General features: G+C 47.9%; 10 protein-coding genes across 23 annotated transcripts; 6 read left to right on the top strand and 4 right to left on the bottom strand.

Moving 5' to 3' along the window:
• The first annotated feature begins 32,490 nt into the window (after window positions 1-32,490).
• Window positions 32,491-52,360, top strand: DAXX (death domain associated protein). 3 transcript variants are annotated; one of them, XM_069746294.1, is made up of 8 exons: window positions 32,491-32,551; window positions 35,395-35,657; window positions 36,083-36,899; window positions 44,492-44,640; window positions 45,843-45,993; window positions 46,673-47,807; window positions 51,651-51,771; window positions 51,903-52,360. In XM_069746294.1, exons 2-8 carry the CDS (start codon window positions 35,469-35,471, stop codon window positions 51,954-51,956), a joined length of 2,616 nt encoding a protein of 871 aa, XP_069602395.1. In that variant the 5' UTR covers window positions 32,491-32,551; window positions 35,395-35,468; the 3' UTR covers window positions 51,957-52,360. The 3 variants fall into 3 exon arrangements, with proteins under 3 accessions (XP_069602395.1, XP_069602393.1, XP_069602394.1); XM_069746292.1 differs by having other exon boundaries at window positions 46,670-47,807; XM_069746293.1 differs by having other exon boundaries at window positions 32,512-32,649; window positions 46,670-47,807.
• Window positions 52,361-78,451: 26,091 nt separating this feature from the next.
• ZBTB22 (zinc finger and BTB domain containing 22) lies at window positions 78,452-116,758 on the top strand. Its single transcript, XM_069746290.1, has 3 exons — window positions 78,452-78,517; window positions 109,433-113,588; window positions 114,393-116,758. Exon 2 carries the CDS (start codon window positions 109,459-109,461, stop codon window positions 110,788-110,790), a length of 1,332 nt encoding a protein of 443 aa, XP_069602391.1. The 5' UTR covers window positions 78,452-78,517; window positions 109,433-109,458; the 3' UTR covers window positions 110,791-113,588; window positions 114,393-116,758.
• A 15,528-nt stretch (window positions 116,759-132,286) lies between these two features.
• On the top strand, window positions 132,287-140,866 carry TAPBP (TAP binding protein). The gene is made up of 8 exons (XM_069746289.1): window positions 132,287-132,478; window positions 133,388-133,588; window positions 134,607-134,828; window positions 136,643-136,984; window positions 137,306-137,629; window positions 137,772-137,861; window positions 138,059-138,102; window positions 140,100-140,866. Exons 1-8 carry the CDS (start codon window positions 132,433-132,435, stop codon window positions 140,112-140,114), a joined length of 1,284 nt encoding a protein of 427 aa, XP_069602390.1. The 5' UTR covers window positions 132,287-132,432; the 3' UTR covers window positions 140,115-140,866.
• A 14,029-nt stretch (window positions 140,867-154,895) lies between these two features.
• On the top strand, window positions 154,896-182,688 carry RGL2 (ral guanine nucleotide dissociation stimulator like 2). 9 transcript variants are annotated; one of them, XM_069746277.1, is made up of 19 exons: window positions 154,902-155,033; window positions 155,582-155,706; window positions 155,858-155,959; window positions 171,854-171,931; window positions 173,720-173,883; window positions 174,020-174,079; window positions 175,878-176,142; window positions 176,683-176,901; window positions 177,239-177,342; window positions 177,435-177,519; window positions 177,591-177,656; window positions 178,631-178,705; window positions 178,848-178,880; window positions 180,370-180,491; window positions 180,665-180,763; window positions 180,841-180,937; window positions 181,058-181,324; window positions 181,517-181,625; window positions 182,174-182,688. In XM_069746277.1, exons 3-19 carry the CDS (start codon window positions 155,873-155,875, stop codon window positions 182,362-182,364), a joined length of 2,121 nt encoding a protein of 706 aa, XP_069602378.1. In that variant the 5' UTR covers window positions 154,902-155,033; window positions 155,582-155,706; window positions 155,858-155,872; the 3' UTR covers window positions 182,365-182,688. The 9 variants fall into 9 exon arrangements, with proteins under 9 accessions (XP_069602379.1, XP_069602378.1, XP_069602374.1 ...); XM_069746278.1 differs by lacking the exon at window positions 155,582-155,706 and having other exon boundaries at window positions 154,896-155,033; XM_069746273.1 differs by lacking the exon at window positions 155,582-155,706 and having other exon boundaries at window positions 154,927-155,033; window positions 155,858-155,971.
• Window positions 182,689-182,786: 98 nt separating this feature from the next.
• PFDN6 (prefoldin subunit 6) lies at window positions 182,787-188,886 on the bottom strand. The gene is made up of 5 exons (XM_069746288.1): window positions 188,792-188,886; window positions 186,149-186,212; window positions 185,659-185,729; window positions 183,360-183,484; window positions 182,787-183,063 (listed from the first exon to the last, which is right to left on the bottom strand). Exons 2-5 carry the CDS (start codon window positions 186,210-186,212, stop codon window positions 182,943-182,945), a joined length of 381 nt encoding a protein of 126 aa, XP_069602389.1. The 5' UTR covers window positions 188,792-188,886; the 3' UTR covers window positions 182,787-182,942.
• Window positions 188,852-198,608, top strand: B3GALT4 (beta-1,3-galactosyltransferase 4). Of its 2 annotated transcripts, none has more exons than XM_069746284.1 (2): window positions 188,852-188,973; window positions 195,287-198,608. In XM_069746284.1, exon 2 carries the CDS (start codon window positions 196,037-196,039, stop codon window positions 197,093-197,095), a length of 1,059 nt encoding a protein of 352 aa, XP_069602385.1. In that variant the 5' UTR covers window positions 188,852-188,973; window positions 195,287-196,036; the 3' UTR covers window positions 197,096-198,608. The 2 variants fall into 2 exon arrangements, with proteins under 2 accessions (XP_069602385.1, XP_069602386.1); XM_069746285.1 differs by having other exon boundaries at window positions 188,914-188,973; window positions 195,290-198,608.
• Window positions 198,609-203,335: 4,727 nt separating this feature from the next.
• On the bottom strand, window positions 203,336-217,582 carry WDR46 (WD repeat domain 46). 2 transcript variants are annotated; one of them, XM_069746282.1, is made up of 16 exons: window positions 217,457-217,582; window positions 212,966-213,116; window positions 211,977-212,053; window positions 211,681-211,793; window positions 211,078-211,165; window positions 210,930-210,991; window positions 210,742-210,846; window positions 210,105-210,255; window positions 208,112-208,247; window positions 207,789-207,888; window positions 207,557-207,710; window positions 207,087-207,234; window positions 206,909-207,003; window positions 206,691-206,786; window positions 206,307-206,420; window positions 203,336-205,750 (listed from the first exon to the last, which is right to left on the bottom strand). In XM_069746282.1, exons 1-16 carry the CDS (start codon window positions 217,481-217,483, stop codon window positions 205,643-205,645), a joined length of 1,725 nt encoding a protein of 574 aa, XP_069602383.1. In that variant the 5' UTR covers window positions 217,484-217,582; the 3' UTR covers window positions 203,336-205,642. The 2 variants fall into 2 exon arrangements, with proteins under 2 accessions (XP_069602383.1, XP_069602384.1); XM_069746283.1 differs by having other exon boundaries at window positions 211,977-212,057; window positions 212,970-213,116.
• An 8,422-nt stretch (window positions 217,583-226,004) lies between these two features.
• Window positions 226,005-231,717, bottom strand: RPS18 (ribosomal protein S18). Its single transcript, XM_069746271.1, has 6 exons — window positions 231,660-231,717; window positions 229,854-229,952; window positions 229,677-229,763; window positions 229,495-229,596; window positions 228,971-229,062; window positions 226,005-226,125 (listed from the first exon to the last, which is right to left on the bottom strand). The coding sequence occupies exons 1-6, from the start codon at window positions 231,660-231,662 to the stop codon at window positions 226,050-226,052; spliced, it is 459 nt and encodes a 152-aa protein (XP_069602372.1). The 5' UTR covers window positions 231,663-231,717; the 3' UTR covers window positions 226,005-226,049.
• An 11-nt stretch (window positions 231,718-231,728) lies between these two features.
• Window positions 231,729-260,232, top strand: VPS52 (VPS52 subunit of GARP complex). Its single transcript, XM_069746270.1, has 20 exons — window positions 231,729-231,849; window positions 237,021-237,093; window positions 237,356-237,408; window positions 237,760-237,835; window positions 238,276-238,343; window positions 238,536-238,711; window positions 239,199-239,349; window positions 239,537-239,637; window positions 240,776-240,908; window positions 244,226-244,283; window positions 247,311-247,444; window positions 247,567-247,722; window positions 247,868-247,986; window positions 248,272-248,395; window positions 252,599-252,694; window positions 252,800-252,907; window positions 252,985-253,050; window positions 253,121-253,232; window positions 253,306-253,424; window positions 259,956-260,232. The coding sequence occupies exons 1-20, from the start codon at window positions 231,841-231,843 to the stop codon at window positions 260,100-260,102; spliced, it is 2,079 nt and encodes a 692-aa protein (XP_069602371.1). The 5' UTR covers window positions 231,729-231,840; the 3' UTR covers window positions 260,103-260,232.
• A 21,250-nt stretch (window positions 260,233-281,482) lies between these two features.
• Window positions 281,483-288,154, bottom strand: RING1 (ring finger protein 1). 2 transcript variants are annotated; one of them, XM_069746268.1, is made up of 7 exons: window positions 288,103-288,154; window positions 284,274-284,367; window positions 284,031-284,191; window positions 283,368-283,583; window positions 282,991-283,290; window positions 282,647-282,824; window positions 281,483-282,183 (listed from the first exon to the last, which is right to left on the bottom strand). In XM_069746268.1, exons 1-7 carry the CDS (start codon window positions 288,120-288,122, stop codon window positions 282,082-282,084), a joined length of 1,071 nt encoding a protein of 356 aa, XP_069602369.1. In that variant the 5' UTR covers window positions 288,123-288,154; the 3' UTR covers window positions 281,483-282,081. The 2 variants fall into 2 exon arrangements, with proteins under 2 accessions (XP_069602369.1, XP_069602370.1); XM_069746269.1 differs by having other exon boundaries at window positions 288,033-288,122.
• Between the last annotated feature and the right edge of the window lie 204 nt (window positions 288,155-288,358).

The raw sequence follows: 288,358 nt of genomic DNA, 5'->3' as shown, positions 1-288,358 counted from the left end.
TACTGTGTAAACCTTCTACCAGATCATTAATGAATATGTTGAAGAGAACAGGTCCCAATACTGACCCCTGCGGTACCCCACTGGTCACAGCGACCCAGTTAGAGACTATACCATTTATAACCACCCTCTGCTTTCTATCACTAAGCCAGTTACTAACCCATTTACACACATTTTCCCCCAGACCAAGCATTCTCATTTTGTGTACCAACCTCTTGTGCGGCACGGTATCAAACGCTTTGGAAAAATCGAGATATACCACGTCCAATGAATCACCGTGGTCCAGCCTATAGCTTACCTCTTCATAAAAACTGATTAGATTGGTTTGACAGGAGCGATTTCTCATAAACCCATGCTGATATGGAGTTAAACAGTTATTCTCATTGAGATAATCCAGAATAACATCCCTCAGAAACCCTTCAAATATTTTACCAACAATAGAGGTTAGACTTACTGGCCTATAATTTCCAGGTTCACTTTTAGAGCCCTTTTTGAATATTGGCACCACATTTGCTATGCGCCAGTCCTGCGGAACAGACCCTGTCGCTATAGAGTCACTAAAAATAAGAAATAATGGTTTATCTATTACATTACTTAGTTCTCTTAGTACTCGTGGGTGTATGCCATCCGGACCCGGAGATTTATCTATTTTAATCTTATTTAGCCGGTTTCGCACCTCTTCTTGGGTTAGATTGGTGACCCTTAATATAGGGTTTTCATTGTTTCTTGGGATTTCACCTAGCATTTCATTTTCCACCGTGAATACCGTGGAGAAGAAGGTGTTTAATATGTTAGCTTTTTCCTCGTCATCTACAACCATTCTTTCCTCACTATTTTTTAAGGGGCCTACATTTTCAGTTTTTATTCTTTTACTATTGACATAGTTGAAGAACAGTTTGGGATTAGTTTTACTCTCCTTAGCAATGTGCTTCTCTGTTTCCTTTTTGGCAGCTTTAATTAGTTTTTTAGATAAAGTATTTTTCTCCCTATAGTTTTTTAGAGCTTCAATGGTGCCATCCTGCTTTAGTAGTGCAAATGCTTTCTTTTTACTGTTAATTGCCTGTCTTACTTCTTTGTTTAGCCACATTGGGTTTTTCCTATTTCTAGTCCTTTTATTCCCACAAGGTATAAACCGCTTACACTGCCTATTTAGGATGTTCTTAAACATTTCCCATTTATTATCTGTATTCTCATTTCTGAGGATATTGTCCCAGTCTACCAGATTAAGGGCATCTCTAAGCTGTTCAAACTTTGCCTTCCTAAAGTTCAATGTTTTTGTGACTCCCTGACAAGTCCCCCTAGTGAAAGACAGGTGAAACTGCACAATATTGTGGTCGCTATTTCCTAAATGCCCAACCACCTGCAGATTTGTTATTCTGTCAGGTCTATTAGATAGTATTAGGTCTATAAGTGCTGCTCCTCTGGTTGGATTCTGCACCAATTGTGAAAGATAATTTTTCTTGGTTATTAGCAGAAACCTGTTGCCTTTATGGGTTTCACAGGTTTCTGTTTCCCAGTTAATATCCGGGTAGTTAAAGTCCCCCATAACCAGGACCTCATTATGGGTTGCAGCTTCATCTATCTGCTTTAGAAGTAGACTTTCCATGCTTTCTGTTATATTTGGGGGTTTGTAACAGACCCCAATGAGAATTTTGTTACCATTTTTCCCTCCATGAATTTCAACCCATATGGACTCGACATCCTCATTCCCTTCGCTAATATCCTCCCTTAAAGTGGACTTTAGACAAGACTTTACATAGAGACAAACCCCTCCTCCTCTCCGATTTTTACGATCCTTTCTAAACAGACTGTAACCCTGTAAGTTAACTGCCCAGTCATAGCTTTCATCTAACCATGTCTCGGTTATTCCCACTATGTCAAAGTTACCTGTAGATATTTCTGCTTCTAGTTCTTCCATCTTGTTTGTCAGGCTTCTGGCGTTTGCGAGCATGCAGTTTAGAGGATTTTGTTTTGTTCCAATCTCCTCACTGTGGATTGTTTTAGAAATGTTCTTACCTCCCTTCTGAGTATGTTTTCCTGGGTCGTCTTTGTTCGAGTCTAATGTTTTTCTTCCCGTCCCCTCTTCTTCTAGTTTAACGCCCTCCTGATGAGTGTAGCGAGTCTTCTGGCGAATGTGTGTTTCCCAGGTTTGTTGAGGTGTAGTCCGTCTCTGGCTGTCAGGGACAACCTATCTCCTGCTTGCTGAATGTGAATTTTTTTGTCAAAACCTGTTATGTTCTGCATGTAGAATAGTGAAATCCTATATATCAAGCCAACACCCACAAATTGCACCACTCAACATGGGACAATATGTAGGGGTGCGAGGATTTACAAAGAAGGTTCAGTGCTGCCACAATAGTGAAAATCATATAAAGGAGGACCTGAAACACCAATATAATAAAAGTACAAAGCTTTATTAAATAACAAAAAATTACAAACATAACATGAAAAAAATATATCAGGGAATTGACAGTGAAAATCCAAAAAAGAATGGTGGACACCACAGTCACATACAGGAAAAAAAAACCAGAGGCAGAAAGCAAAGGATATGCAGGTCAGCTCAAAAAGTGCAATCAGAGATGTGCCTATAAAGAGTGATTAACCCCTTTACCCCCAAGGGTGGTTTGCACATTAATGACCGCGCCAATTTTTACAATTCTGACCACTGTCCCTTTATGAGGTTATAACTCTGGAACGCTTCAATGGATCCCGATGATTGACATTGTTTTCTCGTGACATATTGTACTTCATGATAGTGGTAAAATTTCTTTGATATTACCTGCCTTTATTTGAGAAAAAAAAACGGAACATTTTGAAAATTTCGCAATTTTCCAACTTTGAATTTTTATGCAATTAAATCACAGAAATATGTCACACAAAATACTTAATGAGTAACATTTACCACATGTCTACTTTACATCAGCACAATTTTGGAACCAAATATTTTTTCTTTGTTAGGGAGTTATAAGGGTTAAAAGTTGACCAGCAATTTCTCATTTTTAAAACACCATTTTTTTTATAGGGACCACATCTCATTTGAAGTCATTTTGAGGGGTCTATATGATAGAAAATAACCAACTGTGACACCATTCTAAAAACTGCACCTCTAAAGGTGCTCAAAACCACATTCAAGAAGTCTATTAACCCTTCAGGTGTTTCACAGGAATTTTTGGAATGTTTAAAAAAAAAATGAACATTTAACTTTTTTTCACAAAAAATTTATTTCAGCTCCAATTTGTTTTATTTTACCAAGGGTAACAGGAGAAAATGAACCCCAAAAGTTGTTGTACAATTTGTCCTGAGTACACTGATACCCCATATGTGGGGGTAAACCACTGTTTGGGTGCATGGAAGAGCTAGGAAGGGAAGGAGCGCCGTTTGACTTTTCAATGCAAAATTGACTGGAATTTAGATGGGACGCCATGTTGCGTTTGGAGAGCCCCTGATGTGCCTAAACATTGAAACCCCCCACAAGTGCCACCATTTTGGAAAGTAGACCCCCTAAGGAATTTATCTAGATATGTGGAGAGCACTTTGACCCATTAAGTGATTCACAGTTTATAATACAGAGCCGTAAAAATAGATAATCATATTTTTTTCACAAAAATGATCTTTGCACCCCCAATTTTTTATTATCCCAGGGGTAAGAGAAGAAATTGGACCCCAAAAGTTGTTGTACAATTTGTCCTGAGTACGCTGATACCCCATATGTGGGAAGGAGCGCCGTTTGACTTTTCAGTGCAAAATTGACTGGAATTGAGATGGGACGCCATGTTGCGTTTGGAGAGCCCCTGATGTGCCTAAACATTGAAACCCCCCACAAGTGCCACCATTTTGGAAAGTAAACCCCCTAAGGAACTCATCTAGATGTGTTGTGAGAGCTTTGAACCCCCAAGTGTTTCACTACAGTTTATAACGCAGAGCCGTGAAAATAAAAATTCTTTTTTTTTCCCCACAAAAATTATTTTTTAGCCCCCAGGTTTGTATTTTCTCAAGGGTAACAGGAGAAATTGGACCCCAAATGTTGTCCAATTTGTCCTGAGTACGCTGATACCTCATATGTGGGGGGAACCACCGTTTGGGCGCATGGGAGGGCTCGGAAGCGAAGGAGCGCCATTTGGAACGCAGACTTAGATGGAATGGTCTGCAGGCGTCACGTTGCGTTTGCAGAGCCCCTAATGTACCTAAACAGTAGAAAACCCCCACAAGTGACCCCATATTGGAAACTAGACCTCCCAAGGAACTTATCTAGATGTGTTGTGAGAACTTTGAACCCCTAAGTGTTTCACTACAGTTAATAACGCAGAGCCGTGAAAATAAAAAAAAATCCTTTTTTTTTTTGCACAAAAGTTATTTTTTAGCCCCCAGTTTTACATTTTCCCAAGGGTAACAGGAAAAATTGGACCCCAAAAGTTGTTGTCCAATGTGTCCTGAGTACGCTGATACCCCATATGTTGGGGTAAACCCCTGTTTGGGCACACAGGAGAGCTCGGAAGGGAAGGAGCACTGTTTTGCTTTTACAACGCAGAATTGACTGGAATTGAGATCGGACGCCGTGTTGCGTTTGGAGAGCCCCTGATGTGCCTAAACAGTGGAAACCCCCCAATTATAACTGAAACCCTAATCCAAACACACCCCTAACCCTAATCCCAAAGGTAACCCTAACCACACCCCTAACCCTGACACACCCCTAATCGCAACTGTAAATGTAATCCAAACCCTAACTTTAGCCCCAACCCTAACCCCAACCCTAGCTCCAACCCTAACCCTAGCCTTAACCCTATCCCCAACCCTAATGGGAAAATGGAAATAAATAACTTTTTTTTATTTTATTATTTTTTCCTAACTAAGGGGGTGATGAAGGGGGGTTTGATTTACTTTTATAGCGGTTTTTAGCGGATTTTTATGATTGGCAGCTGTCACACACTAAAAGACGCTTTTTATTGCAAAAAATAGTTTTTGCGTCTCCATATTTTGAGAGCTATAATTTTTCCATATTTTGGTCCACAGAGTCATGTGAGGTCTTGTTTTTTTGTGGGACGAGTTGACATTTTTATTGGTAACATTTTCGGGCACATGACATTTTTTGATCACTTTTTATTCTGATTTTTGTGAGGCAGAATGGCCAAAAAACAGCTATTCATGAATTTCTTTTGGTGGGGCGTTTATACCGTTCCGTGTTTGGTAAAATTGATAAAGCAGTTTTATTCTTCAGGTCAGTACGATTACTGCGATACCTCATTTATATCATTTTTTTCAATGGTTTATACGAAAAAAACAATTTTACATTAAAAATTATTTTTGTATCGCATTATTCTGAGGACTATAACTTTTTTATTTTTTTGCTGATGACGCTGTATGGCGGCTCGTTTTTTGCGGGACAAGATGACGTTTTCAGCAGTACCATGGTTATTTATATCCTTTTTGATCGCGTGTTATTCCACTTTTTGTTCGGCGGTATGATAATAAAGCATTGTTTTTTGCCTCATATTTTTTTGTGACGGTGTTCACTGAAGGGGTTAACTAGTGGGACAGTTTTATAGGTGGGTGTCGTTACGGACGCGGAGATACTAAATATGTGTACTTTTATTGTTTTTTCATTATTATTTAGATAAAGAAATGTATTTATTGGAACAATTTTTTTTTCTTTATTTAGAAATTATTATATTTATTATTTTTACATGTGTGAATTTTTTTTATTTTTTTTTTACCTTTTTTGCATTGTCCCGGGTGGGGGTTGGACATGGTACTATAGGGTCAGATCGCTGATCTGACACTTTGCAGTGCACTATGTCAGATCAGCGATCTGACAGGCAGGGCTGCAGGCTTGCCACCTGGTAAGCCACCTCTCTGCAGGACCCGGAAGTGGCCCCAGTGCCATTTTGGATCCGGGCCTGCAGGGAGGAGCAGGTAGGAGACCCTCGGAGCAACGTAATCACATCGTGTTGCTCCGAGGGTCTCAGGGAAGCAGGCAGGAAGCCCCCTCCCTGTGCGATGCTTCCCTATGCCGCCGAAACGCTGCGATCATCTTTGATCGCAGTGTGCCGGGGGTTAATGTGCCAGGAGCAGTCCGTGACCGCTCCTGGCACATAGTGCTGGATGTCAGCTGACACCCGGCCGTGCTCCCCCCGTGAGCGCGGCTGATCGCGCTGGACGTACTATTCCGTCCTTGGGAAGTAGGGCCCCCCTCACATGAACGGAATAGTACGTTCAATGGTAGAAAGGGGTTAAAGAGCGTTCTAAGACAAAAAAATAGTTGTCTGCAATCTGCGTCATACCAAGATCAGCAGGGGCCTGACCACTAAGAGCCTAACTACCACCAGCATAATCGGGTACGTCATCTAAGCACCCGACTAGATGGGCAGAACACCTGGATCAACAATTGGTTCCAGCAGGCAACACCACTGCCTCTTCCCCTGTGCTAGGTGCTTGCCAATCCCCTGTTCACCACACTGGCGTAGATGCCTCCTGCCCTGCATCTGTCCTTGCACATTGTGACTTACTATCATCCGGCAGTTCCAATATCCTTGTCTCAGCTGTCTCTATCAAAGGCCTTGAAACGAAAAAGAAAGTTTACAGCCACCCACACACAGGCCCAAACACTAAACGGGCACATTTCCAGTCTGTAACATGGTGTACATGATACAATGTACGAGGTGCCTTGGAAGTATTTATATAGGGGGAAACAATGCAAAGACTACAAACTAGTATGAATCTACACAGACACAATCAGGAATGAAGTGGACACACCGGTGGGAAAACATTTCTCTGGAACTGAACCCAGTATGACAGATTTAAAAGTCTTAATACTAAAAGGTAATTTTAAGGACCACAGGGAAAGAAAAATTTGGGAATACAAAGTAATGAATATGTTTAATTCGTTGACACTAGGACTCAATTTAACACCTGGATTTATAAGTCACTACATGGATACAATTGACACCTCCACCTGACCAGACAGACCCCAGATAACTAACAACATTATTCCCACTGCCTTTCCATTTGTAAGAAAATGGCTAATTTGATTACATTGGCTTATCTATGGACTCTTCACACTTCCCACCCCCTAACAAATGTCCTGCTGTACTATTCTTTAAATGTTGTACTTGTTTCTTAATAATCTATTTGTAATCTTGCCTGAAGAAGGAGCCACTGTGCTCTGGAAACTTGCAAACATATTATTTTCTGGTTAGCCAATAAAGGTATCACTCCTAGAATACGTCTGTCATCATTGGGCAGAACAGTATTCACATTGACTTTTCAAAGTAAAATTTTCTGGAATTGAGATCGGAGACCATGTCACGTTTGAAGAGCCTCTGATGTGCTAAAACAGTGGAAACCCCCCATAAGTGACACCATTTTGGAAAGTAGACCCCCTAAGAAACTAATCTATATGTGTGGTGAGCACTTTGAACTTCCAAGTGCTTCACAGAAGTTTATAATATAGAGCCGTAAAAAAAAAATCATATTTTTTTCACAAAAAATCATCTTTTCGCCCCAAATTTTTTATTTTCTCAAGGGTAACAGGACAAATTGGACCCCAAAAGTTGTCCAATTTGGCCTGAGTACGCTGATACCTCATGTGGGGGGGAACCACTGTTTGGGCGCACGGCAGAGCTCGGAAAGGAAGGAGCGCTGTTTGGAATGCAGACTCAGATGGATTGGTCTGCAGGCGTCACGTTGCATTTGCACGTGACCTCATATTGGAAACTAGACCCCCCAAGGAACTTATCTAGTTGTTGTGCTATTCGTCCTGAGTACGCTGGTACCCGGTGTGGGGGTAAACCACTGTTTGGGTGCATGGCAGAGCTCGGAAAGGAAGGAGCGCCGTTTGACTTTTCAATGCAAAATTGTCTGGAATTGAGATTGGACACCATGTCGCGTTTGGAGAGCCCCTGATGTGCCTTAACAGTGGAAACCCCCACAAGTGACACCATTTTGGAAAGTAGACCCCCTAGGGAACTAATCTAGATGTATGGTGAGCACTTTGAACCCCCAATTGTTTCACTAAAGTTTAGAATGTAGAGCCGTGAAAATTAAAAATTAATTTTTTCTTTCCACAAAATGATCTTTTAGCCCCTAAATTTTTATTTTCCGAAGGGTAACAGGACAAATTGGACCCCAATAGTTGTCCAATTTGTCCTGAGTACGCTGATACCCCATATGTGGGGGAACCACTGTTTGGGTGCACGGCAGAGCTCGGAAAGGAAGGAGCGCTGTTTGGAATGCAGACTTAGATTTGTCTGCAGGCGTCACGTTGCATTTGCAGAGCCCCTGATGTACCTAAACCCCCCACAAGTGACCCCATATTGGAAACTAGACCCCCCAAGGAACTTATCTAAATGTGTTGTGAGAACTTTGAACGCCCAAGTGTTTCACTAGAGTTTATAACGCAGAGCCATGAAAATAAAAAATCATTTTTATTTCACAAAAATTATTTTTTAGCCCCCGGTTTTGTATTTTTCCAAGGGTTACAGGAGAAATTGGACCCCAAAATTTATTGTCCAATTTGTCCAGAGTACGCTGATACTCCATATGTTGGGGTAAACCCCTGTTTTGGCGCACGGGAGAGCTCGGAATGGAAGGAGCAGTGTTTTAGTTTTTCAACGCAGAATTGGCTGGAATTGAGATTGGACGCATGTCGCATTTGGAGACCCCCTGATGTGCCTAAACAGTGGAAACCCCCCAATTCTAACTGAAACCCTAAACCAAACACACCCCTAAACCCTAATCCCAACCATAACCCTAACCACACCCCTAATCCCAACCGTAAATGTAATCCAAACCCTAACTTTAGTCCCAACCATAACCCTAATGGGAAAAATAATAACATTTAAAAAAAATGTATTTATTTCCAAACTAAGGGGGTGATGAAGAGGGGTTTGATTTACTTTTATAGCCTTTTTTTTGGCAGATTTTTATGAATGGCAGCCGTCGCACACTAAAAGACGCTTTTTATTGCAAAAAATAATTTTTGCATCACCACATTTTGAGAGCTATAATTTAAACATATTTTGAAGAAGAAAATAACCTTCGGCACTCAATAAAATCCACAATAGCTTCAATTTTTCCAACTTTCAACAAGATAGATTTATTATGGAACAGCCGATCAATAACAGACATCAATTTCCAACGTTTCGACAACTTATGTCTTTTTCAAGGAAGTCTATATACAGAAAAAACATGAATATTCCATTAAGATAAAATAAAATACATTATCTGGCTAAATAAATCCTAAAACAGAAAAGAACTCAAAATAAAAACGGGGAAAAGACACATATAACAACTAAGGAAACATATCACCATATGTATATATATTAGAAAAAGGAAAAAATCTGAACACTGTTCATATCGAATATGTAGATAATATAAGATCCAACCGACATCCATAGGTAAGTGAGGAGGAACAGGAAGAAAAAAACACAGATAATAGACATGTAGTGAAACATAGAATCCAGCCCCAGAGTAATATATCTAATTTATAGAAAACATACCGTATATACTCGTATAAGCCGACCCGAGTATAAGCCGACCCCCTAATTTTGCCACAAAAAACTGGGAAAACTTATTGACTCGAGTATAAGCCTAGGGTGGAAATGCAGCATTTACCGGTGAATTTCAAAAATAAAAATAGATCATTATTTCCCCATAGCTGTGCCATATAGTGCTCTACACCGTTCATTATTTCCCCATAGCTGTGCCCCATATAGTGCTCTGCACCGTTCATTATTTCCCCATAGCTGTGCCATATAGTGCTCTACACCGTTCATTATTTCCCCATAGCTCTGCCCCATATAGTGCTCTGCACCGTTCATTGTGCCCCATAGCTGTGCCATATACGGTGCTCTGCACCGTTCATTGTGCCCCATTGCTGTGCCATATACGGTGCTCTGCACCGTTCATTGTGCCCCATTGCTGTGCCATATACGGTGCTCTGCACCGTTCATTGTGCCCCATTGCTGTGCCATATACGGTGCTCTGCACCGTTCATTGTGCCCCATTGCTGTGCCATATACGGTGCTCTGCACCGTTCATTGTGCCCCATTGCTGTGCCATATACGGTGCTCCGCACCGTTCATTGTGCCCCATTGCTGTGCCATATACGGTGCTCTGCACCGTTCATTGTGCCCCATTGCTGTGCCATATACGGTGCTCCGCACCGTTCATTGTGCCCCATTGCTGTGCCATATACGGTGCTCTGCACCGTTCATTGTGCCCCATTGCTGTGCCATATACAGTGCTCTGCACCGTTCATTGTGCCCCATATCTGTGCCCATATACGGTGCTCTGCTCCGTTCATTGTGCCCCATTGCTGTGCCATATACGGTGCTCTGCACCGTTCATTGTGCCCCATATCTGTGCCCATATACGGTGCTCTGCACCGTTCATTGTGCCCCATTGCTCTGCCATATACGGTGCTCTGCACCGTTCATTGTGCCCCATATCTGTGCCCATATACGGTGCTCTGCACCGTTCATTGTGCCCCATTGCTGTGCCATATACGGTGCTCTGCACCGTTCATTGTGCCCCATTGCTGTGCCATATACGGTGCTTTGCACCGTTCATTGTGCCCCATTGCTGTGCCATATACGGTGCTCTGCACCGTTCATTGTGCCCCATAGAAATCTCTGCCGCCGCTGCTGCTGCAATAAAAAAAAAAAACACATACTCACCTCCCTTGATTGCAGGTCCCGGCGTCTCGTTCCGGCGCCTCCATCTTCCCGGCGTCTCTGCTCTGACTGATCAGGCAGAGGGCGCCGCGCACACTGTATGCGTCATCGCGCCCTCTGCCTGAACAGTCAGAGCGCAGACGCCGGGAAGATGGAGGCGCCGGCCAGGAAGATGGAGCGGCGGCTGGAACGAGGACAGGTGAATATGCTATACTTACCTAGTCCTGGCGATCCTCGCGCTGTCCCTCTGTCTGGTCTTCGGTGCCGCAGCTCTTCCTGTCAGCGGTCACCGGCACCGCTGATTAGAGGAATGAATAGGCGGCTCCGCCCCTATGGGAGGTGGAGCCGCTTATTCATATCTCTAATGAGCGGTCCCACGTGACCGCTGAAGAGGGGAAGAGCTGCAGCACAGAAGACCGTGGGACGGCAGGGACAGCGCGAGGATCGCTGGGACTAGGTAAGTATACCTCAGCGCCCTCACCCGCCGACCCTGCCACCCACATTGACTCGAGTATAAGCTGAGAGGGGCACTTTCAGCCCAAAAATTTGGGCTGAAAATCTCGGCTTATACTCGAGTATATACGGTATATCACATAACACCGGTGACCCGTCTGAAGGATATAGCTGCATGCAAATAACATGTTGCGATCCAAGAAGTGTAGCACCCCACCAAGAAAAGAAACAGAAAAAAGAAAAAAACTCCATGAAAAAAGACTCTCTGTACCTGTAGGGAGTAATCACTGCCTATTGAAACCATAAGCAGAATCTGCTATGCAAGGAGGTGGCAGCTTAAGCTATGCATAAAAAAAGAAATGAATAGAGTATGGGAGGGTGCACCAAATAGAGAAACCAATAGTCCGACCGAGTGTGTATATTACCTCTGATAGCGGTGAAATCGGCGTGCGTCCGGTAATCAGGAGGGCGGTGTGAGGAATGAACCTCCAAGCAGGTTTAAAAGCCGTAAGTCAGTGAGGTAATCGTAACGTAATATCCGGTCACGAGGGTGGAAGGAGAATTTCTAATACTACGCATGCGCAATCGAACCACAGAGCGCATTATGTAGCAGGTCCGGGGACAGGGGATTCCCCAGGCAGGAAAACAACCAGCGCGTGCGCATTAGAGACAAATCTATGTAACAGGAAGACGGCGCGTACATATGTGAGCCACTGCCCGAATCTGCATGATGGAAACCCCGACCGGCCATATAAAAGTTTAATTACACACCGAGAACAAGCGCAAAAGTCAGTACCTCAAAGGAAGAACTAGGTTGAAAAATATTTTGTGAGCTAAATCCTATATAAGGGACCCAATAAAACCAAAATACAAACCAAAGTAAATAATGCGATCTTGAGCATAAAACAGAAGCACCCAGAAGTGATACTAAAATATAATCCACAGAATGTGGAGGAGGTGTCACTCAGTCTGAAGACGAACATATTGGGAAGAAGAATAGTGATCATGACGGCATCTGAAAAAAGGGAAGATCAAAGAGACTAGATGAAATTTACCAAGGAACAGATGTAATATTAAAATAATCATACTATATCATGTAACATGCAAAACATCCAAGATAAGTCAATAAAATGTCAATAAAATGTCTATCTTTGCAAAGCCTCATATTCCCTGTTTAATCCTCGTGGGTGGAGTGTTTGTAAGGTGAATATCCAAAAGGCTTCTCTCTCTTTAAGCCTCTGAACCCGATTACCACCACGTCTAGGGGAGGAAATACTCTCTAACACTTGAAATTTAAGCTGGGAAATCGAATGCCCAGCCGTAATAAAATGGAATGGTACAGGTAACATCATGCGTTTACATCTTATGGTAGACTTATGTTGTGAAATGCGGTCCCGGATATGTTGGGTAGTCTCACCCACATATCCGAGACCGCATGGACATTTGATCAAATAGATCACATAGGCTGAATCGCATGTGAAGAAGCCATTTATTTGAAACAATTTACCCGATCTAGGATGGGAAAAAGTGCTACCTTTGGTGACATTTGAACATTGGGGGCAGTGTAGACAGGGGAAGGTTCCCTGTCTCTGAGTGGCCAAAAGGGATTGACGTTGTAGTGTTCTAGCTGAACCGACGTCCGCTTTAACCAGCAGATTTCTAATATTGTATGGTCTCTTGTAACATATCAGCGGAGGGTTAGAAAATTCAGAAATGGAAGGATACGCCCTCCCTAACAGTGGCCAATGTTCCAATATACAACCTTTGAAAAAATTCGCATAAGGGTGATATGTCGTAACAAAAGCAACTCTCGCAGATTTTTTCTCTCGATTAGGAGTAGATGAAGATGCCAAACTTAAAAGAGAAGGTGGATACCCACGATCAAGGAATTTTTTATTCATCTCTAGAGTACGCTGCGTTCTCAGGTTGGGATTCGACACAATGCGCTTAACGCGTTGAACCTGTGATTTGGGTAGGGACCGTTTGACATGAGAGGGGTGACAACTTGAATACAATAATAAGCTGTTTCTATCTGTAGGCTTCGTGTAAAGGTCAAACTCAAGAGATCCCTCATCATTAATGATTATCAAGGTGTCCAAAAAATTGACACTATGTTCATCCTTAACAATAGTGAATTTCAAATTAGAAATCTGAACATTCATCTCTGAGAAGAACTGAGTAAGTGATGCCTCATCTCCCTTCCATATCAAAAAAATATCATCAATAAATCTCTTCCAGTACACTGAGTACTGCTGGAAGAGATTATTGGTGTATACATGATGCTCTTCAAAGGACGCCATAAAGATGTTGGCATACGGAGGCGCCACATTTGACCCCATAGCGGTCCCAACCCTTTGAATAAAAAACTGTTCACCGAAAAGAAAAAATTTTTTTGTCAAAATTAAATTCAGTAATATTTGGCAGAAGTCCTTTTGCGCTTGTTCTCGGTGTGTAATTAAACTTTTATATGGCCGGTCGGGGTTTCCATCATGCAGATTCGGGCAGTGGCTCACATACGTACGCGCCGTCTTCCTGTTACATAGATTTGTCTCTAATGCGCACGCGCTGGTTGTTTTCCTGCCTGGGGAATCCCCTGTCCCCGGACCTGCTACATAATGCGCTCTGTGGTTCGATTGCGCATGCGTAGTATTAGAAATTCTCCTTCCACCCTCGTGACCGGATATTACGTTACGATTACCTCACTGACTTACGGCTTTTAAACCTGCTTGGAGGTTCATTCCTCACAACGCCCTCCTGATTACCGGACGCACGCCGATTTCACCGCTATCAGAGGTAATATACACACTCGGTCGGACTATTGGTTTCTCTATTTGGTGCACCCTCCCATACTCGATTCATTTCTTTTTTATGCATAGCTTAAGCTGCCGCCTCCTTGCATAGCAGATTCTGCTTATGGTTTCAATAGGCAGTGATTACTCCCTACAGGTACAGAGAGTCTTTTTTCTTGGAGTTTTTTTCTTTTTTCTGTTTCTTTTCTTGGTGGGGTGCTACACTTCTTGGATCGCAACATGTTATTTGCATGCAGCTATATCCTTCAGACGGGTCACCGGTGTTATGTGATATATGTTTTCTATAAATTAGATATATTACTCTGGGGCTGGATTCTATGTTTCACTACATGTCTATTATCTGTGTTTTTTCTTCCTGTTCCTCCTCACTTACCTATGGATGTCGGTTGGATCTTATATTATCTACATATTCGATATGAACAGTGTTCAGATTTTTTCCTTTTTCTAATATATATACATATGGTGATATGTTTCCTTAGTTGTTATATGTGTCTTTTCCCCGTTTTTATTTTGAGTTCTTTTCTGTTTTAGGATTTATTTAGCCAGATAATGTATTTTATTTTATCTTAATGGAATATTCATGTTTTTTCTGTATATAGACTTCCTTGAAAAAGACATAAGTTGTCGAAACGTTGGAAATTGATGTCTGTTATTGATCGGCTGTTCCATAATAAATCTATCTTGTTGAAAGTTGGAAAAATTGAAGCTATTGTGGATTTTATTGAGTGCCGAAGGTTATTTTCTTCTTTGATTCATTTTTTCCTTCTGAGCACCTTCTTATAGTATTGAGTGCGCCATTTCTGACCCTAATATTAAACATATTTTGACCCACAGAGTCATGTGACGTATTGTTTTTCGCGGGATGAGTTGACGTTTTTATTAATACCATTTTCAGGCATATGGCATTTTTGATCGGTTTTTATTCCGATTTTTGGGAGGCAGAATTAACAAAAACCAGCAATTCCTGAATTTATTTAGGGGGGCGTTTATACCGTTCCATGTGTGGTAAAATTGATAAAGCAGTTTTATTCTTCAGGTCAGTACGATTACAGCGATACCTCATTTATATATTTTTTTATGTTTTGGTGCTTTTACACAATAAAAACTATTTTATATAAAAAATCATTGTTTTTGCATCGCTTTATTCTGAGAGCTTAAACTTTTTTATTTTTTTGCTGATGATGCTGTATGGCGGCTTTTTTTTTGCGGGACAAGATGACGTTTTCAGCAGTACCATGTTTATTTATATCCGTCTTTTTGATCGTGTGTTATTCCACTTTTTGTTCGCCGGTATGATAGTAAAGCGTTGTTTTTTGCCTCATTTATTTTTCTTGCAGTGTTCACTGAAGGGGTTAACCAGTGGGATAGTTTTATAGAGCATGTCGTTACGGACGCGGCGATTCCAAATATGTGTACTTTTATTGTTTTTTTTTTCTTTACATAAATAAATGGATTTATTGGGAATTTTTTTACTTTCTAACATTGTCCCAGGGTGGGACATCACTATATTAGATCAGATCGCTGATCTGACACTTTGCATAGCACTGTGTCAGATCAGCGATCTGACAGGCAGTGCAGGAGGCTTCACGGCGCCTGCTCTGAGCAGGCGCCTGCAAGCCACCTCACTTCAGGACCCGGAAGAAGCCCCGTGGCCATTTTGGATCTGGGGACTTCTTCCAGAACACCGGAACAAGGTGATCGCATCGCGTTGTTCCGGTGGGACAGCGGCATCAGAAGGTTTTAACGCCCACGATCAGCGCTAGCGCCGATCGTGGGCATTGCTGCGGGGTGTCAGCTGTCACAGCTGACACCCGCACGCGATCGCCGCGGCGCTCAACGTGAGGCCGCGCGATCGTGCCATCGTACTAGCACTGCGGTTTGCGGCAACTCAGTTCCCGCAGAGCAGTACTAGTATGGCGCATGTCAGGAAGGGGTTAAAGATGGTCAAGCAATACCTGGCAGAAAAAAACAGCGTACTCCCTAATTCCTCTGTTACCTTCAACTATGGGTCTCAAAGTTGGACATGTGGTATGAGTGGTCCTGTTATGCCTTGGAGGTGTTGTACTGCCCAGCTGTTAGTGTCTAGTCTGAGCTAGCCTTTAGTGACTCTGAGGGGGACATCATAACAGAAAATGCTGGTAAAAATGAACAAAGTCTGGATCAGCCCCTACTTTTTTACATCACCAGAGAGCGGCACAAAGTTTTTTAGGCTGTGTGCACACATTCCGGATTTTTCGCTATAAAAACACGATAAATCCGCGAAAAAAACACGCATCCATTAAGCATCCTTCTAAGGCCGGGGACACACACAACGTATTTAAAAACGGTCCGTTTTTGACGGACGAGAATCGCACAAATTTTTACAAAACAGTGATCCGTGTGCAGTGCGAGGATGCGATTTTCTCGCATCAAATGATCCGTTTGACATCCGTGTGACATCCGTATGGCATCCGTATGGCGAGTTTTTCTCGCAGGCTTGCAAAATGGACATATAACGGTTTTTCCACCTGAAAAAATTAAAATCATCACCAAGAACATTATTTAATGGCCCTAAACACAGGTGCCACCCACCAATCTATGCAGTAGAGTCCCTGCTTGTGTTGGTGCACTTCGGATTGATGAGCAACATGTCTGATCGACTGACTTTCAACACCACAGAGCGTGTGCTTTTCAACTGGGTACTTTCCCAACATTTTGGCCAGCCATACCCAGTTATTGTAGATCCGAGGAGGCGGAGACGGATGTGGGTACATCCACTTATCAAGCAACGTATCACTAAAGGCCATTTCAGCCGTCTGTATGCTGCTCTGAGGACTAATCCGGACAAGTTCTTCAACTATTGTCGGATGAGGATTCAAACCTTTGACATTTTGTTGGAGATTTTGCGTCCAGGGATCACGAAGAAGGACACCAGGATGCGCAAATCGATTTCAGCTGAGGAGCGCCTTATCCTTACCTTGCGGTATGCCTTAATACTAATTGACCCAATCTGTTACACATTTTTTGGTCGATACCCCTTATTCAAATTAGATACTTAAATGGTTAAGTAACTTCAACATCATTTGTCCTTCTTTTATTAACTTAAAATTTTGCAAAGATCAAAGCCATAGCATCTCCTTTTTTTTTTTTTTAAAGGGTTTTATTGCCCCATATAACCCTGTATTGTGTTAATTTTATATTTGAAAACAATATTCTTTTGTCTTTTAGCTTCCTTGCCACTGGCCTATCATATGCGGCCCTGCATTTAGAGTTTTTATTGGGAAAATCTACAATTTCTGGGATTGTGTGGGATACATGCAATGAAATCTGGGGAAGACTCCATCAAGAGGTGATGCCTGAACCCAAAATTGCAGACTGGTTACGTATTGCTCAAGGATTTCAGGACACATGCCAGTTTCCGCACTGTATTGGGGCTCTTGACGGAAAGCACATCCGTGTGCGTAAGCCGCCAGGTTCAGGGACCCAATTCTATAATTATAAAGTTTTTCTCTGTAGTGCTGTTGGCCCTAGTCGACAGCAACTACAGGTTTATAATTGTAGATATTGGGGCCTATGGGAGAACTGGAGACTCTAGAGTCTTCAGTTCTTCCATTATGGGTCGGCGGCTGCGCAGCAATGAATTGGATCTCACACCCCCAAGTCACATACCAGGGGCTAATTTGGATGCGGTCCCTTACACGATGGTTGCAGATGAGGCCTTTCAATTATCAAGGAACGTCATGAGACCCTATCCACGGAGAGGCCTGGACTACCGGCGCAGAATCTTTAATTTGCGTCTTTCCCGTGCCCGCCGTCTGGTCGAGTGTTCATTCGGCATTCTCAGTGCAAAATGGCGGGTCCTTCAGTCTGCAATCCAACTGAGTGAAGGCAATGTAAATGGCGTGATTAAAGCATGTGTTGTTCTTCACAACTTTACAAGAGACCATGATTGCCCATCATCTGCTGCACATGACATTGATTATGCAAATACTGTCTTGACAACTACACGTGTTCGTCCTTCACGTCGTCAGCCCTCTGGCCTAAAAGTTCGTGATGTTTTAACCAATTTTTTTGTGTCACCAGAGGGATCTACGGTTTGGCAAGACAATGCTGTTTTGCCTTAATTTTATTTTAGATTGTAAGTTAATAAATCACATAATTTGCTTCAGAAATTGGTGTAATATGTATCTGATGATGAAAAGATGTGTGTAAAGTTGACAAATCATGTATGTAGCTGGACCAAGACATAAGACTCTGTTTTCCGAACAAATTTTTACTGCTCAGCGCATATACAGTGGGGCAAAAAAGTATTTAGTCAGTCAGCAATAGTGCAAGTTCCACCACTTAAAAAGATGAGAGGCGTCTGTAATTTACATCATAGGTAGACCTCAACTATGGGAGACAAACTGAGAAAAAAAAATCCAGAAAATCACATTGTTTGTTTTTTTAACATTTTATTTGCATATTATGGTGGAAAATAAGTATTTGGTCAGAAACCAAATTTCATCTCAATACTTTGTAATATATCCTTTGTTGGCAATGACAGAGGTCAAACATTTTCTGTAAGTCTTCACAAGGTTGCCACACACTGTTGTTGGTATGTTGGCCCATTCCTCCATGCAGATCTCCTCTAGAGCAGTGATGTTTTTGGCTTTTCGCTTGGCAACACGGACTTTCAACTCCCTCCAAAGGTTTTCTATAGGGTTGAGATCTGGAGACTGGCTAGGCCACTCCAGGACCTTGAAATGCTTCTTACGAAGCCACTCCTTCGTTGCCCTGGCGGTGTGCTTTGGATCATTGTCATGTTGAAAGACCCAGCCACGTTTCATCTTCAATGCGCTTGCTGATGGAAGGAGGTTTGCACTCAAAATCTCACGATACATGGCCCCATTCATTCTGTCATGTACCCGGATCAGTCGTCCTGGCCCCTTTGCAGAGAAACAGCCCCAAAGCATGATGTTTCCACCACCATGCTTTACAGTAGGTATGGTGTTTGATGGATGCAACTCAGTATTCTTTTTCCTCCAAACACGACAAGTTGTGTTTCTACCAAACAGTTCCAGTTTGGTTTCATCAGACCATAGGACATTCTCCCAAAACTCCTCTGGATCATCCAAATGCTCTCTAGCAAACTTCAGACGGGCCCGGACATGTACTGTCTTAAGCATTGGGACACGTCTGGCACTGCAGGATCTGAGTCCATGGTGGCATAGTGTGTTACTTATGGTAGGCCTTGTTACATTGGTCCCAGCTCTCTGCAGTTCATTCACTAGGTCCGCCCGCATGGTTCTGCGATTTTTGCCCACCGTTCTTGTGATCATTCTGACCCCACGGGGTGGGATTTTGCGTGGAGCCCCAGATCGAGGGAGATTATCAGTGGTATTGTATGTCTTCCATTTTCTAATTATTGCTCCCACTGTTGATTTCTTCACTCCAAGCTGGTTGGCTATTGCAGATTCAGTCTTCCCAGCCTGGTGCAGGGCTACAATTTTGTTTCTGGTGTCCTTTCACAGCTCTTTGGTCTTCACCATAGTGGAGTTTGGAGTCAGACTGTTTGAGGGTGTGCACAGGTGTCTTTTTATGCTGATAACAAGTTTAAACAGGTGCCATTACTACAGGTAATGAGTGGAGGAAAGAGGAGACTCTTAAAGAAGAAGTTACAGGTCTGTGAGAGCCAGAAATCTTGATTGATTGTTTCTGACCAAATACTTATTTTCCACCATAATATGCAAATAAATTGTTAAAAAAACAGACAATGTGATTTTCTGGATTTTTATTTCTCAGTTTGTCTCCCATAGTTGAGGTCTACCTATGATGTAAATTACAGACGCCTCTCATCTTTTTAAGTGGTGGAACTTGCACTATTGCTGACTGACTAAATACTTTTTTGCCCCACTGTATATATGTATTCAAACAACATATTTCCTTTCTCATATGTAATTTGAGAAAAATAAACAACACAGCTTTACATGCCATGGTCACAAAAAAACTAAAGGTACCGTCACACTAGACGATATCGCTAGCGATCCGTGACGTTGCAGCGTCCTCGCTAGCGATATCGTCCAGTGTGACAGGCAGCAGCGATCAGGCCCCTGCTGTGCTGTCGCTGGTCGGGGAAGAAAGTCCAGAACTTTATTTGGTTGCTGGACTCCTCGCAGACATCGCTGAATCGGCGTGTGTGACACCGATTCAGCGATGTCTTCGCTGGTAACCAGGGTAAACATCGGGTAACTAAGCGCAGGGCCGCGCTTAGTGACCCGATGTTTACCCTGGTTACCATCCTAAAAGTAAAAAAAACAAACACTACATACTTACCTACAGCCGTCTGTCCTCCAGCGCTGTGCTCTGCACTCCTCCTGTACTGGCTGTGAGCGTCGGTCAGCCGGAAAGCAGATCGGTGACGTCACCGCTCTGCTTTCCAGCCGCTGTGCTCACACAGACAGTACAGGAGGAGTGCAGAGCACAGCGCTGGAGGACAGACAGCGGTAGGTAAGTATGTAGTGTTTGTTTTTTTTACTTTTAGGATGGTAACCAGGGTAAACATCGGGTTACTAAGCGCGGCCCTGCGCTTAGTTACCCGATGTTTACCCTGGTTACCGGCATCGTTGGTCGCTGGAGAGCGGTCTGTGTGACAGCTCTCCAGCGACCAAACAGCGACGCTGCAGCGATCCGGATCGTTGTCGGTATCGCTGCAGCGTCGCTAAGTGTGACGGTACCTTAAAGCCAACAAAAAGCCAAAATGACAGCCAAAATATAACATCCAAAACATTACAGGTTATGGTAGGTTGGGGGTGGTGATGGTGATGGCGGGTGTCCAGCATGTGCGGAACTTGGCCTGGGTGGTTGACCAACCACTCTGTCTACCTGTGTTAGTGCAGATATAAATTGCGGGTGTTGCTGCAAGTTGCGATCATGTGTATGAGCTAACACTTGATGTGGAGGGTAGAAGGGCATCAAGTCCTGGGTACTGGATTGACCCATTTGGTCAGAACCCCCAATATGGCCATGTCGAGCAGACACATGTTGGGACCAGCCTCCAAACATGTGTCTGTTCAAGTGGTCAGATTGGGGATGTGCTGCAAAATCATAACTACCCCTGTTTTGGGCTTGTTGTGTGGTTTGTGCAGGCTGTTGTTGGGGAGCTAGAGGTTGCGGGGGTGGTGCTGACACAGTTTGTGATTGGTCCTGTGGAAGGTCTTGCACCGCCAGAAGGTTTGTAGATGACATTTGCCACCGTTCCAGATAATTAAAGATATTAGTGGGGTTGTTTGGGGGTGTTGCCGCATCTAGCAAAATTTGGATGCAACCTCTGGTCCGCAGCCTGAGCGAGCGGGGAATGGGCCGTAAATAGCGGGCAAGACTGTGGAAGTAAGCTTCCTCCCCATCGTCATTGGCAGCTCGGGACAAATAGTCCAACACCCCGGTATCAACTTGCCTCCTGGTGCCAATGTTCAAAGCCACCCTTCTGCGACGACCACGGTTTGGTCTGGTAGTAGGCTGTGGTGATGTATCCAGAGCCAATGTTGGACTGCTGCTCTGGCCTCCTTCATCAACCTCAGGATTTGCCTCCTGTGGAGCGGAAGACGCTGCTGCTGGTTGTGGTGGTGGGTGGTTGCTGCCTGCTGCTTGCCCAGATGGTCCAGCCATTTCTGCATCTTCAGCAACAGGGTCAATCAGCAACTCTGAGTCAGATCCAGTCTCTCTTTCAGTCAGATTTGACTCTGTTCTGTATTTCACAAAAGATTATTTATATTAAAAAATACCTACATATTCACATCATAAGATGTGTAAAATATTTGTAGACATGCATGCACTTACGGTCGTAGCTCCATCACCGGGGCAAGAAAATTGAGACGGTCATAATAAAGGTATTTCCTTTTTTTGGGGGCTGCATCACCACTCCGACCAGAAAGTTGTCGTTCACGGCGGTATTGGTCCCGGCAACTCCGCCAGCGTCTATTTACATCATTGACTGCAAATATACAAAATATTTGATATAAATATCACACACAAACAGTTACAGGGTTTGCAATAACACATGGGCCCAGGAGGCTAGGGGGACATAAAATTCCTTTGGCCCTATATTAACGGACTAACATCATTTTTTGGTGAAGAATGGTACTTACATATTTCTTGCTGAACCTCTTGAGGTCGCTCATCAAAATCAGGGAACATGTGGCGACATATTGCCCTCCATGCTGCGTCTTTACGTGCACGGTCCGCATAATGTGCGTCGCGTTGGTCCCATAATTCGGGCCTATCATGGACCAGAGCAATGAGCATCTCTACATTAATATGCCTGGCCATGCTGCTACAACAGAACACTCCTTGGAGGCGTGCTTCCTGGTTTGCAATCCAGCGTGGGCCAGAAATTAGCATGCCAAAGCTTCCTGATAATGGATGATTCAATTTCCTGTCACCTGGAAAAGTCTTCCGTATTTCTCGCAATGCACACGTATGTATGTAATCCGATTTTTTTTCTCGCACCCATAGACTTGCATTGGCGATTCTCGGCCGAGATACGCTGACAATCGCAGCATGCTGCGATTTCACTCGGATCCGGAATACGGCCGAGAAAATATCGAATGATGGGAGCTGCCCCATAGATTAACATTGGGACGAGTGCTATGCGATTTTTTAGCGCACTGCACTCGTCCGTAATACGGTCTAGTGTGACCCCGGCCTAATAGAATGCAATCCGCAATTTTTGTGCACATGTTGCATTTTTTTCTGCAGTAAAAAACACAGCATGTTCATTAATTTTGTGGATTTCCTGCTATTTAATGCATTGGGAGGCTCCGGAAAAAAATGCATGTGGATTTCCTGCAGAAAAAGTTTGGTTTTATTCAGGAAATTTCTGCAAATAATCCTGACGTGTGCACATAGCCTTAATCTTCAATATTTGAATGAAGGCCTTCAGTTGTTGCCTTAAAGGATGTACGATGACCCTCCTTAGAATTTGTTTCTGTCTTTGCACCGTGTGCAGGGCCTTTATGAGTGTAGAAGTACCACAACTACACCTCCTTAACGTTTTTATGAGGCACGCCAGTTGGTGCCTTCAAGGTTATATGGATGGCCCTGCTTTGTAATTTACAGTATGTCAGACTTTGCACTGTGTGCAGAGCTTTTATGAGTGTAGGAGTACCACAACTACACTTTGCTCACAATATTTGAATGAGGTACTACAGTTGGTGCTTTCAAGGGTGTATGGATGATCCTGCATATAATTTTTAGCAGGCTTTGCATTGTGTGCAAAAACTTTTGAGTCTATGAGTATCACATGACAATTTGAACAGAATGTGTATGAGGCTCTCTTTTATATCTTAGGGTTTATCTTAGTTCACCTGCCATTACATTTTTGACACTTCTTCCTTCATAAATTACAATGAAACTTCCATTTTTGATGTCAATTTTGGATTACTTAAATTATTATTTTTTCATCCTTTTTAAATTTTGCCTTATATACAAGTCATTATACAGGAGAGAATGTTTCTTCACATTTGTTTTTCCTGTAAAATTTCTGGTCGGTTTGGAATGTTTTTGTTGTCAGTCCTTAAGATGGAGTAAAAGTATGACCCCATTGTTCTCAGCAGGGGATCTCCCCCATGCTGTTCTTCCATTCATTTGAACATTTTCACTGCCCCCCAGACCTCCTTGTGGGGTCCTGTAGGCACCAGAGCATTTTAGCGCTCATTCAGCCCTAGTTCCCGTCTATAATGATCAGTAATATAAACCTGTGACTTTCCACTGGTCCTAGTGTGTAGGGAATCCCAAAATCTAGTAATATAAACCTCTAGCGGCACCGTACAAAAAATACAAAATCCTGAGGCAGAATTGCCATGACAGAAAATGAAATAAATGTGATTAATGTCGTATATATTCCAAAATGGCGCCGATAGAACTGCGGCTCATTGTGCCAAAAACAATCCTTTATAACACTAGAAAATATGAAAAGATTAACCCCTTCCCGACCCATGACGCCACGTAGGCGTCATGAAAGTCGGTGCCAATCTGACCCATGACGCCTATGTGGCGTCATGGAAAGATCGTGTCCCTGCAGATCGGATGAAAGGGTTAACTCCCATTTCACCCGATTTGCAGGGACAGGGGGAGTGGTAGTTTAGGCATGGGGGGGTGGCTTCACCCCCCCCCCCGTGGCTACGATCGCTCTGATTGGCAGTTTCACTTTCAACAGCCAATCAGAGCGATTTGTAATATTTCACCTATTAAAACTGGTGAAATATTACAATCCAGCCATGGCCGATGCTGCAATATCATCGGTCATGGCTGGAAACACTACTGTGCCCGCACCCCACCCCACCGATCGCCCCCCCAGCCCTCCGATCTGTCCGGTACACTGCTCCGGCTCCCCTCCGTCCTGTGCTCCGCTCCCCCCGTGCTCTTGTCCGCTCACCCCGTGCTCCAATCACCCCCCCGTGCTCTGATCCACCCCCCCTGCACTCCGATCCACCCCCCGTGCTCCGTTCCACCCCCGTGCTCCATTCCACCCCCCGTGCTCCGTTCCACCCCCCGTGCTCCGTTCCACCCCCCCGTGCTCCTTTCCACCCCCCGCTCTCCGATCCACACCCCCCATGCTCCGATCGCCCCCCCCCCCCCCCGGTGCTACCCCACTCCCCATCATACTTACCGATCCAGCCGGGGTCCGTCTGTCTTCTCCCTGGTAACCGCCATCTTCCAAAATGGCGGGCGCATGCGCAGTGCACCTGCCGAATCTGCCGGCCGGCAGATTCGTTCCAAAGTGCATTTTGATCACTGAGATAGATTATATCTCAGTGATCAAAATAAAAAAATAATAAATGACCCCCCCCTTTGTCACCTCCATAGGTAGGGACAATAAAAAAATAAAGAATTTTTTTTTTTCCACTAATGTTAGAATAGGGTTAGGGCTAGGGTTAGGGCTAGGGTTTCGGTATGTGCACACGTATTCTGGTCCTCTGCGGATTTTTCCGCTGCGGATTTGATAAATCCGCAGTGCTAAACCGCTGCGGATTTACCGCGTTTTTTCTGCGCATTTCACTACGGTTTAACAACTGCGATTTTCTATTGGAGCAGTTGTAAAACCGCTGCGGAATCCGCACAAAGAAGTGACATGCTGCGGAATGTAAACCGCTGCGTTTCCGTGCAGTTTTTCTGCAGCATGTGTACAGCGATTTTTGTTTCCCATAGGTTTACATTGAACTGTAAACTCATGGGAAACTGCTGCGGATCCGCAGTGTTTTCCGCAGCGTGTGCACATACCTTTAGAATTAGGCTATGTGCACACTGTGCGGATTTGGCTGCGGATCCGCAGCGGATTGGCCGCTGCGGATTCGCAGCAGTGTTCCATCAGGTTTACAGTACCATGTAAACCTATGGAAAACCAAATCCGCTGTGCCCATGGTGCGGAAAATACCGCGCGGAAACGCTGCGTTGTATTTTCCGCAGCATGTCAATTCTTTGTGCGGATTCCGCAGCGTTTTACACCTGTTCCTCAATAGGAATCCGCAGGTGAAATCCGCACAAAAAACACTGGAAATCCGCGGTAAATCCGCAGGTAAAACGCAGTGCCTTTTACCCGCGGATTTTTCAAAAATGATGCTGAAAAATCTCACACGAATCCGCAACGTGGGCACATAGCCTTAGGGTTAGGGTTGGAATTAGGGTTGTGGTTAGGGTTGTGATTAGGGTTATGGCTACAGTTGGGATTAGGGTTAGGGGTGTGGGGGGGTTAGTGTTGGAGTTAGAATTGAGGGGTTTCCACTGTTTAGGCACATCAGGGGTCTCCAAACGCAACATGGCGCCACCATTGATTCCAGCCAATCTTGTATTCAAAAAGACACAAAAGAGAATAGTAAAACCAAAAACACTCAGTTTGAAAAAATGTTGCAGTAATCCGCAAGTGCTAGTAAAAGATGTAAAAAACAGGGTATTTGGTTGATACGTTTTTTGCAAAAAATGTATACTAAGCTGCTCTACCAATCTTCACGGTATACCCTTATCAGAGCAGTCCTAACTAATGTATGCAATCCCTATCTGATGTATTTAAAAACCTGATCATCTGTATATAACCTGTGTGAACAGGGTTCAGAGAGGAAAAATCCATGTGTGCATACAGGGTAGAACAGCTTTTGTGCAGATAGCCCAAGAGGAGTGGTGGAACTCCCCAGTCTTGTAGACACAAGAGAACAATTATGGAAACAGGAACACATGGGCTACTTGCACAGTGAACAAGTCTGTATGATCATGTTCACACACCACCAAGAAACCTGAAGACACAAAAGAGAATAGTAAAACCAAAAACACTCAGTTTGAAAAAATGTTGCAGTAATCCGCAAGTGCTAGTAAAAGATGTAAAAAACAGGGTATTTGGTTGATACGTTTTTTGCAAAAAATGTATACTAAGCTGCTCTACCAATCTTCACGGTATACCCTTATCAGAGCAGTCCTAACTAATGTATGCAATCCCTATCTGATGTATTTAAAAACCTGATCATCTGTATATAACCTGTGTGAACAGGGTTCAGAGAGGAAAAATCCATGTGTGCATACAGGGTAGAACAGCTTTTGTGCAGATAGCCCAAGAGGAGTGGTGGAACTCCCCAGTCTTGTAGACACAAGAGAACAATTATGGAAACAGGAACACATGGGCTACTTGCACAGTGAACAAGTCTGTATGATCATGTTCACACACCACCAAGAAACCTGAAGACACAAAAGAGAATAGTAAAACCAAAAACACTCAGTTTGAAAAAATGTTGCAGTAATCTGCAAGTGCTAGTAAAAGATGTAAAAAACAGGGTATTTGGTTGATACGTTTTTTGCAAAAAATGTATACTAAGCTGCTCTACCAATCTTCACGGTATACCCTTATCAGAGCAGTCCTAACTAATGTATGCAATCCCTATCTGATGTATTTAAAAACCTGATCATCTGTATATAACCTGTGTGAACAGGGTTCAGAGAGGAAAAATCCATGTGTGCATACAGGGTAGAACAGCTTTTGTGCAGATAGCCCAAGAGGAGTGGTGGAACTCCCCAGTCTTGTAGACACAAGAGAACAATTATGGAAACAGGAACACATGGGCTACTTGCACAGTGAACAAGTCTGTATGATCATGTTCACACACCACCAAGAAACCTGAAGACACAAAAGAGAATAGTAAAACCAAAAACACTCAGTTTGAAAAAATGTTGCAGTAATCCGCAAGTGCTAGTAAAAGATGTAAAAAACAGGGTATTTGGTTGATACGTTTTTTGCAAAAAATGTATACTAAGCTGCTCTACCAATCTTCACGGTATACCCTTATCAGAGCAGTCCTAACTAATGTATGCAATCCCTATCTGATGTATTTAAAAACCTGATCATCTGTATATAACCTGTGTGAACAGGGTTCAGAGAGGAAAAATCCATGTGTGCATACAGGGTAGAACAGCTTTTGTGCAGATAGCCCAAGAGGAGTGGTGGAACTCCCCAGTCTTGTAGACACAAGAGAACAATTATGGAAACAGGAACACATGGGCTACTTGCACAGTGAACAAGTCTGTATGATCATGTTCACACACCACCAAGAAACCTGAAGACACAAAAGAGAATAGTAAAACCAAAAACACTCAGTTTGAAAAAATGTTGCAGTAATCCGCAAGTGCTAGTAAAAGATGTAAAAAACAGGGTATTTGGTTGATACGTTTTTTGCAAAAAATGTATACTAAGCTGCTCTACCAATCTTCACGGTATACCCTTATCAGAGCAGTCCTAACTAATGTATGCAATCCCTATCTGATGTATTTAAAAACCTGATCATCTGTATATAACCTGTGTGAACAGGGTTCAGAGAGGAAAAATCCATGTGTGCATACAGGGTAGAACAGCTTTTGTGCAGATAGCCCAAGAGGAGTGGTGGAACTCCCCAGTCTTGTAGACACAAGAGAACAATTATGGAAACAGGAACACATGGGCTACTTGCACAGTGAACAAGTCTGTATGATCATGTTCACACACCACCAAGAAACCTGAAGACACAAAAGAGAATAGTAAAACCAAAAACACTCAGTTTGAAAAAATGTTGCAGTAATCCGCAAGTGCTAGTAAAAGATGTAAAAAACAGGGTATTTGGTTGATACGTTTTTTGCAAAAAATGTATACTAAGCTGCTCTACCAATCTTCACGGTATACCCTTATCAGAGCAGTCCTAACTAATGTATGCAATCCCTATCTGATGTATTTAAAAACCTGATCATCTGTATATAACCTGTGTGAACAGGGTTCAGAGAGGAAAAATCCATGTGTGCATACAGGGTAGAACAGCTTTTGTGCAGATAGCCCAAGAGGAGTGGTGGAACTCCCCAGTCTTGTAGACACAAGAGAACAATTATGGAAACAGGAACACATGGGCTACTTGCACAGTGAACAAGTCTGTATGATCATGTTCACACACCACCAAGAAACCTGAAGACACAAAAGAGAATAGTAAAACCAAAAACACTCAGTTTGAAAAAATGTTGCAGTAATCCGCAAGTGCTAGTAAAAGATGTAAAAAACAGGGTATTTGGTTGATACGTTTTTTGCAAAAAATGTATACTAAGCTGCTCTACCAATCTTCACGGTATACCCTTATCAGAGCAGTCCTAACTAATGTATGCAATCCCTATCTGATGTATTTAAAAACCTGATCATCTGTATATAACCTGTGTGAACTCATGGGAAACTGCTGCGGATCCGCAGTGTTTTCCGCAGCGTGTGCACATACCTTTAGAATTAGGCTATGTGCACACTGTGCGGATTTGGCTGCGGATCCGCAGCGGATTGGCCGCTGCGGATTCGCAGCAGTGTTCCATCAGGTTTACAGTACCATGTAAACCTATGGAAAACCAAATCCGCTGTGCCCATGGTGCGGAAAATACCGCGCGGAAACGCTGCGTTGTATTTTCCGCAGCATGTCAATTCTTTGTGCGGATTCCGCAGCGTTTTACACCTGTTCCTCAATAGGAATCCGCAGGTGAAATCCGCACAAAAAACACTGGAAATCCGCGGTAAATCCGCAGGTAAAACGCAGTGCCTTTTACCCGCGGATTTTTCAAAAATGATGCTGAAAAATCTCACACGAATCCGCAACGTGGGCACATAGCCTTAGGGTTAGGGTTGGAATTAGGGTTGTGGTTAGGGTTGTGATTAGGGTTATGGCTACAGTTGGGATTAGGGTTAGGGGTGTGGGGGGGTTAGTGTTGGAGTTAGAATTGAGGGGTTTCCACTGTTTAGGCACATCAGGGGTCTCCAAACGCAACATGGCGCCACCATTGATTCCAGCCAATCTTGTATTCAAAAAGTCAAATGGTGCTCCCTCAATTCCGAGCCCCGACGTGTGCCCAAACAGTGGTTTACCCCCACATATGGGGTACCAGCATACTCAGGACAAACTGCGCAACAATTACTGGGGTCCAATTTCTCCTGTTACCCTTGTGAATCTAAAAAAAATGCTTGCTAAAACATCATTTTTGAGGAAGGAAAAATGATTTTTTATTTTCACGGCTCTGCGTTGTAAACGTCTGTGAAGCACTTGGGGATTCAAAGTGCTCACCACATATCTAGATAAGTTCCTTGGGGGGTCTAGTTTATAAAATGGGGTCACTTGTGGGGGGTTTCTACTGTTTAGGCACACCAGGGGCTCTGCAAACGCAACGTGACGCCCGCAGACCATTCCATCAAAGTCTGCATTTCAAAAGTCACTACTTCCCTTCTGAGCCTCGGCATGTGCCCAAACAGTGGTTTACCCCCACACATGGGGTATCAGCGTACTCAGGAGAAACTGGACAACAACTTTTGGGGTCCAATTTCTCCTGTAACCCTTGGGAAAATAAACAATTCTGGGCTAAATAATTATTTTTGAGGAAAGAAAACGTATTTATTATTTTCACGGCTCTGCGTTATAAACTTCTGTGAAGCACTTGGGGGTTCAAAGTGCTCACCACACATCTAGATAAGTTCCTTTCGGGGTCTAGTTTCCAAAATGGGGTCACTTGTGGGGGGTTTCTACTGTTTAGCCACATCAGGGGCTCTGCAAACGCAACGTGACGCCCGCAGAGCATTCCATCAAAGTCTGCATTTCAAAACGTCACTACTTCAATTCCGAGCCCCGGCATGTGCCCAAACAGTAGTTTACCCCCACATATGGGGTATCACCGTACTCAGGAGAAACTGGACAACAAATATTGGGGTCAAATTTCTCCTGTTACCCTTGGGAAAATTAAAAAATTCTGGGCTAAATAATTATTTTTGAGGAAAGAAAACGTATTTATTATTTTCACGGCTCTGCATTATAAACTTCTGTGAAGCACTTGGGGGTTCAAAGTCCTCACCACACATCTAGATTAGTTCCTTTGGGGGTCTAGTTTCCAAAATGGGGTCACTTGTGGGGGATCTCCAATGTTTAGGCACACAAGGGCTCTCCAAACGTGACATGGTGTCCGCTAATGATTGGAGCTAATTTTCCATTTAAAAAGCCAAATGGCGTGCCTTCCCTTCCGAGCCCTGCTGTGCGCCCAAACAGTGGTTTACCCCCACATATGGGGTATCAGCGTACTCAGGACAAACTGGACAACAACATTTGGGGTCCAATTTCTCCTATTACCCTTGGCAAAATAGGAAATTCCAGGCTAAAAATCATTTTTGAGGAAAGAAAAATTATTTTTTATTTTCATGGCTCTGCGTTATAAACTTCTGTGAAGCACCTGGGGGTTTAAAGTGCTCAATATGCATCTAGATAAGTTCCTTGGGGGGTATAGTTTCCAAAATAGGGTCACTTGTGGGGGAGCTCCAATGTTTAGGCACACAGGGGCTCTCCAAACGCGACATGGTGTCCGCTAACAATTGGAGCTAATTTTCCATTCAAAAAGTCAAATGGCGCGCCTTCTCTTCCGAGCCCTGCCGTGTGCCCAAACAGTGGTTTACCCCCACATATGAGGTATCGGCGTACTCGGGAGAAATTGCCCAACAAATTTTATGATCCATTTTATCCTATTGCCCATGTGAAAATGAAAAAATTGAGGCGAAAATAATTTTTTTGTGAAAAAAAAAGTACTTTTTCATTTTTACGGATCAATTAGTGAAGCACCTGGGGGTTCAAAGTGCTCACTATGCATCTAGATAAGTTCCTTGGGGCATCTAGTTTCCAAAATGGGGTCACTAGTGGGGGAGCTCCAATTTTTAGGCACACGGGGGCTCTCCAAACGTGACATGGTGTCCGCTAAAGAGTGGAGCCAATTTTTCATTCAAAAAGTCAAATGGCGCTCCTTCCCTTCCAAGCCCTGCCATGCACCCAAACAGTGGTTTACCCCCACATATGAGGTATCAGTGTACTCAGGACAAATTGGACAACAACTTTCGTGGTTCAGTTTCTCCTTTTACCATTGGGAAAATAAAAAAATTGTTGCTAAAAGATAATTTTTGTGACTAAAAAGTTAAATGTTCATTTTTTCCTTCCATGTTGCTTCTGCTGCTGTGAAGTACCTGAAGGGTTAATAAACTTCTTGAATGTGGTTTTGAGTACCTTGAGGGGTGCAGTTTTTAGAATGGTGTCACTTTTGGGTATTTTCAGCCATATAGACCCCTCAAACTGACTTCAAATGTGAGGTGGTCCCTAAAAAAAATGGTTTTGTAAATTTCGTTGTGAAAATGAGAAATCGCTGGTCAAATTTTAACCCTTATAACTTCCTAGCAAAAAAAAAAAATTTGTTTCCAAAATTGTGCTGATGTAAAGTAAACATGTGGGAAATGTTATTTATTAACTATTTTGTGTCACATAACTCTCTGGTTTAACAGAATAAAAATTCAAATTGTGAAAATTGCGAAATTTTAAAAATTTTCGCCAAATTTCCGTTTTTATCACAAATAAACGCGGAATTTATTGACCTAAATTTACCACTAACATGAAGCCCAATATGTCACGAAAAAACAATCTCAGAACCGCTAGGATCCATTGAAGCGTTCCTGAGTTATTACCTCATAAAGGGACACTGGTCAGAATTGCAAAAAACGGCAAGGTCTTTAAGGTCAAAATAGGCTGGGTCATGAAGGGGTTAAAGTCTCAGGAAATGTTAAAAAATAAAAAGTTTATGTAAAAATGTGATTTACTAATAAAAAGCAGTTAGAACTCGCACCACGTTACTCGCACTGCCCCTTCTATACACGATCCTTATTTATCTCACATGGAGAATATTAAAAAAATAATTTTCTTCCCAATATTACACTAAAAAAAATACATTATAAAACGAAAAAAATTAATTTGATGCATACAAATTAAAACGGCTCTGGTCATGAAGTGGAGGAGAAAAAAAATGGCGCAGAGCTGCACAATGGCGCCCAGCAGTGCCGTAATTCCGCACACGAGGTGACTGGAGCCTCCCGCCTAACGTGCAGCCGTTATATACACCCTGACCACGCCCTCCGCAGTGGGCGTGCCTTTACGTTGTCACACTGGAGCAGCCACGCCCCGCCGCGCGCTCTTCTAGCTTTGAACCTCGCCGGCTCCGCCCCCTGCTGTGTGTGTCGCGTCATGGCGTCTCTGGATCTTTCCGGAAACGGAAATGACTCTCGTGACGTCATTGACATTACAGGAGGCCGGAAGTGGCGGGAGAAGTCGCTGAGCGGTAATACGGCGAGCGGGGACGTGTCATTGTTGTGTTTGCGGGGTGTTGCGGCCTCCGCCGCCGCTATGGCCGAGTTTCTCCCACACCCGTGGGGCGCAGTGAGTGTACTCGGGGTCCGGGGAGCGCCCGTTATCCCTCAGTGCCGTGTGTAGTTACTGGTGTCGCCTCCTGCCCGTCCGCCGGGGGCGCTGCTGAGCCGGCTGTGTCCTGTGCTCCCTATAGGGCTCCATGGCTGTGGAGGTGACTGGGGTCTGTGCAGGGTCCTCCAGGAGCTGCTGCTGCACCTCATTGTCCCCAGCTGGAGCTCTGCACTGCTCTGCCGGCACAGATGCTCCTTTGTTATCAGGTTATCCTATAAGTGACATCCAATATGGCCGCCACCTCTGCTCCCCGGTGGTCAGCCCTCTGTATGGGGGTCAGATATTCCCGCCTCACACACTTATATTGTATCCACGCGGTAACCGTCTGTAGATGCCGTCCTACGGATGCGCCATAAGTGTACCCGATGGGAGGACGTCTATAGGGGGTCCGTCCCATACCGCCACGTTATACCCTACACATAGGGTAGGGGCATCTTAGGCTACGGTCACATTTGCGTTGTTGGGCGCAGCGTCAGGGACGCAACCCACAACGCAGCGTTTTGTGACGCATGCGTTGTCATAAGATAGTAAAGATCAGGAAATTCAGCGCAGGGAAAACGCTACAAGTAGCGTCGTCTGCGCCCTGTCTTGTGCGTCAAAATGACGCATGCGTTGTAAAATGTATTACAACGCATACCGGCGCATGTCCATGCTCCCCCCATGTTAAAGATAGGGACGCATGCGTCAGTATCCGTCTACGACGCTGCGCCAAACAACGCAAATGTGAACGTAGCCTTACTGATCACTGGGACCCCGGGGATCCTGAGATCAGGGCCCAGTGATCAGCGGTGCACGGCCTGCAGCCATTGTCTTATCTCAAAGAACGAAACTGACTCTCGCCTCCTTGAAAAAATGCAGAGGTTTCTGTGGCCGCATTGCTACGGCATGCAAGCTAAGAGATACAGCCCTGCTAATGTGTATGTGGCTATACATCAGCTGTGATCTGCGTCACTGCTCTGTAGGCGATACTTGTAACAGTGAGGTACGTGACTAGAGGTGAGCGAATATGTTGGGATCGGTCCCCGAATCTGAATTTGCTATGTTGTTACCCTATTTGTGCCGAATTTGTTTGATGATCGGTTCCGAACATGTTCGGTCATTTCTACTCCCATTGACTCCTATGACATTCGGCTGTATTTTGGTGAATATTGCATAATCAATATTTGCCGCCGATCATAATCTGAATCGATTTTTGAAAAATTCGCTCAACTCTATACGTGACGCACTGTCTGATCCATCGGCATGGGCCGGTCTGCCAGCAATAAGGCGATGGCAGTGTATTTGCTGCAGAAAATCATTTGTAGAATCCGCATAAAAATTGCCTAATAAGATACGACACAATGTGAGAGAATGAGGCACTAAATAAGTATTGCAGGAATTAATTTGCATTTTATACATTATGAAACAACTTTTACTGTGGCTGAGTTTTCCCTTTAAAAGGAATCTGTCACCCCCTGGACAATTTTAATCTATTACTATGGGCATATAGGTAATAGAATGGTTAAACCAGTCTGGCCTGTATGCCTCGTAGCTGTGGTGTAGATCTTAAGAAATCCATTTGATATATGCTAATTATTTCTTCGGAGCATGCGGTGCCTGGAAGAAACCATTGCCTCCTGACTTCGTTATAATGGATCTCCGTCACACTAACCTGTTCGGCGCTGTAGTCCCGCACATGCTCTGTGCATGAACACTGTCCACCCTCCTTTGGTCAGTGTCTGCGGTGAGTAGCTGCGCAGTAGCAGAGACTCGCCTGCGCAGAAGTTCCATGTAGATACTGCCCATAGATCAAAATCGTCCAGGGGTGACTGATTCCTATTAAACTCCATTCACTTAGAGCAGTGGTCCCCAACTCCAGGCCTCGAGGGCCGCCAACAGTGCAGGTTTTCAGGATTTCCTTAGTATTGCACAGGGGTTGGAATCATCACCTGTGCAGATGATCACATTACCACCGATGCAATACTAAAGAAATCCTGAAAACCTGCACTGTTGGCGGCCCTCGAGGCCTGGAGTTGGGGACCCCTGACTTAAAGCACCAAAGGTAAAGGGAAAAAAATCTGTTGATGCCGCCAACGTTCACGGTGGTTTCCGTTCACTGCAGTGTAAAGGCTTCTTAGCTAATTTCTTAAGGAAGTCTCAGTTTAAACTCTTCTCCATGGAAAGCTGAGTGGAGAAATGATGGATACCCGCTGAGAATTGTGCACGGTCAGTGGGTATCATGCAAATGTCCTGAGAATTCAAGGTTATTTGTTAAATCTGCAAAGGAGAAATTCTATGAAGGTAACAAGTTGAAATAGTACATTAACCATTGCTTACATTTTTACTCTGGTCCCTGGTGGTCTGGCACCAGTCACATCACTTCGGCAGGGATGCCAGGACAATTAGAATGAAAGTAAAGGTGTATTTTATTATCCTTATATTTCTAGTAGTGGGCAACATGCAGAAACCCGCAGATTGCACGGACACAATTGGAGTTCAAATAAACCCCTTGTGTGTTTTACGGTGGTGTCAGTCTACTGGTGCCCGTCTGAAAAGACCTACACCGTCAAAAAAAAAAGCTAAAGTCAATTTAAAGTCCTTTTGGCTCATTGCGTCCCATTGGTTTTGCCCAAACCCGTTTTTTCAGGGGTTCAGATGAAACCACCGTACACACTTCATACACGTAGACTGAACAAGGCCTTATTACTGCTTTATCTTTGACAGGTCACCGTCGGTCGTCAGTTGGCAAGTCCTGCCATGTTTACACCGTCACAGCCTTGAGTTCCTGAAAGAGAAAAATGTCAAAAGTGAAGGAAATCATCATACTAGATGACGATGAAGAGGAAAAACCACCACGTCCCTCAAAAGCCACAGCAAGTCCACGCAATCCATCTAAGGAAACCAATGGAAAGACGGAAAAAAGCTGCAGCAGCGCCACGAGTAAGGCGGAGGTGATCATTGCCCAAAACAAGACTCTGTTTAATGAGGTGAGGACATGTCCTATTTATTCTAATACGTTCCTTACCCTTATATTCTATTGCACTTTTTGTTATTGCTCTTCTGTCACCATTTTTTTACTATGTTGTAAGTTGATCTTTGAGAGTAGGTCCAATACTTTAAAATTGAGCTTCTGTTCCCTTCTGTTGGTGTCACATCAGATTGTCACAGTAGGGATGTCGCGTCATGTGATTGCAGCCACCATTAGTGGTCTGGTGTCGTCTCTATGGACAGGACAAGACTGCGACATAGCCACGTTATATGGGGACTGCTAATCTTACAACACAGGAGGGGGGGGGGGGGGAAGGGGGTGCTGGTGACCCCAGTATTTTTGGAGTCGTCTTTTATAAATGGAATCTATGTTGTTAGTTTTTCACGTCAGCGTCTTAATCTGGGTTACATCTTTCTTTTTCAGTTTATTGAATTCTGCTCAAATTTGACTTCGGATCACCCGGAGGTTATCTCGTTTCTTCAGGGAAGATACTCCAAGGCCAATCCATCCTATCTGACTTCGGTGGAGTTCAGAAACACCCTGGGCCGTTGTCTCACTCGAGTGCAAGCCAAGCGCTCCAAAGTCTTTGTTTACATCAACGAACTGTGCACCTCGCTCAAAGCAAACTCCCAAAAGCGCAAGGTCGTCCTGCAGACACAAGCCATCCAGCGTCCCGCCGCGGTGCAAGCAGAAACGCCAACAGAAATCGAGGAGGAGGGTGAAGCCGGGAGCGTGGCCGAAAAGAAAACCGGCTCCAAGCGTCAGATTCGCTACCTGGAGAATCTGCTGAGAATTTACTCCCTGGAAATAAAAAAGCTGCAGGAGAAAGAGCTGAGCCTGGACGAGCTTGAAGATGAGGACTCGTCCTACATCCAGGAGTCCAGGCTCAAGCGCAAATTGCTGCGGATATTTGATAAACTGTGTGACCTAAAAGACTGCTCGAGTCTGACCGGCCGCGTCATCGAGCAGAGGATTCTGTACAGGGGCACCCGGTACCCAGAAGTCAACCGGCGCCTGGAAAAGTTCATCAATAGTAGCAGAGACCTCTTCCCTGATTATGGGGATGTGATTCAGGTGGTTGAGCGAGCGAATGAGAAGCATAACTTAGGACTGTCACGTAAGCAGATGCAAAGCATGGCCCAAGATGCCTTCCGAGAACTTGGTAATAAGCTGCAAGACAGGAGACATTTGGATATGATTTACAACTTTGGATGCCACCTGACTGACCCCTACAAGAGCGGTGAGTAGACAGCCGCAGCCGTATTAGTTGATTTTTGTGTGGTTGTTTTATCTGTTTTTTTTCTTGGTTACTTTCGGACTTGTATCTCAGATCATTTGTGAAGTGAATGTGTCTTGTGTGTCATAAAATATCATCTACATCGTCTCTGGTGCTTTGTTGACCCTGTAGCTCTCCAGGGAGCTCCAAGTAGGGGTAGAGCATTTAGTTTTCAACCACTTATCCAAAGACAATGACATTTATGTCCTTTCCTTAGGATGGTGGGGAGGGGTCATAAATTCGGCAACCTGCCAATTGCCTGTGTAACCGCTTCTTGGCATAGTACTTGCATTTCCTATGCAGGTGCATGGAGCAGACTCGTGCTCAGGCCATGTCATATACGGCAGGTGCCAGCTGCGTGATGCTCCATTAGAAACTTTGATCACTGCTGCTTAAAGGGGTCGTCCCAAACCAAAGTAAAATTAGATCCTCAATGTTGTCTTAAAATATGTTATTGAAATGATTGATTATGTTAACTAAAAGTCCCCTGTCTGCTCTATCTTCCAGCTTTATTTTTTTTCCATTCCAATTGACGTTTCATTTGAGACGCCCCAGTGCATGGTGGGATACTCAAATCAGAATGTCCACAGTGGGTTCGGGCTGTGGTCACAGGCACAGTCTTTTTCCCCACCCTGAAACAAAGGGTTATATGTGTCTGTTTTAGAGGTTGGACTAGTCCAGGCTGTACTGTATTGCGCTTGTGTTGGTTGCTAATTCTGACACATGCTCAGAACGAGCTCTTTATTCCTTTGATGGCACAGTGACAGTGCGCTCCCTCATCAGCTCTAATGAGAAGTAACAAGAGAGTGCACTGTCAGTGCGCATTGTAAGCAGAGAACGTGGAGAGCACAGACCAGTTCCAAAAATTGATGTCACTTTTGGGGTCCTCTGAAATGGACGTTACTGATGCTTCGTGGCGGGGTGGGGAAAGTGACTGGCATTGACCACAGCCCTTTACCAATAATGACGTCCCTTTACAACAAAAATCACAACGGAAGTAAAAAAAAAAATAGCAGAATGGAAGCGGTAAGGAATTAATTAAAGCACATTATAAGTGTGAGTAAATTATTATACTGAATTATTATACTGAATTGGTGGACATCTAGGAATAATTTTAACTGTGGATTCAGATTTCCCATTTAACACTTTAAATGATGCTGCCAGCAGCATTTAACTGGTGAGATCTGGGATGGGGGTCCATTCCAATTCTTCACCCACCCATCCCCCACCTCGACATAAGGGGGGACAATGGGTTGCCATGGCACCCGTTGGCTTACTAAAGACTCTGGTCTCCATCTTTGTTCTATGAAGCCTGTGACTGCACCTTCCCTAAAAAATCCAATCGAAACAGTCAGTCCACCAAAACGCTACCAATAAAAACTACAGCTCTCTATGCGAAAAGAACACTATACAAGTCCATCAGCAAAAAAATGAGCGCTCTTTGAAAATGGTGACAAATCAATTTATTTATTTATCTTAAACAAAATTCTGAATTTCGTTTTTGAAAAGGAGAAAAAAAATAGCAAAAATTCAGTGAAGAAGGAATGAATGTGATGTCAGTGCGTGCCTCCACTAGTTTCCTCCTCCCAGATACAGACCTGTGCCTCTTATTAGTGCCTGTACCTGGTAGGTGGTGACGGGCACAGTCGTCTGCCAACACTTACTAAATAAACAACTAACAACATGGAAAGCAAAGTCCAAGCTTTCATTATTTGGATTCCAGTTACCTGAATAAAGTGGATGAATCTACTCCGAGGGTCCGGTTTGACTGCGTAAAAAAAAAAAAATTATCCTCCCCAATGGAATGGTATGCTTAAAGGGGTATTTCAATTCCATCTCTAAGATTTTATCCCAATATGTAGTAGGAATAATATTATATAATAATAATTTTTATTTATATAGCGCCAACATATTCCGCAGCGCTTTACAAATTATAGAGGGGACTTGCACAGACAATAGACATTACAGCATAACAGAAATACAGTTCAAAACAGATACCAGGAGGAATGAGGGCCCTGCTCGCAAGCTACAAACTATGAGGAAAAGGGGAGACACGAGAGGTGGATGGTAACAATTGCTTTAGTTATTCGGACCGGCCATAGTGTAAGGATCGGGTGTTCATGTAAAGCTGCATGAACCAGTTAATTGCCTAAGTATGTAGCAGTAACGACACAGAGGGCTAATAACTGCATAAGCGTATGGGAACATAATGCGAGGAACCTGATTGTTTTTTTTTTTAAATAGGCCACACAGGGATCGTTAGGTTAATGCATTGAGGCGGTAGGCCAGTCTGAACAAATGAGTTTTTAGGGTACGCTTAAAACTGTGGGGATTGGGGATTAATCGTATTAACCTAGGTAGTGCATTCCAAAGAATCGGCGCAGCACGTGTAAAGTCTTGGAGATGGGAGTGGGAGGTTCTGATTATTGAGGATGCTAACCTGAGGTCATTAGCGGAGCGGAGGGCACGGGTAGGGTGGTAGACTGAGACCAGAGAGGAGATGTAGGGTGGTGCTGAGCCATGGAGTGCTTTGTGGATGAGGGTAGTAGTTTTGTATTGGATTCTGGAGTGGATGGGTAGCCAGTGTAATGACTGGCACAGGGTAGAGGCATCGGTGTAACGGTTGGTGAGGAATATGATCCTGGCAGCAGCATTCAGGACAGATTGGAGCGGGGAAAGTTTGGTAAGAGGGAGGCCGATTAGTAGAGAGTTACAATAGTCCAGACGAGAATGAATAAGTGAAACAGTAAGAGTTTTTGCAGAGTCGAAAGCAAGAAAAGGGCGAATTCTAGAAATGTTTTTGAGATGCAGGTAAGAAGAGCGAGCCAGTGATCGGATGTGGGGGGTGAATGAAAGGTCAGAATCAAGGATGACCCCAAGGCAGCGGGCATGTTGCTTTGGAGTAATGGTGGAACCGCACACGGAGATGGCAATGTCAGGCAAAGGTAGGTTAGTAGAGGGAGAGAATACGAGGAGTTCAGTTTTTGACAGGTTTAGTTTCAGATAGAGGGAGGACATGTTAGAGATAGCGGTAAGACAATCACTGGTGTTTTCTAAAAAGGTCGGCGTGACAACAGGAGAAGAGGTGTATAATTGGGTGTCTTCAGCATAGAGATGGTACTGGAAACCAAATCTACTGATTGTTTGTCCAATAGGGGCAGTATACAACGAGAAGAGTAGGGGGCCTAGGACTGATCCTTGAGAAACCCCAACAGTAAGGGGAAGGTGAGAGGAGGAAGAACCAGCAAAACATACAGTGAAGGATCGGTCAGAGAGATAGGAGGAGAACCAAGAGAGAACGGTGTCCTTGAGGCCGATGGAGCGGAGCATAGTGAGGAGGAGCTGATGATCCACAATATCGAATGCTGCAGAGAGATCCAAGAGAATTAGCATGGAGTAGTGACCATTAGATTTAGCTGTTAGTAGGTCATTAGAGACTTTAGTGAGGGCAGTTTCAGTAGAGTGTAAAGAGCGGAAGCCAGATTGAAGAGGGTCGAGAAGAGAGTTATCTGAGAGATAGCGGGTAAGACTGGAGTGGACCAGGCGTTCGAGGAGTTTAGAGATGAAGGGAAGATTAGAGACAGGTCTATAATTAGCGGCACAGTTTTGATCGAGGGATGGTTTTTTAAGTAATGGATGTATGATGGCATGCTTAAATGAGGAGGGAAAAATACCGGAAGTGAGGGAAAGGTTGAATATTTTTGTTAGGTGAGAGGTGACAGCTGGGGAAAGGGACTGGAGGAGATGTGACGGAATGGGGTCACTGGTGCAAGTGGTCGGGCGAGAAGATGCAAGGAGCCTGCTTACTCCTTCTTCTGTAACTGCTTCAAAGTCAGAGAGTGAACTAGATGCAGTGGGGGAGAGAGGACAGTGCATGGTATGAAGAGATTGGGAGATGATTTCCTGTCGAATGTGGTCAATTTTTTCTTTGAAGTAATTGGCCAGATCGTCAGCACGGAGATCCGTGGTTGGGGCCTGCTCTCTTGGATTGAGTAGGGACTGGAACGTGTCAAAGAGACGTTTAGGGTTATTGGACAGGGAGGTGATGAGGGTGTTGAAGTAGGTTTGTTTGGAGAGGTGAAGGGCAGAATTGTATGTCTTTAGCATGAACTTATAATGGATGAAATCTTTGGGTAGATTAGATTTTCTCCACAGACGTTCTGCGCACCTGGAGCACCGCTGCAGGAAACGTGTTTGCAGCGTGTGCCACAGTTGTTGCCGTCTGTGCCGAGTTGTTTTATGTATAGGAGGAGCAGCTTCATCCAGAGCACTTTGCAGGGTTTCATTGTAATGCTTCAGAGCAGAATCAGGACATGAGATGGAGAAGATTGGGGCCAATGAGGACTGCAAGTTCTTCATAAGTTTCTGGGTGTTAATGGCCTGTATGTTTCTATAAGTGTGGAAAGTGGGGGTGACCTGAGCGGGATGGCAGTTCTTGATAGAGAATGAAAGAAGGTTGTGGTCAGAGAGTGGGAGAGGGGAGTTTGTGAAATCATCCACTGAGCAAAGCCGGGAGAAGACCAAGTCAAGGGAGTTTCCATCTTCATGTGTTGGAGAGTAAAGGTACCTTCACACATAACGATATCGTTAACGATATCGTTGCTATTTGTGACGTAGCAACGATATCGTTAATGAAATCGTTATGTGTGACAGCGACCAACGATCAGGCCCCTGCTGGGAGATCGTTGGTCGCTGAATAAAGTCCAGAACTTTATTTCGTCGCTGGACTCCTGCTGACATCGCTGGATCGGCGTGTGTGACACCGATCCAGCGATGTCTTCACTGGTAACCAGGGTAAACATCGGGTAACTAAGCGCAGGGCCGCGCTTAGTAACCCGATGTTTACCCTGGTTACCATACTAAAAGTAAAAACAAACAAACACTACATACTTACCTACCACTGTCTGTCCTCCAGCGCTGTGCTCTGCTCTCCTCCTGTACTGTCTGTGAGCCGGAAAGCAGAGCGGTGACGTCACCGCTCTGCTTTCCGGCTCCCAGACAGTACAGGAGGAGAGCAGAGAAGCAGAGCGCAGCGCTGGAGGACAGACGGCTGTAGGTAAGTATGTAGTGTTTGTTTTTTTTTACTTTTAGGATGGTAACCAGGGTAAACATCGGGTTACTAAGCGCGGCCCTGCGCTTAGTTACCCGATGTTTACCCTGGTTACTGGCATCGTTGGTCGCTGGAGAGCGGTCTGTGTGACAGCTCTCCAGCGACCAAACAGCGACGCTGCAGCGATCCGAATCGTTGTCGGTATCGCTGCAGCGTCGCTAAATGTGAAGGGGCCTTTAGTATGCTGCGAGAGGCCGAAAGAGGAGGATAGAGATAAAAGGTGAGAAGCAGATGGGGAGAGGCAATAGGGATGTTGAAATCACCCATGATAAGGGTGGGGGTGTCACAGGAGAGAAAGTGTGGAAGCCAGGTGGCAAAGTGATCCAGGAACTGATGAGAGGGGCCGGGAGGACGATACACCACCGCCACTCGCATGGAGAAGGGGACGTAGAGTCTGACCACATGGACCTCAAAGGAAGGGAAGACAAGTGAGGGTACTTGGGGGATAACTTGGAAAGTACATTTGGGTGAAAGGAGCAGACCAACACCTCCACCTGCTCTGTTGTCCGATCTTGGGGTATGAGAAAAATGTAGTTCACCATATGAAAGAGCAGCAGCAGCGGTGGTGTCTGACTGCTGGATCCAGGTTTCAGTAAGAGCCAGGAGATTAAGAGAATTAGAAAGGAAGAAGTCCTGAATGAAGGAGAGTTTATTACACACAGAGCGAGAATTCCAAAGGGCACAATTCAAAGAGACAGAAGGCATGCATGGAATATTAATACGATTAGAGGGGTTTCTGGGTGTAGCAATTGGGAGGTTTGACTGGCTATAACATGGGGGGCCGGGGTTTGGAGAGATGTCTCCAGCGACTAGGAGAAGGAGGATCGAAAGAGTGAGCAGATGGTTAAGTGATTTGTGAGAGCGTCTCTTGTGTTGGATGGTGGGACTGAATGGATCTGTGCTGTTAAGCAATGTGAACAGAGCATGAGTGCTATACATAGAAGAGGCAAGGACAGAGGGGCCGATATGGATGGAGTGCAAAGAGTTAATGCGCGGGCGGTGAATGTGAGTGAATGCAGCAGCCAGGATATAGATTATACAAATAAATATGGTGAGTATTTGTTCTGTTTCAAGGGAATAGTGAATATATTTAGTTTTTCTTACCTGTCTCCTGCCCCGTCTAACTGCCATGTTATAACTGCCGAGTACTTAGAAAAAAAGTACTTTGAATAAAAATACACGAATACTAGTGCACGAATGCACCCCTGCACGTTATAGTGCTTTGAAAAAGCACTATCTTGTAATCCGATCGTAGTTAACTTCTTTCTTATTATTATTATTCAGTCCGCAATTAATGCGGCCCAAACCGCTGCACGCACAGACTCCAGTGAGGCGTCATTTCGAAGCCAGCGTCCATGAGAGGTGTGCTAACTATGTTTCGTGTCGATCGGATTTGTAGTTGTGGCGCAATTTGCGTTTGAAAATTTTTTTCCCCTCATTGGAATGCATTGCCTCAATGTATTTATGTATTTCAATAGGGAAATTTTCCCATAGGGTATAATGGCTGATTTCTGAGGCAATTTCAAAATAACTGCCAACTGCCACCTGGCTGATTAGCTCATTGCTATGTGCAGTCAGACCCAGTTACTATGCCAACGCCTACGAACTCTACATGACCCCACCAGGACACAGTTTTGCCAGATAATATCAGCTCTTAAAGTGACAGCACAGCACAATTCCAAAGCACTATCCTGTAGTCTTATTATTGCCCCGCCCCCCAATTCGGACCCCGAGGGGCCTCGCCAACCAATTCGGACCCCCGAGGGGCCCTGCCCACGTTTTCTGAAGATCAAAATAAAATGTGCCCTAGGAGGCGCAAGTGGCCTCAGCAGGTCCCCAGGGGGTTAAGCTCAACCCTGAGGGACTACAACTACCAAACCAGTGCCTGAGGGGCACCCAAGTGTGAAAGTCTTGCAGGGGCAGCCTGGGCACCATTCCAAAGCACTATCTGTAGTTCCTTCAGGAAATACCCATCTAGTATTATTATCAAATGCCTCCAGCTAGAAATGTGGTATAGCTCTTCTGATTTGCTATGTTGCTTACCCCATGTGCATTTCAGTAGCTTAGGTATCCAGGATTACGAACACTAGCGGCTAACTGTCACTATATAAGTGGTTGTAATCATGGATACCTAAGCTACTGCAATGCCCTGCACATGGGGTAAGCAACATAGCTAATCAGAAGAACTATAATACACTTCTAATTGGAGGGATTTCCTGTTATTAATATTATTACACCATTGGGATAGGATCTTGGAGATGGGAATCCCCCTTTAATGTCTGATCTTGACCGTGCCCTTATGTCATATGCCTGGTAGCTGGTGACTTTGCTTGTGAAGCTTTTTCTGTTTTGTTTGTAAGAAATCCCGTTAGTGGCCGGGGCAGAAAGCAGATTGCTATTTTAGTAGGTGTGAACGTCTCATTAACCCTTAGCACGTGTTTTCCAGTGAATGATCCCGCTCAGCAGGACCTGAGCTTGTCACGACGTCTGCGCGAAAACCGCAATACGGCACTGAATAGCCTTGATACCATCATCAAGAAGTATGCTCAACTGCAGGATGACAGCGAGGAGGACACCAGGAGGAAGACGAGACGGGTAGGTGCAATGGCAGAAACCACATAGATCGGGAGCGGAGGAAGACTGCGCATACAGCTCATCATGGGCTGATAAAGGCCTTCCTGACAGTTTTCACAATTATCCTGCCCAGAGAAATGAGATATTTGGTAGAGATGATGTGAAGACTTCCAAATAGTATTTGGAAAAATGTCCAACAGCATCGTAAGCTGCAAGAGAAAGTGTACTGGTAACACGGAAATTGTGCAGAGGTGGTGTCGGCCACTGAAAGCTTACCTTGCGAATATAAAGGTACCGTCACACTGAACAATATCGTTAACAATATCGTTGCTTTTTGTGACGTAGCAACTATATCGTTAACTAAATCGTTGTGTGACAGCGACCAACGATCAGGCCCCTGCTGGGAGATCGTTGGTCGCTGGGGAAAGTCCAGCACTTTATTTTGTCGCTGGATCTCCCGCTGACATCGCTGAATCGGCGTGTGTGACGCCGATTCAGCGATGTCGTCACTGGTAACCAGGGTAAATATCGGGTTACTAAGCGCAGGACCGCACTTAGTAAGCCGATGTTTACTCTGGTTACCGTTGCAAATGTAAAAAAACAAACACTACATACTTACATTCCCGGTGTCTGGTCATGTCCCTCGCCTTCAGCTTCCCGCACTGACTGGTGAGCGCCAGTCAGTGCTGGAAGCTGAAGGCGAGGGACCTGACCAGACACCGGAATGTAAGTATGTAGTGTTTGTTTTTTTTTTACATTTACAACGGTAACCAGGGTAAACATCGGGTTACTAAGCGCGGCCCTGCGCTTAGTAACCCGATGTTTACCCTGGTTACCCGGGGACTTCGGGATCGTTGGTCGCTGGAGAGCTGTCTGTGTGACAGCTCTCCAGCGACCAAACAGCGACGCTGCAGCGATCGACATCGTTGTCTGTATCGCTGCAGCGTCGCTTAGTGTGACGGTACCTTTAGACTTCCTACCTCTGATTTTCTCAGCTGTCATGCCTTCTGTTGTCACCTCCACCTCTTGTTAGAAGCAGCCTCTGCTGTTTCAGTGTCTGCTTAGGTGTCTGTTTCCTTACACCATGGTGGATCATTTTGGATGACGGCCGCCAGTCTCAGTTGCATGGAGTATTAGGCCCGACACTGATAGATCGCTTCTTGTATAATTCTTGCTTGCAGAGGTGCTTTGTCCTGGAGTAACATCTCTTCTCTTAATGACAGACATCTGGAAAGCATACACAGTCGTCAACACAGTCGTCATCGGGGGAATCAGAGGAAGACGTTGAATCAGAAAACTCTGAAACAGACATTGAGGAAGAGCTGAAGCACAGTAAAGAAAGTCCAGATAGTGAGGAGGGAGAGAACGAGGAAGGTGAGGTGGGGTCTGGCCCAAATACCTCTCACGGCCTCTGCCATGTAATGGACCTAGGTGACTTAGAGCCACAGCTTCTTCCAGACGACCCCTTTTCATTTGCCCTGTTAGGCAGATATGTAGTGGAAAAGCTGTAGCAAATATACATTGGCTAATTTGGCACCAAATGACTTGGATTCTGCTGCATAAATTCTGCAGGTTGAAAATTTGCTCTTTCTATTACACATGGTAAAATACAAAGCAAAAACTGATCAGATGTCAAATCTTCAGCACTGGTCAATTTATGCTGAAGCTTTTCTCTACAGTATCTTGATGAGATTTTCCACATGTGATCTCCAGTGCCAGTACTGTAATATAGTCCCGCATATACAGTGTGAACGTACCCCTAGTGTGCTGTATGCCCTCTAAATGCGAAGACATGTATGAGCGGCCCAGCTTTCTTTAACAAAGCAATAAATAATAAAGCTTTTCCTCTAAAGCCGGACCCTCGCGTTGTGCAGATAAAGGCCAGCATAACGTACAAAAGGCTCCTTAGGATGAAAAATAGGATAAGGCTTCATACATATCATATGACAGCTGTGCTCGGTCCTACCACATTGCACAGGATTACTGTAGTGATATGTGACCTTGAGGCGTTGCTCTAATCTTATTTTGCATTCCTGTCTTTTCCATTTAGAAGAAGTTGCTGCCGACCAAGAAAATGAGGCTGATCAAAAGATGGATATGGCATCTGACGGGGAAAAAGAAAAGGAAGACGGTGGAGAAGCAACAGAACAGGATTCATCCCCTGCTTCCTCTACATCACTCGATAAAGACTCTTCAAACACCACCCTGGAGTCAGAGGTGGAAGCACAACTCTCGGGTTCCTCTGGTCTTCCAAGTAACGGCAGTCCTGCTAAAGCCAAGTCTGACGATGAACAGAATGAGGAGCCGGAGGTCTGCGACACCCCCACAAATTCCGAAGAGCAAACAGAGGAGAATCAAGACGACACTGTCTTGAGACAAAGTCCCGAGATTAATGAATTTGAGGAAACGGAGGATCTGCTGTTGAATTGCGAGTCCTCTCCTGACAACACAGTGAATGAAGAAAATCATAAAAACACAGAAAAGTATTTGCTACCAGATATGACGGTGTCCTTGATGGTGAAAGACAAGGATGACTTGGAAGGAGATGGTAAAGACGTCACAGAACCGGAAGATGATCCTTCACCTGAGGCAAGTGATGCAGAGATGTATAGCGAGCCGCCTCCATCTCCTGTTGGCCAAGAAGAAAGCTGCCCTGATGGAAATACAGAAGAGCCTTCTGCGTCAAGAAGGACGAGTATAGACAGTGATGCTGCAAGCACGAAAGAGGAGACAATCTGTATAGAAAATGCAGGAAATCATGACCATGAAGACGACGATTCCGTGGTTGACGCTGCAGCCAGCAGGGATCGGACACCTTCAGATAGTCCTATCAGGGAAGACGAGGTAACCCTTACCAAAGTCCACTCAGCGGCAACAGCCCCGGACGACTGTGAAAACAAGACAGACTGTGACTTGTCACCACTGCGCAGTAGGAATGGAGTACACATGGCCACACCAGTGCGGAAAACATCATTGCATCGCCTGAAACTTAGAAAGATCAACTCCTCTCTTATTAAAGACTCTTGTAAGCCTTCAGATCAAGAGGAAGACCGTTCTCCGCCTCGCCGAAAACGGAAAGACATGTCGCCAGAGAACTGGACTAACCATAATGGGCTGAGCATATTCAACGGAAAGGAACGCACCGAAGATCACAAAGAGAAGAGCAGCAAAAGAATAAAGCTAGACCAGTAAGACATGAGGCAGGGGCAGGGATTGGAAAAGGATGAACCAGTGAGACTTGGGACGGGGGCAGGGATGGGAAAAGGATGAACCAGTGAGACATGGGAAGGGGACAGGGATGGGAGAAGGATGAACCAGTGAGACATGGGAAGGGGGCAGGGATGGGAGAAGGATGAACCAGTGAGACATGGGACGGGGGCAGGGATGGGAGGAGGATGAACCAGTGAGACATGGGAAGGGGCAGGGATGGGAAAACGATGAACCAGTGAGACATGGGATGGGAGGAGGGTGAACCAGTGAGACATGGGAAGGGGCAGGGATGGGAAAAGGATGAACCAGTGAGACATGGGAAGGGGCAGGGATGGGAAAACGATGAACCAATGAGACATGGGATGGGAGGAGGATGAACCAGTGAGACATAGGAAGGGGCAGGGATGGAAAAACGATGAACCAGAAGAACATGGGATGGGAGAAGGATGAACCAGTGAGACATGGGAAGGAGCAGGGATGGGAAAACGATGAACCAGTGAGACATGGGACGGGGGCAGGGATGGGAAAAGGATGAACCAGTGAGACATGGGAAGGGAGCAGGGATAGGAAAGGGATGAACCAGTGAGACATGGGAAGGGGGCAGGGATGGGAGAAGGATGAACCAGTGAGACATGAGAAGGGGCAGGGATGGGAAAACGATGAACCAGTGAGACATGGGATGGGAGGAGGATGAACCAGTGAGACATGGGAAGGGGCAGGGATGGGAAAACGATGAACCAGTGAGACATGGGATGGGAGGAGGGTGAACCAGTGAGACATGGGAAGGGGCAGGGATGGGAGAAGGATGAACCAGTGAGACATGGGAAGGGGGCAGGGATGGGAGAAGGATGAACCAGTGAGACATGGGACGGGGGCAGGGATGGGAGAAGGATGAACCAGTGAGACATGGGAAGGGGCAGGGATGGGAAAACGATGAACCAGTGAGACATGGGATGGGAGGAGGGTGAACCAGTGAGACATGGGAAGGGGCAGGGATGGGAAAAGGATGAACCAGTGAGACATGGGAAGGGGCAGGGATGGGAAAACGATGAACCAATGAGACATGGGATGGGAGGAGGATGAACCAGTGAGACATAGGAAGGGGCAGGGATGGAAAAACGATGAACCAGAAGAACATGGGATGGGAGAAGGATGAACCAGTGAGACATGGGAAGGAGCAGGGATGGGAAAACGATGAACCAGTGAGACATGGGACAGGGGCAGGGATGGGAAAAGGATGAACCAGTGAGACATGGGAAGGGAGCAGGGATAGGAAAGGGATGAACCAGTGAGACATGGGAAGGGGGCAGGGATGGGAGAAGGATGAACCAGTGAGACATGAGAAGGGGCAGGGATGGGAAAACGATGAACCAGTGAGACATGGGATGGGAGGAGGATGAACCAGTGAGACATAGGAAGGGGCAGGGATGGAAAAACGATGAACCAGAAGAACATGGGATGGGAGAAGGATGAACCAGTGAGACATTGGAAGGAGCAGGGATGGGAAAAGGATGAACCAGTGAGACATGGGAAGGGAGCAGGGATAGGAAAGGGATGAACCAGTGAGACATTGGAAGGGGGCAAGGATGGGAAAGGGATGAACCAGTGAGACATTGGAAGGGGGCAAGGATGGGAAAGGGATGAACCAGTGAGACATTGGAAGGGGCAGGGATGGGAAAGGGATGAACCAGTGAGACATGGGAAGGGAGCAGGGATGGGAGAAGGATGAACCAGTGAGACATGGGACGGGGACAGGGATGGGAAAAGGATGAACCAGTGCGACATGGGATAGGGGCAGGGATGGGAGAAGGATGAACCAGTGAGACAAGGGATGGGAGAAGGATGAACCAGTGAGACATGGGACGGGGGCAGGGATGGGAAAAGGATGAACCATGGTGGGCTAAGATGTAAAGGGGGACATACAGGAACATGGCTCCTATCACAGGTTGTGTCTGGCATTGCATCGGCACTTGGCTGTAAGGCCATATACATCCCGGGGGGCAGCTCAGATTAGTCAGACCAAGGGTAATAAGCGAGGGTTCACATGGTGTAAGATCAGATACTTCAGTTGCTAGTGTCTGTTTTATTAGAGAAGTGAATACATACCCGTGTGTGCAGCTTGTTGGATCAGATATTTGGGAAATAGGATCACGTCTTCTGCCATAATTGCTGACTGATGTCTGGATATCCAGCCTCTTGATGTCAGTAACATCTCCTGCAATTTGTGTTCCTGATCTTATTCTGCTCTTCACTAGTGATGAGCGAGTATACTCGTTACTCGGGTGGTCTCAGAGTATTTTGGCATGCTCGGAAATTTAGTTTTCGTCTGCGCAGCTGCATGATTTGCGGCTGCTAGACAGGCTGAATACATATGGGAATTCCCTAACAAACAGGCAATCCCCACATGTATTCAGGCTGTCTAGCATTGCAAATCATGCAGCTGCGGAGATGAAAACTAAATCTCTGAGCACGCAAAAAAAACTCATGCTCAGAAAACCCGAGTAACGAGTATACTCGCTCATCACTACTCCTGACCCAACAGTGAGGTCACATAACTGTCCAGTTTGGTGGTGGCTGTAAGAATTGGTGTTTATTTTTATCTCCATTTTTATCTACCTTGTTAGGCATTTGTGAGCATTTGCCAGACCTGGTGTATCTGGACATTCATTGTGTCTATAAAAAGTGTGGGGGATGGGTAGTAAATAATTTGGCAATACACAAAACACCAATGTCATAAGGATTTCTCAGTAAGTTCTTGGCGGCACGGAGACATTTGCTACCAGATGTAATGTGTTGTCTCTAATACTACAATACTCTGTGAAGCCTACAGGTGCATTTACATTAACAGATCTGCAGCGTTAAATGTTTAGACAGTCCGTGCTAAAAGGCGTTATCTGCTCCTGGATGTCCCCAGTTTAATTTAATTAATTCAGAGCCTCCATTATAATACCGGCAGTCCATAGTTCCCTCCTGCAGCCGCGCCGTCCCAGCAATGTCTGCACCGGTGTTCTCGGGGTGGGACGTGACTTGTCACGTGTCGGCTGCAGCCTTTACCGTTTCGTCACAATGGCCGTCTACCCGCACAGACTATTGGTGAGCTGCAGTCTCTACAGTCTGCACATGACACAAGTCGCGTCACTGGGAACAACCGTGCCGCTGCTGGAGGGTATACACTAATTATGTGTTAATTGCGGTCCAGACTTCATTATGTTGGGGTGTCCAGTATTGGGAAACCCCTTTAACGTTGTACATAAAACGATCAGTAATAAATGGTCCAGTGCACACAGGCTGCCATTGTTCTCACACTTCTTACACCGAACGATGCGCTGCCAAGAGCGATAATCATCTGAGCAGCACGAAAGGTCATTTCACCTGACGAACAAATGTTTTGCTCATTCACGGCAGCTTGTTTGCACGGCACAATTATCAGGAAACCTTTTTTTTTTTACCTTTGTGTAAATACCCCTTTAGGACAGATCATTGTTGGACCACAGAATGGCCACAAGTAAGTGACACACAGCTGGAATCAGGGTCTCTGCTCCTACATTACCCTGCGTTCAGATTAGGTGACAGGTACCCTTTAGTAATATGCCTAGAGCATCACGACTGGTAGGTGAAGGCTGCATAAAGACGAGCCGTTCAGTCACCACTTATGTGGGTTTTTCCTGAGTGTATTCTGTGCCTGTACACGAGTCATGTAGCAATATCCGGCCACTCACCAGGAGCCATTGACTCTGATGAGAAGGGATATATGTTGAGGAGTAAGTTTTCTTGCACCAGTTTTAATTCCAGCATATTAATACAATTCTTGTGCTCGGCAGCTCTTACACGTCGCTCTCCAGCTCTTCTGACGTTGACAGTATCACTGAGGACGAGGACACTCCGGGCCTGATGATGACCTGCAGCAGTCCGGTGGATACGCCAACCAAGCCGACCAAGAAGGTGAGGGATCCGGCCACACCGAGCCAACCATGAGTTGTATCATTCTGCTTCCTCTAACGTGACATTTTCCCCTCTCCTCCCATCTGTTATACTGCGGCTCCATCTTTGGTTTCTTCTGCTTTCTCTTCCAGTCTCATGTCTCCACGCAGTGTGACCCGGATGAAGTGATTGTCCTCTCTGATTGACGTCTTTGTACAATAAATGGACGGCGCAGGTTTTTGGGACCACGGGGGACTATGTGGTGTGTTGTGTCTGTATATTAGGAGAATAGCAGCACCTGAATGCTAACAATATGGATGAGGAGGACATGTTGGGGTTCGGTGTGGCTGACGGGAGGTACACGCTTCCTATTGTAGGTAGTTATTAGGACTGGGAGCTCAGGGTACGTCCTGGATGTCTGGAGGAGTCCATATGGGTGTTGGCGGAAGGCTCTCTGGGTGAGATTGTATTAATTTTTGAGTGGATCTGACACTTGAATATTTTAATTATCTCCCTGGGGGGTTTTGGATATCTTCTCCCATATATACCTTCTTTATTTTTGTTTTGTAAAAACAACTTTGAGATTAAATTTTTGTTATATTATGTACAATGTGCCTCTCGTTTCTATATCCTCGTCAGACGTCTCCGTGCCTCATGCTCACGTAAACCTTCACTAGCCTGAGTAACACTAGTTTTACTATTCATCTGTAAAAGGCTCAGCTCACGCCACGTCTTGAGCGCCCGGTCGGACATGTATAAATGGAAGATGGTGACGCCATGGCCTTATGTCAGAGTTCACGATTGTCTTATATACAGAAGCTGTGAAATGCCTGGCCAATGTCTGCGCGATAAACCCTGCGAGTGCTGTACCGAAAATGCCAAATGTAGCCACAAAATGCTGATGACAACCTTTATAGTGCACAAGTCCATAGGAAATAAAGCCATCCTCTGCAGCACACGAGCTAGCGAGCCGGGCCGTAGGAAGGAAATACTCCAATTACTACAGCGTCTGCGGTAGAGCTCGGCACATTTGCAAAGAGATTACATTTTTATTTACTTTTTTCCCTCTCTATAAACAATTTTTTTTAATTTTTTTAATAAAGTTCTGATAAGTGTAAAATTATCAAAAGAACACGAGCACTGTCCTCCCCTCCTGGACACGCCTGTGTTATCACTTCCCCGGACTCCTGCCATTTTCACTTGTGACCATCACAGAAAGCACCACGGGTGGAGACTCAAAATGTTTAGATATTTGTTGCTTGACGTGCGCCACTAGGGAAAAAAAAGATAATATTGCGGAGCACACACAGAAAATTAATAAAAGTCCGGCTCTAGTGTAGTGTATACGCTGCTGACGTGTGGTGCACGGAGACCTGGTCACAGCCGTCTTCTGTAGGGAACCGTGGCATCCATGTAATAAAACATAGCGACTCGCGTTACCGCTGCTCATGGCACAATGGCTTCCGGTGCACAGAACAGCTTCTCCTGCGGCTTCTCCTTGAGGACCGTCCTGTGCACACTGCTGTGCCAGTCATTAGATATAGAGTGTATGACATGTCATATCTCCGACAGACAGCAGCCACATGGTGTCCATTATCTGTCAGAGCAGACGCACGAGGATTAGCGGTTAGCATTGGAAATATATGCAGCACGGTGGCTCAGTGGTTAGCACTGGAAATATGCGCAGCTCAGTGGTTAGCACTGGAAATATATGCAGCTCAGTGGTTAGCACTGGAAATATGCGCAGCTCAGTGGTTAGCACTGGAAATATATGCAGCACTGGAAATATACGCAGCTCAGTGGTTAGCACTGGAAATATGCGCAGCTCAGTGGTTAGCACTGGAAATATACGCAGCTCAGTGGTTAGCACTGTAAATGTGCGCAGCTTAGTGTTTTAGCACTGGAAATATACGTAGCTCAGTGGTTAGCACTGGAAATATACGCAGCTCAGTGGTTAGCACTGGAAATATACGTAGCTCAGTGGTTAGCACTGGAAATATATGCAGCTCAGTGGTTAGCACTGGAAATATACGTAGCTCAGTGGTTAGCACTGGAAATATATGCAGCTCAGTGGTTAGCACTGGAAATATACGTAGCTCAGTGGTTAGCACTGGAAATATATGCAGCTCAGTGGTTAGCACTGGAAATATACGTAGCTCAGTGGTTAGCACTGGAAATATATGCAGCTCAGTGGTTAGCACTGGAAATATACGCAGCTCAGTGGTTAGCACTGGAAATATATGCAGCTCAGTGGTTAGCACTGTTGCTTTGCAGCGCTGGGGTCCTGGGTTCAAATCCCACCAAGGACAACCTCTGCAAGGAGTTTGTATGTTCTCCCTGTGTTTGGGTTCTTCGGTTTTCTCTAGAGACATAGTGATTGGAAAATCAAATGGGGACAATGAAGTCTGTAAAGCGCTGCAGAATAAGATGTCACAATATAAGCAAAGCAGAAGAACGCTGCGGTTATCCCATAGGTATCTGTTTCTGTTGGGCTCTGTATGTATGTAGTGGCAGTGACTGGTCAGCTCGGTAGAATGTGCTCTGACCTGCCATGGCGGCTGTCCTATAGATAGTGCTGTCACACGGGCCATCTGCCTCTTATGTGAGTCTGATGCACATGTAGTACTCACTATGAGGCATGATGTCCCGTGTACAGGGACGGAGGACGAGTCACAGAGGCTTGTAACGGTGTCACTGAGGGACGTGATCGTTAAGAGCAGGTAATGTTAGACCGGTTCTACAGGCCAGAATATGGAGGATTTATTCCCCTGCTCTCCTCCCTGTCAGACCTGTGTACGGAGGACAAATCAGTGCCGCTGCTATAATGGGACGCGTGCTGCCGACCACAGGGACACTTCAGCTATAGCAATGTGAGTGCATCACTGGAGGAAATGGCCTAGACCGGTACACAGGGTCGCATCCTGGAGAGGATGAAAGTAAGTCATCCTTGGAGACTGATGACGGGTTTCTCCACCCGGTCATGTGCGATTAACAGATTTGCTCCAATTATAAAACTGAGCTGCCGCCAATAACCACTTTGGATTTCACCGACGTGATCAGTGTTCGTTGTCTGTCATGTAATCCTCTGCATGCATGTCTTTCCTCATGGCAAAAGCTGACATCACGTCGGTGACATTTGTAAAATCCTTGCACCGTAATCTGCTGGGAACGCTTCCAGTCTGCATCTGAATTCAGCCTTAAAGTCCTCTGAACCCGACAATATACACCGCTGTCTGCTGAAGTCTTGACTAGTGATAGACTCGAAAGGAGACAAGAGCACGACCATTGTACCATCACTCAATGTATCATATCAAGACCCCACAAGGGAACGTTGCGTAAGACCCTCCTATAGGCCAACTACCTAATGTGTATGGGACCTCACACCTCCAGAAGGTTAAATTGATGCAGAAATTGTTATTTAATCAGGCAGTAAGCGACATCTGGCAGATTCCTACCCCCTTTTCCTCATTAAAAACACATGCACACTCTCCTGAACTGTAGGCAAAGTGTGAGAACCGAGGGCAGCTTTACAGAAAAGAAGTCTGGACAATGTGATAGAATCAGGACGTTGGCGATCTCGTGTTGGAAGACGCACTGAGCAACAAGAGAGGAGACCATGAAAATGCCCTTTCCTTAAGGTTCAAAAATCAGTCCTCGCCACAAGAAATCCCATTACACATGTTTTAAGAGGGCCGCCAGAAGGCCTTGAGAGTAGATATTTATCATCGAGGTTGGTAGCTTCAGTGATGCAAGCCCGGGCAAGCAGGTTCCAGCACGTATAGCGCTGAGCGCGTTAGTGGGATGTACCAGGGCCAGGTTTACAAGCAGGCAGATATGGGTGGGACTGGCTGCTCACATATCCCCATCCTGGGTTCTGGTATAGCAGATAAAATGGAGACCAGCTTTCTCGTTCAGTGTCTGTAACTGGAGGTATGTAGGCCTCCATTATTGCTTGTGATTCCTCTTGAACAGCTGAACTAACCTGAGACTGGGAACCTGCACTACTGTATGGACTATTTACTTTGTTTTCATTCTGTGCAGGGAAAGGCTGTCTTTTTGTTTACTTATGTTGAGCAGTTTATAAAGATTTAATAAACCAGCCTGGACCCTGTAATGGAACAACTTCCTATGCTGAGTGAGCAGAAACCCTACACTTGGTGCTAGAAGCGCAGGCATCAATCCCAAGGGGCAGTGTGACTGCCGCAGAGATACCGTGTGTCCTGGGAAAAGCGACTGCAGCAGTGAAAGCTGACAACATGGAGGAGTTGACAAAGCAACGATTGCAGACTAATCTCGGAATGCCGAAGACCTGGTGGAAAGGTAGCAGAAATTCAAAAGTTCCATAGGGAACTTATATAAACTGGTTAGCATGCAGCATGTAAGCGCACGTTCACACTAGCCACTGAACAGAAAAAAAAAAAAAGACCGAAACATAATTATTGAATACCCTGCAGTAAATAAACAGCAATAGTTCATGAAAATAATATAGAGTACTTACCATATATACATATAAGCTGACCCGAGTATAAGTCGACCCCCCTAATTTTGCCACCAAAAAACTGGGAAAACTTAATGACTCGAGTATAAGCCTAGGGTGGGAAATGCAGCAGCTACCGGTAAATTTCAAAAGTAAAAACAGATACCAATAAAAGTAATCAGTAGGTTAAGTGTTTTTGAATATCCATATTGAATCAGGAGCCTCATATGATGCTCCATAAAATTTGATGGGCCCCATTAGATGCTCCATAATAAAATATGCCCCATATAATCCTGCATAAAGGGTAATAAGGGCCCCATAAGATGCTCCATAGAGATATTTGCCCTATATAGTGCTGCACAAACGTTATGGCCCCATAAAATGCTCCATACAGATAAATGCCCCATATAATGCTGCACATGGCCCCATAAGATGCTCCATACAGTCACTTGCCACATATAGTGCTGCACAAACATTATGGCCCCATAAGATGCTCCGTACAGTCACTTGCCCCATATAGTGCTGCACAAGTGTTATGGCCCCATAAGATGCTCCGTACAGTCACTTGCCCCATATAATGCTGCACAAGCGTTATGGCCCCATAAGATCATCCATACAGTCACTTGCCCTATATAATGCTGCACAAACATTATGGCCCCATAAGATGCTCCATACAGTCACTTGCCCCATATAGTGCTGCACAAGCGTTATGGCCCCATAAGATGCTCCATACAGTCACTTGCCCCATATAGTGCTGCACAAGCGTTATGGCCCCATAAGATGCTCCATACAGTCACTTGCCCCATATGATTTTGCTGCGATTAAAAAAAAAAAATATATATATATATATATATATCTCACATACTCACCTCTCGTCGCTCAGGACCCTCGACACATTCAATATTCACCGCTCCTTGTTCCGGTGCGGCTCCGTCTTCAGCACTGACGTTCACGCAGAGGGTGCGCACTGACCACGTCACAGCGCCCTCTGACCTGAGCGTCACTGCCAGAGGACGCTGAAGACGGAGCCGCACCGGAACGAGGAGCGGTGAATATCGCGCAGCTCTCCCCTCCCTGTATACTCACCTACTCCTGGTGCTGTCCCTGCACGTCCCTGCTTCTTCCAGCACTGCATCTTCCTGTATTGAGTGGTCACAGTTACCACTCATTACAGTAATGAATATGCGGCTCCACCTCTATGGGAGGTGGAGCCGCATATTCATTACTGTAATGAGCGGTACCATGTGACCGCTCAGTACAGGAAGAAGCTGCAGCGCTGGAAGAAGCAGGGACGTGCAGGGATCGCGCCAGGAGTAGGTGAGTATAATTACACAGCCCCCGCTCCCCCTCCCCTGTTGACCCCTGGGTATGACTCGAGTATAAGCCGAGAGGGGGACTTTCAGCCCCAAAAAATGGGCTGAAAATCTCTGCTTATACTTGAGTATATACGGTAGTTAACGTTTTATGATCAAAAAATTCAAAAGCTATCCCACCAATTCACGGTGACCCTAATTGGGACTGTCCTAACACTAATATTAAAAACCTTACCATTTGTCAAGGACCTATTACACCCTGTTATAATAGGGCAGGACTTTACATTATTTTGGGACTTGTCAGGGAAAGTGAGGATGCCTGTGGGGATTGGTGGGCGCCCAGGTCCGCTAGCCTGAACCGCATGGACCAGGGATTGTGGGCATAACACTAAGACAACACAGGGTGAGGGTAAAACAGTATGGCAATACTTTATTGAACCACAAAACAGGCAAACACATAGAACAGTCCCAGCACATTACCCCTAATGGTGCACATTAGAGTCTCACCCTTCCGCTGACCCGCCGGGATAACGGCAGATGTTATGTCAGAGGTTCCAGGGTCGGCTACCCCACCTGCGGCACGCACGCAGAGAGGAGGTAACTTGGAGCATAGGAAGATGACAGTCCATACAAGGCCAGTTGATCCGAGAATCACAACCTGGCTTCATCTTGCAGGATCGGATGCTCCACCTGTGGCACACACAGGAGGTAGCGACAAGCTTTGGAAGATGACAGGCTATTGAGTCCATACAAGGTACAAGGCCAGTTGACATGAGTCACAACCTGGCTTATCCGAACATCTCCATGGAGCCAAGTGTCCAGTGTGTCCCAACACTGGCTTTCTCCAAACATCCATGGTCCAGCGATCGTCAATGGAGCAGATCTCTATTCTTCCAACCGGAGCCGAATACCCCTAGGTTGTTTCCTGTAGAATGATAGATCTGTGTCCCTCATGATGGAGCCATGATGAATTGGCTGCAGTCCTGTTTCTGGTACTTTGGGTGTTTTGTGCCTTGGCAGAATCTCTGGCTGACTCTCCATCTCAGTCTCTTTATACAAAGGCATGTAACCTATTTTTAGATTTACCCAGTGTCCCAGCCTCACACAAAAGGGAACAATGGTGATGAGAGCAAGTAGCATTGCTTGATTATTTAATCTATTTGAATAGTTTTTCCCTCTCTGCTTTCAAAGTCAACAAACTAGCTCCATAATACAATGCACAATTAGCATATCAGCAAACATCACTAGTCTTCAAAGATAACCACACACTATCTTATATGAAATATCAACTTACAAGTCACTATTACAGGCTAAAACAAGCAAAAGTATAGATAACCGCGTATTCTTGGTTTGCTAAAAATAGTTGTCTGGGTAATTAAGATATAATCCGGTTTCTTCACAATTCCTAATTGGTTGGATGACAGCTCCTAAAGAAACCTTGTCACAGGCTGCAACTGACAGGTTTCCCTTTTGTGTTCTTGCTGGTGAAGAGGATGAGGTAGCATTCCCAGAGGCCAACATCCCTGAGATTGAGGTGTCTGGGGGAAACTTTGGAACCGCCCAACTCAGGGACTTCATTCTACAAACAGCATTTGATAATGTGGCTGTACTTTAATGGTGTTGCTCAGGAACTGGGGGTTGATATCTGATATCCATATTTCGCTGTAACTGCTATAGTATATCGGGTCACCAAGCAGAGAGGGGAGGTAATTGAGCAGTTACTGGTGCCAGGGCCATACACACGTAGGGTGTTAACACATGAGTATGGGCCATGTCTATGTGGTCATTTGGGAGTAGATAAAACACCGGAACAGATCCTTCAGAGGTTCTACTGGCCATGTCACTGATAAATCTTGATCTATTGTAGGTCCTGATCCACCTGCCAGCTGACCTCCCCGGTGGCTCACTCCTGCAGCCCCTTAGTGCAATTGCCCATCATTGAGGTTCCATTTGATTGCATAGCCATAGATCTAGTGGGACCCCTGGTTAAGCCCTCCAGAGAGCATCAGTATATCTTGGTGATCCTGGACTATGCTGCAAGGTATCCGAAGCCAGTACCACTACGAAACTTCTCCACCAAGCTTGAGAGTTGGTCCAGATCTGTTCTAGAACAGGGTTGCCTAAGGAGATCCTAACGGACCAAGGGACTCCATTCATGTCAAAAGTAATGAGAGAGTTGTCCAAATCCCTGCAGAACACACAGCTCAGGACATCAGCCTACCGTCCAGACGGACGGTTTAGTAGAAAGGTTTAATAAAACCTTGACAGCCATGTTAAAGAAGGTAGTAGAAAAGGATGCACGAGACTGGGACTGACTACTGTCGTACTTTTTATTCTCGGTCGGAGAAGATCCACTGGCCTTTACTGGTTTCTCCCCTTTTGAACTGTTATGTGGCCGACACCCCCATTGACTTCTAGATGTGGCATAGGAGACCTGGGAGGCAGGGTCTACACCGTCCAGCAGTGTAATCGAACATGTGGCCCAGATGCAAGAGAGATTTGGCAAGGTGATGCCCATTTTGAAAGAACACCTCAAAGCACAATAGGCACAGTCGAGGATTAACAATAGAGCGGTGAGGGTGAGACATTTCAACCCTGGGAATTTGGTGCTTGTACCTATGGTGGAGAACAAATTTCTGGCAAAGTAGCAGGGCCCCTAGGAACTAGTTGAAAAGATTAGTGACGTCAACTATAAATTCCATGGAGGAAGCTAAATACTTGGGCGAGATAAAACCCCAAATAAATAAAATTGACACGATCCAGAGTTGACCAATTCCCCTTTCAAAGAAGCAGATCAGAGCTTTCTGGGCATTGAGGGCTACTGACACCAGTTTATCCTTAACCTTGCCATGATAGCCACCACTGTGGCTAAGTGGTCTCCAGAATCGGAGACTGCCTTCCAGGACCTGAAGCTAGCCCTGTGTAAACAGCCAGTGTTGGAGGAACCAGACTTCTCTAAGGAGTTTGTGGCCAGACAGATGCATCAGATGGCTGCATTATACTATAGAGGCTGCCTCTGGGGGTGGATTATATTAGGGGCTGCTTTATACTATAGAGGCTGCCTATGGGGTTGCATTATAGTATAGAGGCTGCCTATAGGGTTGCATTATATTAGGGGCTGCATTATACTATAGAGCCTGCCTATGGGAAGTGCATTGTACTATAGAGTCTGCCTATGGTGAGTGCATTATACTATAGAGTCTGCCTATGGTGGTAACATTATACTATAGAGTCTGCATATGTGATGTGCATTATACTATATAGAGTCTGCCTATGGGGAGTGCATTATACTATATAGAGGCTTATGGGGAGTGCATTATTAGTGACACTACTCTGTCCTCCTCCTCCTCGACCTGTCGGCTGCCTTTGACACAGTGGACCATTCCCTATTATTACAGACCCTCTCATCCCTTGGCATCGCAGACTTGGCCCTATCCTGGATCTCATCATACCTAACAGACCGGACATTCAGCGTCTCCCACTCACACACCACCTCCTCACCTCGCCCTCTATCTGTCGGAGTCCCACAAGGTTCAGTCCTTGGGCCCTTGCTCTTCTCCATTTACACCTTTGGCCTGGGACAGCTCATAGAATCTCACGGTATTTCAGTATCATCTCTGTGCTGATGACACAGAGATCTACATCTCTGGACCAGATATCACCTCCCTTCTAACCAGAATCCCTCAATGTCTGTCCACTATTTCATCCTTCTTCTCCGCTAGATTTCTGAAACTTAACATGGACAAAACAGAATTCATCATCTTTCCCCCATCTCACGCGACCCCCCCAACGAACCTATCCATTACAGTAAATGGCTGCCCACTCTCCCCAGTCCCACAAGCTCGCTGCCTCGGGGTAATCCTTGATACTGATCTCTCCTTCAAACCACATATCCAAGCCCTTTCCACTTCCTGCCGACTTCAACTCAAAAATATTTCACGAATCCGTACATTCCTCAACCATGAATCTGCAAAAACCCTAGTCCATGCCCTCATCATCGCCTTGACTACTGCAACCTCCTGCTCTGTGGCCTCCCCTCTAACACTCTCGCACCCCTCCAATCTATTCTAAACTCTGCTGCCCGACTAATCCACCTGTCACCCCGCTATTCCCCAGCCTCTCCCCTCTGTCAATCCCTTCACTGGCTCCCCATTACCCAGAGACTCCACTACAAAGCCCTAACCATGACGTACAAAAGCCATCCACAACCTGTCTCCTCCATACATCTGTGACCTTGTCTCCCGGTACTTACCTACCCACAACCTCCGATCCTCACAAGATCTCCTACTCTACTCCCCTCTTATCTCCTCTTCCCACAATCGCATACAAGATTTCTCTTGCGTATCACCCCTACTCTGGAACCCTCTACCACAACACATCAGACTCTCGCCTACCATCGAAACCTTCAAAAAGAACCTGAAGACCCACCTCTTCAGACAAGCCTACAACCTGCAGTAACCACTGATCGACCAAACCGCTGCATGACCATCTCTACCCTCACCTACTGTATCCTCACCCATCCCTTGTAGATTGTGAGCCTTCGCGGGCAGGGTCCTCATTCCTCCTGTACCAGTTATGACTTGTATTGTTTAAGATTATTGTACTTGTTTTTATTATGTATACCCTCCTCACATGTAAAGCGCCATGGAATAAATGGCACTATAACAATAAATAATAATAATAATAATAATAATAATAATTATATAATATAGAGTTTGTCTATGTGGAGTGCATTATACTATAGAGGCTGCCTATGGGGGTACATTATACTATATAGAATCTGCCTATGGGGAGTACATTATACTACAAAGTCTGCCTATTGGATGTGCATTATACTATATAGAGTCTGCCTATGGGGGTATATTATACTATATAGAATCTGCCTATGGGGAGTACATTATACTACAGACTCTGCCTATTGGATGTGCATTATACTATATAGAGTCTGCCTTTGGGGTGGACATTATACTATATAGAGTCAGCCTATGGGGGAATGCATTATACTATAGAGTCTGCCTATGGGGGTACATTATACTACAGGGTGGGCCATTTCATGAAAGAATAAAGTTACGTTAAAACCAAGCAAACTATTGTTTTTCTGGTGAAATTCTCTATAAGTCTCATATGTCACATGACCCTCTTCCCATTGGGAAAAATAAAGTTGGATCCAAAATGGCCAACTTTAAAATGGCCGCCATGGTCACCACCCATTTTGAAAAGTTTTCCCCCTCCCATATACTAATGTGCCACAAACAGGAAGTTGATGTCACCAACCATTCCCATTTTATTTAGGTGTTTCCATATAAATGGCCCACCCTGTATGTAGAGTCTGCCTATGGGGTTGCATTATACTATAGAGTCTGCCTATTGGATGTGTAGTATACTATATAGAGTCTGCCTATGGGGAGTGCATTATACTATATGGAGGCCTATGTGGAGTGCATTATACTATATTGAGGACTATATAGAGGATTGTCTGGTACTTTATACTATATGGAGACTATCTGAGGTGGGGCCACCATACAGTGTGGAGATAAGTGTTAGAGCTATCAAACAGTTTGGGTGATACTAAGTGGTCAGTGCATATATACAGTGAGGTGCCATTAGACTGTATAAGAGAGCATCATACTGTGTATAGGGGAGTTTTAAAGGGGGAGACTCTGGACATTATTAAATGTAAAGTGGACACTTATTGTTATGGGGCAGACCTGGGCAATGTGTGGCCTGCTAGCGACATCTGGCCCTCTGGCTGTCTCAGTCTGGCCCGTGGACCAAGACAGCCATGGGGCTGGAAACCAGAGGTCCACGGGCCGCACCGTTCCCGCCCAATTGCTGTCTCCATCTGCTCTGACTTCTCTGGTGGAGGACGGGCCTGCAGCCACTTCCTCCACCAATCAGTGTTTGAAACAGCTGATGCGATGACGTCATTTCATCGCCTCAGCTGTGTACTGCGGAGAGTGAGTGCACCGGAGGCAGGGAGAGAAGCAGAGCAGCGGGGAACGGGACTGAGGTGAGAATGTGGTGTTCTTTTTATTTTTCATGTGTATGGGATGTTTGGGTGGGCATGAGGCTATAGAGGTGACCTGCTCCACATGGTGCTACATATAGGGGTGACCTGCTGCACATGGTGCTACATATGGGGGTGACCTGCTGCACATGGTGCTACATATAGGGGTGACATGGTGCTACATATGGGGGTGACATGCTGCACATGGGGAGGCTATGGGAGTCTCATGCAGTGTATATATCGAGGCTGTGTGGGGCTCAGGTAGTGTATATATAGGGAGGCTGTGTGGGGATCATGTAGTATATATAGGGAGGCTGTGTGGGGCTCATGTAGTATATATAGGGAGGCTGTGTGGGGCTCATGTAGTATATATAGGGAGGCTGTGTGGGGCTCATGTAGTATATATAGGGAGGCTGTGTGGGGCTCATGCAGTATATATAGGGAGGCTGTGTGGGGCTCATGTAGTATATATAGGGAGGTTGTGTGGGGCTCATGCAGTGTATATATCGAGGCTGTGTGGGGCTCAGGTAGTGTATATAGGGAGACTGTGGGGCTCATGTAGTGTATATAGGGAGGCTGTGTGGGGCTTATGCAGTATATATATAGGTAGACTGTGGGGCTCATGCAGTATATATATATAGGGAGGCTGTGTGGGGCTTATGCAGTATATATATATAGGTAGACTGTGGGCTCATGCAGTATATATATAGGGAGGCTGTGTGGGGCTCATGCAGTGTATATAGCAAGGGTGTCAAACTGCATTCCTCAAGGGCTGCAAACAGGTCATGTTTTCAGGATTTCCTTGTACTGGACAGGTGATAATTTAATCACCAACTCATTATTTGTGTAGGTGATTAAATTATCACCTGTGCAGTACAAGGAAATCCTGAAAACATGACCTGTTTGCAGCCCTCGAGGAATGCGGTTTGACACCCCTGGTATATAGGGAGTGTGTATAGGGAGGCTGTGTGGGGCTCATGCAGTATATATAGGGAGGCCGTGTGGGGCTCATCTACTATATAATTGTCTAAGGGTCACTTCCGTCTTTCTGTCTATCGCGGATATTCATTGGTCGCGGCCTCTGTCTGTCATGGAAATCCAAGTCGCTGATTGGTCGTGGCAAAACGCCCACGAGCATTGCCACGACCAATCAGCGACGGGCACAGTTCGGTGGTAAAATGGCCGCTCCTTCCTCCCCGCAGTCAGTGCCCGCTCCATACTCCCTTCCAGTCAGTCCTCACACAGGGTTAATGGCAGCGTTATGCCGCGGTGTAATGCACTCCGTTAATGCAGCTATTAACCCTGTGTGACCAACTTTTTACTATTGATGCTGCGTATGCAGCATCAATAGTAAAAAGATATAATGTTACAAATAATAATTTAAAAAAAAGTTATTCTCACCCTCCGATGTGGCGCGCTATCCTCGGCAATGCAAGCGGCAGGTTCCGGTGCCAAGGATGCTATGCAAGAAGGACCTGCCATGATGGCACGGTCATGTGACCGCGACGTCATCACAGGTCCGGCGCTCATACCAACCCTGGGACCGGAAGCTGCCGCGTGCACCGCACACAGGTGCCAGGACTTCAAGGGGCAGGACTTGAGGGGGCCTTCGGAAGGTGAGTATATGTTTATTTTTTATTTTAAGTCTTTTTTAACCACGCATATAGTGCCCACATTGCTATATACTACATGGGCTGTGTTACATACTGCGTGGCCTCTGTTATACACTACGTAGCTGTGCAATACACTACGTGACTGTTATACTGTATACTGCGTGGGCTGTGCAATATACTACGTGCCTGTGCAATATACTACGTGGCTCTACAATATACTACGTGACTCTGCTATATACTACGTGACTCTGCTATATACTGCGTAGCTGTGCAATACACTACGTGGCTGTGGTATATACTATGTGGCTGTGTTATATACTACGTAGCTCTGCTATATACTACGTACGCTGTGTTACATACTACGTAACTCGGTTGTGTTATATACTACGTCACTGTGCAATATAGTACGTAGCCTGTGCTATATACTACCTACATATTCTAGAATACCCGATACGTTAGAATCGGGCCACGATCTAGTGCAGTATATATATAGGGAGGCTGTGTGGGGTCATGTAGTATATACAGTTAGGGCCAGAAATATTTGGACAGTGACACAAGTTTTGTTATTTTAGCTGTTTACAAAAACATGTTCAGAAATACAATTATATATATAATATGGGCTGAAAGTGCACACTCCCAGCTGCAATATGATAGTTTCCACATCCAAATCGGAGAAAGGGTTTAGGAATCATAGCTCTGTAATGCATAGCGTCCTCTTTTTCAAGGGACCAAAAGTAATTGGACAATGGACTCTAAGGGCTGCAATTAACTCTGAAGGCGTCTCCCTCGTTAACCTGTAATCAATGAAGTAGTTAAAAGGTCAGGGGTGGATTGCAGGTGTGTGGTTTTGCATTTGGAAGCTGTTGCTGTGAGCAGACAACATGCGGTCAAAGGAACTCTCAATTGAGGTGAAGCAGAACATCCTGAGGCTGAAAAAAAAGAAAAAATCCATCAGAGAGATAGCAGACATGCTTGGAGTAGCAAAATCAACAGTTGGGTACATTCTGAGAAAAAAAGGAATTGACTGGTGAGCTTGGGAACTCAAAAAGGCCTGGGCGTCCACGGATGACAACAGTGGTGGATGATCGCCGCATACTTAATTTGGTGAAGAAGAACCCGTTCACAACATCAACTGAAGTCCAGAACACTCTCAGTGAAGTAGGTGTATCTGTCTCTAAGTCAACAGTAAAGAGAAGACTCCATGACAGTAAATACAAAGGGTTCACATCTAGATGCAAACCATTCATCAATACCAAAAATAGACAGGCCAGAGTTAAATTTGCAGAAAAACACCTCAAGAAGCCAGCTCAGTTCTGGAAAAGTATTCTATGGACAGATGAGACAAAGATCAACCTGTACCAGAATGATGGGAAGAAAAAAGTTTGGAGAAGAAAGGGAACGGCACATGATCCAAGGCACACCACATCCTCTGTAAAACATGGTGGAGGCAACGTGATGGCATGGGCATGCATGGCTTTCAATGGCACTGGGTCACTTGTGTTTATTGATGACATAAGAGCAGACAAGAGTAGCCGGATGAATTCTGAAGTGTACCGGGATATACTTTCAGCCCAGATTCAGCCAAATGCTGCAAAGTTGATTGGACGGCGCTTCATAGTACAGATGGACAATGACCCCAAGCATACAGCCAAAGCTACCCAGGAGTTCATGAGTGCCAAAAAGTGGAACATTCTGCAATGGCCAAGTCAATCTCCAGATCTAAACCCAATTGAGCATGCATTTCACTTGCTCAAATCCAGACTTAAGACGGAAAGACCCACAAACAAGCAAGACCTGAAGGCTGCGGCTGTAAAGGCCTGGCAAAGCATTAAGAAGGAGGAAACCCAGCGTTTGGTGATGTCCATGGGTTCCAGACTTAAGGCAGTGATTGCCTCCAAAGGATTTGCAACAAAATATTGAAAATAAAAATATTTTGTTTGGGTCATGTTTATTTGTCCAATTACTTTTGACCTCCTAAAATGTGGAGTGTTTGTAAAGAAATGTGTACAATTCCTACATTTTCTATCAGATATTTTTGTTCAACCCTTCAAATTAAACGTTACAATCTGCACTTGAATTCTGTTGTAGAGGTTTCATTTCAAATCCAATGTGGTGGCATGCAGAGCCCAACTCGCGAAAATTGTGTCACTGTCCAAATATTTCTGGCCCTAACTGTATATAGGTAGACTGCGGGGGGCTCATGCAGTGTATACAGTGTGTTCCAAATTATTATGCACAAAGAGTTTAGGAGTGATAAGGTTAGATTTTTTTTTGTTTGTAATTTAAACTCATTGATGGTGATGTGTGCCAGGGCTCTTTATATCACTGAATTGCATATACCTGTGCACATTTGTTTGGCCGGTGTGTCCAAATAAAGGCAAGACTACTTATGAAGGCTGTTCCACATTAGTAAGCAGCCTACATTTTTGGCCAAAATGGGAAAGAAAAAGGATGTGTCGGCTGCTGAGAAGCAACAAATTGTGGAGTATTTAGGTCAAGACATGACTACAATCAACATTGCCAAGACACTTCATCGTGATCATCGCACAATCAAGAAGTATGTAGCACGTGTGCATGCTGATAAGGAAAAATTGAGGACTCTTTCCAACAGGCAATTGTGTAAGGTTAAAAGAGCAGCTGTAAAAATGCCTTGTCATAGCAGCAGACAGGTTTTTGAAGCTGCTGGTGCCTCCAACGTCCCCAGAGCAACAAGATGCAGGGTCCTTCAGAGGTTTGCAGCTGTGCGTAAGCCATCCTGTCGACCACCTCTATCCACTGCACACAAGCAGAAACGGCTCCAGTGGGCCAAACGATACATGAAGACTGACTTCCAAACTGTTTTGTTCACCGATGAGTGCCGTGCAACGCTCGATGGTCCAGATGGATGGAGTGGAGGATGGCTGGTTGATGGACACCCCATGAAAACACGGCTAAGGCGCCAACAAGTAGGAGGTGGAGTAATGTTTTAGACTGGAATCATGGGGAGAGAGATTGTCGGCCCCATTATGATCCCTGAAGGGGTAAAGATGAACTCCATAATCTATGTGGAGTTTCTAAAACAACACTTCCTGCCATGGTTCAAGAGAAAGAACCGTGCTTTCCGCAGCAAGATCATTTTCATGCATGATAATGCACCGTCTCATGCTGCAAAAAAGACATCTGCCTCTCTGGCTGCTATGGGCATAAAAGAGGACAAACTTATGGTGCGGCCACCATCTTCCCCTGACCTCAACCCCATTGAGAACCTCTGGAGCATCATCAAAAGGAGTGTCTATGATGGCGGGAGGCATTTCACATCTAAGCAACAGCTCTGGGAGGGTATTCTGCCTACATGCAAAACAATTGAAGCAGAAACCATCCAAAAACTGACAAATTCAATGGACGAGAGAGTTCAGAAGCTTCTTTCGAACAAGGGGTCCTATGTGCAAATGTAACATCACCAAGAATAAAGTTTTCACTTGAAAACTGTTTGATTTCATTTTGTAATAAGCTGATAATGCTTATAACTTCACAATTGAACATTTTTTTGTTCAAAATTAAATTAAAAAGGTTGAAAACTCTGCTGTGCATAATAATTTGGAACATGCATTTTGAGTGTTTATTTTTTTTTAAAAGATACTGTTTTCATAGGCAGTTTATTCCAAAACATCGCAATTATACTAGAATAGTAGATGACTGGAAAATAACAATGGCTGCAATTCAGATAGGTAATTTAGAGAAAATATGAGGAAATATTATTTGCATAATAATTTGGAACACAGTGTATAGGGAGGCTGTGTGCGGCTCATGCAATGTATATAGTGAGGCTGCGTAGGGCTCATGCAGTATATATGTGGCGCCCCAGGGTCCTGGTTGTCGCAGTGGCATTGCTTTCCTCTCGGGGAGAGTGATGCTACGTTTGGAGGCAAAGAAGGATAACTGCATCCAGGCATCACAAACATGCAACACATTTCACACTCCAGACCACCAGGAGGGAGCTTCTGCTCCTATTTATGAGGTCACTCCCCATATATATATAACTGGTAGACTATAGGGAAAGTTAGAACGTTCCAGACAGTAGTCTGAGGTGGACAGAGTGTCCAAAGGAGCTGTGCATGCCCTCAGAGCTGCAGTTCCCAGAAAGAGACATTGAAGGCAGAATTGTATTGCCGCGAGCATGTAAAGGAGAGGAAGTAAAGGAGAAGATACCAGAAGGGGACAGCCCTGCACAGGCTGCCTCCTTCTGAGGCGCAGGATCCCGGTAGCCGGAACACTGAAGGAGTAAGGACCTTTATGCTTTACTTCAGAGACCGGCAGGACAGCTAATTTCACGTTACCTGTCCACCCTACACCCAGGAGGCACGGTGGCACCCCTTAGAGGCTGGGGCATGATAGAGTCCCTATAAACCGCCCAAACCACCAGTCATATGCTTTGTCCTATCTGGGGGACAGAGAGAGACAGATCATCTACAACAGTTGTGAGGACCTTATGAGAAGCTTAGCAGTAAGGGACTACAACACCACGGCGCTAGAGGAAGACTTTTATTTCCACCTGGACAAGGGAACTCTGGACTTGCCTCCAAACCGGCCGGACTCTTCCTGCCCTGTGATCTGGTGCCCTGGACTGTGGATGCTGAAGTCTTCAGTAAAGGTAAAGAGACTGCAACCTTGTGTCCTCGTTCTTCACAACGCCATTCATCATTCACCATCTACACACCGGAAAGCCCTGGGGATACACTTCACCTGTGGGAAGGTATACCATATAGCTGCCATAACATCACCCCAGCGGACCCCTTAAAGCAGCGTCGGTCACCCTGACCGAATACCACAGGTGGCGTCACAAACACAAACTTTATCCCTTTAAAGACCTTTCCCTTTTACACGGACGTCCCAGGGCCACGGACCGGGTCAGCCACCGTGACATCCCCCTGTGAACCGCAGGACCCGATACAGAGTACCCCACGGGGACGCTCCATACATAGGGAGGCTGTGTTGGGTTCATGTAGTATATATATAGGGAGGCTGGGGCTCATGCAGTATATATAGGGAGGCTGTATGGGGCTCATGTAGTATATATAGGGAGGCTATGTGGGGCTCATGTAGTGTATATAGGGAGGTTGTGTGGGGCTCATGTAGTGTATATATAGGGAGGCTGTGTGGGGCTCATGCAGTGTATATATAGAGGCTGTGTGGGGCTCATGCAGTATATAGAGAGGCTGTGTGGGGCTCATGCAGTGTATAGAGAGGCTGTGTGGGGCTCATGTAGTATATATAGAGAGGCTGTGTGGGGCTCATGCAGTATATATAGAGAGGCTGTGTGGGGCTCATGTAGTATATATAGGGAGGCTGTGTGGGGCTCATGTAGTATATATAGGGAGGCTATGTGGGGCTCATGTAGTGTATATAGGGAGGTTGTGTGGGGCTCATGTAGTGTATACATAGGGAGGCTGTGTTGGGTTCATGTAGTATATATATAGGGAGGCTGTATGGGGCTCATGTAGTATATATAAGGAGGCTATGTGGGGTTCATGTAGTGTATATAGGGAGGTTGTGTGGGGCTCATGTAGTGTATATATAGGGAGGCTGTGTGGGGCTCATGCAGTGTATATATAGAGAGGCTGTGTGGGGCTCATGCAGTATATAGAGAGGCTGTGTGGGGCTCATGCAGTGTATATATAGAGAGGCTGTGTGGGGCTCATGCAGTATATATAGGGAGGCTGTGTGGGGCTCATGTAGTATATATAGGGAGGCTATGTGGGGCTCATGTAGTGTATATAGGGAGGTTGTGTGGGGCTCATGTAGTGTATATAGGGAGGTTGTGTGGGGCTCATGTAGTGTATACATAGGGAGGCTGTGTTGGGTTCATGTAGTATATATATAGGGAGGCTGGGGCTCATGCAGTATATATAGGGAGGCTGTATGGGGCTCATGTAGTATATATAGGGAGGCTGTGTGGGGCTCATGCAGTATATATAGAGAGGCTGTGTGGGGCTCATGCAGTATATATAGGGAGGCTGTGTGGGGCTCATGCAGTGTATATATAGAGAGGCTGTGTGGGGCTCATGCAGTATATATAGGGAGGCTGTGTGGGGCTCATGCAGTATATATATAGAGAGGCTGTGTGGGGCTCATGCAGTATATATAGAGAGGCTGTGTGGGGCTCATGCAGTATATATAGAGAGGCTGTGTGGGGCTCATGTAGTATATATAGGGAGGCTGTGTGGGGCTCATGCATTATATATAGAGAGGCTGTGTGGGGCTCATGTAGTATATATAGAGAGGCTGTGTGGGGCTCATGTAGTATATATAGGGAGGCTGTGTGGGGCTCATGTAGTGTATATATAGGGAGGCTGTGTGGGGCTCATGTAGTATATATAGGGAGGCTGTGTGGGGCTCATGCAGTATATATAGAGAGGCTGTGTGGGGCTCATGTAGTATATATAGAGAGGCTGTGTGGGGCTCATGTAGTATATATAGGGAGGCTGTGTGGGGCTCATGTAGTATATATAGGGAGGCTGTGTGGGGCTCATGTAGTATATATAGGGAGGCAGTGTGGGGCTCATGCAGTATATATAGAGAGGCTGTGTGGGGATCATGTAGTATATATAGAGAGGCTGTGTGGGGCTCATGTAGTATATATAGGGAGGCTGTGTGGGGCTCATGTAGTATATATAGGGAGGCTGTGTGGGGCTCATGTATTATATATAGGGAGGCTGTGTGGGGCTCATGCAGTATATATAGAGAGGCTGTGTGGGGCTCATGCAGTATATATAGAGAGGCTGTGTGGGGCTCATGTAGTATATATAGAGAGGCTGTGTGGGGCTCATGTAGTATATATAGAGAGGCTGTGTGGGGCTCATGCAGTATATATAGAGAGGCTGTGTGGGGCTCATGTAGTATATATAGGGAGGCTGTGTGGGGCTCATGCAGTATATATAGAGAGGCTGTGTGGGGCTCATGCAGTATATATAGAGAGGCTGTGTGGGGCTCATGCAGTATATATAGAGAGGCTGTGTGGGGCTCATGTAGTGTATATAGGGAGGCTGTGTGGGGCTCATGCAGTATATATAGGGAGGCTGTGTGGGGCTCATGCAGTATATATAGGGAGGCTGTGTGGGGCTCATGCAGTGTATATATAGAGAGGCTGTGTGGGGCTCATGCAGTATATATAGAGAGGCTGTGTGGGGCTCATGCAGTATATATAGGGAGGCTGTGTGGGGCTCATGCAGTATATATAGAGAGGCTGTGTGGGGCTCATGCATTATATATAGGGAGGCTGTGTGGGGCTCATGTAGTGTATATATAGAGAGGCTGTGTGGGGCTCATGCAGTATATATAGGGAGGCTGTGTGGGGCTCATGCAGTGTATATATAGAGAGGCTGTGTGGGGCTCATGCAGTGTATATATAGGGAGGCTGTGTGGGGCTCATGCAGTGTATATATAGGGAGGCTGTGTGGGGCTCATGCAGTGTATATATAGAGAGGCTGTGTGGGGCTCATGCAGTATATATAGGGAGGCTGTGTGGGGCTCATGCAGTATAGATAGGGAGGCTGTGTGGGGCTCATGCAGTATATATAGGGAGGCTGTGTGGGGCTCATGCAGTATATATAGGGAGGCTGTGTGGGGCTCATGTAGTGTATATATAGAGAGGCTGTGTGGGGCTCATGCAGTATATATAGGGAGGCTGTGTGGGGCTCATGTAGTGTATATATAGAGAGGCTGTGTGGGGCTCATGCAGTATATAGAGAGGCTGTGTGGGGCTCATGCAGTATATATAGGGAGGCTGTGTGGGGCTCATGTAGTGTATATATAGAGAGGCTGTGTGGGGCTCATGTAGTATATATAGGGAGGCTATGTGGGGCTCATGCAGTATATATAGGGAGGCTGTGTGGGGCTCATGCAGTGTATATATAGAGAGGCTGTGTGGGGCTCATGCAGTGTATATATAGAGAGGCTGTGTGGGGCTCATGCAGTATATATAGGGAGGCTGTGTGGGGCTCATGTAGTGTATATATAGAGAGGCTGTGTGGGGCTCATGCAGTATATAGAGAGGCTGTGTGGGGCTCATGCAGTGTATATAGGGAGGCTGTGTGGGGCTCATGTAGTGTATATATAGAGAGGCTGTGTGGGGCTCATGCAGTATATATAGGGAGGCTGTGTGGGGCTCATGTAGTGTATATATAGAGAGGCTGTGTGGGGCTCATGCAGTATATATAGGGAGGCTGTGTGGGGCTCATGTAGTGTATATATAGAGAGGCTGTGTGGGGCTCATGCAGTATATAGAGAGGCTGTGTGGGGCTCATGCAGTGTATATAGGGAGGCTGTGTGGGGCTCATGTAGTGTATATATAGAGAGGCTGTGTGGGGCTCATGCAGTATATATAGGGAGGCTGTGTGGGGCTCATGTAGTGTATATATAGAGAGGCTGTGTGGGGCTCATGCAGTATATATAGGGAGGCTGTGTGGGGCTCATGTAGTGTATATATAGAGAGGCTGTGTGGGGCTCATGCAGTATATAGAGAGGCTGTGTGGGGCTCATGCAGTATATATAGGGAGGCTGTGTGGGGCTCATGCAGTATATATAGGGAGGCTGTGTGGGGCTCATGCAGTATATAGAGAGGCTGTGTGGGGCTCATGCAGTATATATAGGGAGGCTGTGTGGGGCTCATGCAGTGTATATATAGGGAGGCTGTGTGGGGCTCATGCAGTGTATATATAGAGAGGCTGTGTGGGGCTCATGCAGTATATAGGGAGGCTGTGTGGGGCTCATGTAGTGTATATATAGAGAGGCTGTGTGGGGCTCATGCAGTATATAGAGAGGCTGTGTGGGGCTCATGCAGTATATATAGGGAGGCTGTGTGGGGCTCATGCAGTATATATAGGGAGGCTGTGTGGGGCTCATGCAGTATATAGAGAGGCTGTGTGGGGCTCATGCAGTATATATAGGGAGGCTGTGTGGGGCTCATGCAGTGTATATATAGGGAGGCTGTGTGGGGCTCATGCAGTGTATATATAGAGAGGCTGTGTGGGGCTCATGCAGTATATAGAGAGGCTGTGTGGGGCTCATGTAGTATATATAGGGAGGCTGTGTGGGGCTCATGCAGTATATAGGGAGGCTGTGTGGGGCTCATGTAGTATATATAGGGAGGCTGTGTGGGGCTCATGCAGTGTATATATAGAGAGGCTGTGTGGGGCTCATGCAGTATATATAGGGAGGCTGTGTGGGGCTCATGCAGTATATATAGGGAGGCTGTGTGGGGCTCATGCAGTATATAGAGAGGCTGTGTGGGGCTCATGCAGTATATAGAGAGGCTGTGTGGGGCTCATGCAGTATATAGAGAGGCTGTGTGGGGCTCATGCAGTATATATAGGGAGGCTGTGTGGGGCTCATGTAGTGTATATATAGAGAGGCTGTGTGGGGCTCATGCAGTATATAGAGAGGCTGTGTGGGGCTCATGCAGTATATATAGGGAGGCTGTGTGGGGCTCATGCAGTATATAGAGAGGCTGTGTGGGGCTCATGCAGTATATATAGGGAGGCTGTGTGGGGCTCATGCAGTGTATATATAGGGAGGCTGTGTGGGGCTCATGCAGTGTATATATAGAGAGGCTGTGTGGGGCTCATGCAGTATATAGGGAGGCTGTGTGGGGCTCATGCAGTATATATAGGGAGGCTGTGTGGGGCTCATGCAGTATATATAGGGAGGCTGTGTGGGGCTCATGCAGTATATAGAGAGGCTGTGTGGGGCTCATGCAGTATATAGAGAGGCTGTGTGGGGCTCATGCAGTATATAGAGAGGCTGTGTGGGGCTCATGCAGTATATATAGGGAGGCTGTGTGGGGCTCATGCAGTATATATAGGGAGGCTGTGTGGGGCTCATGCAGTATATAGGGAGGCTGTGTGGGGCTCATGCAGTATATAGAGAGGCTGTGTGGGGCTCATGCAGTATATATAGGGAGGCTGTGTGGGGCTCATGCAGTGTATATATAGGGAGGCTGTGTGGGGCTCATGCAGTGTATATAGAGAGAGGCTGTGTGGGGCTCATGCAGTATATATAGGGAGGCTGTGTGGGGCTCATGCAGTATATAGAGAGGATGTGTGGGGCTCATGCAGTGTATATATAGGGAGGCTGTGTGGGGCTCATGCAGTGTATATATAGGGAGGCTGTGTGGGGCTCATGCAGTATATAGAGAGGCTGTGTGGGGCTCATGCAGTATATATAGGGAGGCTGTGTGGGGCTCATGCAGTATATATAGGGAGGCTGTGTGGGGCTCATGCAGTATATATAGGGAGGCTGTGTGGGGCTCATGCAGTATATATAGGGAGGCTGTGTGGGGCTCATGCAGTATATATAGGGAGGCTGTGTGGGGCTCATGCAGTATATATAGGGAGGCTGTGTGGGGCTCATGCAGTATATATAGGGAGGCTGTGTGGGGCTCATGCAGTATATAGGGAGGCTGTGTGGGGCTCATGCAGTATATAGGGAGGCTGTGTGGGGCTCATGCAGTATATATAGGAAGGCTGTGTGGGGCTCATGCAGTATATATAGGGAGGCTGTGTGGGGCTCATGCAGTGTATATATAGAGAGGCTGTGTGGGGCTCATGCAGTATATATAGGGAGGCTGTGTGGGGCTCATGCAGTATATATAGGGAGGATGTGTGGGGCTCATGCAGTATATAGGGAGGCTGTGTGGGGCTCATGCAGTATATAGGGAGGCTGTGTGGGGCTCATGTAGTATATATAGGGAGGCTGTGTGGGGCTCATGCAGTGTATAGAGAGGCTGTGTGGGGCTCATGCAGTATATATAGGGAGGCTGTGTGGGGCTCATGCAGTATATATAGGGAGGCTGTGTGGGGCTCATGCAGTATATATAGGGAGGCTGTGTGGGGCTCATGCAGTGTATATATAGAGAGGCTGTGTGGGGCTCATGCAGTATATATAGGGAGGCTGTGTGGGGCTCATGCAGTATATAGAGAGGATGTGTGGGGCTCATGCAGTGTATATATAGGGAGGCTGTGTGGGGCTCATGCAGTGTATATATAGGGAGGCTGTGTGGGGCTCATGCAGTATATAGAGAGGCTGTGTGGGGCTCATGCAGTATATATAGGGAGGCTGTGTGGGGCTCATGCAGTATATATAGGGAGGATGTGTGGGGCTCATGCAGTATATAGGGAGGCTGTGTGGGGCTCATGCAGTATATAGAGAGGCTGTGTGGGGCTCATGCAGTATATATAGGGAGGCTGTGTGGGGCTCATGTAGTATATATAGGGAGGCTGTGTGGGGCTCATGCAGTATATAGAGAGGCTGTGTGGGGCTCATGCAGTATATATAGGGAGGCTGTGTGGGGCTCATGCAGTATATATAGGGAGGCTGTGTGGGGCTCATGCAGTGTATATATAGGGAGGATGTGTGGGGCTTATGCAGTATATAGGGAGGCTGTGTGGGGCTCATGCAGTATATAGGGAGGCTGTGTGGGGCTCATGCAGTATATAGGGAGGCTGTGTGGGGCTCATGCAGTATATATAGGGAGGCTGTGTGGGGCTCATGCAGTATATAGGGAGGCTGTGTGGGGCTCATGCAGTATATAGAGAGGCTGTGTGGGGCTCATGCAGTATATAGGGAGGCTGTGTGGGGCTCATGCAGTATATAGGGAGGCTGTGTGGGGCTCATGTAGTATATAGGGAGGCTGTGTGGGGCTCATGCAGTATATAGAGAGGCTGTGTGGGGCTCATGCAGTATATAGGGAGGCTGTGTGGGGCTCATGCAGTATATAGGGAGGCTGTGTGGGGCTCATGCAGTATATATAGGGAGGCTGTGTGGGGCTCATGCAGTATATAGGGAGGCTGTGTGGGGCTCATGCAGTATATAGGGAGGCTGTGTGGGGCTCATGCAGTATATATGGGGAGGCTGTGTGGGGCTCATGCAGTATATAGGGAGGCTGTGTGGGGCTCATGCAGTATATAGGGAGGCTGTGTGGGGCTCATGCAGTATATATGGGGAGGCTGTGTGGGGCTCATGCAGTATATATAGAGAGGCTGTGTGGGGCTCATGCAGTATATATAGGGAGGCTGTGTGGGGCTCATGCAGTATATAGGGAGGCTGTGTGGGGCTCATGCAGTATATATAGGGAGGCTGTGTGGGGCTCATGCAGTATATAGGGAGGCTGTGTGGGGCTCATGCAGTATATAGGGAGGCTGTGTGGGGCTCATGCAGTATATATAGAGAGGCTGTGTGGGGCTCATGCAGTATATATAGGGAGGCTGTGTGGGGCTCATGCAGTATATAGGGAGGCTGTGTGGGGCTCATGCAGTATATATAGGGAGGCTGTGTGGGGCTCATGCAGTATATAGGGAGGCTGTGTGGGGCTCATGCAGTATATATAGAGAGGCTGTGTGGGGCTCATGCAGTATATATAGGGAGGCTGTGTAGGGCTGCAGACAAACACCAGAAGAGACCGAGCGCTGGATCCGGGATCTGGGAGTAAAGCACCATTAGTGTGTTTACAACAAGCTGCGACCTGGGGCAATGGTCTTCTGAAATTGTAAAACCCCTTGAGGAACAGGCCCTGCCATCCCTGAGCAGTGTGAATGAGCGCTGAGGACACTGGGGGGATTCTTCTTGGCTCCACTAAGCTGTGTAGTTTATTCGATGATCTTGTGGTGTTTTCTGGCACATTTGGGGCAGTTTTTCCGCGCGCTGCGTCTTTTCAGTGGCTGCGCCACTCAAAGAGGGACACACTATAGGCCTCAGTTATCAGAACTATGTGTTGCCCACAACAACCAATCACAGCTCAGCTTTAATTTCTTAAACAAGTCTGGCACAATAAAAGCTGAGCTGTGATTGGTTGCTATGGTTAACAGCCGTTTTGATAACATGTCCTTTAGGTTGTGGGCGGACAGATGAAACTGTTTCTTAAGCTGCACCAGGCGGCTCTGCCCGAGCTGTGTACTTGTATTGTCAGCAGGGCGGCTTGTGACCTATATAACGTTATCTCAGCGCAGCCGCGGCCAGACAGCGGCCGTGCACCTACACTACATGTCTGGAGTCGCACAAAGCGCTCTATTTAGCTTCTCAGCCAATCACAAGCTCGGACGGACGCTTTTTTTTTATTGACAGACCAGCGAACCAATCACGATAGTTTCAGTAACCCCCTCAGACGAGGTCGCCTGAAACAAAAAGGGGCGCGTCCTACGGCTCCCAGCAACCAATCAGATGAGACCTCTGCTGTGACAGCGGCATTAAAGGTAAAACCTTTTGTGTCGGCTGAGTTTGCTATTTCTTCGCATAAGATGAGGCAACTGTCTTTAACTAAGGGGCGGAGCCTAAGGAGGCCTGAGACACAGAGGGTGTTAAAGAGACAGCGAGACACAGTCCTGGGGTGAGAAATCTGTCGGGTGCGATTATTGTCGGTGTGTGAGGCGGGGGCCCGGGTGTGCGACACGGGGGACCGGGGGCGTCCACTGCCCTCAGCCGGTCCACAGCCCGGTGTATTGTGGGGAGAGAGGAGGCTGCGCCGTCCACAGCCCAGAAGGATGATGCATCATATCAGCTGTATGTGTGTGTGTGTGTATATATATATACTGATTATAGAGAACATCCCCTGTGTGTGTATATATATATATACTGCACTGATTATAGAGAACATCGGCTGTATATATATATGTGTGTGTGTATATATACTGATTATAGAGAACATCCCCTGTGTGTATGTATATGTATATAGGTGTGTGTATATATATATATATAACTAGATTGTGGCCCGATTCTAACGCATCGGGTATTCTAGAATATGCATGTCCCCGTAGTATATGGACAATGATGATTCTAGAATTCGCGGCAGACTGTGCCCGTCGCTGATTGGTCGAGGCAACCTTTATGACATCATCGTCGCCATGGCAACCATTATGACATCATTGTCGCTGATCCCGTTGCTGATTGGTCGAGGCCTGGCGGCCTCGACCAATCAGAGACGCAGGATGTCTACGTCCTTTATGACATCATCGTCGCTGTGCCCGTTGCTGATTGGTCGAGGCCTGGCGGCCTCGACCAATCAGAGACGCGGGATTTCTACGTCGATACTGTGCCCGTCGCTGATTGGTCGAGGCCTGGCGGCATCGACCAATCAGGGACGTGGGATTTCCAGGACAGACAGACAGACGGAAAAACCCTTAGGCAATTATATATATAGATTATATATACTGCACTGATTATAGAGAACATCGGCTGTATATATATGTGTGTGTGTGTGTGTGTGTATATATATATATATATACAGTGGGGCAAAAAAGTATTTAGTCAGTCAGCAATAGTGCAAGTTCCACCACTTAAAAAGATGAGAGGCGTCTGTAATTTACATCATAGGTAGACCTCAACTATGGGAGACAAACTGAGAAAAAAAATCCAGAAAATCACATTGTCTGTTTTTTTAACATTTTATTTGCATATTATGGTGGAAAATAAGTATTTGGTCAGAAACAAAATTTCATCTCAATACTTTGTAATATATCCTTTGTTGGCAATGACAGAGGTCAAACGTTTTCTGTAAGTCTTCACAAGGTTGCCACACACTGTTGTTGGCCCATTCCTCCATGCAGATCTCCTCTAGAGCAGTGATGTTTTTGGCTTTTCGCTTGGCAACACGGACTTTCAACTCCCTCCAAAGGTTTTCTATAGGGTTGAGATCTGGAGACTGGCTAGGCCACTCCAGGACCTTGAAATGCTTCTTACGAAGCCACTCCTTCATTGCCCTGGCGGTGTGCTTTGGATCATTGTCATGTTGAAAGACCCAGCCATGTTTCATCTTCAATGCTCTTGCTGATGGAAGGAGGTTTGCACTCAAAATCTCACAATACATGGCCCCATTCATTCTTTCATGTACCCGGATCAGTCGTCCTGGCCCCTTTGCAGAGAAACTGTCCCAAAGCATGATGTTTCCACCACCATGCTTTACAGTAGGTATGGTGTTTGATGGATGCAACTCAGTATTCTTTTTCCTCCAAACACGACAAGTTGTGTTTCTACCAAACAGTTCCAGTTTGGTTTCATCAGACCATAGGACATTCTCCCAAAACTCCTCTGGATCATCCAAATGCTCTCTAGCAAACTTCAGACGGGCCCGGACATGTACTGGCTTAAGCAGTGGGACACGTCTGGCACTGCAGGATCTGAGTCCATGGTGGCGTAGTGTGTTACTTATGGTAGGCCTTGTTACATTGGTCCCAGCTCTCTGCAGTTCATTCACTAGGTCCCCCCGCATGGTTCTGGGATTTTTGCTCACCGTTCTTGTGATCATTCTGACCCCACGGGGTGGGATTTTGCGTGGAGCCCCAGATCGAGGGAGATTATCAGTGGTCTTGTATGTCTTCCATTTTCTAATTATTGCTCCCACTGTTGATTTCTTCACTCCAAGCTGGTTGGCTATTGCAGATTCAGTCTTCCCAGCCTGGTGCAGGGCTACAATTTTGTTTCTGGTGTCCTTTGACAGCTCTTTGGTCTTCACCATAGTGGAGTTTGGAGTCAGACTGTTTGAGGGTGTGCACAGGTGTCTTTTTATACTGATAACAAGTTTAAACAGGTGCCATTACTACAGGTAATGAGTGGAGGAAAGAGGAGACTCTTAAAGAAGAAGTTACAGGTCTGTGAGAGCCAGAAATCTTGATTGTTTGTTTCTGACCAAATACTTATTTTCCACCATAATATGCAAATAAATTGTTAAAAAACAGACAATGTGATTTTCTGGATTTTTTTTTTCTCAGTTTGTCTCCCATAGTTGAGGTCTACCTATGATGTAAATTACAGACGCCTCTCATCTTTTTAAGTGGTGGAACTTGCACTATTGCTGACTGACTAAATACTTTTTTGCCCCACTGTATATATATATATATATATCTCTCTCTATATATATATATATATATATATATATATATATATATATATATATATATATATATATATATATATATATATATATATATATATATATATATATAAAATTGTCTAAGGGTTTTTCCGTCTGTCTGTCTGTCTGTCCTGGAAATCCCGGCTCTCTGATTGGTCGAGGCCGCCAGGCCTCGACCAATCAGAGACCGGCACAGCATCGACGTAGAAATCCCGCGTCTCTGATTGGTCGAGGCTGCCAGGCCTCGACCAATCAGCAACGGGCACAGCGACGATGATGTCATAAAGGACGTAGACATCTCACGTTTCTGATTCAGCGACGGGCACAGTATCGACGTAGATGTCATAATGGTTGCCATGGCGACGACGATGTCATAAAGGTTGCCTCGACCAATCAGCGACGGGCACAGTCTGCCGCGAATTCGCCTCGACCAATCAGCAACGGGCACAGTATCGACGTAGATGTCATAATGGTTGCCATGGCGACGACGATGTCATAAAGTTTGCCTCGACCAATCAGCGACGGGCACAGTCTGCCGCGAATTCTGGAATCATCATTGTCCATATACTACGGGGACATGCATATTCTAGAATACCCGATGCGTTAGAATCTGTCTGTCTTTCTGTCTGTCTGTCTGTCCTGGAAATCCCGCGTCTCTGCGGCCTCGACCAATCCGAGACCGGAACACCATCGACATAGAAATCCCGCGTCTCTGATTGGTCGAGGCCGCCAGGCCTCGACCAATCAGCAACGGGCACAGCGACAATGATGTCATAAAGGACGTAGACATCCCGAGCGGGGAGTATGGAGCGGCACCGGGGACACTGCGCCGCAGGGAGTATGGAGCGGCGCCGGGGACACTGACTGCGCCGCGGGGAGTATGGAGCGGGGAGTATGGAGCGGCGCCGGGGACACTGACTGCGCCGCGGGGAGTATAGAGCGGCGCCGGGGACACTGACAGCGCCGTGGGGAGTATGGAGCGGCGCCGGGGACACTGACTGCGCTGCGGGGAGTATGGAGCGGCGCCGGGGACACTGACTGCGGGGAATATGGAGCGGCCATTTTCTTCCGGTCTGTGCCCGTCGCTGATTGGTCGTGGCTGTTTTGCCGCGACCAATCAGTGACTTGGATTTATAATAATAATAATAATAATAATTTTATTTATATAGCGCCAACATATTCCGCAGCGCTTTACAAATTATAGAGGGGACTTGTACAGACAATAGACATTACAGCATAACAGAAATACAGTTCAAAACAGATACCAGGAGGAGTGAGGGCCCTGCTCGCAAGCTACAAACTATGAGGAAAAGGGGAGACACGAGAGGTGGATGGTAACAATTGCTTTAGTTATTCGGACCAGCTATAGTGTAAGGCTCAGGTGTTCATGTAAAGCTGCATGAACCAGTTAACTGCCTAAGTATGTAGCAGTACAGACACAGAGGGCTAATACTGCATAAAGTGTATGAGAACATGATGCGAGGAACCTTTTTTTTTTTTTTTTTTTTTTATTATAAATAGGCCACACAGGGATCGTTAGGTTAATGCATTGAGGCGGTAGGCCAGTCTGAACAAGTGAGTTTTTACGGCACGCTTAAAACTGTGGGGATTGGGGATTAATCGTATTAACCTAGGTAGTGCATTCCAAAGAATCGGCGCAGCACGTGTAAAGTCTTGGAGACGGGAGTGGGAGGTTCTGATTATTGAGGATGCTAACCTGAGGTCATTAGCGGAGCGGAGGGCACGGGTAGGGTGGTAGACTGATACCAGGGAGGAGATGTAGGGTGGTGCTGAGCCATGGAGTGCTTTGTGGATGAGGGTAGTAGTTTTGTACTGGATTCTGGAGTGGATGGGTAGCCAGTGTAATGACTGGCACAGGGTAGAGGCATCGGTGTAACGGTTGGTGAGGAATATGATCCTGGCTGCAGCATTCAGGACAGATTGGAGCGGGGAAAGTTTGGTAAGAGGGAGACCGATTAGTAGAGAGTTACAATAGACCAGACGAGAATGAATAAGTGAAACAGTCAGAGTTTTTGCAGAGTCGAAAGTAAGAAAAGGGCAAATTCTAGAAATGTTTTTGAGATGCAGGTAAGAAGAGCGAGCCAGTGATCGGATGTAGGGGGTGAATGAAAGGTCAGAATCAAGGATGACCCCAAGGCAGCGGGCATGTTGCTTTGGAGTAATGGTGGAACCGCACACGGAGATGGCAATGTCAGGCAAAGGTAGGTTAGTAGAGGGAGAGAACACGAGGAGTTCAGTTTTTGACAGGTTTAGTTTCAGATAGAGGGAGGACATGATGTTAGAGACAGCGGTAAGACAATCACTGGTGTTTTCTAAAAAGGTCGGTGTGATATCGGGAGCAGAAGTGTATAATTGGGTGTCGTCAGCATAGAGATGGTACTGGAAACCAAATCTACTGATTGTTTGTCCAATAGGGGCAGTATACAACGAGAAGAGTAGGGGGCCTAGGACTGATCCTTGAGGAACCCCAACAGTAAGGGGAAGGTGAGAGGAGGAGGAACCAGCAAAACATACAGTGAAGGATCGGTCAGAGAGATGGGAGAACCAGGAGAGAACGGTGTCCTTGAGGCCGATGGAGCGGAGCATAGTGAGGAGGAGCTGATGATCCACAGTGTCGAATGCTGCAGAGAGATCCAAGAGAATTAGCATGGAGTAGTGACCATTAGATTTAGCTGTTAGTAGGTCATTAGAGACTTTAATGAGGGCAGTTTCAGTAGAGTGTAAAGAGCGGAAGCCAGATTGAAGAGGGTCGAGAAGAGAGTTATCTGAGAGATAGCGAGATTTCCAGGACAGACAGAGGCTGCGACCAATGAATATCCGTGACAGACAGACAGAAGGACAGACGGAAGTGACCCTTAGACAATTATATAGTAGATATGTGTATGTGTGTGTGTGTGTGTGTGTGTGTGTGTGTGTGTGTGTGTGTGTGTGTGTGTATATATATATATATATATATATATATATATATATCTACTATATAAAGCTGAATGTGTGTGTATATGTGTATGTCCGGGATTGGCATCTGCACCGTCGCAGCTACAGCCACAAAATTTTGCACAGTCACACGTCTGGACCCTGAGAGCGTCATAGGCTATATTGTGAGGCGAAATTTTAACCCCGCGCGTTCCAATTCACCAAACAATTTTGCCCCTATCTACATAATGGGGAAAAAAGTGAAAGGAAAAGTGTTGGAAGCGTCGCAGCTACAGCCACAAAATTTTACACAGTCACACGTCTGGACCCCGAGAGCGTCATAGGCTATGTTGTGAGGTGAAATTTTAACTCCGCGCTTTCCAATTCACTAAACTATTTTTCCCCTATCTACATAATGGGGAAAAGTGAAAGGAAAAGTGTTGGAGGCAAATTGACAGCTGCCAGATGTGAACAAGGGGGACTTAAAGAGTGAGAGCGATGGCGCCAAAGAGTATATACCGTACAGTTGCTAAGGTGGGGCCCCGACATGAGATACTCACCACACACGGGGATATGAACACACACAAAATGCGCCACACACTACCACGTGCTTGAACACATATCACCCTCAGCACACATTTCACCACACATACGCCAACCTCGCCACATAAAAGTCGAAACACAAAAGTCGCCGTTTAAAACTCACCACGCGCAAAACTCGCCACATGCAAAAAATAGGCTCACACAAAACTCGCCACAAGTGCAAAACTCACCTCATGGAAAACTCGCCACACGCAAAACTTGCACATACGGAAAAATTGCCACATGCACAAAATTTGCAACACATGCAAAAGTTGCCTCACACAAAACTTGCACATACTCAAAAGGCACCAGACATAAAACTCACCTCGCGCAAAACTCGCCATGCGCAAAACTTGCTGCACACAACTTGCTACACTAACCTGTCACATGCAACTCGACACACAAAAAGTTGCTACCCGCATGTTGCCACACAAAACTCATCTCACAAAATTCGCTACATGCATGTCGCCACACGCAACTCAACACACACAACTTGACAAACGAAACTCGCCCTAAAACACACACAAGTCTGGTATTAGCCTTCAAAAATAAAAATCTGATTAATAAGCAGACAAACTACAAGAGCAACAAATGTACCATATAGGAAATATGGCAGCTGTCAGTCACATGACCTGTCTATTATGTGTATGTGTGAGCTAATATATACTGCCAGGGGGAGGGCTTCCTGTTGGCTGGGGATTTATCAGGCTGCCAATTTATCTTACAAATACTGAGGTAAAAATACTGAGCAAATAACGTGTTAACGAGGTCTAATACAGGAGATCACACAGGTATATACTATATACAGGGGAGATGACACACAGATATATACTATATACAGGAGAGATGACACAGGTATATACTATATAAAGGAGATGACATACAGGTACATACTATATACAGGAGGAGATGACATACAGGTATATACTATATACAGGAGGAGATGACACACAGGTATATACTATATACAGGAGCAGATTACCTACAGGTATATACTATATACAGGAGGAGATGACATACAGGTATATGCTATATATAGAAGATGACATACAGGTATATACTATATACAGGAGGAGATAACACACAGATATATACTATATACAGGGGAGATGACACACAGGTATATACTATATACAGGAGGAGATGACATACAGGTATATACTATATATAGAAGGAGATGACATACAGGTATATACTATATATAGGAGGAGATGACATATAGGTATATACTATATATAGGAGGAGATGACATACAGGTATATACTATATATAGGAGGAGATGACATACAGGTATATACTATATACAGGGGAGATGACACACAGCAGGTATATACTATATACAGGGGAGATGACATACAGGTATATACTATATACAGGAGATGACATACAGGTGTATACTATATATAAGGGAGATGACAAACATGTATGTACTGAGGTGAAAATGAGAGGTGTGAGGTGAAAATGAAAAGGTGTGAGTGCAAAATGAGAGGAGTGAGGGAAAATAGTGGAGTGATCGGAAAATGACAGATGTGAGGTCGAAATGAAAAGTGTTAGGCGGGAATGAGAGGAGTGAGGGAGAAAATGAGAGGTGTGAGGGAGAAAATTAAAGATGTGATTGGGAAAATGAGAGGCGTGATGGGAAAATAAGAGAAGTGAGGTGCTATAACTAACCACAGATATTTACTATGCCCAGGCAACGCCGGGCTCTTCAGCTAGTATATATATATATATATATACAGTGGGGAAAAAAAGTATTTAGTCAGTCAGCAATAGTGCAAGTTCCACCACTTAAAAAGATGAGAGGCGTCTGTAATTTACATCATAGGTAGACCTCAACTATGGGAGACAAACTGAGAAAAAAAAATCCAGAAAATCACATTGTCTGTTTTTTTGACATTTTATTTGTATATTATGGTGGAAAATAAGTATTTGGTCAGAAACAAAATTTCATCTCAATACTTTGTAATATATCCATTGTTGGCAATGACAGAGGTCAAACGTTTTCTGTAAGTCTTCACAAGGTTGCCACACACTGTTGTTGGTATGTTGGCCCGTTCCTCCATGCAGATCTCCTCTAGAGCAGTGATGTTTTTGGCTTTTCGCTTGGCAACACGGACTTTCAACTCCCTCCAAAGGTTTTCTATAGGGTTGAGATCTGGAGACTGGCTAGGCCACTCCAGGACCTTGAAATGCTTCTTACGAAGCCACTCATTCGTTGCCCTGGCAGTGTGCTTTGTATCATTGTCATGTTGAAAGACCCAGCCACGTTTCATCTTCAATGCCCTTGCTGATGGAAGGAGGTTTGCACTCAAAATCTCACGATACATGGCCCCATTCATTCTTTCATGTACCCGGATCAGTCGTCCTGGCCCCTTTGCAGAGAAACAGCCCCAAAGCATGATGTTTCCACCACCATGCTTTACAGTAGGTATGGTGTTTGATGGATGCAACTCAGTATTCTTTTTCCTCCAAACACGACAAGTTGTGTTTCTACCAAACAGTTCCAGTTTGGTTTCATCAGACCATAGGACATTCTCCCAAAACTCCTCTGGATCATCCAAATGCTCTCTAGCAAACTTCAGACGGGCCCGGACATGTACTGGCTTAAGCAGTGGGACACGTCTGGCACTGCAGGATCTGAGTCCATGGTGGCGTAGTGTGTTACTTATGGTAGGCCTTGTTACATTGGTCCCAGCTCTCTGCAGTTCATTCACTAGGTCCCCCCGCGTGGTTCTGGGATTTTTGCTCACCGTTCTTGTGATCATTCTGACCCCACGGGGTGGGATTTTGCGTGGAGCCCCAGATCGAGGGAGATTATCAGTGGTCTTGTATGTCTTCCATTTTCTAATTATTGCTCCCACTGTTGATTTCTTCACTCCAAGCTGGTTGGCTATTGCAGATTCAGTCTTCCCAGCCTGGTGCAGGGCTACAATTTTGTTTCTGGTGTCCTTTGACAGCTCTTTGGTCTTCACCATAGTGGAGTTTGGAGTCAGACTGTTTGAGGGTGTGCACAGGTGTCTTTTTATACTGATAACAAGTTTAAACAGGTGCCATTACTACAGGTAATTAGTGGAGGAAAGAGGAGACTCTTAAAGAAGAAGTTACAGGTCTGTGAGAGCCAGAAATCTTGATTGTTTGTTTCTGACCAAATACTTATTTTCCACCATAATATGCAAATAAAATGTTAAAAAAACAGACAATGTGATTTTCTGGATTTTTTTTTCTCAGTTTGTCTCCCATAGTTGAGGTCTACCTATGATGTAAATTACAGACGCCTCTCATCTTTTTAAGTGGTGGAACTTGCACTATTGCTGACTGACTAAATACTTTTTTTCCCCACTGTATATATATGTATATACTAGATGGCAGCCCGATTCTAACGCATCGGGTATTCTAGAATATGTATGTAGTTTATTTATGAAGATTTTAGAATAATACATTGAATACACAGGATTCAGCCAACCGCGACCAATTAGCGAAGCGTGGTTCAAATCCAGCGCCAATTCGCGGCCGAACTGCACCTGTTGCTGATTGTTCGCGGCCGGCCACACAGTACATAACAGCCCACGTAGTAAATAGCACAGCCACGTAGTATAATGCACAGCCACGTAGTATATAGCACAGCCCACGGAGTATATAGCACAGCCACGTAGTACATAACACAGCCCACGTGGTGTATAACAGCCCACATAACATATAACACAGCCACGAAGTTTATAACAGCCCACGTAGTGTATAACACAGCCCACGTAGTGTATAACACAGCCACGCTACGTCATCATCTCGCGAGATCTCATTGCATGGAGTGGTCACCGGGGCGTTGCGAGGAGCGGGAAAGGCCTGTTCTGGATCCGAGGGGCCGATGGAGTTTGAGTATATAACTATTTTTTATTTTTTTTAATTATTTTTAACATTAGATTTTTTTTTACCATTGATGCTGCATAGGCAGCATCAATAGTAAAAAGTTGGTCACACAGGGTTAATAGCAGCGTTAACGGAGTGCGTTACACCGCGGCATAACGCGGTCCATTAACGCTGCCATTAACCCTGTCTGAGCGCTGACTGGAGGGGAGTATGGAGCGGGCACTGACTGCGGAGAGGAAGGAGCGGCCATTTTGCCGCCGGATTGCACCCGTCGCTGATCAGCGACACGGGATTTCCAGGACAGACAGACAGACAGACGGAAGTGACCTTTAGACAATTATATAGTAGATAATTTCAGTTGTTTCACACTTTTTTGTTAAGTATATAATTCAACAAGTGTTAATTCATAGTTTTGATGCCTTCAGTGTGAATGTACAATTTTCATAGTCATGAAAATACAGAAAAATCTTTAAATGAGAAGGTGTGTCCAAACTATTGGTCTGTGCTGTATATGCACTGCACTGACTATAGACAGCATCAGGGGTGTGTGTATATCACATATATACAGTGCCTTGCAACAGTATTTGGCCCCCTGGAACTTTTCAACCTTTTCCCACATTTCATGCTTCAAACAAAGATACCAAATGTAAATTTCTGGTGAAGAATCAACAAAGTGGAACACAATTGTGAAGTTGAATGAAATGTATTGGTTATTTTAACCCCTTTCTGACCTCGGACTGGATAGTACGTGCGAGGTCAGATCCCCTGCTTTGATGCGGACTCCGGCGGTGAGCCCGCATCAAAGCCGCGACACGTCAGCTGTTTTGAACAGTTGACATGTGCACACAATAGCGGCGAGTGGAATCGCGATCCACCCGCCGCTATTAACTAGTTAAATGCCGATGTTAAACGCTAACAGCGGCATTTAACTACCACTTCCGTCACATGGTCGGGGGTCAGCAATGCATCGGTCTCCTGGAGACCTCTATGGTTGCTGATGCCGGCTTGCTTCGAGCGCCACCCTGTGGACGGCGCTCATAGCAAACCTGTAATTCAGCTACACAGCAGCGATCTGATGATCGCTCCCATGCAGCTGAGCCGATCAAGTTGTGCCAGCTTCTAGCCTCCGATGGAGGCAATTGAAGAATGACAAAAGAAAAAAAAAATGTTTTAAACAAAAAAATTAAATAAATAAAAAAAAATATAAAAGTTTAAATCACCCCCCTTTCGTCCCATTCAAAACAAAACAATAAAAATAAAATCAAATATACACATATTTGGTATCGCCGCGTTCAGAGTCGCCCGATCTATCAATTAAAAAAAAAAGGATTAACCTGATCGCTAAACGGCGTAGCGGGAAAAAAAAAAATCAAAACACCTGAATTACGTTTTCTTGGTTGCGAGCGATCAAAAAAACGTATCTGCACCAAAATGGTATCACTAAAAACGTCAGCTCGCCGCGCAAAAAATAAACCCTCATCTGACCCCAGATCACGAAAAATGAAGAAACTACGGGTATCGGAAAATGGCGCAATTTTTTTTTTTTTAGCAAACTTTGGATTTTTTTTTTCACCACTTAGATAAAAAATAACCTACACATGTTTGGTGTCTATGAACTCGTAATGACCTGGAGAATCATAATGGCAGCTCAGTGTTAGTATTTAGTGAACCTAGCAAAAAAAGCCAAAAAACACACATGGGATTGCACTTTTTTTTTTTTACAATTTCACAGCACTTGGAATTTTTTTCTCATTTTCTAGCACATGACCTGGTAAAACCAATGATGTCGTTCAAAAGTACAACTCGTCCCGCTAAAAATAAGCCCTCACATGGCCATATTGACGGAAAAATTAAATAGGCTATGGCTCTGGGAAGGAGGGGAGCAAAAAACGAAAAAATCCCAAGGTCAAGAAGGGGTTAAATTTTTTGTGGAAATGCAAAAACTGAAAACTGGGGCGCGCAATATTATTCGGCCCCTTTTAACTTAATACTTTGTTGCGCCACCTTTTGCTGCGATTACAAGTCCCTTGGGGTTTGTCTCTATCAGTTTTGTACATCGAGAGACTGAAATTCCTGCCCATTCTTTCTTGGCAAACAGCTCGACAACAGTGAGGTTTGATGGAGATCGTTTGTGAACAGCAGTTTTCAACTCTTTCCACAGATTCTCGATTGGATTGAGGTCTTGGCCATTCTAACACCTGGATACATTTATTTGTGAACCATTCCATTGTAGATTTTGCTTTATGTTTCAGATCATTGTCTTGTTGGAAGAGAAATCTCCTTCCCAGTCTCAGGTCTTTTGCAGACTCCAACAGGTTTTCTTCAAGAATGGTCCTGTATTTGGCTCCATCCATCTTCCCATCAATTTTAACCATCTTCCCTGTCCCTGCTGAAGAAAAGCAGGCCCAAACCATGATGCTGCCACCACCATGTTTGACAGTGGGGATGGTGTGTTCAGGGAGATGAGCTGTGATGCCTTTACACCAAACATATCGTTTGGCATTGTTGCCAAAAAGTTTGATTTTGGTTTCATGTGACAGGAGCACCTTCTTCCACATGTTTGGTGTCTCCCAGGTGGCTTGTTGCAAACTTTACACAACACTTTTTATGGATATCTTTGAGAAATGGCTTTCTTCTTGCCACTCTTCCATAAAGGTCAGATTTGTGCAGTGTAGGACTGATTGTTGTCCTATGGACAGACTGTCCCACCTCAGCTGTAGATCTCTGCAGTTCATCCACAGTGATCATGGGCCTCTTGGCTGCATCTCTGATCAGTCTTCTCCTTGTTTGAGATGAAAGTTTAGAGGGACGGCCGGGTCTTGGAAGATTTGCAGTGGTATGATGCTCCTTCCATTCCAATATGATCGCTGGCACAGTGCTCCTTGGGATGTTTAAAGTTTTGGAAATTATTTTGTATCCAAATCCGGCTTTAAACTTCTCCACAACGGTATCACGGACCTGCCTGTTGTGTTCCTTGGTCTTCATGATGCTCTATGTGCTTCAAACAGAACCCTGAGACTATCACAGAGCAGGTGCATTTATACGGAGACTTTGATTACACACAGGTGGATTATATTTATCATCATTAGGCATTTAGGACAACATTGGATCATTCAGAGATCCACAATGAACTTCTGGAGTGAGTTTGCTGCACTGAAAGGGGCCAAATAAGGCTACTTTCACACTAGCGTCGTACGACGCACGTCGCAATGCGTCGTTTTGGAGAAAAAACGCATCCTGTAAAATTGCTTGCAGAATGCGTTTTTTCTCCATAGACTAACATTAGCGACGCATTGCGACGCTTTGCCACACGTCGCAACCATCGTGGGACGGTTGCGTCGTGTTGCGTCGGACCGTCGAAACCAAAAACGTTGCATGTAACGTTTTTTGGTGTGTCGTGTCCGCCATTACCGACCGCGCATGCGTGGACGGAACTCCGCCCCCTCCTCCCCGCAGCTCAGAATGGGGCAGCGGATGCGTTGAAAACTGCATCCGCTGCCCCCGTTGTGCGGCGCTTTCACAGTATACGTTGGAATGTCGCAATGTCGCATTGCGACGTGCGTTGTACGACGCTAGTGTGAAAGTAGCCTAATATCGCACGCCCCACTTTTCAGTTTTTGAATTTCCACAAAAATTTAAAATAACCAATACATTTTGTTCAACTTCACAATTGTGTTCCACTTGTTGCAGATTCTTCACCAAAAATTTACATTTGGTATCTTTATGTTTGAAGCATGAAATGTGGGAAAAGGTTGAAAAGTTCCAGGGGGCCGAATACTTTTGCAAGGCACTGTGTATATATAAATATTACAAAAAAACGAAGGCAGCACCCCAATAGAAAAAAAAAGATCTATTTTTTTCTATTGGAGTGCTGCCTTCGTTTTTTTTTTGGGCTATAGCATGAGGCTTGGCACATACCTGGAAAGATAGTTTGTATGTATATATATACACGTAAACACAGGGGATGTTCTCTATAATCAGTATATGTATGTATATATACATATACACACACAAATATATATATACAGCTGATGTTCTCTATAATCAGTGCCAGGGCCGGTCTGGTTGTGGGCTGCCTTGTCTGCTACATTGTTAACAGAATCGGTGTTCTCAAGACACCCATACTGTTGAGTTGTGACGGAGCACAAAGTCACTGACTTACCCCAGTAGGCCACAGTTATCAATAGAAATATTGGTCTGGTAGTAAATCTTGCTTTCCTTCATCCATGGTAATATTAGTAATATATTCCATCTGTTACATGGGGACGGGGACCCCATGGGCCTGTGTGATTTCAAATGCCAGGGCTGAATTTCAGCCCCAGTCCGTACCTGATCAGTGCAGTATATATATATATATATATATATATATATATATATATATATATATATATATATATATATATATATATATATAGATGTGTATTTGGTCCTGCCAATAAAGCTTCTTTGAATCTTGAATTGTGGCCCGATTCTAACGCATCGGGTATTCTAGAATATGCATGTCCCCGTAGTATATGGACAATGATGATTCCAGAATTCGCAGCAGATTGTGCCCGTCGCTGATTGGTCGAGGCAACCTTTATGACATCATCGTCGCCATGGCAACCATTATGACATCTACGTCAATACTGTGCCCGTCGCTGAATCAGAAACGTGGGATTTCTACGTCCTTTATGACATCATCGTCGCTGTGCCCGTTGCTGATTGGTCGAAGCCGCCAGGCCTCGACCAATCAGACGCGGGATGTCTACATCCTTTATGACATCATCGTCACTGTGCCCGTCGCTGATTGGTCGAGGCCTTGCGGCCTCGACCAATCAGAGACGTGGGATTTCTACGTCAATACTGTGCCCGTCGCTGATTGGTCGAGGCCTGGCGGCCTCGACCAATCAGAGACGTGGGATTTCCAGGACAGACAGACAGACACATATTATATACAGCCCTGCACGCGCTCATAGCACGCATGGCAAGGCTTGCTAGCATGCTCATACTGCCCCCTGTATACAGTATATACACAGGACGGGATCATACATGTGTATATATTATATACAGCCCTGCACGCGCTCATACTGCCCCCTGTATATACACAGGACGGGATCATACATGTGTATATATTATATACAGCCCTGCACGCGCTCATACTGCCCCCTGTATATACACAGGACGGGATCATACATGTGTATATATTATATACAGCCCTGCACGCGCTCATACTGCCCCCTGTATACAGTATATACACAGGACGGGATCATACATGTGTATATATTATATACAGCCCTGCACGCTCTCATACTGCCCCCTGTATATACGCAGGACGGGATCATACATGTGTATATATTATATACAGCCCTGCACGCGCTCATAGCACGCATGGCAAGGCTTGCTAGCACGCTCATACTGCCCCCTGTATACAGTATATACACAGGACGGGATCATACATGTGTATATATTATATACAGCCCTGCACGCGCTCATACTGCCCCCTGTATATACACAGGACAGGATCATACATGTGTATATATTATATACAGCCCTGCACGCGCTCATACTGCCCCCTGTATACAGTATATACACAGGACGGAATCATACATGTGTATCTATATATATAATTGTCTAAGGGTTTTTCCGTCTGTCTGTCTTTCTTTCTGTCTGTCTGTCCTGGAAATCCCGCCTCTCTGATTGGTCGAGGACGCCAGGCCTCGACCAATCAGCAACGGGCACAGCATCGACGTAGAAATCTCGCGTCTCTGATTGGTCGAGGCCGCCAGGCCTCGACCAATCAGCAACGGGCACAGCGACGATGTCATAATGGTTGCCATGGCGACGATGATGTCATAAAGGTTGCCTCGACCAATCAGCGACGATGATGTCATAATGGTTGCCATGGCAACGATGATGTCATAAAGGTTGCCTCGACCAATCAGCGACGGGCACAGTCTGCCGCGAATTCTGGAATCATCATTGTCCATATACTACGGGGACATATATATTCTAGAATACCCGATGCGTTAGAATCGGGCCACAATCTAGTATATTATATACAGCCCTGCACGCGCTCATACTGCCCCCTGTATATACACAGGACGGGATCATACATGTGTATATATTATATACAGCCCTGCACGCGCTCATAGCACGCATGGCAAGGCTTGCTTGCTAGCGTGACACGTGCTAGATTGTGGCCCGATTCTAACGCATCGGGTATTCTAGAATATGCATCTCCCCGTAGTATATGGACAATGATGATTCCAGAATTCGCGGCAGACTGTGTCCGTCGCTGATTGATCGAGGCAACCTTTGACATCATCGTCACCATGGCAACCATTATGACATCATCGTCGCTGTGCCTGGCGGCCTCGACCAATCAGAGACGCGGGATTTCTACGTCGATACTGTGCCCGTCGCTGATTGGTCGAGGCCTGGCGGCATCGACCAATCAGGGACGTGGGATTTCCAGGACAGACAGACAGATGGAAAAACCCTTAGACAATTATATATATAGACTAGATTGTGGCCCGATTCTAACGCATCGGGTATTCTAGAATATGCATGTCCCCGTAGTATATGGACAATGATGATTCCAGAATTTGCGGCAGACTGTGCCCGTCGCTGATTGGTCGAGGCAACCTTTATGACATCATCGTCGCCATGGCAACCATTATGACATCTACGTCGATACTGTGCCCGTCGCTGAATCAGAAACGTGGGATTTCTACGTCCTTTATGACATCATCGTCGCTGTGCCCGTTGCTGATTGGTCGAGGCCTCGACCAATCAGAGACGCGGGATTTCTACGTCGATGCTGTGCCCGTCTCTGATTGGTCGAGGCCTGGCCGCCTCGACCAATCAGAGAGGCGGGATTTCCAGGACAGAAAGACAGACAGACGGATCCGTCTGTCTTTCTGTCTGTCTGTCTGTCCTGGAAATCCCGCGTCTCTGACTGGTCGAGGCCGCCAGGCCTCGACCAATCAGCAACGGGCACAGTATCGACGTAGAAATCCCGCGTCTCTGATTCGGCCTCGACCAATCAGCGACGGGCACAGCGACGATGATGTCATAAAGAACGTAGACATCCCGCGAATCTGGTCGATGCCGCCAGGCCTCGACCAATCAGCAACGGGCACAGTATCGACGTAGATGTCATAATGGTTGCCATGGCAACGATGATGTCATAAAGGTTGCCTCGACCAATCAGCGACGGGCACAGTCTGCCGCGAATTCGCCTCGACCAATCAGCGATGGGCACAGTATCGACGTAGATGTCATAATGGTTGCCATAGCGACGATGATGTCATAAAGGTTGCCTCGACCAATCAGCGACGGGCACAGTCTACCGCGAATTCTGGAATCATCATTGTCCATATACTACGGGGACATGCATATTCTAGAATACCCGATGCGTTAGAATCGGGCCACAATCTAGTATATAGATATGTATCTGTGTGGCTGTGCTATACACTCCGTGGGCTATGCTGTATACTCCGTGGGCTGTGCTATATACTCCGTGGGCTGTGCTATATACTACGTGGCTGTGCATTATACTACGTGGCTGTGCTATTTACTACGTGGGCTGTTATGTACTGTGTGGCCGGCCGCGAACAATCAGCGACAGGTGCAGTTCAGCCGCGAATTGGCGCTGGATTTGAACCACGCTTCGCTAATTGGTCGCGGTTGGCTGAATCCTGTGTATTCAATGTATTATTCTAAAATCTTCATAAATAAACTACATACATATTCTAGAATACCCGATGCGTTAGAATCGGGCTACCATCTAGTATCTTATATTCTAGGTTCTTCAAAGTAGCCACCTTTCGGTTTGATGACTGCTTTGCACACTCAAGTAAATAAGGCAGCACACTGCAGCGCTGAAACATGCAAACATGAAACACGAAAATTGAACTGCATTACTGCACTAGAAATATGAAAAATTGGGTAATGGACCTGCTGCGATTAAAACACCTGAGGCTAAGAGGCGGAGTGCTCGGTCAGAAGGCTAAAGAATACATTTCAAAAAACTGACCGTCACATCCAAACATAGACTTTTGAAATTTATTTTTTAGCCTTCTGACCGAGCACTCCACCTCCTAGCCACAGGTGTTTTAATCGCAGCAGGTCCATTACCCCTCCACAGAGAGAGAGAATTTTAGTCTAAGAAGAGGTTTCACAGGTACCCATTCAGATGGAGACGTTTATTCTCAGTGAGGAAAGGAAAGTGTAGGACCTGGTATAAGAGAGATGCCGTAAAGGGGCTACCAGGTACACATAAAATTGGCCATTGTTATGCGCTAAACGCTCTCATTTTTCATATTTCTAGTGCAGTAAATGCAGTTCAATTTTCGTGTTTCATGTTTGCATGTTTCAGCACTGCAGTGTTCTGCCTTATTTACTTGACTGTATACGAGTTGGTGACTCTAGGTTCAGCACCTGTTCACACTTAGTCTATGTTTGGATGTGACTGTCAGTTTTTTGAAATGCTTTGCACACTCTTGGCATTCTCTTGAGGTAGTCACCGGGAATGGTTTTCACTTCACAGGTGTGCCCTGTCAGGTTTAATAAGTGGGATTTCTTGCCTTATAAATGGGGTTGGGACCATCAGTTGTGTTGTGCAGAAGTCTGGTAGATACACAGCTGATAGTCCTACTGAATAGACTGTTATAATTTGTATTGTGGCAAGAAGAAAACAGCAGCTAAGTAAAGAAAAATGAGTGGCAATCATTACTTTAAGAAATGAAGGTCAGTCAGTCCGAAAAATTGGGAAAACTTTGAAAGTGTCCCCAAGTGCAGTGGCAAAAACCATCAAGCGCTACAAAGAACTGGCTCACAAGAGGACCGCCCCAGGAAATGAAGACCAAGAGTCACCTCTGCTTCGGAGGATAAGTTTATCTGAGTCACCAGCCTCAGAAATCGCAGGTTAACAGCAGCTCAGATTAGAGACCAGGTCAATGCCACACAGAGTTCTAGCAGCAGACACATCTCTACAACAACTGTTAGGAGGAGACTTTGTGCAGCATGCCTTCATGGTAAAATAGCTGCTAGGAAACCACTGCTAAGGACAGGCAACAAGCAGAAGAGACTTGTTTGGGCTAAAGAACACAAGGAATGGACATTAGACCAGTGGAAATCTGTGCTTTGGTCTGATGAGTCCAAATTTGAGATCTTTAGTTCCAACCACCATGTCGTTGTGCGACGCAGAAAAGGTGAACGGATGGACTCTACATGCCTGGTTCCCACCGTGAAGCATGGAGGAGGAGGTGTGATGGTGTGGGGGAGGGGCTTTGCTGGTGATACTGTTGGGGATTTATTCAGAATTGAAGGCATACTGAACCAGCATGGCTACCACAGCATCTTGCAACGGCATGCTATTCCATCCGGTTTGCGTTTAGTTGGACCATCATTTATTTATGAACAGGACAATGACCCCAAACACACCTCCAGGCTGTGTAAGGGCTATTTGACCAAGAAGGAGAGTGATGGGGTGCTACGCCAGATGACCTGGCCTCCAAAGTCACCAGACCTGAACCCAATCGAGATGGTTTGGGGTGAGCTGGACCGCAGAGTGAAGGCAAAAGGGCCAACAAGTGCTAAGCATTTCTGGGAACTCCTTCAAGATTGTTGGAAGACCATTCCCAGTGACTACCTTTTGAAGCTCATCAAGAGAATGCCAAGAGTGTGCAAAGCAGTCATCAAAGCAAAAGGTGGCTACTTTGAAGAACCTAGAATATAAGACATAATTTCAGTTGTTTCACACTTTTTTGTTAAGGATATAATTCCACATGTGTTATTTCATAGTTTTGATGCCTTCAGTGTGAATGTACAATTTCTTAGTCATAGAAATCCAAAAAAAATCTTTAAATGAGAAGGTGTGTCCAAACTTTTGGTCTGTACTGTATATGTACTGCACTTATTATAGAGAACATCACATGTATGTGCATATATGTACGGCTCTGATTATAGAGAACTAGCTATTGAACCCGTTCTACGCCCGGGTGGCTAGCATCTATATTGGTATATGGTCTCCATCCTGGTATGTGCTGCTCCATCCTGTGTCCCCATCCTGTCATGAGCTGCTCCATCCTGCGTCCCCATCCTGACATGTGCTGCACCCATCCTGCACCCCCATTCTGACATGTGCTGCTCCATCCTGCGTCCCCATCCTGTCATGTGCTGCACCCATCCTGCGCCCCCATCCTGCCATGTGTTGCACCCATCTTGCGCCCCCATTCTGTCATGTGTTGCACCCATCCTGCGCCCCCATTCTGTCATGTGCTGCTTCCATCCTGTGCCCTCATTGTGACATGTGCTGCTCCCATCCTGCGCCCCCATTCTGACATGTTCTGCACCCATCCTGCGCCTCCATTCTGACATGTTCTGCACCCATCTTGCGCCCCCATTCTGTCATGTGTTGCACCCATCCTGCGCCCCCATTCTGTCATGTGCTGCTCCCATCCTGCGCCCCCATTGTGACATGTGCTGCACCCATCCTGCGCCTCCTTTCTGACATGTTCTGCACCCATCCTGCGCCTCCATTCTGTCATTTGCTGCTCCCATCCTGTCATGTGCTGCTCCCTTCCTGTGCCCTCGTTCTGTCATGTGCTGCTCCCATCCTGTGCCCCCGTTCTTTCATGTGCTGCTCCTATCCTGCGCCCCTGTTCTGTCATGTGCTGCTCCCATCCTGCGCCCGTTCTGTCATGTTCTGCTGCCATCCTGTGCCCCCGTTCTGTCATGTGCTGCTCCCATCCTGCGCCCCCGTTCTGTCATGTGCTGCTCCCATCCTGCGCCCGTTCTGTCATGTGCTGCTGCCATCCTGCGCCCCCGTTCTGTCATGTGCTGCTCCCATCCTGCGCCCCCGTTCTGTCATGTGCTGCTCCCATCCTGCGCCCCGTTCTGTCATGTGCTGCTCCCATCCTGCGCCCCCGTTCTGTCATGTGCTGCTCCCATCCTGCGCCCGTTCTGTCATGTGCTGCTGCCATCCTGCGCCCCCGTTCTGTCATGTGCTGCTCCCATCCTGCGCCCCCGTTCTGTCATGTGCTGCTCCCATCCTGCGCCACCATTGTATTATATGCCCCCCCATAAGATGCTCCATTATATATGCCCCGTATGCTGCCATATATAAAAAAAAAAAATACCATACTCACCTATCGTCGCTGGGCTCCGAGTGCTGGGGGGCCTGAGCAGGCGGGGACACCGGCGCGCTGTGGGGGTCAGGTGCCGGAGTCACCGCTAGCTCAGGCCCCCAGCACTTGCTATACTCACCTGTCTGTCCCGTTCCAGCGCTGCGCGCCGCCATCTTCCGGCTCCTCTGGCTGTGACTGTTCAGTCAGAGGGCGGCGCATTAAGCGCGTCATCGTGCCCTCTGAACTGGAAACATCACAGCAGAGGACCCGGGAGACGGAGCCGCACGCAGCGCTGGAACGGGGGACAGGTGAATATACTCACCCTCCTGGCGGTCCCTGACTCTCCGGTGGACATCGCGGTGTGCGTTCAGTGTTTACGCATACCGCAATCTCCTGGGAGCGTCACTCTGTGAGGCCCAGACTGCGCCGGCGCTTGCGCAGTATATAAAGGCTTCCGACAAAGTGACGCTCCCAGCGTTATAGATATCCCCTGTATATGTACATACAGTTGTGCTCAAAAGTTTACATACCCCGGCAGAATCTTTGCTTTCTTGGTATTTTTTCAGAGAATATGAATGCTAGCACCAAAACCTTTTCTCCACTCATGGTTAGTGGTCGGGTGAAGCCATTTATTGTCAAACTACTGTGTTTTCTCTTTTTACATCATAATGACAACCCAAAGCATCCAAATGACCCTGATCAAAAGTTCACATACCCTATTCCTTAATACCGTGTATTGCCCCTCTAACATCAATGACAGCTTGAAGTCTTTTGTGGTAGTTGTGGATGAGGTTCTTTATTTTCTCAGATGGTAAAGCTGCCCACTCTTTTTGGCAAATAGCCACCAGTTCCTGCAAATTCCTGGGCTGTCTAGCATGAACTGCGCACTTGAGATCTCCCCAGAGTGGCTCAATGATATTGAGGTCAGGAGACTGAGATGGCCACTCCAGAACCTTCAATTGTTATGCTCTAGCCAATGACAGGTCGACTTGGCCTTGTGTTTTGGATCGTTGTCATGTTGGAACGTCCAAGTACGTCTCATGCGCATCTTCCGGGCTGATGAGTGCAAATTTGCCTCCAGTATTTGCTGATAAAATGCTACATTCATCTTTCCTTCAACTTTGATTAAGTTTCCTGTGCCTTTATAGCTCGCACATCCCCAAAAACATCAGCGATCCACCTCCGTGCTTTACAGTAGGAATGGTGTTCCATTGATCATATGCCTTGTTGACCTCTTTCCAAATGTAACGTTTATGGTTGTGTTCAAAAAGTTAAATTTTGGTCTCCTGACTCCAACTTACCTTGTTCCAGAAGTTTTGAGGCTTGTCTCTGTGCTGTTTTGTGCATTGTACGCTTTTGTGGCATTTGAGCAGTAATGGCTTTCTTCTGGCGACTCGACTATGCAGACCATTTTTCTTCAAGTACTTACTTATTGTGCATCTTGAAGCAGCCACACCGCTAGTTTTCAGAGTCCAGTATTTCAACTGATGTTATTTATGGGTTTTCCTTTACATCCCGAACAATTTTACTGGCAGTTTTGGACGACATTGTTTTTGGTCTACCTTACTCTGGTTTTGATTTTACAGAGCCCCTGATTTTCCATTTGTTAATCACAGTTTGAACGCTGCTGACTGGCATTATCAATTCCTTGGATATCTTTTTGTATCCCTTTCCTATTTTATACAGTTCAATTACATTTTCTCGTCGATCCGATGACAATTCTTTTGCTTTCCCCATGACTCGCAATCCAGAAACGTCAGTGGCTGGATGGAAGACGCAAGAGTCTGTCTGGATCCCATAAACTTACTCAGCTTTTATGCACACACTGATTACAAGCAAACAGGTCACAGGTGAGGATGTTGTTACCTTTTAGGAGCCATTCAATCCCATTTGTGTCAAGTTCTGTGCATGTTATCAGGCCAGAATCACCAGGGTACGTGAACTTTTGAGCAGGGTCATTTGGATGTTTTGGGTTATCATTATGATTTAAAAAGTGAAAACACAGTTGTTTGACAATAAATGGCTTCATCCAACCACTTACCATGAGTGAAGAAAAAGTTTTGGTGTTATCATTCATATTCTCTGAAAAAAAGAAAAGCAAAACCTCTGCTGGGGTATGTAAACTTTTGAGCACAACTGTATGTACTGCACTGATCATAGAGAACATCACCTGTACAGGTTCTTCTCACAAAATTAGAATTTCAAAAAGTTAACTTTTCAGTTCTTCAATACAAAACTAAAACTCATATATTCTTTAGTCATTACACATAGTGATCTGTTTCACGTGTTTATTTCTGTTAATGTTGATGATTATGGCTTACATCCAATGAAAACCCAAGTCATTATCTCAGTAAATTAGAATACTTTAGAACACCAGCTTGTAAAATGATTTTAAAATCCAAAATGTTGGACTACTGAAATGTATGTAAAGTAAATGCACTCAATACTTGGTCGGGGCTCCTTTTCCATCAGTGCGGCATGGAGGCAATCAGCCTGTGGCACTACTGAGGGGTTATGGAAGCCCAGGTAGCTTTGATGGCAGCCTTCAGCTCGTCTGCATTGTTGGGTCCGGTGTCTCTCATCTTGCTCATGACAATACTCCATAGATTCTCTATGGGGTTAAGGTCGAGCGAGTTTTGTGCCAATCAAGCCCAGTGATACTGTTGTTTTTACACCAGGTATTGGTACTTTTGGCAGTGTGGACAGGTGCCAAGTCCTGCTGGAGAATGAAATTTCTATTTCCATAAAGCTTGTCGGCAGATGAAAGCATGAAGTGCTCTAAAATTTCCTGGTAGACGGCTGCGCTGACTTTGGTCTTGATAAAACACATTGGACCTACACCAGCAGATGACATGGCTCCCCAAACCATCACCGGTTGTGGAGACTTCACACTAGACCTCCAGCAGCTTTGGATTGTGGCCTCTCCACTCTTCCTCCAGACTCTGGGACCTTGATATCCAAATGAAATGTAAAATTTACTTTAATCTGAAAACAACACCTTGAACCACTGACAACAGTCCAGTTCTTTTCTCCTTGGCCCAGGTAAGATGCTTCTGGCGTTGTCTATTGGTCATGAGTGGCTTCACACAAGGAATGCGACACTTTTAGCCCATGTCTTGGATACGTCTGTGTGTGGTGGCTCTTGAAGCAATGACTCCAGCAGCAGTCCTTTCCTTGTGAATCTCCCCCACATCTTTGAATGGCCTTTTCTTAACAATCCTTTCAAGGCTGCGGTTATCCCGGTTGCTTGTGCACCTTTTTCTACCACACTTTTTCCTTCCACTCAACTTTCCATTAATATGCTTGGATACAGCACTCTGAACAGCCAACTTCTTTAGCAATGACCTCTTGTGGCTTACCCTCCTTGTGGACTGCGTCAGTGACTGCCTTCTTGACATCTGTCAGTCATAATCACAATTTTCGTACTAACATATAATGTTGCCGAATGAAGAGATCCAGTACTTAATCAAAAAGATAAAATTCAATGGTTTATTGATAATAATCTTAAAAAATCAAAACAACGTGTTAAAACAATAATAGAGCACCCTTACTAAGAGAGACACTGCCTGATATACAAATATATACCCAGTCCAAAACACAGAGCTATATGGGTGTATACGGGGTAATAATATAAGCCCATCAATTTATGAGCAGTACATTTTACTTGGCATGTGCCCTACATCTCCGACTTGGCTAAATGAAGGCTACTGAGGCATGCAATCATAGGAATATAATACAACATATTACCAAAGAGATAGATTGCATCCTTGAGTAAATGGCAGCGTCCCTCCTCATCCCGACGCGCGTTTCGCATCCCACTGCTTCCGGGGCCATCAGTCAGCAGTCTTCCCCATGATTGTGGAGCTACTGAAACAGACTAAGGGACCTTTTTAAATGATTAGGAAGCCTTTGCCGGTGTTTTTGTCAATTCTAATTTACTGAGATAATGACTTTTGGATTTTCATAGGCTGTAAACAATAGTCATCAACATTAACAGAAATAAACACTTGAAATAGATCACTCTATTTGTAATGACTCAATATTCTTATTATTTATATAGCACCATTGATTCCATGGTGCTGTACATGAGAAGGGGTTACATACAAATTACAGATATCACTTACAGTAAGCAAAATAACAATTAGACTGATACAGAGGGGCGAGGACCCTGCCCTTGCGGGGTTACATTCTACAGAGTGGTGGGGAAGGAGACAGTAGGTCGAGGGTTGCAGCAGGTCCGGTGTTGGTGAGACGGTAGCTCCGGTAGTCGTGATGAGACAGCGAGGTCAGTGCAGGCTGTAAGCTTTCCTGGAGAGGTGGGTTTTTAGGTTCTGTCTGAAGGATCTGAATGTGGTTGATAGTCGGACGTGTTGGGGCAAAGAATTCTAGAGGATGGGGGATATTCGGGAGAAGACTCGGAGGCGGTTGGGTGAGGAGCGAATAAGTGTGGAGGAGAGAAGGAGGTCTTGGGAGGACCGGAGATTAAGTGAGGGAAGATATCGGGAGGTTAGTTCAGAGATATATGTAGGAGACAGGTTATGGTTGGCTTTGTAGGTCAGTGTTAGTAATTTGAATGGGATACGTTGAGTTAATGGGAGCCAGTGAAGAGAAGAGGGAGGAAGTGGAGGAGTAGCAAGGAGAGAGATGAATAAGTCGGGCAGCAGAGTTGAGGACAGACTGGAGAGGTGCAAGGGTGTTAGCAGGGAGGCCACAGAAAAGGATGTTGCAGTAGTTGAGGTGAGAGATGTTGAGGGCATGCACAAGCATTTTAGTAGATTGACGGCTGAGGAAAGGACGGATTCTGGAGATGTTTTTGAGCTGGAGGCGACAAGAGGTGGAAAGAGCTTGGATGTGCAGTTTGATGGACAGGGCAGAGTCCAGGGTTACTTCGAGGAAACAGACTTCCGGTACGGGGGGAAAGCGTGATGTCGTTAATTGCGATATATAGGTCAGGTAAGGAAGATCTATGAGATGGAGGAAAGATGATGAGTTCAGATTTGTCCACATTGAGTTTGAGTAAGAGAAAGGAGAAGAAGGAGGATATGGCTGATACACTCTGGAATTCTGGACAGCAGAGAGGTGACATCTGGGCCAGAGAGGTAGATCTGAGTGTCAGCATCATGGGATGGGATGAGGAGGTAGTGTGGGAGTGGGAGACACTGAATGTGCGGTTGTTGAGGTATGAGGAGATCCAGGATAGGGCAAGGTCTTTGATGCCAAAGGAGGCAGTGTAGTAGGAGGCAGTGTTCAACTGTGTCGAAAGACGACAGGTCTAAAAGGAGGAGTACTGAGTATTGTCCATTAGCTTTGGCTGTAAGTAGGTCACTAGTAATTTTGGTCAGGTCTGTCTCAGTTGAGTGATGGGGGCGGAAACCAGATTGTAGATTGTCAAAGAGCAACTTAGATGAGAGGTGGAGAAAAGTTCAGCGTGGACGTGCTGCTCCAGGAGTTTGGAAGCGAATGGGATCAGTGATATTGGGCGATAGTTGGACATAGCAGTTGGATCAAGGGTTGGCATTTTAAGAATAGGTGTGATTGTGGCATGTTTGAAAGCAGAAGGGAAGGTGCCAGAAGTTAGTGATAGGTTGAAGAGGTGGGTTAGGGGTGGCATAAGAGTGGCAGTGAGGTTGGGCAGGAGATGGGATGGGGTCGAGCGCACAGGTGGTGAGGTGCGATTTGGAGAGGAAACAATTAAGCCCCATTTCAGTGATGTTGGATGGGGAGGTTATGGGGTTTGGGCATTGGTCTGGTATACAAAGGGGTTGTGGTGGTTGATATGAGTTTCACTTTTTGTATTGCAGAACTGAGATAAATTAACTTTTTGATGATATTCTAACTTTGTGAGAAGCACTGGGGTGTTTGGGGGGGGAGTGAATGTATGTGTGTGTATATGTGTGTGTGTGTGTGTGTATACACACACACACACACACACACCAAAAGTTTGGGCACACCTTCTCATTTAAAGATTTTTCTGTATTTTCATAACTATGAAAATTGTAAATTCACACTGAAGGAATCAAAACTATGAATTAACACATGTGGAATAATAGTGCTAATAATTTTATTTATATAGTGCCAACATATTCCGCAGTGCTTTACAAATTATAGAGGGGATTTGTACAAGTCAATAGACATTACAGCATAACAAAAATAACAGTTCAAAATAGATACCAAGAGGAGTGAGGGCCCTGCTGGCAAGCTTACAATCTATAGGAACAAGGGAGACACGAGAGGTGGATGGTAACAATTGCTTTCGCTGTTCGGACCAGACATAGTGTAAGGATCGGGTGTTCATGTAAAGCTGCATGAACCAGTTAACAGCCTAAGTATGTAACAGTACAGACACAGAGGACTATTAACTGCATAAAGTGTATGAGAACATGATGTGAGGAACCTGATTAAGGTTTAAGGTGTGTGGGTTTTTTTTTCCATTTTTTTTTAATGGGATAGTTAGGTTAATGGGTTGAGGCGGTAGGCCAGTCTGAACCAATGCATTTTTAGGGTGCACTTAAAACCATGGGGATTGGGGATTAATCTTATTAACCTGGATAGTGCATTCCAAAGAATTGGTGAAGCACGTGAAAAGTCTTGGAGACGGGAGTGGGAGGTTCTGATTATTGAGGATGAAAGTAGAGCACGGGTAGGGTGGTAGGCTGAGACCAGGGAGGAGATGTAGGGTGGTGCTGAGCCATGGAGCGCTTTGTGGATGTGGGTAATAGTTTTGTACTGGATTCTTGAGTAGATGGGTAACCAGTGTAATGACTGGCACAAGGTAGAGGCATCGGTGTAACGGTTGGTGAGTAATATAATCCTGGCAGCAGCATTCAGGACAGATTGGAGCGGGGAGAGTTTGGTAAGACGGAGGCCAATTAAGTGAGAGTTGCAATAGTCCAGACGAAAATGAATGAGTGAAACAGTAAGAGTTTTTGCAGCGTCGAAAGTAAGAAAATGGCAGATTCTACAAATGTGGAATTATATACTTAACAAAAAAGTGTGAAACAGCTGAAAATATGTCTTATATTCTAGATTCTTCAAAGTAGCCACCTTTTGCTTTGATGACTGCTTTGCATACTCTTGGCATTCTCTTGATGAGCTTCAAGAGGTAGTCACCGGAAATGGTCTTCCACCAATCTTGCAGGAGTTCCCAGAGAGGTTTAGCGTTTGTTGGCCCTTTTGCCTTCACTCTGCGGTCCATCTCACCCCAAACCATCTCGATTGGGTTCAGGTCTGGTGACTTTGGAGGCCAGGTCATCTGGCGTAGCACCCCATCACTCTCCTTGGTCAAATAGCCCTTACAAAGCCTGGAGGTGTGTTTGGGGTCATTGTCCTGTTGAAAAATAAATGATGGTCCAACTAAACACAAACTGGATGGAATAGCATGCCGCTGCAAGATGCTGTGGTAGCCATGCTTGTTCAGTATGCCTTCAATTTTGAATAAATCCCCAACAGTGTCACCAACAAAGCACCCCCACACCATCACACCTCCTCCTCCATGCTTCACGGTGGGAACCAGGCATGAAGAGTCCATCCGTTCACCTTTTCTGCGTCACACAAAGACACGGTGGTTGAAACCAAAGATCTCAAATTTGGACTCATGAGACTAAAGCACAGATTTCCACTGGTCTAATGTCCATTCCTTGTGTTCTGTAGCCCAAACAAGTCTCTTCTGCTTGTTGCCTGTCCTTATCCGTGGTTTCCTGGCAGCTATTTTACCATGAAGGCGTGCTGCACAAAGTCTCCTCTTAACAGTTGTTGTAGAGATGTCTGCTGCTAGAACTCTGTGTGGCTTTGAACTGGTGTCTAATCTGAGCTGCTGTTAACCTGCGATTTCTGAGGCTGGTGACTCGGATAAACTTATCCTCAGAAGCAGAGGTGACTCTTGGTCTTCCTTTCCTGGGGCGGTCCTCATGTGAGCCAGTTTCTTTGTAGCACTTGATGGTTTTTGCCACTGCACTTGGGGACACTTTCAAAGTTTTCCCAATTTTTCGGACTGACTGACTTTCATTTCTTAAAGTAATGATGGCCACTTGTTTTTCTTTACTTAGCTGCTTTTTTTCTTGCCATAATACAAATTCTAACAGTCTATTCAGTAAGACTATCAGCTGTGTATCCACCAGACTTCTGCACAACACAACTGATAGTCCCAACCCCATTTATAAGGCAAGAAATCCCACTTATTAAACCTGACAGGGCACACCTGTGAAGTGAAAACCATCCCCGGTGACTACCTCTTGAAGCTCATCAAGAGAATGCCAAGAGTGTGCAAAGCAGTCACCAAAGCAAAAGGTGGTTACTTTGAAGAACCTAGAATATAAGACATAATTTCAGTTGTTCCACACTTTTTCGTTAAGTATATAATTCCACATGTGTTAATTCATAGTTTTGATGCCTTCAGTGTGATTGTACAATTTTCATAGTCATAAAAATACAGGAAAATCTTTAAATGAGAAGGTGTGTCCAAACTTTTGGTCTGTACCGTATAATATATGAGAGAGAGAGGCAGCGCACCAGTTCCAAGTGAAAAAGTGCTATTTAGTAGCCCAAAATGGTGACGTTTCGGCTCAAAGTTGTGAGCCTTTTTCAAGCCATATACACGCTGCTCTGATCATAGAGAACATCGGCTGTGTTTATATATACAGTTGAAACCAGAATTTTCCATCCACTATATATAAAGACACAGCTGCATGTTTTTCTCACTATCTGACATGAATTCAGAAGAAACCTGTCCCGTTTTAGGTCAGTTAGGATTACCATAATCATTAACATTTGCCAAATGCCAGAATAATGAGAGAGATAATTTACGTCGGAATATGTTTGTGGTTTCTGCTACTGGGGGTAGCTGAGACCCTGTAGAACATGTATAAATTACAAATCACATTGTATAAATATAAATTTATTTGCATTTTACAGTGAGATATAAGTATTTGATCCCCCACCAACCATTAAGATTTCTGGCTCCTAGAGACCAGTTAGACGATCCTCATCAACTTGTTACCTGCATTAAAGACAGCTGTTTTACATAGTCACCTTTATAAAAGACTCCTGTCCACAGACTCCATTACTCAGTCAGACTCTAACCTCTACAACATGGGCAAGACCAAAGATTTTTCTGAGGATGTTAGGGACAAGATCATAGATCTGCACAAAGCTGAAATGGGCTACAAAACCGTAAGTAAGACGCTGGGTGAGAAGGAGACAACTGTTGGTGCAATAGTAAGAAAATGGAGGAAATACAAAATTACTGCCCATCGACATCGATCTGGGGCACCATGCAAAATCTCACCTCGTGGGGTATCCTTGATCATGAGGAAGAAGGTGAGAGATCAGCCAAAAACTACACAGGGGGGAACTAGACTGTTCATGTCTTTGTCGGTGGGCAAACTTACAAAATCAGCAAGGGATCAAATACTTATTTCCCCCACTGTACGTTCTGCACTGATCATAGAGAACATCCAATGTCCGATTTGAAAAGAATTGCAAAACGAAGAAAGAAAAAAAAAATCCACATCCCATCCAGAGTTTCCACAATCTTGTTAACATGCAGCAGAAAATTTACACATCAATGTTGTGTACCACTTAGGGGAAACATTGTGCGGCAAAATGAAATGGCGAGCCACTTACTTCCTACATATCCCAGAGCTGAAGAATAGTCCTGTTTAGTGTGAATGAGACTGCTCCTAGTGTGCATCCACTGCAGGAATCTAAGATTTATCTTGGAATCACAGAAAACTGTTGGATTAGAAGGTGATGTGTTGACAGCCCCTTAGGGGATCCGTTCATACAGTGTATTGTGACCCCATGGGCAGGTGAATCGATATCAGGCTTTTAATGTTTTATTATATTGCTCCTTACAACTTGCATTAGTTCATTGTCTTATGTGAATGTTTTTGTCTCTTGCCAGGTGCCCCCCACTTCTCCTGTGCGATCATGGATGTCACTGGTCCTCTCATCCATGTGGACTTCCCAAACGTGGCCAGCTCCCTCCTGGAGAGTCTGAACCAGCAGCGAATAGAAGGGAAGCTGTGTGACGTCTCCATCCATGCACAAGGCCGCGTGTTCCGTGCTCATCGCGCCGTGCTTGCCGCCTCTTCCCCGTACTTCCATGATCAGGTGCTGTTGAAGGGTATGAGCTGTGTGGCTTTGCCAGGTGTGGTCGACCCTGGAGCATTTGAAGCCGTTTTATGCGCTGCCTACACGGGCCGCTTGACTATGCTGGCAGATGAGATTGTCAATTACCTGACCGTGGGCAGCGTGCTTCAGATGTGGCACGTTGTGGACAAGTGCTCTGAACTTCTTAAGGAGTCTCGTACCAACAACAACACCGTCAACATGGAAGGGGCCGGTAGCAGCCGTGGGCCCACCCCACAGAGACTTCACTCCGGCAGAGCCAGTGAGAACCAGTCCCCCAGCAGTAGCAACTACTTTAGTCCACGTGAGGCACCACCAGAACCAGACAGGAGTAGAAGGCGGAGCGATGTCACAAGCGAAGCAGCAGAAGAAGCCGGCACGGAAGAAGAGCCATTCGGGGAGGAAGCGTCGGTGGCTAGCTGCTCTAGTTACCGAAGACCCAGCATTGTCCCCCAGAGACACTGGGTGTTTGTCAAAAAAGAGCGGCCTCACCAAGGTCTGTTACTGACATGTGAAGGTGAAGAGGAGGAAGAGGATGAGGAAGAGCTTGAGGAGGATGAAGAAGAGGAAAAACTGAATATCAGCGATGTTCGCACTCTCAATGCCCCAGAAGAACAGGTGAATTTCTGTGAGCCTTCAGATGGGATGCCTTATGAAGAATCATCTGGTAATGACCCCTGTTACCCACAGGGACCTCCTCTTCTGCCTCTGGACATGCAAGGAAACCAGTTGCTGTTGCTGCCTTCAGGACATGGTGCAGCCGGGCAAGGAGGGACCGGGACAAGCCAAGGAGAAGGTGGCAAAATTTTCCTATGCCACTGTGGAAAAGCATTCTCCCACAAGAGCATGCGTGATCGCCATGTTAATATGCATCTCAACCTACGACCGTTTGACTGCCCTGTTTGTGGAAAAAAGTTCAAGATGAAGCATCACCTAACTGAGCACATGAAGACGCACACCGGAGTCAAACCGTACGAGTGTGAAGTGTGTGCCAAGAAGTTTATGTGGAGAGACAGCTTTATGAGACATCGTGGACACTGCGAGAGGCGGCATAGGGCCAGTGCGGGTGGAGCAGGAGCAGTGGGCGGAGAGGGAGCAGGGCAAGGGATTATTGAGACCCCATCTGTGTAACACTGGTGGGGGGCAGTGAGTGGAGGTAGAGTGGCAAATGAAGGGGCAAGTAATAATGGAGACCTCCGTAGGATGAAGACTACAAAAAAAAACTATAGAAATAGTGCTGGAAATGTTCTGAGGCTTCAAGAAGAGTTAACCTGGGGTCAGTGTAAGAGACTTGGGCCTTTATTATGGAGCCTTCTTGTTATTGTGGAGGACAGATTTGAGTGTGACTAGAGAAGTCTTACACGGACTTGCCTTCTGCACTCCCACCCAAAGTTCCTCCCTCCATAATGTAATCTGCAATATAATCTCCTTCCTGCACTGCCCGTCTAGTCTTCTTCTGCCCCTCTCACCCACTCAAGCACAAGCTGCCCCTTCCCTACAAAGACTTCAACCCTTGATTGGTAACATTGCACCACAAATGACCGATGCACATGGTGTCCTTCAGTATTGTCCTGCATCACCTTGTATTGATATGACAGTAGTCCTTGGTCTGACATTGCTCCTCCCTCACTAGGAGAGGAGTGCGGTACGTGCCGTTGTGAAGGAATCTCCGCACTTGTGCAGTATTTTTAGTTTTTAAGCAAAATGAGCACGATGAGTTATGACTAATCAGTCCCAGCTGTCTTTTCTTTTGCACATTATTTATAAGGGTGGTAATGTTGGGAAATCAGCATTGCCGTGTTCAGTCAGATCCCTTATGGAGATCTCAAATGAGATGTTGACCCTGAGAAGAATCAACTTTATCATGGAGAACAAGGATCATGTTTACATCCATGGTTTTGGTGATGATCACTATTCACTGTAGCCCCTGCTATATGCTCATATATATCTCATATATGATGAAGGAAGGGCCTGGCCACTGAGGGAGAGAACTGATTTGGATCTAGTGAAGGAGGCATCTACTGAAGACACTTGAGGACATCCTTGGTTTGGGTTTATAGGCTTCTCCAGATGACTTTGAGTGGATGAAATGCCAACTTAGTGCTTTTATGGGGTGTCCTCCTTCTATCCTCCAATAGAATATAAGCTAATCCAGTGTAAAGAAGGGGGAACACTACAGTATTTGACTGTCAGACCGAACACCCGGACGCTTTGGAAACGACAATTTTGTGGGCTAATGATCATATGGTCTGTGGAATGCCTAAGAACCAACGTGGCCACCGAGGTGCGTTGTCCGACTGTCTTTCATGAAGTCGGATATATATTTATGTATATATATATATATATTTATGCCACGCTGGTTTCTAGATAATTCATAGACTTCATTTTTTATTCATTTGAAGTACAACCCCCCCAACAAGGCTGATTCCTCTGTGTACAGATGTCTGGTCTACTACACCTATAATGGAAGCAGCCATTGCGTTGTTGATGTGCAATGGTCATCGATGAGGGAGATTTTGCTTCCTCCTGGACTTTAATGTCACCCATTGTTTAAAATGGGTGTAAATGGGAATCCAGTGCATTGAACTGATGTTTCTGAAGAAATTCGCATAACGTCTGCAGATCAGAAACCTGCTCATTGTCTACATGTATCTAAGCTGAACGCTACTGTTGTGGGAATACCTGCAAACAAATTGATATGTGTACCGATAGAGAAATCGGAGACCCCGGCCTTCACTTACTATATTTCTCTATACATATATTTGTGCAATAAGGCTACGTCGTGGTTCTAGAAGACAGATACTAGTATGTGTACTCACCTCATATGCCTCTACATACATTATACGCCCAACGCAAGACATACAGGTACATGGAGGTGGTGCTCAGGTACATGGAGGTGGTGCGCTGCTGGTGTCACTCGGTGATTCCTGTCACCAATTGTTTTTTTTATTGCTCTGATTCGTTTTACATAGTATATGATGCCGCTCAGTCTAGTCTGATACATAGTTTAGCACAGTAGCTGTGTACATTATTAGGGACATTTACTAAGATCGGAGCTCTGGAGTAAACTGCGCTAAGTATACGTGCCTGTCCGCAGCTTACGTGAAGGCAGATATGACCTGGCAGAGGTTTCCATTCTAATTTTTTCCGATTTCTGGTCTATACTATAGTAAATCCGCGGGCAGCACCACGCCCTTCTAAGCTGAGCCTAGTTTTGTGGTGGGGTCAGTTTAGAAAATGGTAAAAACTTACGACTTTTTGACACCAAAATTGGCGTGCATAGTCCTTCTCCTCGCTCCTCACCTCCATGTGTAGTCTCCATCTGAAGGAGGCAACACATCCACAAGTGGTCTCCAGTCTGTGGCTCTGCAGCTGTCAGGGCATGCTGGGAATTGTAGATTCGCAATAGCTGGAGAGCCACAGCTTGGGGACCATTGAGGTACGCTGGAGACTCTCATGTCTTTCTCACCATTGATGAGATTTCCTGATGGTGACACTGGAGCGGTCAGACTTCTCATGGACAAACACGCTGGTTCCCATATGCACGATGCACAGCGATATGAGGGCCGCCATATACAGGCCGTGCAAACGTTTTAGGCAGGTGGGTAAAAATGATGCAAAGTAAGAAGCTTTCAAAATAAAAGTGTTGATAGTTATTATTAACAAAATGCAAAAGTGAATGAACAAAAGTGAAATCTAAATCTGGCGTGACTGCCCTTTACCTTCAAAGAGCATTAGAGGTTATCCACTGCTTTAGCATTGATGACCTATACTTAGGATAAGTCATCAATGTCTGATCAGTCGGGGTCTGACACCCGGCCCTCCCAGGGAGGCAGGAGGCAGATGTGTAGTACCCTGCATCTGCCACTATCAGAAGATGGCCTGCTCTGTAAGTACGTCCGTCCGTCAGCCGCTGACACCCATAATAGGTGCTGTTGTGAATTCCGTTCTTGGGCTCCCTCCGGTGGTTGTAAATGGCACTTTTGTGAATTCTGCCCTTGGGCTCCCTCTGGTGGTCTTGAGGTGAACTGCCGCTCCTTGGGTTTAGCTTTAGCAGCTGCTTTCACTAATCATCTCTCCTGGCTCTGCTATTTAACCTGGCTCTAGTCTTCAGCCTATGCCACTTGTCAATGTTCTCTGGCTGGATTCACATCTCTGCTTGGATTCTCCTGGTTTCCTGACCAGTTCTGCAAAGATAAGTTCTGGCTTTGCTCATTTCAGTCCACATGTTGTGGACTTATTGTTCTGTGCATTCTATTTTTGTCCAGCTTGTCATTATGGATTTTTTCTGTTAGCTGGAAGCTCTGGGAAGCAGATTTACCCTCCACACCTTTAGTCAGGTGTGGAGATTTTGTAAACTCTGTGTGGATTGTTTTGTAGTTTTTATACTGACCGCACAGTATCCTTTCCTGTCCTATCTATCAAGCTAGACTGGCCTCCTATGCTAAAATCTGATTTCATCTCTGCGTATGTTATTTTCCCCTCCTCTCACCGTCAATATTTGTGGGGGGCTATCTTTCCTTTGGGGATTTTCTCTGAGGCAAGATAGGTTTCCTGTTTCCATCTTTAGGGGAAGTTAGATCTTAGGCTGTGCCGAGGGGTCTAGGGAGCGTCAGGTACCCCCCACGGCTATTTCTAGTTGTGCTGCTAGGTTCAGGGTCTGCGGTCAGTACAGATACCACCTCCTTCAGAGCTTGTCTCATGTTGTTCCTAAACCACCAGATCATAACAAGGTGCTGGGTGTTGGACCCCAACGGATCAGATATTGATGACCTAACCAAAAATGTGGTGTTAAAGAAGGAAAGTGGTAGACAACCTTTTTTAATTCTAATCGTTAACACTTGTACAAAAATCAGAGATTTTGTAGGACTATAGTCAGGTGTATGAGTGACTAATTCTATCATACAGGTGAGAATGATCATTATTTTCTTAGGCAGGTGGAAACACAGGTCACTAACTGAAAAAGAAACAGCGGTCTTTGAGGCTCAACATTGGGTGAAGAATAGACAATAGACAAACCCTGATACAAAGGTGAAGTTGTGGAAGACTATCATGCCACAGGTCATACACCATGAGAAGACTGAGCAAAGCAGCAAGACACAAGGTAGTCATACTGCATCAGCAAGCTCTCTCCCAGGCAAGAATTTCAATTCAGACTGTGGTTTCAACATGGGCTGCTCAAGTCAAGTTCTTTTGAAGAAGCAGCAAGAAATGGGCAACATTGAAGAATGGTCGGCCAGGAAACTTAGTACAGCAGATGAAAGACACTGCATATTTATTTCCTTTCAGAATCAGGAGATGTCCAGTAGTGCCATCAGTTCAGAATTGGGAGCAACTAGGGGAACCCAGCTACACCATCTACTGTTCAGAGAAGTCTGGCCAGAAGTGGTATTCCTGTAATAATTGCAGTAAAAAAACAAAACATACCTTCCACTTTGAAACAAAGACAAAAGTCTCAACTGTACATAAAAACATAGGAACGGAGGTGCAGAAATAGGTCAGCAGGTCTCTGGAGTGAGGAGCCAAAATGTGAAATATTTGGCTGTAACAGAAGACTTTTTTTACGACGGTCTGGAGAGCAGCACAATAACGAGGGTCTGCAGGAGTAGTGTCGCACGGTAGAGGGTCCTGAAAGTTTGTAGCTGCATTTCAGTAAATGGAGTTGGGGATTAATGTTGTCCTCAATGCCGAGAAATCCTCGCAGTTACTTATTCATCATGTAATTCCACCAAGAGGCGTCTGATAAGCTCCAATTTATTCTGCAATCGTACGACAACCCCAAACACTCAGCCAATGTCATTAAGAAGGAGGAGATCTGGAGGTGATGATCCGGAGCCCTGATCTCACATCATCCCACCTGTCCACGATCACATGAAGAGACAGAAGGACAGAAGATCTGGGGTCAGGTCTCCAAGAGCAACCTCCTGCTGTATTCCTTAAAACATTGTGTTCAGGTGACCTAAAAGTGAAAGGGTGGTCACCAAATATTGATGGGATTTAGATTTCTATTTTGCTCATTAACTTTGCATTTTAATAGATGATAGTTTATTTTTTTTAGCATTTCAGCATTTTTTTCCCACACTTGCCTAAAACTTTTGCACAGTCCTGTATATGTCCAATGATGGAACCTCAGATTACTTTACAAAATGTTCTAAAAATCAGCGTAACACGTGAACTCTTGAATGGTTTGTTTCCTATTATCAGGGTGTACGCAGGTCGGGGGCTTCTACCTCTGCTGCTATTTCTGACAGGAGTGATCGTATTGACTTTGCTAATGATGGTGGAACATCAGTGTCAGAGGACATGGTGGAGAGCAGGATGTAGCCACCTTTCCTATATCGTTCCATCTCTTCTGCCTTCGTTAGGCCTGTCTTGCTCCATAGGGAAGAGAGAACTCGTCCCATCCAAAAGAAAAGCATAGGTACGAAAATAACCGAAAATTACCGCAAACAGCCACGGTTTATAATCTGTGTATCGCGATGGCACTAACCACGGTCCAGCAGATCACCAGGTCTCCATTCACAAGAGTAATACCCAACAAGACGTCTTGTCCGTTCCATCGTCATTCACAGAAAGTATATAACAAAAGTGAGTACACCCCTCACATTTTTGTACATATGTTATATCTTTTCATGGGACAATACTAAAAATCTGACAGTGTGATACAATGTAAAGTAGTCAGTGTGCAGCTTGAGTAACAGTGTAAATTTGGTGCCCTCTAAATAACCACACTGCCTTTAATGTCTAAACCGCTGGCAACAAAAGTAAGTACATCCCTAAGTGAAAATGGCCAAAATTGTGCCCAAAGTGTCAATATTTTGTGTGGCCACCATTATTCTCCAGCACTGCCTTAACTCTCTTGGGCATGGAGGTCACTAGAGCTTCACAGATTGCTACTGGAATCGTCTTCTCTCCTCCATGACGACATCACGGAGATGGTGGATGTTGGAGACCTTGTGCTCCTCCACCTTCCATTTGAGGATGCCCCACAGATGCTCATTAGGTCATGCTTGGCCAGTCCAGCACTATTACCCTCAGTTTCTTTACCAAGGCAGTGGTTGCCTTGAAAGTTTGGGGTCATTACCATGTTGGAATACTGCCCTGCAGCCCAGTTTCCAAAGGGAAAGGGATCATGCTCTGCTTCAGTATGGCACAGTACATGTTGGCATTCATGCAGCCTCAAACCATAACACTCCCACCATGCTTGACTGTAGGTAAGACACATTTGTCTTTGTACTCCTTACCTTGTTGCCACCACACACACTTGACAACATTTCAACCAAACCATTTTATCTTGGTCTCATCAGACCACAGGACATGGTTCCAGTAAGCCATGTCCTTAGTCTGCTTGTCTTCAGCGCAGAGTGTTTGCAGCTTTCTTGTGCATCATCTTTAGAAGAGGCTTCCTTCTGGGACATTAGCCATGCAGACCAATTTGATGCAGTGTGCAGTAGCGTAAGGTCTGAGTACTGACTGGCGGATCACCCACCCCTGTAACCTCTGCAGCAATGAGTATGGTCTAAGCACTAACTGGCTGACTCCCTCACCCCTGTAACCTCTGCAGTAATGTGTATGGTCTGAGCACTGACTAGCCGACCCCCCCCCCCCACTACCCCTTTAACCTCTGCAGCAATGTGTATGGTCTGAGCAGTGACCGCCGGACCCCCCACCCCTGTAACCTCTGCAGCAATGTGTATGTTCGGAGCAGTGACAGGCAGACCCCCACCCCTGTAACCTCTGCAGCAATGTTGGCAGCACTCATATTGTGAGTAGACGACCTCTGGATATGACGCTGAGCACCTGCACTCAGCTTCTGTGGGCAACCAGGGCAAGGCCAGACCTGAGTGGAACCAGTCTTGTTACACCGCTGTCTGGTCTTGGCCCCCGTGCTGCAGCTCAGTGTCAGGGTGTTGGCAATCGTCTTATAGCCTTGGCCATCTTTATGTAGAGCAACAATTCACTTTTTTTCAGATCCTCAGAGTTGGCGCCATGATGACCTTCCATTGACTAGTGTGAGAGCGATAACAACAAATTTACCACCCATGCCCCCATTCACACTCAAGATCTTGTACCCCTAATGAGTCACATGACACCGGAGAGGGAAAATAGCAAATTTTACCATTTTCACTTAGGGGTGTACTCACTTTTGTTTCAGGTGGTTTAGACATTAATGGCTGTGTGTTGAGTTATTTAGAGGGAACCAAATTTACACTATTATACAAGCTGCACACTGACTACTGTACATGGTATCATGGTCAGATATGCAGTGATAGAATAAAATATTTACAAAAATGTGAGGGGTGTACTCACTTTTGTGATATACTGTATATACTATCCTCTATGTACATCGCACGCAATGACCTTGTATATACAATCCAGCTGCGTATGGCTGTAGTATGCGGAGTCCTAGAAGTAGGTGCGAGTAGATGTGTGTGATGCTGTATATAGGGTCTCATTCACACACGTATGTATATAACACTGTGCCTCCTAGGGACACAAAACTATTTATGAGTGTAAGTAGACATGCGGTACACATGGATGACTGGAGGTTGTGCTGTCATCTCATATGTCACATGTGCTTGTTCCCACATATACATGTGCTGCGTAGTGTCGCGTGGCCCCCACCGGTACTCATCAGGAGTCTGCCTAGTGTTGCGTGGCCCCCACCGGTACTCAGCAGTCGCCTGCCTAGTGTAGCGTGGCCCCCATCGGTGCGCAGCAGGCTCTGTGTACAGGCGTATAACTATAGATGATGTATATATAGACCCATCCCACCATTACTATCCGCAGCTCCAGAACACGACTGTGTATACATGTATGAGTGAGCGTGCCTGTGCCACATGTACACTCCTCCCGTCTTTTCTATGCCATAATTTATTGTAGTGAGGGTCACCGCCCTCGTCTAAGGTGACTAATTACTGTTGGCTTGTAGAATAAAGTGCGTTTACCTGCAGCTCGTCTTGTGTTTTCTTTGCAATTGAAATATAATTTACACCAACATCACTGTTTTGTTCCCATTCACACCCAAATTACAAATTGTGCGAGGTGCACTTCACTTTAGCTCCACCCGTGTTACATGTAAGGAGAAGACTCGGACCAGGCCTACCTACTCAGTGACAGATCCGGAACTGTTGGGGCTGTCACCCAGGTTTCACGGGGAAAGCTTAAAGCCCCGGACCGACCTCTGCACCTAGGCGTAGGGGGTGTGGCTAAGATAAAAGGGCCACAGCACGCGGCAAATCAGTTGCCGTGGGAATGTGCATCGTGCAGGAGGGCAGTGTCAGGGCTTCTGCAGGGAGGGCCAAATGCCAGAGCGGGCAAAAAGGCTAAAAGCTGTTAACAGAGACTGCCGACAACGATGTACCTGGTCCCTGCTAACATCACTAACTGAGTGACAGGACGCCCAGTCAGGACATAAGCCTGGGCACACACCGACGGGAGAATTGGGATATCCTCTGTGAGGGGTTTCCCTTTGTACCTGAATCGAGTTGCTTGTCCCTGTACGGTGACGGGGAAAGACTGCTCTGTCCGGCTCATCGTTTCCTGACACACCGATCACCGACCGGGCCACAAGGATTCACCGTCGCCGCCAGGAGCCAAGACGTCATCTTTTCCAGGACTACACTGGACCACGAGGAATCACCGCTGCCGTCAGGATCCCATCTATTCCAGGACCATACTGGACCCCTTATGCGCCACTGCTTTGGCGCCAACATCCACATCCTGAACTAACCGCATTCTGAAGTCGTCAGACTGATAAGTTTGCTTTCCATGAACTTCTTATCCTATGCTTCACACCCGCTTCCCCTGAGTTACGTCCCCTGTGTTCCTTATACTGTTTTATCTGTTTTCTCCCTGCGAGGAGTATACCTGTTAAATTAAACGCCACGTTAACGGTTGCTCTGCCTCCGACCCGTTACTGCATCTTCTTACCTGCTCACACTTGTAGTAGTTGGCAGGATGCAGTCTACTGGCACGGAGGGGGCAGACCAAGCCTCTGGGTAGAGCCCTAGGTCCAGCATTTTCCTGGGGGCAATGTTAAACAACCTACCCAAATTTAATGGGAGTAACACCATGTTGTGGAGATGGACTGAACGTATTAAAGGAATGATGAGAATGCACTCTATGATTCCCACCCTACATGCGGAGGTCACCATGATAGGCCTGGAAGGGGAGGCGAGGGATTCATTGATGCTACGGCCCCCCAGACAGTGGGATACGCTTGACAAGGTGTTACGAATACTGGAAGGAACACATGGGGACTCCACCGATGTAGGAGAGCCGCTCATGTGACTGTGTAGCCGGATTCAAAAAGAAGGGGAGACAGTGACACAGTTCATGAACATATTGCAGGAAATACTGCCATATCCCAGAAAGACAGTGTGAAGGTAGGGTCGATTGACGTGGTGCTGCGTGATCTGTTGGTGACCGGGTTGAGAGATACGCTGCTGAAACAGGCCCTGCGGGAGCATTTGCGTGTGAACCCACACATGACTTTTGCAGAAGTTGGAAGTGAGACGCGAGCGAGCAAGAACAGTGGGTGACCGTTCCGGTGGTGAAGGTCCGGAGTGGAGAGGTGGCTGTGAATGCAGTGGCTGCGCCCGGATCGGTGGAAGATTTGCAGAGAGACATCCAAGAGATGAGGGAAGACTTGACAGAAACTAAAAAGAAGGTGACCTCGCTGAGCTCATCTGGGAGCAGAGATTTCTCAGAACCGCGATGGAGGGGAAGAGTGTCTAGACAGGAGAAACTTCCTATCTGCTTCCTCTGTGGAGAGCTGGGGCACATGGCCCGGATGTGCCCACAATGTGGGCTGCCTCTCCAGCGTCGTCCATTAAACTAGGAGGCTCCAAGGCTGGGGGACACTGCCCGGAGCCAGAACAGCCTGTAAAAATAACCAGAAGTCCCACCAATTTAGTTTCAAGGTGTCCGTTAGTCTAGGCCGAACTAGATATACGGGCCATCCGCTGTCTGGTAGATACTGGCTCCCAAGTAACCATGATGCCAGAGAAGTATTTCAGAATCCATTTCCCTGAAGCAATGAGGCTTGAGTGGGGACAGGTGATAAAGTTGACGGCTGCCAATCAGCTCCCCATCCCGGGTGCAGGGGTGGCATGGATGCAAATTAGAGTCTGCGGCAAAGACTTGGGCCGCCGAGGTGTGGTACTGACTTTGGGTGACACTGAGTGTGGATATACTGTTACCCTGGGGATGAATGTGCTTAACCCCTTCATGACCTTGGGATTTTTCGTTTTTCCATGTTCGTTTTTCACTCCCCTCCTTCCCAGAGCCATAACTTTTTTATTTTTCCGTCAATTTGGCCATGTGAGGGCTTATTTTTTGCGGGACGAGTTGTACTTTTGAACGAATCATTGGTTTTAGCATGTCGTGTACTAGAAAACGGGAAAAAAATTCCAAGTGCGGTGAAATTGCAAAAAAAGTGCAGTCCCACACTTGTTTTTTGTTTGGCTTTTTTGCTAGGTTCACTAAATGCTAAAACTGACCTGACATTATGATTCTCCAGGTCAGTACGAGTTCATAGACACCTAACATGACTAGGTTATTTTTTACCTAAGTAGTGAAAAAAAATTCCAAACTTTGCTATAAAAAAATAATAATTTGCGCCATTTTCCGATACTAGTAGCGTCTCCATTTTTCATGATCTGGGGTCGGTTGAGGGCTTATTTTTTGCATGCCGAGATGACGTTTTTAATGATAGCATTTTGGTGCAGATACGTTCTTTTGATCGCCCGTTATTGCATTTTAATGCAATATCGCGGCGACCAAAAAAACGTAATTCTGGCGTTTCGAATTTTTTTCTCGCTACGCCATTTAGCGATCAGGTTATTGCTTTTTTTAAAATTGATAGATCGGCGATTCTGAACGCGGTGATACCAAATATGTGTAGATTTGATTTTTTTTTTATTGATTTATTTTGATTGGGGCGAAAGGGGGGTGATTTAAACTTTTATATATATATATATAATTTTTTTCACTTTTTTTTTTACTTTTGCCATGCTTCAATAGCCTCCATTGGAGGCTAGAAGCAGGCATAGCACGATCGCCTCTGCTACATAGCAGCGATCTGATGTTCGCTGCTATGTAGCAGAAAATTAGGTGTGCTGTGAGCGCCGACCACAGGGTGGTCGCTCACAAGATCCCAACAAGTAATGCTGCGCCCATAAGAGAACGCTACCATCAAATTCCTCCACAGCGGTACCAGGAGGTGAAAGGAATGCTCTCACAGATGTTACAGAACGGTGTCATTCAGGAAAATTAAAGCCCATGGGCTGCTCCTATAGTCCTAGTGCGAAAAAAAGACGGCACTTTGAGATTTTGTGTAGACTATCGCAAGTTAAATGCCTGCACTGTGCGGGATTTGTACCCGCTACCCCGAAGTGAAGAGTTCTTATCCGCCTAGGGACAAGCGAGACACTTCTCTACCCTAGATCTGGCCAGTGGTTATTGGCAAGTGCCGATGTCCGAACACGACTGAGCGAAGACAGCCTTCATACTACCTATGGGCCTGTTTGAGTTTAATAGAATGCCGTTTGGGCTGGCCAACGCTCCTGCAGCTTTTCTGCGTCTGATGGAGAGGTGCTTGAGTGACCTGAATTTTGAAGCCACTTTGATCTATCTAGATGATATAATTGTCTATGCCACCACATTTAAAGAACACTTGCAGCGTTTGGAGCAAGTACTGAGCCGGCTCCAGAGACATGGACTGAAGGTAAAACTGTCCAAGTGACATTTGTTCCGCACCCAAATCGAATACCTAGGACGTGGTCTCTGCGGAAGGAGTACGTCCGTCCTGTGAAAAGATTGCAGCAGTGCAAGATTGGCCCACCCTGAAGACTGTCAAGGATGTCCGGGTTTTTCTGTGAATAAGCGGGTACTGTCGACAGTTCGTGAAAGACTTCACTTGCATCATGAATCCGTTATTGGAGCTGCTGAGAGGAGTTCCGTCTGCAGCCAAAAACCGGGAAATCCAGTGGGGAGAACGGAAGGAGAAAGCATTTCAAGCCTTGAAAACGGCTTAAACAGAAGCACCCATCCTGGCCTACACTGCTTTCTCTCGGCCCTTCATTCTACATACTGATGGAAGCTTGCATGGACTAGGAGCTGTGTTGTCACAGGTTCAGGACAGGAAGCAGCGCGTGATTGCTTACGCAAGTCATTGTCTTCATGAATAGGAACGGAATCCGGACAACTACAGTTCGTTCAAGTTGGAGCCGCTGGCGTTAGTGTGGGCTATGACGGAGAACTTCACAGAATACCTGACAGGGTCTGAAGTTCTAGGATGCACCGACAACAACCCACTGGCCCACCTGGAAAACGCCAAGATAGGGGCCCTAGAACAACGGTAGGTGGCAAGAATGGCAAATACCGGGATAAGATCACCTACAGAAGGGGAGCTGAAAACACTCAAGCAGATGCGTTGTCCAGAGTGACATATGAAATTCCTGGTCCTAGCCGTGATGAAGAACTTGAGGCTGAAGAGGTCCCTGGGTTCTGGAATCCTGCCAGGACGTTGGAAGTCATGCAGGAACTGGTACAAGTGGAGCCCCAGGAAAATGTATTGGGACAGCCTCGGGATGAGTGGGTGCGGATTCAACAGGAAGATGGAGAACTTGCACAAATTCGACAGTGGGTGCCAAGCAAACATCTGCCTAGCAAGAATGAGAGGGAGGCCCTGTCTCCTGGGGCCCTACAAATTATTCCACAATGGGAAAGATTACACCTAAAGGATGGATTGTTGTACAGGAAAATTCAACTACAGCGAGCCCTATCCATCACTTGGCAGGTGGTGGTTTCCGAGGCCCTGTTGCACAAAGTGGCCATGGAGGCACACGAAAAAGGAGCACATTTCAGCCAAGATAAGACTTATCAATGGCTTCAAAAATTAGTTTATCATGCCTTAAGGTACCTTCACACTGAGTGATATCGCTAGCTATCCGTGACATTGCAGCGTCCTGGCTAGCGATATCGTTCAGTTTGACACGCAGCAGCGATCAGGATCCTGCTGTGATGTCGTTGGTCGCTGCAGAAAGTCCAGCACTTTATTTCGTCGCTGGACACCCTGCAGACATCGCTGAATCGGCGTGTGTGACGCCGATTCAGCCATGTCTTCACTGGTAACCAGGGTAAACATCGAGTTACTAAGCGCAGGGCCGCGCTTAGTAACCCGATGTTTACCCTGGTTACCAGCGTAATGGCGAGCACAAAGAGTGGGGGAATGTAAGGAGAAGACCCGGACCAGGCCTACCTACTCCGTGACGGATCCGGAACTGTCGGGGCTGTCACCCAGGTTTCATGGGGGAAAGTTTAAAGCCCCGGACTGACCTCTGCACCTAGGAGTAGGGGGCGTGGCTAACATAAAAGGGCCACAGTGCGCGACAAATCAGTTAGTTGCCGTGGGAACGTGCATCGCGCAGGAGGGCAGTGCAAGGGATTCTGCAGGGGGGCAATTGCCAGAGCGGGCAAAAATCAGCAGAGGCTAAAAGCTCTTAACAGAGACTGCCGACAACTATGTACCTGGTCCCCGCTAACATCGCTGACCGTGAGTGACAGGACGCCCAGTCAGGACATAAGCCTGCGCGTGCACCGACGGGAGAATTGAGACACCCGCTGTGAGGGGTTTCCCTTTGTACCCGAATCAAATTGCTTGTTGTCCCTGTATGCTGACAGAGGGAAAAACTGCTCTATCCGGCTCATCATTTCCTGACACACCAATCACCGACTGGACCACAAGGAATCACCGTCGCCACCAGGAGCCAAGACTTCATCTTTTCCAGGACTACACTGGACCATGAGGAATCACCACTGCCAGGATCCAGGACACCATCTTTTCCAGGACCATACTGGACCCCTTATGCTCCATGTTATGATTAGGTAATTCAGAACCACAATGGACCTTGAAGTTCAGAGCACACAAAGTGACCTGACAATAACCAAAAGACATAGGACAAGCTCTGAGACGTGGGAACTCTGCTGACCGCAATCCCTAATCCTATCCAACCACACTAGAGGCAGCCGTGGATTGCGCCTAACGCTCCCTATGCAACTCGGCACAGCCTGAGAAACTAGCTAGGCCTAAGATAGAAAAACAAGCCTACCTTGCCTCAGAGAAATACCCCAAAGGAAAAAGCAGCCCCCCACATATAATGACTGTGAGTAGAGATGAAAATACAAACGCAGAGATGAAATAGATTTAGCAAAGTGAGGCCCAACTTACTGAACAGACCGAAGATAGGAAAGATAACTTTGCGGTCAACACAAAACCCTACAAACAACCACGCAGAGGGGCAAAAAGACCCTCCGCACCGACTAACGGTACGGAGGTGCTCCCTCTGCGTCCCAGAGCTTCCAGCAAGCAAGAAAAACCAATTAAGCAAGCTGGACAGAAAAAATAGCAAAACAAAAATAACACAAGCAAAACTTAGCTTATGCAGAGCAGACGGCCACAGGAACGATCCAGGAGGAAGCAAGACCAATACTAGAACATTGACTGGAGGCCAGGAGCAAAGCACTAGGTGGAGTTAAATAGAGCAGCACCTAACGACTTCACCACATCACCTGAGGAAGGAAACTCAGAAGCCGCAGTACCACTCGTGACCACAGGAGGGAGCTCTGCCACAGAATTCACAACAGTACCCCCCCCCTTGAGGAGGGGTCACCGAACCCTCACCAGAGCCCCCAGGCCGACCAGGATGAGCCACATGAAAGGCACAAACAAGATCGGCAGCATGGACATCAGAGGCAAAGACCCGGGAATTATCTTCCTGACCATAACCCTTCCACTTAACCAGATACTGGAGTTTCCGTCTCGAAACACGAGAATCCAAAATCTTCTCCACAATATACTCCAACTCCCCCTCCACCAAAACCGGGGCAGGAGGATCAACAGATGGAACCATAGGTGCCACGTATCTCCGCAACAATGACCTATGGAATACGTTATGGATGGAAAAAGAATCTGGAAGGGTCAAACGAAAAGACACAGGATTAAGAACCTCAGAAATCCTATACGAACCAATGAAACGAGGCTTAAACTTAGGAGAGGAAACCTTCATAGGAATATGACGAGATGACAACCAAACCAAATCCCCAACACGAAGTCGGGGACCCACACAGCGTCTGCGATTAGCGAAATGTTGAGCCTTCTCCTGGGACAAGGTCAAATTGTCCACTACATGAGTCCAAATCTGCTGTAACCTGTCCACCACCGTATCCACACCAGGACAGTCCGAAGACTCAACCTGCCCTGAAGAGAAACGAGGATGGAACCCAGAGTTGCAGAAAAATGGCGAAACCAAGGTAGCCGAGCTGGCCCGATTATTAACGGCGAACTCAGCCAAAGACAAGAAGGACACCCAATCATCCTGATCAGCAGAAACAAAGCATCTCAGATATGTTTCCAAGGTCTGATTGGTTCGTTCGGTCTGGCCATTAGTCTGAGGATGGAAAGCCGAGGAAAAAGACAAATCAATGCCCATCCTAGCACAAAAAGCTTGCCAAAACCTCGAAACAAACTTGGAACCTCTGTCAGAAACGATGTTCTCTGGAATGCCATGTAAACGAACCACATGCTGGAAGAACAATGGCACCAAATCAGAGGAGGAAGGTAATTTAGACTAGGGTACCAAATGGATCATCTTAGAGAAGTGATCACAAACCACCCAAATGACCGACATTTTTTGAGAGACGGGGAGATCCGTAATAAAATCCATAGAGATATGTGTCCAAGGCCTCTTCGGGACCGGCAAGGGCAAAAGCAACCTACTGGCACGAGAACAGCAGGGCTTAGCCCGAGCACAAATCCCACAGGACTGCACAAAAGAACGCACATCCCGCGACAGAGACGGCCACCAAAAGGATCTAGCCACTAAATCTCTGGTACCAAAGATTCCAGGATGACCAGCCAACACCGAACAATGAACCTCAGAGATAACTTTATTCGTCCACCTATCAGGGACAAACAGTTTCTCCGCTGGGCAACGATCAGGTTTATTAGCCTGAAATTTTTGCAGCACCCGCCGCAAATCAGGGGAGATGGCAGACAAAATTACTCCCTCTTTGAGAATACCCGCCGGCTCAGACAAACCCGGAGAGTCGGGCACAAAACTCCTAGACAGGGCATCCGCCTTCACATTTTTAGAGCCCGGAAGGTACGAAACCACAAAGTCAAAACGGGAGAAAAACAGCGACCAACGAGCCTGTCTAGGATTCAACCGTTTGGCAGACTCGAGATAAGTCAAGTTCTTGTGATCAGTCAAGACCACCACGCGATGCTTAGCTCCTTCAAGCCAATGACGCCACTCCTCGAATGCCCACTTCATGGCCAGCAACTCTCGATTGCCAACATCATAATTTCGCTCAGCAGACGAAAACTTCCTGGAAAAGAAGGCGCATGGTTTCATCACCGAGCAATCAGAACTTCTCTGCGACAAAACAGCTCCCGCTCCAATTTCAGAAGCATCAACCTCGACCTGGAACGGAAGCGAAACATCTGGTTGACACAACACAGGGGCAGAAGAAAAACGACGCTTTAACTCTTGAAAAGCTTCCATAGCAGCAGAAGACCAATTGACCACATCAGCACCCTTCTTGGTCAAATCGGTCAATGGTTTAGCAATACTAGAAAAATTACAGATGAAGCGACGATAAAAATTAGCAAAGCCCAGGAACTTTTGCAGACTCTTCAGAGATGTCGGCTGAGTCCAATCATAGATGGCCTGGACCTTAACAGGGTCCATCTCGATAGTAGAAGGGGAAAAAATGAACCCCAAAAATGAAACCTTCTGAACACCAAAGAGACACTTTGATCCCTTCACAAACAAAGAATTAGCACGCAGGACCTGGAACACCATTCTGACCTGCTTCACATGAGACTCCCAATCATCCGAGAAGACCAAAATATCATCCAAGTATACAATCAGGAATTTATCCAGGTACTCTCGGAAGATGTCATGCATAAAGGACTGAAACACCGATGGAGCATTGGCAAGTCCGAAAGGCATAACTAGGTACTCAAAATGGCCCTCGGGCGTATTAAATGCAGTTTTCCATTCATCTCCCCGCTTAATACGCACAAGATTATACGCACCACGAAGATCTATCTTGGTGAACCAACTAGCCCCCTTGATCCGAGCAAACAAATCAGATAGCAGCGGCAAGGGGTACTGAAATTTGACCGTGATTTTATTTAGAAGGCGGTAATCTATACAAGGTCTCAGCGAACCATCCTTCTTGGCCACAAAAAAGAACCCCGCTCCCAATGGCGACGATGACGGGCGAATATGACCCTTCTCCAAGGACTCCTTCATGTAACTCCGCATAGCGGCGTGCTCAGGTGCAGATAAATTAAACAGTCGACCTTTAGGAAACTTACTACCAGGAATCAAATCGATAGCACAATCACAATCCCTATGCGGAGGTAGGGCATTGGACTTGGGCTCATCAAATACATCCCGGTAATCAGACAAGAACTCTGGGACCTCAGAAGGGGTGGATGACGAAATAGACAGAAATGGAACATCACCATGTACCCCCTGACAACCCCAGCTGGACACAGACATTGATTTCCAATCTAATACTGGGTTATGGACTTGTAGCCATGGCAACCCCAACACGACCACATCATGCAGATTATGCAACACCAGAAAGCGAATATCCTCCTGATGTGCATGAGCCATGCACATGGTCAGCTGGGTCCAGTACTGAGGCTTATTCTTGGCCAAAGGCGTAGCATCAATTCCTCTTAATGGAATAGGACACTGCAAGGGCTCCAAGAAAAACCAACAACGCCTAGCATACTCCAAGTCCATCAAATTCAGGGCAGCGCCTGAATCCACAAATGCCATGACAGAATAAGATGACAAAGAGCAGATCAAAGTAACGGACAAAAGAAATTTTGACTGTACCGTACCAATGGTGGCAGACCTAGCGAACCGCTTAGTGCGCTTAGGACAATCGGAGATAGCATGAGTGGAATCACCACAGTAGAAACACAGCCCATTCTGACGTCTGTGTTCTTGCCGTTCAACTCTGGTCAAAGTCCTATCGCACTGCATAGGCTCAGGTTTATGCTCGGATAATACCGCCAAATGGTGCACAGATTTACGCTCACGCAAGCGTCGACCGATCTGAATGGCCAAAGACATAGACTCATTCAGACCAGCAGGCATGGGAAATCTCACCATGACATCCTTAAGGGCTTCAGAGAGACCCTTTCTGAAAATAGCTGCCAGCGCACCTTCATTCCATTGAGTGAGCACGGACCACTTTCTAAACTTCTGACAATATACCTCTATCTCATCCTGACCCTGACACAGAGCCAGCAAATTTTTCTCTGCCTGATCCACCGAATTAGGTTCATCGTACAGCAATCCGAGCGCCAGGAAAAACGCATCAATATTACATAATGCTGGATCTCCTGGCCCAAGGGAAAATGCCCAGTCTTGAGGGTCGCCACGTAATAAAGAAATAATGATCCTAACTTGTTGAACTGGGTCACCAGAGGAGCGAGGTTTCAAAGCCAGAAACAGTTTACAATTATTTTTGAAACTCAGAAATTTTGCTCTATCTCCAGAAAACAAATCAGGAATAGGAATTCTTGGTTCTAACATAGAATTCTGAACCACAAAGTCTTGAATATTTTGTACTCTTGCAGTGAGATGATCCACACATGAAGACAGACCTTTAATGTCCATCACTACACCTGTGTCCTGAACCACCCAAATGTCTAGGGGGAAAAAAAGGCAAAACACAGTGCAAAGAAAAAAAAAATGGTCTCAGAACTTCTTTTTTCCCTCTATTGAGAAGCATTAGTACTTTGGGCCTCCAGTACTGTTATGATTAGGTAATTCAGAACCACAATGGACCTTGAAGTTCAGAGCACACAAAGTGACCTGACAATAACCAAAAGACATAAGACAAGCTCCGAGACGTGGGAACTCTGCTGACCGCAATCCCTAATCCTATCCAACCACACTAGAGGCAGCCGTGGATTGCGCCTAACGCTCCCTATGCAACTCGGCACAGCCTGAGAAACTAGCTAGGCCTAAGATAGAAAAACAAGCCTACCTTGCCTCAGAGAAATACCCCAAAGGAAAAGGCAGCCCCCACATATAATGACTGTGAGTAGAGATGAAAATACAAACGCAGAGATGAAATAGATTTAGCAAAGTGAGGCCCAACTTACTTAACAGACCGAAGATAGGAAAGATAACTTTGCGGTCAACACAAAACCCTACAAACAACCACGCAGAGGGGCAAAAAGACCCTCCGCACCGACTAACGGTACGGAGGTGCTCCCTCTGCGTCCCAGAGCTTCCAGCAAGCAAGAAAAACCAATTAAGCAAGCTGGACAGAAAAAATAGCAAAACAAAAATAACACAAGCAAAACTTAGCTTATGCAGAGCAGCAGGCCACAGGAACGATCCAGGAGGAAGCAAGACCAATACTAGAACATTGACTGGAGGCCAGGAGCAAAGCACTAGGTGGAGTTAAATAGAGCAGCACCTAACGACTTCACCACATCACCTGAGGAAGGAAACTCAGAAGCCGCAGTACCACTCGTGACCACAGGAGGGAGCTCTGCCACAGAATTCACAACAGCTCCACTCCTTTGGCTATCCTTGAACTTCCTATCCTGTGCTTCACACCTGCTTCCCCTGAGTTACATCCCCTGTGTTCCTTTATACTGTTTTATCTGTTTTCTCCCTGCGAGGAGTATACTTATTAAATTAAACCTCACGTTAACACTTGCTCTGCCTCCGACCCATTACTGCATCTTCTTACCTGCTCACACACACGTGACCTAACAGTCTAACTCCCACAATGCCCTGCTGCTAATAATTGTAAAAACTTCTACACCTCCACAAATGGCTAATGCTGGCACTTGTCTCTTAACTGCCGCGGCCAGCGCTTAGTCCTGACTGCGGATATTAACTGACTGCGGCTATTAACTGAAATCACAGATTCGTGAGTGCATGCCGACTGTGATATGATCATGGGGCACTAATGGGTTACTAAAGATAAATTGGGCCTTGTTGAAGGTCCCCATTGCTGCCAGCTTGGTCCTCCTCTGAAACTCAAGCATATGATGATCTTCAAACACCACGATTTGTACCATTGTATTGCACTATATAGTACAAGCAATTGGATGATCATAGAGTCAAGTCTCCTAAGGGGACTAAGAAATAAAGTAAAAAGTCAAGACATTTTTTTTTTATTTGAATCACCCATTTTCCTTAATTAAAAAATAAAAATATATTCAGTCATGGACAAAAGTGTTGGAACCCTTGAAATTGTTTTCAGAAAATTAAGTATTTCTCCCATAAATTTATTGCAAGTACACACATTTGTTATACACGTTTATTTCCTTTGTGTATATTGGAACAACACAAAAAGAAAAACAGACAAAAAAGCACAAATAGACACACAATGCAAAGATTAAGTTATCTTCTCTCCTTTTTACCTGGTTTCAGATGTGATTTTCATATTGCCCGCTCCTGTTACTTGCCACAGGTGAGTTTAAATGAGCATCACATGCTTGAAACAAAGTTGTTAACCCACAATTTTGGACAAGTGCCAACAATTTTGTCCGGCCCATTTTGTGGGTTTTGTGTGAAATTATGTCCAATTTGCTTTGCTTTTTTTCCCTCTGTTTTGTGTGTGTGTGTTGTTCTAATGCACAAAAAGAAAATAAACGTGTATAACAAAACGTGTAACTGCAATCATTTTCTGGGAGAAATACTTAATTTTCTGGAACAATTTCAAGGGTGCCAACACTTTCAGCCATGATGGTTATTGCCGCATCCAAAAAAGCCCAACCTATTAAAATATTGACCAGATTTACACCAGATTTGCGTTTATTCTGTCAGCACACTTTCCTAAAAAAATGCAATAAAAAAAAACAATCAAATGTACCTCAAGATGGTATAATTGAAAAATCATTTCATCATGAAAAAAAAAAAATCCATCACACAACTCCATTGAGAGAAAAAGGAAAAATGACATGGGTCTTGGAAAATAATGGCACAAACCCCAATTTATTTTTTTTTGTTTAATTTCTGAATTTCCTTTCACCATTTAAAAAAAAAAAAAAAAAAGCACGGTATCACCTTAATCATATTAACCTAGAGAATCGGGTGTCCAGGTAATTCTTACAACAAAATGAATACCGTGAAAGCAAAACCCTATAAACTAGGTCATATGACCATGTCGACGGAAAAATATGTTAAGGCTTTTGGAAGAAGAAAAAGGGGGGGGAAATTAAAGCGCAAAAACAAAAAAAATTGCCCGATTCTAAAAGGATTAATTTAGCATTCTGTAGGAAATTAAAATAATTAAAAATGTATAATGATAAAGCATTAACACTTCTGTTTTTGAAAGCTTCTTACTTTGCAGCATTTTTCTGCCTAAAACGTTTACACCGTACTGTGTATTCAGACAACATACCGTAATATCTTTTTTATTAATCCTCTTTCCCCTTTGCTAACAATGAAATGGACCCTATGGGACAGCAAAATCCGTTGCAGCGGTTAGTGGGTTAATGGCGATGCTTCAGGCTGATGTACAGTAACACAGGCTGATTTCTGGAAAGTGAAAGTAAAAGTAGATTAAGATATAAAAGGCAGAGCAAGGAGGAAAAGGAGACACAAGGACGGTGAGAGAGGCAAGAGGTGCACCCCTGTGACCAGGCCGTGGGGTGCAGACCAGTACCAGGGGCGCCAGGCGAGCAGCTGCCACACACAGGACCCCGCCACCATGATGCCGTCCACAATCTACAAGCTGTGCATTGTTCTTGTACATGGTGAGCATCATGAATGCGAGTCGTTTCACAGCCCCATATCCCACCTTATCACAAACTATTCTGCACCCCTCACTCTTCTATTTAACCCTTACGGTTTCTGTTCCCTTCCTGGATCTGCTATTCCTCAGCGACATATTTCTCCGCCATGACAATAAAAAATGTCTGGGACTTTCCAGCCGCTCTGCTTTCATTTTCCCTTACATTGTTTGATAAGCTACGGCCTACTGATTTCTCTCACTCCTAGCCTTTGTATGATGCTTTTAGAATGTATATTTTAGTGAATATTATTTCTAGTACGTGGGGTCTTGCGCTCTTACCTTGCCCATACACGCTCCTACTTTATTCAATAGGATGGCGGATGTATGTGAGGAAATGTGCGCAGTCCTGAGACCCGTTACCGTCATCACTGGACGTGTTGAGATTTATTAAAGGTGACCTAAAGATGCGGAGATGTGCGTGACGACCTGAAGTTACAGGCCTGAGGGTGCACTACCGAAACGCTCTGATGACATCATGTGCCCCTCTGATTCCTGTCAGGTGTCATGGAGACCTCGTGTGGAGTCAGATCACCAGCTACATCAATATCTACCCAAATGGCGCCCATTATTGTCCACATGTGGGGACATCCATGTATTTGATTATTTGGATCCATGCAATGTTTCCATGACAATGGAACTAAGATCTCAGAAATCGTCATTTTTTTGTGTCAGGCTTTGGGCCTGTAACTTCAGGATATCACATGGGATATTCAGTAATTAGATATAATAACGTCCTGTGATGAATGTTCTTCTGTGAGGTCTCCTACATCCATAGAGGAAGGAACCCATTAAGCTCTTCCTAAATTACCTAAATAAATCAGTCCAGAGGATTCACGTGACTTTATTTCCTATTGCTTTTGCTTTACTACAGCTGGTGGGCTCCTGGCCGTGCGTCCCAACTCTGGAGCCCAGTCTCTGTCCTGCTGGCTGGTGGAAGACATTCCAGCGACCGAGTCTAAACCACGCTCAATCCAGCAGACCCCGGTATTGGTGCAGTTCACGGACGCCGCGGGGCTCACACACAGTTCGCCCATAGATGCAGAACCTGGAACCTTATTCTTCTATGTTTTTGGTAAGGAAATGGAAGATTTCAGTGAAGGGTTCTACTAAACCAGCATTGGTCCAACAAGTACCATGGTGGCAGTGACTGCTTCTACAAATCACAACGAAAAACCCAAACCATAGAGGGCTATTCCCATTTTCATACATGGATATTGTCGGATAGGGCCTGTCAGAACAACAACTTTTGCAATTTACTGCTTATGAAAATTTTCAGTCATTGTCGAGATATTAACCATTTTCTATTGTTTTTTTCTATTGTTTTACAACTCATTGCTTAGGAGACCGACTGCCGCTGTTGAGCATCTTATAAGTACCGCACTCAGGCTGGCCGGGATTAGGAGGTAACGTGGTCCAAAGATTACGGCCAGCATCAAAGCAGTGCTCAATAGAAAAGAGCTTGTAAGTCCTGTGCATATTGGCCAATGCTGCAAAACTCTAGTGGTGGTCGGTCTCCTAGGCAACAAGCTGAATGCAAAGAAAAGTGTTGTTATATTAAGTATGAATAACATTTTTAACAAGGAGCAAATTGCAAAAGTGCTTGTTATACAAAAATATCTGACAATATCAATCTGTGAAGATCAGAATAAGCTTGTATTAGTCAGGGTGGCACATTTATCAAAACTGGGGCTAAAAAAAATGCCGAGCAGTTGTCTTTGACACCAATTTAAGCTACTGCCTGTTCGCTATGAGCCGATACTACAGTTTTCTATTGCAGTGGGGGAGACTTTTTAACACTGGCACCACACAAGCAGTCCACCAATATCCGAGCACGGCGTGCACCGGATTCATCTGCAGGACACACTCCATGTATAATAATGTGCCGCAGGTTTACCACAACGCCGGATCAGACCTGGTAGTGTTTTCTGATGGTGTCTGGCTCCGTTCATTGAACAATCTCTTTATTCCAGAAAACTGCCATAAATACATTAATAAATATTATTCATCATTAGAATTGCAAAATAGCCCTGAGTAAATGGCACAATAAAGATAATGGACGTTGTGATCTGAGTTTTCCTCTCTGTATCTAGATCCATCTGGGAAGCTTTCTCCTGAGTTCACCTCCTGTGAGATCACTCATCATTTGCCTCAGGAAGCCTCTTTGGACTGGGCACACTCTCTCACCGAGGAGAAATTCAGCTCGCCAGCCCTTGGCAAGGCCTGGTACACCTTGGCAGCCAGCAATCATCAGGATGGAAGAGGACTGAGCCTCGTCCTAGGGCCTCTTGGGGACAAACGAGATCATTTCTCTGGTACGTGTTCCTTAGAGGTGAAATCTCGATGAACAAAAGTTGTATACGTCCCCAATAATGACATTTCTCCATTGCTGGACACATTCATGCACTGTGCACCAGTAACTGTGATATTAGGCCTCTTTCACATGTCAGTGTCTCCGGTACTTGTGGTGACAGATTTCACACGTACCGGAGACACTTATACACGTGGACCCATTCAAGTGAATGGGTCTGTGCAAATGTCAGTGTGTTTCCATGAGCCGTGTGACACATACCGGCGCCTGAGAAGCAGTGGTACACTTAGCGCTGTTCCCCGGCACCGGGTGCTGAAGGCGGCTCTCATCATTTTCCCCTGCTCTTCCGGCGATCAGCGCAAGCAGGGGAGAATGATGAGAGTTATATTCAAGTGATCACAATGAGAGCAGGTGGCAGCTGTTGGGGACTTTTTCTCCCATCAGCCTACACTTGCTGCCACTAATACCAATGAGAGCAGGCGCCGGATGATGGGAGTATTCATCACCCATCGCCTGTGCTATAAATAAATAAAAAATCCAGAGTGGGTTTTGCTGTATTTTCTAAAACCAGCCAGGCATAAGCAAGGGTAGTTATCAAGAATAGAGGGGTCCTCAATCCATATTTTTAAATTATTTAAATAATTTAAAAAAAACAGTGTGGGGACCCCTCTATTTTTGATAACCTGCCTTGCTAACGCTGACAGCTGAGGGTTGCAGCCCCCAGCTGTGAGTTTTGCCTGGCTGGTTATAGAAAATATAGGGAAACCCACCCCAGATTTATTTTTTATAGCGCAGGCGGCGGGTGATGAATACTCCCATCAGTCGCTGCCTGGTCTCACTGGTATTAGAGGCAGCAGGTGTAGGCTGATGGGAGTAATAGTCCCATCAGCTGCCGCCTGCTCTCATTGTTCTCACTTGTATATAACTTTCATCATTCTCCCCTGCTCGCGCTGATCGCCGGCAGAGCAGGGGAGATGAGAGCCGTCTTCAGCACCCAGCAGGACCAGGGAACAGCGCTAACTGTACCGCTGCTTTTCTGGCGCCGGTGCATGTGGTACTGATGCAGCACACAGTTACCACACATGTGCTGCAAGTATTACGGACACGGATATCTCCGATACCGGTTTTTTTCCCAGTACCGGAAAATAAACAGATGTGTGAAAACAGCCTTAGGTGTACTCTATATTTGTTAATATTTTGGTACTTTAGGTATCAAATGCCTTAAAAGAGTTTTTCCATGGGAGACAATAGTGGTGAATAAAAATGTCTTATCAATTGGGTCTAACCATTAAAGGGGTATTGCCATCTACAAGATCCTATATCAATATGTAGGAGGTAGGAGGTTTAATAACAATGATAATCTTAGCAAATACCTGATAGTATAGTTCTCCTGATTAGCTATGTCACTTACCCCATGTGCAGGGCATTGCAGTAGCTTAGGTGTCCATGGTTATGACCACTCATATAGTGACAGTTAGTTGTTGGTTCGTAGCCATGGATCTCTACGCTAATGGAATGCACTGCACATGGGGTAAGCAACATGGCTAATTAGAAGAACTATATTTTATTTCTAATTGGAGGTATTTGCTATTATTATTGTTATACATACAATATATTGAGATTGGATCTTGGAGATTGTAATACCCCTTTAAGTCCCTCACCGAATCCTGGTAAAGCCATAGATATGTAGTCTTACTGTTTTGTAGTATAGGAACACTCTTGTGTGCTGCTGACTATGACCATTCCATGTGTTAAAAAAAAAAGAAAGACATAGATCCATCAAGATGCTGATACACCCGCCATGTTTTTTGTCTCCAGCCTCTCTAGCTGTGTTCTCTGTCTCCACCATCCTCCATGCCCCGCTGGGTAAGCCCCTGTCTGTACCCTGCAGCATGTGGCGGGGGCATCAGCCGCGCTTTTCTGTAGAGTGGCGCCATCGTGCCCTGGGCGATGGAAGTCTCCTCTATGCGTATGATGGATGGAAGGACAAAGTTGAGGAGAATGTCCCAAATTGTCACCTGGACTTTTCGGCCTTACACAACGAAGGGGACGCTTCCCTCCTGATTGACAATGTGGAAATTTCCCACCAAGGCACCTTGTTGTGTACGGTCTACCTGCCCTACCTGAGGGCACAGAGGGAAGTCCATCTGGTGGTCACAGGTAAGAGACCGTAGAGGGGGCAATGGGAGCATGGTAACATGTACATGCTGGGATTATTCAACATTTTTCTTTATTTATATTTTTTTCAGTTGGTTTTTTTTTATTTTTCAGTGGACATGTCTCCAGAGCAGACTCTTGGTGGACATGACTCCTATCTTCTAGTTCTACTGGGAGGGCAGACTGTGGAATTCTGATGAAATCTAGAATATTTTGGCCTGGTATCCATGATAGATACCCGCCATACTGATGTATTAAAAACGAGCTCCTCCGTAGAATTTAATGAATTTCTTTCTGTTTTTCGCTTCTTCGTTGATCCTCCAGCCAAACCCAAGGTTACCCTGCAGCCTGCCCCACTCTTTGCTCGGCCGGGTGAGGAGGTCACGCTCACTTGTGACATTTCTCACTTTCACCCTCTGGAAATCTCTGTGGACTTCTTAGTTCAGCTTTCAGAGGACTCACATCCCACACTGTTGTCTGGAAATTCGCTGTCTAATCACATCTCCAACTACGATGGCACCTACAGTATCTCGGCATACCAGCGCATCACCGCCAGCGGCGACCTCCACGGAGCGCGCTACTTCTGCAGGGTCAACCATGTTAGTGCCGCAAAAGGGATCTCGAGCTCCCAGACACTGAAAGTCGCAGGTAATAAATGATATAATTACACAATGAGGCTCATAGAGCAGTTCTTGGGTTATTTGTGTGTAAATCTTCATAGATCATTGTCTGTACATTGTATGTAGGACAGGGATACAGTGTGTGACTGCCGCTCTCCCTCTATGTACAGGGATGTCGGCGCCGTCTCTGGAGGATATGATGTACCTCTTCCTGACTGCTCTGTTTCTCTACGGGACTCTAAGCTACTTACGGAAAAAAGGTAAAAATATAAAAAAACTAAAAGTTTGGGAAACCAAGAGAAGGTCTGCTTTGTAGGGTAGATCCTGTCATAGGAAGATGAGGAGTGATAGCAACATTATTGTCCAATCTATCAGTTATAGGAAAATGAAGACATCTTGAGACATAAGGAATAGTATAAGTAGAATGACTGACAACTCTTTCTTCTCACTATTACAGCCGTGTCTCTCTTTGGAAGTCGTGAGGATCTGAAGGCTCAGAAGGTACAGTAAAAATGAGAATATAACGGGGTGTACAAACCTATACAGTAGGGGATATCCCCTCTATGTGTGGCTGTGATGCAGAACTTGGATATATTTTGTCTATGTGAATTTCTAAAATGAAAAACTGCATCGGAGTGGTGAACGCTGCACAGAAGGACCTCAGAGCAGTGGACCCTGCGCAGAAGGGCCTCAGAGCGGGGAGGGCTGCACACAAGGACTTCAGAGCAGGGAGGGCTGCACACAAGGACCTCAGAGCAGTGAACCCTGCGCAGAAGGGCCTCAGAGAGGTGAAACCTGCACACAAGGACTTCAGAGCGGGAAAGGCTGCATACAAGGACCTCAGAGCGGTGAACGCTGCACAGAAGAACCTCAGAGCGATGCACGCTGCACACAAGGACTTCAGAGCGATGCACGCTGCACAAGGACCTCAGAGTGGTGAACCCTGCACACAAGGACGTCAGAGAGGTGAACGCTGCACAGAAACACCTCAGAGCGGTGAACCTTGCACACAAGAACCTCAGAGTGGTGAGGGCTGCACACAAGGACCTCAGAGAGGTGAACCCTGCACAGAAGGACCTCAGAGGGGTGAGGGTTGCACACAAGGACCTCAGAGTGGTGAGGGCTGCACACAAGGACCTCAGAGCGGTGAATGTAGCACAGAAGGACCTCAGAGCGGTGAATGTAGCACAGAAGGACCTCAGAGCGGTGAACGCTGCACAGAAGGACCTCAGAGCCGTGAATGTAGCACAGAAGGACCTCAGAGCGGTGAACGCTGCACAGAAGGACCTCAGAGCGGTGAACGCTGCACAGAAGGACCTCAGAGCGGTGAATGTAGCACAGAAGGACCTCAGAGCGGTGAATGTAGCACAGAAGGACCTCAGAGCGGTGAATGTAGCACAGAAGGACCTCAGAGCCGTGAACCCTACACAGAAGGACCTCAGAGCGGTGAACCCTGCACAGAAGGACCTCAGAGCGGTGAACCCTGCACAGAAACACCTCAGAGCGGTGAACCCTGCACAGAAGGACCTCAGAGCGGTGAACGCTGCACAGAAGGACCTCAGAGCGGTGAATGTAGCACAGAAACACCTCAGAGCGGTGAATGTAGCACAGAAGAACCTCAGATTGGTGAACGCTGCACAGAAACACCTCAGAGCGGTGAACCCTGCACAGAAGGACCTCAGAGCGGTGAATGTAGCACAGAAGGACCTCAGAGCGGTGAATGTAGCACAGAAGGACCTCAGAGCGGTGAATGTAGCACAGAAGGACCTCAGAGCGGTGAATGTAGCACAGAAGGACCTCAGAGCCGTGAACCCTGCACAGAAGGACCTCAGAGCGGTGAACCCTGCACAGAAACACCTTAGAGCGGTGAACCCTGCACAGAAGGACCTCAGAGCGGTGAACGCTGCACAGAAGGACCTCAGAGCGGTGAATGTAGCACAGAAGAACCTCAGAGCGGTGAATGTAGCACAGAAGGACCTCAGAGCCGTGAACCCTGCAGAGAAGGACCTCAGAGCGGTGAACCCTGCACAGAAACACCTCAGAGCGGTGAACCCTGCACAGAAGGACCTCAGAGCGGTGAACGCTGCACAGAAGGACTTCAGAGCGGTGAATGTAGCACAGAAGAACCTCAGAGCGGTGAATGTAGCACAGAAACACCTCAGAGCGGTGAATGTAGCACAGAAGAACCTCAGAGCGGTGAACGCTGTACAGAAGGACCTCAGAGCGGTGAACACTGCACAGAAACACCTCAGAGTGGTGAACGCTGCACAGAAGGACCTCAGAGCGGTGAATGTAGCACAGAAGGACCTCAGAGTGGTGAACGCTGCACAGAAGGACCTCAGAGCGATGAACCCTGCACAGAAGGACCTCAGAGCGGTGAATGTAGCACAAAAGGAAAACTTTTATACTTGTCTGCAATATGTGCATGTGTGATGTTCGGATGCTCGGGGTCTTAAGATCACAAAATGACGAAATGTTTTGGATTTTGTTTCCTACAGAATAAATCAGAATAGAATAAGAGACGGTGAGAAATCGGGACCTGATCTAAACCGACGCTGATGTGTGGTCGGTACAGAGTTTAATGCACTTGACGCTTTCTTTCCCTGGAGAGAAGCCGCCACCGCAGGAGTCTGACAGCCGCCAGCCCCCTCTATGCGGAGCGGCCATGTTATGTGCACGTTCGGCTTCAGGGTTTATTCACACGTGACATTTTTATTGTTGTTTTCCATCATTTACTGCAGTTTTTGATTTTTTTTTATATTATAATACAAATATTTAACTGGAAAAAAACAAACAAAACAATCGGTGCTAAAACTATGATAGAAGTGTCCCGTGAATACAGCGCTGAGCTGCTCGCACCTTCATGTCAGACGCCCTTTTTCTGATTGATTTATCATTTACGGTTGATGTGTGAACATTTTTAAATTTGCCCAAAACCTTCATCAGTTTATGGGGACAAATCGATCGCTGCCCGGCGATCCCATGCGATTTAGCTGCAGATCTGTCAACACAAATAACGTTCCCCAAACTGCACAAACAGCAACCAAAAACGTCAGCATTCCAGAAATGGTTTCCCCAGATTCGTGCGCATACATCTGCGTTCTGTCGCTCTCGTTCATGTCGGGAAAAGTCGTTAAGGAAATTATCTAAATTGGGCTTTTCTGAGCTCCCCTATCTGTATTGCCCATGGTCAGGCCGGCCACAGCCTCGTGCATGTCTTTATTTTTTCTCATTTGTGAAAAAAACCTTTCCAATTTTCATCAGTGTTTTGGTTCTTGTCTCCTTTCATCCTCATCAGTGTTTCATTTATTTTTCTAAAAATTTTCATCTATTTTTTTTTTCTAATTGATTGGAGTGAAAATCCCGGATAGGACGCGTGCAGGAAGAATAGACTTCTGAGTGAGGCTTTAGGGCGAGCTCTCACTTTACTGTCAAAATGTGATTTTGTTTGCAACTATTTGTTGGAAAATCGCAGCATAGTGGCATAGTACTGCAATTTTATATAAATAATAATATAAAAAAAATTCTTATGATGTGTGAACTGCCCCCTATTCTCCTGCTTCTAATAGCACTGTTGTGCTGGGATCAAATATAGGTTGTTGGATCCCAGGAAGCTGCTGTATAACTAGTAGGATATAATGAGTAGTTCCCTAAATGAGGGAAGAAACGCGTCACTCTAATTCTAGTTTCTAAAATTGTCTGATTTATATCAAGCGCGTTGTTTTCACACTGAAGCACCCGTACACATTACCGAGCCGCGAACAAACAGCCGATCTGCCAACAGCTGTCTCCCCAGAGCCCCCAATGCACAGGAATTCTTTCCTGAGCCCCTACAAGAGAGCCAATGCCAGACTCCTCTGTCCCCTCCAGACTCCTCTGACACCTCTAGACTCATCTATCCCCTCTAGAGTCCTCTGTCCCCCCCAAGACTTCTTGACCAAATCTAGAGTCCTCTATCCCTCACAATATTTCTCTGACCACCTCTAGACTCCTCTGTCCCCTCCAGGCTCCACTGTTCCCTTCCAGACTTCTCTGACCACCTCTAGTCTCGTCTATACCCATTAATACTTCTCTGTCCCCTCCAGGTACCTCTATTTTTTTGCAGATTCATCTGTCCTTTTCCAGACTCCTCAGTCCCCTTCAGACTCTTCTTTCCCACTCCAGACTCCTCGTTTCGCCCTAGACCTCTGTCCCCATTCAGACTCCTCTGGCAGCAGATTATCTCCTGAATAACAAAAGAGTTTGAAATCCAAAGTGCCGGATCTCTCGGGGAGAGTCTGGAATCCGCCATGCACATCAGATTGTGGCCAATCCCTGCGATATCAGCAGATCTGTCTGTATTCAGTATAAAGCCCCCCATACACATCAGAGTAACATCAGCTGAATCCTCGGATATCGGCCGACAGTCTAATGTGTGGGGGCCCCAGGCTCTTCCAGGACAGAGAAGGAAGGATCCGGCATGTCTGGTGTCTGACCGCCGATTCTTCTGTTCTCCAGGAGATAAGTGACCGCGGCGTCTCATAGAGAACACGGGAGAGCGTCAGCGAGTATGAGGGATCCCGGAGAGACAACTGTTGGCCGAACGACTACTATCTATTGTGTATGGGGGGCAACTACTATCTATTGTGTGTGGGGGCGACTGCTATCTATTGTGTGTGGGGGCGACTGCTATCTATTGTGTATGGGGGGGCAACTACTATCTATTGTGTGTGGGGGGCAACTACTATCTATTGTGTGTGGGGGCGACTGCTATCTATTGTGTGTGGGGGCGACTGCTATCTATTGTGTATGGGGGGCAACTACTATCTATTGTGTGTGGGGGCAACTACTATCTATTGTGTGTGGGGGCGACTGCTATCTATTGTATGGGCGGGCGACTGCTATCTATTGTGTGTGGGGGGCGACTGCTATCTATTGTGTGTGGGGGCGACTACTATCTATTGTGTGTGGGGGGCGACTGCTATCTATTGTATGGGCGACTACTATCTATTGTGTGTGGGGGCAACTACTATCTATTGTGTGTGGGGGCAACTACTATCTATTGTGTGTGGGGGCGACTGCTATCTATTGTATGGGCGGGCGACTGCTATCTATTGTGTGTGGGGGGCGACTGCTATCTATTGTATGGGCGGGCGACTGCTATCTATTGTGTGTGGGGGCGACTGCTATCTATTGTATGGGCGGGCGACTGCTATCTATTGTGTGTGGGGGCGACTGCTATCTATTGTGTGTGGCGGGCGACTGCTATCTATTGTGTGTGGGGGGCGACTGCTATCTATTGTATGGGCGGGCGACTGCTATCTATTGTGTGTGGGGGCGACTGCTATCTATTTTGTATGGGGGCGACTGCTATCTATTGTGTGTGGGGGGCGACTGCTATCTATTGTATGGGCGGGCGACTGCTATCTATTGTGTGTGGGGGGCGACTGCTATCTATTGTGTATGGGGGCGACTGCTATCTATTGTGTGTGGGGGGCGACTGCTATCTATTGTGTGTGGGGGCGACTGCTATCTATTGTATGGGCGGGCGACTGCTATCTATTGTGTGTGGGGGGCGACTGCTATCTATTGTGTGTGGGGGCGACTACTATCTATTGTGTGTGGGGGGCGACTGCTATCTATTGTGTGTGGCGGGCGACTGCTATCTATTGTGTGTGGGGGCGACTGCTATCTATTGTATGGGCGGGCGACTGCTATCTATTGTGTGTGGGGGCGACTGCTATCTATTGTGTATGGGGGCGACTGCTATCTATTGTGTGTGGGGGGCGACTGCTATCTATTGTGTGTGGGGGCGACTGCTATCTATTGTATGGGCGGGCGACTGCTATCTATTGTGTGTGGGGGGCGACTGCTATCTATTGTGTGTGGGGGCGACTACTATCTATTGTGTGTGGGGGGCGACTGCTATCTATTGTATGGGCGACTACTATCTATTGTGTGTGGGGGGCGACTGCTATCTATTGTGTGTGGGGGGCGACTGCTATCTATTGTGTGTGGGGGCGACTGCTATCTATTGTGTGTGGGGGGCAACTACTATCTATTGTGTGTGGGGGCAACTACTATCTATTGTGTGTGGGGGCGACTGCTATCTATTGTGTGTGGGGGGCGACTGCTATCTATTGTGTGTGGGGGCGACTGCTATCTATTGTGTATGGGGGGCAACTACTATCTATTGTGTGTGGGGGCAACTACTATCTATTGTGTGTGGGGGCGACTGCTATCTATTGTATGGGCGACTACTATCTATTGTGTGTGGGGGGCGACTGCTATCTATTGTGTGTGGGGGGCGACTGCTATCTATTGTGTGTGGGGGCGACTGCTATCTATTGTGTATGGGGGGCAACTACTATCTATTGTGTGTGGGGGCAACTACTATCTATTGTGTGTGGGGGGCGACTGCTATCTATTGTGTGTGGGGGCGACTGCTATCTATTGTGTATGGGGGGCAACTACTATCTATTGTGTGTGGGGGCAACTACTATCTATTGTGTGTGGGGGCGACTGCTATCTATTGTATGGGCGGGCGACTGCTATCTATTGTGTGTGGGGGGCGACTGCTATCTATTGTATGGGCGGGCGACTGCTATCTATTGTGTGTGGGGGCGACTGCTATCTATTGTGTGTGGGGGGCGACTGCTATCTATTGTGTGTGGGGGCGACTGCTATCTATTGTATGGGCGGGCGACTGCTATCTATTGTGTGTGGGGGGCGACTGCTATCTATTGTGTGTGGGGGCGACTACTATCTATTGTGTGTGGGGGGCGACTGCTATCTATTGTATGGGCGACTACTATCTATTGTGTGTGGGGGGCGACTGCTATCTATTGTATGGGCGGGCGACTGCTATCTATTGTGTGTGGGGGGCGACTGCTATCTATTGTATGGGCGACTACTATCTATTGTGTGTGGGGGCGACTGCTATCTATTGTGTGTGGGGGCGACTGCTATCTATTGTGTATGGGGGGGCGACTGCTATCTATTGTATGGGCGGGCGACTACTATCTATTGTGTGTGGGGGGCGACTGCTATCTATTGTATGGGCGACTACTATCTATTGTGTGTGGGGGCGACTGCTATCTATTGTGTGTGGGGGCGACTGCTATCTATTGTGTGTGGGGGGCGACTGCTATCTATTGTATGGGCGACTGCTATCTATTGTGTGTGGGGGGGCGACTGCTATCTATTGTATGGGCGACTACTATCTATTGTGTGTGGGGGCGACTGCTATCTATTGTATGGGCGACTACTATCTATTGTGTGTGGGGGCGACTGCTATCTATTGTGTGTGGGGGGCGACTGCTATCTATTGTGTGTGGGGGGCGACTGCTATCTATTGTGTGTGGGGGGCGACTGCTATCTATTGTGTATGGGGGAGCGACTGCTATCTATTGTGTATGGGGGAGCGACTGCTATCTATTGTGTGTGGGGGGCGACTGCTATCTATTGTGTATGGGGGGCGACTGCTATCTATTGTGTGTGGGGGGCGACTGCTATCTATTGTGTATGGGGGGCGACTGCTATCTATTGTGTATGGGGGAGCGACTGCTATCTATTGTATGTGGGGGGCGACTGCTATCTATTGTGTATGGGGGGCGACTGCTATCTATTGTGTGTGGGGGGCGACTGCTATCTATTGTGTATGGGGGGCGACTGCTATCTATTGTGTATGGGGGGCGACTGCTATCTATTGTGTGTGGGGGCGACTGCTATCTACTGTGTATGGGGGGGCGACTGCTATCTATTGTGTGTGGGGGGCGACTGCTATCTATTGTGTATGGGGGAGCGACTGCTATCTATTGTGTGTGGGGGGCGACTGCTATCTATTGTGTATGGGGGCGACTGCTATCTATTGTGTATGGGGGGCTGGGGATCTGCATACTTTTCCCTCAGTATTTGTGAGATTTGTGTATTTTGATTTTAGTCTTTTGTAGGAGATTGTTCGTATAATTGGTTGTAATGTTGTTTTTATCATTTTCTGCTTTGAGATGATTTTCTTTTAATCCCGGATAACTCCTGTGAGTGATTTGTGTGGCCGGGGAATCATGATATTCTGGTACGGCCGCCGGGATTTATTGCACTAGATTACAGGCGCAGACTCGCTATCTCACTACAATAATGCGATTACTGTGTAATAAACCTGATAATAAAACAGATATTACAGAACCTGTCATACACACCGCAAAGGAAAAATCATCTGAGCTTTTCTTCGCTCTCACCCTTTCATTCCTTCTTTTTATCCTTATTATCCTGTTTAGTGTTTTGAGATTTTTTCGTAGTAATTTCAAAACATGTCCTTCTGACTAATTAATGGGACTCTCCGATCTGGACATGTAAGATGACTTCTAATTAGGAAATTCTGAATTTTCAGTTCTGTAGCTAGTGGGTGGTGACGAGCTGCTATGACGTCTCCCATACACAACACACACAGACTTGAGCAGTGTAGCTGTGAATGCAGCACTAGGGTGAGATAAGACACTTACTAGAAAGCACCAACATGGAGACCATCATACAGCAGTGCTGAGCAGAGCAGCTGTGAGACAAATCACTTGCTAGAAGCTCCAGAATCAATTTGCTTTTCTGGCTGTGTCAGTGCCTCTCCATGCATTTCCCTCTTCCTCCACCTTTGCTTCTCCATAGGTTTTATTAGGAGCTGTAACCTGATACTTCAGTGAGTTGTCAGTCCATCTTACTATGACCAAGAGAAAGTTTAGCAGATTTTTAGAGTTTAAAATGCAGGGTTAGGAAAAGAAGTGGCTCATAAGAGTAGAAAAAGCAGATTTCTCAAATTGCAAGGTTTATTATAGTAATTTGCAATCTTGGTTTAGGCCAGTGACCGTCCAAATGTTCAGATCTTAGAGTCCAATTAAGTCAGTAGAGGGATTGTTAGTATGAAAAAAATAATATATTTTCTAGAATATAAATATATACAACTTAGTAATATTCTTGTATTAAAGAGATTGTCTGGGAGGAAATATGGGATCGGTGGCGGTCTGACACCAAGTCCTCCCATCGATCGGGTGGAATCTGCTCTGGCTCATCTGCTCTGTACAGACCTGTGTGTTCCCCTCAGTGGATTGCTTCAGGTTAGCTAGCCCCCTTTACACACAGAATCAGGCACACGCCGAAACCTCTCTCCTGCGCTGAGCACACGCACGGAGTGGCGCTGCCAGAATTGAGGGCGACAATCCTATCACACTGTTCTTAATAGGAGAATATTAATAATTTGTATATATTTATGTTTTAAACACATTTAAAATTTTCATATGTGGACAACCCCTTGAAGAACATGCAGGTTTTTCCGCAGTGTCTGTGGTTCTATAGATTACGTATTGGTGGGAGGGGGCTTGTTGTGCTGTGATATATGTATGGACGACCAGGATGATACCCTTTTCTAATCAATAAAATTAATTATGAACCAATATGAGACCTGTCTTCATTGCATCTCAATTCCTAAAGAAACTAGAAAAATTCCAGGATCATTTACTGTGTTTTCCTTCAAAAACTGCAAGCAAAGCTCCATGTGTGATTCCACACTAGACCCAGTGCTGACCTAAGCCCAATTCAGTTGAGCCAAAAGCAGAACACTCATCTCTTCAAGAAAGCTACAGCCTGCAGTAACCCACCTCACCACCACAGCTGCCATCTCACCACCACCAGAGCTGCCACCTCACCACCACCAGAGCTGCCACCTCACCACCACCAGAGCTGCCACCTCACCACCATGCAAGCTGCCACCTCACCACCACCAGAGCTGCCTCCTCACCACCACTGGGGCTGCCATCTCACCACCATCAGCGCTGCCACCTCACCACCACCGCAGCTGCCACCCACCACCACAGAAGCTGCCACCCACCACCACGTAAGCTGCCACCTCACCACCACCAGAGCTGCCACCTCACCACCACCAGAGCTGCCACCCACCACCACCGGGGCTGCCACCTCATCACCACCAGAGCTGCCACCTCACCACCACCAGAGCTGCCACCTCACCACCACCAGAGCTGCCACCTCACCATCGGAGCTGCCACCTCACCACCACCGCAGCTGCCACCCACCACCACGCAAGCTGCCACCTCACCACCACCAGAGCTGCCTCCTCACCACCACCGGGGCTGCCATCTCACCACCATCAGCGCTGCCACCTCACCACCACCGCAGCTGCCACCCACCACCACAGAAGCTGCCACCCACCACCACGTAAGCTGCCACCTCACCACCACCAGAGCTGCCACCTCACCACCACCAGAGCTGCCACCCACCACCACCGGGGCTGCCACCTCATCACCACCAGAGCTGCCACCTCACCACCACCAGAGCTGCCACCCTCCACCACCGGGGCTGCCACCTCACCACCACCAGAGCTGCCACCTCACCATCGGAGCTGCCACCTCACCACCACCGCAGCTGCCACCCACCACCACGCAAGCTGCCACCTCACCACCACAAGAGCTGCCACCCACCACCATGCAAGCTGCCACCTCACCACCACCAGAGCTGCCACCTCACCACCACCGGGGCTGCCACCTCACCACCATCGGTGCTGCCACCTCACCACCACCGCAGCTGCCACCCACCACCACCGCAGCTGCCACCTACCACCACACAAGTTGCCACCTCACCACCACCAGAGCTGCCAAACACCACCATGCAAGCTACCACCTCACCACCACCAGAGCTGCCACCCACCACCACGCAAGCTGCCACCTCACCACCACCAGAGCTGCCACCTCACCACCATCGGGGCTGCCACCTCGCCACTACCAGAGCTGCCACATAGGGGGCAGTATTACAGTAGTTATATTCTTGTACATAGGGGCAGTATTATATTCTTGTACATAGGGGCAGTATTATAGTATTGATAAGTCATGCACAGTATGGAAAGACTAAGTGCAACATGAGGGGAAAGAAGCCCAAACGCTAAGGGGGCGTGGAGACCCCTAGGCAGATCTAATAGCACCCTGCCTCCCCAACCGTCCCTATACTGTTTCCACACCAATCGCCGAGCAGTAACCTAAGCCCTGTGTATCCCTAGAGATAGGCCCTGAATAGGGAAGAGGCAGGTGAGCACTGGTCAGTCCCCACTGTGCACTAACAGCAAAAAGGGAGACAAACAAGGGGGAAGCAACTTACGTTGAGCAGACTCAGAGAGGTAACACCAAACGTCCTCCAACAGCACCAGAGAGAAAGTAAGCCGACTGCTATAGCTCCAAACCTTCACAAGGGAAAAATGTGAGTATCACCGGAGACTCCCTGAAGCAGAGTCTATAGAAGAGTCTATAAACACCCAGGTCCAGGTGTGTCAATTAGAGCTGGAGGGAGGTTTTCACTGGGTCCAAAAGTTAGAATAATTAAGAAGGCGTCTGCAATGCCAAAAGCAGAGGCCTTCTGCAGCCAGATGCAAAGCGACTGTAGCATCTGACACATTGGTGGCAATATCCCCCCGTCTACGAGTGGACTCAGGACCAGGTTTCTCAGGATAAGATGTGTGGAATGAATGAACCATCCTGTGGGCATGCACCTCTGATGCTGAAACCCACATCCTTTCCTCTGGGCCATAACCCTTCGACTTCACCAAGGATTGTAGGGAACAACGTTGGAGGCGAGAATCTACGATCCTCAAAATCTGAAACTCTAGATTACATCAACCATTATTGGGGTGGTTGTAGGGGTGAAGACTCAAGAGGTTCCACATATTTCTTGAGCAGAGACCTGTGAAAGACATTGATGATCATAAGGGCCTGAGGTAGCTCAAGACGAAATGCTGCTGGGTTAATGACATCTGTTATTTTAAAAGGACAAATAAATCTAGGACCCAACTTTTAGGAAGGAACCCTCAACTTGATATTCCTGGTAGAATACCACACAAAGTCATTCACATTCAGGTACGGATGTGGCAAGCATTTTCTGTCAGCCATATGTTTGTACCTGTCTCCCAGGATCTTCAAATTACTCAGAACCCCCGCTACACTGAGGAGAGCGACGAACCAAAAACGTTCCTCCTTGGGAACTCCAGAAGCCCCTCCCCCACCAAAAGTACCAAACTGTGGATGGTAACCGTAGGCACCAAAGAACGATGACCTACCGGTGGATTCTTGATGGTGATTATTAATAGCAAATTCTCCCTGCAATAAGTAGGATGCCCAATCCTCCTGATTCTCGTAGACAAAACACCTAAGGTAAGCCTCCAAATTATGATTAACGCACTCGGTCTGTCCATTCAACTGGGGATGGAAGGCAGAGGAAACGGACAGCTGTACCCCCAGTCAAGAACAGAACGCTCTCCAGAACGTGAAAACAAATTGGTCCCGCGATTCGGTTCCGTGGAGCTTCACAATCTCATTAATAAACACCTGAGCAAGAATCTTGGCATTCGGAAATGCTTGTAATGCGACAAAATGAACCATCTTATTGAACCTAGCTACAACCAACAAAACCACAGTCTTGCCTGCAGATACCGGTAGGTAAGTAATAAAACCCGTGGACAAGTGCATCCATGGCCTGCTAGGAATAGGTAGCGGAAGAAGAGTACCAGATGGACAGATATACAGTTAGGGCCAGAAATATTTGGACAGTGACACAAGTTTTGTTATTTTAGCTGTTTACAAAAACATGTTCAGAAATACAATTATATATATAATATGGGCTGAAAGTGCACACTCCCAGCTGCAATATGATAGTTTCCACATCCAAATCAGAGAAAGGGTTTAGGAATCATAGCTCTGTAATGCATAGCGTCCTCTTTTTCAAGGGACCAAAAGTAATTGGACAATGGACTCTAAGGGCTGCAATTAACTCTGAAGGCGTCTCCCTCGTTAACCTGTAATCAATGAAGTAGTTAAAAGGTCAGGGGTGGATTCCAGGTGTGTGGTTTTGCATTTGGAAGCTGTTGCTGTGAGCAGACAACATGCGGTCAAAGGAACTCTCAATTGAGGTGAAGCAGAACATCCTGAGGCTGAAAAAAAAGAAAAAATCCATCAGAGAGATAGCAGACGTGCTTGGAGTAGCAAAATCAACAGTTGGGTACATTCTGAGAAAAAAGGAATTGACTGGTGAGCTTGGGAACTCAAAAAGGCCTGGGCGTCCACGGATGACAACAGTGGTGGATGATCGCCGCATACTTAATTTGGTGAAGAAGAACCCGTTCACAACATCAACTGAAGTCCAGAACACTCTCAGTGAAGTAGGTGTATCTGTCTCTAAGTCAACAGTAAAGAGAAGACTCCATGACAGTAAATACAAAGGGTTCACATCTAGATGCAAACCATTCATCAATACCAAAAATAGACAGGCCAGAGTTAAATTTGCAGAAAAACACCTCAAGAAGCCAGCTCAGTTCTGGAAAAGTATTCTATGGACAGATGAGACAAAGATCAACCTGTACCAGAATGATGGGAAGAAAAAAAGTTTGGAGAAAAAAGGGAACGGCACATGATCCAAGGCACACCACATCCTCTGTAAAACATGGTGGAGGCAACGTGATGGCATGGGCATGCATGGCTTTCAATGGCACTGGGTCACTTGTGTTTATTGATGACATAAGAGCAGACAAGAGTAGCCGGATGAATTCTGAAGTGTACCGGGATATACTTTCAGCCCAGATTCAGCCAAATGCTGCAAAGTTGATTGGACGGCGCTTCATAGTACAGATGGACAATGACCCCAAGCATACAGCCAAAGCTACCCAGGAGTTCATGAGTGCCAAAAAGTGGAACATTCTGCAATGGCCAAGTCAATCTCCAGATCTAAACCCAATTGAGCATGCATTTCACTTGCTCAAATCCAGACTTAAGACGGAAAGACCCACAAACAAGCAAGACCTGAAGGCTGCGGCTGTAAAGGCCTGGCAAAGCATTAAGAAGGAGGAAACCCAACGTTTGGTGATGTCCATGGGTTCCAGACTTAAGGCAGTGATTGCCTCCAAAGGATTTGCAACAAAATATTGAAAATAAAAATATTTTGTTTAGGTTATGTTTATTTGTCCAATTACTTTTGACCTCCTAAAATGTGGAGTGTTTGTAAAGAAATGTGTACAATTCCTACATTTTCTATCAGATATTTTTGTTCAACCCTTCAAATTAAACGTTACAATCTGCACTTGAATTCTGTTGTAGAGGTTTCATTTCAAATCCAATGTGGTGGCATGCAGAGCCCAACTCGCGAAAATTGTGTCACTGTCCAAATATTTCTGGCCCTAACTGTACGATACCTTAGAACGCATACAGATACTACAAGCAGATACGTATTCAACCACATCCCGATGCAACCCTGGCCATCAAAAATGATGGATGGCCAGCAATCACAGTGTTGTGATGTTTCTTAATTACTTTGCAGTGCAGTTTAGTTGGTACAAAAACCCTTCCTGAAGGGCAGGAGGCAGGGGCGTCCCCCTAGGCCTCCAACACCTCACTGTCCAGCTTAATGTACAATGCCGAAATTACTACCCCCTTCTGAAAAATTGAGGCAGGTTTCTCCTGGTCACCACCACCAGGGAAGTTCTGGGACAAAGCATCAGCCTTGACATTTTTGAACCCTGGACGGAAAGTGACAACAAAATTGAACCTAGTAAAACAGGGACCCTCCAGCCAGCCTAGGGTTAAGACATTTAGCCGATTGAAGGTATAAGAGGTTCTTATGGTCAGTAATAACATTAATGGGATTGACAGCCTCCTCCAACCAATGTCACCATTCTTCAAATGCCAATTTAAAATCGCCAAAAGCTCCCTATTGCCCATGTCATAATTTCAGCCGAAGACAATTTCTTAGAAAAGAAAGCGCATGGACACCATTTACTAGGGGACAGACCCTGCGACAACACAGCCCCCACCCCCATCTCCAACACATCAACCTCCACAACAAAGGGTTGGAGAACATCGGGTTGACCAAGTATAGGGGCCAGGGCAAAACAGCTCTTTGGGGGAGGAAAAAGCCTGCAGGGAGGCATCCGACCATTTGGAAAAATCAAACCCCTTCCTTGTCTTATCAGTAAGGGGTTTCAAAACTATATTATATAATTTTGGATGAATTTCCGGTAAAAATTAGTAAAGCCCAGAAAATATTGTAGAGACTTCAGGTTCTCAGGATGGTCCCAATCAAAGACTGCACAGATCTTCTCTGGATCCATCCGAAAACCTGAAGATGACAACAGGTACTCCAAAAACTGCACCTCCTGGACAGCGAAAACACATTTTTGTAGTGTGGCATATAGTGCGTTATCCCTTAATATTTGCAGCACCTGTTTAACATGCCCCGATGTGTCTCAAAATCTGGTGAATAAATCAAAATATTGTCCAGATAGACCACCACAAACCTGCTCACTAAATGATGAACAATATAATTAATGAAATGCTGGAATACCACAGGTGTGTTGGTCAGACCGAAATGCATGAACGACTCTCGAAATGACCCGTCTTCCATTCATCCCCTTCTCTGATTCTAACCAGGTTGTAGGCCCCCCCTTAAAATCGAACTTGGAGAAAACCTTCATGGCTTGTCTCTCAGGGCCAGAAAGATTACACAGTCTGGACTTTGGTAGTTGCTAGCAGGACAAACTGAGAACTGCAGGTTGACGATAAATGCACCTCTTGCTTATTCCACTCTAGACTACCAAGGGTTAAACAAGTCTCCTTTTGCTTGGGGATCAAAAGGACAAACCCCAATAAAATGCCCCTTTTTTTCCCACACACACACACAAAAAAACACAATCCCTTCTTGTGAATCTCCAGGGAAAATGTATGACGCAGAGGCACCCCCTAACTGCATGGGTTCCTCCACCTTCTCCAGAACTGGTTCATCTCTAGCATAAAGGCAATACCCTGAAAAAGAGGCTCTGGAGAAGGTGGTCTTACTCACCTATATTCCGAAGGCGTTTGTCAACACGTATAGCCAATGACATAGCAGCCGCCAAGGACTCTGGGGTTTTGTAGTTTTGTACCCTGCCAAAGCATCCTTCAACCTTTCAGTAAGACCCTGAAGAAATTGGCTTCCGAGAGCTGGGTCATTGCACTTAGTGTCAGTTGCCGAATTCGGAGTTATACGTCTCCACTGACCGATTTCCCTGCTGAAGGCGACGCAACCTGGACTCAGCCAAGGTGACTCAGTCAGGGTCATCATAGATAGGGGCTAGAGCCCAAAAAATCCCTCCACAGACCGGAGACAAAGTTATATTCTTGTACATGGGGAGCAGTATTATAGTAGTTATGTTGTATATAGGGGCAGTATTATAGTAGTTATATTCTTGTACATAGGGAGCAGTATTATAGTAGTTATATTCTTGCACATAGGGGAAGTATTATAGTAGTTATATTGTACATAGGAGCAGTATTATAGTAGTTATATTGTTGTACATAGGGGCAGTATTATAGTAGTTATATTCTTGTACATAGGGAGCAGTATTATAGTAGTTATAATGTTGTACATATGGGCAGTAATATAGTAGTTACATTTTACATAGTGAGCAGTACTATAGTAGTTATATTTTTGTAGATAGGGGGCAGTATTATAGTAGTTCTATTCTTGTGCATAGGGAGCAGTATTATAGTAGTTCTATTGTACATAGGGGCAGTATTATAGTAGTTCTATTCTTGTACATAGGGGCAGTATTATAGTAATTATATTCTTGTACATAGGGGCAGTATTATAGTAGTTATATTCTTGTACATAGGAGCAGTATTATAGTAGTTATATTCTTGTACATAGGGGGCAGTATTATAGTAGTTATATTCTTGTACATAGGGGGCAGTATTATAGTAGTTATATTCTTGTACATAGGGGTCAGTATTATAGTAGTTATATTCTTGTACATAGGGGTCAGTATTATAGTAGTTATATTCTTGTACATAGGAGCAGTATTTATAGTAGTTATATTCTTGTACATAGGGGTCAGTATTATAGTAGTTATATTCTTGTACATAGGGACAGTATTATAGTAGTTATATTCTTGTACATAGGGGCAGTATTATAGTAGTTATATTCTTGTACATAGGGACAGTATTATAGTAGTTATATTCTTGTACATAGGAGCAGTATTTATAGTAGTTATATTCTTGTACATAGGGGGCAGTATTATAGTAGCTATATTCTTGTACATAGTGGGCAGTATTATAGTAGTTATATTCTTGTACATAGGGGCAGTATTATAGTAGTTATATTGTACATAGTGAGCAGTACTATAGTAGTTATATTTTTGTAGGTAGGAGGCAGTATTCTACTAATTATATTTTTGCACGTAGAGGACAAATGAATGGTCATAGGGGCAGAGACTGGGAAAAACCTTCAGAGCAGCAGTCACTTCTTCCACTTTTAGTTACAGTTTCTGGAAAATGCATGAGTTGGCGGGTGGCACCACAGAACACGGAGGAATGCTGCTCCTGGCTGCACAGAACATGAGAGCGCTTTATCCTTAGGCACGGGTAGACAACGTTCAGAAAGACAAGGTATGTGCAGAATGTTTTTCTTTGTGAGAACTTAGTAATGGTTACTGTAACTGTGTTTATAGAGATCTGCATTAGAGCTTGACAAGGACGCACTTATGGGTTATTGCATATGACGGGGATGTCAGGCCTTAAAACATTTTATGTGCAAATTGTGGAAATTTACAATGTGTTCATTTTAGAATGAGGAAGTCATAGATCCATAGACTATATATTTGCACAATGCTCAGTCCTGAAAGCAGAAGAGCAGTAATCGCACGGCACGTCCAGCCTGGTCGCACCGTGGTGCCGGGGATCACCGCTCTAGTGTAAGGCTGTGGACACAATGCTTTGTCTGCGCCGGGGCACGGGGGACATTGTCGATGCAGGAAACGCTTTCTTGCAGATTTCCTGATTCTCTTCCTGCGCCCGAGGATGTGACGCAAGTCTTAGGACAAGGTGAGGCTGAGCATTTCTTAGAAGATACCTATAGCCGCCTGGCGACGACCCACGACTAGCAACTTCTCCCAGACATTGGGGAAACACGAGAGACAGTTCACTTTTGTGGTTAGACACCTCCATTTTAAGGTGACATCTGGGAACCAGAAGAGGATCTGATGTGTGCGTGACCCCCGCTCCCCGTCAGTGTGATATGCGGTGTCAGTGTGACACGGTGACGTTGGCTTCCTGAGCGCTGGTAAGTGTAATCCCCGCGCACACGAATCGCACCTGTGTCACCCATCACCATTTTCCTTGCATTCTTTTTTTTTCTTTTAGTAAAATGTAGTGCGCTCTAGATCCTGCCCGCTGCTCGTCCGGTCACCATGTTGTCACTTTTTTACTTATAGTCTGCGGTTACACACATGATCCTGCGCACATTGAAGACGGCGCTGGAGGAGGAGAGACGAGGACCCCGACTAAGACTAGAGTCCAAAGATGAGCATGGCGAGGTAAGCAAGAAGGCAAGTCCATTATTAATGTTTTACGACATTGACTGATTGTGGCCCCCGCCTTACAGCCTGGCTGGACAAACATAGCAGCAGAAATGTAAAACGTAACTCATGATTGGCACAAAGTGCCACATTGTCCTCCATGACGGATTCATTACACACGTGTTGTGATTCTTAGGGCGCAATCAGACGGCCGTATGACACGGGCGACGATTGTTTCACAGTGCACGGACTGGCCGGCGGCTCTCCTCACCCGAGCCTGACAGCTGCATAGAAATACATGCTGTCACACTTCAGTCAGGACAGCCGCCGGCCAGTCCGACCATTGTGATACAATCGTCGCCCGGCCGTGTCACGCGGCCGTCTGACTGCACCCTTACCTGCAGTACAAGGTGTCCGTCATCTATATCTGTTGTACGCTCAGTTGTTTTGCTTTAGTTAGTGGCACAGGATGTAACTGACTGTCCACCACATTATCTCCCATCGGCCAATTCACCTGACCAAAAAGAGAAACCTCCCTGTCCCGTGCCCCTCAGTGTGCGGAGAATACGTGACTGCGTCTATGGATATAGAGTATGAAACATGACACGACGGATTGTCCGGCCTCACATTGTTCACAACCTGAAAGGTTACAAGTCTATTTTTACATATTGAAGGCAATTCTGTCCGGCGTCTTAGCTGAGGGAAGCTTAGGATAAGGGGGAGATGCAGAGGGCAATGATAGTTAGAGTTCTCAGATTTTATTCTGTTTCACATGTAAAAAGCTGCTTAATGCCTGTTAGAACTCAGAACGTTTATGATTCCTGCTTCCCCAACTGACTCAGAGAAAGCCTGTGAGTCCTGCTTCCCCAACTCACTCATAGAGAAAGCCTGTGAGTCCTGCTTCCCCAACTCACTCAGAGAGAGCCTGTGAGTCCTGCTTCCCCAACTCACTCAGAGAGAGCCTGTGAGTCCTGCTTCCCCAACTGACTCAGAGAAAGCCTGTGAGTCCTGCTTCCCCAACTCACTCATAGAGAAAGCCTGTGAGTCCTGCTTCCCCAACTCACTCAGAGAGAGCCTGTGAGTCCTGCTTCCCCAACTCACTCATAGAGAAAGCCTGTGAGTCCTGCTTCCCCAAATCACTCATAGAGAAAGCCTGTGAGTCCTGCTTCCCCAACTCACTCATAGAGAAAGCCTGTAAGTCCTGCTTCCTCAACTCACTGATAAAACCTGTGAGTCCTGCTTCCCCAACTCACTCATAGAGAAAGCCTGTGAGTCCTGCTTCCCCAAATCACTCATAGAGAAAGCCTGTGAGTCCTGCTTCCCCAACTCACTCATAGAGAAAGCCTGTGAGTCCTGCTTCCCCAACTCACTCAGAGAAAGCCTGTGAGTCCTGCTTCGTCAACTCACTCATAGAGAGTCTGTGAGTCCTACTTCCTCCGCACCCTCATAGGGAAAACCTATGATCCCTGCTTCCTCCTCAGCCTCCTGGAGAAAGCCTGAGAGTCCTGATTCCTCCACCCCTACATAGAGAAAGTTTATCAGCCTTGCTTCCCCAACTCACTCATAAGAAAAGCCTGTGAGTCCTGCTTCCCGATCCGACACCAAAAAAATATTTGTAGCATGAGCTGCCAATCACTGAGTAAAGCTAAGCAGGACTCACAATCTCTCTTTGAGTGGCTGGGTAAGCAGGAATTCTAAAAATGTTGTTTTTTTTTGTTACTTTCTGGAAATGTGACTTCAATTTTTTTCAGTTACAATTTATTGTATTATTCAGACTAAGCAATTCACTGTAAAGTAGTAGGAGTAATAACAATGACTAAAATAAGATAGGATGAAGCTGAACTATATATATGTATATATATATATATATATATATGTGTATATATATATATATATATATATATATATATATATATATATATACACACACACACACACTGCTCAAAAAAATAAAGGGAACACTTAACAGAATATAACTCCAAGTAAATCAAACTTCTGTGAAATCAAACTGTTTACTTAGGAAGCCACACTGATTGACAATCAATTTCACATGCTGTTGTGCAAATGGAATAGACAACAGATGGAAATTATTGGCAATTATCAAGACACCCTCAATAGAGGAGTGGTTTTTCAGGTGGGGACCACAGACCACATCTCAGTACCAATGCTTTCTGGCTGATGTTTTGGTCACTTTTGAATGTTGGTTGTGCTTTCACACTCGTGGTAGCATGAGACAGACACTACAACCCACACAAGTGGCTCAGGTAGTGCAGCTCATCCAGGATGGCACATCAATGCGAGCTGTGGCAAGAAGGTTTGCTGTGTTTGTCAGCGTAGTGTCCAGAGGCTGGAGGTGCTACCAGGAGACAGGCCAGTACACCAGGAAATGTGGAGGGGGCCGTGGGAGGGCAATAACCCAGCAGGACCGCTACCTCAGCCTTTCTGCGAGGAAGAACAGGAGGAGCACTGCCAGAGCCCTGCAAAATGACTCCAGCAGGCCACAAATGTGCACAAATGGTTAGAAACTAACTCCATGAGGATGGTCTGAGGGCCCGACGTCCACAGATGGGGGTTGTGCTCACAGCCCAACACCGTGCAGGACGCTGGGCATTTGCCACAGAACACCAGGATTAGCAAATTCACCACTGGCGCCTTGTGCTCTTCACAGATGAAAGCAGGTTCACACTTAGCACATGTGACAGACGTGACAGAGTCTGGAGACGCCGTGGAGAACGATCTGCTGCCTGAAATATCCTTCAGCATGACCGGTTTGGTAGTGGGTCAGTAACGGTGTGGTGTGGCATTTCTTTGGAGGGCCACACAGCCCTTCATGTGCTCGCCAGAGGTAGCCTGACTGCCATTAGGTACCGAGATGAAATCCTCAGACGCCTTGTGAGACCATATGCTGGTGCGGTTGGCCCTGGGTTCCTCCTAATGCAGGACAAGGCCAGACCTCATGTGGCTGGAGTGTGTCATCAGTTCTTGCAAGAGGAAGGCATTGAAGCTATGGACGACCCGTTCCCCAGACCTGAATCCGATTCATCAAATCTGGGACATTATGTCTCACTCCATACACCAACGTCACGTTGCACCACAGACTGTCCAGGAGTTGGCGGATGCTTTTGTCCAGGTCTGGGAGGAGATCCCTCAGGAGACCATCCACAGCCTCATCAGGAGAATGCCCAGGCATTGTAGGGAGGTCATACAGGCACTGGGTGGCCACACACACTACTGAGCATCATTTCCTTGTCTTGAGGCATTTCCACTGAAGTTGGATCAGCCTGTAATTTGATTTTCCACTTTGATTTTGAGTATCGTTCCAAATTCAGACCTCTGTGGGATATTTCAACACTTTCCACTATGTAATGAATAAAGATTTGCAACTGGAATATTTAAATTCAGTGATATCTATGATGTTGGATTTTAGTGTTCCCTTATTTTTTTGAACAGTGTACAGTACAGACCAAAAGTTTGGACACACCTTCTCATTTAAAGATTTTTCTGTATTTTCATGATTATGAAAATTGTACATTCACACTGGAGGCATCAAAACTATGAATTAACACATGTGGAATTATATACTTAACAAGAAAGTGTGAAACAACTGAAATTATGTCTTATATTCTAGGTTCTTCAAAGTAGCCACCTTTTGCTTTGATGACTGCTTTGCACACTCTTGGCATATATAGTCCTCAAAATAAAGCGATGCAAAAATAATTATTTTTTTATATAAAAGTTATTATCGTATAAAAGCGCCAAAACATAAAAAATGATATAAATGAGGTATCGCTGTAATCATACTGACCCGAAGAATAAAACTGCTTTATCAATTTTACCAAACGTGGATCGGTATAAACGCCCCCCCCCCCCCCCCTCCCCCCTCAAAGAAATTCATGAATAGCTGGTTTTTGGTCATTCTGCCTCACAAAAATTGGAATAAAAAGCGATCGAAAAATGTCACGTGCCCAAAAATGGTACTAATAAAAACGTCAACTCGTCCCACAAAAAACAAGACCTCACATGACTCTGTGGACCAAAATATGGAAAAATTATAGCTCTCAAAATGTGGAGACGCAAAAACTATCTTTTGCAATAAAAAGCGTCTTTCAGTGTGTGACGTCTGCCTATCATAAAAATCCGCTAAAAAAACCCGCTATAAATAGTAAATCAAACCCCCCTTCATCACCCCCTTAGTTAGGGAAAAATAATAAAATAAAAAAAATGTATTTATTTCCATTTTCCCGTTAGGGTTGGGGTTGAGGCTAGGGTTATGGGGCTAGGGTTGGGGCTAGGGTTAGGGCTAGGGTTAGGGCTAGGGTTAAGGCTACAGTTAGGGTTGGGGCTAAAGTTAGGGTTAAGGTTTGGATTACATTTACAGATGGGATTAGGGTTAGTGGTGTGTTGGGGTTAGGGGAGTGGTTAGATTTGGGATTAGGGTTAGGGGTGTGTTTGGATTAGGGTTTCAGTTATAATTGGGGGGTTTCCACTGTTTAGGCACATCAGGGGCTCTCCAAACGTGACATGGCGTCCGATCTCAATGCCAGCCAATTCTGCGTTGAAAAAGTAAAACAGTGCTCCTTCCCTTCTGAGCTCTGCCATGTGCCCAAACGGTGGTTCCCCCCCATATATGGGGTATCAGCGTACTCAGGACAAATTGGACAATTTCTCCTGTTACCCTTGGGAAAATACAAAACTGGGGGCTAAAAAAATAATTTGTGGGAAAAAAAAAATGTTCATGGCTCTGCGTTAAACTAGTGAAACACTTGGGGGTTCAAAGCTCTCACAACACATCTAGATAAGTTCTTTAGGGGGTCTACTTTCCAAAATGGTGTCACTTGTGGAGGGTTTCAATGTTTAGGCACATCAGTGGCTCTCCAAACGCAACATGGTGTCCCATCTCAATTCCTGTCAATTTTGCATTGAAAATTCAAACAGCGCTCCTTCCCTTCCGAGCTCTGCCATGCGCCCAAACAGTGGTTTACCCCCACATATGTGGTATCGGCGTACTCAGGACAAATTGCACAACAACTTTTGGGGTCCAATTTCTTCTCTTGCTTTTGGGAAAATAAAAAAATGTGGGGCAAAATGATGATTTTTGTGAAAAAATATGATTATTTATTTTTATGGCTCTGCATTATAAACTTCTGTGAAGCACTTGGTGGGTCAAAGTGCTCACCACACATCTAGATAAGTTCCTTAGGGGGTCTACTTTCCAAAATGGTGTCATTTGTGGGGGGTTTCAATGTTTAGGCACATCAGGGGCTCTCCAAACGCAACATGGCGTCCCATCTCAATTCCTGTCAATTTTGAAAAGTCAAACGGCACTCCTTCCCTTCTGAGCTCTGCCATGCGCCCAAACAGTGGTTTAACCCCACATATGGGGTATCGGCGTACTCAGGACAAATTGTACAACTTTTGGGGTCCATTTTATCCTGTTACCCTTGGTAACATAAAACAAATTGGAGCTGAATTAAATTTTTTGTGAAAAAAAGTTAAATGTTCATTTTTATTTAGTGGATGCTTTCCTGAAATGGAAAGTACTTGCAAGCAGCATAATACAAAGATTTTTGTATTATGCTGCTTGCAAGTACTTTCCGTTTCAGGAAAGCATCCACTATGTATTTCCTTTAAGTAGAGGGCTTTTCGGTCTCTTTCGTCCCGCTACATTTAGCCCAACTTGGGTCTCTCCCTAAGGTGGCTAGCATATATGTATCATTTTTATTTAAACATTCAAAACATTTCTGTGAAGCACCAGAAGGGTTAATAAACTTCTTGAATGTGGTTTTGAGCACCTTGAGGGGTGCAGTTTTTAGAATGGTGTCACACTTTGGTATTTTCTATCATATAGACCCCTCAAAATGACTTCAAATGAGATGTGGTCCCTAAAAAAAATGGTGTTGTAGAAATGAGAAATTGCTGGTCAACTTTTCACCCTTATAAACTCCCTAACAAAAAAAAAATTTTGGTTCCAAAATTGTGCTGATGTAAAGTAGACATGTGGGAAATGTTACTTATGAAGTATTTTGTGTGACATATCTCTGTGATTTAAGGGCATAAAAATTCAAAGTTGGAAAATCGTGAAATTTTCTAAATTTCGCCAAATTTTTTTTTTTTTTTTTTTTTAATAAATAAACGCAGGTAATATCAAAGAAATTTTACCACTACATTAAGTACAATATGTCACGAGAAAACACTGTCAGAATCATCAGGATCCGTTGAAGCGTTCCAGAGTTATAACCTCATAAAGGGACAGTGGTCAGAGTTGTAAAGATTGGCCCGGTTATTAAAGTGCAAACCACCCTTAGGGGTTAAGAAATGAAGGTCAGTCAGTCCGAAAAATTGGGAAAACTTTGAAAGTGTCCCCAAGTGCATTTGCAAAAACCATCAAGCGCTACAAATAAATTGGTTCACATGAGGACCACCCCAGGAAAGGAAGACCAAGAGTCACCTCTGCTTCTGAGGATAAGTTTATCTGAGTCCCCAGCCTCAGAAATTGCAAGTTAACAGCAGCTCAGATTAGAGACCAGGTCAATGCCACACAGAGTTCTAGCAGCAGACACATCTCTACAACAACTGTTAAGCTGCTAGGAAACCACTGCTAAGGACAGGCAACAAGCAGAAGAGACTTGTTTGGGCTAAAGAACACAAGGAATGGACATTAGACCAGTGGAAATCTGTGCTTTGGTCTGATGAGCCCAAATTTGAGATCTTTGGTTCCAACCACCGTGTCTTTGTGTGACGCAGAAAAGGTGAACGGATGGACTCTACATGCCTGATTCCCACCATGAAGCATGGAGGAGGAGGTGTGATGGTGTGGGGGGGCTTTGCTGGTGATCACTCTTGGTGATTTATTCAAAATTTGAAAGCATACTGAACCAGCATGGCTACCACAGCATCTTGCAGCGGCATGCTATTCCATCCGGTTTGCGTTTAGTTGGACCATCATTTATATTTCAATAGGACAATGACCCCAAACATTCCTCCAGGCTGTGTAAGGGCTATTTGACCAAGAAGGAGAGTGATGGGGTGCTACGCCAGATGACCTGGCCTCCACAGTCACCAGACCTGAACCCAATTTAGATAGTTTGGGGTGAGCTGGACCGCAGAGTGAAAGCATCTCTGGGAACTCCTTCAAGATTGTTGGAAGACCATTTCTGGTGACTACCTCTTGAAGCTCATCAAGAGAATGCCAAGAGTGTGCAAAGCAGTCATCAAAGCAGAAGGTGGCTACTTTGAAGAACCTAGAATATAAGACATAATTTCAGTTGTTTCACACTTTTTTGTTAAGTATATAATTCCACATGTGTTAATTCATAGTTTTGATGCCTTCAGTGTGATTGTACAATTTTCATAGTCATGAAAATACAGAAAAATCTTTAAATGAGAAGGTGTGTCCAAACTTTTGGTCTGTACTGTATATAGTATGTATGTGTGTAATGTATAGAGTATGTATGTGTGTAATATAAATATATAGTATGTATGTGTGTAATGTATAATGTGTATATGTATGTATGTGTGTTATGTATTGTATAGTGTTGAGTGTGGCAGTGAATGACTGTGAGTGACATTAAGTAACAGATGATATAGTGTAAACAGTGAATGACAGATCCTGCACATTTTCTTGAAACATTTCATATTGATTTAGATTGTGAGCCCCATCGGGGACAGTGATGATAATGTGTGCAAAATGTAAAGCGCTGCGGAATATGTTAGCGCTATATAAAAATAAAGATTATTATTAAGATTATTATATTGTGCATATTCTACACTTCCCGGATTTATCTTGGGGCCCTAGACAAGTTTGGGACCACAAATAATAAGGGAAATCAGGTTTGGATTGTGAGATTTACATAAAAAGATGTCACTATTAAATTAACCGTGTCTGATCAGGTTTTCTGCACCAGGTGATTTGAGATTAAATATCGAGAAATATGTGGATTACTATCGGTGCAGCATCAGTCAGAGCATCGGGGCTGGTGTAATACGTCCTTTGTCCCTTTACCAGAAATCACAGCCACAAAGCCCTTTTCTTTGCAGCCCTCCTCTTTGTATCCCACCATCTTGCTTGCCCAGCTCTTCTACAGATATTCCTTATTCTGTATGTGCAGCACATTGGAAACTAACGTACAGTGATGGCTGTGAGAAAATCTTTTGAAAAGCCGTCCGGAGACTATAGGGAGAGACGGGACTAATCTGATCCCTGACTGGCTTCTCCTGCTCTGATCTCAATGATTGACAGGTCTCTCCCTGCGTGTGTACATATGGAGAGTCCTGGAAGTCAAAGGGTGCGGAATAGTCACCTGGGACTAGCTTTGGGCTAGTCATCGAGGACACACAGTCCCTGGACAACTTTTAAAAATATGTTGAAAACATATCTGGCTTCAGTTGTACAACCAGGGCCTGTGGTTCAGACAGCATGAATATGATGACAGGTTTCCTTTAAAGCAAATAGGTTATCAGATTTTATCATTTAAACTGTATACAATGTTAAATAGATCTTATAGACCTGACGAGGCTGGTGTACTTACTGTTACAGTCAAACTGTCCGTGTAGCGCTATTTGAATCTTTATCCTCTTCCTCCACCCACCTAGTTGGTTGACAGCCCCTCAGCATCCCTCCTCCCTGCTGAGATCTCACACTGCTCAGTACAAGCTGCAGCTGTCAGTCAGGCTGGGTGAATGGAGACCGAGAACACTTGGACTGATTCTATTCAATAAGTGTATGCGTGTAGATAAAACCCTCAGGACATGTAAAGGCGGTCGTCGTGGAGAATGAGGATCCCCATCGTTGTGCAGCATTTGTGACCGGAGATCACCACCTACTGTCCAAACTGAACCCAGCGGAACTGAAGGATGGAAGAAGTGTTTCAGGAAGGATGTATCAAAAGAGAGCACCGGGTAAGGTGACACATGTGACGGAGTGGCATGGAGTGGCGGAGTCAGTTGTCGCTAACAAGTGAACATAAGTGTGCGCGGAGGGGCGCCATGGCCGAGTCACCGGGACGCACATGGAGAATGAGATAGGCGGGACGTCATGAGCCAGTGAGCGAGATTCGGATGAAGTCAGTCAAGGCCTGGGATCCAGACTACGCCGGTCAAGATTGGAAGTCCAACCCTTATTCGTCACGGCCCAATAGTCAACCGTCTCAGATCAAGCACCAAAGATAGAGTGCGGGCCGTCATCCAGAAGTTGACATTCGCTCTGGTGATCCGGAGGCAAGAGTGAAACGGCCGTTACTTCTGACGCTGATGTACGGTACAGGATTTGGTCCAGGGCTGTGCAGCAGATGTGACGGGAACCGGCCAGTGTGTGGAGGGCCCGAGAGCATTACTTGACTTTGCCCGGAGGACTTGTGGCCTAGTGGGAAATACCGGTGACCCCCGATAGCGCCTGTAACCTAAGTGGAACGTGGTGAAGAGTCATCCTCGTGTGGCCTCGTAGTTGTGAGCGCTGTTTGTGGGAAGTGATCACACAGCGGACATTAGGGCGTCGCTCCTATTGGGAAATAGTCGGATAGGATGGAGAATCCGTACTGCGACGGTTATACTGCGTTTATGGTCATTAGTGCTAATATTGTTACTTAATATCCTGTAATTGAACAATTGACTCCTTGGAGCTTTAACCCTTTCATCTCTGTGTTGAGAGAATAGTCTGAGAGGTGCGGGGGGGAGGGGCGAGCTTCGCCCACTAGTTATTACTACATTGGGCGCTTACCGTAATGTAACGTCAGAGCTGTGAATAAGCCCTGAGCTCCGGACGTCAGCATTATCGGCCTAATCACAAGCCAGTAACATGGAAATCTACATCAAGGATCCGGTCAGGGTCATCGCCGAACATCCAGGATCATTCCCAGGAAACGACGCATTTCACTCCCAGACTCTCTCACCATGACACGATATCAGACCTTGGACTTGATAAGAGAAGGTTCTCTTCACTTCTGAAAAGAACGGTCATTAAATCACCGAAAATAAATAATTGTCTATTTTTCTACCTTCCTGCTGCCATAGATCAGATGATTGTTTTTTGTCGGGGGAGGGGGCCAATACCCGATGCCCCCAACAATTAGCTGCCACTGGCAGAAGACCACAGTGTGTAGAGTGGGACAGCACATGTTATACACTGCGTGCAGAATTATTAGGCAAGTTGTTTTTTGGATCACATGATACTTTTTATACATGTTGTCCTACTCCAAGCTGTTCAGGCTTGAGAGACAACTACAAATTAAGTAAATCAGGTGATGTGCATCTCTGTAATGAGGAGGGGTGTTGTCTAATTACATCAAACCCCTATATAAGGTGTGCTTAATTATTAGGCAACTTCCTTTCCTTTGGCAAAATGGGTCAGAAGAGAGATTTGACGGGTTCTGAAAAGTCCAAAATTGTGAGCTGTCTTGCAGAGGGAGGCAGCAGTGTTGAAATTGCCAAACTTTTGAAGCGTGATCACCGAACAATCAAGCGTTTCATGGCAAATAGCCAACAGGGTCACAAGAAGCGTGTTGGGCAAAAAAGATGGAAAATAACTGCCCATGAATTGAGGAAAATCAAGCGTGAAGCTGCCAAGATGCCATTTGCCACCAGTTGTGCCATATTTCAGAGCTGCAACGTTACTGGAGTAACAAAAAGCACAAGGTGTGTGATACTCAGGGACATGGCCAAGGTAAGGAAGGCTGAAAAACGACCACCTCTGCACAAGAAACATAAGATAAAATGTCAAGACTGGGCCAAGAAATATCTTAAGACTGACTTTTCAAAGGTTTTATGGACTGATGAAATGAGAGTGACTCTTGATGGGCCAGATGGATGGGCCAGAGGCTGGATCAGTAAAGGGCAGAGAGCTCCACTCCGACTCAGACGCCAGCAAGCTGGAGGTGGGGACTGGTATGGGCTGCTATCATCAAAGATGAACTTGTGGGACCTTTTCGGGTTGAGGATGGGGTGAAGCTCAACTCCCAGACCTACTGCCAGTTTCTGGAAGACTTCTTCAAGCAGTGGTACAGGAAGAAGTCGGTATCGTTCAAGAAAAACATGATTTTCATGCAGGACAATGCTCCATCACAGCCTCCAACTACTCCACAGCGTGGCTAGCCAGTAAAGATCTCGAAGAAGAAAAAATAATGACATGGCCCCTTGTTCACCTGATCTGAACCCCATAGAGAACCTGTGGTCCCTCTTAAAATGTGAGATCTACAGGGAGGGAGAACAGTCCACCTCTCGGAGCAGTGTCTGGAGGCTGTGGTGGCCGCTGCACGCAATGTTGGTCGTAAACAGATCAAACAACTGACAGAATCTATGGATGGAGGCTGCCAAGTGTCATCATAAAGAAAGGTGGCTATATTGGTCACTCATTTTGGGGGGTTTGGTTTTTGCACGTTAGAAATGTTTATTTCTAAATTTTGTGCAGTTATATTGGTTTACCTGGTGAAAACAAACAAGTGAGGTGGGAATAGATTTGGTTTTTATTAAGTTGCCTAATAATTCTGCACAGTAATAGTTACCTGCACAAACAGATGTCCTCCTAAGATCGCCAAATCTAAAAAAAAAAAACACTCCAACTTCCAAAAATATTAAGCTTTGATATTTACGAGTCTTTTGGGGTTGATTGGGAACATCGTTGTTGATCAATAATAAAAATAATCCTCTAAAATACAACTTGCCTAATAATTCTGCACGCAGTGTACACCAGGTGGTGAAGGGTCGGATGTTATACACTGGGGACCAGGGGCCGGATGCTATACATCGGGGGGCCAGGGGCTGGATGCTATACACCGGGGGCCAGGGGCCGGATGTTATACATCGGGGGGCCAGGGGCTGGATGCTATACACCGGGGGCCAGGGGCCGGATGTTATACATCGGGGGCCAGGGGCTTGATGCTATACATCGGGGGCCAGGGGCTTGATGCTATACATCGGGGGCCAGGGGCTTGATGCTATACACCGGGGGCCAGGGGCTTGATGCTATACATCGGGGGCCAGGGGCCGGATGTTATACACCGGGTGGTGAGGGGCTGAGCTCACTGACCAGGGTCCCTGTAGTTCTCGCCATATAGTGCAGCTCTGCACTGGAGCCGCTTACACAATACACAGAATGCAGTGGATCCATAAGCTTTCACACATCAGTTTTTTGCCATCAGTCACAATCCGTCGAATGTTGAAAAAAAAACTGATCCGTCGCAGATTGTGAAAAACTGATGCGACGGACCCGTTTTTTTGCCGGATCCGACTAGCTGATCCATCTAATTGGATTAAAAAAATAAAAAATAAAAAATTGGAGCATGCTCAGTTAAAAAAAACAGAATCCATAGGCTTCTATTCTAGCAAACGATGGACGGCGACGGATCCGTCGCCGTCCGTTTTTTTGACGGACACAACAAAAATGTTACTATGTCCGTTTTCTGGGGCTGCTTGATAAACAATTTTCGACGGAACCAGTGATCGACTGATGAAATGTGAGGTCATCCATCGCAATCCGTCGCTAATACAAGTCTATGAGAAAAAAAACAAATATGGCGGCAACATTCGCCGGATCAGTTTTTATCAAAAAATCGTTGGATTGTGACTGATGGCAAAAAACTGATGTGTGAAAACAGCCTAAGAAATACTCGCTTCAGTGTTGGACACACCGCTAACATTTATATAACCGATTAACCCCTTCCTGACCTCGGACGCTTTAGTATGTCCGAGGTCGGATCCCCTGCTTTGATGTGGGCTCCGGCGGTGAGCCCGCATCAAAGCTGCGACATGTCAGCTGTTTTGTACAACTGATATGTGCCTGCAATAGCGGCGAGTGGAATCGCGATCTACCCGCCGCTATTAACTAGTTAAATGCTGCTGTCAAACGCTGACAGCGGCATTTAACTACCGTTTCCGGCCATCGGGCCGGAAATGAGCGCATCGCTGACCCCCGTCACATGATTGGGGTCAGCGATGCATCAGCATGACAACCAAGGTCTATTGAAGACCTCTATGGTTGTTGATGCCGGATTGCTATGAGCGCCACCCTGTGGTCGGCGCTCATTGAAAAAGAAAATTGTACTACATAGGGGCGATCTATGCGTCGCTCCTATGTAGCAGAGGCAATCGAGTTGCGCCAGCTTCTAGCCTCCCATGTAGACTATTGAAGCATGGCAAAATAAAAAAAAATTTGTTTTGAAAAAATATGAAAAAAATAAAAAAATATAAAAGTTTAAATCACCTACCTTTCGCCCCATTCAAAATAAAACAAACAAAAAAAAAACAATAAAAAAAAAATCAAACCTACACATATTTGGTATCGGCGCGTTCAATATTGCCTGATAAATAAAAAAAAGGATTAACCTGATTGCTAAGCAGCGTAGCGAGAAAAAAATTAGAAACACCAGAATTACGTTTTTTTGTTAGCCGCAATATTGCATTAAAATGTAATAACGGGCGATCAAAAGATTGAATTTGCACCAATATGATATCATTAAAAATGCCAGCTGAGCACGCAAAAAATAAGCCCTCACCCGACCCCAGATCACGAAAAATGGAGACGCTAAGGGTATCGGAAAATGGCGCAATTTTTTTTTTTTTTTTTTTTTTTTTTTTAAAGCAAAGTTTGGATTTTTTTTTTCACCACTTAGATAAAAAATAACCTAGACATGTTTGGTGTCTATGAACTCGTAATGACCTGGAGAATCATAATGGCAGCTCAGTTTTATCATTTAGTGGACCTGGCAAAAAAGACAAACAAGAAAACAAGTGTGGGATTGCACTTTATTCGCTTGGAATTTGTTTCCCGTTTTCTAGTACAAGACATGCTAAAACCAATGATGTCGTTCAAAAGTACAACTTGTCCCACAAAAAACAAGCCCTCACATGGCCATATTGACAGGAAAATATAAAAAAAAGTTATGGCTCTAGGAAGGAGGTGAGCGAAAAACGAAAACGCAAAACCGAAAAAAGCTGGGGTCATTAAGGGGTTAAAGCATATAGTTATAATGTAAATATAATTTCCTATTTAGAATCACATCGTAAACTGAACCATTAATCTCATTACTGAAAACCTGCAAAAGGCGCATTTGTCCTTCTAAGGGGTCTCCTGCGAGTGCAATGCGAGAAACATGTGGGAGTCTCTCGCCTCCATACCGGCACTGGTAGGTTCGAGGCGTTCAGCTGTTTAGAAATACATGGAGCCGCACAGTCCGGTCCCGAGTGCCGGGTGTTGAGGCGAGTTACTCGCATTGCACTCACAAGTGTGACCCCGGCCTAACAGTCTGACAATGGGAACCGACCCTCCTCACCAAGATGTGGACACGTGGAATAAATGTACATCCTGAAATCCGGGAGTAGAGGAGCGTTCACACTGGTCACAAGTGCGGCCATCCCCGACCGAACATCGCAGCACTCGCTCACAGATCCGCACAATTCCCACTTCCCCTTTGGGTGAATGGCGGCTATAAGGTAATCCAGCTGGAAATCAGGCCAGGATCCATGAAGGAAAGTCAGCAGCTCCTCAGCTGTGTGTGGGCTGTAATTGGGAGGCGGGCGGAGGCCCCTGTACATCCAGCATTGTGAGAGCCCGGCCATAGGGCCCCTCCGCCATCACCACTGCCCCAGGACAGGATGAGCCGAGCGTACAAGGTATTCATGGAAAGATCACAACGGGCTCTACCTTTGTTCTTGTTTTTTTTCTTTATTGGATTCTCTCAGATTTGTGACTTTTTTTTTTAAATAAATAATCCTTTTTCCGATGGCTGCTCATATTGACGTGCCCCGGCTGTATACTGTAGTGTGCCCCTTGCCCTGGTGGCATACTGTAGTGTGCCCCTTGCCCTGGTGGTATACTGTAGTGTGCCCCTTGCCCCGGCGGTATACTGTAGTGTGCCCCCCAGCGGTATACTGTAGTGTGCCCCTTGCCCTGGTGGCATACTGTAGTGTGCCCCTTGCCCTGGTGGTATACTGTAGTGTGCCCCTTGCCCCGGCGGTATACTGTAGTGTGCCCCATGCCCCGGCGGTATACTGTAGTGTGCCCCTTGCCCCGGCGGTATACTGTAGTGTGCCCCTTGCCCCGGCGGTATACTGTAGTGTGCCCCATGCCCCGGCGGTATACTGTAGTGTGCCCCTTGCCCTGGTGGTATACTGTAGTGTGCCCCTTGCCCTGGTGGTATACTGTAGTGTGCCCCTCGCCCTGGTGGTATACTGTAGTGTGCCCCTTGCCCCCCAGCGGTATACTGTAGTGTGCCCCCCAGCGGTATACTGTAGCGTGCCCCTCGCCCTGGTGGTATACTGTAGTGTGCCCCTTGCCCTGGTGGTATACTGTAGTGTGCCCCTTGCCCCGTTGGTATACTGTAGTGTGCCCCCCAGCGGTATACTGTAGCGTGCCCATCGCCCTGGTGGTATACTGTAGTGTGCCCCTCGCCCTGGTGGTATACTGTAGTGTGCCCCTTGCCCCGGCTGTACACTGTACGTGCAGACACTGTGTGCCTATGAATTTTCACAGCAGGAACCGGTTCTGTAGGGCGTAGCGGCTGCACACTATATTTACCTGTAGGAACACGTGTCTTTTTCCGGAAGTGCAGACACCTGGGCTACACAGATTATTCTTGTAGCTGAATATTTTAGCATTAACCCTTTTGCGTTCATCTCCTGTTCTTTCTTTTCTGATTTTGACTTTTTGCCTGTATCTTTAACCCCGTGTTCCCCGTGCGCCCCTCCGCCCGCTCGTCCTTCCCTCCCTCAGCAGCTGGTTTCCTTTCTATGAATGTGGCCCTGAGCTGTCTGTCACGGGGAGGTCCCTGTGCCGCCTCTAAGACGACGTGGTACCTTCTGCCCGGAAAGGTGAGGTGTCCGCGGGGCTTGTGATGCATGATGCGATGGCTGCAGGTTGGTGCATTGGGCTCCTGGCGGACTTCGCTCCTGTCCTCAGTGTGATTTATGTTGTGTTTCTTCCAGGTCTTGCAGCATGAGGGAGACGAGGAGCGGGACGGTGTCATATACAGTGTGTACCTGCGCAGTGCCGGCTCCCTGCAGGTAACGCACCGTCCCCTGTGTCACTGACCCGCCGTCTCAGATAATGGGATGATTATGGCCGTCAGTGGTTGTCCCATCCCGGGAGTCTGCTGAACTCTGACTGTACCCGGCTGTGTGCATGCTGTCAGTGAATAAGACTTCTGACTGTACCCGGCTGTGTGCATGCTGTCAGTGAACAAGACTTCTGACTGTACCCGGCTGTGTGCATGTTGTCAGTGAACAAGACTTCTGACTGTACCCGGCTGTGTGCATGCTGTCAGTGAATAAGACTTCTGACTGTACCCGGCTGTGTGCATGCTGTCAGTGAACAAGACTTCTGACTGTACCCGGCTGTGTGCATGTTGTCAGTGAACAAGACTTCTGACTGTACCCGGCTTTGTGCATGCTGTCAGTGAATAAGACTTCTGACTGTACCTGGCTGTGTGCATGCTGTCAGTGAATAAGACTTCTGACTGTACCCGGCTGTGTGCATGCTGTCAGTGAATAAGACTTCTGACTGTACCTGGCTGTGTGCATGCTGTCAGTGAACAAGACTTCTGACTGTACCCGGCTGTGTGCGACTTCTGACTGTACCTGGCTGTGTGCACGCTGTCAGTGAACAAGACTTCTGACTGTACCCGGCTGTGTGCATGCTGTCAGTGAACAAGACTTCTGACTGTACCCGGCTGTGTGCATGCTGTCAGTGAACAAGACTTCTGACTGTACCTGGCTATGTGCATGCTGTCAGTGAACAAGACTTCTGATTGTACCCGGCTGTGTGCATGCTGTCAGTGAACAAGACTTCTGACTGTACCCGGCTGTGTGCATGCTGTCAGTGAACAAGACTTCTGACTGTACCCGGCTGTGTGCATGCTGTCAGTGAATAAGACTTCTGACTGTACCTGGCTGTGTGCATGCTGTCAGTGAACAAGACTTCTGACTGTACCTGGCTGTGTGCATGCTGTCAGTGAACAAGACTTCTGACTGTACCCGGCTGTGTGCATGCTGTCAGTGAACAAGACTTCTGACTGTACCCGGCTGTGTGCATGTTGTCAGTGAACAAGACTTCTGACTGTACCCGGCTGTGTGCATGCTGTCAGTGAATAAGACTTCTGACTGTACCCGGCTGTGTGCATGCTGTCAGTGAATAAGACTTCTGACTGTACCCGGCTGTGTGCATGCTGTCAGTGAATAAGACTTCTGACTGTACCCGGCTGTGTGCATGCTGTCAGTGAATAAGACTTCTGACTGTACCCGGCTGTGTGCATGCTGTCAGTGAACAAGACTTCTGACTGTACCCGGCTGTGTGCATGCTGTCAGTGAATAAGACTTCTGACTGTACCCGGCTGTGTGCATGCTGTCAGTGAATAAGACTTCTGACTGTACCTGGCTGTGTGCATGCTGTCAGTGAATAAGACTTCTGGCGACTCTTGCTGATAAGTTGTTAGAATTGTATCCAGGTTGGACAATGCTCTGTGAATTCTGGAATGATACATTGTAGCAAACTACCAGCGCTCTGTGTGCAGGTAATTACTCATGGGCTCAGAGAGCATTGTCTGTGCTGTGGACAGGACTGTCTCATCGCCTCCTTCCCAGATGCCGGTGATTGCTGTAGTTTTGGCCCCGGCTTCTATCTTATATAATGTCCTGGTACCTGTCAGCGGCGGCGCCCAGAACAGGACACCTTGTTGTTCTAGGTACATGGCTATTTCTGTCCTGCGCCGCCTTATGGCAAAGTATAAGGTGTCGCTGACACTCGGTGATTCATCATTATATGGGGAGTTATCGCCTGTCTGCTTCTCTCCCCAGACTCCCGTCAGAGTGTTAGCTCTTCGTGCCGGCACTCTCCCCAGACTTGTCCTCCATCTGCTTGACGCCCGGATTCTGGGGGACATCACCTACATCCCGGCCTTCCTGGCCACGTATCGCACCTTCACCAACACTCGCAAAGTGCTGAGAACGCTGCTGGACAGGTGGGAACATTACCCGACATGATGCTGTAGATCACAACTCCATTTCATGGCTTATTTTATTCCTTCCCTTCACATATTGCTCCGGCCCCTCTGCGGCCCCTTCTACGCTGTGAATAATTGTGTCCGGTGGTTGCAGGTTGGAGGACGATGATTACACTCAAGCAACTAGCAACTCCTATGGAGGAAAGGATGATGAGTGAGTAGTACATATGTGTCCACGCACGGTAGCTTTTACTTACAGGCCGTTATTATACTTTTGGATTCCAGTGCTTTTTAGTCTGATTTTTCTATAATCAGGTGGATATTTTATCATTTATGTTCACATGTTCAGTGTTTCCAGCAGAAAAATCTGTTACAAATACTGACGTGTCGGCAGCATAAAATACGTGAGTTTTTGATGCATTTTCACCACTCAAACATGAGTGTAATCTGCAGAAAAAGCTCTGAAATAATTGACGCGCGGCAGATCTGCAAGGAAAAATAATCAAAGACACAGGAGACTTCAGGGATCTCATTCACTTTGCTGCTACTAGGAAATCCTTACAAGTTTTGTGACAAAAGTGCACAGAAAACGAAAAAACCGCAAGGTGTGCACAGGCATTCACTGGTGGGGTCAGCCCGGGCCCTGAGGATACATTCCCAATGAATATTTGGGGAGGTTTGATGTTGTAGATTTTCTGCATCTGTTATCAGGCTAGGTGAAGCAGAAGTCCAGTGTGAGTGACATCCATAAAAAATACCTTTTATTCCATTTTCATTAAAAGCACATGTCCAAAATCCATCTTTATATCCAGAGACACAAAAACGGGTGATTCCTACCAGTGACGGTCACAGGCTTAAAGTGCATTTAAAATCACAATGACTAAGGCGGCACGACCGTTGTAACGCGTATGAGTTTAAATGCCCTTTAAGGCTATGTGCACACGTTGCGGATTGGGGTGCAGAACTTTCTGCACAAAATCCGCATCTCCTGGCAGAAAACACAGGTGCAGATTTGACACGTTTTTTTATTCGAATTTTGTGCGTTTTTGAATTGAAACAACATGAAGAAAAGACCCTGTACTGCACATTATAATTGTGAAAATCGGTATTCAATGTCTTATTTCTGCCCTGAGATACAATTACTTGAAGTTACAGGCCCAAAGCCTGAGGCTGCGCCAATGAGAGACTCTGACAACAGGCCCTGGTTTCCATGTGGCCCAGGGTTGTCATGGAGACTGTATGGATTCAAGTCACCAAATACATTGAGGTGTAAACACAGAGCCAGGAAGGATGTAGGTGGTGATCTGAATCCACACGGGGTCTCCATGAAGACAAAATATACCCTGATAAATCATTGTCTCTGCACCCCCGTATACAGCGCCCCTCTTCTCAGTAGTAGGGGAGATCATTGTCTCTGCACCCCCGTATACAGCGCCCCTCTTCTCAGTGATGGGGGACATCATTATGTCTGCACCCCTGTATACAGTGCCCCTCTTCTCAGTGATGGGGGACATCATTATGTCTGCACCCCTGTATACAGCGCCCCTCTTCTCAGTAGTAGGGGAGATCATTGTCTCTGCACCGCACCCCTGTATACAGCGCCCCTCTTCTCAGTAGTAGGGGGAATCATTGCCTCTGCACCCCTGTATACAGCGCCCCTCTTCTCAGTAGTAGGGGAGATCATTGTCTCTGCACCGCACCCCTGTATACAGCGCCCCTCTTCTCAGTAGTAGGGGGAATCATTGCCTCTGCAACCCCCTATATAGCACCCATCTTTTCAGTGATGGGGGACATCATTATGTCTGCACCCCCGTATACAGTCCCCCTCTTCTCAGTAGTAGGGGAGATCATTGTTTCTGCCCCCCCCATATACAGCGCCCCTCTTCTCCATGGTAGAGGACATCATTGTCTCTGCACCCCCGTACACAGCGCCCGTCTTCTCAGTGGTAGGGTACAGTGCATTATGTCCAGCAGTCGCCATCTTGTGCCATGTCCTCTGTCTCTGTCCTCAGTGTCAGCGGTCTCTTCTGTGGCTGGATGTCTCAGTATCCTGATGACTTTATATTACTGGACCAGGACCTGAGGGAAGAACTGTCTCGCTGTTTTGTAAACCTGAAGAAGGTAAATTTGGTCACAAAACTACAGGAGGTGACTGTCAGGGAGCGGCCGGTGACAGCAGCCGGTGCCTCGTTGGAAGAGGACGACCACTACGATCCCTTGGATGTCCTGACGTTCCAGGCCGTATATGTGGCCGAGCAGCTGACCTGCCTGGAGGCGGTGAGGACTTCTCTCTACTCTTTTTTTTTTATTTTTTATTTTTTTAAAGATCTATACTGTAAAATTCCATGAGTACAAGATGGCGTCTTTAGGTCGAGGCTGTGACAATTCTTGGGGTAATGCAAAGTTACGACAACCTTATCCCTATCGGGTTACAACAGCATGGGGGGACCCAATGATCTGATTATGGGGGGAACCACAATGTGGCACAGTTTTTGGTTAGCATCAAAGGATGGAAATATTCTCTTACTCCGGCTTCTTTATGACCTGAGACATGGAAAATGATTGATTACTCTGGACGATCAGATGTGATTAGAACAAATAAACATAGGAATCTTGAGAATGTTATCAGAAATTCTGCCTTTTATTTATTTCTAATTCTCCGTGATCCTGAGAAATTCCAGGTCTTTCCATTCTGCTCCTATGATCAGAGTTTCTGGATTACTGGAATAAATGGATATCGCTGCTATAGGAGAATTGACATTTAGTTATTATAAGATTCACTCCAGATCTCGTCTTATTTAATTTTTTTTCTTGCAGTCTCTCTTCCTAAGAGTCGTCCCACACGAGTGCCTGGGGTCTGTGTGGTCTCGAAGAGACAGGGGAGGAGACCACTGTGACCGATGCCACTCTGTCAGAGAGACCGTCCGCCACTTTAACCGCCTGTCGGGGGCTGTGACATCTTCATGTGTTCAAGACCCTCAGCTGAAGCCTCAGCAGCGGGCGCGGGTGATTGAGAAGTGGGTGAGAGTGGCTGAGGTGAGCGGAAATCTCCCTAATATGTGGCAGAAGTGGTGGGTTCGGAATGATCAAATATTCCGGACTATCGGAAGGTCATAGACTTGTTTATAAAACTCACTTGTGAGTTTGAAGGCAACCCAAATAATTCTACAGCCCTGGACGTTTCTCACAATGTCGTGCCATAGGTTGTAGTAATGTAAGTCTGTGGGATGATGGAGTCCGGACCCCATATAACGCATTATTACCCCTTCATATTGGAATTTATTGACTGCCTGAGAGCACAGACAGCCGACGTGAGCGTTTGAATATTTTTTATGTGGATATTTCCTGTAACTTTTTTTTTTTTTAATTTCAGGAATGCTGGAACCTCCGGAACTTCTCCTCGGTCTATGCCATCCTCTCGGCCCTGCAGAGTACGTCTGTGCACCGGCTGAAGAGAGTGTGGGCCGAGACCTCCAGGTGAGGCCGCCCATCTAAATCCTTTTGTTCTGCATGCCGCCATTGTTGTAGACTTGAGAAATGAAGATATATTGTGTTGTGATGTCACTCAGGGAAATCCAGCGCAGTTACCAGGAGATGAGCGAGGTGTTTTCTGAGAAGGACAATTACGCCCGGATGAGGGAGCTGCTCTTCCAGGTGAGCCATCGCCTCCGGTCCATGTGTCCTCGGCCGGAATAGCTCCTCATATAACACAGCCTTCTGTTCAGTCTCAGGAAACGTCTGATGTAACCACCAAAAAACACTCCCCGCGCTCCAGAGACCCACGGGCCACGGTAAGCCTCATTACATCAGTACTGTGGGGATGGGAGACCATACGCCATCCTAGACGTCACGGTGCCGTGAGCAGTTACTGACTCAACATGGCGTGAGGTTTCTGGAAATGTTCTCATCACTATGTGATCCTTCCCTTTTTCTCAGACTTCTGTGGGTAGAAGAGGAAGTGCTGACTGTGGGTGTGAGATCTCTGTATATGGCCGGTGTACAGTCACATTATAGATGTATATGTCGCCACAATCGACAATAGCGAAAATAAAAATATGGCAACCCCTGATCCTCACAAATAAACCCTATTTATGGGGTCTGCATAATCGTGCCATACAGTGAACACATAATGCCCGATTAATGAAGACTAGTGATGAGCCAATATACTCGTTACTCGAGATTTCCCGAGCACGCTAGGGTGACTTCCGAGTATTTTTTAGTGCTCAGAGATTTAGTTTTCCTCACCTCAGCTGAATGATTTATAGTACATCTGTTAGCCATCTTGATTACATGTGGGGATTCCCTAGCAACCAGGCAACCCCCACATGTACTTATGCTGGCTAACAGATGTAAATCATTCAGCTGCGGCGATGAAAACTAAATCTCCGATCACTAAAAAACACTCGGGAGACCACCGGAGCGTGCTCGGGAAATCTCGAGTAATGAGTATATTCGCTCATCACTAATCAAGACCAGTTTAGTTTACGCCAATCCTGATCAGGAGGCGCACTGGAGTCAGACGCTCCCGATTCGTTAAGAGGCCTGTGTGAATCCTGCGTGTCTGAACACTAGCATGTGCCGCGCCACAAATCTTATTCCAGTAAGGAGCGCTGCCGCTCATCATGCCCCAGGTCTGCCAAGTTCGTCAGAGCAGGGCGAAAATGGCACGAGAATACCAAAAGTTGCAACATTTTAGCATGCCCTCGTTTTGCGCCAACATTTTGTGACTTTTTAAACGTGACTTTTCTTGTTTTCCTCTGCACAGGGGGTCATTCCGTACCTGGGCGTCTTCCTCACTGACCTAGTTATGCTAGACTCCGCCATCCGGGACCAGCTGGAGGTGCGTCTTCTTTATTGAACCGCCATATGTCTCATATTGTGTGATCAGGCATTATGGTCGTTGTTTGTGGTTTCTTGGACCCTGAGGGGCTCATGGTTGACGATAGAAAATCATAAATTGTAATCCTATTTGTCGATTTCAGAATGGATACCTGAACTTTGAGAAACGCAGGAAGGTGAGTGCAAACTCTTCTATGTGGAGACATCTACATAGCATTAAAGGGGCCATCAGCTAAACTGACACATGTCCTATGGGGGTTTTCAGCTTGGCATAAAGGTCCTAATTTTGGTGATGACGGTGATACGGCTGCGTGGCTTTCCTGCTGCTGGTGATCACATTATTGTACTGGTGCAGAGTATTGGCTGCTGCTCTCGATCGCTGATGGGTTTGTATAAAAACAAAGGAGTCAGATTTACAACAAGAAGAAAAATGAGCAGATTGTAGAGCAGAAGTGCGGCCTGTGATGGATGATTAGATTTCACCTTCTTATCTGAGCAACGGTGAAGAATATTGGAGATATAATTTCATGCAAATCGTTTGTATCCTATCTGACATGGGATTATAAAACCTCCTTCGGTGTGCAGCTAGCTCAGCAAGTGGGGTCAAGCTTCAAAGGCTGAGTGATAGATCTCACACCTTGAGTCAGCTCGGAGCAGAACGAAAGGCTTGCTTGCCATGTGCATCCAAACCATCTGGTCTAAACTGCTTTGTTGAGTCAGCTATGTTTTTATAAGGAGAATATGGACTTGCCCTATGTTCTGGCCACACACCGGTTATATTACTGAGATCCCCAGAACATGGCAAGCCACCGGCTGGGTCTTGACCCGTTCTAGGGGATAAAGGCTAGTGTATGGCCATATGATCCCTCTTTCTGTGATGCATGTGGTTCACTTCAGAAGTGAGGGGCCACATCTAGTAAAGGACCTAGGAGCCAGCTGGCAGCCCATGCCCCCGTGGCCCAGCGCACCCATAATCTAACATTACTCGGTAACTGACATTTATACTGTTTATATCTTTTGACCTACCACTATCTGTATTTGCATATCTGACTATTATATATTTGTAACCATTGTGCATATAGTTTGCCTAGTGTGCCTTTAAAGCGATTAAACATATACTTTAACCTTTGGGAAGCTCTTTTATCCTGATCCATGAATCCACACGTCTATATCTTGGTTTAACTTCCCATGCTACCGGGACTGGTTTCTGGTCCAATATAAGCCTGATCCATTAACAGGATTATATCTAACGAGGGACTGGTGGCAGTCCTACCAGGATGGCAGTGCTCTGTTTCACTGGGGCTAGTGAAAAGGGTCTGTCAGGGTTGTGAGCGAGTGTGGTGCCACGTCACTGACTGCGTGGGCCACATCCTCTCACTCCCTGTGGGGACAAGGGGTGTCTGTAAAACTGTACGAAATTGAGCCAGGCGGGTGGCGAGGTGCAGGTTCATCACAGGGGGTAGCAGCGGTGTAATTCTGTGTGATCTCTCCGGAGTCATCCTTCACAGCAACTATAGGACAATAAACAATCCACACTGGTTCACATAGATTGCGCCAGTTTATGCCCATTTTATAAGACTTGGCCCTCTTTGGACCCGGAGTCCTCCACTAATGAGCAATTCTCAATGACTTGTTTCTGCTTATTTTGTTTTGCTTGATCTACAGGAGTTTGAGTCGCTTTCTCAGATCCGTATTCTGCAGACTGTCTGCCTGGGATATCGCTTCACTCCAGATCCGCACTTCGCTGGCTGGTTCCAGAAACTGCGTTTGACCAGCGAGGAGGAGAGGTAAATAATAAAAGGAATATTGAGGGCAGAGAACCAAAATATAGTATTTCATAGCCTGACAGCATAGTCACAAGCCTGAAAACAGCAGGCGTGTTCTGCGGATTGTGACCCTACACATTACACCTGGGGGTAGATGTCTGATTACTGGGCATTTATCGTGTCGTCTTTTCCAGTTACCGACTCTCATGTGACATTGAGTCGAATCAAGATCCAACTGTTACAACACCGCCCAACATGGTGAAGCCGACGGTGATCATCACACACTGCACTGAGTGAGCAGAAATCCAGCAAATTCACTCCACTGTTGACGCTCACATTACGCTGACCACTGTCTGCTTCTCTCTATCAGGCTTCTGGCCTCCATTGCTGCACCTTTTGGCCCCGGCATGCACTTGGTGTCCTGGGATACACCCTGTGAGCGGCTGATGACACCAGGCCTCAGTGCGGTATGGACACTTTCCACCATTTTCCTTTGGGATTAATAACATATTGTGGGATGGGAGTTTTGACACTTGTATTACAAAGTTATTCATAAAGGCCTATGTCCATTATCTATCCACTCATAGCAGCAGAAGAGCCCTTCAGTGCCAGCACTGGACACACAAAGCTCTCCAAAACCAGCGCACCAAGGCTTCCTGACCCCGGCGGTCACGGTGCGGACACACAGACGCTCTGCATCGTGTGGCAGTCCTTTAAATATTGGGGTGCAGCACGGCGCGTCTTCTGAGAGCATCACTGAGCAAGGAAAATTCCCTGACTCCACTGCAGATTTCCGCATCATCCGAGCACGCGTGGAGCCGGCGGCGGAGAACAGCGTGTACAAGAGCGTGCGGGTGAGGAGACTCTGACTAGGTGCAGGGGCTTCTATAATACCAACATGTACAGGGGGCGCCGGGTCTCATAACACGCCACAGTGGCCGCCAGGTCTCATAGCATGTCACAGCGGCCACCGGGTCTCCCGGAAGGCCACAGTATTTTTTTTTTTTTACAGCATTAGCTATAATCGATTTGATTTTGAGTTTCAGATCAGCAGTCAGGAGAAAGCTCCCACCGTGATTGACCGGATCATCCGGAAACATCATGGGATCCTCCAGGGGCCACAGGAACTTGTTCAGCTGTTGCCGGGGAATAAAGGTGAGATCCTACACATCTGATGCTGATATAGAGCTGTATCCTGGCCCTAACCAGCTGGTGACATCACACTCAGCGCTATAACATATAATATGGCCATATTTTACAAGATGTGTATATTCTATAAGACAGGGGTGTCAAACTGCATTCCTCGAGGGCTGCAACCAGGTCATGTTTTCAGGATTTCCTTGTACTGCACAGGTGATAATTTAATCACCTACACACATGATGATTGCAGCACCTTGTGCAATGCTAAGGAAATCTTGAAAACACGCATGGTTTGCGGCCCTCGAGGAATGCAGTTTGACACCCCTGCTATAAGAAGAAAGACTGCTCTGATGTGAAGGCACCAACTATAGAGACTAGAAAGAGGAGCATGGCTGCCACATCAGACAAGATTGGGGGTCGCAGACCCCTCTTCTCAGCATGGGTGTGGGGTATGTTGCTATGTAAGGAGACATTGTCCTGAGGTCTTATGTGTTAACATAATTGTGGAGAAATATGTTGTACTTGTTTGTCTTCACTAACCAAGGTAATATCTGATCCTACAGAGCTGCTCATCCCAGGGACCGCCAATGTCTTCTACGCCATGAGTGCTGCCAGCTTGGATTTCCTGGTCCGTCCACATCTTCCCGCCGCGGCCCCTCAACCTGAAACGCGACACCATCTGAAGGCACAAGTCCATGCCACCTATCCCAAAATCAAGGCCAAAGCTGGAGACTTTGCCAAGTCCCTCTTCTAGTATCTACTTGTAGGACTGACGCTACATAAGGACATTTCCTATCCCAGTGGGGGCTACTGGTATGTTATTTGAGGAGGCCGTGTAGCCTCCTCCTCTAGCCACAATTGCACGTGGTTTCATTCCGATGTTGCAACACCAATAACTTTCTTTTGGCTGACGAGAAACGACGCTGCGAGAACTGGAGCAAACTACAGTCAGGTGGTGACACCGCTCTGCATGTAAAGTGCTGCTCAACCCTCCATACACTATCATGAAACACTATGTACTGTTACTATGAGGCTGGATCTGTTTGTATTTCTCTGTTATGTTTTATCTGATATATTTAAAAAAAAAACAAAAGTTTGAAACTACAAGTCTCAGCATGCTCTACTAGCCCTGCATGGTTAGTGTTTATAGCTTCAAAACATTCAGTAGCCAGCACACAATATGTGACGGTTTAATAAGTCATCTGCACAATACAACAGCGTTCCCCTCCCCCGGTGATAAGACATAAAATAAAGTGTGAGCCTATAAGACCAAGGGAACATTACAGGCCCCGTCCCTCCAGTCTATAAATAATGATAAAGGAAGAGCGGCTCTCAGGCCTTCACTGCCCCCTTTCCCTGCGCCCGCTGGTATTCCTGCTGCAGCTTCGTCAGAGACGTCCGTTGTTCTTCTGATCGCTGCTCCAGGTCTTTCAGCAGAGTTTCAAATCTCTTACTGTGAAAAGAAAGAAGAAGGAAAAACGATGATGAATACACTTACAGGACAGTGAGAGAGAAGGCTGCGGATGACGGGAGAATATGTGCCACTGATAGAAAAGGGACTTCACCAACCAGAGAAATCCCGAACTATAGAAGGTGAAATCTGCTGAATGACAGTCAGAACTCGATACAGATGGATCAGCAAATTCTGACCGTATTCAATGTCTGTCCCCATCGAGGATAAAGGAGCTAAACCGAGAAAGGAGCACCACACTATACTGCCAGCTGACTGGTACATACAGATCTACTCACATCTCGCCATTTATATACTGCAGTCTCTTGTCAACCGTGGACTTGGCCTCCTCCAGGTCTTGTTTCACCAGCACCGGCCCGACGAGCTTATACACCGTGTTGCTGTCATCCAGCAGCGCCAGCTCCTAAAAATATAATGTAATTGTATAAAATACAAGAATTATATAACATCCTCACCCCCCCCATAGTAAAACAATGCGGAAAATGAATAATTCTGGTCACAACAGAAGTCTGGACAAGGAGGAATAATATAATCTGGTTTGTACAAGCTCAATTACCAAAACAAACATTGGGATTTTGTAAAATGTAAAAAAAAATAAATGGAATGATTATATGGCAGATATTTGACATACAGTTGAGCGAGTTTCTTTGGGTTCCCGCTTATTCGGCAAGATATAACCCTTACCGAATAAGCGTGGACCTGAAGAAATTCGCTCCACTCTAATCTGACAACCAACCCTGAAACACAGGCACACTCGTACTGGTTGGGTGTGAATGTGTCCTCAACCGCAAGAATGGAACAGTCCGCCAGCAGTCACCTCTGGTGTCCATCATCCGACATATTGAAATTCCACAACTTCTTTTACCTGACATTTGTGGGAAGAGAACCAGCAGCTCATACACATCAGATCACTGAATTCTACAAACAAAAAAGCTTCCTGTTATCGCCCGTCAGACGCTGCGTCCCGGTCCTGTGTCTGCCATTTACTCAAGTGAATGGGGCGAAGCGGCGATACCTGATGGCTCCTGGGGCGATTCTGGATAAATATCAACACTGCGCCCCGTACCCGCTATAACAACGAGCGCGAAAAATGACTTAATAGGTCTCCTATCACTTTAAAATGCCACACAGAAAATCTGTCATTGTGGCGCTGCTCGCCGTCCACAGAGGAAATCCCGGATCACAGGAAGAAAAAGCAGGAAACCAGCAGTGGGAATAACTAAACATGGAAGTGCCCTGCGTCCGCCAGATGTCCATGTGCCACATGAAACAAGTTATAGGCAGAGATAAACCCTAAGTGCAGGAGGAGGAGGCGGTCCCGTGTGCTGCCAGGAGGAGGGGGTAGCAGCAGCCCGTGTGCTGCCCAGGAGGAGGAGGCGGCAGCCCGTGTGCTGCACAGGAGGAGAAGGTCCGTGTGCTACCCAGAAGGAGGAGGCGGCGGCCCGTGAGCTGCCCAGGAGGAGGAGGTGCCCCGTGTGCTGCCCGGGAGGAGGTGGCGGCCCATGTGCTGCCCGGGATGAGGAGGCGGCAGCCTGTGTTCTGCCCGGGAGGAGGAGGCGGCGGCCCGTGTGATGCCTGGGATGAGGCACTGCTGGCAATTTACAGCTCCAGTAAAGTGATAAACTTGCAGACATTTGGGCACATAACTTTCTTTAACAACGGCCATCACAGGAAATCCACCATCATATACTTTACTAAAGAAATCTCAGATAACAGGAGTGAGGGACACCATTCTACACGTAACGACTGAGAGAACCCATCAAGTCTGCACTACGTGGATAACACAATTAATCCAGTGAGGTGTGCAATACGTCAGTTCACCAGTGGAGGCGCTGTGAGAAAGCTGAACACTTGCTGATACATTTCTCCACAGCTGAGCACTTGGGGTGACTGGAGCAGGACACCCTCCAGTGATCGGCTCATTATAGGGGGGGGGCCTTTTATGAAAATTCACTTCTATGGGACAATGCTGCAATACCCCGGTAATTCACTATTTTTTTCCATTTTGCTATATTTATTAAAGACGCCTTCCCGTATTTGTGACTGGCGAGTGTCCGTACCAGTGGGGTTCACAGTCAGTGTTGTGCCCCCTTTACTGTTCGCTCCTTGTCACCTGGCCGTGCAGTTAGCTACTTGTACAATAGAGGCGGGGGTGGCGGAGCGCAGGAAAGCAGCGGATCGCTGCACATAGTGGTGTATGAAGCTCTTCTCTCACATTAGACGTTTTTCCTGCTGTCCATTACATCATCGCCGCCAGTGATCTGTACACCGCACAGTGCAGAGAGGTCACAGGCTGCGTGTATACCCGGCGTCTGCACAGGGAATCCCTCCGAGGCCATTACTGAGGTCTAGAGGATCCCCGGCAATCAGACAAAGAAGCTGCGGGATCCTGCGCTTGTGACCAGTGCAGACGAGCGCATCGATGACAGCACGTACATTACTGGCCTTCTGCCGTCTGTGTGGAGCGGGGGCAGGGGTGAAGCCTTCTTTCTACTTTTATCTCTGCCCAGTCGGCCCCTGAAGACTCAGAGACCCCGATCTAGGAGAAGACGCATCAGGTCACATCAGGTCACTCACATCTTTCACGATGTTGTTCTCGGTGAGCTGAACCTCGAGCTTCTGTCGCACGGACATGTTGCTGCTGATATCTGCAGAAAGAGGATGGTTCTGATCTGAGTGTAATTTCCAGGATAAAATGATTTCTTCACCTCTATGACCAAACAAACACATAAAATACAAAGCAAACATCGCAAAATCTTGAATAAAAATATTTCCCACCGTTTGTGTCCTCATGGTTACAGACTAGCATCACTCCTCTGTTGTCTGATGGTCGCCATTCTCTTTCCATCTGAGAGTTTGTTGCTTAAATTCAGTAGAGGAAAGAAGAAGCGGAGTAACAGGACTGCGGACCCCGACTACACAGGGCTTGTATGTAGTCTGTCACCATGGAGACAGGTGTTTATAGGAGGTGAAGTCAGAAGATAATGAGGTTCCCTTATACTCATTAGTTACATGATGACAGCGTCCCCCTCCGCCCCGTCACGCGTCCGTGGTCGCCCCCATTTACCTTTCTGCACCTGCTGGTATTTGGTGACCTCGGCCTGGAGCTTCTCCTGTAACTGCGCCGCCATCTGGGAGCAGAGAGAACAGGATCAGCTATAAACACAGATCACTCCTAGGAATCCAGCGGGAGCATCGGGGCCGGGAGACGAGAGCGCAGATCGTTAGTCCAACAGGATACGTCAGTATTGGTGAGGGCGAGAAATCCAGGAGCGGGCGAGAAATCCAGGAGCGGGCGAGAAATCCAGGAGCGGGCGAGAAATCCAGGAGCGGGCGAGAAATCCAGGAGCGGGCGAGAAATCCAGGAGCGGGCGAGAAATCCAGGAGCGGCGACGGGTTTGTATTATACTTCTCCTCCCTCCACTCCTGGTGTCGCTACAAACACTGATCGTGTGAACACGGCCGAATGTAAACGGGGCTGGAAACATCACGGGTGGATAACGCTGCAGACGGTGTGAGGAGACCGGCCATGGCTGCCACATCACAAGACTCAGAGGGAAGGACCCCACCAGTCATGTCTGCGCCCCCTGACATCCCCAGCTGAGGTCACAGCCCGAATACTAAGGGGCCTCCATCCGGAGAGGAAAGCGGATGTGGTTGTTGCTATTATGGGGGATAGGAGCCCCAGTTGTCTTTGTTATGGGGGAGTTCGGTTGTCCCTGTTATGGGGGGAGGGGAGCCCCGGTTGTCGCTGTTATGGGGGGAGGGGAGCCCCGGTTGTCGCTGTTATGGGGGGAGGGGAGCCCCGGTTGTCGCTGTTATGGGGGGAGGGGAGCCCCGGTTGTCGCTGTTATGGGGGGAGGGGAGTTTGGTTGTCCCTGTTATGGGGGGAGGGGAACCCCGGTTGTCCCTGTTGTGGGGGGAGGGAAGCCCCGAATGTCCCTGTTATGGGGGGAGGGGAGCCCCGGTTGTCCCTGTTGTGGGGGGAGGGAAGCCCCGGTTGTCCCTGTTGTGTGGGGGGAGGGGAGCCCCGATTGTCCCTGTTGGGGGGGGGGGAGGGGAGTTCGGTCGGTTGTCCCTGTTATGGGGGGAGGGGAACCCCGGTTGTCCTTGTTATGGGGGAGGGGAGCCCCGGTTTTCCCTGTTGTGGGGGGAGGGAAGCCCCGATTGTCCTTGTTATGGGGGGAGGGAAGCCCCGGTTGTCGCTGTTATGGGGGGAGGGGAGTTTGGTTGTCCCTGTTATGGGGGAAGGGGAACCCCGGTTGTCCCTGTTATGGGGGGAGGGAAGCCCCGATTGTCCCTGTTATGAGGGGAGCCCCGGTTGTCCCTGTTGTGGGGGGAGGGAAGCCCCGGTTGTCCCTGTTGTGGGGGGAGGGGAGTTCGGTCGGTTGTCCCTGTTATGGGGGGAGGGGAACCCCGGTTGTCGCTGTTATGGGGGAGGGGAACCCCGGTTGTCGCTGTTATGGGGGGAGGGGAGCCCCGGTTGTCGCTGTTATGGGGGGAGGGGAGTTTGGTTGTCCCTGTTATGGGGGAAGGGGAACCCCGGTTGTCCCTGTTATGGGGGGAGGGAAGCCCCGATTGTCCCTGTTATGAGGGGAGCCCCGGTTGTCCCTGTTGTGGGGGGAGGGAAGCCCCGGTTGTCCCTGTTGTGGGGGGAGGGGAGTTCGGTCGGTTGTCCCTGTTATGGGGGGAGGGGAACCCCAGTTGTCGCTGTTATGGGGGAGGGGAACCCCGGTTGTCGCTGTTATGGGGGGAGGGGAGCCCCGGTTGTCGCTGTTATGGGGGGAGGGGAGTTTGGTTGTCCCTGTTATGGGGGGAGGGGAACCCCGGTTGTCCCTGTTGTGGGGGGAGGGAAGCCCCGATTGTTCCTGTTATGAGGGGAGCCCCGGTTGTCCCTGTTGTGGGGGGAGGGAAGCCCCGGTTGTCCCTGTTGTGGGGGGAGGGAAGCCCCGGTTGTCCCTGTTGTGGGGGGAGGGGAGTTCGGTCGGTTGTCCCTGTTATGGGGGGAGGTGAACCCCGGTTGTCGCTGTTATGGGGGAGGGGAACCCCGGTTGTCGCTGTTATGGGGGGAGGGGAGCCCCGGTTGTCCCTGTTGTGGGGGGAGGGGAGTTCGGTCGGTTGTCGCTGTTATGGGGGAGGGGAACCCCGGTTGTCCCTGTTATGGGGGGAGGGAAGCCCCGGTTGTCCCTGTTATGGGGGGAGGGGAACCCCGGTTGTCCCTGTTGTGGGGGGGAGGGAAACCCCGATTGTCCTTGTTATGGGGGGAGGGGAGCCCCGGTTGTCCCTGTTATGGGGGGAGGGGAACCCCGGTTGTCCCTGTTGTGGGGGGAGGGAAGCCCCGATTGTCCTTGTTATGGGGGGAGGGGAGCCCCGGTTGTCCCTGTTGTGGGGGGGGGGGAGGCCCCGGTTGTCCCTGTTATGGGGGGAGGGGAACCCCGGTTGTCCCTGTTGTGGGGGGAGGGAAGCCCCAATTGTCCTTGTTATGGGGGGAGGGGAACCCCGGTTGTCCCTGTTGTGGGGGGAGGGAAGCCCCGGTTGTCCCTGTTATGGGGGGAGGGGAACCCCGGTTGTCGCTGGTTAAGGGGGGGGGGGGTGGAGTGAGCTGCTGGAGATACCATATACACAAATAACGTGTGTTATGCTGGGATCTGTAGTTCTCCACCGCCCCCACATTCACGCCTCCGCTCGCGGTAATGACGCGTTTTTTTACCGTTTCTCCGTCCTGCAGCGTGCCGTGCAGCTCTCAACTGTCACCCGGAAATAGCTTCCCACTTCCGCCCTCAGCGGTCACCATGGAGACAGCCCCGCCCACATACCTCAGCGCAGCTTAATGCGCTGAAGATGAAGAGAAAGAACCACGAACAGAACAGGGCGAGGACTGCGGAGAGGAAGGTGAGAACCGGCGCGGCCGTGCGACCCCCGGAGCCCCCTCACCCCGGCGTTATCCCCCCTTACCCCTGTGTTACCCCCCCTCACTCACCCCGGTGTTACCCCCCCTCACCCCGGTGTTATCCTCACCCCTGTGTTATCCCCCCCCCCTCACCCCGGTGTTATCCCCCCCCTCACCCCGGTGTTATCCCCCCCCTCACCCCGGTGTTATCCCCCCCCCTCACCCCGGTGTTATCCCCCCCCTCACCCCGGTGTTATCCCCCCCTCACGCCGGTGTTATCCCCCCCCCCTCACCCCTGTGTTATCCCCCCCCCCCCTCACCCCGGTGTTACCCCCCCTCACCCCTGTGTTATCCCCCCCTCACCCCTGTGTTATCCCCCCCCCCCTCACCCCTGTGTTATCCCTCCCTCACCCCGGTGTTACATAGTAACATAGTAACATAGTTAGTAAGGCCGAAAAAAGACATTTGTCCATCCAGTTCAGCCTATATTCCATCATAATAAATCCCCAGATCTACGTCCTTCTACAGAACCTAATAATTGTATGATACAATATTGTTCTGCTCCAGGAAGACATCCAGGCCTCTCTTGAACCCCTCGACTGAGTTCGCCATCACCACCTCCTCAGGCAAGCAATTCCAGATTCTCACTGCCCTAACAGTAAAGAATCCTCTTCTATGTTGGTGGAAAAACCTTCTCTCCTCCAGACGCAAAGAATGCCCCCTTGTGCCCGTCACCTTCCTTGGTATAAACAGATCCTCAGCGAGATATTTGTATTGTCCCCTTATATACTTATACATGGTTATTAGATCGCCCCTCAGTGTTACCCCCCCTCACCCCGGTGTTATCCTCACCCCGGTGTTATCCCCCCCTCACCCCTGTGTTATCCCCCCCCTCACCCCTGTGTTATCCCCCCCCTCACCCCGGTGTTATCCCCCCCCCTCACCCCGGTGTTATCCCTCCCCCCTCTCCCCGGTGTTATCCCCCCCCCTCACGCCGGTGTTATCCCCCCCCTCACGCCTGTGTTATCCCCCCCCTCACCCCGGTGTTATCCCCCTCCCCCTCACCCCGGTGTTATCCCCCCCCCTCACCCCGGTGTTATCCCCCCCCTCATCCCTGTGTTATCCCTCCCTCACCCCGGTGTTACCCCCCCTCACCCCAGTGTTATCCTCACCCCGGTGTTATCCCCCCCCCCTCACGCCGGTGTTATCCCCCCCCCCCTCACCCATGTGTTATCCCCCCCCCTCACCCCTGTGTTATCCCCCCCCCTCACCCCTGTGTTATCCCCCCCCCTCACCCCTGTGTTATCCCCCCCCCTCACCCCTGTGTTATCCCCCCCCCTCACCCCGGTGTTATCCCCCCCCCTCACCCCGGTGTTATCCCCCCCTCACCCCGGTGTTATCCCCCCCTCACCCCGGTGTTATCCCCCCCTCACCCCTGTGTTATCCCCCCCCCTCTCGCCGGTGTTATCCCCCCCCCTCACCCCGGTGTTATCCCCCCCCCCCCTCACGCCGGTGTTATCCCCCCCCCCCCTCACGCCGGTGTTATCCCCCCCCCTCACGCCGGTGTTATCCCCCCCCCCTCACCCCTGTGTTATCCCCCCCCCCTCACCCCGGTGTTATCCCCCCCCCCTCACCCCGGTGTTATCCCCCCCCCCCCTCACCCCGGTGTTATCCCCCCCCCTCACCCCTGTGTTATCCCCCCCTCACCCCGGTGTTATCCCCCCCTCACCCCGGTGTTATCCCCCCCCCCCCTCACCCCGGTGTTATCCCCCCCCTCACCCCGGTGTTATCCCCCCCCCCTCACCCCGGTGTTATCCCCCCCCCCTCACCCCGGTGTTATCCCCCCCCTCACCCCTGTGTTATCCCCCCCCCCCCTCACCCCTGTGTTATCCCCCCCTCACCCTGGTGTTATCCCCCCCCCTCACCCTGGTGTTATCCCCCCCCCCTCACCCCTGTGTTATCCCCCCTCACCCCAGTGATACCTCCCCCCCTGCTGCTTATTAATTTTAATGAAAAAATATTAAGAAAAAGTCCAGAATCCCCCCCTCCCGTGTGACGGTGACCGGTGCCCCCGGCTGCAGATCGCCGCTGTCCCACCAGTTTGGCGACGTCTCCGCTCTTCTGGGATTTCTACAAGGTTTTATCTGTGGGATTTTCCCCTTCATCCAGAAGAGCGTTTGTGGGGTCTGACCCTGAAATTGGGGGGCACAATCTCCATGTATAGGGGGCTGAGGGGCTCTGTGCGCTGCTCATGTCCCCCCATATCTGTATGGACCCGGGGACAGGAAAGAGGCATCAGACACAGAGAGAAGTGCGATCCGTCACTGCACAGAACACGTCTCCTCCAGAGTCCAATGGTGGCAGCTTCACACCGCTCCGTCCGACACTCCGCATTGTGCTTGGTGATGTACGGCTGCCTGCAGCTGCTCGGCCATGAAGCTCCCAGCGGGGGCGCAGCTCTGTCACTCTACAGTTATGGGGTCAGCAGAGCAGTGGTGACTTTTCTGCCCTCTGCTCCTCCGCTCTGTATCGTTATGGGGTCTCCACTTCGTGGCGGAGTTGCTGCGGTTCCTTCCACTTCTCTGTAATGTCACTCACAGGAGATGGGGGGAAGATTAGAAGGGAAGAATTGTAATAGACGGACTTGTTCCCCCGCCGGTATCAGTGAGGTCCGCACCACCGGCCGTTCTGTCACATTGTAGTGAAGGGAGATGACATGGGGGGGTCCGGATGGTAAATAACGGGGGGCTGGAGGTTATACAGAGGGGACCAGAGAGACAATGGGACTGAATAAGAAACTAGAATGTCCTACCTCGCATATCTCCACGTTTGAAGGCAGCGTTCTGCAGTTGTTACCCTGCCTGTGCTGGGCCTTGTAGTTCCACAAGAATTACAGCCTGTCCTGTAGTGTATAGTGAGAGGAGATCAGACAGTGCCGGCGGGGTCATACTGGCTGCACAGATTTCCTCCACCATTCGTGTCTGCTCATGTTCTTCTTCATTTGTTTGGTTCGCACATTGTAAGATCTCCGCTTGCTGCTGGTGGCGACATTCACTTTTTGCCCTTTTATATTTAGAATACCCGTTCAGATCTTGTCACAGCTGAGGGTTTGTTACACTTGTATCCAGCAGACAATCCTGTGTGGGATCCCGGCTGGGACATTTTACCTGCGCTGACACATTGTAACATATAGAACGATGACCGTCAGCTCACTAAGTCACAGAGGAGTTAACGTTTCAAAAGATTTCCAATTTAATGAACAGCCGACATAGTGGAACATACAGACATCAAATCATCCCACGTTTCAGAACCATTGGCTTTATCAAGGGAGTTTATTAGTATTTAAACAAAAATAAACCTAGTATGATTAACATCATCATTATAGAACTGACCAAGAAACGACCAAAATAGTCCTGGTGCTTAATACAAAAACAAGGAAAAAGCATAAATCAATGACCAGCGGCTGCGTATATCCACCCGGACAAGTAACATACCGAAGGAAGAAGATGTGGAGAACAACCTAAACAGGTCTATTATAGAAAGATAAGACCGGCATAGGACGAGGAAAGGGCTAATAATGAGGGAAATAACGAAAAGTGACACTGCGGATAGAGTGCAGCATGGAGAGCCAGCGGTCACCGCAGTATGGAAACACCAAACCAGGGAAAAAGTGATCAATAATAGTGCTTATGATTTAATCAACAAAGGTCCCAGAACCCATAAAGAAGTAAACAAAGAAACTCTATATATAAAGGAGAAGGGGAAATAGAAAATAAGCAGCAGGAACAACCGCGACACTGTAATGTTCAAATAGCGAGAAATCTGATAGTAAGAGAAGGTTGTAATGATAACAGGGAGAAAAGATAAGAATACATAAGGCGTCATGTGGGTTATTTTATCTTTTCCTTTTCTCCCTCTCTTATACTGGGACATTGTTTCTTGCATATGGGCTGTTCCTACATGTTACTGTTGACATGGCCTTCACCCTACCGTTCTGAAAATGTGGAAATATCCCGTCATATATCACGTACAGGTTCTTATGCATCTTATTATCACAACATGCTCTTACTAGCAGATTTGTCTCTTTGAACATGACACTGTCGCTGTTGTTCTTTGCCTGCTTTTGCTCAGTGCTTCCTGCTGCTTGTTTTCTATTTCCCCTTGTCCTCTGCTCCTTTATAGATGGAGTTTCTGGTTTACTTTTCTATGTTTACTTCTTTGTTTACGTTTTTATGTGTTCTGGGACCTTTGTTGATTAAATCATAAGGACTATTTATAACTTGGTTTCCGTTTCTATACTGCGGTGACTGCTGGCTCTCCATGCTGCACTCTATCAGCAGTGTCACTCTACTTTTCTTTCTTTCCCTCATTATTAGCTCTTTCCTCGTCCTATGCCGGTCTTATCTTTCTATCAGCTATAATAGACCTGTTTAAGTTGTTCTCCACATCTTCTTCCTTCGGTATGTTACTTGTCCGGGTGGATATACGCAGCCGCTCATCATTGATTTGCGTTTTGTTTTTTTGTATTAAGCACAAGGACTATTTTGTTAATTTCTTGGTCAATTCTATAATGATGATGTTAATCATACTATGTTTATATTTTTTATTTTTGGTTAAATACTTATAGACACCCTTGATAAAGGCAATGGTGCCAAAACGTTATATGATTTGATGTCTGTATGTTCCACTATGTCGGCTGTTCATTAAACTGGAAATGTTTTGAACCTTTAACTCCTCTGTGACTTAGTGAGCGCCGACGGTCATCGTTCTAAATTGTATTCCTTTTCCTTCGAGCACCGTCCTATTATACATAGAGTGCACCACTGACTTTAATTGTGATACATTGTAACAAACAGCATTCAGTGCGGACTGTGTGGTTACATTCGCCTGTTGTAATCGCATCTGGGGTTTTGCCAGAATATTTCCGAGGAAAGTCAGCACAATTTTCTGAGAATCGCAGTAAATGTCAGATGTGAATCATCGGTTTAGTTCAATTGCAGCTGGATATGATTCTGAGCAAGATGTGAGTGTGGATATAAATAAGATCTGCAGTATGGAGAGGGGCAAGGTACTCGGCAGCACAGAGTATTTCACGAGACTTGTGCTCATCTTGTCCTGAGGACCGTCGTACGGGATTCAGGTCTTCTCCGTCTTGTTTTTTTCTGTGTCTTTGGCCTCTTTCTGGTGATTTCTGTACAGGAAAAACCAGTACGGGTGAGATTTATGGTCCGTGTGACACTTACCGGCGCCAGGGAAGAAGTGGTACAGTTCACACTGTTCCCAGGCGCCGGCTGCTAAAGGCAACTGTCATCGTCACCTGGTCTCCCTGAGATCAGTGCAACCAGACAACAATGATGGGAGTTGTACTCAGGAGCAGCTGTGTACATCCTGTATAAAATTAATATTTAAATAAAGTAAATGGCGTGGGCTCTTGCATAATTTTAATAACCAGCAAAGGGAAAGCCCACGGCTGGGGGCCGATGTTAATAATCTGGGACAAGAGACAATACCAAGGTTTCCAGGCTATTTAATAACAGCTCACAGCTGTTTACTTCGCCTTTCTTGGTGACTTTACGGGGGACCCTAGAACAAAAATGAGTCACCCTATAAATTCAAACCAGCAAAGGCTAAACAGACAGTTGTGAGGCTACCAACCTCTGCACTCAGCTACAACTGAAATGGTGCATCCATAAGATGCATCAAATCTGACACTTAGCCTCGTTCTACCAACTTTGCCCTGTGACGGTGGGAAGTTGGGTTAGTATTTGCAGGGTTGATGTCATCTTTGTATTGTCAGGTGACATCAGGCCCAGAGGTTAGTAATGGAGAGGCGTCTATAAGACCCTCCATTACTAACCCCATAGTCATATTGTAAATAGACACCCAGTCCTTTATTTGAAATAATACAAAACACCCTGTTTAACACATTTATGGAAAAATAAAAACACAGTTATACTCACCTTGCGACCATTCCATTGAAGCTCTTGTCTCCAGTAAAAAAAAACAAAAACCACCATATCCCTCACCTTTCCGACATACTGTCCCATGCCGTAATTTGTCTCAGCGATAACTGCTTTACAATCTGAACTGTGTCAAGATGCAACCGTCCAGGCTGAAGAGCAGGATACAATTAGGTGCTGCAAGTGCGACTACAGTGACGCGTTGTGACACTATAGCGTTCACTGCTGGTCATTGTAGGTGCTTTTCCACACTTGACTGTGAGTGAATCGATGAACTGCATACGAACAGAACAAACGGACATGCAAAGAAGGTGTTTATGTGCAGGCACTGACTAGGTTTGTTTGTGTTTTTCAGCAGAGCTCAGTGCCATCCTCTGTGTGCGGCTCCCAGGACTGATCGTATGAGGCTGAGGACGACTCCTGGGCTCCACCATCCTAAGATGAGGACGTCTCCTGGGCTCCACTATCATTAGATGGGGATGGGTCTTCGCTCCACCATCACTAGATGAGGACGTCTGCTGGGCTCCGCAATCACTAGATAAGGATGTCTCCTGCACTCTATCACTACATGAGGACGTTTCTGGGGCTCCCCTATCACTAGATGAGGACGTCTCCTGGGCTCCACCATCACTAGATGAGGACGTCTCCTGGGCTCCACCATCACTAGATGAGGACGTCTCCTGGGCTCCACCATCACTAGATGAGGACGTCTCCTGGGCTCCACCATCACTAGATGAGGACGTCTCCTGGGCTCCACCATCACTAGATGAGGACGTCTCCTGGGCTCCACCATCACTAGATGAGGACGTCTCCTGGGCTCCACCATCACTAGATGAGGACGTCTCCTGGGCTCCACCATCACTAGATGAGGACGTCTCCTGGGCTCCACCATCACTAGATGAGGACGTCTCCTGGGCTTTTCTAGCACTACATGAGGATGTCTCCTGCACTCTGCATCACTACATGAGGACGTTTCCAGGGCTCCCCTACCACTAGTTGAAGACGTCTCCTGGACTCCGCTATCGCTGGGTGATGACCCCGGCTGCACCATGTGGCAGTAATAATTATTCCACATCCAATCTGTGATATCTGAGAAGACGCCATCATGTTCCCATGTAATGCCGCCTTCCTTCGCCTGCTGTTCATCCACCGCCGCCACCACCGATGGCCGCTTATTTTCCTTGTACTCTGTCTGATCTTTTTCCTCAGTGTCTCGGGATATCTGGAAGAGTTCCTCTCTGGGTTTCTTTCCATCTTTTACTCCACACCTTCTCATGTGTCTGCTCTTCGAGTCTTGAACGTTCCTATACCCCCGTTCCTACTTTCTCCGGCCAGTGCCTGCTCCTCGCCTCCGTTTCTACTGATCTTGGTGTCCAGCGCACCTTCCCATAGAGACAGAAGGGATGTGATCCGTCAGACGTGGGGGAGTCTCACTTCTTCCACCGCCTCCTCTTCTCTCACACTCTTCGTCCTGGCTGTACCAAAGTCACTGGATGAAAGGGCGGCTTTGATACACGAGGCGGTGACACACAGAGACATCATCCAAGCCAATTTCACAGACTCCTACCAGAATCTGACTCTAAAGACCATCACAGGGCTGACGTGGGCACTGGAGAAATGCCACGGCACCAAGTACCTACTCAAGACCGATGACGACGTTTTTGTCAACACATTGTTTCTGACTCAGTTCTTAAGAAGGGTGACTGGTCTCCAGTACATGGGGCGGCTGCAGTGGCACGTGAGCCCAAACCGGGACCCCGACAGTCGGCACTACGTGTCGGAGGAATTGTTTGGAGGCAGCTACTTCCCTCCTTACTGCAGTGGCACCGGCTACATCTTGTCTCACAAAGCCGCTGTTCTCCTCCTGGAGCAGGTCAGGAGTGGACCATGGCTGGCAGTGGAGGATGTGTACGTCGGGATCTTGGCCCATGCGGCTGGAATCGCTCCCAGACATGTGGCAAAAATTTCAGGATCCATGTCCGTGCCACACAGCACCTGCTGCTATCGAACCATGTTCAATTCTCATGGGATGACGCCGAAGGGCATGCAGGAGGCGTGGAATATGCTGAAGGAGGCAGAGAGCCGCTGGTGCCCCTCGCTGGCATTGCTGTACTGCAAATTGTTTGGGCAGCTTGTGGAGCAGGGAGGGGATGGGGTTCAGTAAGGACGGACCCTCCTCTCGAGGGAGCAGAATTCTTTATCATGCTTCATTGGATTTGATGTTAGAGTTAATTTTCAGGCTACCTCAGTAGTACGGCGGCACACGGAGTGACTTTACCTCTGCTAAGGCTGGCACCGGGGGTCCCGATACCGCCACTCCTGGACCTCCAGTCACCATATCTACTTGTAATACTGATTAGCTGCGTTTGCAACTCTTTTTCTCAACGCATTGACATAACGCGACTCTGGCCTCACACACTGTCATTTTATGCCATGGACAAATCGGCCACAAAATCGGATCTGTCAAATATAAAGTTCATTGTTGCTGTAGAGTATAATTATACAGTCATGGTCAAAAGTGTCGACACCCTTGAAATTGTTACAGAAAATGAAGTATTTCTCCCAGAAAATTATTGCAATTACACAAGTTTTCTTTATACACATGTTTATTTCCTTTGTGTGTATTGGAACAACACAGAAAAGAGAACAAAAGGCAAACTAGACATAATTCCACACAAAACCCCCAAAATGGGGAGTACAAAATTGTTAGCAACTTTCCAAAATTGTGGGTAAACAACTATGTTTCAAGCATGTGATGCCTGTTTAAACTCGCCTGTGGCAAGTAACAGGTGTGGACAACATGAAAATCATACCTGAAACCAGATAAAAAGGATAGAAGTTGACTCAATCTTTTGCACGGTGTCTGTGCCACACTAAGAATGGAGAACAGGAAGATGAAAAGAACTGTCTGAGGACTTAAGAACCAAAATTGATGTAAAATATCATCACTCAAGATTACAAGTCCATTTCCTGAGATCTTGACGTTTCTTTGTCTATGGTCTGCAACGGAAAAATTGATGAAAGCTTGCAACGCAGAATATTCTGGATGGTGGATAAGCAGCCCCAATCAAGTTCTAAAGAAATTCAAGCTGTCCTGCAGGCTTAGGGTCAATCAGTGTCAGAGTGAACTATCCATCCACATGTCAATGAAACGTTATGGCAGGAGACCCCACTGCTGAAACCGACATAAAAATGTATGCGAATAAGCCAAAATCCTTCTGGGAAAGTGTCTTATGAACACATGGAAGATAGAGCTTTTGGTAAAGCACATCATTCTACTGTTGACTGAAAAAGAACACAGTACCCACAGTCAAATATGGTGGAGGTTCAAAGATGTTTTGGGTTTTACTGCCTTGGGCGCTGGATGCCTTGACTGTGTGCAGTGTAGTGCCCAATATCAGAATTCCAGGAGATGGAACAGGATCCTTGATGCAAACAACTGGCTAAGACGATGGTGCAGACAACAAGGATTTGGATTCCTGGACCACGGTGTGAATTACTGGTATGATGGACTCCTCGCCAGAGACTGACTACACCTCAACAAACCTGGGAAACACACATTCGCCAGAAGACTCGCTACACTCATCAGGAGGGCGTTAAACTAGAAGAAGAGGGGACGGGAAGAAAAACATTAGACTCGAACAAAGACGACCCAGGAAAACATACTCAGAAGGGAGGTAAGAACATTTCTAAAACAATCCACAGTGAGGAGATTGGAACAAAACAAAATCCTCTAAACTGCATGCTCGCAAACGCCAGAAGCCTGACAAACAAGATGGAAGAACTAGAAGCAGAAATATCTACAGGTAACTTTGACATAGTGGGAATAACCGAGACATGGTTAGATGAAAGCTATGACTGGGCAGTTAACTTACAGGGTTACAGTCTGTTTAGAAAGGATCGTAAAAATCGGAGAGGAGGAGGGGTTTGTCTCTATGTAAAGTCTTGTCTAAAGTCCACTTTAAGGGAGGATATTAGCGAAGGGAATGAGGATGTCGAGTCCATATGGGTTGAAATTCATGGAGGGAAAAATGGTAACAAAATTCTCATTGGGGTCTGTTACAAACCCCCAAATATAACAGAAAGCATGGAAAGTCTACTTCTAAAGCAGATAGATGAAGCTGCAACCCATAATGAGGTCCTGGTTATGGGGGACTTTAACTACCCGGATATTAACTGGGAAACAGAAACCTGTGAAACCCATAAAGGCAACAGGTTTCTGCTAATAACCAAGAAAAATTATCTTTCACAATTGGTGCAGAATCCAACCAGAGGAGCAGCACTTTTAGACCTAATACTATCTAATAGACCTGACAGAATAACAAATCTGCAGGTGGTTGGGCATTTAGGAAATAGCGACCACAATATTGTGCAGTTTCACCTGTCTTTCACTAGGGGGACTTGTCAGGGAGTCACAAAAACACTGAACTTTAGGAAGGCAAAGTTTTAACAGCTTAGAGATGCCCTTAATCTGGTAGACTGGGACAATATCCTCAGAAATAAGAATACAGATAATAAATGGGAAATGTTTAAGAACATCCTAAATAGGCAGTGTAAGCGGTTTATACCTTGTGGGAATAAAAGGACTAGAAATAGGAAAAACCCAATGTGGCTAAACAAAGAAGTAAGACAGGCAATTAACAGTAAAAAGAAAGCATTTGCACTATTAAAGCAGGATGGCACCATTGAAGCTCTAAAAAACTATAGGGAGAAAAATACTTTATCTAAAAAACTAATTAAAGCTGCCAAAAAGGAAACAGAGAAGCACATTGCTAAGGAGAGTAAAACTAATCCCAAACTGTTCTTCAACTATATCAATAGTAAAAGAATAAAAACTGAAAATGTAGGCCCCTTAAAAAATAGTGAGGAAAGAATGGTTGTAGATGACGAGGAAAAAGCTAACATATTAAACACCTTCTTCTCCACGGTATTCACGGTGGAAAATGAAATGCTAGGTGAAATCCCAAGAAACAATGAAAACCCTATATTAAGGAACACCAATCTAACCCAAGAAGAGGTGCGAAACCGGCTAAATAAGATTAAAATAGATAAATCTCCGGGTCCGGATGGCATACACCCACGAGTACTAAGAGAACTAAGTAATGTAATAGATAAACCATTATTTCTTATATCATCAGGGGATAGTGTCACCTTCATGAATCACACGTGAGCATTGTGAGCAGTGTGATTCATGAAGGTGACACTATCCCCTGATGATTTGGAATAGAATGAAACGCGTTGGGAGGCACTATTCATGTAGATGGACCTATAAGAAAGAAGGCGGATATACTTTCTAAGGAGAAACCGCTAAGAAGGTCCTCTTTCTGACTCAGGCCACACCGGTTCAGACAAATGATCGGTAGAAGGCAGATGAGTATAACATGATAGAATGTTTATTTTAAAATGTGCACGTGACAGCATGTATTAAGATATGTACCCTTTGGGATCTGAGGACAAAAGGAGTGCTAAAAACTTTACTTCAGTCTGCACGGTTGCCATATGTTATTGTTTGATCTCTTTTTTGTATGAGCATGCTGCTACTGATCATTATCACCGTCGCCACTAAGGTTGTTTAGAAGTGTTGATTTAGGATTTATTCCCATTTGGCCATACCTTTTATGAGATTAAGGTTGTTTGACCTATTGGTACTTACATGAAAAGATATAGATATATTTTGATGAAAACTAAGGGCTGGGGACCCTGCTAAATATATAGTAAGTTACCAAAAAAAAAAAAATGTGGTATTGGAATAACCGAAAAATAATACTATAGCGGTTATAATTTCTTGGCAGTGATCTTTTAGCGTATTTTGTGTCTGTCTGTTTGCACCTGGCACTTTTTTGCACTATTGTGTTTGGTATTTTTTCTTTTATGAGTATTTAATAAAAGTTTTATTATATATAGGAACCGGCTGTTTCGCTATAAAGATTTTTGGTTCTTATACCATTGAGAGTCTAGCTGCTAATTGTTTCAGATGAGGTTTAACAATGATAAATGTAAGGTTATACACATGGGAAGAAGGAATCAATATCACCATTACACACTGAACGGGAAACCACTGGGTAAATCTGACAGGGAGAAGGACTTGGGGATCCTAGTTAATGATAAACTTACCTGGAGCAGCCAGTGCCAGGCAGCAGCTGCCAAGGCAAACAGGATCATGGGGTGCATTAAAAGAGGTCTGGATACACATGATGAGAGCATTATACTGCCTCTGTACAAATCCCTAGTTAGACCGCACATGGAGTACTGTGTCCAGTTTTGGGCACCGGTGCTCAGGAAGGATATAATGGAACTAGAGAGAGTACAAAGGAGGGCAACAAAATTAATAAAGGGGATGGGAGAACTACAATACCCAGATAGATTAGCGAAATTAGGATTATTTAGTCTAGAAAAAAGACGACTGAGGGGCGATCTAATAACCATGTATAAGTATATAAGGGGACAATACAAATATCTCGCTGAGGATCTGTTTATACCAAGGAAGGTGACGGGCACAAGGGGGCATTCTTTGCGTCTGGAGGAGAGAAGGTTTTTCCACCAACATAGAAGAGGATTCTTTACTGTTAGGGCAGTGAGAATCTGGAATTGCTTGCCTGAGGAGGTGGTGATGGCGAACTCAGTCGAGGGGTTCAAGAGAGGCCTGGATGTCTTCCTGGAGCAGAACAATATTGTATCATACAATTATTAGGTTCTGTAGAAGGACGTAGATCTGGGTATTTATTATGATGGAATATAGGCTGAACTGGATGGACAAATGTCTTTTTTCGGCCTTACTAACTATGTTACTATGTTACTATGTAGAATGCTGATATTGAAGAAGCACCCAGAAATGGATGGAAACAAAGCGCTGGAGAGTTCTCAAGTGGCGTCAATGAGTCCGGATCTAAATCTCATTGATCACCTGTGGAGAAATCTTAAAATTGCTGTTGGGAGAAGGCGCCTTCGCATATGAGGGACCTGGAGCAGTTTTCAAAAGAGGAGTGGTCCAAAATTCCAGTTGAGGGATGTAAGAAGCTTGTTGATGGTTATAGGAAGCGATTGATTGCAGTTTTTCCCATCTTCATAACAGCACCATACGAGAAAGATAGGATCCGCCCTCAAGGACAGGAAACCTACAGATTTAAATGGCAGAACCTCTCTTCCCGCTTTAGTGGTTTCCTGTCCTTGGAGAGAGACCTACAGTCTATGGGGATTCCGGATACGAACTTCTTCCTCCAGGGGGATAGATCAGATAAATCCCCGGTGTGCCAGGTCTGGAGCACATCCTTTAAGTTCCTCTCTCACCTGCTTTGCCCACAGGAGGGTGAATTGGTAGCGAGATTTCCTGGCGGATAATAAAGTAGTGAGGGAACGCACCGACCAGAGTGTCTTAGGAGACGGAAACATCTCCCTTCTATCCTGAGGGCTGCAGTATGATGCATGCAGGGGACAGTGGCTGGCGTCACCTCCGGGTGCCTGCCATAGGGGTTTTTTTTATTCCAAAGGGTGGGCAACCAAATATTAAGTTAAGGGTGCCAACAATTTTGTCTGGCCCATTTTTGGGGGTTTTGTGTAAATTATGTCCAATTCGCCTTTCTTTTTTGTTTTCGATATTCCAATACACACAAAGGAGATAAAGGGGTGTAACTGCAATAGTATTCTAGGGAAATACTTCATTTTGTGGAACAATTTCAAGGGTGCCAACACTTTCGGCTATGACTGTATGTTGGTGCACTCAGCGGCTGCTGCACTGTTTGGTCCACGGACACTTGAAGGGAAACGGGATCTCTGGAGATAGTCAAGAGACCGGAGCGGATGTGCACATGATCGACCACCGCTCCATTCACACAAGGCGCTTCCCAGCCCCGATTCTAGGGATCTGTGGGGGTCCCAGAGATCGGAAAGTTCTCCCCTGGTGACAACTTTCAAACTTGAGAATACCTCTTTAGTATGACTGTCACATTTAGTGTGACTGTCACATCACACTTTAATCTAATACAAGATTTCCACTTATTATGGAGCCGCGCGAACAAATCTTCAGCTGTTGTCTGGTGATAATTGAGGATTTCACACCTCCCTGTGATCTGTGGACGTCTTATACCGTCCGTATAGTGCTGATATTATTGTGCGGGATCATTCTGATTTTATTATATTTGATGTCGGGTCTGAACACATCAATGAGGTCACAATTTCTACAATAAGCGTCTGTCTAATTTATAATGATGTACAATAACAAATTGTATTGTGGTGCCGTGTTTATTTTGTGGGGTCCAGAGCGACCGCCCCCCATGGACGGTAACTCTTCGGATTTGGACACAATTTATAACATTCGCCAAATCTGTCAAACTTTGTGCGTTGTCGATAAACCTGTCGCATGTTCAATAATAATAATGTATTAATAATTGACCAGGGCCTCGCAGCATTGGGTACTGGTACCAGTTTACTTCAGAAATATATGTATATATTTTGCATTGGGACAAAAAAAAAAATACATAAAGCCTCTTATGTGCATTTACCGTGCTAATAAAAATATATATAGAGATTTCAGAGGGGGAGGACTAACACCCCACGATCAATGCATTATCCATATGGCAGCAGCTCCTCTTGCCTGTCGGCTCATATTCTACCATCTTGTGTTCTGCACTAATGAAAATGTATCACGGGGGTCGTCCAGGATTTGGGAGGTGTACGCACTCCTTGTGTGGTTGGTACAAAATCAGTAAGGTTTCTATTATTCCTCGTAGGGTTGCTATGAGATTTGGGAGGTTTATACTACACCCTGTGGGGTCGGTCTGGGTTTGGTAAGGTCTCTGTTATTCCACATGGGGGTCTATATGGGATCAGTAAGGTTTTGATGATCACAGGTCTGCAAAAAAATTTTTTTCAAGAGCTGTTTTGGTTATTCCACGTAATCTTTGTTTTCAAGTGCGCTGAATCCGAAAATGACCTAAAATGCTAATTTTGGGAAACACGGTTGAATATGACGAGCTAACACAAACTGAGATGAAAAGGGTGAACAGGCGAGAACCAAGATAAAACAATTGAATCAGGCCCGGGCATGTCCGAGTCTGCTCGCTCAGCTTGCAACATGTTGATGCTGGTTTCATTAGCTCACTCTGAAAGTTCTTTTCTTTGAAAAGTTATATTTTTTGGCATTGTATATCTTCAATGCATTGATGTGAATTAATTAATAGTAATTTTGACTTTCAAAACCCTAAGATAAAAATACCAAAAATTGAGAAAAATATACTAAATTTGAAGAGAATTTTGCATTTTGTGGCAAATCCTGACGTCCAGAATTTTTTTTTCAATAATTTATTTTTTCGTTTTCAGCACACCAAAATACATGGAAATTAGATGAAAATAATCAAACAGCTTTTTAGTCGCAGACCTGTGTATTCCTCGTAGGGTTTGCTACGAGATTTAGGAGCTTTATATTACTCCCTGTGGGGTCTGTCCAAGTTTGGTAAGGTCACTATTATTCAATGTGGGGTCAATAGGGGGTCAGTAAGGCTTCTATTATTGCATGTAGGGTTGGTATGAGATTTGGGAGGTTTATATTACTCAATACAGGGTCTGTCTCAGTTTGGTAAGGTTTCTTTTATTTCACATGGGGTCAATACAGGATCAGTAAAGTTTCTATTATTGCATGTGGGGTTTGGGAGGTTTATATTACTCCCTACAGGGTCTGTCCGAGTTTGGTAAGGTTTCTTTTCTCTATCGCCTCTCATTGGGGGACACAGGAACCAGGAGGTGTATGCTGCTGCCACTAGGAGGCTGACAATATGCACAAAAAAATATAGCTCTTACTCTGCAGTGTACACCCCACCGACTGGCATTATGCACTCCAGTTTAGCTTAGTGTCAGTAGGAGGTGGACACGGGTCTTTCATTAGACCCTTATCTACCTTAATGTGCGTTGTTTTGTTACAGGTTTTCCGGAGGGATACAGGGTGAACAGACAGACCTGTAATCCCACAATACGGATTATGAGTACGGCGTGTACTGCCACCCCGTGTCCTCATAGATCCCTCAGCAGGACCAAGATCCTAGCACACAAGCGTGCTCTGAAGTCCGGTCCTGCAGACGAGGAGCTAACTTTTTTTGTGCATAGTGTCAGCAGCATACACCCAAAAATCCTGTTTTATTGCTCATGGGGTTGATACGGGATCAGTAAGGTTTCTATTATTCCACATGGGGTTGGAATGAGATTTGAGCGGTTTATATTACTCCCTGTGGGGTCGGTCCGGACCTGGTAAGGTCACTATTATTCCACGTGGGGTCGATACGGGATCAGTAAGGTTTCTATTATTCCACATGGGGTTGAAACGAGGTTTATATTACTCCCTGTGGTGTCGTTCCGGGCCTGGTAAGGTTTCTATTATTGCATGTGACATCGGCCCGGGATCAGTAAGGTTTCTTATACTCCAGGTACTGTCTTCCATTAATCATGGTCTCTGGATCTTGTGCTTTTTGCGATTTGTCCTGTATTTATTACATATCTTATTAAACATTTTTTCATATTCTCTATTTGTCCCCGAGTTTCTGTGAACCGCAGGATGATATGAAATATAAAACATATATACAGAGGGGACGGAGAAGCTTCGTCTATCAGATCTTCTCACAGAGTCTCTGACAGTAAGGTCATAATTAGTTTTTTTGGGGAGGGGAATGACCACGTTCCCACCTAACCCCAGATAGTAAAGCGTCCTCAGCAGAAATGGGGGGCTTCACTTCTTGAATCGGTCCAGGGTGGACCTCGGCCCTTGCTGGACTTCTGTCGCATCACTGTTGCTTTTCGCCGTCTCTCGTTCCTCTATACTCTTTTTGATCTCAGCCTGTGAAAGTAGAATAACAGGAAAGTTACCAGATGGAGATGAAGAGCAGCTGCGATCTAAAGATTCTCAAGCAAAGTTTTTTTTTTTCTTATCTCCAATGATCGAGAAAAATAAATTGTATTACATGAGCGGGCGTCCAGCTGCTGGAAACGGTCTATTAGCTCTGGCAGCAGCGGCCGTATCCTACGTGTACAAGAGGCCAGCGCTGATCGTCCAGAGCAGCTCCTGGCTCTTAGGATACAGAGTGGAGGACCCCAGTGATTTCTCAGCAGGACATCGGGGGCAGCTCCACAGAATTATGCTGGAGGACGTGTCCATGATGTATAGAGACAGTAAATAAGCAGAACCTGTCCATTACTACTAGCGGAAGCGGCCTCATCCTACGTGTATGAGAGGCCAGGACGGATCAGCTGCTGGCTCATAGGAGACAAAGCAGAGGACCCCAGTGACTTATCAGCGGACATCAGGGGGCTGCTCCATAAAATGATGCATGAAAGGAGTAAATAAGCGGAGCCTGTGGCCGATACATATGATGCCGCCGGACAGCAACACTCACCCTCTTCTCCTGGATCGCCACTTTCTTCTTTCGCTTCAGCACATTCCCAGTTGAACTCCGACCTTTTTGTTTACGGCGAGGAGCAAAACGAGTCTTTTCATAAGGATCAAAGCCCTGAGGAAAGAAACGACGTAAGACACGGAGGCAAGAGACTAGACGCCGTCTAAGTGCTGTATGAAGAGGGGTAGGACATGAGGGGCCATGTTCCATCAGCTGCGATTAGAGGCCATTACCTGTATACACAATATAATCTATACATATGTATAAGTAGCTGGTGACGAGACTGAAGACCATGGAGATGGGGTGTACTCACTGGGGGGCCGCATGTTACATAATGTGTCTACAATGAAGAAGGCCTTAAGGGATAAGGCAGGGTCCTCTTACCATGCGTTCCACTTGTTCCTTGCGCTTCTGCTCCATAGTGATGTTATCGACCTCTCCGAGCTGAGTGGGATCCAAAGTGATGAGCTCAGGCTGAATCTGAAGGATAAGGAAGGAACGATCGCTCGTCAGTACGGGGCTCGCCAAGACCACGGCTGTGCGAAGGCAATGTGACCCTAATCCTCACAGAACGAGGTTCTTCCAAGCTCCCAGGACGTTACCTTTTCCAGCAGAGCCTTGACCTCCCATTCCTGTCGCTGCTTCTTGGTTTCATAGGGGTTACACTCCAGACCATCGAAGTTTGCTTCTCCCGCACCTGTAAGAAGATAGTGGATGATTCTTAAGATGCAGGAGACATAGAGCGAAGTGGAAAGACCGAGATGAAGAGGTGACTCTGACCTGGCACAATCATGCTGGTGAAGCCTCCTCCATGTCCGATACCCAGGACATCTTCATAGGGGCAGAACTGCAGCCCGTGGATCGGAGCCTTCACCGAGAGACACATGTACGGGGAGCGCGGAGCGGAGAGGTGCGTGTCCTTATAAACCTGAGGAAATGCAGATTGTAGATGTCAGCCGAAACAAGTCACAGTGACGCCTCAAAATATGAAGGTTTCATTAATTTGTACACAAAATGTTTTTACAATACACAACCAATAAAATAAGAGAAAAATAAAAGGACTGGGGGTAATGGGATCAGGGTGCCAGCAACCAGGGATTAGGGTGGCGGGCAGCATTGATATCTTAGGGATGAATGACGAGAAGACCCGACTCATTGGAAAAGAGGTTCCGAAGCTGCTAGGCAGGCTCCTGGGGATACACCATGTCTGTGAAGATGTAGAAGCACCCCTTTAACCTTCAGTAACTTACCTGCACCACGTTACCAACTCCTGCTGCCAGCAGCCCTCTCTGACTATGGCACAGAGACCCTGCGCCGAGGGGTAGGAGACACGACTGCAGAGGACGGTAGGTTCGGAGGTCATAGATTGTCATCTTCCTGTCTGTGCCTGAAGACGCCATGTACCTGTCCGAGAAAAAAGGAAATTGTAATAAGCGGCACAAGGAGAGAGAATTGTCAGGAAAACGGGCAGCTTCCACCTACATCCCAGTCTTGTCGATGCTCAGGGCCCGGACGGCTCCATTATGACACAACATCTTCACTAGAGGCTCCTTAATAGTCGGGCTCCAGAGAGAGACGGTCCCTGTGATGGAGAGTACAATGAAACCAGATTGCATAAGTTACTTCTAGCCCAAAATAAATGCATTTAAGAAGAAATAATGCCTCTGTAGTTAGGTGTAAATGTAAATGAGCAGGTCCCATTCACTGTCAGGCAGCAGAGATCTCGCCGCATCAATAAATACATCAGAAAATCGCAGAACCTTTCATTACAGCCAGAGTGATGGGACGCAGGGGTGATACAATACCGTTGTGATGGCCGAGGTGGATGACGGCGTTGTACGGGTTCTGGCACATGACGTTCAGTCTTCCGGCTTTCACACAAGTGGCTGCGATTTCTTTTCCGACAGAGACGTCCAAATACTGAAGGAATCCTGTGGAGCTCTGGAATAAAGATCACACCGGGACCGTGATATAACAGGAATGATCTATGGAGGATGCGCAGAAATACTGCAGACACAGGGGGTTAAGCAAAGGGAGCAAGGAAAACACGGAGAGTATACGCGCATCATATGATGGCGAATTACATAGGTCTGGCACTACCGTATAAAGTGATAAATACACATGGAACGCAGGGATATAAATGGATTACACCTAATCGGGATAATATAAAAAAAAACTAGAGAAATAAAAAGATCATTAGATCAAAATATGGTGAAAATATAAAAAAAACCTTAATATACAAGTAGGTATGCGGTGGCTGAAAGGAAAAAGGCGCACACAATAGTAAAAAAATATATATATACGGTATATAAACATAAAATGAATAGGAAAAAAAATACGCGTGGAAGCTTCAAAGTGACAAGTCATTATATGTATAATGCCTCCGAGAAGGAACCGGAGAAGGAGACGACTCACAAATACTGAGACTGTATAAGATACAAAAGATAAAACCCTAATATAGGAAGTGTGAGGACAATGGAACGGGAAAAATAGTCAACTCACAAATTATGCCACTATATTGACTGGTGAAAACGTAGAACTGGTGCGACAACATTAATGGTGCAGAGGGCAATACAATAAAGTAGTGGCCTCACAATGCATCATCTTACAAAACACTATCCCAATGAAATAGAAGACATATAAGTGTATCTCATAGGGATAGATTGTATGTATGGTGAGCCTGACAGAACAACCACTCATAACAGACCGTTATCACATGTAATAAACATGGTGGAACACACATAGTCCAAGCGTATAAAGGATATCAATATACCTTCATAGGTTCAACCAGATAGTGTGGTGCCCACCCCGACGCGCGTTTCGGTTTGTATCTAGACAATGGTGTCATACCAGGGACAGAGGTTTAAAAACCTCCAGCAGCCAATCATTGGAGACCTGGTAAATGCCGCATCCGGATGTAGGAGTACCCGGAGGTCAGTCGGGACCCGCGTCATGTGAACTCGCCACACACACACAAACATTAGAGGTATTTTTATCAATGTGTGTGCCAGTCTACTTTCAGCCATCACATACCCACTTGTATATTTAATAAAGTTTTTTTTATGTATTTTCACCATATTTTGATCTTTTGATTTTTTTAAATTTCTTCTACAGGTGTCCGTCGTTACTACAGATAAGTATGTACAGAGCTCATCTCTTCTTGCACGCCAGCAAAAGACCAGGCATCTTTAGGGTTAAAAAAAAGCTTATTCCTACATTATAGGTAACGTCAAGCTATAGAAGTTTTTAGGAGAAGAATGTCTCCACGTATGTGATATCTCTGAACAGTTTTCCATGTCCAGGGATCATCCTACAACTTTTTATTATACTTTTTTTTCCCAACATCTCTTATTGCTGTCAGTGAATGGTCACTGTTGTTTACAGCCGAAAAATGCTCATATTGACGCTCAGAGCTCGGTCCTTTAAGGCAGGGGTCCCCAACTCCAGTCCTCAAGGCCCACCAACATGTCATGTTTTCAGGATTTCCTTAGTCTTGCCCAGGTGATAATTGCATCACCTGTGCAATGCAAAGGAAATCCTGAAAACATGACCTGTTGGTGGGCCTTGAGGACTGGAGTTGGGGAACACTGCTTTAAGGAGCCGCACACAGACGTCCTGTATCTTAGTCTCTGAATATAGACGATGAGGGTCTTCATTCAATTACAACAAGCAAACATTGAAAACAAAGTGATTAAAAAAAAAAAAAAGTTCAAACTCAATCTACAGATAATTGCCTCAAACAACTCAAAGTGTCAGGAACACAAAGGATGAAGTGAAGGAAAGTCTTATTATACTGACACAAGTCGCCAGCAGGAAGTGATACGGCAGGAACTCCATACGTAAGACGTCATTGAACTTCTTGATGCAGTGCAGCTCCACGCCGAGGTTGTCGTAGATGTACAGCCACTTCTTCTGAGCCACGGCGAACATGGTGTGCGAGTGCAGCCACCTGAGAGAGGAGCAGACACAAAACTAAGGCACGGACGAGCCAAACCCGAGGGGACCAGCACCAGGGAACGGCAATCACCGGGGGTCCCCATCTTATAGTGGAGACATATCCCTGGGAAACGCTATAACCTAATGATTGGGGCCACCATCAATCATCTACCACATCTAGGGCTTCTACCATAGATCTTTATGGGTTAGTTTTGCCGAGTGTTGTGTGTGCTTTAATATATATTGGTGAAGGCTCATAATCCACGTATGTCTGATTTATGGGGGTCTGACTGCTGCACTTCCACTAATCACTAATAATGGAGGGTACAACACTCATTCCTGTCGGGATAGAGTATGTGCAGTGGTCACAGGATTTCTTGAAGTATTTTTCACTAGAGCACTGAGCCCCTTCTATGTTTTTTCCCGCGCTGCTACCCGTCGCCGTGCGGTTTGTAATGGAGGTAAAATCACACAAAGGCTCCAGATCCGGAGGAATCACCTGACGTCGTTGACCGTTTCCATCACGTTCATCTCACAGAGGAGTTTCTTGGTATGCCAATCCATGGAGGCCACGTGACCCCGCTGCCCGGCCAGGAGGAGATGCCTGAGGTATGGAGGACAGAAGTAATGATAGAACATACAGGAACTGATGTAGGAGAATGGGAGTCGTAGTCAGCGGCAGCTCACCTTCCATTCCGGGAGTAGTTCATTCTGTAAGGACCAAACTGGTTCAGGCTGAGGGTGAAATACTGCGAATGAAACAGATGAGTATGTGAGAATGGGGAGGATAAACCACAAAGAGGAGGCAGCAGCGGTGGCGGGGCCGGATCCTCACCTTCGACGCGCTCGTTATGTCCACCACGTCCGCTATGTCCTGCTGGGTTATCGTGCTCGTGTCCTCCCCTTCATCGCCTTCCAGAAATCTGAGAATTGGCAATAACCAGTATTACAAGACAAGGCGCTGACTGCAGACGCCATGATGATCCCGAACAGAGGAGTCTGGCAGCAGATTGTCTCCACAAGATCCTCTATGAAGAAGTCACATCCTATCAACACGTCCTGTACTTGCATCCTATTAATATCCTACATGTGACCGCTGCAGTTAGTCACAGGCGGCAGCAGTCACAAGAGACAATGTCATTACAGCAGATCACAAGTACAAAAACGGACCGGAAACTACAGAAACGTTACCATAGAAGCACGAAGGCCAGGGAGTAGTGACATCCACAAGCAAATCTCACCAGGATCTGATGCTGTGAGATCTGGCGATATTGCTGCACAAACGGTCTGCTGTAACGCTGCTGTGTGGAGACGACGCGCACATTCAGTGGACTTTACAGCGCGTGCCGACAGCATGTCCCCCCCGCAGACACGATCCGTCAGGTCTTGGCCACAAATACTGGACAGAAACATTAGGAACTTGAGGTCTGTGTCTTACCCGGCCTCCTCTGGCAGTAACAGGTCGTGTTTCGCCGCCCGGCTCAGCGCGTTCTGCACCTTGCTCTCTTCTTTCCTCAAATGACTCTTTACACTTCGGAACGTGTGCATCTCCTGGAGCACACAGGGATAATAGTGAGGACAGATCAGAGTACAATGCACCAATGTGTAACACCGTAGGCAGAGAGTCACATGCCGGGGGGGTCACTGATACAGAAACACGTTCCTGCTCAGTTTCCCAAATATCCAGCCATTGTGACGGCAGGAGCTCTCCTCCTTCTCTCCACATCCACCCACCTCCTCGGCTTTCCGCGCTCTCTCATATTTTGATAATTGGTCTTCTGGCACCGGGGGGAGACCGGGGAAGGGATCCTCTGCCTGAAATAGTAGAAAAAGGTTATGAGAAGTGAAGTGAGAAAAGGTTAAAGTGTGCCTCTAACTTTAGAAAACTTCTCACATGTCACGAGCTTGGATTTGTGAGGGTCCAGGTGCTGAGACCCCCTGACTGCTGAATATTGGCCCCCTTCAGCTGTATTACACTGATCATCAGCGGGCCGAGGTCATGGGATATGTACTTTATAGATCCGTACACCCCTAAACCTGCCTGTATGCGGCAGCTGAGCAGAGCCAAACACAGCAGCAACTGGTGGCAGCCCCCCACACAGACCCCCTTATCTGACGTGGAGGGGCACAGACACATAATAATTACCTACAATGTAAGGGCACATGCTGTTTTTTTTTTTTTTTTTTTTTTTTTAAATCTTCAGTGCATGTGATTATATGAAATGCTGTAATATATCTTATTATGGGGTGGAAGGAGAGAAGTGCCATCGTTCTCGCCTGTCAGTGGCCGATGTCCCCCCTCTCTGCCTGCACTCCCTAGATATTTAGGTCACCCTCAGTCACCAAAAAAATCAGTGGGGTCTCGGGGCAGCAGCGCGGGGGTCTCGGGGCAGCAGCGCGGGGGTCTCGGGGCAGCAGCGCGGGGGTCTCGGGCAGCAGTGTGGGGGTCTCGGGGCAGCAGCGCGGGGGTCTCGGGGCAGCAGCGCGGGGGTCTCGGGGCAGCAGTGCGGGGGTCTCGGGGCAGCAGCGCTGGCAGTTTACTCTCTGGTATCACCCATTGCTCAGAGTTCACTGCTGATTGATCACATTTCTCATCATTTCCAGGTTGAGGCCGGTGGTCTCGTTATCCATTTTCTATCTATACGTCATCAGTTTTCTATAATTACAGCACAAATTCCTTTTAGTGAAAACCTGTCGGACTCAGACAGGTCAGCTGTAGATACTCGCCCCTGACATGACGTCTTTCTTCTGATGGTTCTTCTTCTTCCATGGCTCTCGGCTCGTTCTCTCGTTCACCACCATCTTGTCCTCCTTCTTCTTCTGTTCTTGTGACGGCTTCTTCTCTCCTTCCTCCTCGTAATACCGCTTCACTTTCTGAAAGAAGACGGACAAGTCAGAGAGTTACACCAAAGTATCCGAGACAGCAAATTTGTATTCATCTACAACCTGCATCTCTCTGGCTCTGGGCTTTGTAGTTCCACACTAATTATACACACAATCTCTAATATATTAGAGATGATCAATAAGATTCTCAGGACCGTGGCTCAGTGGTCACATCAATAGTCTGTGGCTACCAGAGCAAAAAACTAATGCGACCTGCCTAGTCACAGAAAAGATCTATGATGTTATAAAAGATTTAATGTTTATTCAATTACATCCAAAACCAATCTATAAAATCATTAAATTCAAACAAGTAAACTTATCGATGCATGAAAAAAAACCCACACCCCCCAGGAAGGTGAAACGCGCGTCGGGGTTAGGAAGTCCAGACCAGCCGAGCTGTAGCAACTTCGTGTCCATGTCATCTCCCACATTTTCAGGTAAAAACTTTTACACCCTACCATGATGCTGATATGGGACACACACCACAACACCAATATGCATTGTTTTTTTACACCACTATAAGCAATGGAAAGTATACTCATACGAGACTCCACTATGGAACTTATGATCAACTGAGCATGTTCTGAAGCACTTGCATTTTATATATTAATACTCACCCTTTCTCATTTCTTATTAATGTTTTACCTCTCCACTTATATCCCCAGGTATCATTAGATGCAAATATTTTGAACTTTCAGAGGTTAGGTACAACGTTCCCATGTTGGTGAAGCTGATATCTCATTGTTCCCTTATCCATGTGGGATGTTTTTTGTTGTTGCTACAGTTAGTAGGGAATAAACATTGATGCATTGTGATTCTCAGGCATTTACTATCTACTAGGTAACTTTTTTCATGCATCAATACCTACGAATTGTTGGAAATTTCTGGCTGGTACTTCTTCTTGAAGTTTCCTTGATTGTTTTTAGATGTATTTCAATAAACATTATTAGCATTGTTTACTTGTTTATGAAGTGCTATTCTTTACTTTGGGACATATAGGTATAATTGTGGCTACCAGAGGTCTGCAGCGACATCGTGTCAGCAGTGACCCCTGGCCGGCTTTCTGCGGGGGGGGGGAGGGGGCAGGGGATGATTTTTTTTGCTGTTTTATAATATTCTGAACAGTTGAGATCACGTTTATTTCCTCCACTTTTGATAACTGGACGGTTCATACATTTTCAGGAGGAATAACAGAAGGACGCGGAGCTGATCACATTATTATTTAAATGGATTATTTCAGATTCAGGGCGATAGGTGATTAATGGGGCGTTTTGCTTTAGAGAACTGGTTTCCAGTTGAAATCACCCAATTAACCAATCGATGACTGGAAGCCTCACTCCATACAGCCAACCAATTCCAGCCCTGTGCTGATGAGGGCCTAAAGCCCGAAACACGTGTCCACAGGTAGGAATTGGTTGGCTGTGTAAATTTATAAACTAATCCGCAGCATTGCACACTTGGCGGTTCCAAGCGCTGTGGATTAGACAGGGGTGGAAAGAGATGATTTGCATAGCTCCGCCTACTGCAAAGGATTCTGGGTAAACCTGCTATTCTTTGTATTATGCTGCTTGCAAGTACTTTCCGTTTCAGGAAAGCATCCACTATGGAATGGAAATTAACATATACTCCTAGGTACGCGGGGAGCTCGGATGAGATCCCACTCCCCCATAATCTATGTAGAGAAAGTACGGCTCTCTAATCTTCACGGAAAATCTGAATTTATTGTATATAGTACAGTCCAATGTGCAAAATGTGACATTTCTCAAACATGCGCTGTGAAAGATAACAATGTGACATAAGATAAGCAGAATATATAGTCAATGCATGTGTACAACGCAGAATTACACGCACATATAAACATATACCACAGCATAAAATACATGGAATTACATTACTTAAAGGGGTTTCACAATAACAAAGTTACTTTTAATGAATAGATATAATAATAATAAGTTCCACAATTGGATATGTTAAAAAAAATGTTTCTGAGCTAAGATAATCTTATACATGTGCCCCTGCTGTGTTCTGTGTAATGGCTGTGTCGCACTGATCATACCAGTGAGAGCAAAAGAGTATACAGACATTACAGCACGGGATCATAGGAGGAGCAAAAGAGTATACAGACAGGACAGCACGGGATCATAGGGGGAGCAAAAGAGTATACAGACATTACAGCACGGGATCATAGGAGGAGCAAAAGAGTATACAGACATTACAGCACGGGATCATAGGAGGAGCAAAAGAGTATACAGACAGGACAGCACGGGATCATAGGGGGAGCAAAAGAGTATACAGACATTACAGCACGGGATCATAGGAGGAGCAAAAGAGTATACAGACAGGACAGCACGGGATCATAGGGGGAGCAAAAGAGTATACAGACAGGACAGCACGGGATCATAGGGGGAGCAAAAGAGTATACAGACAGGACAGCACGGGATCATAGGGGGAGCAAAAGAGTATACAGACATTACAGCACGGGATCATAGGAGGAGCAAAAGAGTATATAGACATTACAGCACGGGATCATAGGAGGAGCAAAAGAGTATACAGACAGGACAGCACGGGATCATAGGAGGAGCAAAAGAGTATACAGACATTACAGCACGGGATCATAGTGGGGAGCAAAAGAGTATACAGACAGGACAGCACGGGATCATAGGGGGAGCAAAAGAGTATACAGACATTACAGCACGGGATCATAGGAGGAGCAAAAGAGTATACAGACATTACAGCACGGGATCATAGTGGGGAGCAAAAGCGTATACAGACATTACAGCACGGGATCATAGGAGGAGCAAAAGAGTATACAGACATTACAGCACGGGATCATAGGAGGAGCAAAAGAGTATACAGACATTACAGCACGGGATCATAGTGGGGAGCAAAAGCGTATACAGACATTACTGCAGGGGGGAGCAACAGAGTATACAGACATTACTGCAGGGGGAGCAACAGAGTATACAGACAGGACAGCACGGGATCACGGGGGGAGCAAAAGAGTATACAGACATTACAACACGGGATCATAGGGGGGGCAAAAAAGTATACAGACATTACAGCACGGGATCACAGGGGGGAGCAAAAGAGTATACAGACATTACAGCGCAGGATCATAGGGGGGAGCAACAGAGTATACAGACATTACTGCAGGGGGAGCAACAGAGTATACAGACAGGACAGCACGGGATCACAGGGGGGAGCAAAAGAGTATACAGACATCACAGCACAGGATCATAGGGGGGAGCAACAGAGTATACAGACATTACAACACGGGATCATAGGGGGGGCAAGAGAGTATACAGACATTACAACACGGGATCATAGGGGGGGCAAGAGAGTATACAGACATTACTGTGGGGGGGGCAATAAAGTATACAGACATTACTGCAGGGGGGGGGGCAATAGAGTATACAGACATTACTGCAGGGGGGGCAATAGAGTATACAGACATTACAGCAGGGGGAGCAATAGAGTATACAGACAGGACAGCACGGGATCACAGGGGGGAGCAAAAGAGTATACAGACATTACAGCAGGGGGGCAATAAAGTATACAGACATTACAGTGGGGGGCAACAGAGTATACAGACATTACTACACGGGATCATAGGGGGGAGTAGAGACATTACAGCAGTAGGGGCAATAGAGTATACAGACAGGACAGCACAAGATCACAGTGGGGAGTAGAGGAGTATACAGACATTACAGCACGGGATTGCGGCGGATTATTTCTTTGACGATAAACATTGCTTAAAAACAGGCAGGAAATGTTTTACCTCACAGTAAGAACCCACGGTGATCCCGGCTGTCCTGTCTGTATACGGTCTGTCTGTGACCGGTGAGAGGTTTATGGCCATCACTGGCCGCTGCCCACATTGTGACTTTCCTATGATGTCGATACCGCTGCGCTCAGCGATGGTGCCGCCATCTCTAGTACCATCAGCACATGATAACAACAAGGGCCAATTATTATTATTATTATTATTCCCTGTGGCCCCGGCCTGTGCTCTGTGTGTGACCCAGGAAACCCATCATGTCCCCTCTGTACACTGCTCAGCTGCAGGACTACCACTCCCAGGGCGCTCAGGCAATGCTGGGAGCAGTAGTTCTGAAGAGCACAGCTCCCTGGTGTAACCTGTGCCGGAGCGGGCTCTGTGATGTGCAGCACTGGGTCACACAGCACTAGGGACACCTGCCTCCTCAGTCCGGAGGCACCACAAGTCCCAGCACCCCCGGTCACTGCGACCTGCAGTCACGCAGGAGCTGAACCCCACGAGTCCCCGGGGCGTCACAGCCCCAATACCAGTAATGTTCACACGTGGGTCTCACCCGCTTCGGAGGCTTGGAGGGCGACATGCTGGAATCTTGTGTTACCGGAAGTGAACAATAAAGTTACAAAAAAAAAAAAACCCCACAAACAACAACTACCGCCTGAGGTGTACTTTGTACGGAACAATAAAGTTTTCTCTATAAACTCCTGGCAGCGGTGAGTCGGCGCCATCTTTAGTGTGGGCGCGCTCTGCAGCCTCCAGTCACTTCCTTTTATCACTGGGATACAAGTTTCTATTTTCTGTTATTTCTCAGACTCTGAAATGAAATAATCACAAAATGACATTTACACAGAAAAAGAGCAACATGTATATGAAAATGGAGGATACCAGAATGTACAACATATATATGTAATGAGTCATTGTCTCTTGTGTCCCACACACCTCAGGGCCTGGTCCATGCAGCCGCCATATTGTCCAGTCCAGGACTGATAGTCTCAGAATCAGAAACTATCGCCCCCCATCCATATTCAGATTGCTGGGACCCCCAGAGATCCCGAGGACATAGACGAGGGGCCGAGCTCAGCGCTGCCCGCCGCTATCGCCGGGGTCCCATAGACGAAGGATGCAGGATGCGCTCAGGATCTCTGGGGGTCCTAGTGGTAGATTCTCACTGATCAATTATCATAGAAATAGGGGACAACTTTCATTTTTGGGGAAACTCCTTTAAGGGGCCGCATTATCAGACATGGCCTGAGGGACCCCAATAAGGCCCATCTATACAAGCTGATGCTGTTCTGGCAGATGTAGCCGTCCACGTATTACATAATATTCTGGTGGGGCGGACATATAATGAATTTATAATGACTGCAAGGAAAATTTCCGGTCCGGCCGCAGCTTCCCCCAGAATAATCAGATAACTGCAGGCGATGACGGGGCCGGGCAGGACTTATAACCCAGAGAGCGTCGGTCCTATTCCCAGTGATCGCCCCATCGGCGTCCTGCACGCACTCTCCGTCCTACGGCTTGTCCTCATAGGACCTGGTGAGCACAGAGTGGTCCGGAGGAGGCGTCCGTGCTCCCAGGTTATTACATTCTGCTTATTTTTGTAATCAGACCCCGGCTGCTCCGGCTCCACCACAGATCTATACAAGTGATAGCTGTCAGGGCGTGTGCAGACAGGTTTCTGTACTGCGTATAATGATCATGGCCGCAGGTTCTGGTGCCTCAAATGGATTTAAAATAAAAAAAAGTTGGTTTTTTTTGGTGACACCGTTTCTGGTACTGCAGTTCTTTCCCAAGCTTAGGCTGTCAGTATATTCCTGATTACACATAAAATAAAGCAAATCTGCCGTAGGTTATAAAAAAAAGATGCGTCTCCGTGGTAACAGACAACACCGTAGTCAGATCCCACAGCCATACGTCCCGCCACCTGACTTCTGACTAACCTACCAGATGTACAGCAGCACAGAGGAGGCCAGGATGGGAGTAGGAGACTGCAGGGTTAGCCTAAATGGGACTAGTTTGCCATGTGTTACCATCGAGATAGAAGCCATTTTTTTAGATACACTGCTCAAAAAAATAAAGGGAACACTAACATACCACATCCTAGATATCAGTGAATGAAATATTCCAGCTGCAAATCTTTATTCATTACATAGTGGAATGAGTTGAGAACAATAAAACATAAAAATGATGAATGTGAATCAAAATTAATATCCCACAGAGGTCTGGATTTGGAATGATACTCAAAATCAAAGTGGAAAATCAAATTACAGGCTGATACAGCTTCAGTGGAAATGCCTCATGACAAGGAAAAGATGCTCAGTAGTGTGTGTGGCCTCCATGTACCTGTATGACTTCCCTACAACGCCTGTGCATGCTCCTGATGAGGCGGCGGATGGTCTCCTGAGGGATCTCCTCCCAGACCTGGACTAAAGCATCCGCCAACTCCTGGACAGTCTGTGGTGCAACGTGATGTTGGTGGATGGTGCTAGGCATGATGTCCCAGATGTGCGCAATTGGGTTCAGGTCTGGGGAATAGGTGGGCCAGTCCATAGCTTCAATGCCTTCATCTTGCAGGAACTGCTGACACACTCCAGTCACATGAGGTCTGGCATTGTCCTGCATTAGGAGGAACCCAGGGCCAACCACACCAGCATATGGTCTCACATGGGGTCTGAGGTAGTGATGAGCGAGTGTACTCGTTGCTCAGGTTTTCCAGAACATGCTCGGGTGGTCTCCAAGTATTTGTGATGCTCGGAGATTTCGTTTGTGTTAATTCAGCTGCATCATTTTCAGCTGCTTGCCAGCCTGAGTACATGTGGGGGTTCCCTGGTTGCTAGGGAATCCCCACATGTAATCAAGCGGTCTGGTAGCCGCAATTCATGCAGCTGCGGCGATGAAGACTAAATCTCCGAGCAGTCATAAATACTCGGAGGCCACCCGAGCGTGCTCTGGAAAACCTCGAGCAACGAGTATTGTTATGATGCGGTGGTCTAGGAGCAACATGGAACGAGCTCTGAAGGAAGTGGTACTGTACTGACCGCAGTCCCTAAGCTCAACACAACACTAGAAGTAGCCGTGGAATGCTCCTAACTCTCCCTAGGCATCTCGTCACAGCCTAAGAGCTAACTACCCCTAAAGACAGAAGCAGGAAAACTATCTTGCCTCAGAGAAAATCCCCAAAAGATAGTTTAGCCCCCCACAAATAATGACTGTGAGTGGAGAAGGAAAAGACATACACAGAATGAAACCAGGATGAGCACAGGAGGCCAGTCTAGCTAAATAGATAGGACAGGATGGAATACTGTGCGGTAAGTATAAAACACTACAAAAATCCACGCAGAGTTTACAAAAAATCTCCACACCTGACTAAAGGTGTGGAGGGCAAATCTGCTTCCCAGAGCTTCCAGCAAGACAGAATTAATTCATACTGATAACGCTGGACAAACATAGAAAGCACTGAACGGATAAGTCCACAATCTGTGAACAGAAAAGCGCAAGCAAAACCTTAGCTTTGCTGAACTGGTCAGGATAACAGGGAAATCCAAAGAGATGTGAATCCAACCAGGAACCATTTACAAGTGGCACTGGCTGAAGAAAGAGCCAGGCCTAAATAGCTGAGCAGAAGAGACGATAAGTGGAGGCAGCTGATGACAGCTAACTCCAAGGAGCAGCCATACCACTAGAAACCACAAGAGGGAGCCCAAGAGCAGAACCCACAAAAGTGCCACTTACAACCACCGGAGGGAGCCCAAGAGCGGAATTCACAACAGTGTATACTCGCTTATCATTATTATTAGTGTGAGGATCTCATCTCGGTATTTAATGGCAGTCAGGCTACCTCTGGTGAGCACACGGAGGGCTGTGCGGCGCTCCAAAGAAATGCCACCCAACACCATTATTGGCCCACTGCCAAGCTGGTCATGCTGAAGGATGTTGGAGGCAGCAGAACGTTCTCCACGGCGTCTCCAGACTCTGTCACGTGTGTCACATGTGAACCTGCTCTCATCCGTGAAGAGCACAAGGTGCCAATGTCGAATCTGCCAATCTTGGTGTTCTCTGGCAAATGCTCAACACCAACTTGTGGACATTGGTCCCTCATAACACCCTCATGGAGACTGTTTCTGACAGTTTCAGCAGACGCACTGCTTTTTGCTCAAAGGAGGAGGTAGCGGTCCTGCTGCTGGATTGTTGCCCTCCTACGGTCCCCTCCACATCTCCTGGTGTACTGGCCTGTCTCCTAGTATTTGCTCCATGCTCTGGCCACTGTGCTGACAGACACATATAGCCTTTTTGCCACAGCTCACATTGATTTGCCATCCTGGATGAGCTGCACTACCTGAGCAACTTTTGCCTCATGCCACTGAACTGAATCTCTAGGGTTGAGAGTAATGACAATATGCCAAAGTGACCAATAGCCAAAAAGGATGAGAACAGAGAAATGGTCTGTGGTCCCCAACTGCTCCTTTATACGGGTTGTCTTGCTAATTGCCAATCATTTCTACCTGTTGTCTGTTCCATTTGTAAAACAGCAAGAGAAATTGATTCACAATCAGTGTTGCTTCATAACTGGACAGGTTGACTTCACAGAAGTGTGATCGATTCTGAGTTACATTGTGTTGTGTTCCCTTTATTTTTTTAAGTCAACAAGAAAATAAAGCCAGCGCACCACCTTCCAGGTGCACGGGAACTCCGTCCTGATGAGACGATATGTAGCAGAGAAAAAAAAAGTCTTTGTTCCAGCTCCTTAGATAAAATCTTCAAAATGTATTTCATCAATTAAAAATGACAAAAGTCATGCACCAAGACCGCACCATGTGCACACAGACAGCAGGTGACGCGTTTCGATGGCAAGAGCGATCTTTATCAAAGCTGCTATATGCTACAAATGAAGAATATATATAAACAGACTGAACCAATCCATTCAGTCGCAAATCACATGACACACCACTGCTGCACCCCCCGTGGACACCAGGCCGCGGCGTCGCCCACCTAAGCAGGAAGGGACCCTGCTCAGGTGCACGCCGTACCGCATCACCCCACCTCTGCCGACACCATGCCTCCTGTGACCCTGTTCTGCCACTGCCAGCCCTCAGGTAAGATACTGTAAATTCGGACAATAAGACAGACCCCCATCTTATAAAAAATCTTTTTTTCTGCAATTTTCACCCCAAATTTGGGGTGCGTCTTATGGTCCGGTGCGTCTTATAGTCCAAAAAATACGGTATTACGGGAAAGGTTAGTGTCAGTACCATTATAAATATCATTTAAATGTTCAGCTATGCGAGTTTTTAACTTTCTTATTGTGCAGCCTACATAGGCCGATTTACAGATGGTACAATCAATTTTATAAACCACTGACCTAGTGTTACAATTAATAAAACTCCTAATATTGAATTTTTGAGTATTGTCATTATTGTGAAAAAAATTGGTATTGATAGCTTGTTTGCATGTTTTGCAATTTGTTGTTCCACATTTATAGCTACACTTTGTGCTCAACCATGTCTCCCGAGAAGTACGAGATGTATACATGCTAGGAGACAAAACGTTACCTAGAGTGGGTGCTTGCTACTATATTGCATCCACTTTGTAATATCAATGCAAGTGTGGGATCCTCATGCAAAATTGGAAGGAATTTTTTGATGATGCAAACAAGCTATCAATACCAAATTTTTTCAGATCAGAGATCGCGGCGGCCATTTTCCTGAAGCCGAGATCTAAATCTGCAAACTCGGCTTCAGGAAAATGGCCGCCGCGATCTCCATCTGCGCACGCGCGGCCATTTTCCTGAAGCCCCGGGAAGCAGAGCACTCCATTTGCGCACGCGCGGCCTCAGGAAGATGGCCACCACCACCGATAAACCGGTAATTAACCCAGCTCTGCTGCTTACCGGGCTGCTGCATCACCTCACCTGTGGAAGGGACCCCGCTGACACCATACCGCCTCCTCATCCCCGCACCTCTGCCTCCGCCACACCATTGCCGGTAAGCCTGCATTACGACTATAAGACACCCCCCCCCATTTTACCCCCCTTTTTTGGGGGAAAAAGTGCGTCTCATAGTTGGGAAAACACGGTATATCTTCAGTAGCAAAATATTTCGTTCCGAGACACGCCGGTAAGAAGGTTAATAACTCACTACGCAGTGGAGATGTCAGACGCCGACTATTAACCCGAGAAGCCTACTGGATTTATTACCGAGGAACCAGATTTCCAGATGGACTGAATAGACGCAATGAAATTATGTTTCATTAACAATGAATTTGTCTTTTATTCATTTGCTTTGTATATTGTTTTTTGTAGGAGTGTTTGTATCTCATTTTTGTATATTCTGTTTGTTCACAATCAATGTTGTAGGACCTTATGTGTCACGTGATTTGTGACTCTGGATTGGTTCAGTCTGTATATATATATATATATATATGTATATATATATATATATATGTATATCCTTCATTTGTAGCATATAGCAGCTTTGATAAAGACCACTCTTGCGACCTAAACGCATCACCTGCTGTCTGTGTGCACATGGTGCCGTCTTGGAGCATGCCTTTTGTCATTTTTAATTGATGAAATTAGTGTTGAAGATTTCATCTAAGGAGCTGGAACAAAGACCTTTTTTTCTTTGAGCAGTGTATATTGCACAAAGTGGCTTAATTTTTTATGTGCAAGATGCAGATAAACCTGGGTGTGCTTTACTGCGAATCCAACAAATCCTCCTTCCTCCATTTATCAGAGGTCACTCTCTGACCCCGCATCACTGTGTGTGTGGTTTGTGTTTTTCAATAAAACTTTGAATTGAAGGGAACAAGATTTGCATTATTAGGAGTCCGACATTGCTGATACAAGCCATAGGTAAGTGTTCACACTAGGCAGTCAGCTCAGGTACCCATCCGTTCTGAGATTACCTTGACGATTGGTGGATGGGCTCACAACTTTTGGCCAAATCTTGTGCTAAGAATCTCATGTGTTTTTTCATAAATTTCCCAAGCCATTATGCTATTCCCATTTCATGTATCGCACATTTCCTTGCTCTAGCACAGATTAATTTTGAGTGCAGCCATTAATCTATTTGCTATATGACTTTTTTGGTTATGCACCAGTTCAGATTAGATTGCTGTTTGGTCAGTTTTTCTATATTTACAAGCCTGTGATGGGGCTGGATGTCGCTCACACACCATCATGAATCCATGACAAGACCCCTATGATGCTCGGTACAGCATCTCCCAGAATCTGCAGCCCCACGGTCACTTTTCCACATTAAGGATTTGTGCATTAGACAGGATTTAACAAACATCCGATGTAAGAAAAGAATTATACATAAAAAGTCACAACCAGAAATCATCCTTTCTCCTCATCGGGCTACTACTGTCGTGTGGTCACTGGGCTTCAAATTTGCTTCTAACCAGTTCCTCCACCAGCGGCTTCTCCTGGGCCGAGCACGCAGGTAACTGATGTATTTTTCAGATGCACAGAGCATTGATCACAGATCCCAAGGAGATAGCACAGATCCTGTAGCCGGTGATCAGACTCGGGGCCAAGGAGTTCAGAGCTCTACATGGTTACATACACAAAACATGGGACCACGCTGACAGTGACAGACTGGTACAGAGGGGCGAGGACCCAGCCTGTGGAGGCCTACAGGATAATAGGTAAGGAGCAAGAAGGTTGGTGTTACGGCAGTGCCGGTGGAGGTGGGGTAAGTGCAAGTTGTAACTTTCTGGAAGAGATGGGAAGTTTCATCTGAAATTTCTCATTGTGGTGAATAATAGGACATGTTGGGGCACAGAATTCCAGAGGCTGGGGGGCTACTTGGGAAAAGTCTTAGAAGCGTTTGGGTGCGGAGAGTATAATTGTGGAGGAGAGAAGGTCTCAGGAGGACAGGAGTTTATGTGTAGGAATATTAGCACAGAGATAGTCTGCTACCCATATCTATGATGGCTTTATAGGTCAGTGTTGGGACCTTGAACTTGATATGTTGGGGAATTGGGAGATAAGAATTGGGAGGGGAGAGGTGGTGCAGTTGACCCATCAAAGGCAGATGACCGGTTAAGAATGATACAGAACTGTGTTGGCTTTGGCATTAAGTCGTTGTAAGTGGTCAGGGCAGTTGCAGTGGAGACAAAAGATTAAAGGTTGTCAAAAAGTTAGATGATGGTAGATTTTTCAGTGTGGACATGTTGTTCGAGGAGTGAAATGGGGGCAATAGATGAGTGTACAGGTCAGGATAGGTGTGATCATGGCATGTTTGAAAGCAGAAGGGAAAATACTAGAGGTTAATGATAGTTTGAATAGATGGGTTAGGGCTGTGATAGGAGGTGAAGATGTTGGGATGGGGTCAAGTTCTCTCTGTACCATTTTGGAGAATGCTCTTGGCTATGGTATGAACAGCTGCTTAGTAAGACATGGTGTCTGCCTCAGATGAACACTGCTTGGTCTTTAGGCTGCTTGACCCCACATCTCAGCCGGATACGAGAACGTTGCTGTCTACATGGGCCTGATACATATGTGCCATCCAATTACAGATATCAGCCCATGCTCGGCCACAACAGATGACCAGTGATCGAGCTACATGGAAATCTCTTCTAATCAACTATTTGAAGCGCATTATTTTCTAGGATCTTTTGTATTTTTGCTGTGGTAAAATCCCTATAACCTCAATTATCCCCACACACAATGAGGCCTCTAACAGGAGTGACAGAGGTCAGGGCCCATGTTCTGTGCATTGCACCCTCTTCTATAGCTTTATGGCATACCCCAGTGTTCATCAAGTCCGGTCCTCAAGAGCCACCAACAGGTCATGTTTTCAGTATTTCCTTAGTATTGCACAGGTGATAATTGCATCACCTGCACAGGCAATAATTCCATCACCTGGGCAATACTAGGGAAATCCTCAAAACATGACCTGTTGGTGGCTCTTGAGGACCGGAGTTGGGGAACACTGGCATAGCCAATAGAAATAACCAAAACGTTCTACATTGGTAGAAGATGTAATCCCAGCCTGTAGCACTGTGCAGACCCCAATGTTACATAGATATACGTCTCTGGCATCCTGGGCCCAGAGCCCCCCACGATTAGATAGAGAACAGTAAGAAGACACCGCAGATTTGCTTTATACAGAACTTTATTGACAAAAACACAGGCTGAGCGGTTACTTCTTCTTGGACACACCGACTGTGCGTCCACGACGGCCGGTGGTCTTTGTGTGCTGTCCTCTCACACGTAGACTGTAGAGGGAGAAGAAATCATGTGTTACTGAGGAACATTACCAGAACTCATGAAAGTCACTAACATTAATTACCAGGCATTACAGATACACAATAGGTCCGGCAAAAGTCACTGCTGAAATGCTGGCAGGTATGACCATACAGCAAGAGACCGAGACTTGGAGACCTTCTGAGAAACATGGGAACATATGTTCCCGAGTCTGTATATGACCTTGTTACACAACTGTGACCTTCTGAGAAACAATGACTCTTGATTTACAGGAGGTCACTATAGCTCATGTACCACTGAAAACCTTTCGGACGATTGCCCTCCTTGGCATATTAAATGGTTTAGGGAAGAAAGGTGGTGGGAGCTTCATAAGTGTTGTCTGTGCTTTCCAGCCAGACCTAACCAAGATCCCGTGAGATTGGACTACTCTGAAGCCCACCATACACTTTAGATAGCAGGTGACCAAACAAAGGTCCAGCCTGCAGACATCTCCCCCCCATACATAGGAGATCACCCGTGTGTGATACGAGCCCACCAGTCCCTTTCGCAGCAGTTCGTCTCAGAACAAGAAATGACGGTAGGACCCTCGTTTCCTCTCATTTGTTAGGGGCCACATGCAGAATTTTACACTCCAGTCCGCAAGTATTGCAGGCAACCAAATTATCACAGCAGAGTTTACCAAAGTTTCTCATCTGAGCAACATCAAGGAGGTCCTTAAAACATCGTCTGCCTTAAGGACTGGAGTTAGGGAAATATTGCAGTAGACTGTCAGCTGAGCCAGTCAATGCCAGGGTCAGCCAACATTAGTCTGAGGTGTATGGGGGGGGGGGGGGTTACCGCTAAAAGGCCCATAGATAACTGTGCAAAAGATTTTAATGGAACGGTTTTGTAAGCTTAACTCCTGACATTAATAAAGGGGTTTCTGGTCTTTTGCAAGGTCTGTGTGACTGCAGACTTGTGATTCCTTACAGCTCATGCACCACACACTGTCAGGATTCGGTGGTGTCGGTCACATGACTGCAGTTACACTATGGATAGACATGTGCAGCCTCGCTGAATTTTCAATCATTGGATGACACCGAGTGTGCAGTGCATGTGCGGAATCAGAACAACTGCTGACTTATCAGAAGACCAGAAAGCTCCTTTAAGACCGCATTCACATCTGGAAGGTTTTATTTTACAGGGCCACTACATGAACAGAGCAAAAGCCATGCAAGACCACCACACCAATAGCATCTGACAAGACCCCGCTAACAGGATTTCTATTATTTTACATTAACTGAGCCCAGTCCAAAACTGAAGCTTTTGGCAAATCAGCCCCTATAGAATCCATAATGCCTTATATACTACGATTCATAACCCAGTGGATTCCTATAACTCCAGTCAAACACAAGATCTGCTGGTCAAAATCAATTAAAAGTCAGGAGCTGCCGAGAATTCAGTCTACAGTTCCTCGGAGACCCCTCACCCTCTGTGACAAATCTGCAATAGAGGAAGACTAAAGCCAGAACTCCTCGGCCCACAGGGTACGTGGTATTGGGGGCCAACATCTGACAGATTTTGTACAGTTGCTTAATTTTGAAGTATGTACTTTGGTAACAGCTGCAAATACATTAAGTTATTATCCTCCGTCTAGCCAGAAGCTATAGGAGCCGGCCCGAGAGCTGTGGAAATGCCACAAGCTGGAGACCATTGGCAGACAACTGACAACCATTAGTAGAGGCCATAGGATCCAAGAAAAGCAAAAAACCTTCAATCCAAAACACTGCACAGACCTGTCCACATCATGAGGTCACAGAGCTATATGTTATACACCCCCCCGCAGCGCCACCCACAGGACCTGACAACTTCTGTACATTGTGTATCTGACATCTTGCCTATACGAGTGGCTCCATACCAGTACATAGAAGCCCCACGGTGTCGGCACTGCACCACTGATGAGCAGAGGTATATGCTCATTCAGGTCAATCACAACAGTGGGGTGGGGGGCAGATATAGATTTGCAGATCACCACATTTAGAGATGTCAAAGCCGAGCAGAGAAACCAAGTGTTGTCAGGACCCCTGCCAGTCACATTACACAGCTCTTATCTCATCTGGATCCTGTGTCTTCAGCGGAGGTTACTGCGACATTTCACATAATATCAGAGGAGTCACCAGCAGAGGCGGTGGCCACAAAACAACTTCACCAAGTTGTAACAAAAACAAACACATCTGGCAATCTGGTGCATAAAAGTCTGTTTAAGGCCGGGATCACACATGCGAGAAACACGTCCGTGTCTCGCATGTGAAAGCCAAGCTCTGGCGCCGGCACTGTGGAGCGGAGCGTGCGGCTCCATGTGTTACTATGCGGCCGCGCTCTCCCCTCCACAGTGCCGGCGCCAGAGCTTGGCTTTCACATGCGAGACACGGACGTGTTTCTCGCATGTGTGATCCCGGCCTTATGGTGTTATCTGTAGCGGAAGCCACAAACCCCTGAATCCTGATTGTTGCCTTCATCAAGTGTTTGAGGCTCCCCCTCCCCCCACAGGTGTAAGAGACTCCAGTCACTTAATGGAAATCATGGAATGGAGTGTGCACCACTTAGGTCATCAATATCAGAGGGGGTCCGACCCCCAGCGCTCCCACCGATCAGGCATCTGCAGCGTCGCTCACTGGAGTGGTCGTTCTGGGACTGCAGCTCAGACAATACTGAAGTGATTGGGACCCGAGCTATCCATGAACAGCCGCTACTGAGCACAGAGCTGATCACAGGGGTGCTGGGTGTCAGACCCCACTGATCTAGTACTGCAGACATATCCAATATGGTCACCTATATAGAAAGCGCACAACACTGCAGACTACGAACACAACTCACCCCCAGAAGTGACGCAGGCCTCTGTGTGCCTTGATCTTCTTCAGCCTCTCCAGATCTTCACGGAGTTTGTTATCAAGTCCGTTAGCCAGAACCTAAAATAACAGGACAGTCAGTACGGAACCGATCAGGGCCATCTGTGCCGCAGGCTCCGATAGTGGTCGGCTACCTCCATCAGTCCTGGACAGTGAATGGCTGGGTATGTTCAACCACCACTACAGAAATGTGGTGAACAATGGGGGTTAAGACCCCGACTCCAGTGACCACCATGGTCTGACAAACATCACCCAAGCTATGAAGGTGGTCAGCATCTTTGGCTTTTGTGCTGCGAGATCAGCTAGAAGCAGCCACAGACATAAGATATCCGTCAGCCAGGGCTGATACAAATGCCTACTGCTTCATAGGCCTATAGGACGCTATAAGTTCAGGTCTGATTGATGCGAGGCCAGCCAGGGTATGGCAGTCAGCTACTGGACTCCAGGGGAGCGTCCTCCCAGAAACCCACCCTCACTCCCCCGACTACCCACCTGGCTGTATTTCCCATCCTTAATGTCTTTTTGTCTGTTCAAAAACCAATCTGGGATTTTGTACTGACGAGGATTCTGCATAATTGTCACCACGCGCTCAACCTGGGAGGAGAGGAACAGGTTAAATCACAGAATAAGAACCTCACCGAGACTGCGGGACCACCACTCGGACTACCACCCACCTCATCTTCAGTCAGTTCTCCTGCACGCTTTGTGAGGTCAATGTCTGCTTTACGCAGAACCACGTGAGCGTAACGACGTCCGACACCCTGCAAGACAAGACAGTCCCAAAATCACCATATGCAGCTATGGTGGAACTATAAGTCCCAGCATACGACAGGCATAGACCCAGGACTCACCTTAATGGCTGTGATGGCGAAGGCGATCTTCCTTCGTCCATCAATGTTTGTGTTCAGGACACGAAGAATGTGCTGAAACTTCTCTGGGATGACGAGCGACTAAAGAAAGACAAAAAAAAAAGAAGCATATAAATTTTTTTTTCCACCATCAAAACGTTTTAAAACCATTTCAGAAAATGCTTCTTTTAAGATCTTCGGTTGCCGTCAGTGACTTGTGGTCGACTTAGCCACATCCTACAGCTACTGGTGGAGGAGACGAGCGGCAGGACCCGGGCCAGAGCCTGTAGCCACCGGACAGGAACCCCGAGAGCAGCCGCACTGAGGCAAGAAGTCTACAAGTCAGAGGATGCAGCAGGCGGGAGGGTACCGGGAGACAGGGGGGCCGGACCAGAACCCTGCAGATCAGTGTGCCATCACTACTGGGGTCCCGGGTCAGACATGAGACAGTTCTCAGTCACTGACCGCAGAGACAGGGACCCCCGAGGACACAGCATTGTCCCAGGGGTCCAGGAGACAGACATGGGGGCCAGACCAGAGCCCTGCAGATCAGTGCGCCATCACTACTGGGGTCCCGGGTCAGACAAACCATTCTCAGTCACTGACCGCAGAGACCCCAGAGGATGCAGCAGGCAGGAAGCTCCTGGGGGTCCGGGAGACATGGCGGCCGGACCAGACCCCCACAGATCAGTGTGCCGTCACTACTGGGGTCCCGGGTCAGACATGAGACCGTTCTCAGTCACTGACCGCAGAGACCCCAGAGGATGCAGCAGGCAGGAGGCTCCTGGGGGTCCGGGAGACATGGGGGCCAGACCAGAGCCCTGCAGGTCAGTGTGCCATCACTACTGGGGTCCCGGGTCAGACAGACCATTCTCAGTCACTGACCGCAGAGACCCCAGAGGATGCAGCAGGCAGGAGGCTCCTGGGGGTCCGGGAGACAGGGGGGCCGGACCAGGGCCCTGCAGGTCAGTGTGCCATCACTACTGGGGTCCCGGGTCAGACAGACCATTCTCAGTCACTGACCGCAGAGACCCCAGAGGATGCAGCAGGCAGGAGGCTCCTGGGGGTCCGGGAGACAGGGGGGCCGGACCAGACCCCCACAGATCAGTGTGCCGTCACTACTGGGGTCCCGGGTCAGACAGACCATTCTCAGTCACTGACCGCAGAGACCCCAGAGGATGCAGCAGGCAGGAGGCTCCTGGGGGTCCGGGAGACATGGCGGCCGGACCAGACCCCCACAGATCAGTGTGCCGTCACTACTGGGGTCCCGGGTCAGACAGACCATTCTCAGTCACTGACCGCAGAGACCCCAGAGGATGCAGCAGGCAGGAGGCTCCTGGGGTCCGGGAGACATGGCGGCCAGACCAGACCCCCACAGATCAGTGTGCCGTCACTACTAGGGTCCCGGGTCAGACATTAGACCGTTCTCAGTCACTGACCGCAGGGCCGTTAGTCATCACTGACCGCAGGGCTCTATATGAGCCATTACCGCCATGTTTAGCGCACTGGCCCCTCCACACCACATCAGGGCCCCTCACCCCCGGCCTGTACCGCGCAGGGGCCGCCACGTCTCACACACCGGACATCACTCATCTCCACACAGCAGATGCCCACAGGCGGCACATAGGAGCCGTGTAGCCGCCACTAGCGCCCGTCCCCCGGTGGCTTCCTCCACAATAACCGCATAAGCGCCTCCCCGAGCCCCCCACAAACACCGACCACCCCCAACCGCAGCCCCCCGAGCCCTCCCGGGGACAGATGGCGCCGGATTGCCGGGATCCCCCTTCTCTGCGCCTCTATAACACTCACCATGGCGGCGACCGCAGGGAAAGAGAGGAAAAGGAAGTGACGCGCCTCTTGTTTTATACAGAGCCAACCCCTCTACGTCACTTCCGGTGAGAATTCTCTCAGGGAGTTGTGGGAATTGTAGTTCTGGACCCGGAAGTAGAGCCGGAAGTGGAGCTGCTGCTGTGTTGTGGAGAGTCCAGAGATGACAGAGGTGAGATGATGGGGGTGGTTGTCCCGTGTGTCTGCTCTGATGGGGGTGGTTGTCCTGTGTCTGCTTTGATGGGGGTGGTTGTCCTGTGTGTCTGCTCTGATGGGGGTGGTTGTCCTGTGTCTCTGCTCTGATGGGGGTGGTTGTCCTGTGTGTCTGCTCTGATGGGGGTGGTTGTCCTGTATCTGCTCTGATGGGGGGTGGTTGTCCTGTGTGTGCTCTGATGGGGGTGGTTGTCCTGTGTGTCTGCTCAGATGGGGGTGGTTGTCCTGTATCTGCTCTGATGGGGGTGGTTGTCCTGTGTCTCTGCTCTGATGGGGGTGGTTGTCCTGTGTGTCTGCTCTGATGGGGGTGGTTGTCCTGTATCTGCTCTGATGGGGGTGATTGTCCTGTGTGTCTGCTCTGATGGGGGTGGTTGTCCTGTATCTGCTCTGATGGGGGTGGTTGTCCTGTGTGTCTGCTCTGATGGGGGTGGTTGTCCTGTATCTGCTCTGATGGGGGAGGTTGTCCTGTGTGTGCTCTGATGGGGGTGGTTGTCCTGTGTGTCTGCTCAGATGGGGGTGGTTGTCCTGTATCTGCTCTGATGGGGGTGGTTGTCCTGTGTCTCTGCTCTAATGGGGGAGGTTGTCCTGTATCTGCTCTGATGGGGGTGGTTGTCCTGTATCTGCTCTGATGGGGGTGGTTGTCCTGTGTGTGCTCTGATGGGGGTGGTTGTCCTGTGTGTCTGCTCTGATGGGGGTGGTTGTCCTGTGTCTGCTCTGATGGGGGTGGTTGTCCTGTGTGTCTGCTCTGATGGGGGTGGTTGTCCTGTGTGTCTGTTCTGATGGGGGTGGTTGTCCTGTATCTGCTCTGATGGGGGTGGTTGTCCTGTGTGTCTGCTCTGATGGGGGTGGTTGTCCTGTATCTGCTCTGATGGGGGTGGTTGTCCTGTGTGTGTGCTCTGATGGGGGTGGTTGTCCTGTATCTGCTCTGATGGGGGTGGTTGTCCTGTGTGTCTGCTCTGATGGGGTGGTTGTCCTGTGTCTGCTCTGATGGGGGTGGTTGTCCTGTGTGTCTGCTCTGATGGGGGTGGTAGTCCTGTGTCTGCTCTGATGGGGGTGGTTGTCCTGTGTGTGCTCTGATGGGGGTGGTTGTCCTGTATCTGCTCTGATGGGGGTGGTTGTCCTGTGTGTGTGCTCTGATGGGGGTGGTTGTCCTGTATCTGCTCTGATGGGGGTGGTTGTCCTGTGTGTGCTCTGATGGGGGTGGTTGTCCTGTGTGTCTGCTCTGATGGGGTGGTTGTCCTGTGTCTGCTCTGATGGGGGTGGTTGTCCTGTGTGTCTGCTCTGATGGGGGAGGTTGTCCTGTGTCTGCTCTGATGGGGGTGGTTGTCCTGTGTGTCTGCTCTGATGGGGGTGGTTGTCCTGTGTCTCTGCTCTGATGGGGGAGGTTGTCCTGTGTCTCTGCTCTGATGGGGGTGATTGTCCTGTATCTGCTCTGATGGGGGTGGTTGTCCTGTGTGTCTGCTCTGATGGGGGTGGTTGTCCTGTGTCTCTGCTCTGATGGGGGTGATTGTCCTGTGTCTCTGCTCTGATGGGGGTGGTTGCCCTGTATCTGCTCTGATGGGGGTGGTTGTCCTGTGTGTGTGCTCTGATGGGGGTGGTTGTCCTGTGTGTCTACTCTGATGGGGGTGATTGTCCTGTGTGTGTGCTCTGATGGGGGTGATTGTCCTGTGTCTCTGCTCTGATGGGATTGGTTGTCCTGTGTCTCTGCTCTGATGGGGGAGGTTGTCCTGTGTCTGCTCTGATGGGGGAGGTTGTCCTGTGTCTGCTCTGATGGGGGTGGTTGTCCTGTGTGTCTGCTCTGATGGGGGTGATTGTCCTGTGTCTCTGCTCTGATGGGGGTGGTTGTCCTGTGTGTCTGCTCTGATGGGGGAGGTTGTCCTGTGTCTGCTCTGATGGGGGTGGTTGTCCTGTATGTCTGCTCTGATGGGGGTGGTTGTCCTGTGTCTCTGCTCTGATGGGGGTGATTGTCCTGTGTCTCTGCTCTGATGGGGGAGGTTGACCTGTGTCTCTGCTCTGATGGGGGTGATTGTCCTGTGTCTCTGCTCTGATGGGGGTGGTTGCCCTGTATCTGCTCTGATGGGGGTGGTTGTCCTGTGTGTGTGCTCTGATGGGGGTGGTTGTCCTGTGTGTCTACTCTGATGGGGGTGATTGTCCTGTGTGTGTGCTCTGATGGGGGTGATTGTCCTGTGTCTCTGCTCTGATGGGATTGGTTGTCCTGTGTCTCTGCTCTGATGGGGGATGGTCAATAATTACTCGTTGTCCCCGGGCAGTGCCACCTGCTGAGGATGGGGATTCCTCGGCTAATACTGCAGACAGGTGCAGAGGACTACAACTCCTATCATGTCTTACAGTATGGGCTTTATATAAGTAACAGTGAAGCTTTGTACCGTCCTCCCGATGTGCTGTCAGCAGGGACCAGTCACCATCCCTGACTCGTTATCCCATCAGGACTGGTGGCTGTCACAGCTGAAGGTTTGTTACAATTGTATCCAGGCTGGACAATCCTGGACTGATAGATTGTAACAACTGATCTGCTCCTGTGTCCACAGCATGAAGGCAGAGACTACGAAACGCAGGGCAGGACCCCCCTGTCCAGCCCGTCGCGTGCTGGACAACCCCCCATCTGTGTTGTCGCATGTCGAACCCCACGTCTGAGCTGTCGCATGCCGGACCCCGCATCTGAGCTGTCGCATGCCGGACCCCACGTCTGAGCTGTCGCTTATTGGACCCCGCGTCTGAGCTGTCGCATGCCGGACCCCACGTCTGAGCTGTCGCATGCCGGACCCCGCATCTGAGCTGTCGCTTATTGGACCCCGCGTCTGAGCTGTCGCATGTCAGACCCCGCGTCTGAGCTGTCGCATCCCGCATCTGAGCTGTCGCATGCCGGACCCCACGTCTGAGCTGTTGCATGTCGAACCCCACGTCTGAGCTGTCGCTTATTGGACCCCGCGTCTGAGCTGTCGCATGTCATACCCCGCGTCTGAGCTGTCGCATGCTGGACCCCACGTCTGAGCTGTCGCTTATTGGACCCTGCGTCTGAGCTGTCGCATGTCATACCCCGCGTCTGAGCTGTCACATGTCAGACCCCGCGTCTGAGCTGTCGCATGTCGAACCCCACGTCTGAGTTGTCGCATGTCGAACCCCGCGTCTGAGCTGTCGCATGTCGAACCCCGCGTCTGTGCTGTCGCATGTCTAACCCCGCGTCTGAGCTGTCACATGTCATACCCCGCGTCTGAGCTGTCGCATGTCGAGCCCCACTTCTGAGCTGTCGCATGTCGAACCCCACGTCTGAGCTGTCGCATGTCGAACCCCGCGTCTGAGCTGTCATATGCTGGACCCCGCGTCTGAGCTGTCGCATGTCAGACCCCGCATCTGAGCTGTCGCATGTCGAGCCCCACGTCTGAGCTGTCGCATGTCGCACCCCGCGTCTGAGCTGTCGCATGTCGAACCTTGCGTCTGAGCTGTCGTATGCCAGATCCCGCGTCTGAGCTGTCGCATTCCGGACCCTGCGTCTGATCTGTCGCATGTCGGACCCCGTGTCTGAGCTGTCGCATGTTGAACCCCACGTCTGAGCTGTCGCATGTCGAACCCCGTGTCTGAGCTGTCGCATGTCATACCCCGCGTCTGAGCTGTCGCATGTCATACCCCGGGTATGAGCTGTCGCATGTCGAGCCCCACGTCTGAGCTGTCGCATGTCGAACCCCGCGTCTGCGTCTGAGCTGTCGCATGTCGAACCCCACGTCTGAGCTGTCGCATGTCGAGCCCCACGTCTGAGCTGTCGCATGTCGAACCCCACGTCTGAGCTGTCGCATGTCGAACCCCGCGTCTGAGCTGTCACATGCTGGACCCCGCGTCTGAGCTGTCACATGTCAGACCCCGCATCTGAGCTGTCGCATGTCGAGCCCCACGTCTGAGCTGTCGCATGTCGAACCCCGCGTCTGAGCTGTCGCATGTCGCACCCCGCGTCTGAGCTGTCGCATGTCGAACCTTGCGTCTGAGCTGTCGCATGCCGGACCGTGCGTCTGAGCTGTCGCATGTCGGACCCTGCGTCTGAGCTGTCGCATGTCGGACCCTGTGTCTGAGCTGTCGCATGCCTTACGCCTCATCTAAGCTGTCACATGCCAGATCCCTTGTCTAACCTGCCTGCACGTCAGAACTCACGTCTGAACTGTCACATGCTGGACCACTCATCGGGGCTGTTGCATGCCTGAACCTTCGTCTGATCTGTCCCATGCCGGACCCCGTAACTGAGCTGTCGCATGCCAGAACTCACGTCTGAACTGTTATGTGCCAGACCCCTCCTCTGAACTGTCGTGTGCCGGACCCCTCGTCTGGGCTGTTGCGTGCCGGACCCCTTGTCTGGGCTGTCGCGTGCCGGACCCCTTGTCTGGGCTGTCGCGTGCCGGACCCCTTGTCTGGGCTGTCACATGCCGGACCCCTCGTCTGAGATGTTGCATGTTGGACCCCGTATCCGAGCTGTCGCGTGCCAGAACTCGTGTCTGAGCTGTGGTTGTCTGGTGGCCGCCGGCCGGAACGTCCCAATAGCTGCTCCGTCTTCTGATTGTGGCTGTGGTCGGTACTGCACATCCACATCCTATTCACATCAATAGGAGGTCGGAGGCAGATGTGCAGTACCGGCCTCAGCCACTATCAGAAGATGGAGCAGCTCTGGCCGGCTGATCGGTGGGAGTGCGAGTGTCAGACCCCGATCGATCAGACATTGATGATTTATACTAAGGATAGGTTATCAATGATAAAGTAGCGGATAACATCCTTAACCCCCCGCACTCTGGTGCTGCTGCTGTGGTGGAATCGGACATGATGACTTCCTGACCACTGATGTTCCATTCGGCTGACATCCAGCAAGTAACGTGCAGCGGTCGCACTAATTAGACTAAGCCCCCCCGTGGCTCGTTATCCCGCCACTTACTCCCCGTGGGCAGTTATGGGGACATACCGCGCCATGTGATGCCGTTCTCATACATTTGTTGTATTGGTTATTGCTTTGTTGTATTGGTTAAGTTGCTTTGGTTATTTAGTTGGTTCCTGCCCCCATGACGTTACATCTGCTGGCGTTACCTGCACGGCGGCCATTGTACCTCTGTTCTGACCTCTGCTCTTTCCTTCCAGATGGAGGAATTGACCCTGAACCTCGGAGATCTGGACCTGACCTCTGATGACCTGACTCTGGACACCGTGAGCAGTGAGTATCCGCTCCTCTCCCATCTTCCCTCCACCTCTGTATTTTTCTGCTGTTCCCGGGTCCTAATGAAGATGAGGGACCCCAGTATAAATGGAAGCCAGCGGCGGGGGAGGGGTGGCACGGAGGACGCAGTAGATTAAAGGCGACTTTATCAGCCTGAGTCTCCTCATCTCTGTGGGGGTGGGTGGTCCTCTCTGAGGGGCCCGGTGGTGATCGCCGTCTCTTCCCTCCTTCCTGCTTATATGTCCATTTCTCCGCTCAGTCCACATTCAGGAGAACCTGGAGGACGCCCTCGTGCAGGAGGCCTTGAAGACGGTGAGTGTTGTACAGACGATATCATGGTCAGCGGTTTTCTGCTGTCTGGTTTATGTCACTTTTCGCTTGGTGTCAGTGAATGTCTATCATATATTGCTCGTCGCAGTGTATCGGGGGTATTTCCGCACTGTGGGGTGGAGTTGCGCCATTACTGCTCTGTGGGTTTCTGCGGTTGTATTTGTTTCTGCTGCTGTTCAGCAGTAATACCGCAGCCGTACCGCACGGTGTAAACACCCCCCAACGTCTGTGCCCAGAGCCGAGAGCGGGAAAGTTCTCTATGTGATTTCCATTAATAGTTGTTTCTGTTTTCTTCACCTTTGTGCCGGCGGATTCGTCCTCTGCCGCTCTCAGGGTGTGGACCTCAGACAGTACTCTAAGCAGGTGGAGCTGGAGCTGCAGCAGATAGAACATGTGTCCATCAAAGACTGTATCCTTCCCCTGGCTGGGATCAACCCGACCATCCTCCTGACCATCCCGTCCTCCCGACCGTCCCATCTTCCCAGCCGTCCCGTCGTCCCGTCCTCCCGACTGTCCCGTCCTCCTGACCGTCCCATCCTCTCGGGCGTCTCGTCCTCTTGACTGTCCCGTTCTCCTGACCGTCCTGTCCTCCTGACCGTCCCATCCTCCCGACCGTCCCGTCATCTTGACCGTCCAGTCTTCCTGACTGTCCTGTCCTCCTGACCGTCCCATCCTCCCGACCGTCCCGTCCTCCTGACCACCCCATCCTCCCAACCGTCTTGTCCTCTTGACCATCCCGTCCTCCCGACCGTCCCATCCTCCTGACCGCCCCGTCCTCCCGACCGTCCCGTCCTCCTGTCTTGTATTTTACTCTTAGCTTTGTGTCAGTTTTCCTCAGCTTGTTTGTAGATATTGAGCAAAGTCAGAACATCGCCTCCCTGCATACCCAGATCATCGCCTGCGACGCCATTCTGGAGGTGAGAGTCTCTACAGTTACAGCACTGCTGTATCCACGTGCTCAGATGTGAGCATAGTGTCTTGTGGTGCCACCACCTTATATTGTTAGTGCGGGTGATGACTGCGGCCACTTCCTTGGTCGGTATCTGCCATGATGTCTTCTCCTTTCTCCTGATATTATGTTTTTCTGACTCCATGTGTTGCTTTCCCAGAGGATGGGCCTCATGCTGGGCGGCTTCCAGTCTGACCTCAGCTCCATCAGCTCAGAGATCCAGTCCTTACAGGAGATGTCACTAGCTATGAATATAAAGCTGAAAAACCGCCAGACTGTGAGGAGTGAACTGAGCGAGCTGGTCGATGAGCTGATCATCCCCAACACCATGATAAGGTAAGTGCGCCATGTACAGGGGATGGGAGACTGCACGCACAGACGGGGACCCCTGGTGATAGTGTGCTTGCACATGGACCCCTTGTGATGGTGTGCGGGCACATGGACCTCTGGTGACTGTAAGCACACACACGTACCATGATGGCTGTGATCATGCACACATAGAGACCCCTGGTGACTGTGAACATGCACATGGACCTCTGGTGATGGTGTGCACGCACACAGACCCCCGGTGAGTGTGAACATGCACACATAGAGACCCCTGGTGAGTGTGAACATGCACATGGACCTCTGGTGATGGTGAGCACGCACACAGACCCCCGGTGAGTGTGAACATGCACACGTAGAGACCCCTGGGGACTACGTGCACACACAGGGATACCCGGTGAGGGCACGCACCTTCATGATCATGCAGATACCACAGACAGTCGCTGACAGGTCGCTCACCCGGTGGAGGCTCAGACCCCCACATTTCTCTCGGTTGCAGTGTGATCCTGGACGTCCCGGTCACAGAGCAGCAGTTTGTGGAGCAGTTGCAGGAGCTGAACAATAAGATAAATTATGTGAAGGAGCAGGCGTTCAGCGACACTCAGGCTTGCGGGGACGTACAGGACACGCTGCACAAGCTGAAGATAAAGGTCAGTGTTACGCCATTTTCTGGATCTCCTCTATTGGTGTTTCTGCCTCCAGAGCAGCGCTCTCCCCTGTACAGAGATGTTGTCTGTGTTCGTCCTGAGCCCCCGCCGTGTACAGGTCGCTGCTGTGTGTCCTTATTTCTGTCACTTTGTATAATCCTCCTGGTTATTGATCTTTTGTGGATTTCAGGCCGTAGCTAAAGTTCGTGAGTTCATTCTGCAGAAGATCTACTCCTTCCGGAAACCGATGACGAATTACCAGATTCCCCAGAATGCACTGCTCAAATACCGGTGAGTCCGGAGATATCTGTCGCAATGATTTACCCTGCAAGTAGCAATAAGGTATTCTCCACCCAAAAGTGATAGTGCCTCTGTCCTCCTTGAGCGCGGACATATTGGCTCTCATGGCGATCCTCCTACACCTCAGAGGAGAGATTCTCCCAAAAGGAAAGGTAAGATGGGGGATCACTACTAAACCAAAGCAGCGATGTTATTGTCCGCCCACGTAGGACCACTAGTAATGTCCCACAATGTGCAGGGTCTGGAGCCCTGAGCCGCTCTCCCATGATGGTTGGTTCTGTCTCCCTGGTTGTTACTAGTCAATTATTAATGCTTGATATCATTGCATCCATCTTATTACAGCTCAGTCCTTGTGTCTCCCAGCATTCACTGCTCTTAAAGGGGTGTCTGGGACTTCTATATTGATGTCCTACCCTTCTGTAGGCCATCAGTAGTAGATTGATGGGGGGCTCCTGGCACCTCTGCAATCAGCTGAGTGGTGAACGCTGCACGGTGTCACGTTTATTATAGTGACCAATCCTGGTAAATGAGGCCAAGACGTAACACCCGACACAACTGGTACGAAATACACGGAGACGCACCTGATAAATACCGAAGAGGCTGCAGCTGCCGCAACTGGAGTCGGACCCCAATGGTCGGATATATCCTAAGGGCTGCTCATCAATATTACTGTCCTGGAAGCATCTGCTGTCTTTCATGGCACCACCGGCACTATTGGACCCTATACAGTGTGTCGCCGGGTACAGTATGGCGCCTGGCACACTATGGTTCCCAATACAGTGTGGTACCCTGTACAGTATACTGCCCAGTATAGTATGGGGCCCTGTACAGTATGGTGCTTGGTACAATATAGTGCCCGGTATAGTATGGCGCCTTGTACAAAATGGCTCCTGGTACGATATGGCACCCTATACAGTATTGTGCTCGTCGCAGTATGGCTCCCGGCACACTATGACTCCCAATACAGTGTGATGGCCGGTATAGTATGGTGCCCTGTACAGTCTGGCACCCAGTACAGTATGGTGCCATACAGTGTGACCTCTTCTCTCATACATCCAACGCTATAATGCCACATCTATGGTTGGAAAGATCCGCCATGCTCTGTATCCATATTATTACTTGTTTGCAGGTTCTTCTATCAATTCCTCCTGGGGAACGAGAGATCCGTGGCGCAGGAGATCCAGGACGAGTATATGGAGACCATGAGCAAAGTCTACTTGTCCTACTTCAAATCTTACACCAGCCGCCTGATGAAAGTGCAGGTGAGAAGGGACCAAAGGGGGAAATGACTGATGAGCAGCAGCAGAAAGGAGCAATTTGGGAAATGACTGATGAGCAGCGGCAGAAAGGAGCAATGGGGAAATGACTGATGAGCAGCAGCAGAAAGGAGCAATGGAGGAAATGACTGATGAGCAGCGGCAGAAAGGAGCAATGGGGGAAATGACAGATGAGCAGGAGCAGAAAGGAGCAATGGGGGAAATGACTGATGAGCAACGGCAGAAAGGAGCAATGGGGGAAATGACTGATGAGCAACGGCAGAAAGAAGCAATGGGGGAAATTACAGATGAGCAGCAGCAGAAAGGAGCAATGGGGAAATGACTGATGAGCAGCAGCAGAAAGGAGCAATGGGGGAAATGACAGATGAGCAGCGGCAGAAAGGAGCAATGGGGGAAATGACAGATTAGCAGCGGCAGAAAGGAGCAATGGGGGAAATGACTGATGAGCAGCGGCAGAAAGGAGCAATGGGGGAAATGACAGATGAGCAGCAGCAGAAAGGAGCAATGGGGGAAATGACTGATGAGCAGTGGCAGAAAGGAGCAATGGGGGAAATGACATGAGCAGCAGCAGAAAGGGGCAATGGGGGAAATGACAGATGGGCAGCGGCAGAAAGGAGCAATGGGGGAAATGACAGATGAGCAGCGGCAGAAAGGAGCAATGGGGAAATGACTGATGAGCAGCGGCAGAAAGGAGCAATGGGAGAAATGACTGATGAGCAGCAGCAGAAAGGAGCAATGGGGGAAATGACTGATGAGCAGCAGCAGAAAGGAGCAATGGGGGAAATGACTGATGAGCAGCGGCAGAGAAGATGAAGGGAACTAATATGCAACCCCTAATCCCAAAAAGTTAGGACGCTGTGTAAAATATAAAGAGAGTAGAATGCAATGATTTGGAAAATCTCCTCTCGCCTTTTATTATTCACATGGGAACATAGAACAGATCAAACAATGAACATTGGACATTTTTCCAGCAACACATTTTGTGACAGGATTAAGAAACATCTGGAAAACTAAATGGTGCTAATTCTCCAGTCACATGACAGTGTATAAACAGAGCATGTGAGAGAGGCAGAGTCTCCCAGGAGTAAAGATGGTCGGAGGTCACTAATCTGAGAACAACTGCAGCTAAAAATGCTGGAACAATTTCATAACAATGTTCCACAACACAAAATTGTAAAGACTTTGTAAATCCACAATGTACAGCGCATAATATTGTTAGAAGATTGTGGTGAAATCCATGTCCAGAAGGGACAAGGCCGACGCTCAGTATTGGATTCTCGCAATCTACGGGCCATCAGGCGGCCCTGCATTACAGATGGGCATGGTTCCGTCAAGGAAACCACTGCACAGGCTCAGGAATACTTCCAGGATGAAAAATCTGTGATCACAGGTCACCGTGCAAACTCCAAATGTACGGTAAAGCTCTATCATGTAAAGAAGAAGAAGTAAAATATCCGCACAATCCAGAAACATTGTTTTCTACTCTGGGTCAAAGCTCATTTATAATGGACTGAGGCAAAATGTAAAATTGTTCTGTGGTCAGATGAATCAAAACGTGAGATTCTTTATGGAAATCTGCGGACTCGGGAAAAGAGCGACCATCCAGCTTGTTATCGATGAGCGGGAACAACCAGCTTGTTATCGAGGAGAGGGACCATCCAGCTTGTTATCGAGGAGAGGGACCATCCAGCTTGTTATCGAGGAGAGGGACAATCTAGCTTGTTATCGAGGAGAGGGACCATCCAGCTTGTTATCGAGGAGAGGGACCATCCAGCTTGTTATCGAGGAGAGGGACCATCCAGTTTGTTATTGAGGAGAGGGACAATCTAGCTTGTTATCGAGGAGAGGGACCATCCAGCTTGTTATCGAGGAGAGGGACAATCTAGCTTGTTATCGAGGAGAGGGACCATCCAGCTTGTTATCGAGGAGAGGGACAATCTAGCTTGTTATCGAGGAGAGGGACCATCCAGCTTGTTATCGAGGAGAGGGACCATCCAGCTTGTTATCGCGGAGAGGAACCATCCAGCTTGTTATCGAGGAGAGGGACAATCTAGCTTGTTATCGAGGAGAGGGACCATCCAGCTTGTTATCGAGGAGAGGGACCATCCAGCTTGTTATCGCGGAGAGGGACCATCTAGCTTGTTAGTGCCTATGTCAGAGGCAGTAAACCTGAAGGGTGCCATCAATGCTGAGCGTTCTATAGAGTTGATAGAACAACATTTGCTCCATCCAGACAATGTCCATTTCAGGAAAGGTCTTGTGTATTTAACACAGCAGCACTGCTCTGCAGAAAATGAGTTCCTCTCCCAAAGCTGCGACAACTTTCTCCTCATTTCCCCAATTTTTACAGACTGTTAGAAGAGAGGATGCTGCACAATGGTGGACAAGGCCCAGGCACAATGGTGGACAATGCTCAGGCGCAATGGTGGACATGGCCCAAGAACAATTGTGGGCACAGTCCAGGCACAATGGTGGTCACTTTCCGGGCTCAATGGTGGTCACTGTGCAGGCACAATGGTGGACACGGCCCAGGCGCAATGGTGGTCACTGCCTGGACTCAATGGCAGTCACTGTCTGGGCTTAATGATGGTGGACACGGCCCTGGCATAATGGTCACGGCCTGGGCTCAATGATGGTCCCTGCCCGAGCCCAATGTTGGTCACTTTCCCAGGCTCACTGATGGACACGGCACAGACACAACTGATCTGAGATGTTTCGCCGCCATCAATTTTTAAATAAGTTAATTTTTTTCAAATCAAATGGAAAATGTCCGACATTCACCTTCTGATCTGTTCTGTGTGATAAAATATTGAGACCAGAGATTTCCTCGTGGTATTTTTGTTTTATGCACGTTTTACACAGTGTCCCAACTTATTTGGAATTGACGCAGTATAATAATGTGTCACAGATTGAACCTTCTGGCATTGGGTAGAGCAGCCTCCAGTATGGAGGGTATAGAGCATGATCAGCCCTGTGCAGCGCATCCATAGGTCTAAACATGGCGTGATATCCCCCTGGTTATATAAGGACACGTGCGGAGGTGACACACAGGACGGACCCATGGGCGGAATCATGTCCCCAGCACGTCATCTACCTCTGCAGTCACTGGACACGTGGGAATGTGGCCGCCGCCGTGTCCAGTAATGGGTGCGGTACACAGGACCGATCGTGGATCATGCACCGCTATAACATAGGTGTGTGAGCAGTGTATGACTAGGGTGTGATTGCTGCTCTGGGGTGTGATGAGGACATTATTCTCCTCTCATCTTGTCTGCTCTTCTTTCTTTTTCGTTTTATTTCAGTACGAGGAAGTTGCAGAGAAAGACGACCTGATGGGCATTGAAGACACGGCCAAAAAAGATATCCTGGTCCCTGTCCCCGGGCCGGTCCCACCTGGCGTCACTCATCTGGGTCCACATGTCGGGGGTTCACAGCGACGTCGGGGGCTTTATTCTGCTGCCCTGTAAACCTCAATGGCTGCACTCAGCTCTGCAGGCAGAAGTCAGAGGCCAAGCTTGGTTTTCCTGCACCTGGGGCTAAAATTTTCACACTTAAGGTCTCTTGCCGACGAGCTGCTCTTCCTAATTCTATCAATGTACGGCCGCAGCGTCACTGGGACGTGGGGAGAGAAGATCGTCGGCACGAGACTGTGAGTCTGAAATGGCACGAATGGTCACATGACGACCACAGGAGCCAGCACCCTGCTAAACCCTGACAGTGTGTATAGTGCACGCTGGCATGTGACAGTGCCCACTGCAGCCTGCTAAATCCTGACTGTGTATAGTGCATGCCGGCATGTGACAGTGCCCACTGCACCCTGCTGAATCCTGACTGTGTATAGTGCACGCCGGCATGTGACAGTGCCCACTGCAGCCTGCTGAATCCTGACTGTGTATAGTGCACGCCGGCATGTGACAGTGCCCACTGCAGCCTGCTGAATCCTGACAGTGTGTATAGTGCACGCCGGCATGTGACACTGCCCACTGCACCCTTCTGAATTCTGACAGTGTGTATAGTACACACCGGCATGACACAGTGCCCACTGCAGCCTGCTGAATCCTGACAGTGTGTATAGTACACGCTGGCATGTCACAGTGCCCACTGCACCCTGCTGAATCTTGACAGTGTGTATAGTACACGCCGACATGTCACAGTGCCTGCTGAATCCTGACAGTGTGTATAGTACACACCGGCATGTGATAGTGCCCACTGTAGCCTGCTGAATCCAGACAGTGTGTATAGTGCATGCCGGCATGTGACAGTGCCCACTGCAGCCTGCTGAATCCTGACAGTGTGTATAGTACACACTGGCATGTGATAGTGCCCATTGTAGCCTGCTGAATCTTGACAGTGTGTATAGTACACGCCGGCATGTCACAGTGCCCACTGCAGCCTGCTGAATCCTGACAGTGTGTATAGTACACACCGACATGTGATAGTACTCACTGTAGCCTGCTGAATCCTGACAGTGTGTATAGTACACGCCGGCATGTCACAGTGCCCACTGCACCCTGGTGAATCCTGACAGTTTGTATAGTACACACCGGCATGTGACAGTGCCCACTGCACCCTGCTGAATCTTGACAGTGTGTATAGTAAACGCCGGCATGTGACAGTGCCCACTGCACCCTGCTGAATCCTGACTATGTATAGTACACGCCGGCATGTCACAGTGCCCAGTGCACCCTGCTGAGTCATGACAGTGTGTATAGTACACACCGGCATGTCACAGTGCCCACTGCACCCTGCTGAATCCTGACAGTGTGTATAGAACACACCGGCATGTCACAGTGCCCACTGCACCCTGCTGAATCCTGACTGTGTATAGTACACGCCGGCATGTGACTGCCCACTGCAGCCTGCTGAATTCTGACAATGTGTATAGTAAACGCCGGCATGTCACAGTGCCCACTGCAGCCTGCTGAATCCTGACAGTGTGTATAGTACACACTGGCATGTGATAGTGCCCACTGTAGCCTGCTGAATCCTGACAGTGTGTATAGTGCACGCCGGCATGTGACAGTGCCCACTGCAGCCTGCTGAATCCTGACAGTGTGTATAGTACACGCCGGCATGTGACAGTGCCCACTGCAGCCTGATGAATCCTGACTATAGTACACGCAGGCATGTCACAGTGCCCACTGCAGCCTGCTGAATCCTGACAGTGTGTATAGTACACGCCGGCATGTCACAGTGCCCACTGCACCCTGCTGAATCCTGACAGTGTGTATAGTACACACCGACATGTCACAGTGCCTACTGCAGCCTGCTGAATCCTGACAGTGTGTATAGTACACACCGGCATGTGATAGTGCCTACTGCACCCTGCTGAATCCTGACAGTGTGTATAGTACACGCCGGCATGTGACAGTGCCCACTGCAGCCTGCTGAATCCTGACTATGTATAGTACACGCAGGCATGTCACAGTGCCCACTGCAGCCTGCTGAATCCTGACAGTGTGTATAGTACACGCTGGCATGTCACAGTGCCCACTGCACCCTGCTGAATCCTGACTGTGTATAGTACACGCCGGCATGTGACTGCCCACTGCAGCCTGCTGAATCCTGACAATGTGTATAGTAAACGCCGGCATGTCACAGTGCCCACTGCAGCCTGCTGAATCCTGACAGTGTGTATAGTACACACTGGCATGTGATAGTGCCCACTGCACCCTGCTGAATCCTGACTGTGTATAGTACACGCCGGCATGTCACAGTGCCCACTGCACCCTGCTGAATCCTGACAGTGTGTATAGTACACACCGACATGTCACAGTGCCTACTGCAGCCTGCTGAATCCTGACAGTGTGTATAGTACACACCGGCATGTGATAGTGCCCACTGCACCCTGCTGAATCCTGACAGTGTGTATAGTACACGCCGGCATGTGACAGTGCCCACTGCAGCCTGCTGAATCCTGACTATGTATAGTACACGCAGGCATGTCACAGTGCCCACTGCAGCCTGCTGAATCCTGACAGTGTGTATAGTACACGCTGGCATGTCACAGTGCCCACTGCACCCTGCTGAATCCTGACAATGTGTATAGTACACGCTGACATGTCACAGTGCCCACTGCAGCCTGCTGAATCCTGACAGTGTGTATAGTACACACCGGCATGTGATAGTGCCCACTGCACCCTGCTGAATCCTGACAGTGTGTATAGTACACACTGCATCCTGGGCACAAGCCCGGTGTGCCCCCCTAGTTTAGCCCCTGCAGAAGTGAGGAAAAACCCTTCAAGACCCCAAACTCTGCCGTATTACAGTGCCCCACCTGTGCTGATCCTGGTCTCCCCCTTGCACCTCCATAATGGCGGCTTATCTTGTGTTGTTCTCTCACGTCGACTCCTCTTTCGGCTTTTATTCCCCTTAACCCTGAGACACGCTTCTTCTCCAAGCCGGCATTACGGAACAAGAACACAGTGTTTACCGTTGGGAACAGGGCGGCCATCATCAATCCGACCGAGCTGGAGGGTCCGATCATCGTGCCGCACACTGCGCAGAGGGGCGACGTCAGAGTAAGTGACGGACCAGGACGAGGCTTGTGAGAGAAGGGTGGGGGGTATAGTGAGGATTACAGACCCTCTTATCGGTTTTTGGGGGGAATTTGATGGTGTCCTTCTCCCCGTCCTCTCCCCAGTACCCGTTTGAGTCCCTGTTTCGCAGTCAGCACTACGCCCTCCTGGACAACAGCTGCCGGGAATTCCTCTTCCTCTCGGACTTCTTCCTGGTGAGCGGAGTGGCCGCACTGGAGCTCTTCAATACGGTGATGGGCCGGAGTTTATCCATGTTCCTGGTGAGTTCATGCCCGACATTACTCATAAGGAAAAAGTGGAGTCCATTGCAACCAATCAGGGCCCTGCTTTCATGATACAACCGTGCTGCAGGAAATGAGAGCTGGGCTGTGATTGGTCACTTTCATTCTCTTCCTCCATCTACAGAAGCACATTGACTCGTACGTGTCGGACTGCTACGACAGCATCGCCATCTTCCTCTGTATACACATTGTGCTGCGGTTCAAGGGCATCGCGCAGAGGAGGGACATCCCCGCCATAGACAAGTGAGACCACTAGAATCATAAGACCTGTAGTTAGAGGCTCCTGCAGGTTCGCAGACATTTCTTATTGCACTAATGCATCTAAAAGGTACAAAAATAAGAGTCCACATTTGAAAACGTGCCGTTCTGTGTATGCAGCTCACAGGCAGAGCTATGTGTTACCAAGATAACAGAGGACAAACAGACCCCATGTAGCCTGATCTGCTCTGCTCTCATAGAAGTGAATGGAGCTCTGGTGATGGTGGATTTCCTGGGGCTGCCAGTAATTATTGTTCTCACCCATGACAGGTACTGGGACGCCCTGCTGGACATGCTGTGGCCCCGCTTCCAATATATCCTGGAGCTGAACATACAGAGTATCCGGAACACGGACCCTCAGAGACTGGGGACTCTGGACACGAGACCCCACTATGTAAGACCCAGGGATGACATATATCGGGGATTACATACGCCACCAGCAGAATAGTGAGTGCAGCTCTGGGGTATAATACAGGATGTAACTCAGGATCAGTAATGTAATGTATGTACACAGTGACTGCACCAGCAGAATAGTGAGTGCAGCTCTGGAGGATAATACAGGATGTAACTCAGGTTCAGTAATATAATGTATGTACACAGTGATTGCACCAGCAGAATAGTGAGTGCAGCTCTGGAGTATAATGCAGGATGTAACTCAGGATCAGTAATGTAATGTGTGTACACAGTGACTGCACCAGCAGAATAGTGAGTGCAGCTCTGGAGGATAATACAGGATGTAACTCAGGTTCAGTAATATAATGTATGTACACAGTGACTGCACCAGCAGAATAGTGAGTGCAGCTCTGGGGTATAATACAGGAGGTAACTCAGGATCAGTAATGTAATGTATGTACACAGTGACTGCACCAGCAGAATAGTGGGTGCAGCTCTGGGGTATAATACAGGATGTAACTCAGGTTCAGTAATGTAATGTATGTATACAGTGACTGAACCAGCAGAATAGTGAGTGCAGCTCTGGGGTATAATACAGGAGGTAACTCAGGATCAGTAATGTAATGTATGTACACAGTGACTGCACCAGCAGAATAGTGGGTGCAGCTCTGGGGTATAATACAGGATGTAACTCAGGTTCAGTAATGTAATGTATGTATACAGTGACTGAACCAGCAGAATAGTGAGTGCAGCTCTGGGGTATAATACAGGAGGTAACTCGGGATCAGTAATGTATGTACACAGTGACTGCACCAGCAGAATAGTGAGTGCAGCTCTGGGGTATAATACAGGAGGTAACTCAAGATCAGTAATGTAATGTATGTACACAGTGACTGCACCAGCAGAATAGTGAGTGCAGCTCTGGAGGATAATACAGGATGTAACTCAGGTTCAGTAATATAATGTATGTACACAGTGACTGCACCAGCAGAATAGTGAGTGCAGCTCTGGGGTATAATACAGGAGGTAACTCAGGATCAGTAATGTAATGTATGTACACAGTGACTGCACCAGCAGAATAGTGAGTGCAGCTCTGGGGTATAATACAGGATGTAACTCAGGTTCAGTAATGTAATGTATGTATACAGTGACTGAACCAGCAGAATAGTGAGTGCAGCTCTGGGGTATAATACAGGAGGTAACTCGGGATCAGTAATGTAATGTATGTACACAGTGACTGCACCAGCAGAATAGTGAGTGCAGCTCTGCGGTATAATACAGGATGTAACTCGGGATCAGTAATGTATGTACACAGTGACTGCACCAGCAGAATAGTGAGTGCAGCTCTGGAGTATAATACAGGAGGTAACTCAGGATCAGTAATGTAATGTATGTACACAGTAACTGCACCAGCAGAATAGTGAGTGCAGCTCTGGGGTATAATACAGGATGTAACTCAGGATCAGTAATGTAATGTATGTACACAGTGACTGCACCAGCAGAATAGTGAGTGCAGCTCTGGGGTATAATACAGGATGTAACTCAGGATCAGTAATGTAATGTATGTACACAGTGACTGCACCAGCAGAATAGTGAGTGCAGCTCTGAAGTATAATACAGGATGTAACTCAGGATCAGTAATGTAATGTATGTACACAGTGACTGCACCAGCAGAATAGTGAGTGCAGCTCTGGAGTATAATACAGGATGTAAATCAGGATCAGTAATGTAATGTATATACACAGTGACTGCACCAGCAGAATAGTGAGTGCAGCTCTGGAGTATAATACAGGATGTAAATCAGGATCAGTAATGTAATGTATGTACACAGTGACTGCACCAGCAGAATAGTGAGTGCAGCTCTGGGGTATAATACAGGATGTAACTCAGGATCAGTAATGTAATGTATGTACACAGTGACTGCACCAGCAGAATAGTGAGTGCAGCTCTGAAGTATAATACAGGATGTAACTCAGGATCAGTAATGTAATGTATGTACACAGTGACTGCACCAGCAGAATAGTGAGTGCAGCTCTGGAGTATAATACAGGATGTAAATCAGGATCAGTAATGTAATGTATGTACACAGTGACTGCACCAGCAGAATAGTGAGTGCAGCTCTGGGGTATAATACAGGATGTAACTCAGGATCAGTAATGTAATGTATGTACAGAGTGACTGCACCAGCAGAATAGTGAGTGCAGCTCTGAAGTATAATACAGGATGTAACTCAGGATCAGTAATGTAATGTATGTACACAGTGACTGCACCAGCAGAATAGTGAGTGCAGCTCTGGGGTATAATACAGGATGTAACTCAGGTTCAGTAATGTAATGTATGTACACAGTGACTGAACCAGCAGAATAGTGAGTGCAGCTCTGGGGTATAATACAGGAGGTAACTCGGGATCAGTAATGTAATGTATGTACACAGTGACTGCACCAGCAGAATAGTGAGTGCAGCTCTGCGGTATAATACAGGATGTAACTCGGGATCAGTAATGTATGTACACAGTGACTGCACCAGCAGAATAGTGAGTGCAGCTCTGGGGTATAATACAGGAGGTAACTCAAGATCAGTAATGTAATGTATGTACACAGTGACTGCACCAGCAGAATAGTAAGTGCAACTCTGGGGTATAATACAGGATGTAACTCAGGATCAGTATTGTAATGTATGTACACAGTGACTGCACCAGCAGAATAGTGAGTGCAGCTCTGGAGTATAATACAGGAGGTAACTCAGGATCATATACATAGTAACATAGTAACATAGTTAGTAAGGCCGAAAAAAGACATTTATCCATCCAGTTCAGCCTATATTCCATAATAAATACCCAGATCTACGTCCTTCTACAGAACCTAATAATTGTATGATACAATATTGTTCTGCTCCAGGAATGTAATGTATGTACACAGTAACTGCACCAGCAGAATAGTGAGTGCAGCTCTGGGGTATAATACAGGATGTAACTCAGGATCAGTAATGTAATGTATGTACACAGTGACTGCACCAGCAGAATAGTGAGTGCAGCTCTGGGGTATAATACAGGATGTAACTCAGGATAAGTAATGTAATGTATGTACACAGTGACTGCACCAGCAGAATAGTGAGTGCAGCTCTGAAGTATAATACAGGATGTAACTCAGGATCAGTAATGTAATGTATGTACACAGTGACTGCACCAGCAGAATAGTGAGTGCAGCTCTGGAGTATAATACAGGATGTAAATCAGGATCAGTAATGTAATGTATATACACAGTGACTGCACCAGCAGAATAGTGAGTGCAGCTCTGGGGTATAATACAGGATGTAACTCAGGATCAGTAATGTAATGTATGTACAGAGTGACTGCACCAGCAGAATAGTGAGTGCAGCTCTGAAGTATAATACAGGATGTAACTCAGGATCAGTAATGTAATGTATGTACACAGTGACTGCACCAGCAGAATAGTGAGTGCAGCTCTGGAGTATAATACAGGATGTAACTCAGGATCAGTAATGTAATGTATGTACACAGTGACTGCACCAGCAGAATAGTGAGTGCAGCTCTGGGGTATAATACAGGATGTAACTCAGGATCAGTAATGTAATGTATGTACACAGTGACTGCACCAGCAGAATAGTGAGTGCAGCTCTGGGGTATAATACAGGGGGTAACTGAGGATCAGTAATGTAATGTATGTACACAGTGACTGCACCAGCAGAATAGTGAGTGCAGCTCTGCGGTATAATACAGGATGTAACTCAGGATCAGTAATGTAATGTATGTACACAGTGACTGAACCAGTAGAATAGTGAGTGCAGCTCTGGAGTATAATACAGGATGTAACTCAGAATCAGTAATGTAATGTATGTACACAGTGACTGCACCAGCAGAATAGTGAGTGCAGCTCTGGAGTATAATATAGGATGTAACTCAGAATCAGTAATGTAATGTATGTACACAGTGACTGAACCAGCAGAATAGTGAGTGCAGCTCTGGGGTATAATACAGGATGTAACTCAGGATCAGTAATGTAATGTATGTACACAGTGACTGCACCAGCAGAATAGTGAGTGCAGCTCTGCGGTATAATACAGGAGGTAACTCAGGATCAGTAATGTAATGTATGTACACTGTGACTGCACCAGCAGAATAGTGAGTGCAGCTCTGAAGTATAATACCAGATAAGTTATGTGCATGTTCTTGTCCTTCTCGCAGATAACCCGACGTTATGCTGAGTTCTCTTCGGCTATTGTTAGCATAAATCAGACATTTCCTAATGAGAAGACGAATGTCCTCCTGGGGCAGCTGCAGGTACGGGTATACAGTGCGGTGTCGGTGGTAGAGGCCCGGGATCGGGGAATCGCCTTTTCCCGCGTCTCGTCTTTCTTAGTTTACTCTGTGGTTTTCTTATTTCAGGTGGAGGTGGAGAACTTTGTCCTGAGAATGGCGGCGGAGTTCTCGTCCAGGAAGGAGCAGCTCATCTTCCTCATTAATAACTATGACATGATGCTGAGCGTGCTGATGGTATGGACGCCCCCGTTACTACACGTCTCTCTATAGGACCCCCGTCTTTTATTCATCTTCTCATTCTTTATTTAAAGGAACGAGCGACGTCTGACAGTAAAGAGGTGGAAAGTTTCCAGCAGCTTCTGACTGCGCGGACCCAGGTTAGTGGCTGCTGCAGCGGCTCTTTACTGCACTTTATGGCATTGGGCTGTTGTCGCATCTCTCCACCAGGAGTTTATAGAAGAGATCCTGTCTCCATCCTTCGGGGGAATGATCGCCTTTGTAAAAGAATCTGAAGCTCTTATTGAGAAGGGGCAGCAGGAGCGGCTCCGGAGCGAGGAAGGTGGGTGACGCCATGATGCCGACCACGTGCGATCAGTCACTGGCTCCACTCCTGACCCATTCACTTCTTCCAGCCCGTGTCCCGCTGCTCGTCCGAGGCTTCTCTTCTACGTGGAAACAGGCGGTGGAGACGCTCAGCCATGATGTGATGAGGTCGTTCACCAACTTCAAAAATGGCACCAGCATAATACAGGTAACGTGGATCTGACGAGGACAGGACAATATCCACAATATGTAAATATGCCGGCAGCAATGTCAGGAATCACTGTAAATGTGCAACAACTTGGTGAGTATTAGGCTACTTTCACACTAGCGTTGTTTGGGATACGTCGCAATGCGTCGTTTTGGGGAAAAAACGCATCCTGCAAAGTTGTCTGCAGGATGCGTTTTTCCCCATAGACTAACATTAGCGATGCATTGCGGCGCATTGCCACACGTCACAACCGTCGTGCAACGGTTGCGTCGTGTTGTGGCGGACCGTCCAAACAAAAAACGTTGCTTTCAACTCCGCCCCCACCTTCCCGCATCTCACAATGCGGCAGCGGATGCGTTGGAAAAATGCATTCGCTGCCTCCGTTGTGCGGCGCTTCCACAGTATGCGTCGGTACGTCGGCGCAACGGTCTGCGACGGGCCGAGTACGACGCTAGTGTGAAAGTAGCCTTACAGCTATTACTGCAGATTCTTATCATGTAATTATATATACAGGGAGCTCCCCCTAGTGGTGGCTGCAGACAGGATCTTATCATGTATCTCTGTATACAGGGAGCTCCCCCTAGTGGTGGCTGCAGACAGGATCTTATCATGTATCTCTGTATATACAGGGAGCTCCCCCTAGTGGTGGCTGCAGACAGGATCTTATCATGTATCTCTGTATACAGGGAGCTCCCCCTAGTGGTGACTGCAGACAGGATCTTATCATGTATCTCTATACAGGGAGCTCCCCCTAGTGGTGGCTGCAGACAGGATCTTATCATGTATCTCTGTATACAGGGAGCTCCCCCTAGTGGTGGCTGCAGACAGGATCTTATCATGTATCTCTGTATACAGGGAGCTCCCCCTAGTGGTGGCTGCAGACAGGATCTTATCATGTATCTCTGTATACAGGGAGCTCCCCCTAGTGGTGGCTGCAGACAGGATCTTATCATGTATCTCTGTATACAGGGAGCTCCCCCTAGTGGTGGCTGCAGACAGGATCTTATCATGTATCTCTGTATATACAGGGAGCTCCCCCTAGTGGTGACTGCAGACAGGATCTTATCATGTATCTCTATACAGGGAGCTCCCCCTAGTGGTGGCTGCAGACAGGATCTTATCATGTATCTCTATATACAGGGAGCTCCCCCTAGTGGAGGCTGCAGACAGGATCTTATCATGTATCTCTGTATACAGGGAGCTCCCCCTAGTGGAGGCTGCAGACAGGATCTTATCATGTATCTCTGTATACAGGGAGCTCCCCCTAGTGGTGGCTGCAGACAGAATCATATCATGTATCTCTGTATACAGGGAGCTCCCCCTAGTGGTGGCTGCAGACAGGATCTTATCATGTATCTCTGTATACAGGGAGCTCCCCCTAGTGGAGGCTGCAGACAGGATCTTATCATGTATCTCTGTATACAGGGAGCTCCCCCTAGTGGTGGCTGCAGACAGGATCTTATCATGTATCTCTGTATATACAGGGAGCTCCCCCTAGTGGTGACTGCAGACAGGATCTTATCATGTATCTCTATACAGGGAGCTCCCCCTAGTGGTGGCTGCAGACAGGATCTTATCATGTATCTCTATATACAGGGAGCTCCCCCTAGTGGAGGCTGCAGACAGGATCTTACCATGTATCTCTGTATACAGGGAGCTCCCCCTAGTGGAGGCTGCAGACAGGATCTTATCATGTATCTCTGTATACAGGGAGCTCCCCCTAGTGGTGGCTGCAGACAGAATCATATCATGTATCTCTGTATACAGGGAGCTCCCCCTAGTGGTGGCTGCAGACAGGATCTTATCATGTATCTCTGTATACAGGGAGCTCCCCCTAGTGGAGGCTGCAGACAGGATCTTATCATGTATCTCTGTATACAGGGAGCTCCCCCTAGTGGAGGCTGCAGACAGGATCTTATCATGTATCTCTGTATACAGGGAGCTCCCCCTAGTGGAGGCTGCAGATAGGATCTTATCATGTATCTCTGTATACAGGGAACTCCCCCTAGTGGTGGCTGCAGACAGGATCTTATCATGTATCTCTGTATACAGGGAGCTCCCCCTAGTGGAGGCTGCAGACAGGATCTTATCATGTATCTCTGTATACAGGGAGCTCCCCCTAGTGGAGGCTGCAGACAGGATCTTATCATGTATCTCTGTATACAGGGAACTCCCCCTAGTGGTGACTGCAGACAGGATCTTATCATGTATCTCTGTATACAGGGAGCTCCCCCTAGTGGTGGCTGCAGACAGGATCTTATCATGTATCTCTGTATACAGGGAGCTCCCCCTAGTGGTGGCTGCAGACAGGATCTTATCATGTATCTCTGTATACAGGGAACTCCCCCTAGTGGTGGCTGCAGACAGGATCTTATCATGTATCTCTGTATACAGGGAGCTCCCCCTAGTGGTGGCTGCAGACAGGATCTTATCATATATCTCTGTATACAGGGAGCTCCCCCTAGTGGTGGCTGCAGACAGGATCTTATCATGTATCTCTGTATACAGGGAACTCCCCCTAGTGGTGGCTGCAGACAGGATCTTATCATGTATCTCTGTATACAGGGAGCTCCCCCTAGTGGTGGCTGCAGACAGGATCTTATCATGTATCTCTGTATACAGGGAGCTCCCCCTAGTGGTGGCTGCAGACAGGATCTTATCATGTATCTCTGTATACAGGGAGCTCCCCCTAGTGGTGGCTGCAGACAGGATCTTATCATGTATCTCTGTATACAGGGAGCTCCCCCTAGTGGTGGCTGCAGACTGGATCTTATCATGTATCTCTGTATACAGGGAGCTCCCCCTAGTGGTGGCTGCAGACAGGATCTTATCATGTATCTCTATATACAGGGAGCTCCCCCTAGTGGTGGCTGCAGACAGGATCTTATCATGTATCTCTGTATACAGGGAACTCCCCCTAGTGGTGGCTGCAGACAGGATCTTATCATGTATCTCTGTATACAGGGAGCTCCCCCTAGTGGAGGCTGCAGACAGGATCTTATCATGTATCTCTATATACAGGGAGCTCCCCCTAGTGGTGGCTGCAGACAGGATCTTATCATGTATCTCTGTATACAGGGAACTCCCCCTAGTGGTGGCTGCAGACAGGATCTTATCATGTATCTCTGTATACAGGGAGCTCCCCCTAGTGGAGGCTGCAGACAGGATCTTATCATGTATCTCTGTATACAGGGAGCTCCCCCTAGTGGAGGCTGCAGACAGGATCTTATCATGTATCTCTGTATACAGGGAACTCCCCCTAGTGGTGACTGCAGACAGGATCTTATCATGTATCTCTGTATACAGGGAGCTCCCCCTAGTGGTGGCTGCAGACAGGATCTTATCATGTATCTCTGTATACAGGGAGCTCCCCCTAGTGGTGGCTGCAGACAGGATCTTATCATGTATCTCTGTATACAGGGAACTCCCCCTAGTGGTGGCTGCAGACAGGATCTTATCATGTATCTCTGTATACAGGGAGCTCCCCCTAGTGGTGGCTGCAGACAGGATCTTATCATGTATCTCTGTATACAGGGAACTCCCCCTAGTGGTGGCTGCAGACAGGATCTTATCATGTATCTCTGTATACAGGGAGCTCCCCCTAGTGGTGGCTGCAGACAGGATCTTATCATGTATCTCTGTATACAGGGAACTCCCCCTAGTGGTGGCTGCAGACAGGATCTTATCATGTATCTCTGTATACAGGGAACTCCCCCTAGTGGTGGCTGCAGACAGGATCTTATCATGTATCTCTGTATACAGGGAGATCCCCTAGTGGTGGCTGCAGACAGGATCTTATCATGTATCTCTGTATACAGGGAACTCCCCCTAGTGGTGGCTGCAGACAGGATCTTATCATGTATCTCTGTATACACGGAGCTCCCCCTAGTGGTGGCTGCAGACAGGATCTTATCATGTATCTCTGTATACAGGGAGCTCCCCCTAGTGGAGGCTGCAGACAGGATCTTATCATGTATCTCTGTATACACGGAGCTCCCCCTAGTGGTGGCTGCAGACAGGATCTTATCATGTATCTCTGTATACACGGAGCTCCCCCTAGTGGTGGCTGCAGACAGGATCTTATCATGTATCTCTGTATACAGGGAGCTCCCCCTAGTGGAGGCTGCAGACAGGATCTTATCATGTATCTCTGTATACAGGGAGCTCCCCCTAGTGGTGGCTGCAGACAGAATCATGTCATGTATCTCTGTATACAGGGAGCTCCCCCTAGTGGTGGCTGCAGACAGGATCTTATCATGTATCTCTGTATACAGGGAGCTCCCCCTAGTGGAGGCTGCAGACAGGATCTTATCATGTATCTCTGTATACAGGGAGCTCCCCCTAGTGGAGGCTGCAGACAGGATCTTATCATGTATCTCTGTATACAGGGAGCTCCCCCTAGTGGAGGCTGCAGACAGGATCTTATCATGTATCTCTGTATACAGGGAACGCCCCCTAGTGGTGGCTGCAGACAGGATCTTATCATGTATCTCTGTATACAGGGAGCTCCCCCTAGTGGAGGCTGCAGACAGGATCTTATCATGTATCTCTGTATACAGGGAACTCCCCCTAGTGGTGACTGCAGACAGGATCTTATCATGTATCTCTGTATACAGGGAGCTCCCCCTAGTGGTGGCTGCAGACAGGATCTTATCATGTATCTCTGTATACAGGGAGCTCCCCCTAGTGGTGGCTGCAGACAGGATCTTATCATGTATCTCTGTATAATTGGAACTCCCCCTAGTGGTGGCTGCAGACAGGATCTTATCATGTATCTCTGTATACAGGGAGCTCCCCCTAGTGGTGGCTGCAGACAGGATCTTATCATGTATCTCTGTATACAGGGAACTCCCCCTAGTGGTGGCTGCAGGCAGAATCTTATCATGTATCTCTGTATACAGGGAGCTCCCCCTAGTGGTGGCTGCAGACAGGATCTTATCATGTATCTCTGTATACAGGGAGCTCCCCCTAGTGGAGGCTGCAGACAGGATCTTATCATGTATCTCTGTATACAGGGAGCTCCCCCTAGTGGAGGCTGCAGACAGGATCTTATCATGTATCTCTGTATACAGGGAACTCCCCCTAGTGGTGGCTGCAGACAGGATCTTATCATGTATCTCTGTATACAGGGAACTCCCCCTAGTGGAGGCTGCAGACAGGATCTTATCATGTATCTCTGTATACAGGGAGCTCCCCCTAGTGGTGGCTGCAGACAGGATCTTATCATGTATCTCTGTATACAGGGAGCTCCCCCTAGTGGTGACTGCAGACAGGATCTTATCATGTATCTCTATACAGGGAGCTCCCCCTAGTGGTGGCTGCAGACAGGATCTTATCATGTATCTCTGTATACAGGGAGCTCCCCCTAGTGCTGGCTGCAGACAGGATCTTATCATGTATCTCTATACAGGGAGCTCCCCCTAGTGGTGGCTGCAGACAGGATCTTATCATGTATCTCTGTATACAGGGAGCTCCCCCTAGTGGTGGCTGCAGACAGGATCTTATCATGTATCTCTGTATACAGGGAACTCCCCCTAGTGGTGACTGCAGACAGGATCTTATCATGTATCTCTGTATACAGGGAGCTCCCCCTAGTGGTGACTGCAGACAGGATCTTATCATGTATCTCTGTATACAGGGAGCTCCCCCTAGTGGTGGCTGCAGACAGGATCTTATCATGTATCTCTGTATACAGGGAGCTCCCCCTAGTGGTGGCTGCAGACAGGATCTTATCATGTATCTCTGTATACAGGGAACTCCCCCTAGTGGAGGCTGCAGACAGGATCTTATCATGTATCTCTGTATACAGGGAGCTCCCCCTAGTGGTGGCTGCAGACAGGATCTTATCATGTATCTCTGTATACAGGGAACTCCCCCTAGTGGTGGCTGCAGACAGGATCTTATCATGTATCTCTGTATACAGGGAGCTCCCCCTAGTGGTGGCTGCAGACAGGATCTTATCATGTATCTCTGTATACAGGGAGCTCCCCCTAGTGGTGGCTGCAGACAGGATCTTATCATGTATCTCTGTATACAGGGAGCTCCCCCTAGTGGTGGCTGCAGACAGGATCTTATCATGTATCTCTGTATACAGGGAGCTCCCCCTAGTGGTGACTGCAGACAGGATCTTATCATGTATCTCTGTATACAGGAAGCTCCCCCTAGTGGTGACTGCAGACAGGATCTTATCATGTATCTCTGTATACAGGGAGCTCCCCCTAGTGGTGACTGCAGACAGGATCTTATCATGTATCTCTGTATACAGGGAGCTCCCCCTAGTGGTGGCTGCAGCCAGCTAGAATTTTAGCATTTCACTCCACCGGGGATTCAGAGCTCTGATCTATAACATTAATACAAAATAAATGTGAATATAAGTTTTAACTTTGTCGAGGAAATTTGCATCCATAAGATTAGGTCATCGCCCATTTGTCTCCATTCTCCTCTGAACACTAGGCCATTGATCTTCTATGGTCGGAAATCTCATCTAGAAATGTATCCAGGCCTTGATTGGAGTTTGTTTGTGTCCTGCAGGGGGCGCTCACCCAGCTGATCCAGTATTATCATCGCTTCCATAAGATCCTGTCCCAGCCCCCGCTCAGGAATCTGCCGGTTTGCTCAGAATTAATCAATCTTCATCATCTGATGGTCGAGCTGAAGAAGCACAAACCAAACTTCTGAGGGGTCTGCACTCCTGGACTGTGAAATACTGTACGATAGTCTCTGCCCAAACGTCTCCTGGCCGCTCCGCGTCTTGTAAGGTTCTTAATTTATGTGATAAACACGTCCCTAATAAAGTAACGTCTCCGGTCTCAGACTCTGTCATTGGATGATTAAAGGGAACCGGTCACCAGTTTTTTAGAATCCCAACAAATGTCTCCACCTTTCTCTGTTGTTCTTCATTTCCCACATGATTACATTGCCTCCAGACTCCCCCGTACACCTCAAAAATACCATTGGGAGTCCGGAGGCAATGTCATTACTTGTTAAATGCAGAACAGCAGAGATAAGTGGTGGCATTTGTTGGGATACTAAAAAACTGGTGACCGGTTCACTTTAAGTGGAAAGTTTAAATATAATTTGATGTGGAACAGAAGAATAAACCCCAGAGACTCTGCTCACTGCGACATTTATATAGGGATGCAGTGAGGTTTCTTCCACAGCAATGGCGGCTGAGCACGGCCCCGGGCTATGAGATCTCACCCTACAGCGATGGCGGCTGAGCACGGCCCCAGGCTGCGAGATCTCACCCTACAGCGATGGCGGCTGAGCACGGCCCCGACCTGCGAGATCTTACCCTACAGCGATGGCGGATGAGCACGGCCCCGGGCTGCGAGATCTCACCCTACAGCGATGGCGGCTGAGCACGGCCCCGGGCTGCGAGATCTCACCCTACAGCGATGGCGGCTGAGCACGGCCCCAGGCTGCGAGATCTCACCCTACAGAGATGGCGGCTGAGCGCGGCCCCGACCTGCGAGATCTTACCCTACAGCGATGGCGGCTGAGCACGGCCCCGGGCTGCGAGATCTCACCCTACAGCGATGGCGGCTGAGCGCGGCCCCGGGCTGCGAGATCTGACCCTACAGAGATGGCGGCTGAGCGCGGCCCCGGGCTGCGAGATCTCACCCTACAGAGATGGCGTCTGAGCGCGGCCCCAGGCTGCGAGATCTCACCCTACAGAGATGGCGGCTGAGCGCGGCCCCGGGCTGGGAGATCTCACCCTACAGCGATGGCGTCTGAGCGCGGCCCCAGGCTGCGAGATCTCACCCTACAGAGATGGCGGCTGAGCACGGCCCCGGGCTGCGAGATCTCACCCTACAGCGATGGCGGCTGAGCACGGCCCCAAGCTGCGAGATCTCACCCTACAGCGATGGCGGCTGAGCGCGGCCCCGGGCTGCGAGATCTCACCCTACAGCGATGGCGGCTGAGCGCGGCCCCGGGCTGCGAGATCTCACCCTACAGCGATGGCGGCTGAGCATGGCCCCGGGCTGCGAGATCTGACCCTACAGCGATGGCGGCTGAGCACGGCCCCGGGCTGCGAGATCTGACCCTACAGCGATGGCGGCTGAGCACGACCCCGGGCTGCGAGATCTCACCCTACAGAGATGGCGGCTGAGCACGGCCCCGGGCTGCGAGATATCACCCTACAGCGATGGCGGCTGAGCACGGCCCCAAGCTGCGAGATCTCACCCTACAGCGATGGCGGCTGAGCGCGGCCCCGGGCTGCGAGATCTCACCCTACAGCGATGGCGTCTGAGCGCGGCCCCGGGCTGCGAGATCTCACCCTACAGAGATGGCGGCTGAGCGCGGCCCCGGGCTGCGAGATCTCACCCTACAGAGATGGCGGCTGAGCGCGGCCCCGGGCTGCGAGATCTCACCCTACAGCGATGGCGGCTGAGCGCGGCCCCGGGCTGCGAGATCTCACCCTACAGAGATGGCGTCTGAGCGCGGCCCCAGGCTGCGAGATCTCACCCTACAGAGATGGCGGCTGAGCGTGGCCCCGGGCTGGGAGATCTCACCCTACAGCGATGGCGTCTGAGCGCGGCCCCAGGCTGCGAGATCTCACCCTACAGAGATGGCGGCTGAGCACGGCCCCGGGCTGCGAGATCTCACCCTACAGCGATGGCGGCTGAGCACGGCCCCAAGCTGCGAGATCTCACCCTACAGCGATGGCGGCTGAGCGCGGCCCCGGGCTGCGAGATCTCACCCTACAGCGATGGCGGCTGAGCATGGCCCCGGGCTGCGAGATCTGACCCTACAGCGATTGCGGCTGAGCACGGCCCCGGGCTGCGAGATCTGACCCTACAGCGATGGCGGCTGAGCACGGCCCTGGGCTGCGAGATCTCACCTTACAGCGATGGCGGCTGAGCACGGCCCCGGGCTGCGAGATCTGACCATACAGCGATGGCGGCTGAGCACGGCCCCGGGCTGCGAGATCTCACCCTACAGCGATGGCGGCTGAGCACGGCCCCGGGCTGCGAGATCTCACCCTACAGCGATGGCGTCTGAGCACGGCCCCGGGCTGCGAGATCTGACCCTACAGAGATGGCGGCGGAGCACGGCCCCGGGCTGCGAGATCTCACCCTACAGCGATGGCGGCTGAGCGCGGCCCCGGGCTGCGAGATCTCACCCTACAGAGATGGCGGCTGAGCACGGCCCAGCGCTGCGAGATCTGACCCTACAGAGATGGCGGCTGAGCGCGGCCCCGGGCCGCGAGATCTCACCCTACAGCGATGGCGGCTGAGCGCGGCCCCAGGCTGCGAGATCTCACCCTACAGAGATGGCGGCTGAGCGCGGCCCCGGGCTGCGAGATCTCACCCTACAGCGATGGCGGCTGAGCGCGGCCCCGGGCTGCGAGATCTCACCCTACAGCGATGGCGGCTGAGCACGGCCCCGGGCTGCGAGATCTCACCCTACAGCGATGGCGGCTGAGCGCGGGCCCGGGCTGCGAGATCTCACCCTACAGAGATGGCGGCTGAGCGCGGCCCCGGGCTGCGAGATCTCACCCTACAGAGATGGCGGCTGAGCACGGCCCCGGGCTGCGAGATCTCACCCTACAGCGATGGCGGCTGAGCACGGCCCCGGGCTGCGAGATCTCACCCTACAGCGATGGCGGCTGAGCGCGGCCCCGGGCTGCGAGATCTCACCCTACAGAGATGGCGTCTGAGCGCGACCCCAGGCTGCGAGATCTCACCCTACAGAGATGGCGGCTGAGCGCGGCCCCGGGCTGGGAGATCTCACCCTACAGCGATGGCGGCTGAGCACGGCCCCGGGCTATGAGATCTCACCCTACAGCGATGGCGGCTGAGCGCGGCCCCAGGCTGCGAGATCTCACCCTACAGCGATGGCAGCTGAGCGCGGCCCCGGGCTGCGAGATCTGACCCTACAGCGATGGCGGCTGAGCGCGGCCCCAGGCTGCGAGATCTCACCCTACAGAGATGGCGGCTGAGCACGGCCCCGGGCTGCGAGATCTCACCCTACAGCGATGGCGGCTGAGCACGGCCCCGGGCTGCGAGATCTCACCCTACAGCGATGGCAGCTGAGCGCGGCCCCGGGCTGCGAGATCTCACCCTACAGCGATGGCGGCTGAGCATGGCCCCAAGCTGCGAGATCTCACCCTACAGCGATGGCGGCTGAGCGCGGCCCCGGGCTGCGAGATCTCACCCTACAGCGATGGCGGCTGAGCGCGGCCCCGGGCTGCGAGATCTCACCCTACAGCGATGGCGGCTGAGCATGGCCCCGGGCTGCGAGATCTGACCCTACAGCGATGGCGGCTGAGCACGGCCCCGGGCTGCGAGATCTGACCCTACAGCGATGGCGGCTGAGCACGGCCCCGGGCTGCGAGATCTCACCCTACAGAGATGGCGGCTGAGCGCGGCCCCGGGCTGCGAGATCTCACCCTACAGCGATGGCGGCTGAGCGCAGCCCCGGGCTGCGAGATCTCACCCTACAGCGATGGCGTCTGAGCGCGGCCCCGGGCTGCGAGATCTCACCCTACAGAGATGGCGGCTGAGCGCGGCCCCGGGCTGCGAGATCTCACCCTACAGAGATGGCGGCTGAGCGCGGCCCCGGGCTGCGAGATCTCACCCTACAGCGATGGCGGCTGAGCGCGGCCCCGGGCTGCGAGATCTCACCCTACAGCGATGGCGTCTGAGCGCGGCCCCAGGCTGCGAGATCTCACCCTACAGAGATGGCGGCTGAGCACGGCCCCGGGCTGCGAGATCTCACCCTACAGCGATGGCGGCTGAGCACGGCCCCAAGCTGCGAGATCTCACCCTACAGCGATGGCGGCTGAGCGCGGCCCCGGGCTGCGAGATCTCACCCTACAGCGATGGCGGCTGAGCATGGCCCCGGGCTGCGAGATCTGACCCTACAGCGATGGCGGCTGAGCACGGCCCTGGGCTGCGAGATCTCACCTTACAGCGATGGCGGCTGAGCACGGCCCCGGGCTGCGAGATCTGACCATACAGCGATGGCGGCTGAGCACGGCCCCGGGCTGCGAGATCTCACCCTACAGCGATGGCGGCTGAGCACGGCCCCGGGCTGCGAGATCTCACCCTACAGCGATGGCGTCTGAGCACGGCCCCGGGCTGCGAGATCTGACCCTACAGAGATGGCGGCTGAGCACGGCCCCGGGCTGCGAGATCTCACCCTACAGCGATGGCGGCTGAGCATGGCCCCGGGCTGCGAGATCTCACCCTACAGAGATGGCGGCTGAGCACGGCCCAGCGCTGCGAGATCTGACCCTACAGAGATGGCGGCTGAGCGCGGCCCCGGGCCGCGAGATCTCACCCTACAGCGATGGCGGCTGAGCGCGGCCCTGGGCTGCGAGATCTCACCCTACAGAGATGGCGGCTGAGCGCGGCCCCGGGCTGCGAGATCTCACCCTACAGCGATGGCGGCTGAGCGCGGCCCCGGGCTGCGAGATCTCACCCTACAGCGATGGCGGCTGAGCGCGGCCCCGGGCTGCGAGATCTCACCCTACAGCGATGGCGGCTGAGCGCGGCCCCGGGCTGCGAGATCTCACCCTACAGAGATGGCGGCTGAGCGCGGCCCCGGGCTGCGAGATCTCACCCTACAGCGATGGCGGCTGAGCGCAGCCCCGGGCTGCGAGATCTCACCCTACAGCGATGGCGGCTGAGCGCGGCCCCGGGCTGCGAGATTTCACTCTACAGCGATGGCGGCTGAGCAGGGCCCCGACCTGCGAGATCTTACCCTACAGCGATGGCGGCTGAGCACGGCCCCGGGCTGCGAGATTTCCCCCTACAGCGATGGGTCTTATCATGTATCTCTGTATATAGGGAGCTCCCTCTAGTGGTGGCTGCAGACAGAATCTTACCATGTATCTCTGTATACAGGGAGCTCCCCCTAGTGGTGGCTGCAGACAGGATCTTATGTATCTCTGTATACAGGGAGCTCCCCCTAGTAGTGAATGCAGACAGGATCTTATCATGTATCTCTGTATACAGGGAGCTCCCCCTAGTGGTGGCTGCAGACAGGATCTTATCATGTATCTCTGAATACAGGGAGCTCCCCCTAGTGGTGGCTGCAGACAGGATCTTATCATGTATCTCTGTATACAGTGAGCTCCCTCTAGTGGTGACTGCAGACAGAATCTTACCATGTATCTCTGTAAACAGGGAGATCCCCCTAGTGGTGGCTGCAGACAGGATCTTATGTATCTCTGTATACAGGGAGCTCCCTCTAGTGGTGGCTGCAGACAGGATCTTATCATGTATCTCTGTATACAGGGAGCTCCCCCTAGTGGTGGCTGCAGACAGGATCTTATCATGTATCTCTGTATACAGGGAGCTCCCCCTAGTGGTGGCTGCAGACAGGATCTTATCATGTATCTCTGTATACAGGGAACTCCCTCTAGTGGTGGCTGCAGACAGAATCTTACCATGTATCTCTGTATACAGGGAGCTCCCCCTAGTGGTGGCTGCAGACAGGATCTTATGTATCTCTGTATACAGGGAGCTCCCCCTAGTGTTGAATGCAGACAGGATCTTATCATGTATCTCTGTATACAGGGAGCTCCCCCTAGTGGTGGCTGCAGACAGGATCTTATCATGTATCTCTGTATACAGGGAGCTCCCCCTAGTGGTGGCTGCAGACAGGATCTTATCATGTATCTCTGTATACAGGGAACTCCCCCTAGTGGTGGCTGCAGGCAGAATCTTATCATGTATCTCTGTATACAGGGAGCTCCCCCTAGTGGTGGCTGCAGACAGGATCTTATCATGTATCTCTGTATACAGGGAGCTCCCCCTAGTGGTGGCTGCAGACAGGATCTTATCATGTATCTCTGTATACAGGGAGCTCCCCCTAGTGGTGGCTGCAGACAGGATCTTATCATGTATCTCTGAATACAGGGAGCTCCCCCTAGTGGTGGCTGCAGGCAGGATCTTATCATGTATCTCTGTATACAGGGAGCTCCCTCTAGTGGTGACTGCAGACAGAATCTTACCATGTATCTCTGTAAACAGGGAGATCCCCCTAGTGGTGGCTGCAGACAGGATCTTATGTATCTCTGTATACAGGGAGCTCCCTCTAGTGGTGGCTGCAGACAGGATCTTATCATGTATCTCTGTATACAGGGAGCTCCCCCTAGTGGTGGCTGCAGACAGGATCTTATCATGTATCTCTGTATACAGGGAACTCCCCCTAGTGGTGGCTGCAGGCAGAATCTTATCATGTATCTCTGTATACAGGGAGCTCCCCCTAGTGGTGGCTGCAGACAGGATCTTATCATGTATCTCTGTATACAGGGAGCTCCCCCTAGTGGTGGCTGCAGACAGGATCTTATCATGTATCTCTGTATACAGGGAGCTCCTCCTAGTGGAGGCTGCAGACAAGATCTTATCATGTATCTCTGTATACAGGGAGCTCCCCCTAGTGGTGGCTGCAGACAGGATCTTATCATGTATCTCTATACAGGGAGCTCCCCCTAGTGGTGGCTGCAGACAGGATCTTATCATGTATCTCTGTATACAGGGAGCTCCCCCTAGTGCTGGCTGCAGACAGGATCTTATCATGTATCTCTATACAGGGAGCTCCCCCTAGTGGTGGCTGCAGACAGGATCTTATCATGTATCTCTGTATACAGGGAGCTCCCCCTAGTGGTGGCTGCAGACAGGATCTTATCATGTATCTCTGTATACAGGGAACTCCCCCTAGTGGTGACTGCAGACAGGATCTTATCATGTATCTCTGTATACAGGGAGCTCCCCCTAGTGGTGACTGCAGACAGGATCTTATCATGTATCTCTGTATACAGGGAGCTCCCCCTAGTGGTGGCTGCAGACAGGATCTTATCATGTATCTCTGTATACAGGGAGCTCCCCCTAGTGGTGGCTGCAGACAGGATCTTATCATGTATCTCTGTATACAGGGAGCTCCCCCTAGTGGTGGCTGCAGACAGGATCTTATCATGTATCTCTGTATACAGGGAGCTCCCCCTAGTGGTGGCTGCAGACAGGATCTTATCATGTATCTCTGTATACAGGGAGCTCCCCCTAGTGGTGGCTGCAGCCAGCTAGAATTTTAGCATTTCACTCCACCGGGGATTCAGAGCTCTGATCTATAACATTAATACAAAATAAATGTGAATATAAGTTTTAACTTTGTCGAGGAAATTTGCATCCATAAGATTAGGTCATCGCCCATTTGTCTCCATTCTCCTCTGAACACTAGGCCATTGATCTTCTATGGTCGGTAATCTCATCTAGAAATGTATCCAGGCCTTGATTGGAGTTTGTTTGTGTCCTGCAGGGGGCGCTCACCCAGCTGATCCAGTATTATCATCGCTTCCATAAGATCCTGTCCCAGCCCCCGCTCAGGAATCTGCCGGTTTGCTCAGAATTAATCAATCTTCATCATCTGATGGTCGAGCTGAAGAAGCACAAACCAAACTTCTGAGGGGTCTGCACTCCTGGACTGTGAAATACTGTACGATAGTCTCTGCCCAAACGTCTCCTGGCCGCTCCGCGTCTTGTAAGGTTCTTAATTTATGTGATAAACACGTCCCTAATAAAGTAACGTCTCCGGTCTCAGACTCTGTCATTGGATGATTAAAGGGAACCGGTCACCAGTTTTTTAGAATCCCAACAAATGTCTCCACCTTTCTCTGTTGTTCTTCATTTCCCACATGATTACATTGCCTCCAGACTCCCCCGTACACCTCAAAAATACCATTGGGAGTCCGGAGGCAATGTCATTACTTGTTAAATGCAGAACAGCAGAGATAAGTGGTGGCATTTGTTGGGATACTAAAAAACTGGTGACCGGTTCACTTTAAGTGGAAAGTTTAAATATAATTTGATGTGGAACAGAAGAATAAACCCCAGAGACTCTGCTCACTGCGACATTTATATAGGGATGCAGTGAGGTTTCTTCCACAGCAATGGCGGCTGAGCACGGCCCCGGGCTATGAGATCTCACCCTACAGCGATGGCGGCTGAGCACGGCCCCGGGCTATGAGATCTCACCCTACAGCGATGGCGGCTGAGCACGGCCCCAGGCTGCGAGATCTCACCCTACAGAGATGGCGGCTGAGCGCGGCCCCGACCTGCGAGATCTTACCCTACAGCGATGGCGGATGAGCACGGCCCCGGGCTGCGAGATCTCACCCTACAGCGATGGCGGCTGAGCACGGCCCCGGGCTATGAGATCTCACCCTACAGCGATGGCGGCTGAGCACGGCCCCAGGCTGCGAGATCTCACCCTACAGAGATGGCGGCTGAGCGCGGCCCCGACCTGCGAGATCTTACCCTACAGCGATGGCGGCTGAGCACGGCCCCGGGCTGCGAGATCTCACCCTACAGCGGTGGCGGCTGAGCGCGGCCCCGGGCTGCGAGATCTGACCCTACAGAGATGGCGGCTGAGCGCGGCCCCGGGCTGCGAGATCTCACCCTACAGAGATGGCGTCTGAGCGCGGCCCCAGGCTGCGAGATCTCACCCTACAGAGATGGCGGCTGAGCGCGGCCCCGGGCTGGGAGATCTCACCCTACAGCGATGGCGTCTGAGCGCGGCCCCAGGCTGCGAGATCTCACCCTACAGAGATGGCGGCTGAGCACGGCCCCGGGCTGCGAGATCTCACCCTACAGCGATGGCGGCTGAGCACGGCCCCAAGCTGCGAGATCTCACCCTACAGCGATGGCGGCTGAGCGCGGCCCCGGGCTGCGAGATCTCACCCTACAGCGATGGCGGCTGAGCGCGGCCCCGGGCTGCGAGATCTCACCCTACAGCGATGGCGGCTGAGCATGGCCCCGGGCTGCGAGATCTGACCCTACAGCGATGGCGGCTGAGCACGGCCCCGGGCTGCGAGATCTGACCCTACAGCGATGGCGGCTGAGCACGGCCCCGGGCTGCGAGATCTCACCCTACAGAGATGGCGGCTGAGCGCGGCCCCGGGCTGCGAGATATCACCCTACAGCGATGGCGGCTGAGCACGGCCCCAAGCTGCGAGATCTCACCCTACAGCGATGGCGGCTGAGCGCGGCCCCGGGCTGCGAGATCTCACCCTACAGCGATGGCGTCTGAGCGCGGCCCCGGGCTGCGAGATCTCACCCTACAGAGATGGCGGCTGAGCGCGGCCCCGGGCTGCGAGATCTCACCCTACAGAGATGGCGGCTGAGCGCGGCCCCGGGCTGCGAGATCTCACCCTACAGCGATGGCGGCTGAGCGCGGCCCCGGGCTGCGAGATCTCACCCTACAGAGATGGCGTCTGAGCGCGGCCCCAGGCTGCGAGATCTCACCCTACAGAGATGGCGGCTGAGCGTGGCCCCGGGCTGGGAGATCTCACCCTACAGCGATGGCGTCTGAGCGCGGCCCCAGGCTGCGAGATCTCACCCTACAGAGATGGCGGCTGAGCACGGCCCCGGGCTGCGAGATCTCACCCTACAGCGATGGCGGCTGAGCACGGCCCCAAGCTGCGAGATCTTACCCTACAGCGATGGCGGCTGAGCGCGGCCCCGGGCTGCGAGATCTCACCCTACAGCGATGGCGGCTGAGCATGGCCCCGGGCTGCGAGATCTGACCCTACAGCGATGGCGGCTGAGCACGGCCCCGGGCTGCGAGATCTGACCCTACAGCGATGGCGGCTGAGCACGGCCCTGGGCTGCGAGATCTCACCTTACAGCGATGGCGGCTGAGCACGGCCCCGGGCTGCGAGATCTGACCATACAGCGATGGCGGCTGAGCACGGCCCCGGGCTGCGAGATCTCACCCTACAGCGATGGCGGCTGAGCACGGCCCCGGGCTGCGAGATCTCACCCTACAGCGATGGCGTCTGAGCACGGCCCCGGGCTGCGAGATCTGACCCTACAGAGATGGCGGCGGAGCGCGGCCCCGGGCTGCGAGATCTCACCCTACAGCGATGGCGGCTGAGCGCGGCCCCGGGCTGCGAGATCTCACCCTACAGAGATGGCGGCTGAGCATGGCCCAGCGCTGCGAGATCTGACCCTACAGAGATGGCGGCTGAGCGCGGCCCCGGGCCGCGAGATTTCACCCTACAGCGATGGCGGCTGAGCGCGGCCCCAGGCTGCGAGATCTCACCCTACAGAGATGGCGGCTGAGCGCGGCCCCGGGCTGCGAGATCTCACCCTACAGCGATGGCGGCTGAGCGCGGCCCCGGGCTGCGAGATCTCACCCTACAGCGATGGCGGCTGAGCACGGCCCCGGGCTGCGAGATCTCACCCTACAGCAATGGCGGCTGAGCGCGGCCCCGGGCTGCGAGATCTCACCCTACAGAGATGGCGGCTGAGCGCGGCCCCGGGCTGCGAGATCTCACCCTACAGAGATGGCGGCTGAGCACGGCCCCAAGCTGCGAGATCTCACCCTACAGCGATGGCGGCTGAGCACGGCCCCGGGCTGCGAGATCTCACCCTACAGCGATGGCGGCTGAGCGCGGCCCCGGGCTGCGAGATCTCACCCTACAGAGATGGCGTCTGAGCGCGGCCCCAGGCTGCGAGATCTCACCCTACAGAGATGGCGGCTGAGCGCGGCCCCGGGCTGGGAGATCTCACCCTACAGCGATGGCGGCTGAGCACGGCCCCGGGCTATGAGATCTCACCCTACAGCGATGGCGGCTGAGCGCGGCCCCAGGCTGCGAGATCTCACCCTACAGCGATGGCAGCTGAGCGCGGCCCCGGGCTGCGAGATCTGACCCTACAGCGATGGCGGCTGAGCGCGGCCCCAGGCTGCGAGATCTCACCCTACAGAGATGGCGGCTGAGCACGGCCCCGGGCTGCGAGATCTCACCCTACAGCGATGGCGGCTGAGCACGGCCCCGGGCTGCGAGATCTCACCCTACAGCGATGGCAGCTGAGCGCGGCCCTGGGCTGCGAGATCTCACCCTACAGCGATGGCGGCTGAGCACGGCCCCAAGCTGCGAGATCTCACCCTACAGCGATGGCGGCTGAGCGCGGCCCCGGGCTGCGAGATCTCACCCTACAGCGATGGCGGCTGAGCGCGGCCCCGGGCTGCGAGATCTCACCCTACAGCGATGGCGGCTGAGCATGGCCCCGGGCTGCGAGATCTGACCCTACAGCGATGGCGGATGAGCACGGCCCCGGGCTGCGAGATCTGACCCTACAGCGATGGCGGCTGAGCACGGCCCCGGGCTGCGAGATCTCACCCTACAGAGATGGCGGCTGAGCGCGGCCCCGGGCTGCGAGATCTCACCCTACAGCGATGGCGGCTGAGCGCGGCCCCGGGCTGCGAGATCTCACCCTACAGCGATGGCGTCTGAGCGCGGCCCCGGGCTGCGAGATCTCACCCTACAGAGATGGCGGCTGAGCGCGGCCCCGGGCTGCGAGATCTCACCCTACAGAGATGGCGGCTGAGCGCGGCCCCGGGCTGCGAGATCTCACCCTACAGCGATGGCGGCTGAGCGCGGCCCCGGGCTGCGAGATCTCACCCTACAGCGATGGCGTCTGAGCGCGGCCCCAGGCTGCGAGATCTCACCCTACAGAGATGGCGGCTGAGCACGGCCCCGGGCTGCGAGATCTCACCCTACAGCGATGGCGGCTGAGCACGGCCCCAAGCTGCGAGATCTCACCCTACAGCGATGGCGGCTGAGCGCGGCCCCGGGCTGCGAGATCTCACCCTACAGCGATGGCGGCTGAGCATGGCCCCGGGCTGCGAGATCTGACCCTACAGCGATGGCGGCTGAGCACGGCCCTGGGCTGCGAGATCTCACCTTACAGCGATGGCGGCTGAGCACTGCCCCGGGCTGCGAGATCTGACCATACAGCGATGGCGGCTGAGCACGGCCCCGGGCTGCGAGATCTCACCCTACAGCGATGGCGGCTGAGCACGGCCCCGGGCTGCGAGATCTCACCCTACAGCGATGGCGTCTGAGCACGGCCCCGGGCTGCGAGATCTGACCCTACAGAGATGGCGGCTGAGCACGGCCCCGGGCTGCGAGATCTCACCCTACAGCGATGGCGGCTGAGCGCGGCCCCGGGCTGCGAGATCTCACCCTACAGAGATGGCGGCTGAGCACGGCCCAGCGCTGCGAGATCTGACCCTACAGAGATGGCGGCTGAGCGCGGCCCCGGGCCGCGAGATCTCACCCTACAGCGATGGCGGCTGAGCGCGGCCCTGGGCTGCGAGATCTCACCCTACAGAGATGGCGGCTGAGCGCGGCCCCGGGCTGCGAGATCTCACCCTACAGCGATGGCGGCTGAGCGCGGCCCCGGGCTGCGAGATCTCACCCTACAGCGATGGCGGCTGAGCACGGCCCCGGGCTGCGAGATCTCACCCTACAGCGATGGCGGCTGAGCGCGGCCCCGGGCTGCGAGATCTCACCCTACAGAGATGGCGGCTGAGCGCGGCCCCGGGCTGCGAGATCTCACCCTACAGCGATGGCGGCTGAGCGCAGCCCCGGGCTGCGAGATCTCACCCTACAGCGATGGCGGCTGAGCGCGGCCCCGGGCTGCGAGATTTCACTCTACAGCGATGGCGGCTGAGCAGGGCCCCGACCTGCGAGATCTTACCCTACAGCGATGGCGGCTGAGCACGGCCCCGGGCTGCGAGATTTCCCCCTACAGCGATGGGTCTTATCATGTATCTCTGTATACAGGGAGCTCCCTCTAGTGGTGGCTGCAGACAGAATCTTACCATGTATCTCTGTATACAGGGAGCTCCCCCTAGTGGTGGCTGCAGACAGGATCTTATGTATCTCTGTATACAGGGAGCTCCCCCTAGTAGTGAATGCAGACAGGATCTTATCATGTATCTCTGTATACAGGGAGCTCCCCCTAGTGGTGGCTGCAGACAGGATCTTATCATGTATCTCTGAATACAGGGAGCTCCCCCTAGTGGTGGCTGCAGACAGGATCTTATCATGTATCTCTGTATACAGGGAGCTCCCTCTAGTGGTGACTGCAGACAGAATCTTACCATGTATCTCTGTAAACAGGGAGATCCCCCTAGTGGTGGCTGCAGACAGGATCTTATGTATCTCTGTATACAGGGAGCTCCCTCTAGTGGTGGCTGCAGACAGGATCTTATCATGTATCTCTGTATACAGGGAGCTCCCCCTAGTGGTGGCTGCAGACAGGATCTTATCATGTATCTCTGTATACAGGGAGCTCCCCCTAGTGGTGGCTGCAGACAGGATCTTATCATGTATCTCTGTATACAGGGAACTCCCTCTAGTGGTGGCTGCAGACAGAATCTTACCATGTATCTCTGTATACAGGGAGCTCCCCCTAGTGGTGGCTGCAGACAGGATCTTATGTATCTCTGTATACAGGGAGCTCCCCCTAGTGTTGAATGCAGACAGGATCTTATCATGTATCTCTGTATACAGGGAGCTCCCCCTAGTGGTGGCTGCAGACAGGATCTTATCATGTATCTCTGTATACAGGGAGCTCCCCCTAGTGGTGGCTGCAGACAGGATCTTATCATGTATCTCTGTATACAGGGAACTCCCCCTAGTGGTGGCTGCAGGCAGAATCTTATCATGTATCTCTGTATACAGGGAGCTCCCCCTAGTGGTGGCTGCAGACAGGATCTTATCATGTATCTCTGTATACAGGGAGCTCCCCCTAGTGGTGGCTGCAGACAGGATCTTATCATGTATCTCTGTATACAGGGAGCTCCCCCTAGTGGTGGCTGCAGACAGGATCTTATCATGTATCTCTGTATACAGGGAGCTCCCCCTAGTGGTGGCTGCAGACAGGATCTTATCATGTATCTCTGTATACAGGGAGCTCCCTCTAGTGGTGACTGCAGACAGAATCTTACCATGTATCTCTGTAAACAGGGAGATCCCCCTAGTGGTGGCTGCAGACAGGATCTTATGTATCTCTGTATACAGGGAGCTCCCTCTAGTGGTGGCTGCAGACAGGATCTTATCATGTATCTCTGTATACAGGGAGCTCCCCCTAGTGGTGGCTGCAGACAGGATCTTATCATGTATCTCTGTATACAGGGAACTCCCCCTAGTGGTGGCTGCAGGCAGAATCTTATCATGTATCTCTGTATACAGGGAGCTCCCCCTAGTGGTGGCTGCAGACAGGATCTTATCATGTATCTCTGTATACAGGGAACTCCCCCTAATGGTGGCTGCAGACAGGATCTTATCATGTATCTCTGTATACAGGGAGCTCCCCCTAGTGGTGGCTGCAGACAGGATCTTATCATGTATCTCTGTATACAGGGAGCTCCCCCTAGTGGTGACTGCAGACAGGATCTTATCATGTATCTCTGTATACAGGGAGCTCCCCCTAGTGGTGGCTGCAGCCAGCTAGAATTTTAGCATTTCACTCCACCGGGGATTCAGAGCTCTGATCTATAACATTAATACAAAATAAATGTGAATATAAGTTTTAACTTTGTCGAGGAAATTTGCATCCATAAGATTAGGTCATCGCCCATTTGTCTCCATTCTCCTCTGAACACTAGGCCATTGATCTTCTATGGTCGGTAATCTCATCTAGAAATGTATCCAGGCCTTGATTGGAGTTTGTTTGTGTCCTGCAGGGGGCGCTCACCCAGCTGATCCAGTATTATCATCGCTTCCATAAGATCCTGTCCCAGCCCCCGCTCAGGAATCTGCCGGTTTGCTCAGAATTAATCAATCTTCATCATCTGATGGTCGAGCTGAAGAAGCACAAACCAAACTTCTGAGGGGTCTGCACTCCTGGACTGTGAAATACTGTACGATAGTCTCTGCCCAAACGTCTCCTGGCCGCTCCGCGTCTTGTAAGGTTCTTAATTTATGTGATAAACACGTCCCTAATAAAGTAACGTCTCCGGTCTCAGACTCTGTCATTGGATGATTAAAGGGAACCGGTCACCAGTTTTTTAGAATCCCAACAAATGTCTCCACCTTTCTCTGTTGTTCTTCATTTCCCACATGATTACATTGCCTCCAGACTCCCCCGTACACCTCAAAAATACCATTGGGAGTCCGGAGGCAATGTCATTATTTGTTAAATGCAGAACAGCAGAGATAAGTGGTGGCATTTGTTGGGATACTAAAAAACTGGTAACCGGTTCACTTTAAGTGGAAAGTTTAAGGCTATGTTCACACTTTGCAGATTCCACTGCGGATTTTTCCGCAGCAGAATTCCAAAATCCGCAGTGAAAACCGCAGCGCGTTTTCACTGCGGATTTATCGCGGTTTTTACTGCGTTTTCTTCTGCGGATTTTCAACTGCAGTTTTCTATTGGAGCAGCTGAAAATCCGCAGAAAAGAAGTGACATGCTGCGGAATGTAATCCGCAGCGTTTCCGCGCGGATTTTTCTGCAGCATGTGCACAGCGTTTTTTGTTTCCCATAGGTTTACATTGAAATGTAAACTCATGGGAAACTGCTGCGGATCCGCAGCGGTCAAATCCGCTGCGGATCCGCAGCAAAATCCGCAAAGTGTGAATATAGCCTAAATATAATTTGATGTGGAACAGAAGAATAAACCCCAGAGACTCTGCTCACTGCGACATTTATATAGGGATGCAGTGAGGTTTCTTCCACAGCAATGGCGGCTGAGCACGGCCCCGGGCTATGAGATCTCACCCTACAGCGATGGCGGCTGAGCACGGCCCCGGGCTATGAGATCTCACCCTACAGCGATGGCGGCTGAGCACGGCCCCAGGCTGCGAGATCTCACCCTACAGAGATGGCGGCTGAGCGCGGCCCCGACCTGCGAGATCTTACCCTACAGCGATGGCGGCTGAGCACGGCCCCGGGCTGCGAGATCTCACCCTACAGCGATGGCGGCTGAGCGCGGCCCCGGGCTGCAAGATCTCACCCTACAGCGATGGCAGCTGAGCGCGGCCCAGGGCTGCGAGATCTCACCCTACAGCGATGGCAGCTGAGCGCGGCCCCGGGCTGCGAGATCTCACCCTACAGCGATGGCGGCTGAGCGCGGCCCCGGGCTGCGAGATCTCACCCTACAGAGATGGCGTCTGAGCGCGGCCCCAGGCTGCGAGATCTCACCCTACAGAGATGGCGGCTGAGCGCGGCCCCAGGCTGCGAGATCTCACCCTACAGAGATGGCGGCTGAGCACGGCCCCGGGCTGCGAGATCTCACCCTACAGCGATGGCGGCTGAGCACGGCCCCAAGCTGCGAGATCTCACCCTACAGCGATGGCGGCTGAGCGCGGCCCCGGGCTGCGAGATCTGACCCTACAGAGATGGCGGCTGAGCGCGGCCCCGGGCTGCGAGATCTCACCCTACAGCGATGGCGGCTGAGCGCGGCCCCAGGCTGCGAGATCTGACCCTACAGAGATGGCGGCTGAGCGCGGCCCCGGGCTGCGAGATCTCACCCTACAGCGATGGCGGCTGAGCACGGCCCCGGGCTGCGAGATCTCACCCTACAGAGATGGCGGCTGAGCGCGGCCCCAGGCTGCGAGATCTCACCCTACAAAGATGGCGGCTGAGCACGGCCCCGGGCTGCGAGATCTCACCCTACAGCGATGGCGGCTGAGCACGGCCCCAAGCTGCGAGATCTCACCCTACAGCGATGGCGGCTGAGCGCGGCCCCGGGCTGCGAGATCTGACCCTACAGAGATGGCGGCTGAGCGCGGCCCCGGGCTGCGAGATCTCACCCTACAGTGATGGCGGCTGAGCGCGGCCCCGGGCTGCGAGATCTCACCCTACAGCGATGGCGGCTGAGCGCGGCCCCGGGCTGCGAGATCTCACCCTACAGCGATGGCGGCTGAGCACGGCCCCGGGCTGCGAGATCTCACCCTACAGCGATGGCGGCTGAGCACGGCCCCGGGCTGCGAGATCTCACCCTACAGAGATGGCGGCTGAGCGCGGCCCCGGGCTGCGAGATCTCACCCTACAGCGATGGCGGCTGAGCGCGGCCCCGGGCTGCGAGATCTCACCCTACAGCGATGGCGGCTGAACGCGGCCCCGGGCTGCGAGATCTCACCCTACAGCGATGGCGGCTGAGCGCGGCCCCGGGCTGCGAGATCTCACCCTACAGCGATGGCGGCTGAGCACGGCCCCGGGCTGCGAGATCTCACCCTACAGCGATGGCAGCTGAGCGCGGCCCCGGGCTGCGAGATCTCACCCTACAGCGATGGCGGCTGAGCGCGGCCCCGGGCTGCGAGATCTCACCCTACAGAGATGGCGTCTGAGCGCGGCCCCAGGCTGCGAGATCTCACCCTACAGAGATATCTCACCCTACAGAGATGGCGGCTGAGCACGGCCCCGGGCTGCGAGATCTCACCCTACAGCGATGGCGGCTGAGCGCGGCCCCGGGCTGCGAGATCTCACCCTACAGAGATGGCGTCTGAGCGCGGCCCCAGGCTGCGAGATCTCACCCTACAGAGATGGCGGCTGAGCGCGGCCCCGGGCTGGGAGATCTCACCCTACAGCGATGGCGTCTGAGCGCGGCCCCAGGCTGCGAGATCTCACCCTACAGAGATGGCGGCTGAGCACGGCCCCGGGCTGCGAGATCTCACCCTACAGCGATGGCGGCTGAGCACGGCCCCAAGCTGCGAGATCTCACCCTACAGCGATGGCGGCTGAGCGCGGCCCCGGGCTGCGAGATCTCACCCTACAGCGATGGCGGCTGAGCATGGCCCCGGGCTGCGAGATCTGACCCTACAGCGATGGCGGCTGAGCACGGCCCCGGGCTGCGAGATCTGACCCTACAGCGATGGCGGCTGAGCACGGCCCCGGGCTGCGAGATCTCACCCTACAGAGATGGCGGCTGAGCGCGGCCCCGGGCTGCGAGATATCACCCTACAGCGATGGCGGCTGAGCACGGCCCCAAGCTGCGAGATCTAACCCTACAGCAATGGCGGCTGAGCGCGGCCCCGGGCTGCGAGATCTCACCCTACAGCGATGGCGTCTGAGCGCGGCCCCGGGCTGCGAGATCTTACCCTACAGAGATGGCGGCTGAGCGCGGCCCCGGGCTGCGAGATCTCACCCTACAGAGATGGTGGCTGAGCACGGCCCCGGGCTGCGAGATCTCACCCTACAGCGATGGCGGCTGAGCGCGGCCCCGGGCTGCGAGATCTCACCCTACAGAGATGGCGTCTGAGCGCGGCCCCAGGTTGCGAGATCTCACCCTACAGAGATGGCGGCTGAGCGCGGCCCCGGGCTGGGAGATCTCACCCTACAGCGATGGCGTCTGAGCGCGGCCCCAGGCTGCGAGATCTCACCCTACAGAGATGGCGGCTGAGCACGGCCCCGGGCTGCGAGATCTCACCCTACAGCGATGGCGGCTGAGCACGGCCCCAAGCTGCGAGATCTCACCCTACAGCGATGGCGGCTGAGCATGGCCCCGGGCTGCGAGATCTGACCCTACAGCGATGGCGGCTGAGCACGGCCCCGGGCTGCGAGATCTGACCCTACAGCGATGGCGGCTGAGCACGGCCCTGGGCTGCGAGATCTCACCTTACAGCGATGGCGGCTGAGCATGGCCCCGGGCTGCGAGATCTGACCATACAGCGATGGCGGCTGAGCGCGGCCCCGGGCTGCTAGATCTCACCCTACAGCGATGGCGGCTGAGCACGGCCCCGGGCTGCGAGATCTCACCCTACAGCGATGGCGGCTGAGCGCGGCCCCGGGCTGCGAGATCTCACCCTACAGAGATGGCGGCTGAGCGCGGCCCCGGGCTGCGAGATCTCACCCTACAGCGATGGCGGCTGAGCGCAGCCCCGGGCTGCGAGATCTCACCCTACAGCGATGGCGGCTGAGCGCGGCCCCGGGCTGCGAGATTTCACTCTACAGCGATGGCGGCTGAGCAGGGCCCCGACCTGCGAGATTTTACCCTACAGCGATGGCGGCTGAGCACGGCCCCGGGCTGCGAGATTTCCCCCTACAGCGATGGGTCTTATCATGTATCTCTGTATACAGGGAGCTCCCTCTAGTGGTGGCTGCAGACAGAATCTTACCATGTATCTCTGTATACAGGGAGCTCCCCCTAGTGGTGGCTGCAGACAGGATCTTATGTATCTCTGTATACAGGGAGCTCCCCCTAGTAGTGAATGCAGACAGGATCTTATCATGTATCTCTGTATACAGGGAGCTCCCCCTAGTGGTGGCTGCAGACAGGATCTTATCATGTATCTCTGAATACAGGGAGCTCCCCCTAGTGGTGGCTGCAGACAGGATCTTATCATGTATCTCTGTATACAGGGAGCTCCCTCTAGTGGTGACTGCAGACAGAATCTTACCATGTATCTCTGTAAACAGGGAGATCCCCCTAGTGGTGGCTGCAGACAGGATCTTATGTATCTCTGTATACAGGGAGCTCCCTCTAGTGGTGGCTGCAGACAGGATCTTATCATGTATCTCTGTATACAGGGAGCTCCCCCTAGTGGTGGCTGCAGACAGGATCTTATGTATCTCTGTATACAGGGAGCTCCCCCTAGTGGTGGCTGCAGACAGGATCTTATGTATCTCTGTATACAGGGAGCTCCCCCTAGTGGTAACTGCAGACAGGGTCTTATCATGTATCTCTGTATACAGGGAGCTCCCCCTAGTGGTGACTACAGAGAGGATCTTATGTATCTTTTTTTTATAGGAAGCTCCCCCTAGTGGTGGCTGCAGACAAAATTCATGAGTTCAGTATCTGCTACAATATTTTTTTATAAAAATTCACACTTTTTCAAAATCCATGCAGACAATTTCTGCAGCATGAAAAAAACAAAATACCGTCATATGGAAGTTCAAGACTAACAATAATAAATATATATATATTAAATTAATAACCAGAATCAGAAATAGTACAAACAGGCCTTTATTATATTTTTATGGCAATAACGGCACAACTGTGCACGTACTTGGGAATTTATGGTTACAATAATAGTTAAAATATATAAGGAATAGACAGGATAAAATACCATACATTGTAATATAAATATCCCACAATCTTATAGAAATTTCATGGTGGTGCGCATTTCATAGACACATTATATATATGTGATGTATAGTTCGGTATACATATTCCAGAGGTATTATAAATAAATATATGCGTTAAAAATGTAAGGTGCAGAAAAATCAATTTTAGGGAATAAGTCTAAAGTGCATGTGCTGAGAATATAAGATAGTAAAAGTAATGTTATAAAGTGTGCTAAGAAAATCAAATTTAGGAGATAAGCCTAAAGTGCATGTGCCAACAACAATGTGCCAAGAGTTTCAAAGAAGGGGGAAAAAAAAAAAAGCCATATATATCCCTGACGAAGGAATCTCCGAAACGCGCGTCGGGGTGCGCTGTACTTGGGAACACAAGACTGACAGGTATATATCCCCCAATCTCTGCATACTACCTTGGTGCACATATATAATTTTGAGCTGTATGTGATGACACGTATATATATGGCGGTTTTTTCCTTTTTTTTTTAAATTACTTTTATTATCTTTCATTCTCAGCACATGCACTTTAGGCTTATTCCCTAAAATTGATTTTTCTGCACCTTACATTTTTAACGCATATATTTATAATACCTCTGGAATACGTATACCGCACTATACATCACATATACATATATATGTGTCTTTGAAATGCACACCACCATGAAATTTCTATAAGATTGTTTGTTTTTTTTTGTTTATATTATATTGTATGGTATTTTATCCTGTCTATTCCTTATATATTTTAACTATTATTGTAACCATAAATTCCCAAGTACGTGCACAGTTGTGCCCTTACTGCCATAAAAATATAATAAAGGCTTATTAGTACTATTTCTGATTCTGGTTATTAATTTATTATATATACTTATTATTGTTAGTCTTGAACTTCCATATGACGGCATTTTGGTTTTTACATTAGTTCCGAGTGGTCTGCCACTTCCCTTTCTCTTAGCAACTATATAACGGTCTCTCATTTATTTATATTAATTTTATATGTATACCTTGATACCCTATTGACTGAAAATACTGTTGTTATTAGGTTCTTTTAATTTCTGCAGCATGTAGATTTGTTGAAATCTAACCAACTTGCTGGACAATGCGTTTTGCTCTAGATTGCCAGCAATAAATCTGCAGCACTTTCATCACGTCTGAACCAGCCCTAGAGTAGACGCTCACACCGGGGGCCGGGCCGGGCTTTACTCTTACCTGCTTATTGATGAACAGAACCAATCCGGGAATAAAGTCACTTTTACTACATAAAATCAGACCACATTTAGACTCTGTAGAGAAATTATATATTGCTGCTGCTGCTGCTGTCATAAATTTTCCTAAACACAAAAAAGCAAAGAAAATTCTAAAAAGTAAATGACCTAGTATAAAAAAAAAACTATTACAATCTTAGGAAAATCCCAGCAGAATATAGTATATGTCATATAAATTAATGAGATCCCACACGAAAACAAGGAGCACAATGGATGAGGGCGACGACATGTGATGGGCGGTGGATGCCGGGGCACAGCGTGATGGTGACACTTACGATGCAGACCGGGGAAGCAAAGCTGCTACAGGGAAGGATCCCACCCACCATGGCGGGGTCCATTGTGTCTTTATTGTGCTCCTTCGCCGGGGGTTGTAACAACTGCACCAGTCGCTCCCTCGTCTGTACAAGCGTCACTGCGGGTGAGGTGGTGTCACAATGTTGGCCTTTTTACTTTAGGTCTCTCAGTTTGCTGCGCGCCCCCTCTGCTGTAGTCACACAACAGAAACAGTCTTGATTTGTTTTTGCTTTTTTTTCCAGTCCATCTTCTCAAATGGTCCAGGAGTCAGCGTTACTTCTGCTCCTTGGTTGGGGCGTAGTACAACTCCAGGGGTTTACTCACCTTCCAATATTTCTCATTAACCAGCTCAAGTGTTAACGAACCATTCAGAGTCTGAGGACAAAGAAAAAAAGGAAAATTAAAGCTTTATTTTCACCCTCTTGCATGTAGTGAGGTTCAGGCCCACTGTAAACTGAGGCATCATTACTCCAGATGCATCTGCACACATTACTCATCGTGCCCTTTAGACTCCAGTCACATCCAGAGCTGAATTTATAATTCTACTATACCTCAAGTGCATCAGAGCTTAAAGGGGCAATGGACAAGTAAATATACAAAATACAGCAAGTTTAGCGGTATAACCTAAACGTGTCTGACCGCCGCTATTACAGTAGGTGCATCTGTAGTGTAACCCGTGGTCAGACGAGTGGACAGGACCCATTTACCGGCCTGTATACTGGTGATATGGAGCACAGAACCGAGGAGAGTATCGCAGTGGTGCTGCCTGTTCTGCGTATCTGGCGAACACACAAATCCATACGTCCTTTACATAAGGTACGGCCCGGTATGTACTCACTGTGTACTGTCCTCCTGCAGCCCCCGCACAGATATATATTGTATACTGCTTCTCGCTGACCTCCCCCAGGGTTACTCCGTCCGCTCCTCCTCTCTGCGCTTGCTCCTCCAGGGCGATGCGAAGAGCCAAATACTTTGAAAGATGATCGACTGTGGCGTTTGCTGTGGTCTTCACATACCTGAAAGGAGAAGTGGTCAAATCCTGCAAATCTGAGCCGAGTCCTCCCTCATGGGGCCAGTATGAGATGCATCAATCAGGGCATCTGTACACTCAGAATTTACAATGAAGTTACCCCAATAATCCACGCTGCATGGTGTCAATAAGTGCGAGCTCAGAGGCGTCACCTGGTTTGGCTGTAGCCATCCTTCTCCACCAGCAGAGGATGGGCCCTGAACACCAGCTCAATCTCACTGCCCGCTTCTCCCATTCCCTGTGGATCCGGACTCCTCATCCCACCCTCGTGCGACATGTCCGGCTCTGCCCCAGAATCCTCCGAGGCTCGGGATCTCTTGCGGCTCGGCCCTGCCTCTTGGTTGCTGTGCACAGACGGGTTGCTGACGTGCGAGCGGCTGTCACAGTTGTCTTCTCCGCCACTGAATGTGGTGTTGTCTGATTCTTGCTGGTGTTTCCGCACTCGCTGTGCCCTAAATATAGGAGATGAAAAGTCAGAAAGGTCTGGATGTTTCCCGTTAGCTCTCGGGTCCTCACACTTCTGCTCTACCTGTTCATTGCTTGCATTTTTAGACCCTCCTCGATGCTGCTGCTCAGAGCGTGCGGATTGTGCAGCCGACTCAGCTTTGCCAGGACTCGGTCCTGATGTGCTTCATACTCGTCTCTGCTAGGGTAGATCTTGGAAATTAATGCATCAAAATTTGGATCGGGGCGGAGGGATCGTTTAGAGACGAGCTTCTTCCTGCATGTGGGGCATTCCTTGTTCCTAGGGATAAAAAGTGACAATGATCATGGCTCTGTGAGATGTACATCACTTTATCCAGGCTCTTCATTTAGCCTTTTACTGGACCCCTATGGGGGCATGTAGTGAGCGATACAGCCTCATATAAGCTCATGGACGAAGACATCCAACCAATGATGCCATAGAGTGATAACCCTGTGTCAGGGGATAGCACAGGTCACACACTTTACCTTCCTATAACCTGTGATAAATGTGAAATAGATGAGACTTCTACCTATAGGGAACACAGTAAACTAACCAGTCTCCAGATGAGATCTTTATTATATTCTATGGCCAGTAACAAACAGCCAAGTTAACAGTTGAGGGTCCCAGCTACAGAACCAGCTCTTATCAGGTGTTATCCAGTGCAGTCTTCATCCCGCTAGCAGTGGGGTCTACAGCTATACATCCGGATGCTGCAGTAATACTGACCCGCTGCGCAGCGCAGTGACGATACAGTCCGAGCAGAACCGGTGCAGACATTCTTTGGTTGTCATTGTGTTCTTCAGCATATCCAAACAGATGGGACACATGAGCTCACTGTGGAGGCTCCGAGGGGACACCGCGATCTCCGTACCGTCCATGATGGCCTCCTGCAGACACATCAGGGACTGTTACCCAACGTCCACTACACGGTATACCAGAACCTACAACCCTCTCAAGCCGCTGTCGTACCTGTGGGGTGCGGTGTAGCTCGTACAGACTGAGCTCCCACGTCTTGCTGGAGCACTGCGCACTCACTGGAGTCGCCATCTTGTCACCGGCCGGTCTACGAGGGGGGGGGAAAAAAAAAGTTAAAATCTTACAACCAAAGAATACATAATGAATCTAAAAACAGGACGCGTACTGAATGCAGATACTGATGGAGGGAGGGGGCAAGCGAAACAACTTCCTATGTCATCTGAAGATGGGAGTGAACAAAAAGCAGCTGAAAAACAGAATGTAGTCCTGGAAGAGGCGATCCAGCCCGAAATATTAGTACATGGGATCGACAGTTAAAGAGCAGAACGTAATCTTAGCTCTGACCCGTCTCCTACATTATATCACAAGCAACGATGAGCGAGTATTCCCGTCACTCGAGTTTCCCCGAGCACGCTCGGGTGGTCTCAGAGTATTCAGCGTGCTCGGAGATTTAGTATATGTTCGCGCAGCTGCATGATTTGCTGCTGCTAGACAGCATGAATGAGGGTTGCCTGTTTGTTAGGCAAGTAATGTATGCTTCATTACTGAATGTTTAAACTTCCAGCAGGATCCCTTTAAGTGAAGGGGATCATCGGTGACCTTCAGTAGAGCACTGCAAGCCGGCAGAAATCTCCCATGATATATTACACACACGTCTCAGGTCGGTTTGTAATCGATCCAACTGAAACAAACTCCAACAGATTCTAAAGCTTCCATTTGACGGATCAGTTTGAAAACGTAAACTTGGGTTTTGTTTGCATTTTTCTTGCGGCGTCTATAGCGTTGGGAGCGGGCAGCGCTTAAGGTATTGTCACACTCAGCAACTTTGCAAAGAGAACGACAACAATCCGTGACGTTGCAGCGTCCTGGATAGCGATCTCGTTGTGTCTGACACGCAGCAGCGATCAGGATCCTGCTGTGCCATCGATGGTCGGAGCTAGAAGTCCAGAACTTTATTTGGTCGCCAGGTCGGCGTGTATCGTCGTGTTTGACATCAAAAGCAACGACGCCAGCAACGAGCATAGGGCCCCTAGATGTGTGTCGGATCGGTACACTCCGGCTGTTTGACATGGAGCTAACAACCAGCGAGAACGAGAAGTGAGTCGCCGTTACGTCACTGGATCGCTCCTGCATCGTTCTGGAGTTGCCGTGTTTGACGTCTCTACAGCGACCTAAACAGCGACGCTGCAGCGATCTAGTTTAGGTCGGCTCGTTGTCTATATTGCTGCAGCGTCACTGAGTGTGACGGTACCTTTAGAAAGTAATCTGCTAATTAACAACTGATCTATTTCCAATAGACTGTACTGTTCCATTATTTTTATGGAACAAAAAAAATAAAAATTGTGTAGTCAGACATGTTTATCTGAACAAAAAACAAAAAAAAGAATAGCAGATGGAACAGATACTAAACAAAAACATTTTAAGAAAAAAAATCAATGAATTCCTGTAAGATGTTCACAGTTTTTTGGAGGCGATCAAAAGTATCTTTCTTTTTCGTCAGTGGAAAACGCTTCAGAAAATGATTCATTTTGTGGCCGATTTTCATCTTTTTTTTTGCAGCCTTTTGATTGGTTGCTGCCTAGTTTGAGGTTTCCTTTCAAAGAAATGACAGAAGCGACAGCTCTTTCGCCCTCTCCAGGATTTTTTTCAAAACCTCTTCAGAAAAATAGAAAAAGCCGAAAAGACTCCTGATATCAGCAGCAAAGTGGATTTTCCACAGTAATGAGGTTTTGAGAAGGATTTTGATGCAGATCTGCTTCAACAATGGTGTGCGCATCATTCATCATTTTTACATTCTGCACACGCAAACGGTGAAATAAAAACTGACAAGTGAACAGCGTCTGACCGCTCATCTGATCAGTTAGTTTTTAACCACTTCCATTACCTCTGCTGGCTGTTACAGTGTGTGAGTTTGGAGTCCTTGTGGTTTAGATTGGATACAATTGTAACAAACCCTCAGCTGTGAGGATAAAGCTGTGCACATAAGCGGAGTCTCCTCAATAAAAGTCAAGTCTTAACACATCACAGGATAAACCCTCCATGCAGACAGTCCCAGGGGAGTCCCCCCAGTCCCGGGGTGTGGAACAACAGCACGCGAACAGCCGAACAGCCCCGGGGGCGCACGGACAGCCCGGGGGAAGGACAATGGCGCACGGACAGCCCGGGGGAAGGACAATGGCGCACGGACAGCCCGGGGGGAGGACAATGGCGCACGGACAGCCCGGGGGGAGGACAATGGCGCACGGACAGCCCGGGAGAAGGACAATGGCGCACGGACAGCCCGGGGGAAGGACAATGGCGCACGGACAGCCCGGGGGAAGGACAATGGCGCACGGACAGCCCGGGGGGAAGGACAATGGCGCACGGACAGCCCGGGGGAAGGACAATGGCGCACAGACAGCCCGGGGGAAGGACAATGGCGCACAGACAGCCCGGGGGAAGGACAATGGCGCACAGACAGCCCGGGGGAAGGACAATGGCGCACAGACAGCCCGGGGGGAGGACAATGGCGCACGGACAGCCCGGGGGAAGGACAATGGCGCACGGACAGCCCGGCAGAAGGACAATGGCGCACGGACAGCCCGGGGGAAGGACAATGGCGCACGGACAGCCCGGGGGAAGGACAATGGCGCACGGACAGCCCGGGGGAAGGACAATGGCGCACGGACAGCCCGGGGGGAAGGACAATGGCGCACGGACAGCCCGGGGGAAGGACAATGGCGCACGGACAGCCCGGGGGAAGGACAATGGCGCACGGACAGCCCGGGGGGGAAGGACAATGGCGCACGGACAGCCCGGGGGAAGGACAATGGCGCACGGACAGCCCGGGAGAAGGACAATGGCGCACGGACAGCCCGGGGGGAGGACAATGGCGCACGGACAGCCCGGGGGAAGGACAATGGCGCACGGACAGCCCGGGAGAAGGACAATGGCGCACGGACAGCCCGGGGGAAGGACAATGGCGCACGGACAGCCCGGGGGAAGGACAATGGCGCACGGACAGCCCGGGGGGAAGGACAATGGCGCACGGACAGCCCGGGGGAAGGACAATGGCGCACGGACAGCCCGGGGGAAGGACAATGGCGCACGGACAGCCCGGGGGAAGGACAATGGCGCACGGACAGCCCGGGGGGGAAGGACAATGGCGCACGGACAGCCCGGGGGAAGGACAATGGCGCACGGACAGCCCGGGAGAAGGACAATGGCGCACGGACAGCCCGGGGGAAGGACAATGGCGCACGGACAGCCCGGGGGAGGGACAATGGCGCACGGACAGCCCCGAGGGGGGGGGGACAACGGCGCACGGCCGGCCCGGGGGGGGACCCCAGCACGCACAGCCCCAGGTGGGGGGGATCCCGGCACACAGACAGCCCCAGGTGGTCCGACTTTCCTGGTCTGCACCAGGGACCCCCAACCTTCATAGTGTCTCCACAGCTGCTCCTCTCTCATCCAGCAGGGGAACCATGTGGTTTTCAAATTCTGCAGAACTACAACTTCCAGCATGCCCCTCATCTAAGACAGAGGGTTACCATATGAAGCTGCACTACAAGTCCCAGCACACACTCTCAGGCTCAGCAGTATAGTCAGGGGGCAATGCTACAAGCTGGGGCTGCACTCTATTACAATAGTCCTCTCCATAACACTGCACGCTGGTCATTGTAGTTCCACAGCCTGCACACAGCGCTCCCTGCAGGAACATACATCACATGCAGGCGGCCATTAGCATCGCCCGCTCTTATACCGGTCACTTACGTCACGTAAACTCCGGTGCTCGGTGAAAAAAAAAAAAAAAAAAAAAAGACAGAACAACAGGAAGCTTTACCTGCTTCCGGTCAACGTCATTTCCGGCGAGCTGTGGTGGGCTTCTCACAGAGACCTGGCAACGGTGAACCTGGAAACTCCGCCCACCCAGCGACCCAGATCAGCCAATCAGTGCTTTGTCAAGGAAAACCTCACAGTTCCCGCGTTTTCTGTGACTGTCCAATGAGAACGGTCAGCCAATAATGAAAGCCCCTCCCCTTCATATAAAAAGGCTAAACCTGAGAGGATTTTGTTCATTTTTTTTAGACTTCTCCTGT

This window comes from Ranitomeya imitator, chromosome 2, assembly GCF_032444005.1.
Source record: "Ranitomeya imitator isolate aRanImi1 chromosome 2, aRanImi1.pri, whole genome shotgun sequence".
NCBI classification, from domain to species: Eukaryota; Metazoa; Chordata; class Amphibia; order Anura; family Dendrobatidae; genus Ranitomeya; species Ranitomeya imitator.
This window is presented reverse-complemented; position numbering and strand designations above follow the sequence as displayed.

Bases quoted from the DNA above. Each gene is read 5' to 3' on its own strand.
- DAXX (XM_069746292.1), top strand. From the start codon at position 35,469: ATGTCAAAAGTGAAGGAAATCATCATACTAGATGACGATGAAGAGGAA. The intron at 35,658-36,082 runs GTGAGGACATGT...TTTCTTTTTCAG, and splicing joins ACAAGACTCTGTTTAATGAG to TTTATTGAATTCTGCTCAAA. The intron at 47,808-51,650 runs GTAAGACATGAG...TGTGCTCGGCAG, and splicing joins AAAAGAATAAAGCTAGACCA to CTCTTACACGTCGCTCTCCA.
- ZBTB22 (XM_069746290.1), top strand. From the start codon at position 109,459: ATGGATGTCACTGGTCCTCTCATCCATGTGGACTTCCCAAACGTGGCC.
- TAPBP (XM_069746289.1), top strand. From the start codon at position 132,433: ATGATGCCGTCCACAATCTACAAGCTGTGCATTGTTCTTGTACATG. The intron at 136,985-137,305 runs GTAAGAGACCGT...TTGATCCTCCAG, and splicing joins AGTCCATCTGGTGGTCACAG to CCAAACCCAAGGTTACCCTG. The intron at 137,862-138,058 runs GTAAAAATATAA...TCACTATTACAG, and splicing joins AAGCTACTTACGGAAAAAAG to CCGTGTCTCTCTTTGGAAGT.
- RGL2 (XM_069746273.1), top strand. From the start codon at position 155,873: ATGATCCTGCGCACATTGAAGACGGCGCTGGAGGAGGAGAGACGAGGA. The intron at 173,884-174,019 runs GTGGGAACATTA...CGGTGGTTGCAG, and splicing joins CTGAGAACGCTGCTGGACAG to GTTGGAGGACGATGATTACA. The intron at 177,343-177,434 runs GTGAGGCCGCCC...GATGTCACTCAG, and splicing joins GTGTGGGCCGAGACCTCCAG to GGAAATCCAGCGCAGTTACC.
- PFDN6 (XM_069746288.1), bottom strand. From the start codon at position 186,212: ATGGCGGCGCAGTTACAGGAGAAGCTCCAGGCCGAGGTCACCAAATAC. The intron at 183,485-185,658 runs GTGAGTGACCTG...TTATATTTTTAG, and splicing joins AGAACAACATCGTGAAAGAT to GAGCTGGCGCTGCTGGATGA. The intron at 183,064-183,359 runs GTGAGTAGATCT...TTCTTTTCACAG, and splicing joins CAGTATATAAATGGCGAGAT to TAAGAGATTTGAAACTCTGC.
- B3GALT4 (XM_069746284.1), top strand. From the start codon at position 196,037: ATGTTCCCATGTAATGCCGCCTTCCTTCGCCTGCTGTTCATCCACCGC.
- WDR46 (XM_069746282.1), bottom strand. From the start codon at position 217,483: ATGTCGCCCTCCAAGCCTCCGAAGCGG. The intron at 207,889-208,111 runs GTATTGTATCAC...TCTCCATCACAG, and splicing joins CCACCTCGGCCATCACAACG to GGACCGTCTCTCTCTGGAGC. The intron at 207,711-207,788 runs GTAGGTGGAAGC...TTTCTCGGACAG, and splicing joins AGCATCGACAAGACTGGGAT to GTACATGGCGTCTTCAGGCA.
- RPS18 (XM_069746271.1), bottom strand. The intron at 229,764-229,853 runs GTGAGTCCTGGG...CTTGTCTTGCAG, and splicing joins TCGCCATCACAGCCATTAAG to GGTGTCGGACGTCGTTACGC. The intron at 229,597-229,676 runs GTGGGTGGTAGT...CTCTCCTCCCAG, and splicing joins GAGAACTGACTGAAGATGAG to GTTGAGCGCGTGGTGACAAT.
- VPS52 (XM_069746270.1), top strand. The intron at 240,909-244,225 runs GTGAGAAGGGAC...GTTTTATTTCAG, and splicing joins GCCGCCTGATGAAAGTGCAG to TACGAGGAAGTTGCAGAGAA. The intron at 244,284-247,310 runs ATATCCTGGTCC...ACCCTGAGACAC, and splicing joins TGAAGACACGGCCAAAAAAG to GCTTCTTCTCCAAGCCGGCA.
- RING1 (XM_069746268.1), bottom strand. From the start codon at position 288,122: ATGACGTTGACCGGAAGCAG. The intron at 282,825-282,990 runs GTGACGCCTCTG...TTCTCCTTTCAG, and splicing joins GATGGCTACAGCCAAACCAG to GTATGTGAAGACCACAGCAA. The intron at 282,184-282,646 runs GTGAGTACATAC...CTTTGTCCTCAG, and splicing joins CTGCAGGAGGACAGTACACA to ACTCTGAATGGTTCGTTAAC.